Source organism: Lissotriton helveticus, chromosome 12, assembly GCF_964261635.1.
Source record: "Lissotriton helveticus chromosome 12, aLisHel1.1, whole genome shotgun sequence".
NCBI classification, from domain to species: Eukaryota; Metazoa; Chordata; class Amphibia; order Caudata; family Salamandridae; genus Lissotriton; species Lissotriton helveticus.
In genome coordinates, this window is record NC_136073.1 from 11285924 (window position 1) to 11544037 (window position 258114).

Here is a 258114-nt window from a genome sequence, read left to right on the forward strand (position 1 = left end):
TGCAAGGAGAACTACAAACAAGGCTCCCTTCCCACCCTAATTTCATTTCACATAGAAGCAGATCTATGGTGAAGGCAAGGGAGCCTTCAGTATAGTCCAGTTTTCATTTGCAATGTTGGCGATTAGAGGGTGCATTGAAAGGATGGTCGGCCATGCCAGGGGTGTGCCTGGAAGCTTCACTGCTGCTCTTTCTTTCAGAAAGCTGAGCGCCTCTGGTTTGCATTACAGTTGCCACCTGCCCTGCTTCCACAATCCCATGGTCTCAGGGCAAGTAAAGGGAAGCATGCAGCTGTGGAATCAAACTATGTTGGGTATTTCTTTTCCATTTGTTTTGTTTCCATAGGTTGACCTCTTTTGGGAGTCACCTCAATATTGATAGAGAAGATGCTGCAATGGTCAGACCAATCGCAGGGGATAATGGAATCTAATGTGACATTGTTCATTTTGGCTATGATGAGGTCCAATGTCTCACCCTGTCTGTGGGTTGGACTGTCGCAGAATTGGGTCAGATCCTGATCTGACAGGAAGGATTTAAGACAGTTTACAGCATGATCGTTTGTATTGTTCCAATGGAGGTTGAAATTTCCTAGGAAAATCTGCGACACTTGTGGGTTGTCGTTGGATGTAATGACTTCCATTATCTGTTCCATGAACGGTAGATTACCAACAGGGGGGTGATATTTTATGTGGAGTTTGCTAGTGATGCAGTTGTTTGTGATGTTGATGCAAAGATATTCACAGGTGGATAGAGAGACGATGTCTGTTTGATTAACTGAGATTGTGTTTCGATAAATGCAGGCTACCCCACATCCAGGTTTCTCGGCTCTGTCTAAACTGATTATGTCATGACCAGGAGGGACCACTAGGTCTAGGATGGGTGAGGAGGAGCTATTTAGCCATGTTTCAGTAAGGATGACAATGTTAGGCTCGTTTGAGAGGATGAAATAGTAGAAGTCGGACACATGTTTGCTAGTTGATCTGCAATCGAGAAATACACACTTCAGTTTGCTAGTGTAGTGGGTGAGGGCTGTCTGTATTATGTTGATATTTTTTAGATTGTTGCTATATATAGATCTGTGGTTGTGAGTGGCTTCCCTGTAAGGATTAGTTTTAATGGTTTGTATAGTACTCTGTAGAGGCTTGCTATTGTTTAAAGGACTGGAATAAGAGGAGGTTGCATATGTAATTGTCAGATAACTCCTCAATGAGTCTCTTGGGATGGGAAGGGTCATTTGGGGGAAGGTATGGTATTATGAATAGTGTACTCTGAGTGAGGTGTTTTGGGTGATATATCTGCTTGTGTGGTAATTGATTCGGTTCACGGTGGCACTACTGGCTCTGTGCAAATATGGGAGCTCTTTGATGATGGTTGATAGATTCTGTATTTCGACCTTGAGGTGGGATAGGCCGAGGAATATCTCGAAGTGTTCAATGTAGTCAGAGTTAGGATACCTAATTATGTGTTGAGGTGAGCGTTCTCGTAGGCGGGGGAGTCCACATGGTCTGGTTGGATGGAAATGGCAATATTTGGTTCCAGTGGAGTTGGAGGGGGCGGGGGGGGGTATGACGTGCGGAAGAGAGATGGTTGAGGAGAGCCTGATTAAGTTGGGGGGTATATGTTCCGAGAGGGAGAGCGACCGTTCATAGATCAGGGTTGTTGGCAAGTCGTGGGTGGCCTTGGGGACCAGTTCAATTGTAGGTGAGTCGAGTAGATAAGCGGGAGAGGATTCAGATTTGGAGGATTCTCCATTGTTCGTCAAGGATGTGTGAACGAAGGATTGGCCGGAAGCTAATTGGATCCTTGACCCTACTGGGCCTGGGGGTCCTGGAGTGGTTGGGTCCGGTGTGAAGGACGGGTAGTAGTCCTTGGGGTAGTGGCGAGCTTTAATTACAGTTGATGTAGTCACACACCTTTGTTTTGGAGTGTGAACACAATCAGGAAAGTCAGGGTGATTTGTGATGGTAGATGAGGTCTTCTTTTTTTATTTATGTGTTGGTTTTGAAAATAGCGAAATGAATAGCTTTGTCATTTACAATGCCAATAGTTATAACTTTCACAAATGTGACACCTATAGCATGTGTAATGCAATATGTGAACACCAAGATAAAAAGTTTTAAGATTGCTCTCTTCCTAACGGGCAGCCAGTGCAGGGACTGCAGCAGGGGACGGGACGGGGTACGTCTGGGCTTATTCAGAGCCATTCTTGCGGCGGTATTTTGCAATATCTGGAGCCTAGAGAAAAGTTCTTCATGGAACGTTTTGTTTTGCACCATATACCTATGTATCTACAATAGGGTGTTTACACTATCATTGACTAGCATTGAACTTTGTTATTTACCTTGTACCTATGTATCTAAGACACTTACCTTGTAAAGTACCCGCAAGGGTCTTGTTCGCGCTATATAAAAATTTAAAAATAAATCAATAAAATAAATATTTAATGGTGAAGGCATGTAATCCTGAGGGTACTAGGTTTTCATCCATTTTTTTATTACACCTCTTTATTACGCTGTGTAACTGCCTGGTATTACACCTCTTTATTTTGGTGTGTGTAACTGCAAACTCAACAATCTAAAGCAGCCTTCATTGCCTTCCACTCTAACACTTACGTCGCAGCATGAATCACATTAGGCCTCTAGTTTCAGTTGCAAATTGGGGCTCTGATACTTTTACGCCATGATGTAATCCGAAGGCAGTGGTTAGCACAGCGCTTCTAATTTATACCTCAAATGTATATGCTGCACTAAAAGATTATGATAGGTGTTTCCAAAAATGATGTTCACACTGAGTTTCCTGCTTCCTTTTCTGCGAAAGCATTGCTTGATTATCTATCAAATTGTCCCTACCGCGATGGCACGTGCGACCGTTTATTGTCTCAACCCCTTGTATATTTGTTTTCTTTCTTTTTGTAATCCGTTCCATATATTGTAGAACCATTAGGCTCTTATAATAGAACAATATAAAGAGTGACCAGGGGCAAATAAAGGTCCGGCACACGCCTCCACATGGGGTCTACGCTTCCTGCGCAAGAGCCCCTCTCTCTTCGAACGGGACCTCAAGCAGACCCCTCCGTTGCACCGAGTGTGAGGACCTGACCATGGGGGTCTACGCTTCCTGCGCAAGAGCCCCTCTCGCTACGAACGGCACCTCAAGCAGACTCCTCCGTTGCACCGAATGGGAGGACCTGACCCTCCATGGGGGTCTACGCTTCCTGCGCAAGAGCCCCTCTTGCTACAAACGGAACCTCAAGCAGACTCCTCCGTTGCACCGAGTGTGAGGACCTTACCCTCCATGGGGGTCTACGCTTCCTGCGCAAGAGCCTCTCTTGCTACAAACGGAACCTCAAGCAGACTCCTCCGTTGCACCGAGTGTGAGGACCTTACCCTCCATGGGGGTCTACGCTTCCTGCGCAAGAGCCTCTCTTGCTACAAACGGAACCTCAAGCAGACTCCTCCGTTGCACCAATTGTGAGGACCTGACCCTCCATGGGGGTCTATGCTTCCTGAGCAAGAGTCCCTGTCGCTACGAACGGGACCTCAAGCAGACTCCTCCGTTGCACCGAGTGTGAGGACCTTACCCTCCATGGGGGTCTACGCTTTCTGCGCAAGAGCCCCTCTCGCTACGACCGGGACCTCAAGCAGACTCCTCCGTTGCACAGAGTGGGAGGACCTGACCCTCCATGGGGGTCTACGCTTCCTGCGCAAGAGCCCCTCTTGCTACAAACGGAACCTCAAGCAGACTCCTCCGTTGCACCGAGTGTGAGGACCTTACCCTCCATGGGGGTCTACGCTTCCTGCGCAAGAGCCTCTCTTGCTACAAACGGAACCTCAAGCAGACTCCTCCGTTGCACCGAGTGTGAGGACCTTACCCTCCATGGGGGTCTACGCTTCCTGCGCAAGAGCCTCTCTTGCTACAAACGGAACCTCAAGCAGACTCCTCCGTTGCACCAATTGTGAGGACCTGACCCTCCATGGGGGTCTATGCTTCCTGAGCAAGAGTCCCTGTCGCTACGAACGGGACCTCAAGCAGACTCCTCCGTTGCACCGAGTGTGAGGACCTTACCCTCCATGGGGGTCTACGCTTTCTGCGCAAGAGCCCCTCTCGCTACGACCGGGACCTCAAGCAGACTCCTCCGTTGCACAGAGTGGGAGGACCTGACCCTCCATGGGGGTCTACGCTTTCTGCGCAAGAGCCCCTCTCGCTACGAACGGCACCTCAAGCAGACTCCTCCGTTGCACCGAATGGGAGGACCTGACCCTCCATGGGGGTCTACGCTTCCTGCGCAAGAGCCCCTCTTGCTACAAACGGAACCTCAAGCAGACTCCTCCGTTGCACCGAGTGTGAGGACCTTACCCTCCATGGGGGTCTACGCTTCCTGCGCAAGAGCCTCTCTTGCTACAAACGGAACCTCAAGCAGACTCCTCCGTTGCACCGAGTGTGAGGACCTTACCCTCCATGGGGGTCTACGCTTCCTGCGCAAGAGCCTCTCTTGCTACAAACGGAACCTCAAGCAGACTCCTCCGTTGCACCAATTGTGAGGACCTGACCCTCCATGGGGGTCTATGCTTCCTGAGCAAGAGTCCCTGTCGCTACGAACGGGACCTCAAGCAGACTCCTCCGTTGCACCGAGTGTGAGGACCTTACCCTCCATGGGGGTCTACGCTTTCTGCGCAAGAGCCCCTCTCGCTACGACCGGGACCTCAAGCAGACTCCTCCGTTGCACAGAGTGGGAGGACCTGACCCTCCATGGGGGTCTACGCTTTCTGCGCAAGAGCCCCTCTCGCTACGAACGGGCCCACAAACAGACTCCTCCGTTGCACCGAGTGTGAGGACCTGACCCTTTACGGGGGTCTACACTTCCTGCGCAAGAGCCCCTCTCACTACAAACGGAACCTCAAGCAGACTCCTCCGTTGCACCGAGTGTGAGGACCTTACCCTCCATGGGGGTCTACGCTTCCTGCGCAAGAGCCTCTCTTGCTACAAACGGAACCTCAAGCAGACTCCTCCGTTGCACCAATTGTGAGGACCTGACCCTCCAAGGGGGGTCTATGCTTCCTGCACAAGAGCCCCTCTCGCTACGAACGGGACCTCAAGCAGACTCCTCCGTTGCACCGAGTGTGAGGACCTGACCCTCCGTGGGGGTCTACGCTTCCTGCGTAAGAGCCCCTCTCTCTTCGAACGGGACCTCAAGCAGACTCCTCCGTTGCACCGAGTGGGAGGACCTGACTCTCCATGGGGGTCTACGCTTCCTGGGGGCTATGTTTTAAAAAGGTGTGCCCTTCCAATCAGGAAGGGATGGTCGAAGGCTGCAAGGAGGCAGATCAGGGGGATCTGCTCCCTTGGGATGGATCAGTGGCCTTCACACACCCCAGGGGGCGTCTTGCTTCATCATCAGGCAGCTCCTCATTGGGCTGGCGCTGCAATGCCCAGCGCGCCTAACAGGGGGGGCTCTTTGCCAGAGTCCTTTTGTTTTAGCCGACGTGACGAGTGAGGTGTGTGACAGAAGTGAGTAGACTGCTCAAAAAGTGAAGTCAAAATAACTATGAGAACCCAAAGCACTATTTAATAACTGGGTTCTTATGTTGTGGTTAAAGACATATAGTCTGGCTGAAAGTGGATGTCATTGTCCAATCAACCTCTTGTTATGCTGAGCACCTCTGCTTTGTCAAGTCTAGTGGTTGAGTAACATTTGCAGAGCAAACACTTTGGAAATGACTACAGGTGACATAAAGCACAATTTGTTTGACTAATGTGAATTACTGGATGATTGCATTCAGCTCTAAGATCTCTCTGTAGGGTGTCCCTACTAAAACACAACTTTAGAAGCACTGTTAAGTAGACTACGAAGCGTTTGACTGGAGTCCTTTGTTTCTAGTTATAGAAATAGAAAGAGGACTACAAAGAAGGCTCCCTTGCCACCCTAATTTCATTTCACATAGAAACGGATCTATGGTGAAGGCAAGGGAGCCTTCAGTATAGTCCGGTTTTCATTTGCATTTTTGGGCATTAGTGTTGCACCGATGGTGTTTGTTTTAGAGGCGGCATTGAAGGGATGGTCGGCCATGCCAGGGGTGTGCCTGGAAGCTTCACTGCTGCTCTTTCTCCCAGAAAGCCGAGCGCCTCCGGTTTGCATTACAGTTGCCACCTGCCCTGCTCCCACAATCCCATGGTCTCTGGGCAAGTTAAGGGAAGCATGCAGCTGTGGAATCAAACTATGTTGGAAGTCATTGTAAAGTGCACATCTCCACAGGTGGATAAGAGGCAGCTCTTGGCTGGCTGGGAGTGTGATTGTCATCAGCATGTAGCTTAGCAACCCCAACTCAAGATGGCGGATAATGTTAATGTAGGGTTGTCTGGTATTCCCAAGCTGTAACAGCAAATTAGAAAGTTTCAGTAGAATTGTCAGCCTTTAAAGTGCTAATGCTGTGTTTCCAGGCATCGGTGTATTAAACCCATAGCACTTTAGCACTGTGGTGGTTTCTTTTCTGTTATTACGGGAAAAAACGCTTTCTTCCTATTGAACTGCCAGTGTTTTTTTTATGAAGTGCCTTTCCTCTGCGAGGAAAAAAGCGCAGACGGACCGTCATTCTGTCTGCATGGCATGCCTGCCCGAATGTCATTTCCCAGAGCAGTGTGGACACCAAAGAAGATCTGGAAGGGCTTTAATATCCAGACAGAATGGTTTTATTCCTGGCCTAACAGAGGAGAAACAAAGACGCCTTGGATCAGCTTCTGGAAGGCAGGAGGAGGTCGGAGACTTGACTCCTTTTACCATTGTCCCTTCATCTCCATCGACTCCCAGACGGTGACCTGAAAAGTGGTCATGGATGGAAGATGGTTTCACTCTCGGCTGACGTTGAACTTCATGAACCCAATCGCAGGTACAGTGAGCACAAGCTCTCCTTCCAGACTGCGCACAGTCCAGAAGCCTCTTGATGTTGAGTGGATTCGAGATTCCTGAACTTAAGACATTATTTGATGTGGGCGGATGTCTACCTTTTGGCTCCTCAGATAGAAGTAAAGGAGGGTTGAGATTATGCAGGCGCTTACTGTCTGACCGGTGAAGTTACGCCAGTAGGTACACTGTTTTCTGCTCCGCTGCAACGAGTCCCCTTCCACCCACCTACTGCGAATCTCTTGACCCTGTTGCCTCAACGCCTGCATCATCTCTTGTAGTGCCTGACGTAGTAAGATGTGTACCACCTCCATTGTCTACATCTGCGCATGGATATCACCCAAGGGAAGAGATCGCTGGAGACGTTTAACCCTTTCGAAACCGTTCAATTGTTCTCATAAGACTTGGTGATCTTGCCAGGGCTACCACAAGCTGGTTGACCTTTATTCCCAGATATTACAATATTCTGGTGGTAGTCCATCCTTATGGAATTCCTGCGACGGATTGCATCATGGCTTTCAATGAAGTTTTTAGTCAGTGAAACTGCTAAACACAAAACATATATTTTAACACCTCTGTTGCCTACTTTGGTCCTCTCTGAGACTTCACGCTATGTCACAGCTTCGAGGAAATTACCACCTCTTGAGCCGGGTTTATTGGAACAGGACCTGGAACTGTTCTACGCACAGGCGAAGAGCAAATCTATGCTTCCTGCACAAGAGCCCCTCTCGCTACGAACGAGACCTCAAGCAGACTCCTCCGTTGCACCGAGTGGGAGGACCTGACCATGGGGGTCTACGCTTCCTGCGCAAGAGCCCCTCTCGCTACGAACGGGACCTCAAGCAGACTCTTCCGTTGGACCGACTGTGAGGACCTGACCCTCCGTGGGGGTCTACGCTTCCTGCACAAGAGCCCCTCTTGCTACGAATGGGACCTCAAGCAGACTCCTCCGTTGCACCGACTGTGAGGACCTGACCCTTTACGGGGGTCTACACTTCCTGCGCAAGAGTCCCTCTCGCTACAAACGGGACCTCAAGCAGACTCCTCCGTTGCACCGAGTGTGAGGACCTGACCCTCCGTGGGGGTCTACGCTTTCTGCGCAAGAGCCCCTCTCGCTACGAACGGGACCTCAAGCAGACTCCTCCGTTGCACCGAGAGTGAAGACCTCACCTTCCATGGGGGTCTACGCTTCCTGCACAAGAGCCCCTCTCGCTACGAACGGGACCTCAAGCAGACTCCTCCGTTGCACCGAGAGTGAAGACCTCACCTTCCATGGGGGTCTACGCTTCCTGCACAAGAGCCCCTCTCGCTACGAACGGGACCTCAAGCAGACTCCTCCGTTGCACCGAGAGTGAAGACCTCACCTTCCATGGGGGTCTACGCTTCCTGCACAAGAGCCCCTCTTGCTACGAATGGGACCTCAAGCAGACTCCTCCGTTGCACCGAGTGTGAGGACCTGACCCTCCATGGGGGCTACGCATCCTGCTCAAGAGCCCCTCTCGCTACGACCGGGACCTCAAGCAGACTCCTCCGTTGCACAGAGTGGGAGGACCTGACCCTCCATTGGGGTCAACGCTTTCTGCGCAAGAGCCCCTCTCGCTACAAACGGGACCTCAAGCAGACTCTTCCGTTGGACCGACTGTGAGGACCTGACCCTTTACGGGGGTCTACACTTCCTGCGCAAGAGTCCCTCTCGCTACGAATGGAATCTCAAGCAGACTCCTCCGTTGCACCGAGTGGGAAGTCCTGACTCTCCATGGGGGTCTACACTTCCTAGAATAGAACAACAATGGAGAGAGAAAGGGTATTTGCCAGTGAAGGCAGGAGAGGGACTCCCTGTCCCCTTTAAAGTATCAGTAAACAACAATAAGGGAGTTACACCTAGAGGATATACCCAATACTCAGTAGAGGCGGGTCTGTGTGTTAACCACAATCCAAATGAAGGACTTCCTTTGTCCTTTAGAAGACCCCTCACTCACCAACCTAGTTGGTGACATGCTTCATCATCGGGGTCACACCCGGATAGCCGAATGCCATCCAGGTGTGCTGCGACACCTGATTACAGTGGAGCGGGATTTAATTTTTATGTGTGAAAAAGGAGAGAACTAAGTGATATTAAAAATATCCGGTACTGCCCACTTACGTGATTTATTCTGGGGTGTAACGAATAATATTAAAAACAATAAGGCACCTGTTGCCCAATTAGGAAGGCTGTGGGTGAAAAAACTATAATACAGGGTGTGTGATTAAAGGTCTACACGTCCTGCCAAGACTCCCTCTCGCTTCGAACGGCACCTCAAGCAGACTCCTCCGTTGCACCGAGTGGGAGGACCTGACCCTCCATGGGGGTCTACGCTTCCTGCGCAAGACTCCCTCTCGCTTCGAACGGGACCTCAAGCAGACTCCTCCGTTGCACCGAGTGTGAGAACCTGACCCTCCATGGGGGTCTACGCTTCCTGCGCAGGAGTCCCTCTCGCTACAAGTGGGACCTCAAGCAGACTCCTTCGTTGCACCGAGTGGGCAAACCTGACCCTGCATGGCGGTCTGCGCTTCCTGTGCAAGAGCCCCTCTCGCTACGAACGGGCCCACAAACAGACACCTCCGTTGCACCGAGTGTGAGGACCTTACCCTCCATGGGGGTCTACGCTTCCTGCGCAAGAGCCTCTCTTGCTACAAACGGAACCTCAAGCAGACTCCTCCGTTGCACCGAGTGTGAGGACCTGACCCTCCATGGGGGTCTACGCTTCCTGCGCAAGAGCCCCTCTTGCTACAAACGGAACCTCAAGCAGACTCCTCCGTTGCACCGAGTGTGAGGACCTTACCCTCCATGGGGGTCTACGCTTCCTGCGCAAGAGCCTCTCTTGCTACAAACGGAACCTCAAGCAGACTCCTCCGTTGCACCAATTGTGAGGACCTGACCCTCCATGGGGGTCTATGCTTCCTGCGCAAGAGTCCCTGTCGCTACGAACGGGACCTCAAGCAGACTCCTCCGTTGCACCGAGTGTGAGGACCTTACCCTCCATGGGGGTCTACGCTTCCTGCGCAAGAGCCTCTCTTGCTACAAACGGAACCTCAAGCAGACTCCTCCGTTGCACCGAGTGTGAGGACCTTACCCTCCATGGGGGTCTACGCTTCCTGCGCAAGAGCCTCTCTTGCTACAAACGGAACCTCAAGCAGACTCCTCCGTTGCACCAATTGTGAGGACCTGACCCTCCAAGGGGGTCTATGCTTCCTGAGCAAGAGTCCCTGTCGCTACGAACGGGACCTCAAGCAGACTCCTCCGTTGCACCGAGTGTGAGGACCTTACCCTCCATGGGGGTCTACGCTTTCTGCGCAAGAGCCCCTCTCGCTACGACCGGGACCTCAAGCAGACTCCTCCGTTGCACCGAGTGTGAGGACCTTACCCTCCATGGGGGTCTACGCTTCCTGCGCAAGAGCCTCTCTTGCTACAAACGGAACCTCAAGCAGACTCCTCCGTTGCACCGAGTGTGAGGACCTTACCCTCCATGGGGGTCTACGCTTCCTGCGCAAGAGCCTCTCTTGCTACAAACGGAACCTCAAGCAGACTCCTCCGTTGCACCGAGTGTGAGGACCTTACCCTCCATGGGGGTCTACGCTTCCTGCGCAAGAGCCTCTCTTGCTACAAACGGAACCTCAAGCAGACTCCTCCGTTGCACCAATTGTGAGGACCTGACCCTCCATGGGGGTCTATGCTTCCTGAGCAAGAGTCCCTGTCGCTACGAACGGGACCTCAAGCAGACTCCTCCGTTGCACCGAGTGTGAGGACCTTACCCTCCATGGGGGTCTACGCTTTCTGCGCAAGAGCCCCTCTCGCTACGACCGGGACCTCAAGCAGACTCCTCCGTTGCACAGAGTGGGAGGACCTGACCCTCCATGGGGGTCTACGCTTCCTGCGCAAGAGCCTCTCTCGCTACGAACGGGCCCACAAACAGACTCCTCCGTTGCACCGAGTGTGAGGACCTTACCCTCCATGGGGGTCTACGCTTCCTGCGCAAGAGCCTCTCTTGCTACAAACGGAACCTCAAGCAGACTCCTCCGTTGCACCGAGTGTGAGGACCTTACCCTCCATGGGGGTCTACGCTTCCTGCGCAAGAGCCCCTCTCACTACAAACGGAACCTCAAGCAGACTCCTCCGTTGCACCGAGTGTGAGGACCTTACCCTCCATGGGGGTCTACGCTTCCTGCGCAAGAGCCTCTCTTGCTACAAACGGAACCTCAAGCAGACTCCTCCGTTGCACCAATTGTGAGGACCTGACCCTCCAAGGGGGGTCTATGCTTCCTGCACAAGAGCCCCTCTCGCTACGAACGGGACCTCAAGCAGACTCCTCCGTTGCACCGAGTGTGAGGACCTGACCCTCCGTGGGGGTCTACGCTTCCTGCGTAAGAGCCCCTCTCTCTTCGAACGGGACCTCAAGCAGACTCCTCCGTTGCACCGAGTGGGAGGACCTGACTCTCCATGGGGGTCTACGCTTCCTGGGGGCTATGTTTTAAAAAGGTGTGCCCTTCCAATCAGGAAGGGATGGTCGAAGGCTGCAAGGAGGCAGATCAGGGGGATCTGCTCCCTTGGGATGGATCAGTGGCCTTCACACACCCCAGGGGGCGTCTTGCTTCATCATCAGGCAGCTCCTCATTGGGCTGGCGCTGCAATGCCCAGCGCGCCTAACAGGGGGGGCTCTTTGCCAGAGTCCTTTTGTTTTAGCCGACGTGACGAGTGAGGTGTGTGACAGAAGTGAGTAGACTGCTCAAAAAGTGAAGTCAAAATAACTATGAGAACCCAAAGCACTATTTAATAACTGGGTTCTTATGTTGTGGTTAAAGACATATAGTCTGGCTGAAAGTGGATGTCATTGTCCAATCAACCTCTTGTTATGCTGAGCACCTCTGCTTTGTCAAGTCTAGTGGTTGAGTAACATTTGCAGAGCAAACACTTTGGAAATGACTACAGGTGACATAAAGCACAATTTGTTTGACTAATGTGAATTACTGGATGATTGCATTCAGCTCTAAGATCTCTCTGTAGGGTGTCCCTACTAAAACACAACTTTAGAAGCACTGTTAAGTAGACTACGAAGCGTTTGACTGGAGTCCTTTGTTTCTAGTTGTAGAAATAGAAAGAGGACTACAAAGAAGGCTCCCTTGCCACCCTAATTTCATTTCACATAGAAACGGATCTATGGTGAAGGCAAGGGAGCCTTCAGTATAGTCCGGTTTTCATTTGCATTTTTGGGCATTAGTGTTGCACCGATGGTGTTTGTTTTAGAGGCGGCATTGAAGGGATGGTCGGCCATGCCAGGGGTGTGCCTGGAAGCTTCACTGCTGCTCTTTCTCCCAGAAAGCCGAGCGCCTCCGGTTTGCATTACAGTTGCCACCTGCCCTGCTCCCACAATCCCATGGTCTCTGGGCAAGTTAAGGGAAGCATGCAGCTGTGGAATCAAACTATGTTGGAAGTCATTGTAAAGTGCACATCTCCACAGGTGGATAAGAGGCAGCTCTTGGCTGGCTGGGAGTGTGATTGTCATCAGCATGTAGCTTAGCAACCCCAACTCAAGATGGCGGATAATGTTAATGTAGGGTTGTCTGGTATTCCCAAGCTGTAACAGCAAATTAGAAAGTTTCAGTAGAATTGTCAGCCTTTAAAGTGCTAATGCTGTGTTTCCAGGCATCGGTGTATTAAACCCATAGCACTTTAGCACTGTGGTGGTTTCTTTTCTGTTATTACGGGAAAAAACGCTTTCTTCCTATTGAACTGCCAGTGTTTTTTTTATGAAGTGCCTTTCCTCTGCGAGGAAAAAAGCGCAGACGGACCGTCATTCTGTCTGCATGGCATGCCTGCCCGAATGTCATTTCCCAGAGCAGTGTGGACACCAAAGAAGATCTGGAAGGGCTTTAATATCCAGACAGAATGGTTTTATTCCTGGCCTAACAGAGGAGAAACAAAGACGCCTTGGATCAGCTTCTGGAAGGCAGGAGGAGGTCGGAGACTTGACTCCTTTTACCATTGTCCCTTCATCTCCATCGACTCCCAGACGGTGACCTGAAAAGTGGTCATGGATGGAAGATGGTTTCACTCTCGGCTGACGTTGAACTTCATGAACCCAATCGCAGGTACAGTGAGCACAAGCTCTCCTTCCAGACTGCGCACAGTCCAGAAGCCTCTTGATGTTGAGTGGATTCGAGATTCCTGAACTTAAGACATTATTTGATGTGGGCGGATGTCTACCTTTTGGCTCCTCAGATAGAAGTAAAGGAGGGTTGAGATTATGCAGGCGCTTACTGTCTGACCGGTGAAGTTACGCCAGTAGGTACACTGTTTTCTGCTCCGCTGCAACGAGTCCCCTTCCACCCACCTACTGCGAATCTCTTGACCCTGTTGCCTCAACGCCTGCATCATCTCTTGTAGTGCCTGACGTAGTAAGATGTGTACCACCTCCATTGTCTACATCTGCGCATGGATATCACCCAAGGGAAGAGATCGCTGGAGACGTTTAACCCTTTCGAAACCGTTCAATTGTTCTCATAAGACTTGGTGATCTTGCCAGGGCTACCACAAGCTGGTTGACCTTTATTCCCAGATATTACAATATTCTGGTGGTAGTCCATCCTTATGGAATTCCTGCGACGGATTGCATCATGGCTTTCAATGAAGTTTTTAGTCAGTGAAACTGCTAAACACAAAACATATATTTTAACACCTCTGTTGCCTACTTTGGTCCTCTCTGAGACTTCATGCTATGTCACCACTTCGAGGAAATTACCACCTCTTGAGCCGGGTTTATTGGAACAGGACCTGGAACTGTTCTACGCACAGGCGAAGAGCAAATCTATGCTTCCTGCACAAGAGCCCCTCTCGCTACGAACGAGACCTCAAGCAGACTCCTCCGTTGCACCGAGTGTGAAGACCTCACCTTCCATGGGGGTCTACGCTTCCTGCGCAAGAGCCCCTCTCGCTACGAACGGGACCTCAAGCAGACTCCTCCGTTGCACCGAGTGGGAGGACCTGACCCTCCATGGGGGTCTACGCTTTCTGCGCAAGAGTCCCTCTCGCTACAAACGGGACCTCAAGCAGACTCTTCCGTTGGACCGACTGTGAGGACCTGACCCTCCGTGGGGGTCTACACTTCCTGCGCAAGAGTCCCTCTCGCTACGAATGGGACCTCAAGCAGACTCCTCCGTTGCACCGACTGTGAGGACCTGACCCTTTACGGGGGTCTACACTTCCTGCGCAAGAGCCCCTCTCGCTACAAACGGGACCTCAAGCAGACTCCTCCGTTGCACCGAGTGGGAGGACCTGACCCTCCATGGGGGTCTACGCTTTCTGCGCAAGAGCCCCTCTCGCTACGAACGGGACCTCAAGCAGACTCCTCCGTTGCACCGAGAGTGAAGACCTCACCTTCCATGGGGGTCTACGCTTCCTGCACAAGAGCCCCTCTTGCTACGAATGGGACCTCAAGCAGACTCCTCCGTTGCACCGAGTGTGAGGACCTGACCCTCCATGGGGGCTACGCATCCTGCTCAAGAGCCCCTCTCGCTACGACCGGGACCTCAAGCAGACTCCTCCGTTGCACAGAGTGGGAGGACCTGACCCTCCATTGGGGTCAACGCTTTCTGCGCAAGAGTCCCTCTCGCTACAAACGGGACCTCAAGCAGACTCTTCCGTTGGACCGACTGTGAGGACCTGACCCTTTACGGGGGTCTACACTTCCTGCGCAAGAGTCCCTCTCGCTACAAACGGGACCTCAAGCAGACTCCTCCGTTGCACCGAGTGGGAGGACCTGACCCTCCGTGGGGGTCTACACTTCCTGCCCCAGAGTCCCTCTCGCTACGAATGGAATCTCAAGCAGACTCCTCCGTTGCACCGAGTGGGAAGTCCTGACTCTCCATGGGGGTCTACACTTCCTAGAATAGAACAACAATGGAGAGAGAAAGGGTATTTGCCAGTGAAGGCAGGAGAGGGACTCCCTGTCCCCTTTAAAGTATCAGTAAACAACAATAAGGGAGTTACACCTAGAGGATATACCCAATACTCAGTAGAGGCGGGTCTGTGTGTTAACCACAATCCAAATGAAGGACTTCCTTTGTCCTTTAGAAGACCCCTCACTCACCAACCTAGTTGGTGACATGCTTCATCATCGGGGTCACACCCGGATAGCCGAATGCCATCCAGGTGTGCTGCGACACCTGATTACAGTGGAGCGGGATTTAATTTTTATGTGTGAAAAAGGAGAGAACTAAGTGATATTAAAAATATCCGGTACTGCCCACTTACGTGATTTATTCTGGGGTGTAACGAATAATATTAAAAACAATAAGGCACCTGTTGCCCAATTAGGAAGGCTGTGGGTGAAAAAACTATAATACAGGGTGTGTGATTAAAGGTCTACACGTCCTGCCAAGACTCCCTCTCGCTTCGAACGGCACCTCAAGCAGACTCCTCCGTTGCACCGAGTGGGAAGTCCTGACTCTCCATGGTGCCAGCTTCAGGTGCCGCGTGACACTGAGATGAAAAGGCTGGATACAGCGAGGAGGACAGCTGGTGGTCATTCTAGGAGTGCAGTGGAAGCAGCCAGTTCTCCCTCTGCCTGCAGATGGATTGGGTCCTCTTAGTATTCTCTCCTGCGGGTCATGGGAAGGCTCCCTCTGGGAGCAGAGGGTTTGCAGGAGGCCTGCCATGAAGGTGTGATGGGGTCTCGGCAGGCGCCGCTGCGGTGAAGTCTTCAGATCTCTTGTTAGCTCTCTGCTGTTCTCATGCACTTTCCATGTGATTTGATTCGTGTCCTGGTGGACCGCAGAGGATTTTGAATCTTGACGTTGAAGCCTTGGAGTGCTTGGCCCTTGGGTAGGTGGGTGCACCCTGAGAGCTCCTGCAGACCGTGCATCCGTCCGCCCAGATGCTGGAGAGACTCCCACGCGATGGGGGAGGGGCTGAGATGAATGCTTAGATGAGGAGAGGCTCTTGCATGGGTGTCCTTGAAGGGATGTGAGATGCATCTCACAGGGATGGAGGCCTGTGAACTCTCTCCTCTTATTCTAAACACGTGTAGTTTCCCCCGAGGCCACAGGGGGGCGGTGCAGGTCCACGCTGGTGTTCCATCCATCCGTAAATCCCTGGCTCGGCTCCACAGAGAGGGCATAAGCTCTTCCTCCTTTTCTCCTGGAATGTCGCCCCAGTAGCAAGAGTTTCCAAAACCGCAGCCTCTGACAACCCGGAAGCAGAAGCAATGCAGATGAGAATGTGCCCACGAACATCTGCCAAGCCACCGAGCACCCTGTGTATGTAATAATAATATGTAAATATGGTACATATAGATACACGCACGGATTCGGGGGGCTTCTGGTCGGCGTCGCCTCTCATTGGTCTGTTCCAAGTGTCATTCACCTCACCTCAGCCCACAGCCCGGGCAGCGGGTCGGCCCATGTCAGCCATTGGCTCTTTTCTGACCGTGAAGCGTTTTGCTTGTGTGCATGCGCTTGAAAAGTAGTGCCCTTCAGTCCAGGTGCTGGCGGACAAACTTTGCTTTCACTGCTTTTTATTTTAATTTTATTTTTTTACTATTTATGGTTCATTTTTTGCTTTTTTTGTTTTTGTAAATCTATGCAAACGGCCTTTAAACGGGGGCGTTTATTTTTATTATGATCTGAAGGGAAGCTAAAGCCATTCAACATTGGATAATTTCTCGAGACCCATAAATAATACGTACTCTGGATTTATAAATAATCAGACACCAAAGGAAAATTGATATTGGGAATGCTCGAACATGCTCTGCAGTGAACCCCGGCGGATGGAAGGATTGAAGGGACAGAGGCGTTTGAGATCCTTTTCCTCTCATTCACTGGACCCCACCGGTACTGAGGGCTCACTCTACAGCCGTCCTGCAGCAGGAAGCAGGATTGTCCCAGGATTGCTTCCAGCAGGAGCGGTGCTGCTCACAGAAGCCTATCCGAGGAACCACGAGGGAAGCTGAGCCGACCGGACCTTCTACCTAGAGCTCGAGGCGAGGTACGTCACCGCACTGGATCAACTAAGCGCCGGAGCCTCGTTCCAGAGTTATTCCGATGAGACCTTCTCATTGACTGCAATCCACAACTATAGGGAGATTGTAAAGTGATGAAACCGCCTCCAACAGAACATCAAATGCGTCAATAGAAGGAGCTCGGCATCCGCTTCTAGAAGCCAGGAAGAGTCTTCGTTTCTTCATCTCCTGCATTTTATAAAATCTGGAATTCAGTATTATGCCACGAAGGCCTGGTCAGTGACTATCATGACTTGAAGGAATCCTTCCCACGCCTCCTTCGCTCTTCCATTGATAAAGGATTGGAAGCTCGTCAGTTTTTCTCTCCTTGCCGTCGACCCCTACAGATTTGCACATCTCTTCTGGGCCTGTACTCTGAACCCACCTCAGTGTGCAACACTTGTCGGAAAAGCAATCCTTTCCAGCTGCCTTCACCGCAGCACAAAGAGTGAGGTTGCAAGAGACAACGCACCACTGCGGTCAGATCACACATGGCGACTTCTATCTAGACCATTAGGTACACCTTGCTCTACCGCAGTGGGTTCACAGTTGTGTCCATCCATTTCACGCTAGGCAAGTTCTAAATTGTACTCCTAATGCACAACAGTGATCAGATCACACATGGCGACTTATAGATTGTAAGGTAACCTATTCCTGTACTGCCGTGAGTTCAGTTGTCTCCCTCCCCTTCACTGAAGGCTAGTTCTATATTCAGAGATACACAATGCGTAACTGCGGTCAGATAAGAGTTCCTCTCTCAACATCACACATGGCTATTTCTAGATTGCAGGCCGGGACTGCTATCGGGCAACTGTTGTGCCCTCCACTCCACACATGTTTCTAGATTGTGTACTGCACAGAGCACAGCTGCACTATAGCAACTTTGCACCAGGTCTGGATTGCATACGCAGTGTTTATGGTAGCATGCTAGACTGAAACAGGAAGGGGAGTGGGGTAAAGGGTTAGGGTGACATATAAACAATAGACAAGATTTGCATTAGTATCACTTGTGCCGTAACTCTGATAAGCCACAAGAATCTTAACATAAACCGCCTAAGTCCGGTACAATACTACATGAGATCCAAAGCGTGAATTTATTATACCTGAGTGTGACAACCCATCACTCAACATATAGGAAACTTTCTCATGGAAAGCGATGCGGTGTAATTCAGTCAGCCGCTCTGGGTAAGCGGGCCCTGTCGATTAACGTTGGTGTCTCATGAGGCATATTTTTGCAGCTGCCAGTGCTATGCCCAAACCTCTGTGGTCATGAGATGTTCCATTGGAAATGGAGGAACATGGTGGAGAACAGCCTGTTGAGTGCAAATGGGAGAGTCGAAAGGTGCTCGGTTGTTTGATCTGCGCCTGCTCCTCAGGGCAGCATTTCTTGATACTGGGACATGCCCAGATGATCCTGAGGTCTTGTTTGATGCTCCGCGTCACCAACAGTGGTCACGCGGAAGGAATCACCCTTTTGAGCTCCCAGGGAGACGAGCGGCCGTCATTACCACAGCGGCTCCCCGCCTTCTGTGGACCCCACTGAATCATGACTGGAATCCCACGGAGTCATTATTGGGGGCCGGGTCCCTCAGCTTAAGTAATTTCTATTATTTGAACCTCAAAACAATACACAAACATGTATACACCAAACAAATGCTCCATTTTTTTGTATCTAATATAGAAGTTTTACAATTTTCAATTTTGCTTATTTAGTTTTATATACTTAATTTTAATATTTATTGTAATATTATTTATTTTTGTGAAACAGTTGCAGACCCCTGAGTGCGCCTCGTGGACCTTGAGGGGTCCTCGGACCACAGGTTAAAAACCACTGTCTTTCAGCTTCGGGGGAGAAAGTTACCAGCTCAGAGTATTCTCTTGTGTTTGTGGCAGGTTTAGCTGTTGGTTGTGTTTTTTCGTGTTGATGCCTGTTGTTTCATTACAAAGCCTCTCTGTTGAGTGTCTCACATATCCGCACAAGAAACATTGGGTGTCTGCAAAACATCCTACTTCCCACAAACTGCACAATACAAAATGGTCTTTGTGTGACCAGTCTCAAGAACAATCTGCTGCAGCCCTCTCCCACCCCACCCCCCCCTCCCTCTGCCACCACAAAGCTGACATTGAAACCCTTCGGGCCCTTTCTTCTTCCCAGCTTGTTGAATCATTTGGCCTTTGATGCCTGCTAGTCCCTTTCACTCCTTTGGATGTGCATCTCCTGCCCTCCCTGTCCTTGGGATGTGCATCTCCTGCTCTGCCTGTCCTTGGGTTGTGCATCTCCTGCACTGCCCGTCCTTGGGATGTGCATCTCCTGCACTGCCTGTCCTTTGGATGTGCATCTCCTCCTCTGCCTGTACTTTGGATGTGTATCTCTTGCCCTGCCTGTTCTTTGGATGTGTATCTCTTGCCCTGCCTGTCCTTGGGATGTGCATCTCTTGCTCTGCCTGTCCTTGGGATGTGCATCTCCTGTTCTCCCTATCCTTGGGATGTGCAGCTCCGGCTCTGCCTGTCCTTGGGATGTGCATCTCCTGCTCGGCCTGTCCTTGGGATGTGCATCTCCTGCTCTGCCTGTCCTTGGGATGTGCATCTCCTGCTCTGCCTGCCCTTGGGATGTGCATCTCCTTCTCTGCCTGGCTTTGGGTTGTGCATCTCCTGCTCTTGGGATGTGCATCTCCTGCTCTGCTTGTCCTTGGTAGGTGCATCTCCTGCTCTGCCTGTCCCCACTCAAGTGTTTTCCAAATGGTGCAGTGTCTCACTGTCAAGAACAGTCCTCCTCTTCAGAAACACATTATCAAAACAAGCATTGATAAAGCCAGTAGGTCTCGCCTTTGAAATCTTCTGGCTCTGTGAATGCCTTTGGTCCCTCTGTGCGGCTTTAGCTTTGGCGGATGGTTCCACATCCGCGGGCTCTGTGACGTTGTATGGAGCTACTTGCATTATGTTGCTCTTTCATCGAATGCAAAACAGGTTACGGTACTTTACGGAATAGCAGCTCATCCATAGGGCTAGGACCGTGTTCCACGAGCACGTTAAAGAAGAAGATATTGGGAGGAATCAAATCGTTCTAGTCATCATGTTAATAAGTTCTGAACAATCAACACACAGAGATTTATCTGTCTCCTACTTGGGTCTATTGATACCTTGAAAAATCGGACACTGGTAGTATTACTGAACATACTATTTGGAGGTGGAACTCCTGAGGAAGGCCGTAGTCGGCCGAAACGCGTGTTGAGAGACAACTTGGAAACCACCCGAAAATTATATGTTGAAATGAAATCTTTTCTATATCCTGTATATCTGACTAAAAATTTGTACTGTTGTAAAGAGAAGTGAATTTGGAAATATCAATCTAACTAGTATGAATGCTTGAAGGTTGATTGAAGTTAGTATGTTGTATAAATGAAAGCCCTGTGCAGATCTATAAAAAAACATATTTATGAATACTTTTAAATTATCGTACATATTAAATTAAACGTTTTTGTATTTTTCTGAATATTAGTGTCACTACTCTTATTTGACCTGTTCTGATTTTTCTATAAAGTTGAAGTTGCCCTAGATTATTTACAGTTTGTAATTCCCTTTCTAGGTGAACTTCACATTAGTACCAGGGGGCTTCTTATCCTTGCAATCAGCATCGGCACAAATACAGATGCTATGTGGCATGCACGAAGGAGGGGGAAAAACTTATGATGGCGTATGTGTTTGCAAGCGTCCTCATTCACTTGTGCGCCACCAAAATGACACGAGTCCATTAAAAAAAATATTTACTGATCGGAAATGCATCGGTAAATATTTTAAAAGTAGCTTTTTTTTAGCATACAATTTTTTTATTGTAATTAAAAATAGAACTGTGGGGTTGGCAAAAGGGGAGTGTGCGGGGAGGGGAAATGCAGCCCATGATGGAAACAACTTGGAGACGAGAAGAACACAAGTGAAAGTCACGTGCCACGGTGTGGTTCAGTGAAACACATGGGCAAGAGAGCAGGAGGGAGGGAGACCGGTGGAGAATGCATTCTCATATTTAACGATGGCTCTCGAGGAAGTGCTACATATTCTATGCTCTGGTCCCGCTGCCTTAAAAGGATTGAGCCCCAATTTGTTGATTTTTAAAGATTCGGGTTCTAGTAGCAGTGCTTCGGGGTTCCGCGACGGTCTAGTGTCCCGTATAGCTTATGTGTGTTAGTCCAGGTAACGAGGAGTGGATGCGTGTAGAGCCTTGAGTGCTCCACGCCATCTTGTATTCTGTCCTGGCTTCCATGGGCAGCGAAACCAGAAACTGTTCAATATGGTCATTCCTTTTACCCCCATAGATTCAATGTTCTGCTGAATGTAGGGTTGATTTAAGAGGAGTGGGAACAATCTTGGGAAGACTGGTCGGGGGAGATTTACAGTAGTCGATTCTAGAAACCACCAATGATTGAACCAGAGTTTTGAGATCTTGCTCTGGGAGGAAGCGGCAAGTTCCCCAGAGGAAACTCAGTTGAGAGCGTGGATTTTTGGCTATGGTTTTGACTTGCGATTCTGAATTGAATCTTTTGTCCAGGATGACTGCCAGGGATTTGGCCCGGACCACGGTGGTCGGCTTTCTGTTGAGGGTGTTTAAGGAACCCATCCAGGGTCATCCTGGGGACTGGTGGATTCTATGAGGAGAAATACAGTTTTGGATGAGTTCAATTTTCCATGATGGGTGGTCATTCAGTCTTGAACCATGTTTAGCATGTTGGTGAGATGCTAGGTGCCATCTGGAGAGACGACGGTTAAGGGCGGTTGGGTATCATCCGCAGTGAGACGTAAAGGATTCCTCATTCTCTCAGTTAGACTCCGAGCATATGATACAAGCTTTGAATATTGTTGGGGCCTGGATAGAACCCGGTGGGACCCCTTGAGCAAGGGCCCTTGGGAAGAAACGAGCCTCTTGTTTTATTGCCTGAGACCAGCCGATGAGGCATGATTCACACCATGTGAGGACCATGCCATCAGTGCCCGTCTGTTTTTTTGGTTTTGTGTGTGTCTAGAAGAATACAGCGATTGACTATCGAAGAGTGTCAGTAGGGCGAGAGGAGTCCAGCGGCCTGAATCCAGGACGTGACGTACATAGTCAGCTGCCTGGACAGGTGTTTTTTCCAGGGCTGCACCCTTGACTGAATGTGATTGTATATGTCTACGAGGTTTTTGTCTTGAATGCGTAGAGTAAGTTGACTCGCTATACATCTTTTGAACATTTTTGCAATGAAAGTGAGGTTGGATTCAATATAAAAATTGTTGAGGTTGGTTTTTATGGAAGGCTTTTCATAGTCAGTTAATTGTATAATTCATCTTATGGTAGTTAGGAAAGATTTCCTGGCTTGAGTAAGAGATTCACAAATGTAGTCCAGAAGGGGAGCTTGTGTGTGTGTGAAGCGCTCTGGCAGTCTTACCAGGAGTTGGGCACGGAGTGGTTTGAGGGTTTGGCCTTCATGATGGTTTTCAGCTGAACTACACCCAGGACCTTTTTTCCTGTTGAAACAGCTGCTGCCCCTTCGCCTGCCACCGCACACCAGCCCCACCCACCGCACAACCAATACATACTGGGCCCGACTCCCCCAGCTGCGTCCTGCTCAACACACGCTCCCTCCACAAAGACTCCGTGGAGATCTGGGACCTACTTATCTCTGTCCACCCCTACATCGCCTTCCTCATGGAAACCTGGATGAACTCCACCTCTACCCCGGACATCGCCACTGCCATCCCGGACATCGCCACTGCCATCCCGGACGGCCACAAGATCTTTCACAAGGATAGCATCAACAAACCGTGTGGAGACATCGGACACAAAAGCACCCTCCGCCTCACCAGCCACTCAAACGACCATGCGACCAGCATGGAGCACCTCCACTTCCATGTTCAGGCCAACCCGACCACCACCCTCCGCGGCACCCTCATCTACAGACCCCAATCACACTTTGTGACTCCATCATCAACTTCATCGCACCCCGCGCTCTCGCCTCCTCAGACTACTTCCTCCTTGGTGACCTTAACTTTCACCTGGACAACCTGAACGACAAGAACACATCATCCCTGCTGGAAAACCTCACCAACGTCTGACTCGGACAACGCTCGACCCAGTCTTCTCTTTGATAATGTCTCCTTCAGCCACACCTCCGAGCTGACTTGGACCGACCACCCCTGCGTCCACTTCTCCTTCACTAAACATACCGTACACTACCACGCTCACCTCTTCCTTTGCAGAAGCTGGAATAAGGTCACCGTAGAACAGCTGACCCCCTCCCTTAGCAAAACCCCACCTCAGACTTCTGCGGACGCTAATACCTCAGCTCGCAACCCCCACCAGTGGATCTCCAACTGCACCGACACACGGGCTTCCCTCAAGAAAGCGCCAGGCAAGCCACACTCCAAAAAAGCTAGGTGGCTCTCGCCCACCCTTCATGAGTCCAGACGTAACTGTAGACGGCTCGAAAAGAGATGGAGGAACATCAAGACCCGGGAAGACCGCTTAGCCTTCAAACCCGCTGTCACAGCACATCACCACCTCATCAGAACAACAAAGAAAGTGACCTTACAAGAAAAGATCAACGCCAACACACACAATAGCGAAGGACTCTTCGCTGTTGTCAAAGAATTCACCAAACCCAGCACAGAGAAACCAGACATCCCACCCTACCAAGACCTCTGCAACAACCTCAACGCCTCCTTCCACCACAAGATTAAGGAGATCTACGACCGCTTCAACTGCCTCGATCCCCAAGACCCTCTGAACCCACTTGCAACCACTGCACCCAATGACACCAGACCCCAGCAGACCCTGCTCAGCTGGTCTCCCCTCACCACTGACGACACCCTCAAGATCATTAAGAGTATCCATTCAGGATCACCCTTGGGCCCTTGCCCGCACTACATCTTCAACAGAACCGGCACCACCATCGCCCCCAAACTTTGTAGCACCATCAACTGCTCCATCAACTCCGCCACATTCGCGGAAGACTGGAATCACGCAGAGATTAACCCCTTACTGAAGAAACCCTCTGCCGACCCAAAGGACATCAAGACCTTCAGACCCATACCTCGGCTCACCTTTCCAGCCAAGGTCATCGAGAAGGCCATCAACGCCCAACTTTCCAAGTCCATCGAAGCGAACGACATCATGGGCCTCTCCTAATCCTGCTTCCGAAGCAATCACAGTACAGAGATTGCCCTCCTCACTGCCACAGACGACGTCCGCACTCTACTCGACTGAGGTAAAACTGCAGCCCTCATCCTCCTGGACCTCTCAGCCACCTTCGATTTCGTCTCCCACCGCACCCTATGCACGAGACTCCACAATGCCGGCATCAGCCAAAAAAAAACTAGAATGGATCTGCTCCTTTCTCACTGACCGAACACAGATGCAGGCTACCACAGGTCCGTTCTGAACCCACAGAGATCAGCTGCGGAGTGCCTCAGGGCTCCTCCTTGAGCCCCACGCTCTTCACCATCTACATGGCCTCGCTCGCAGCCAACGTCGGGAACCAAGGACTCAACGTAGTCTTCTATGCTGATGAAACTCTGCTGATCCTCGTCCTCACCAACGAGCCCACAGTCATCAAGAACAACTTCCACGACGGGATGAAGGCTGTCGCCACCTGGAAGAAGGAGAGCTGCCCAAGCTAAACTCAGAGAAGACCAAAGTCCTCTTTCTGGGCTCCATCCCCTCCTGGGATGACTCCTGGTGGGCTGCAGATCTTGGATCCCCACCAACACCCACAGACCACGCACGAAGTCTCTGCATCATCTTGGACTATTCGCTCACCATGAACCGCCAGATCAACGTCATCTCATCATCCTGCTCCCACATGCTACGCCTGCTTCAAGTGGATCCCCACTGAGTCCAGACAAACGGTCACTTACGCACTCATCAGCAGCAGAATCAACTACGGCAACACACTCTACGCCGGCACCACCCAGAAACTCCTCATGAAACTGCAGAACATTCAGAACGCCTCCACTAGACTCATCCTCAACATCCCACACCACAGACACATCACCGGCCACCTGAGAGACCTCCACTGTTTCCAAGTCAACAGAAGAGTCACCTTCAAGCTCCTCACACACGACTACAAAGTCCTACATGACGCAGCATGTGCGAACCTCAACCACCACCTCTCGTTCAACGCACCCACCAGAGACCTCCACTCCGCCCAACTGGCCCTGGCCAACGTCCCACGTATCCCCAAGATCTCGCTGCGAAGACCTGGAACACCCTGCCTCAGGCAATCACCGTCCCTGCCTCAATTCAGGAAGGTCGTCAAGACCTGGCTCTTCGACTGACCCACAGCGCCTGTGACAGACCAGCAGTACCCACCCCCCAAGCGCCTTGAGACCCTTACGGGTGAGTAGTCGTGCTTTACGAGTCACTGGATTGATTGATTTTTCCTCCCAAGTGATGTCAGAGTTGCCGAGTGGTCCTGGCTTTGCATGCAGTGGTAGGTGTGGATGGTCATTCAGACACACATTCAGTGATTGTTCCCTCTATTTTTACTTCCGAGTACCAGAGCTGTGCGCATGCTTCATGCCCGGGTCAACTCTGAGGAGGTTGGGGGTTTGTAGCAGTGTTTTTTTAGTTGGAACCGTTGTTTAGTTGAGTTCTTGGCTGAATGGTGAGGGGCCTTGAATGACTGGTCCATCGACGTCCTGTTCTAGGTGTGGTTGGCCCAGGATCACCCGGGGCTCGAGCCACAGGTGGACGGACCAGTCTACCTGGACGGGCTCGTGCTGGCCCAGGTGACCCGGCGAGGGAGGGTGGGACCCCTGGCCCCGAAAGCGGCCACCAGGGGGGGGCGCTTTGTGTGAGGCGAGCTGGGCACGGTGCAGGGGGCCTTTCACTGGGGGTGACAGGCAAGGACTGGGAGTCGTGCCGGCGGGGTGGGGGGTCACGTGGTAGCTGCCCTAAGGGCCAAGTCCACCCCTGCCCCCGGGGCCACAGTTTACTCCTCAATTAAAGAAAAAAACAAGTGACATTCGGAGTTGTCCAAGTTTGCGCACCCCTGGGGGTGTCGGCCGCCCTGTCGATGGCCCACTTTTTATGTAATGATTTCTTGGGTCCGAGGCCTGTCCTGCGGCCAGACCGAGTGGCCATAAGGCGGCCGCCTTGAGTGCACAGCGGGGTTGCTAACAGGTCATTGGGTGAACGGAGACTGTGCCCCTTGGGTATTCCAAGGTGGGCACTGGTGTTTCTGAGGACCGGTGTGGCCCCGGAGGGCCCAGCTGTGCCATACATCTGAGACGCCTGCCGTGGGGAGCCCTGGTGGGGGGGTCTCGTTGGCTGCAGGGGGCAGGCACAGGTGTCCCACAGGCCCGAGGCCTGTGAGTGTTTACCAGTCAGAGGAAGGTCTGCCCTGTGCACTGGGGCACGGGGACACAGTGCCATCAGAGCCTTATCTGTGTGTCCGAAGACAGGAGAGACGTTCCCATGGGAGGGGGGCGGGGGGCTAGGACATAGAAAGAGCTGTGTCTGCCCAGAATGGGAGGTGCACAGTGGCGTGAACTCGTTCGGCGGAGCTGTAGATGAGTGAGTGAGTGAATGAAGAAGTGAGCCGGATATTCAGCTTCTCCCTGGGCTGTGAACCCTCGCGATACAAAAGGGGATGATGGACGGAGCGTTTGAACCAATCAAACACTCACCCCCAGTCAACTGATCTGGATTTAATCCATCACTGTTCTTTAGCCCACTCCGCCACCCCAGATCAGACATGGCCATATGCAAATCAGTCTGACCCTGTGCCTCGTGGGAACAGTCCAGCCCGAACTGCCAAGCCATGCCTTCCCTGGACCGGAAACAAGCATCCAAGGACCATTTTCTGGCATTACGGCTGTCTTCAGCCGGGCTTGCTTGAATCCAGTGGCAAAGTGAGCAAGGGGCTCACGTCTGAGCATACCCTGCCACACTTATGGCGACCAAAGTGGTACAAAAGGGGGTGGTGATGGACAGAGCATATGAACCAATAAAACACTCGCACCCAGTCAACTGATCTGGGTTTAATCCATCGTTCTTTAGCCCACTCTGCCACCCCAGTTCAGACATGGCCATATGCAAATCAGTCTGACCCTGTGCCTCATGGGAACAGTCCAGCCCGAACTGCCAAGCCATGCCTTCCCTGGACCGGAAACGAGCATCCTGGAACCCTCGCAGCATCTTTGGTTCTGGGGTGAGGGTTCGCACGCTGCTGCCCCAGAGTCTAGAAATCTGCAGCCCTTGCACTGGTTCATATTGTAACATGTGTGTAGCGCCTTCCGGCTTACTAAGCATGACCCACAGCGCTTTCCTGTGGGTGGAGTAAGTGCCCAGTTGGCAGTGCCTGGCTAAGTGTTACCTGAGGGTGGCGTGCTCTGGGGGCACACGTGAGGCCAGGAGGGCCTGCTCCAGACGCCGCACCGTAGCCAGGCGCCATGTATGGGTTGACATGTGCGAGCTGGACCCGGTAGCCTGTAGTCACGTGTTACACATGGACTGACACGTGAATGGAGAGGTCTTTGTTCCTTTCTGGGTTCTCGGAGTCTGTTGCCGGCCCTTCCTCTCCTTGTGAGTCTCTTCCACGCCTTGGCCGCTGCACCCCACCCCTGCGGGTGTTTATCAGGGGTGCCGTTGTGTTGCTCTGAGCTTCCTTCTTGGACAGTCCGATGGTTGGTCCTGTCTGTGTCCGCCCGCTGTGCTGTGTATGTGGTCCACCCGGCGTCATGGCTGTAAAGATGGGGCTGGTGGTTCTTGCACTGATTGGCAGATGTTTTGTGGGTGCGGCGAGGTCTGGTTTCTTAGCCCATTAATGCTGTGGCAGCCACGACATGGGGATGACTGGTCTGCGGAGAAGCAGCTGGTGAGAGGCCGGGCCAGAAGCGTCCATTGCATTTCCGGCCCCTGGTTGGGGGTGGTCGCAGTGAATGGTCCGGTGGTTCCTCTCACTCGGGTGGTGTAGGAGAGAGCCCCTTTTGGCATGGTTACCCCAGCCTTTTGCCTGATATCCGATGCATTTTGACTGAGTGTGCACTGGGTCCCTGCTAATCCGTTTCCCAGAGTCTGTGTTCTTTCCTAAAACTCTACCTGTGTTTCCACAATGGGAACACCTCTTGGCCACATATAAGTCCCCTTTAAAAGGTACTCCTGGTACAGAGGAGGTTGTGACCAGAGACGGGCTCTAAGGGCTGCTGCATGTATTGTGCCACCCTCAGAGGCCCATCACCAAACTCATGCACACTGCATCGCAGACTGTTTTGGTGCAGGCATAACGAAAAAGTTGTCATGGCACACATCCTTGTGCGCCATGCCCACATACTACTGCCTGTGGCAGAGATACGTCGCCCTCTAGCAGGTCTCATAGCCAAAGGCAGGGTGCTCTATGTTGGCAAAATACTGTACACCCTCCCAGGAGCAAATGAATGAAACGCACCAGCATAGCAGGTTTGCTCAGAAACAGAGTGAAATGTATTTATTGCATCATTGCTAATTAGCAAGTTAAAAGTCTGGTCTCCTGCCCCAGGGGCTCTCAGACCTCTTCTTCCCAGAGTGGCTGGTTTCTGGGTGCTATATACGTTTAGTAATGCCATGTCAGTGGAACTAGAATAAGGCACCAAGCCAAATATGGCTGACATGGATGTGCAATGTCTGCACCATGCACATTATAAACAGCCAGGTATGGGCAGACCAGAAAGGCTGGCTCGGCTCTGTGTAAGCAACTTGCACAACCAGATTAAGAAATATCATGTAGTCAGGACAAGCAAAATGACCTCTAAGGGGGGTACAGAATAGCTGTTGAAGCTTGTCCAGTCAAGGTCAGATAGGAAGCCCCTTGGAGAGCCGGGCCTCATGTTAGTGTGATATATGTAAGCATGATATCTATGAAGTGCATACACATGAATTTATATGGACATATATATATATATATATATATTTCAACACACTATATGACAGGTGAGCGCATAGCTGCATGAGCAATATGCCCCTCCAGTGTCTAAGTCCATTCTTAGACATTGTACGTGCACTGAAGCCATATTAAGTCCATGGGCTGGTAGTTTGTCATTATGAGCTCCACGGCTCCAAGGCGGCTTTACTGAATACTAATAAGTTTGGCACCAAACTTCTCAGCACAATCAACCCACACTGATGCTAGTGCTCGATTTATTAAAAAATGCACCCAGAAGGCATCTTCGAGGTGCCCCCTGAAAAACAACCAACTCCCTTGTGTCCAGCTGACTGTTTTTTACCAGTCTGCCGCTTCCAGACATGTTTCTGACCCCCTGAGGTGGGAGACCTTGTGCACTCGTGGGTCAGAAACAAAGGCTGCTCTGGTGAAGGTGCTTCTCACCCACCCCCAAGCAAGAACAGCATTCAGGGCAGCGAGCCTCAAAGGCTTCCTGCCCTTTGTTATGCGAGCCAGGGCCCCTCCAGCTGGTGGAGATGCCAGACTCCTTGACCAAACTCCACTGTTGGCGGCAATGTTGGCGGGAAAGTTAGTGGTACCCTGGAGAGACACGTCTCTTCTCTGCCAGGACCACCCCTAATGTGCACTGGAGGAAAGTGACCCCTCCTTGGGAAATCCTCCATCTTGAACGGAAGAACTTTATCAAATGGGATTGGGGAATGCCGCCTCCCCAAATGGAGGAGACATACTAAGGGAGTCGTTTTTTTTAATATACATTTGTTAAGCGCACGAATACCCAGGAGTGTCTTGGCGCTAGCTACTGTGAATGTACATGAGACTACTGGTGCTTCAGGTGACCATATGAGATCAAATGGCCAGCTTTTTACCGCCTTTCTAAAAGACAGAAGATTAGAGGATGATTTATAATGGGAGCTTGTTCCAGTTAGTGCAGGTGCCGAGCATAAAGCTGCGTCCTCCCTAAGACGCCCATTTATATTTGGGTACGTTTACTGATTTTGAGGCGGAAGACTGTAAAGGCTTGTTTGGGGTGGACCAGTTCATGCTGTTCCTCAAGCAAAAAGGTCCTTCATTATGCAAGACCTTGTAGGTGATACATAGTGCCTTAAAGATAATTCTGGCCTTGATTTGCAACCAGTGACGTTTTCTTAGATGTTTTGAGACCGACTGAAATTTAGGTATGTTGAGAAGAAGTGGGGCCGCCATGTTCTGTAAGGTTTGGAGCTTGTTAATCGCAGAGTGATGGGCGTTACGATACCGTGCATTGCAATGGTTTAGCCTGAAAATTGCCAAGGAGGGGTCCACAGATTTATGTGAGTACGCTGGAATATTAGGAAGAAGTTTCTTTATCATTTTTAGTGTGTAGCAGACTAATGAGGAAACCGCATTAACTGTATCCATAAGGGAAAGTCTGTCGTTTAATGCGACCCCCCCCCAAGTTCCTGACTTTGTTAACTGGGGCGGGTAAAATGCCCAGCTGTGAAGGCCACCAGTCCGGAGTCCAGAATGAGGACTTTGCTAGCATGCCGTTTGGTTTTCTTGAGTTTCGCTGAAAACCATTATCTGCCATCCAGTCCCTAACGGCCCTCAAGCATCCTGAAAAACTGGCACCTTAATCGGTGCGTCCCTTCCCAGTGGAAACGAAGATTTCTGTGTCTTCCTCATAGGAAGTATTGGCGAAGCCGTGAGATTTTACTGACTGGGCCAGAGGGGTAACGTAAAGGTAAAACCATGATTGACTGAGTGCTGAACCTTGTGGAACACCTCATGGAATAGAGAAAGTTGGAGAAGCGCAATTGTCCATACGCACCGATTGTTCTCTTGATGATAAGAACGATCGGAGTAGGTCCCTCGCAGATCCCGTTATGCCAATTTCTCTCAAGCGGGAAAGTAATTTATTGTGGTGGACAGTGTCGAAAGCCACAGACAGAACCAAAAGGCTATGGGTCGCTTTTCCTTTGGCATCTACTGTCATTCTGATGTGGTTTGTGGCTTTGATGCGGGCGGATTCAGTACTGCGGTAAGGACGAAAGCCGAATTGGGTGTCGCCCAGTAGATTATGGGTTAGAATTAAGTCTGAACGCTGGGCATTCGTTAGTTTTTCAATTTTCTTGGTTGGCAAAGGAAGACAGGATATTGGTTGATAGTTAACCAGATTAGCCGGATGCAAAGAAGATTTTGTAAAAAGCGGGTGGACTGAGGCCTTCTTCCGTCCGATTGGAAATGATCCAGACCGAAATATGAGCTGAGAAATGTTGGTAAGGACTGGAGCTAAAGTATCTGCCACCAGGGCAGCAAACTTAGGTGGGCAGGGATCATCGGAGGAGCCGGACCTAGCAGCTTTGAGCCTCCTCAGTACTATGTCTGTGGACGGAGAGATGAAAGATGTGGAATTGGAGACAGGTACTGTAGGCTCTGAAGCAATCTGATCCTTTGAAAGTGTGGTCTTCTGATTAACAAAATTGTTAAATAGTGATCCTAAAAGGTAAGTAACCCATTGGCTACTACCTGCCTGTACCAGTAATGCCCCATAATTCTGTATTTATTAGTACCCTTGAACCTTGATCCTCAGATTCCTGCAACCTACGAAGAAGACTCCGTGCAGTAAAGGCTACAGATGACTGACTTGGCTCCAACCCACCGACCTGCCTCGCACTTAAAGAACCTGCGAAGAAGAGAACGTCTGTCCTGTTGCCAGTGACTTCCTCACACCCAAGAAAGACTGCCACTCTGAAGAGTTGAAACAAAGACCACGTCTCCCGAGAACAGCGGCTGTGTCGAGAAGAATCCAACTACAAGGGGTCTGAATGCGGCTGGAACTGCGATTCCAGCCCTCTCTGCACCCGACGCCCACAACTCGTCGCCAGCTGCGGCTGACCTCTCCTGGAGTCCACAAAGACGCCTGCAGCCTCTTCATGAAGAGTTGCCCTGACCGAAAACAGCTCTGGTAAAGAAAATCCAACACCAAAAGGCACCCCTGCATCCTCAGCCCCCTGACTTTTGGGGAGCCCAGGCGTCCCTCGACTCCTCAACTTACCTGTCCAGCCTTCTGGTCCAAGCCTGTAGCCTCGTTGTGCAACCAAGATTTCCCTTTAGTTGCTTTGGGCGCCCAACATTGATTTGCACCCGGCTGCTGCTGTGCCACTGGTTGTGTAAGGCTGGTGCTGCCTTGGGGCTCCTCGTGCTTGAACCCGTGGGTACTTACCTGCCAACTGCCCCTCTTGTGTTTGCCCCCAGTAGCCATCGAGTAACATTGGGCCCAGTGACCTCTGCCCCCGGCCGCTGGTGGTGCAGGACCTATCTTGATCGGACTCTTGCCCAGTGTATGTTCAAACCCCTGAAGACTAGATATGTAAGTAGAGTACTTACCTGTACATGCATATAACTGTTTTCCTCCCATAGGATTGCATTGCATTTCTGCCTGTTGCTCTAAATGTCTATCCCTTACAATTGCTAAGCTTGTTATTGCTTGATTTACTTTACTAAAGTATTCTTAATACTACTGCCAAGTATTTTATTTTTGCAAACTCATCTTCACTGTAGTTGAACAGTATTGCTATTCTTACAACTGTTACTTACGTGCAACTGAGTTCCTCTTGGTTCTAAAATAAAGTAATAACTTTTTTATACAAAAAAACTGGTCCTGGATTCAGTCTTTGAGTGTGTCTCATCATTTCTTGCCTGAGTGTGTACAACAGATGCTTTACACAGCCCTCTGACAAACCTAACCCCTGATCACACTAGAACAAACAGAGCTTTTTGTATTATCTACTTTAACCCTGTAAAGTCTCTGGGGATCCACTGGACTCTGCACACACTGTTCCTTACTGTGGTATAATATGTATACAGAGCCAGCCTATTACAGCAGGGAGTGTCAGCAAGGTGTAGTGACAGGTTCATTGGGCGGCTCTACAAGGCACTGTAGGGACTTCACCAGGTTTGGTTTGAAGGAGGAGGCATGAACACAAGGAGGATTTAGAGGGAGGCACATAAAGGTGTGATGAAGAGGCAAGAGGTGTACACCAGTGGAGGACATGGAGACGGTGGCTCTTGAGGTGTACACCAGTGGAGGACATGGAGACGGTGGCTCTTCAAGTGTACACCAATAGAGGACATGGAGCCAGGGGCTCTTCAGGGGTACACCAATGGAGGACATGGAGACGGGGGCTCTTCAAGTGTACACCAATAGAGGACACGGAGCCGGGGGCTCTTCAGGTGTATACCAGTGGAGGACATGGAGCCGAGGGCTCTTCAGGTGTACATCAATGGAGGACACAGAGCCGAGGGCTCTTCAGGTGTACACCAGTGGAGAACATGGAGACGGGGGCTCTTCAGGTGAACACCAGTGGAGGACATGGACCCGGGGGCTCTTCAAGTGTACACCAATAGAGGACACGGAGCCGGGGGCTCTACAGGTGTACATCAATGGAGGACATGGAGCCGACGGCTCTTGAGGTGTACATCAATGGAGGACACGGAGCCGAGGGCTCTTCAGGTGTACACCAATAGAGGACACGGAGCCAGGGGCTCTTCAGGTGTACACCAATGGAGGACATGGACCCGGGGGCTCTTCAAGTGTACACCAATAGAGGACACGGAGCCGGGGGCTCTACAGGTGTACATCAATGGAGGACATGGAGCCGACGGCTCTTGAGGTGTACATCAATGGAGGACATGGAACCGAGGGCTCTTCAGGTGTACACCAATAGAGGACACGGAGCCGGGGGCTCTACAGGTGTACATCAATGGAGGACATGGAGCCGACGGCTCTTGAGGTGTACATCAATGGAGGACACGGAGCCGAGGGCTCTTCAGGTGTACACCAATAGAGGACACGGAGCCAGGGGCTCTTCAGGGGTACACCAATGGAGGACATGGAGCCTAGGGCTCTTCAGGTGTACACCAATAGAGGACACGGAGCCGGGGGCTCTACAGGTGTACACCAATGGAGGACATGGAGCTGAGGGCTCTTCAGGTGTACACCAATGGAGGACATGAATCCGAGGGCTCTTCAGGTGTACACCAATAGAGGACATGGAGCCAGGGGCTCTTCAGGTGTATACCAATGGAGGACATGGAGCCGAGGGCTCTTCAGGTGTACACCAGTGGAGGACACGGAGCCGAGGGCTCTTCAGGTGTACACCAGTGGAGGACATGAGGCAGAGGGCTCTTCAGGTGTACACCAATGGAGGACATGGAGGCGGGGGCTCTTCATGTGTAACCATTGTAGGACATGGAGCCGAGGGCTCTTCAGGTGTACACCAATGGAGGACATGGAGCCGACGGCTCTTGAGGTGTACATCAATGGAGGACACGGAGCCGAGGGCTCTTCAGGTGTACACCAGTGGAGGACACGGAGCGGAGGGCTCTTCAGGTGTACACCAATGGAGGACACGGAGGCGGGGGCTCTTCAGGTGTACACCAATGGAGGACATGGAGCCGAGGGCTCTTCAGGTGTACACCAATGGAGGACACGGAGGCGGGGGCTCTTCAGGTGTACATCAATGGAGGACACGGAGCAGAGGGCTCTTGAGGTGTACACCAATGGAGGACGTGGAGCCAAGGGCTCTTGAGGTGTACACCAATGGAGGACACGGAGCCGAGGGCTCTTCAGGTGTACATCAATGGAGGACATGGAGCCGACGGCTCTTGAGGTGTACACCAATAGAGGACAGAAGGACACGGAGCCGAGGGCTCTTCAGGGGTACACCAATGGAGGACATGGAGCCGACGGCTCTTCAGGTGTACATCAATGGAGGACATGGAGCCGACGGCTCTTGAGGTGTACACCAATAGAGGACAGAAGGACACGGAGCCGAGGGCTCTTCAGGGGTACACCAATGGAGGACACGGAGCCGAGGGCTCTTCAGGTGTACACCAATGGAGGACACGGAGCCGAGGGCTCTTCAGGTGTACACCAATGGAGGACACGGAGCCGAGGGCTCTTCAGGTGTACACCAATGGAGGACACGGAGCCGAGGGCTCTTCAGGTGTACACCAATGGAGGACATGGAGCCGAGGGCTCTTCAGGTGTACACCAATGGAGGACATGGAGCCGAGGGCCCTTCAGGTGTACACCAATGGAGGACACAGAGGCGGGGGCTCTTCAGGTGTACATCAATGGAGAACACAGAGGCGGGGGCTCTTCAGGTGTACACCAATGGAGAACACGGAGCCGCAGGCTCTTCAGGTGTACATCAATGGAGGACATGGAGCCGACGGCTCTTCAGGTGTACATCAATGGAGGACACGGAGGCGAGGGCTCCTCAGGTGTACACCAATGGAGGACATGGAGCCGACGGCTCTTGAGGTGTACACCAATGGAGGACAGAAGGACACGGAGCCTAGGGCTCCTCAGGTGTACACCATTGGAGGACACGGAGCTGAGGGCTCTTGAGGTGTACACCAATGGAGGACACGGAGCCGAGGGCTCTTCAGGTGTACACCAGTGGAGGACACGGAGCCGAGGGCTCTATAGGGGTACACCAATGGAGGACACGGAGCCGAGGGCTCTTCAGGTGTACACCAATGGAGGACACGGAGCCGAGGGCTCTTCAGGTGTACACCAATGGAGGACATGGAGCCGAGGGCTCTTCAGGTGTACACCAATGGAGGACACAGAGGCGGGGGCTCTTCAGGTGTACATCAATGGAGGACACGGAGCCGAGGGCTCCTCAGGTGTACACCAATGGAGGACATGGAGCCGACGGCTCTTGAGGTGTACACCAATGGAGGACAGAAGGACACGGAGCCGAGGGCTCCTCAGGTGTACACCAATGGAGGACACGGAGCTGAGGGCTCTTCAGGGGTACACCAATGGATGACATGGAGCCTAGGGCTCTTCAGGTGTACACCAATGGAGGACACGGAGCCGAGAGCTCTTCAGGTGTACACCAATGGAGGACACGGAGCCGAGAGCTCTTAAGGTGTACACCAATGGAGGACATGGAGCCGAGGGCTCTTCACATGTACACCAATGGAGGACACGGAGCCGGGGGCTCCTCAGGTGTACACGGAGCCGAGTGCTCTTCAGGTGTACACCAATGGAGGACACGGAGCCGAGGGCTCCTCAGGTGTACACCAATGAAGGACATGGAGCCGAGGGCTCTTCAGGTGTACATCGATGGAGGGTTGGAGGACACGGAACCGAGGACTCTTCAGGTGTATATTAATGGAGGACATAGAGCCGAGGGCTCTTCACATGTACACCAATGGAGGACATGGAGCAGAGGGCTCCTCACGTGTACACCAATGGAGGACATGGAGCAGAGGGCTCCTCACGTGTACACCAATGGAGGGCTGTAGGACATGGAGCCGAGGGCTTTTGAGGTGTACACCAATGGAAGACACGGAGCCGAGGGCTCTTCAGGTGTACATCAATGGAGGACATGGAGCCGAGGGCTCTTCAGGTGTACATCGATGGAGGACATGGAGCCGAGGGCTCTTCAGGTGTACATCAATGGAGGACATGGAGCCGAGGGCTCTTCAGGTGTACATCAATGGAGGACATGGAGCCGAGGGTTCTTGAGGTGTACACCAATGGAGGACATGGAGCCGAGGGCTTTTGAGGTGTACATCAATGGAGGACATGGAGCCGAGGGCTCTTCAGGTGTACATCGATGGAGGGCTGTAGGACATGGAGCCGAGGGTTCTTGAGGTGTACATCAATGCAGGGCTTGAGAACATGAAACCGAAGGTTCTTCACATGTACATCAATTAAGCACCAGTCAGATAATCAAAGGTCTATTTTAACCCGTTCGCTGCAGCCGTTGGACGTCGCGCGAGCTACCTCCCTTGTGCTGCGCACGTCCAACGCGGCCGCACCCGTTTCTTCGAACGTTCAGCACTGGCGCTGAACGTTCGAAGCAAGAAACTGGTTAAAGGAATTTACAATAACATTTGCAGGAGATGGAAGTCATAAAGCTGGAAGGTGCTCACATCTGTAGAAAGCGTCCTGCTATCACATCAGGCCAAAGCAAACGCAACACTGAAGTAAAAACAAAAACCCTGGCGTGGAAGAGAGCTGCCTTGTGTGTGGATGCGCTCCTTGTGAAAGGCAGTGTCGGGTTGGCAACGGGGCACTCAGGCAATGCCAGAGGGGGCGTTATCTGGCTTCCAGCTGTGGGCTGCTTTTTTGAGCAGCCTGGGGCTGATGTGGACGGTTTCTGCGTTGTTCGATGCCGCCAGCGGTCCAGTGTGGCCCTGAGTGGCCGTTCTGGCGGTAGATGGGTGTCCATTACCTTCCTTTTATCAACAGGCTGGGCCGGCCCATTAATATAATCATATTGAGCGGGGGCAGGGGGGCCTGAGCAAATGTGGCCTCACTTGTTTTCAGGTGTGTTTCACTAGTGTAAACTAATCCGCGCATTTTTTTTTTAAAGACCCCCACCCCCCCGCCGAAGCAGTGGAAAGGCAGTATGTAAATGTGGGCCACTTTTTTTTTTAGTGTGCCCGGGCCGATTTTTAATCCCAATCCAACCCTGGTGAAAGGGGTAAACGCAGTCACTCACAGTGAGGTTAGCTAGTGGCTGAAGTGGGCGGACTACGTGCCCCACGATTTATGCTGCAGTGGGAGGAAGCAAAATATGAGTGACACACCAACAGACCAATGGATGAAGAGAGCTGTCTGGAAGCCCTTATAATATACATTTAATTTTAGTAAAATCAAAACGTCTTGGATAATGGCAGACCTAAAAAGGCTAGGATTACTTGGCATCTTATTGCACTACCCTCCCCAACAAACCTTGGCTAATAACTCCTAAAATAACCCCTTCTCACCCCCTTGGTAGCTTGGCACGAGCAGACAGGCTTATCTCAGAGGCATTTGTGACCACATACAGTAACTCAGTGACAACACCACAGATGGACACCACACAGAGTTTATACACTACACAGGTTTTATATAAAAAAATAAGTATACTTTATATAATTTTACCACAAGACCATAAACAACAAAAATACACAATACTGTTACTTTAAGATGGTAGTTTTAGCTTAGTTCAGTTCTTAAGATGCGACACTTTGCATCAATGTGCCTTAGGTTGCGTTGCGCTTCCATGACACGCAATGTCGCAGCGAAGGAAATGCGGCAAAGTTCAGGTGCAAAGAAATAAAGATGTGAAGATCTTTCTGATGCGGCACGCTTCTCCCGGGATGCGAGAAGTTCTCGGTTCAATGCGTGGACTGCAGCTGCGACACCCTTGTTCAGAAGTGTGAGGGCAACAGCTCCAACTGCGACACTCTTCTCCCACGATGCGTCAAGCTTACGCACAATGCGACAACTACAGCGGCAACATCCTTGTTCAGAAATGCGACAGCAGCAGCTCCGACGGCGGCGGGTTTCTCAGGGATGCGAGGTGCTTTCCTAGATGCGGTGCAATGCAACAGTTCCAGCGGTGACACCCTTGTTGAGAAGTGCGACGGCAGGCACAGCAACGGCGACACGCTTTGTCCTTGTTGCGGCATGCTTCTCTCGATGCGGTGCAGTGCGACAGTTCCAGCGGTGACACCCTTGTTCAGAAGTGCGATGCAGGCACAGCGACGGCGACACACTTCGTTCTCGTTGAGTCGCGCTTTCAGCTCCTTGCGACACGCAGTTCCTCAGAAGGCCCAAAACAGCAGCAGGTACTTCCAAAGAACTCTGGGGAGTTGGGGGTTGAAGTCTGTTGTCGCTGAGACTTCAGCAGGAGGCAAGCTCTTTTCCAAGCCCTTGGAGATGCTTCACAAGTTGAAAGCAAAGTACACAAAGTTCCTTTATCCTTCCTTTGGCAGTAAGGCAACCACTGCAGGCCAATCCCCCAAGCAGCACTTCAGCTTGGGAATAGTCTCTCCTCAGTTTCTTCAGGTTCCTCTCTTCAGTAAAGGTTTCTTATTGTAGTCCAAAAGTGGTCTAATTTCATGGGATCAGGGTCTCAATATTTATACCTCCAAATCCTTTGTTTTCTGAGGGGAGAGGGGCCTTTGCCCAGTCCAAAACAGTTCTGGAGCACTCTGTTTACCAGACTTCTCCTTTCCTTTCACAGTGCAGGGCAGAAACATCAGACGCCCCACAGGAGGTAGAGCCAGCATTGTGGAAGGCAAGTACAGTCCTGGAGCACTTTGTTGACAGGACTCCTTCTCTTATTTCAGTGTGCAGGGCAGAGACATCAGCCGCTCCCAAGGGGGTGGAGCCAGCATTGTGGAAGGCAGGCACAGCCGTATTCAAGGTTCAGGTGCAACTCCTCCCTCCCATCTAGATGCAGATCTCTCTATTCACCACTGGGTGACTCATTCTGTCTCCTGGTATCTCCAGCCCTGTCACTCACAAATCCAGTCATAGGAATACACAACCTAGCAGAGGCAGGTTTGAATAGTTAGACAAGCAAATACCTACTTTCTAGAAGTGGTATTTGCAAACACAGAATATTAAAATAAACTTGACTAAAAGATGTATTTTATTATTCTGAGTTCAGGCATACTAAACTCGAATTTCTACCATGTTCTCTGAGCCTGTTAGGACTATAAAATGTAACACTTCTAACAGCGCATACTGGCCTATCAAGAACAGTTAGCCTTGCAATAGTGAAAAACGAAAATGGCTGTAATTCACTATTAGGACATGCCACACACACCAGGGCATGTCCTACCTTATACTTACAATGCACCCTGCCCTTGGGCCTACTATAGGGGTGACTGATAGGAAGAAAAGGGAAGGTTTAGGGACTGGCAAGTGTGTGCACTTGCGCAGTCAGCATGACAGTACCAGACTGCACGCAGGTTCTGCAATGGCAGACCCTAGACACATTTTACAAGGCTGCTTCTGTGGGTGGCACAACCAGTGCTGCAAGCCCACCAGCAGCATTTTGATTACATGCCCTGGGCACACTCAGTGCACTACACTCGGGTCAGACAAGTAAACCAAATAGCCAATCATGGAATCACTAATCCATACATTAATTTACAGTAGGGAGCACTCGCACTGTGGCACTGGACAGCAGTGGCACAGTGCCCAAAGCATCTAACACCAGCAAAAACACATGAGGCAACAGCAAAAATAGGAAGGGAGACCCACGCCAATGGTGCCAGGTCTAACGTAGTTACTGCACGTGGGTGCATTTTTTTTGGGGAGGAGTGGGGGTACAGTTGGTCTTTTTTCCTCTCCACGAGTAACATTGCCCCCCCCCGCCCCCCCCCCCCCAAAAGCCACTAGATACGATGGCACAGGCGGTGCTTGTTTCTGTATAAAAGGGGCGGGGTTTGGAGTACACAGTATAATATTCAGCATCTTAAATATTGCTGTCTTTCTGTTTTTTTTTATTGATTTTTTTAGGGGGCTTGTAATGTGCCCCATACATTTATTCCACTTGTTAATATAAAAGTGGCTGTTTTTGTGGGCCTGCCCCTGCAAGGACACCCCAGCCCATATCATCTGAGCGAGTGTTTCCTGTTCTCATAAATTGATTTTTACCGCTTGCCTCCATCCATCCTCTGTGCGGGGTCATTTCCGGCTTCGATCGGCGCTCGCAGATGACTTGCCAGTTCATCTCCCCCCTCCTGAAATGAGACCCCCCAGGGGACGCCCCCCCCCTGTCTGCGGGGCTCTTCCTGGTACTCGGATCGATGCACCCCCGGCCGAGCCCGGCTCTGACCTCTGCGAGAAACCAGTGTCCTTCAGGGGGTCGAGGGGGCGTCTTAAGGTTTCCCTGAAAGCATCCGGCTCTTGTCTCGGGTGCCCCCCCCCCCCGGGCGGCAGGTCTGGAGCCGGTGCAGGGCCGGGGACGGGCCCTATACATTACTTACAGCATGTTTATAGGACATCTGAGCCCAGGGCTGTGCACGCCTGGAGGCTTCAACATGTGAAGCTCAACCAGTGTATGTTTTACATACATTATGGATGCACTTCCGGGTCAGGAGGCGCTGACAGTGCACAGGTGCTCTTCAGGGGTAGTTTTGTAAAGCGCTGCCTGGTGCCTTTTGGCCCCTTCAGAGCGCTGCAGAGTTGGATGATGACGGTCATGATGAGGACACGGCAGAGGCCTGTGGGTGGAGGGGCGAGAGACCCTTCCTGAAGCCCTCCAGACTCACCCCTGGTACCCATGGGGTCAGTTCAGGCCAGCCTCGCCAGCTCGGTCTCTGCCCTCCCAGAGGGGCATGGAAGCCCTCCAGACTCACCCCTGGTACCCATGGGGTCAGTTCAGGCCAGCCTCGCCAGCTCGGTCTCTGCCCTCCCAGAGGGGCATGGAAGCCCTCCAGACTCACCCCTGGTACCCATGGGGTCAGTTCAGGCCAGCCTCGCCAGCTCGGTCTCTGCCCTCCCAGAGGGGCATGTGAAGCCCTCCAGCCTCACCCCTGGTACCCATGGGGTTAGTTCATGCCAGCCTCACCAGCTCGCCTCTCAGCCCTCCCAGAGGGGCGTGTGGTTGGGGTTCTTGCCCACAGGGCTGGGTTCAAGACGTTGCTCAGTCTGGGGCAGGTGATTCAAATAACTTCTGTTTCCAATGTTTCTGAAATTTGAAGGATCATTGATCAATCAGCTGCAAGTGCTGCTTCGTGGTCCGCGCTGACCAGGCTACCTTCTAGGCACTATGTGTGGGTAGATCTTTACTGAGCCTTCCTCCTCTATGCCCCAGGTGCAAACACAACAGAGAACCAACCCCTGATCTTCTCTGGCTTTCTTGTCTAGAAACCCTTCGATACCAATGGGCATTGAAAGATCCCAGAGGCAAACTCGGTTTGGAAATCTTCACCTTCCGCTGCTTGTGACTCCGTCGACCCCAGGGGGTGAATGATGTCAACGCCGTTGAGTTTTAAGGGGATGCTCGATGCTGGCCACGACGCTGGTGGACGGGTCCTCGGCGCTGCGTGCGGGTTCGACGCCGCGCTCTTGACCCTCAGATTTCATTATTTAAAGTTACTCAGAGGATGAGCCTGGGAGCGGTCCATGGACCGGACAGGGGCTAAGTTGAGGAAGTATGAGCTAGTTACGAGGAACATTCGTCCTGGGGAGGGTTCTCCAGGTGCAATCCTGGCTTACTCCGCCCCACGGAGCCAGGAAGGACATCGCGTATGGACGTGCAGACTTCCAAGAAAGGACTGGTTGGTGGGAACCTGCTCATGGCCACCAAAGAGGACCCTGGTCTCGAGCTGTAGCAGCCGGTGACCCACAAGTGTGGGAAATGTGTGACGCAGCCCTCACGAGGGTAAGGAGACCGCTGGCTGAACTCGGGTGCTTGTGCGACTGTTGTATGTTAAGAAGAGTGTACAGTTTAGGGCTTGGGGAAGTGAGGAGACCAATTCTTAAGAGTTGTGTCCATTTCTGGGACCTCATCTGCAGTTCTGTGTCCAGTTCTGGTGGTAAATCTGGAGCCGTGTGCCTCAATCTAGACGTCGCGTTGCTTCGGTACTCCAGGCTCTGGTGTCCTGTGTAGAGGTCCTATCTCCAGAGGTTAGTGACCAGTTGGGATCGGTTAGGGAGCTGTTGGGATCAGTTAAAGACTTGTAACTAGGAGTGTGGCACGGTTTACTCCAGAGACTCAGAAGTGTGCATACACACACTGTTGGCAGCAGAGGCGTTGAACCCAGGGTCATGGCTATCAATAGTGCCGCAGGTGCAGTGGCACCATGGCCCAGCTCAGGTCAGCGGAGTTGAGTTACAGTTGTAACTTGCTACCCACCGTCAGACAGGGAACGCCTTTCCTTTCTTCCAACCTCACTACACCTCTGATTCAGACCCTGGAAAACATTGACCAGACCCTGTTAATGTTTCAGTGAAGGAGCACTTCTAGAACTAGAGGTCACAGTATGAGGCGGGGTTGGGGAGGCCCAGGAATAACATTGGAAAACATTCCGTAAACGGGGTAAGGGCTGCAAGAGACCACCTTTAGCATATAATGTACTGAAGACAGGTGCAATAACTTAATATAAGTGGACATCTAAGAGTGGCCTGGAAGTGGAGCGGTAATCCGGAAGCATAACAGTGACCTGGAAGCATAACAGTGACCTGGAAGCATAACAGTGACCTTGAGGCATAACCGTGACCTTGAGGCATAACCGTGACCTTGAGGCATAACCGTGACCTTGAGGCATAACCGTGACCTGGAAGCATAACCGTGACCTGGAAGCATAGCAGTGACCTTGAGGCATAACCGTAACCTGGAAGCATAACCGTGACCTGGAAGCATAACCGTGACCTGGAAGCATAACCGTGACCTGGAAGCATAGCAGTGACCTGAAAGCGTAACGGTGACCTGGAAGCATAACCGTGACCTGGAAGCTTAGCTGTGACCTGGAAGCTGAACAGTGACCTGGAAGCGAAACAGTGTCCTGGTATGGGAACTGCGACCTGGCTATTGGCCAGTCACATGGCAGAAGAAGTGACATTAAAGTGGAACAGTGACCTGGAAGTAGATTTTTAGAAGGGGTAACTGAACATAACCGCAATGTTTGAATTTTTAAATATGTTTAGTGTTGACAATTTTATAGAGAAATAGTGGAAAATATTAGTTTGCTTCTGGCTGCCCCAAATCTTTATTTATTTATTTTTTTTATTTTTTTTTACACGGGGCGGCACAGTATTAAAAAGTTTGAAGACCACTGTGATTTAATCTCTGGAAATGTAAATCCATGAAGGTACAAGCCTTTCTCTTTGTTACTTTCTTTTGCCCTAACGACTACTTCACCTCCGAACCTGTTGCTGGCATTGTATTTCAATTCTTGTTAATACTGCGATGCCCTCTGACGCTATCCGGGACCTTCTGCGCGCTGATATAAAACTTAAAAATAAATAAATAAACAAAAAGAGAGTGATAGAGGGGAGGTCAGAGTGAGGGGTGGACGAACCTGCCCCTCCACTGGTCAGCACTGACTGCACAGAGCACAACAAAGGAGACGTTTCAGCAGTTTATAAGTATAAGGATTTATTTGTTCTCTCTCTTTGTATGCACTTTTAATAAATATTTCTGATATGCAAATATCAAAACAGTATTTAGGGTCAGTGTATTCCAGACTTCCAGCGAGAGAACCCAAATCTGTGAATGGAGAGAACAAGTGCACATCAGCACATAGTGTGTGACTACAGGGGTCACCCCTGTCCCTCTCTGGCCCACCAGGGGTGGCAGCGCCAGCTCAGTGCACCGGTACCACAGGGTCAGAGTACTGGGACTCGTTAGCCGAGATGCACTATCTTTAATGAGGCAGGTGCTATTAGCCCTTCTCGGCCCAGGCGCTGTCCTTTAACTAGAACAGGGGTGGTGACATCCAGCACAGCTGACCAGGTTATATAAATAAAATATTTAAATAATATTAATAAATATAAAAATATATAGTTTCCGTAAAAAAGGAATTTAAAGTCAGTAAGCGAAAGGTGTGGCAGACACCAGCATGGGCAGGAAGTGCGCCGAGACGTGCTTGCGTCGAGTCCGGTGGCCACGTCTCGGGACGCCTCGACCGTTGAGGGACACGAACATGTGGCGGCCATGGTGCTTCCAGCGCCACGATGCGTAGGTGTTGTAGCCATTCTCTTCAATGCGCTCCTTGAACCGGCAGTTACGGTTGTACTCCTTCTGAGGTGGAGGGAAGAGAAGAAAGGGAGTGTAATTAACCTGTTCATCCGTCAAAACGACCCCTCAATCCACCCATCGCAACTCCTGCCAAAGTGCTTATCAACTGACAAATCAATGCACCTATTAACTGGTCCACGCAAGCCTTCATAGACTGAGCTCTCAACTAGCCATCGACTGATTTGTCAATCCATCAACCAGAGTATTACTTCATCCATCAACAGACCTTTCACTCTATCAATCTCTGTTATCCATCCTTCCACTGACCTGTCAATCCATTAATCAAATGACCTATGATTCCATCCATCACCTGGCCTGCCAATCCATCCACTGACCTGTCAATCCATACATCCACTGATCTCTCAGTCCATCCACTGACCTGTCCACCAATCCTTTCACTGACCTGTCAGTACACCCATCCACTGATCTTTCAAACCATCAATCTACTGATCTCCCAGTCCATCCATCCACTGACCTGTCAATTCATCCATCCACTAATCTCCCAGTCAATCCATCCATCCACTGACCTCCCAGTCCATCCATCCATCCACTGATCTCCCAGTCCATCCATCCATCCACTGATCTCCCAGTCCATCCATCCATTCACTGATCTCCCAGTCCATCCATCCACTGATCTCCCAATCCATCCATCCACTGATGTCCCAGTCCATCCATCCACTGATCTCCCAGTCCATCCATCCACTGATCTCCCAGTCCATCCATCCATCCACTGATCTCCCAGTCCATCCATCCACTGATCTCTCAATCCATCCATCCATCCACTAATCTCCCTGTCCAGCCATCCACTGATCTCCCAATCCATCCATCCACTGATCTCCCAGTCCATCCATCCACTGATCTCCCAGTCCATCCATCCACTGATCTCCCAGTCCATCCATCCACTGATCTCCCAGTCCATCCATCCACTGATCTCTCAGTCCATCCATCCATCCACTGATCTCCCAGTCCATCCATCCATCCATCCATCCATCCACTGATCTCCCAGTCCATCCATCCACTGATCTCCCAGTCCATCCATCCACTGATCTCTGTCCATCCATCCACTGATCTCCCAGTACATCCATCCATTGACTTGTCAATCCATCCATCCACTGATCTCCCAGTCCATCCATCCACTGATCTCCCAGTCCATCCATCCACTGATATCCCAGTCAATCCATCCATCCACTGATCTCCCAGTCCATCCAACCATCTACTGATCTCCCAGTCAATCCATCCATCCACTGATCTCCCAGTCATCCATCCATCCACTGATCTCCCAGTCCATACAGCCATTGACTTGTCAATCCATCCATCCACTGATCTCCCAGCTCATCCATCCACTGATCTCCCAGTTCATCCATCCACTGATCTCCCAGTCCATCCATCCATCCACTGATCTCCCAGTCCATCCATCCACTGATCTCCCAATCCATCCATCCATCCACTAATCTCCGTGTCCAGCCATCCACTGATCTCCCAATCCATCCATCCACTGATCTCCCAGTCCATCCATCCACTGATCTCCCAGTCCATCCATCCACTGATCTCCCAGTCCATCCATCCACTGATCTCTCAGTCCATCCATCCATCCACTGATCTCCCAGTCTATCCATCCACTGATCTCCCAGTCCATCCATCCATCCATCCACTGATCTCCCAGTCCATCCATCCATCCACTGATCTCCCAGTCCATCCATCCACTGATCTCTGTCCATCCATCCACTGATCTCCCAGTACATCCATCCATTGACTTGTCAATCCATCCATCCACTGATCTCCCAGTCCATCCATCCACTGATCTCCCAGTCCATCCATCCACTGATCTCCCAGTCCATCCATCCACTGATATCCCAGTCCATCCATCCATCCACTGATCTCCCAGTCCATCCAACCATCTACTGATCTCCCAGTCAATCCATCCATCCACTGATCTCCCAGTCATCCATCCATCCCCTGATCTCCCAGTCCATACAGCCATTGACTTGTCAATCCATCCATCCACTGATCTCCCAGCTCATCCATCCACTGATCTCCCAGTCCATCCATCCATTGACTTGTCAATCCATCTATCGACTGATCTCCCAGTCCATCCACCCATCCACTGATCTCCCAGTCCATCCATCCATTGGCTTGTCAATCCATCCATCCACTGATCTCCCAGTCCATCCATCCATCCACTGATCTCCCAGTCCATCTATCCATTGACTTGTCAATCCATCCATCCACTGATCTCCCAGTCCATCCATCCATCCACACTGATATCCCAGTCCATCCATCCATTGACTTGTCAATTCATCCATCCACTGATCTCCCAGTCCATCCATCCACACTGATCTCCCAGTCCATTCATCCATTGACTTGGCAAGCCATCCATCCACTGATCTCCCAGTCCATCCATCCATTGACTTGTCAATCTATCCATCCACTGATCTCCCAGTCCATCCATCCACTGATCTCCCAGTCCATCCATCCACTGACCTCCAAATCCATCCATCCACTGACCTCCAAATCCATCCATCCACTGAGCTCCAAATCCATCCATCCACTGACCTCCAAATCCATCCATCCACTGACCTCCAAATCCATCCATCCACTGATTTGCCAGTACATCCATTCACTGATCTGCCAGTCCATCCATCCATCCATCCATCCACTGATCTCCCAGTCCATCCATCCATTGACTGATCTCCCAGTCCATCCATCCATCCACCCACTGATCTCCCAGTCCATCCATCCACTGATCTCCCAGTCCATCCATCCACTGATCTCCCAGTCCATCCATCCATTGACTGATCTCCCAGTCCATCCATCCATCCGCTGATCTCCCAGTCCATCCATCAATTGACTTGTCAATCCATCCATCCACTGATCTCCCAGTCCATCCATCCATTGACCTGTCCACGCAAGCCTTCATAGACTGAGCTCTCAACTAGCCATCGACTGATTTGTCAATCCATCAACCAGAGTATTACTTCATCCATCAACAGACCTTTCACTCTATCAATCTCTGTTATCCATCCTTCCACTGACCTGTCAATCCATTAATCAAATGACCTATGATTCCATCCATCACCTGGCCTGCCAATCCATCCACTGACCTGTCAATCCATACATCCACTGATCTCTCAGTCCATCCACTGACCTGTCCACCAATCCTTTCACTGACCTGTCAGTACACCCATCCACTGATCTTTCAAACCATCAATCTACTGATCTCCCAGTCCATCCATCCACTGACCTGTCAATTCATCCATCCACTAATCTCCCAGTCAATCCATCCATCCACTGACCTCCCAGTCCATCCATCCATCCACTGATCTCCCAGTCCATCCATCCATCCACTGATCTCCCAGTCCATCCATCCATTCACTGATCTCCCAGTCCATCCATCCACTGATCTCCCAATCCATCCATCCACTGATGTCCCAGTCCATCCATCCACTGATCTCCCAGTCCATCCATCCACTGATCTCCCAGTCCATCCATCCATCCACTGATCTCCCAGTCCATCCATCCACTGATCTCTCAATCCATCCATCCATCCACTAATCTCCCTGTCCAGCCATCCACTGATCTCCCAATCCATCCATCCACTGATCTCCCAGTCCATCCATCCACTGATCTCCCAGTCCATCCATCCACTGATCTCCCAGTCCATCCATCCACTGATCTCCCAGTCCATCCATCCACTGATCTCTCAGTCCATCCATCCATCCACTGATCTCCCAGTCTATCCATCCACTGATCTCCCAGTCCATCCATCCATCCATCCATCCATCCACTGATCTCCCAGTCCATCCATCCACTGATCTCCCAGTCCATCCATCCACTGATCTCTGTCCATCCATCCACTGATCTCCCAGTACATCCATCCATTGACTTGTCAATCCATCCATCCACTGATCTCCCAGTCCATCCATCCACTGATCTCCCAGTCCATCCATCCACTGATATCCCAGTCAATCCATCCATCCACTGATCTCCCAGTCCATCCAACCATCTACTGATCTCCCAGTCAATCCATCCATCCACTGATCTCCCAGTCATCCATCCATCCACTGATCTCCCAGTCCATACAGCCATTGACTTGTCAATCCATCCATCCACTGATCTCCCAGCTCATCCATCCACTGATCTCCCAGTTCATCCATCCACTGATCTCCCAGTCCATCCATCCATCCACTGATCTCCCAGTCCATCCATCCACTGATCTCCCAATCCATCCATCCATCCACTAATCTCCGTGTCCAGCCATCCACTGATCTCCCAATCCATCCATCCACTGATCTCCCAGTCCATCCATCCACTGATCTCCCAGTCCATCCATCCACTGATCTCCCAGTCCATCCATCCACTGATCTCTCAGTCCATCCATCCATCCACTGATCTCCCAGTCTATCCATCCACTGATCTCCCAGTCCATCCATCCATCCATCCACTGATCTCCCAGTCCATCCATCCATCCACTGATCTCCCAGTCCATCCATCCACTGATCTCTGTCCATCCATCCACTGATCTCCCAGTACATCCATCCATTGACTTGTCAATCCATCCATCCACTGATCTCCCAGTCCATCCATCCACTGATCTCCCAGTCCATCCATCCACTGATCTCCCAGTCCATCCATCCACTGATATCCCAGTCCATCCATCCATCCACTGATCTCCCAGTCCATCCAACCATCTACTGATCTCCCAGTCAATCCATCCATCCACTGATCTCCCAGTCATCCATCCATCCCCTGATCTCCCAGTCCATACAGCCATTGACTTGTCAATCCATCCATCCACTGATCTCCCAGCTCATCCATCCACTGATCTCCCAGTCCATCCATCCATTGACTTGTCAATCCATCTATCGACTGATCTCCCAGTCCATCCACCCATCCACTGATCTCCCAGTCCATCCATCCATTGGCTTGTCAATCCATCCATCCACTGATCTCCCAGTCCATCCATCCATCCACTGATCTCCCAGTCCATCTATCCATTGACTTGTCAATCCATCCATCCACTGATCTCCCAGTCCATCCATCCATCCACACTGATATCCCAGTCCATCCATCCATTGACTTGTCAATTCATCCATCCACTGATCTCCCAGTCCATCCATCCACACTGATCTCCCAGTCCATTCATCCATTGACTTGGCAAGCCATCCATCCACTGATCTCCCAGTCCATCCATCCATTGACTTGTCAATCTATCCATCCACTGATCTCCCAGTCCATCCATCCACTGATCTCCCAGTCCATCCATCCACTGACCTCCAAATCCATCCATCCACTGACCTCCAAATCCATCCATCCACTGAGCTCCAAATCCATCCATCCACTGACCTCCAAATCCATCCATCCACTGACCTCCAAATCCATCCATCCACTGATTTGCCAGTACATCCATTCACTGATCTGCCAGTCCATCCATCCATCCATCCATCCACTGATCTCCCAGTCCATCCATCCATTGACTGATCTCCCAGTCCATCCATCCATCCACCCACTGATCTCCCAGTCCATCCATCCACTGATCTCCCAGTCCATCCATCCACTGATCTCCCAGTCCATCCATCCATTGACTGATCTCCCAGTCCATCCATCCATCCGCTGATCTCCCAGTCCATCCATCAATTGACTTGTCAATCCATCCATCCACTGATCTCCCAGTCCATCCATCCATTGACCTGTCCATCCATCCATCCACTGACTTGACAATCCATCCACCCACTGATCTCCCAGCCTATCCATTCACTGAGCTGCCAAGTCATCCTTCCACCAACCTTATTTTTATATTATTATTTACCAACCTGTAAACCCATCCTCCAAGCTGTCAATCAATCCACCTACCTGTCATCTATCCACTAACCTGTCAATCAATCCACCCACTGACCTGCCAATACATCCATTAACTGAACTTTCAATCCATCCATCACCTGGCCTGTCAAACCATCAATTAGTCTTTCAATCCCTCCATTTACCAACCGGTCAGTCCATCCACCCCAAGTCCTGTCAAAGCACTTATCAACGCAACGTAACAATAGAATACAGACCTAAGCATCCTGCCATTCTGTGTAGGACCTGCTCAATTAAAAGAGCCACCAGCTTACCGGCCAATCCCTGCCAACAAACTTGACGGTTAAATAACCTGCCCATCCATTAACCATCCTGTCATCCGACACTTTCCGAAACTGATATGTCAGTCCATGCATCAAGTGAGCTGTGAATCCATCCATGAACTGATGTCTCACTCCACGTGTCAACTTACTCATTTATACACCTATTGACTACACTGTTGATTCATAAACATTAGACCTTTCAATCACCCAGTATGTCAGTCCTTGAATATGCCTAACGAGAGACCTGGCAATCCACCTGACTAATCACTTGTCAATCCACTCACCAGGAGACCTGTCCTTACATCCTTTGATTGACTTAGCAGTCCAGCCAATCTCTGAGTAGGGAATCACTTGTCAAAAAGCTGTCATTCCACCCACAAGGGATGTGTGAATCCACTAGTCAAAGGAGTTGCCATTCACCATCATAGGCCTTCCAATCCCTCCAAAAAACAACGTCATAAACGATCAACTGTCAGTCCTTTATCTGAAGCCTCAATACATCAACTAATAGACCAGTTAACTCATCTGAGAGACTAGTCAACTGAACTGAGTGACCAGTCAACTGAACTGAGAGACCAGTCAACTGAACTGAGAGACCAGTCAATTCAACCGTGAGACACGTCAACTCAACTGAGACACATGTCAACTCAACTGAGATACACGTCAACTCAACGACACGTCAACTCAACTGAGAGACCAGTCAACTCAACTAAGAAACCAGTCAACTCAACTAAGAGACACGTCAACTCAACGACATGTCAACTCAACTGAGAGACCAGTCAACTCAACGACATGTCAACTTAACTGAGAGACCAGTCAACTCAACAAAGAAACCAGTCAACTCAACTGAGAGACACGTCAACTCAACTGAGAGACACGTCAACTCAACTGAGAGACCAGTCAACTCAACTGAGAGACCAGTCAACTCAACTGAGAGACCAGTCAACTCAACTGAGACTAGTCAACTCAACTGAGAGACCAGTCAACTCAACTGAGACTAGTCAACTCAACTGAGAGACCAGTCAACTCAACTGAGACTAGTCAACTCAACTGAGAGACCAGTCAACTCAACTGAGAGACCAGTCAACTCAACTGAGAGACCAGTCAACTCAACTAAGAGACCAGTCAACTTAACTGAGAGACCAGTCAACTTAACTGAGAGACCAGTCAACTCAACTGAGAGACACGTCAACTCAACTGAGAGACCAGTCAACTGAACTGAGAGACCAGTCAACTCAACTGAGAGACCAGTCAACTCAACTGAGAGACCAGCCAACTCAACTGAGAGACACGTCAACTCAACTGAGAAACCAGTCAACTCAACTGAGAGACCAGTCAACTCAACTGAGAGACACGTCAACTCAACTGAGAAACCAGTCAACTCAACTGAGAAACCAGTCAACTCAACTGAGAAACCAGTTAACTCAACTAAAACACCAGTCAACTCAACTGAGAGACCAGTCAACTCAACTAAGAAACCAGTCAACTCAACTGAGAGACCAGTCAACTCAACTGAGAGACCAGTCAACTCAACTGAGAGATAAGTCAACTCAACTGAGAAACCAGTTAACTCAACTAAAACACCAGTCAACTCAACTGAGAGACCAGTCAACTCAACTGAGACCAGTCAACTCAACTGAGAAACCAGTCAACTCAACTGAGAGATAAGTCAACTCAACTGAGAAACCAGTTAACTCAACTAAAACACCAGTCAACTCAACTGAGAGACCAGTCAAATCAACTGAGACCAGTCAACTCAACTAAAACACCAGTCAACTCAACTGAGAGACCAGTCAACTCAACTAAGAAACCAGTCAACTCAACTGAGAGACCAGTCAACTCAACTGAGAGACCAGTCAACTCAACTGAGAGATAAGTCAACTCAACTGAGAAACCAGTTAACTCAACTAAAACACCAGTCAACTCAACTGAGAGACCAGTAAACTCAACTGAGACCAGTCAACTCAACTAAAACACCAGTCAACTCAACTGAGAGACCAGTCAACTCAACTGAGAGACCAGTCAACTCAACTGAGAGACCAGTCAACTCAACTGAGAGACCAGTCAACTCAACTGAGAGATAAGTCAACTCAACTGAGAGACCAGTCAACTCAACTGAGAGATAAGTCAACTCAACTGAGAAACCAGTTAACTCAACTAAAACACCAGTCAACTCAACTGAGAGACCAGTCAACTCAACTGAGACCAGTCAACCCAACTGAGAGACCAGTCAACCCAACTGAGAGACCAGTCAACCCAACTGAGAGACCAGTCAACTCAACTAAGAAACCAGTCAACTCAACTGAGAGACCAGTCAACTCAACTGAGAGACCAGTCAACTCAACTGAGAGACCAGTCAACTCAACTGAGAGATAAGTCAACTCAACTGAGAAACCAGTTAACTCAACTAAAACACCAGTCAACTCAACTGAGAGACCAGTCAACTCAACTGAGACCAGTCAATTCAACTGAGAGAAACGTCAACTCAACTGAGAGACCAGTCAACTCAACTGAGAGACCAGTCAACTCAACTGAGAGACCAGTCAACTCAACTGAGAGATAAGTCAACTCAACTGAGAAACCAGTTAACTCAACTAAAACACCAGTCAACTCAACTGAGAGAACAGTCAACTCAACTGAGACCAGTCAACTCAACTGAGAAACCAGTCAACTCAACTGAGAGATAAGTCAACTCAACTGAGAAACCAGTTAACTCAACTAAAACACCAGTCAACTCAACTGAGAGACCAGTCAACTCAACTGAGACCAGTCAACTCAATTAAAACACCAGTCAACTCAACTGAGAGACCAGTCAACTCAACTAAGAAACCAGTCAACTCAACTGAGAGACCAGTCAACTCAACTGAGAGACCAGTCAACTCAACTGAGAGACCAGTCAACTCAACTAAGAAACCAGTCAACTCAACTGAGAGACCAGTCAACTCAACTGAGAGACCAGTCAACTCAACTGAGAGATAAGTCAACTCAACTGAGAAACCAGTTAACTCAACTAAAACACCAGTCAACTCAACTGAGAGACCAGTCAACTCAACTGAGACCAGTCAACTCAACTAAAACACCAGTCAACTCAACTGAGAGACCAGTCAACTCAACTGAGAGACCAGTCAACTCAACTGAGAGACCAGTCAACTCAACTGAGAGACCAGTCAACTCAACTGAGAGATAAGTCAACTCAACTGAGAGACCAGTCAACTCAACTGAGAGATAAGTCAACTCAACTGAGAAACCAGTTAACTCAACTAAAACACCAGTCAACTCAACTGAGAGACCAGTCAACTCAACTGAGACCAGTCAACCCAACTGAGAGACCAGTCAACCCAACTGAGAGACCAGTCAACCCAACTGAGAGACCAGTCAACTCAACTAAGAAACCAGTCAACTCAACTGAGAGACCAGTCAACTCAACTGAGAGACCAGTCAACTCAACTGAGAGATAAGTCAACTCAACTGAGAAACCAGTTAACTCAACTAAAACACCAGTCAACTCAACTGAGAGACCAGTCAACTCAACTGAGACCAGTCAATTCAACTGAGAGACACGTCAACTCAACTGAGAGACCAGTCAACTCAACTGAGAGACCAGTCAACTCAACTGAGAGACCAGTCAACTCAACTGAGAGACCAGTCAACTCAACTGAGAGATAAGTCAACTCAACTGAGAAACCAGTTAACTCAACTAAAACACCAGTCAACTCAACTGAGAGACCAGTCAATTCAACTGAGAGACCAGTCAATTCAACTGAGAGACCAGTCAACCCAACTGAGAGACCAGTCAACTCAACTGAGAGACCAGTCAACTCAACTGAGAGACCAGTCAACTCAACTGAGAGACCAGTCAACTCAACTGAGAGACCAGTCAACTCAACTGAGAGACCAGTCAACTCAACTGAGAGATAAGTCAACTCAACTGAGAAACCAGTTAACTCAACTAAAACACCAGTCAACTCAACTGAGAGACCAGTCAACTCAACTGAGACCAGTCAATTCAACTGAGAGACCAGTCAACCCAACTGAGAGACCAGTCAACCCAACTGAGAGACCAGTCAATTCAACTGAGAGACCAGTCAATTCAACTGAGAGACCAGTCAACTCAACTGAGAGACCAGTCAACTCAACTGAGAGACCAGTCAACTCAACTGAGAGACCAGTCAACTCAACTGAGAGACCAGTCAACTCAACTGAGAGACCAGTCAACTCAGCTGGGAGACCAGTCAACTCAACTGAGAGACCAGTCAACTCAACTGAGACTAGTCAACTCAACTGAGAGACCAGTCAATTCAACTGAGACCAGTCAACTCAACTGAGAGACCAGTCAACTCAACTGAGAGACCAGTCAATTCAACTGAGACCAGTCAATTCAACTGAGAGACCAGTCAACTCAACTGAGAGAACAGTCAGCTCAACTGAGAGACCAGTCAATTCAACTGAGAGACAAATCAACTCAACTGAGTGACACGTCAACTCAACTGAGAGACCAGTCAACTCAACTGAGAGACCAGTCAACTCAACTGAGAGACCAGTCAACTCGACTGAGAGACCAGTCAACTCGACTGAGAGACCAGTCAACTCAACTAAGACACCAGTCAATTCAACTGAGAGACAAATCAACTCAACTGAGAGACCAGTCAACCCAACTCAACTGGGAGACCAGTCAACTCAACTGAGAGACCAGTCAACTCAACTGAGAGACCAGTCAACTCAACTCAACTGAGAGACCAGTAAACTCAACTCAACTGAGAGACCAGTCAACTCAACTGAGAGACCAGTCAACTCAACTGAGAGACCAGTCAACTCAACTGAGAGACCAGTCAACTCAACTGAGAGACCAGTCAACTCAACTGAGAGACCCGTCAACTCAACTGAGAGACCAGTCAACTCAACTGAGAGACCAGTCAACTCAACTGAGAGATAAGTCAACTCAACTGAGAAACCAGTTAACTCAACTAAAACACCAGTCAACTCAACTGAGAGACCAGTCAACTCAACTGAGACCAGTCAATTCAACTGAGAGACCAGTCAACCCAACTGAGAGACCAGTCAACCCAACTGAGAGACCAGTCAACTCAACCGAGAGACCAGTCAATTCAACTGAGAGACCAGTCAACTCAACTGAGAGACCAGTCAACTCAACTGAGAGACCAGTCAACTCAACTGAGAGACCAGTCAACTCAACTGAGAGACCAGTCAACTCAGCTGGGAGACCAGTCAACTCAACTGAGACTAGTCAACTCAACTGAGAGACCAGTCAATTCAACTGAGACCAGTCAACTCAACTGAGAGACCAGTCAACTCAACTGAGAGACCAGTCAATTCAACTGAGACCAGTCAATTCAACTGAGAGACCAGTCAACTCAACTGAGAGAACAGTCAGCTCAACTGAGAGACCAGTCAATTCAACTGAGAGACAAATCAACTCAACTGAGTGACACGTCAACTCAACTGAGAGACCAGTCAACTCAACTGAGAGACCAGTCAACTCAACTGAGAGACCAGTCAACTCGACTGAGAGACCAGTCAACTCGACTGAGAGACCAGTCAACTCGACTGAGAGACCAGTCAACTCAACTAAGACACCAGTCAATTCAACTGAGAGACAAATCAACTCAACTGAGAGACCAGTCAACCCAACTCAACTGGGAGACCAGTCAACTCAACTGAGAGACCAGTCAACTCAACTCAACTGAGAGACCAGTCAACTCAACTCAACTGAGAGACCAGTCAACTCAACTAAGACACCAGTCAATTCAACTGAGAGACAAATCAACTCAACTGAGAGACCAGTCAACCCAACTCAACTGAGAGACCAGTCAACTCAACTGAGAGACCAGTCAACTCAACTGAGAGACCAGTCAACTCAACTGAGAGACCAGTCAACTCAACTGAGAGACCAGTCAACTCAACTGAGAGACCAGTCAACTCAACTGAGAGACAAATCAACTCAACTGAGAAACCAGTCAATTCAACTGAGACCAGTCAACTCAACTGAGAGACACGTCAACTCAACTGAGAGACAAATCAACTCAACTGAGAAACCAGTCAATTCAACTGAGAGACCAGTCAACTCAACTGAGAGACCAGTCATCTCAACTGAGAGACCAGTCAACTCAACTGAGAGACCAGTCAACTCAACTGAGAGACCAGTCAACTCAACTGAGAGACCAGTCAATTCAACTGAGAGACCAGTCAACTCAACTGAGAAACCAGTCAATTCAACTGAAAGACCAGTCAACTCAACTGAGAGACACGTCAACTCAAACCAACAACACATCAACTCGACTCAATGACACGTCAGCTCAACTGAGAGACCAGTCAACTCAACTGAGACAAGTCAACTCAACTGAGACAAGTCAACTCAACTGAGAGACACCTCAACTCAACTCAATGACACGTTAGCTCAATGACACCTCAACTCAACTAAGAGACTAGTCAACTCACCTAAGAGACCAGTCAACTCAACTGAGAGACAAGTCAACTCAACTGAGAAACCAGTCAATTCAACTGAGAGACCAGTCAATTCAACTAAGACACCAGTCATCTCAACTGAGAGACCAGTCAACTCAACTGAGAGACAAATCAACTCAACTGAGAAACCAGTCAATTCAACTAAGAGACCAGTCAACTCAACTGAGAGACACGTCAACTCAACTGAGACCAGTCAACTCAACTGAGAAACCAGTCAATTCAACTGAGAGACCAGTCAACTCAACTGAGAGACACGTCAACTCAAACCAACAACACATCAACTCGACTCAATGACACGTCAGCTCAACTGAGAGACCAGTCAACTCAACTGAGATAAGTCAACTCAACTGAGAGACACCTCAACACAACTCAATGACACGTTAGCTCAATGACACCTCAACTCAACTAAGAGACTAGTCAACTCAACTAAGAGACCAGTCAACTCAACTGAGAGACAAGTCAACTCAACTCAACGACTCGTCAACTCAACTCAACGACACGTCAACTCAACTCAAAGACACATCATCTCAACGACACGTCAACTGAACTTAGAGACCAGTCAACTCAACTGAGAGACACATCAACTCAACTGAGATACCAGTCAACTCAACTGAGAGATAAGTCAACTCAACTGAGAAACCAGTTAACTCAACTAAAACACCAGTCAACTCAACTGAGAGACCAGTCAACTCAACTGAGACCAGTCAACCCAACTGAGAGACCAGTCAACCCAACTGAGAGACCAGTCAACCCAACTGAGAGACCAGTCAACTCAACTAAGAAACCAGTCAACTCAACTGAGAGACCAGTCAACTCAACTGAGAGACCAGTCAACTCAACTGAGAGATAAGTCAACTCAACTGAGAAACCAGTTAACTCAACTAAAACACCAGTCAACTCAACTGAGAGACCAGTCAACTCAACTGAGACCAGTCAATTCAACTGAGAGACACGTCAACTCAACTGAGAGACCAGTCAACTCAACTGAGAGACCAGTCAACTCAACTGAGAGACCAGTCAACTCAACTGAGAGATAAGTCAACTCAACTGAGAAACCAGTTAACTCAACTAAAACACCAGTCAACTCAACTGAGAGACCAGTCAATTCAACTGAGAGACCAGTCAATTCAACTGAGAGACCAGTCAACCCAACTGAGAGACCAGTCAACTCAACTGAGAGACCAGTCAACTCAACTGAGAGACCAGTCAACTCAACTGAGAGACCAGTCAACTCAACTGAGAGACCAGTCAACTCAACTGAGAGACCAGTCAACTCAACTGAGAGATAAGTCAACTCAACTGAGAAACCAGTTAACTCAACTAAAACACCAGTCAACTCAACTGAGAGACCAGTCAACTCAACTGAGACCAGTCAATTCAACTGAGAGACCAGTCAACCCAACTGAGAGACCAGTCAACCCAACTGAGAGACTAGTCAACTCAACCGAGAGACCAGTCAATTCAACTGAGAGACCAGTCAACTCAACTGAGAGACCAGTCAACTCAACTGAGAGACCAGTCAACTCAACTGAGAGACCAGTCAACTCAACTGAGAGACCAGTCAACTCAGCTGGGAGACCAGTCAACTCAACTGAGAGACCAGTCAACTCAACTGAGACTAGTCAACTCAACTGAGACCAGTCAATTCAACTGAGACCAGTCAACTCAACTGAGAGACCAGTCAACTCAACTGAGAGACCAGTCAATTCAACTGAGACCAGTCAATTCAACTGAGAGACCAGTCAACTCAACTGAGAGAACAGTCAGCTCAACTGAGAGACCAGTCAATTCAACTGAGAGACAAATCAACTCAACTGAGTGACACGTCAACTCAACTGAGAGACCAGTCAACTCAACTGAGAGACCAGTCAACTCAACTGAGAGACCAGTCAACTCAACTGAGAGACCAGTCAACTCGACTGAGAGACCAGTCAACTCGACTGAGAGACCAGTCAACTCAACTAAGACACCAGTCAATTCAACTGAGAGACAAATCAACTCAACTGAGAGACCAGTCAACCCAACTCAACTGGGAGACCAGTCAACTCAACTGAGAGACCAGTCAACTCAACTGAGAGACCAGTCAACTCAACTCAACTGAGAGACCAGTCAACTCAACTCAACTGAGAGACCAGTCAACTCAACTGAGAGACCAGTCAACTCAACTGAGAGACCAGTCAACTCAACTGAGAGACCAGTCAACTCAACTGAGAGACCAGTCAACTCAACTGAGAGACCAGTCAACTCAACTGAGAGATAAGTCAACTCAACTGAGAAACCAGTTAACTCAACTAAAACACCAGTCAACTCAACTGAGAGACCAGTCAACTCAACTGAGACCAGTCAATTCAACTGAGAGACCAGTCAACCCAACTGAGAGACCAGTCAACCCAACTGAGAGACCAGTCAACTCAACCGAGAGACCAGTCAATTCAACTGAGAGACCAGTCAACTCAACTGAGAGACCAGTCAACTCAACTGAGAGACCAGTCAACTCAACTGAGAGACCAGTCAACTCAACTGAGAGACCAGTCAACTCAACTGAGAGACCAGTCAACTCAGCTGGGAGACCAGTCAACTCAACTGAGACTAGTCAACTCAACTGAGAGACCAGTCAATTCAACTGAGACCAGTCAACTCAACTGAGAGACCAGTCAACTCAACTGAGAGACCAGTCAACTCAACTGAGACCAGTCAATTCAACTGAGAGACCAGTCAACTCAACTGAGAGAACAGTCAGCTCAACTGAGAGACCAGTCAATTCAACTGAGAGACAAATCAACTCAACTGAGTGACACGTCAACTCAACTGAGTGACACGTCAACTCAACTGAGAGACCAGTCAACTCGACTGAGAGACCAGTCAACTCGACTGAGAGACCAGTCAACTCGACTGAGAGACCAGTCAACTCAACTAAGACACCAGTCAATTCAACTGAGAGACAAATCAACTCAACTGAGAGACCAGTCAACCCAACTCAACTGGGAGACCAGTCAACTCAACTGAGAGACCAGTCAACTCAACTCAACTGAGAGACCAGTCAACTCAACTCAACTGAGAGACCAGTCAACTCAACTAAGACACCAGTCAATTCAACTGAGAGACAAATCAACTCAACTGAGAGACCAGTCAACCCAACTCAACTGAGAGACCAGTCAACTCAACTGAGAGACCAGTCAACTCAACTGAGAGACCAGTCAACTCAACTGAGAGACCAGTCAACTCAACTGAGAGACCAGTCAACTCAACTGAGAGACAAATCAACTCAACTGAGAAACCAGTCAATTCAACTGAGACCAGTCAACTCAACTGAGAGACACGTCAACTCAACTGAGAGACAAATCAACTCAACTGAGAAACCAGTCAATTCAACTGAGAGACCAGTCAACTCAACTGAGAGACCAGTCATCTCAACTGAGAGACCAGTCAACTCAACTGAGAGACCAGTCAACTCAACTGAGAGACCAGTCAATTCAACTGAGAGACCAGTCAACTCAACTGAGAAACCAGTCAATTCAACTGGAAGACCAGTCAACTCAACTGAGAGACACGTCAACTCAAACCAACAACACATCAACTCGACTCAATGACACGTCAGCTCAACTGAGAGACCAGTCAACTCAACTGAGACAAGTCAACTCAACTGAGACAAGTCAACTCAACTGAGAGACACCTCAACTCAACTCAATGACACGTTAGCTCAATGACACCTCAACTCAACTAAGAGACTAGTCAACTCACCTAAGAGACCAGTCAACTCAACTGAGAGACAAGTCAACTCAACTGAGAAACCAGTCAATTCAACTGAGAGACCAGTCAATTCAACTAAGACACCAGTCATCTCAACTGAGAGACCAGTCAACTCAACTGAGAGACAAATCAACTCAACTGAGAAACCAGTCAATTCAACTAAGAGACCAGTCAACTCAACTGAGAGACACGTCAACTCAACTGAGACCAGTCAACTCAACTGAGAAACCAGTCAATTCAACTGAGAGACCAGTCAACTCAACTGAGAGACACGTCAACTCAAACCAACAACACATCAACTCGACTCAATGACACGTCAGCTCAACTGAGAGACCAGTCAACTCAACTGAGATAAGTCAACTCAACTGAGAGACACCTCAACTCAACTCAATGACACGTTAGCTCAATGACACCTCAACTCAACTAAGAGACTAGTCAACTCAACTAAGAGACCAGTCAACTCAACTGAGAGACAAGTCAACTCAACTCAACGACTCGTCAACTCAACTCAACGACACGTCAACTCAACTCAAAGACACATCATCTCAACGACACGTCAACTGAACTTAGAGACCAGTCAACTCAACTGAGAGACACATCAACTCAACTGAGATACCAGTCAACCCAACTCAACTGTGAGACCAGTCAACTGGTCCATCAACAAAATGTAAATTGATCCATTAACTCCTCTGACAGTCTATCCACTGCTACTTTACACATGAAATGACTCTTCGTCAGTTTGGGACTTTCATTACCACTGAGTACAAACAAACTCAACATATTGATGGGGGGGGGTCTCGTAACAACAGAGCTGGGAACTGACACCTCGCTATACATGCAGTGGCAAAATTGGGACCAAAACACACCTGGTGGAAATATAGTTACGGCATAGCAAGAGTATGATTCTGGACAGAGCTGTGGGGAGGGGAGGAAGGCGACTTACCGTTCCATATAATCTCCCTTTCTTGTTCATTGCCAAGTAATGGCCATTGTGCACGGATTTGATGACGACAACTCCCACCTTCACCGAGCGGATCTCCAGCATACCTGTGGAGAGAGTGGCACACATGGAGTTAAAATCCCTTTTCAGGTGGGGAGACGCTTTTGAAAGGACCCATGTCATAGGTAGCCCTTTCAGCCAATCTTGGAGTTTAAACTGTTGTGTAGCTCCTATAAAACTTATACAGGATCTGCGTGTTTAGACAACATACACTTTAGGACTGATGGCAGACTTATTCTGTGCACCCCCAGCGGGTATGTTTTCCTGTATACCAGCTAGCTCCCAGTGCCACTAGAAAGTCCTCTTACCAAGGAGAGAATAGTTTCTGGCAACTATCTAACAATGCAACCCTGATCCCTTTGGACCGTAGAAACAGTGTACCACTTTTCATTCAGTCACTCGTGCTCACTTAGGGCCATATGAATCAAGCAAATTTGCATTCGCAAAGGCCGAAATTCGGCCTTTGCGAATGCGAATTTGCTAAAGTGTATGTATTAAGCAAAATCTGGTGCAAAATAAGGAATCGCAAATTTTGCGATTCCTTAAAATGCAATGTATGAAACAAAATAAATTTGGAAAATGCCCTTAAGGAATCGCAAATTACCACCAGTTGAGAATTCCTTGAAAAATGCACTTTTTTGCAATTTTCAAAGTGCCATGTGATGCACATACATACCCTTAGGGCATGTATGTGCGCCACATGTGCACCCATTCAGGGGTGCAACAGGGTGTCCTTTGGACACCCCTGCACCCTTGAAATTATTCTCAATTTGCGATTCGCAAATTGCGAATCGCAAATTGAGATTAACTTCCCATTCATTCCTATGGGCCTCCTGAAATGAATGGGAAAGTATTCCTTAATTATGATTCACAATTTGCAAATCGCAATTAAGAAATTCTAAGAAATCGCAAAAAATGCGATTTTGTACATACATACCCATTTGCGATTCTCAAATAGCGATTTCTTAAAAATCGCTATTTGGGAATCGCAAATGGGTATCTTGATACATATGGCCCCTAGTCTCAGAGAGTTACACAGAATAAACAATGGGGATGTTTTCAATAAGTATTTATTGAACAGTTGTAATTCTAGTGTAAAATAGGTGCGCGGAAACAATCATTAGACAGTAACAGATATAAATGATGAGAAGCACTCGGAAAGTAAAGGGATAGTAGATTCCTACCATCTTGCTATAACCATCAATACAGGCAAGTATATAAAATACATTACTATAAAATGCATACTCCTACGATGCTACCCTTACTAAATTTACCTAAATGTACCTAGCATTTATGTAGTTGTTAATACAAAAATCCCTCTAGGATAAAGTCAATCCCATTACCTGAAGTGAGAGACTGTGGGACCCCGTCTTGGTCTCGAGCTGAACACCCCGCGAGGGATGTCAGACCACTGTGAGCTGGAGTATCTGTATGCAGGAACCTCAGTGTCTCGCATCAGTGTGTCGGCATGGAAGTCGTGATCTCGGCAAGATGTGATGTGTATATACCCGAAGGTATCCCCAGGAGTTCTACCTTGCTGTGCCACTGTCGGACTTAGGATGACATCTGGAATGAACCTTGTACATAGTTATTATGCAGGAGGTGGTCGTCCTGCTGAGGTTCCAAGGATCCTCATGCATAATGTATGAGGCTATTGTTCAGGGGAAACCCCACGTTCTGTAAGCAGTACCGTAACTAGGTAACGGGTCAGTTCTAGCAGCCCGTTATGTATGTCGTGTAGGGACGAATATAGGTGAAAGGTTGGGATGTTACCCGAGCCTTTATTGGGGTACCTATATGGAATATAACAAAACCACCTGTATGCCCATAGTAACAATTGGAAGCATGGAACTATAACCCCAGAATGCAAGAGACACCAGGTCACTTGTCAGTTATGCACTTGCTGGAATATTTGTGCATTTTACTGCCCATCTGAAGCAAACATTCCTAACAGAAGAGAACCAGGAGAACCGGAGCTCCTGGAGTCTGCCCAAGCCTCCACCAGCCTTCCCTAGTGAGGTGTCCAGCTCAGTGATGTCATCAGTGTGCGACACACATCAGCTATGTTGTCCTGAGAAAGAGTTTGTATCCTTTAGTTTACATGAGTCGATACGTGAAAAGGCAGAAAGGGTTACACCAAAAGAACCCAGAGGTTTTAAAATTATATTATCCACAGTTGAAAATTATCCTGTCAGGAATGAGAATTACTTTTTAATTCCAAATAAACCCATTGTGTACTAAAAGTGCAACATATCACAAGTGTTGGAAGTGCAATGACTCTATAGTCTTGCTCATAGGGTGAGTCTCACACCTTGGAGCGACATCATTCTCACTCTTTAGCGTCACATCTTGGGTGAAAGTAAACCAGGGTTTGAGTCTCACACCCTGAAGCACAGATTCACTCATTGGAGTGATGGACTGAAAAATGCGTCTAGCTGACTCCTAGCATTGTGCGAGTTAAGTTGGCATTTGCTGCACCATTTTGTATTCAGCCGCCATTTTGTGCCATGATCGAAATGAAGCTTCTGTCCCTTTAACTGCATGCCATGCCTTTCCTTGTAGGTAGGTCTGCTCCCACTCTCAGAGAGACGGGCGCAGGCAGAGTAACCTTGAAACTAAGATAGCATGTGCCCGGTCTCAGGATCGTAGGTCATCTTTCTGTGCCTCCTTTGTTCATCAGCTCCATGACTGTAAACTCCCAGCTTGGGCGGGTCTTTAGGGTTGCTGGAATTGTATATATGGTATTGTCATGTTGGCGGGGGTCAGTCCCTCGACAGCTATCTAAGGAGTCTGGTCAGACTGGACTCCGCTCGAGTCTATGACTAATATATAACTTTGGTTTGTATTGTCTACTGTCTGACCAACTCTTCATTTGTATGGAAGGCCGAGAGGTGGTCGCGAGTGACCCGGGTGACCCTAATCGGGTCACTTCCTTCAGGAGTGAGTGTTGCACCTTGGAGCACAGTGTCAATCGTGGGGTGTAGCTCTCTCTGCTGGGTGCATAGTCTCAGTCATTGGGTGCGAGTGTCACCCTTTGAAGCACAGTATTACCTACTAAGGGTTGAATCTCACATCCACAAGCACAGCCTCACTCATTGGGAGTGAGTTTTACACCTCAAAGCACAGTCTCACTCACGAGGTGTAGCTCTCTCTCCTGGATGCACAGTCTCACTCACTGGGTGTGCAAGCTTCCCTCAGCCATGTGGACAGATCCCCCTCAAACCACAGGAACAGTAGTGCACACTTGGATCACACAAAGAACAGGCAAACACACTTTAGGCAAACACAGAGGATGTGTCAAGCATTGGTAGTGCACACTTTCCTCACACAAAATACAGGTAGTCACAGTATAAGATTCCCCATACATCACTCGCCATGTCTATGATCTCCAAAATTACCCTCTCTTAACTCTTCCCTCCTTTCACTCATCCCAAACCTCATTTTACTGCTATAATCTTCCTATTAACGCTTTCTAGACTCTTCCCTCCTGTATCCCTCCGTTACTCATCCCAAACCTCATTTTCATCAGAACAGGGAGGAAGCAGGGTGGTGCAGCAGCACGGGAGAGCTAGGCCTCGGTAAAAACAAAGAAAAAAGCAGTAAAAAACGAGGGAAGAATAGGGGAAAGTGCTCAGAAAAAAACGAGGAAAGGACGGAAAAAGCAGTAAAAACGAGGCAAAAAGCAGGAAAAAGCACTCAGAAAAACAGGGTGAAGGAAGGGGGTAGCAGTAAAAATAAGGCAACAAGCATTTACAATGCAACAGTTTCGCCTTTGCAAAAGTTAGAGCTATTGGCATTGTAAATGACAAATCACCTACCCCCAAACTCTATAAAAGCGCAGCCCAACTGTTGTAACCTCTCCCTCCCTGCCCCTTACCCACCCACCCCTCTCTCTCCTTCCCTCTTGGTACCGCCCACTCTGCTTCCTGGAGAGTCTGTTAGAATGTTCAAGAGTCGTGACTGCCGCCAAGCTGGGAGCACCTGTTACTTATGACAGAATAAAGTCGTACTTGGAAACCCATAAATGTAGTGGCTCTTTACTACATTTTCTGGCGACGAGGGCGAGGAGCTGAGCCAGGGTCAGCTTGGTGCCTACCCCCCCTGGATAAATTTGAAGCTTGAGCGGAGTGGTTAATTGAAATGAAGGACTCATCGATTGAATTTGAAGTTCACTGGAAAGCAGACCGGTAAACCAGACTGTACTCACCAATGTGTTCCCTTTCGGGGGACGTAAGATTCTCGATTCCGTAAAGAAGCTGGAAGTCGGGTGTGAAGTTTGGTGAACTAACTGGTGCCGTGTGGTGAAGAAAAAAACGTTCCTTCCTGATTTGATGTCTGCTGGTGTTTCTGGTTCGTACAACCAGTTTCTGGAGAAAATGAGATGAAGAAATGAGTTAATAAGCTGCGTCGGGCGTTCAAAGGAGATTTTGAAGCTGAAGAGGAGTAAGACCCGAGTGGATGAACTTTGAACGGAAAGAAAGTTCGTCAGGTGAGCAGCTGAAGCTTTTGTGGAAAGCTGAGCGGAGCGGGAGACGAAATTGCTGTTATCGTTCTCACCGCGTATTGAAGTGAAAATATGAGCCTTGGTTATGAAGTAGTAGGTGAAAGTACGTTAAGTTGAGCAACTGAGGCGTATGAAGTGACGATCCATGTCGGGCGTTCCAATGAGATTGAGGCGGTGAAGAGGAGTAAGACCCGAAATGAAGAGCATTGAAATTGGCGAAATATCGTGAGGAGAGCAGTTGAAACTAAGGATAAGAGCTGAGCGGAGCACAGGATAAGGTGAAAATCCGTGTGTAATGGGAAGGAGTGAGACCCAAGTACGCGGCGAAAGCCTGTGAGGTGAGCTGTCTAAGCGCATGTGAAGAACTGGGATTAGCGGGGGACGATATTGGTGATAGGAAAAAAAAAAAAAAAAGAAAAGTATATTGAGCTCTGGAAAACGCCAAAGTCCTTACCTGAGGATATAAACCCCTGCTCGACAACATCGCCGCCATTCTTCCTGGCATCGCGTCACTCCCTGCAGCACGAAGCAGGACAGAGACAAAGAAAGAGGACAACTGTAAACGTCCCTGAGTGTGTAGCAGCGGAGTCTAGGCTGCGGAAGGGGGCGGAATATCCGGGGTGTGAACCGAACCTCTGACAAAGGAGGCACGCCGCCGTGGGAGAAGGCTCTATTATGAGGTGAGAGGTGACATGCGGATAGGCATGTAGGTCGAGCCGTGGCAGTTCCTAGCCAAGTGGGCACCGAGGGCCAGCTGAGATTCTGCGAGAAGAAAAGGCGGGGGAATTCAACAGAGGAATGGAAAGGGTTGAAACACAGCCCCTGCTGTGAGCTGTGCTGAGGAGACGGTGTGTTCGGCACTTCTCCGAGAAGCGTTATCAGACAGATTCTGTTCCAAGTAGTGAGTCTGTCGGTTGGACCACACACCCTTGAAAGAGTTGAGGTAAGACTTTGTGAGGAAAATTTGAGATTAGAAAACAAAGGTGTTGTGAAGATGAAACCTGGGTGAGTTAGTCCCCTCTTCCTGGAAATTTAAGATTACGAGGGTACTCTAGTAATTATCTGAGTAATGAGGAGAGTATACGTGTGTGGAACCTTGGAGGAAAGGGATCGTCACTGGTCTTTAGCTTTACTTCACAGTCGCGTTTAGCCTTGGATACATTGTGAGGAGCAGGGAACGTATCACAGAGTGTGGTAATCATATGAAGCTGGACAGCAGCAGTGCATTGAGCTGTGTGAGCTTTGTGCAAGGAACCAATGTGGCGGAATCAATACTGACTAGAGGCAGCACGTCCTGTTAGGGACACTCAAACTCCTTGTATCTGTGACAGTGGATTCTCAAGGGCCATAGACCCACTGACGGTGCGTTCAACACTTATTCAGTGATTTCAGGGAGGGGGAACAAGAAGGGCAATAGAAGGTGGAGTAGGTAACGTGACCTTCACATTTTAGAACCCCCAGCGCCCACAGCCAGTGCATTACTATTAATCAGATCAGGGCGACAGAGAATTCTACAAAAGTGCACTCCTACCGCCACCTGTCTGCTCGAGGTGGACAGCATATCTCCACGTGAATTCCCAGATATTGTTTGGAAAATAACATGGAGAGAGTCCTAAGGTATAATTTTCCGCCATCAGTGCCGTGTATGGAGGGAAATAAAAGAAACAGGGCAGGATGGGGTGAGTGGAAAGAGTATGTTGAGATGCACATATCAGTTGTTGAGGAAGAGGATGTAGCTCTCATACCAGAGGAAAAGGCTGAAACAGCATTTCACAGTCTAGGAACTGAAGGACGGAAGAAGTACCGCGAAACGAGAAAAATGCTCACGAAGGGGCCACACAGAAATGTGTATAAAGACATCTTGTGGGCATGGGATGAATATGGAAAACAAGTCTCGTGGGTAAAGGCACAAAGGGTTGAAGTGATCAAGGATAAAATGGATAGCCAAGAGGAAGTTAACACTAGGAAAATAAACCCGGAGTGTACCATCTTCCTAGGTGGAGTGAAGACAGAAATGGTCTCAGTTTCAGGAAAGCATTATAAGTTGGTAAACAAGAGGGAATGGAATAGAGAATTAGCAAAAAAAGATGGGAATGAATTTAAAGAGACCAACATATCCCTAAAAACATACAATAGGGAGAACTTCAACGTAATAGGTTACAAAGTAATGGATTTAATGCACAAGAGAAAGAATACTTGGAGTACCCTACATATAACGGAAAGAGGGTCCGCCATGCCAGGGGGGAAGGATCAAAAGAAATTGAAAATAAAAGATAATGGAAGAAGAAAAGAACATGAGATTGAACGGGCACTTATCCAAAGAGTGCAGGGAACTAAAAGTGAAGCACTGAAGACTCATGCGCCGACATCTAAGGGTTCGTGCGATATGGAAGAAGCTGCATGTAATAAAGAGTATGGAAAAGAAGTTGAGAGACATGAGAGAAATGACAGTGAAGGAATAGGTGGGGAAAAAGGAGAATTCGAAAGAAAAGGAGAATGTGTTATCACTACAACTAATGAACGGCAAAGGATGGAATGTAAGGGTAACCAATTCAAGCACAAAGGGACGGGGCTAAGAACCACATCGTCAGAGTCCAGGAACAAAATGATGGAGGAATATGAAGACAAATATGAACAAGAAAGAGATATTGTTCTCCACAGACTGGGGCGAGAGAAAACAGTTAAAGGGAGAGTGGCCGACATGGTTACAACCAAGGGTGAAACATGGATCGCTCACACGGCAAGCAATAAAGGTTGTAGAAAAGTAGTAGCAAAGGATGAACTAAAAAGAAAAATAGAAACGTGCCAAAGCTGGGTGGACGAAAGAGAAATACGAAAGAAACGCGAGAGGAAAGGCGGAGGAAGTGAATTTGCGAAAGACGGAGAATTCGAGAGAAAGGGAGAGTGCACAGAAAATGCAACCATTGAGCGAGGGAAAGTAAAATGTAGGAGTAACCACTTTAATTGCAGGGAGATGAGGCAAAGTTCCACATTGGATGAGTTCAGTATTGAAACAAGGGAAGAGATTGTGGACTATGGTGGACAGAAAAGAGTAATGGATTTAAGTTGGCTGGAGGAAAAGGATGAGAATAAAGCTAAATATTTTCTATGGCATCACAGCGGTGAGATGGAGAGTGAGAGTGGGGAAATGCAGAAAATGCTAAAAGGTATCTCACTAAGAGGCATGTCAGGGAAGAAGGGTCCACCTGATAATTATCTCAGCAAGCGGGAATGCTGTGGCCCAGGAAATACAACAGAGTTCTTCCAGGGGAGTCAAGGAAGTGAGCAGGATGACAGGCTGAGGTCAGCTGAGGCTGATGACAATGATCCGGAATTGTTTGAAACGGAGTAAGTAAAGGTCTGGACTCTGCCTACGGCAAAGGTAAGGAGGGTAGGAGAGGGACCAGACCAGTCAACGAGGATGACATTGAGAGAGAGAGTACTATCATGTCAGAGAGATCAGGCGGGGTGTGTCGGGGCCCCAGTTACTGCCAAGGACTAATACAGCGGTACCGCCTAGACACCCTCTCTGAAGGGTACATGAAGACTTATGGAGGAGCACTAAATTACAAGTCGTAATAAACCGCACAGTTTGTTCACACTCAGAGGAGCCTAAGGGAAATATTGAGGTTGCACTCTTCCCTGCCTCCCACCCCAGCCTTCAGACTCATCCCGCTGTCAATAGAGGCGCTGAGGCGGGGTGGCAGAAGTGGACTTCAAGGGACCGGCCCTACCGGCTACACCTACCGTAGTATATAAGGTGTTCATCCTTAGGGGGGGGTAAGGTCAGGACCCGTTTCGGATCCAAGTGGACCAAAGGGACTATATGCTCTAGACTATTCCCTGTCAGTTCCACACTTAAGTTTAAGTGTTAGCTTCACAGTTCGTTGTCTTTTGGTCGCTGTGATTAAGCTCCTGTTTTCTTTGTCCTCCTCCCTCCTCTTCCCTGCCACCCGCCTCCTCCCCACTCCTCTTCCACTTCTCCTCCTTTAACCCCTTCTCCATGCATACCCTCGTTGTCATTCCTTCTCCCCTGTCCGGAGCTTCTCATCTCCCTCTCCCCTGTCTCCTTTAGGGGGGAAGGTGTGTTGTAACCTCTCCCTCCCTGCCCCTTACCCACCCCTCTCTCTCCTTCCCTCTTGGTACCGCCCACTCTGCTTCCTGGAGAGTCTGTTAGAATGTTGAAGAGTCGTGACTGCCGCCAAGCTGGGAGCACCTGTTACTTATGACAGAATAAAGTCGTACTTGGAAACCCATAAATGTAGTGGCTCTTTACTACACCAACACTTCAAACACAATCTTATAAAACAACATCCAGCCAGAAACACCCATAGCAGATCCATATTTCTCAATACACAACGGACACACAACTAATGATGTCATCTTCCATACAAAGCGTAGAGCGCAATGGAGAAATGCATTTCTTACTCTATTTACTCTCTCAGCCACCAGGAACATCCCACATGGTCTAGTTATCTATATCCCCCCCCTCCCAACTTTTCCATGCGACGGCAACCGTTACTATTTATAATGATGGAACCATACTCGTGCAATCTACAGATCATTATCTAAGCTTACTAGACAACATCTTCCCAATCATCAAGGAGCAAGTGTCTAAACCCCATAAGACCACTCAAGCCACCCCTTCTGCTAAAACTCAACATACCAACACGTCCTATCCGTACCAACAACAACGACATCACCCTACGCATCCCCCAACAAACACTGTTCACCCACTGTCACCCATAACTCTACCCATACCTTCAGACCGGCCATCCTCCCCCACAGTCCACTTAACACACACACTCGCGCCTACAACACCTCTATTTTACCCGCAAACACCATTTCCTTCCCCGCACACTTTAGCCCCATACCACACACCAAGCCAGTCCCCAGCGACTACATCTACACCATCAACACAGACGCTCACTCCCGCACACTTTAGCCCCACACCACACACCAAGCCAGTCCCCAGTGCCTACAGTTATACCACTAACACACACGCACTCACCAAGCATAGCCACCCCACAGCCCTCCCATCACACACTCTCTTACCAGCAGCATCCCTCCCATCGACACACACACACACACAACTACTCACACACCAGACCAGACCCCACCTGTAGCCACCCATACAGTCACCCTTACAACCCACCCTACACACACAATCCCATCCTCAGCACTCCTCTCACCTGCACTCGTACACTCAACAATCTCTACACCAGGCCAGACCGCAATGCAGGCATCCAAATTCGTATCCAAACCCACACACATAACACAACCGCATACCACATGCCCACCTGCACATAACCCCAGACTCGACGAGATCATATCTTCATTGAACCAAATCAAAGAAGAACTCCAAGCTCTCAATGATCATTTCGGGAAACAATCATGGGGTGACAGAACAACTAGACATCCCAAAAACTGCCAACCTGGAAGCCAAACTACCACTAACACGAATCACCATTGTCCCACCTGTTCATCAGTCCCCTCCTACAGCAATTCATCCCGACCAATTAGAAGCACCAACTTGCTCTCCGAGAGTGATTTACTATCCCTGGTGAGTTCATACGATCCCGCTTCTATGAAGCCTATCACACTTCCACCATCACCAACTCCCGGTCCACTAAAGCATAACACACCCGCAGCATCATTAATTCCTACTATCCCCTTAAATCCCAGTAGGACCACTAAACCAAACACCAGAGGCATCACAAACAACAACCTTAGAAGAATCCTTATCACTCAGGAACCCTCTTCATCCACCAGCACGCCCACACTCAAATGTATTCTCCTAAACTGCAGATCGGCCATTCGACATGCAGCGGACTTAGCTGATCTCATCGTCACACATGAGCCAGACGACTTGATAATGCTAACTGAAACTTGGTTAAAAGAGTCCTCCACACCAATCATTGACATGCTAGTTCCACCCTACTACAACATCATCAGACTAGACAGAGCTAGAGCCGACAAGTCCGGGGGTGGCATAGCCTGCATACATCGCAGCAATATCTCGGTAAGCAGAGCCAGCTCCCCTTCTTTCCAGTCTTGTGAATACCTGTGCCTTAATATCTCTAGCAAGGGTACACCAGTCTGCTCTTTGCATATCATCTATCACCCACCAGGCGAGAACCTCACCTTCACCGAACACTTCATGGACATGGTGTCATCATACTTGGGTCGACAAAATACCCAAATATTCCTCGGAGACTTCAATCTCCATTGGAATGATCCTAATGACTCAGCAGTGAACAGTCTTAAGAATTTCCTGGCTGACCTAGACCTAACGCAATTCTGCAACATCCCAACACACGACAAAGGATCGATTCTGGACTTACTAATCTCTAAAACAGGCCACATTCAGCTAGAGTCGATCCTACCCTGCAACTGGTCAGACCATCACATCATCACCTTCACCATTAAGGAAAAGGTGAAAATGAGCTCAGCCCAACCCACGAGAGCAAAAGTGTGGAAAAGAGACCTAAAAAAACTGAAGTCCAACACCTTACCGTCCTCCTGTACCAACCTATTGTTGCCTCCTGCAGGACTTACTACAGTACACGAGCTCACCAACCACTACCTCTCGACCATGACATCAATAGTAGACGAGGTAGCACCTCTGCAACTAAAAAGAGTCTCGCTGAAAGATTCTAAAGCTTGGTATAACGGTATACTCAACGAGGATAGGCACTCCCTCAGAACTGCAGAACGGGTCTGGAGATCAACACCATCTACCAACCACCTTATGATCCTCAGGTCAAAGAGGAAGGCATATTTTCGCAAGATGAAGCGCACCAAAGCCGATTATTTCAGCCTCCAACTTGACCAAGCAAGAAACCGTCCCAAAAAACTCTTTGAGCTGATCAAAACTCAATCTAAGGAGGCACCTCATCGCCCACAAGATACTGAATGCTCGCAGACAAATTGTGAAGAATTCTCCACTTTCTTCTCCCTGAAGACCGACACCATGAAGAAAGACCTCCTAAAGACCTAACCTTATACGCGAGACCGGTTACACTAACCTCTCCTTTCCCCGATTCCACGCCATGCCAATCCCCATCAAAGTCTATTCCTAAAAATAATGCAAGCTGGTCATCATTTTCCTCCTATTCCGAAGTTGCCCTAGGCAAAATTCTCAGTGCATTGAACCCAGCCAACCACTCCGCTGACCCACTTCCGGCAAACGCAGTCAAAGACCTTTCTCCACTGCTTCTACCTCCTTGGTCCAAGATCATAAACAGTTCCCTCCAACAAGGATGCCTCCCAGACGCCCTCAAAGTAGGCCAGGTTTCACCCATTCTAAAGAAGCCCACGGCAGACCCCACGGACCTAAACAACTATCGCCCAATCTCCAATATCCCCACCCTTGCCAAGCTGCTGGAAAAATGTGTACATCTACAGCTAACGAAACATATTGATCATTTTGACCTACTCAACCAACACCAATCAGGTTTCCGTGCTGGCCACGGCACAGAATCAGCCATGGCCCACATCATTGACGATGCGCTGCAAATACTTGACCATAATGGATCCTGCTTACTCATCCTACTTGACCTATCCTCAGCCTTTGATACGGTCAAGCATGAGAACCTGTTAGACCTCCTGAAACACAGAATGGGCTTATCTGGGGCAGTCCTAAGTTGGTTCACCTAATTTCTCCAAAATCGGACACAACAATTCAAAACCAAGAACACCCTGTCCAAGCCCGTCCCAGTGACCCTGGGGGTACCGCAAGGATCAGCACTATCTCCAACACTGTTTAATCTCTTCCTGGAACCTCTAACGGAAATTCTACAAACCTCTAACCTACAATACCACATGTATGCAGATGATACACAGTATACCTCAAGATACACTCCTTAGAGGATACCAAATTACTCAACACAGCTCTTAGGAACACTCAAACTTGGCTTGCTGAAAATCATCTTAAATTGAACGCCCTAAAGACTGAATTTCTTCTAATAGCCCCACCGGCCCAAATCCCGAAATTGCAAGATTGGATCAAACATATTACGGCGTTCAATGTACAACCGACCATTGTGGACTCAGCGAAGTCACTTGGAATAACTTTAGACCATAACCTCAACATGCAAAAACATATCAGCAATGCTACAAAGGGAGCCAACCTTCAGATAAACACATTGAGGAAATTAAAACCCTTCCTACCACACAATGACTTTAAGCAGGCGGTACAAGCTCTGGTTATACCCAGAGTGGAATACGGTTGCGTCACCCTTTGTGGCCTACCGAAAACATCAACCGCACCCCTTAGAGCTTCAATCAACGCTGCAGCAAGACTCATAACCGGATCTAAACGTAGCTCCCACATCTCCCCGGACCTTCAATCCCTGAACTGGCTACCCCTAGATGCAAGAATTCAACTGAAAATTGCGTGCATGACGCACAGAGCCCTACATCAAAAGACCCCCAGTTACTTGGCACAGAAACTGACGATCTCCGGTGGTACTAGATCCTCAAGAAATGCAAAAAAATTACTACTGAAACCACAAAAAATCCATAAGAAAAAAACCTATAACAGATCCTTCTCTGGGATGGCACCTAGAATTTGGAATGCCTTACCCCCTGAAATCAGACTTAACCCTTTCTCTACTGCTTTTAAAAAGGAAGTTAAATCCATCCTCATGGCTAAACACACATGAGTATGGTCTGCTGAATCAATGTGGTGAAAGGCAGCTATGCTCTCAACCACAAGACACTTAATGATGCCAAATATAACTATATTGTTTTCCTTTATTATTTTCTCTGTACTTCTGTATGAATCTACTCCTATTGCCTGTATATGTAACTTTTTACTGTTTGTATAGCGCTCTGATATCCGCTAGGATCTTGTTCGCGCTCTATAAAACTTCAAATAAATAAAATAAATAAATAAATACATTTATGTGTTGGTTTTGAAAAGAGATAAATAAATGGCATTGTCATTTACAATGCCAATAGCTTAATCGCTCGCAAATGTGAGACCTATTGCATTTGCACACACACACACACAGAGTCCCCCCCACACACACACACAGCCACACACACAGAGAGACACACACACAGAGCCACAGACACACACACACACAGAGCCACAGACACACACACACACACACAGAGCCACAGACACACACACACACACACAGAGCCACACACACACACAGAGCCACACACACAGAGCCACACACACACACACACACAGAGCCCCCACACACAGAGCCACACACACACACACATGGTGGTGGTGGATGTGGTGGTAGATGTGGTGGTGGTGGATGAGGTGGTGGTGGATGTGGTGGTGGTGGATGTGGTGGTGGTGGATGAGGTGGTGGTGGAGGTGGTGATGGTGGATGTGGATGTGGTGGAGTGGTGGATGAGGTGGTGGTGGATGTGGTTGTGGTGGATGAGGTGGTGGTGGATGTGGTGGTGGAAGTGGATGTGGTGGTGGTGGATGTGGATGAGGTGGTGGTGGATGTGGGTGAGGTGGTGGTGGATGTGGTGGTGTTGGATGTGGTGGTGGATGTGGTGGATGAGGTGGTGGTGGATGTGGTAGTGGTGCACGAAAGCCCGCACGAAAAGAAGCACGTGCTGTGGGACAGCAACACAGTATGCCTAATGTGAAAACAAGAACTGTACCAAGCTCACGTAAAGGATCGACTGTGTCCACTGTTTTTTTTTTTTTAATACAGAAAGTGTACAAGCACTAACCACCATTGCACAGAGATGCCCACAACTGCCTGCTAAGAGAGTCGGATCCCGACAGGAGCCTGCAAATACAAGACACACCCAGGATCACGGAAGGGGCAGAGAGCACTTGCTGGGTGTTGCCTCAAGAAGGAAAAACAAGCATCTTCTGACCGATAACATTGAAGACGCATCTCAAATCAGCAATAAAAGAACATAGTCAGTACTAACTTGCGGGTAACACCCATGTATTCTTTAAGTTCGAACAGTTTTCAAACACGTTAATTTTGAAAAAGATTAGAACTTAAAATTACTGATAGCAGAATCGGCAGCCCTGCCTACTTGAAAACCTCATTACTATAATGTGGCCGCAAGCGTACAGTCACTGAGCAAAAGCTCTTCACTCTACCTATAAGTAGTCACAAGCACCCGCCATCAATGCTCTATTTGTATCCCACCGCCCCTTCGGGTATTACAACTTAATTGCTAACACTAACAGTTGCCTGACTCTGATATGGCTTTCACGTTGAGGGATGCACCGACCAGCATTGTATCTCAACAGCAGGTGGCGCACACCTAACGGCACGTACATCAAAAACGTCTCTCGCATTACATAAAGACCCGCCAGACCGGTGTTGCCAGGCAGGACCAAGCGTGTACAGCTTTGTCTCAAATTTTCAGCCGCGCGATACCCCCATGACATAGGTCTTGCGAAAGGTCTCCAGTATGATTCTGCTCACTACTCGTTCCACCATCAGCGCTTGTGGCAGATGAACACGCTAAGGGGGAGGAGGAATCGCATGCCGCTCAAGCTCGCGGGATCTCACTTGACGAGAACGTCAGGGAACATTGCGATGTCTAATCTGTTAAAGGTAAGGAAAGCAAAGAACTGGAGCTCCTGCCCCGTGTATGCGCTGGCAATAGAGCTGTCTAGCGGAACAACTCACTATGCTATCGCCATTCTGACCCCCTCTTGACAACTGTCATCTGATGTCAAAACACCCTCTGGTTCCTGTCGAACTCCCACTGCTGCCTGACACTCAGCTGCTTATTCTAGCTAGTCCTGTCAGTCTTGCTGCACGCTACCATCCTTGTCAGTTCTTTATTCTTCTCTGCAAGCTAGCATTACTTTAATAACCACATTGTCCACCTCACAAACTGCTGGCAACAAGCGCTCGCCATTTGTCGCTAAGCCCCGTCTTTTTCGGATTGGGGGGCGTGTTTTTTAGTTTCTTTCTCCCCTTTTCTCCATTGGCTGGAATGTAAACAACGGGCGTGTTTTTGACTGTTGTTTACATTCCAGCCAATGGAGAAGAGGGGAAAAAGAAACAAAAAAACACACACCCCCAATCCGAAAAGGACGGGGCTTAGATCGAGAGAATGTCGACACTGGGACCTCTTCTCCAATGGCTGGCCGCCGTTTAGGAGGCCAGTCAATGGAGAAGAGGGGCGGGGCTTAACCTCGCTACTCAGAGACAATAAATCTCCCCAGCGAGACTGAGCATGTGCGCAGCCTACGCTAGCCGAGACCTAAAAAGCAGGAGAAAGCACTCAGAAGAATGGGGGAAAAGGAAAGAAAAAGTGAGGCAAAACCAGGAGAGACCAATGCAGCTGCACGGGAGAGCAAGGCCTAGACCCTTTCTAGACTTTTCCCTCCTCTGACTCCCCCCTCCCCCCCAAAAAAAACCTCATGTTTCTGCTATGATCTCCCTAATAATCCTCACTAGACTCTTTCCTCCTTTATCCTATACAGACCGACGGACTCCCACGTCCACTGCTCGAATTAACAACTTGTATTTCCCTCTACTAATCCACCACTAATCCTTTTTGGTTTCCGGAGTAGCGTGCTACTCGCCGAAAAGCGAATCAGCGCCTCGTTTGAGGTAATAAGCACTATATAAATACAATTACCATTGCAATGTTGTGTGCCTCAGCCCAGGCTGCTGCAGCTCGAGCCGCTGGGAGATTGGCTGAGCAGTGTCTGGAGTCTTCGCTCTGGCACGCCCAAGTTTCCCACAGGTCTATTTGCATATGTACATACCTATATGAACTGTTTAACCAGGATTTGTTTTTTTTCTGGTTCCAGTACCCCCTGGGCCCCCACTCTGCCTATTCCTTACATTTAAATTTTACTTGTACTGTCATAGTGTGAGAATGCATTTCATGGAAAGGAATATAAAGTAGGGTTGCCAAAAGAAAAATACCAGCTATTTGTTGTGTCAAGGGCCTGCACAGGCCTCGTCTTGACGCTAAATAGTGTTAAAAAGTAAAATAATTTGTATTTATTTGTAATGTGACTTTTCTGTCTTTGTTCCCTTAAGTTATCAGTTGTGGGTCGTGCAGGCAGCCCTAGAACACAATTAAAAGTGCTTTCTATTTACGTTTGCTGTTCCAAGTATGCACAGATCGGTGCTGAAAATAGGGTTTAAGTGACTGCTTAATTTTGTACAGTTTGGGACATCAATATAAGGAGCTGGCAACCCTAATCATAAGACTGGAGTGTGTTACTGGGTGCGCACAATATTTATTTCCTCCACCCTCGATCGCTGAACAGGGCCGGACTGGGAACGCAAACCGGCCTTGGCAGTTGAGTCGGACCGGGGGAGGGGGTGTTGGATGTTGGGGTGCGCGTGGAAAACACTGCCGCTGCTTTTGGTACAAGGGGCGGATATTGCACCCACTGGTCCAAAACCGGACCCCACCCTTCCTGCCCACTGGGAAAATGCCCAGTGGCCGCTAAGGCCTGTCTGGCTGTGACCCTGAATAATGCCATGATAGCAATAGTTTAACTTGTATCTGAAACCCTACGCCACCGTCAATAGCATGCTGAGATACTCCAAGTGTCTGGGAGTGCACCCTGCATTCCGACAACTCACTCCTTATACTCGCCCTTCACTTTCACGCTCACCCTGCACTCACAGTGATCACTCTGCACTCACAATGCACTTGCGCTGTTCACCCTGTACCTCACCCTGCAGTCACGCAAGCACACTGCTCACCCTGCACTCATGTGACACTTCACTCACCTGTCCCCCTCACTGCTCACCCTGCACTCATGTGACACTTCACTCACCTGCCCCCCTCACTGCTCACCCTGCACTCATGTGACACTTCACTCACCTGTCCCCCTCACTGCTCACCCTGCACTCATGTGACACTTCACTCACCTGTCCCCCTCACTGCTCACCCTGCACTCATGTGACACTTCACTCACCTGTCCCCCTCACTGCTCACCCTGCACTCATGTGACACTTCACTCACCTGTCCCCCTCACTGCTCACCCTGCACTCATGTGACACTTCACTCACCTGCCCCCCTCACTGCTCACCCTGCACTCATGTGACACTTCACTCACCTGCCCCCCTCACTGCTCACCCTGCACTCATGTGACACTTCACTCACCTGTCCCCCTCACTGCTCACCCTGCACTCATGTGACACTTCACTAACCTGTCCCCCTCACTGCTCACCCTGCACTCATGTGACACTTCACTCACCTGCCCCCCTCACTGCTCACCCTGCACTCATGTGACACTTCACTCACCTGCCCCCCTCACTGCTCACCCTGCACTCATGTGACACTTCACTCACCTGTCCCCCTCACTGCTCACCCTGCACTCATGTGACACTTCACTCACCTGTCCCCCTCACTGCTCAATCTGCAATCTCACTCAAACAAGCCCCTCATTAACCATGCATTCATCCGTCCCACTCTGCCCCCACATTCATATGGTCAGCTCGCTCACCCTGCAGTCACTCCTCTTACCCTACTCTCACACTGTCGCATCGCTCGCCGTGCACTCACATGGGCACGCCTGCCACCCACACAGCGCAGAGGGCTAATGTGCCTGCTACAAAGAACGTGTACCGTCCAGATTACAGAACTGAGTGTGAGTAAACTACGAGTAGCGCTGTAAAAAAATGAAATGTTTGTCTGAAAGGAGCTATAGAGAGATGAGGAGCATTGTTGGGGAGTGGCAGTGAGTCTTTGCGCCCCACCACCGAAGTTCAGGTCCAGTTGCACCCCTGTCTCTGCCCACATTATGGGGCTTAATTACAACCCCTTGCGCCACTTTTGTGTCATTTTCCCATGTTAAAAATGACGCAAAGTGGCGCAAGAGGCTTGTAAATAAGCCTCGATGAGTGCAGCGCCGCACACCTGCAATGTCATCGGTGCATCCACTTCCGGTGACGCCAGGCTGTGAGTGCTGCCAGGGGAATGCCAGTCGAGCCCAGCCGGTTCAACTGCAGTCATCATTGTGTTTTACGTCGCCCGCGCTACCCACGTATTTGTGCTTTTGAAACACTAACATAAGTACTAATTATTTTAATATTAATTACCAAATTATACTGATTGTATCAATCTCAGAGGAGAAACCGCTGAACCCCAGCAGGAGGTTCAAAGCCGCCGCTCAACATAGATGCATGTAATTACGCATGAGTGCATTTTTATATAGCGCCGACACTGCCCAAGGGCGTTGGAGCGCTTTAGGTTTCATTGCAAGAGATGCAAAGGTGCACACAGTTGGTGCGGGTGGTGTCAGGAGGGTTGGCCCAGTGAGGCAGCGGTAGTGAGGTCAGCCCGAGTCTGGGGGAGGGTACATTACCGTGGGATTGCTACAGAAAGCGTGAAGTGCATTAACCCCCAGCGCTAGCTCACCCGCTCTATTGACCTTTGGTGCAAGGCGCGCGCAGACAGTTCCCTTCTAGGCACGTGGGTGAGCGTAGACCCGACTCCCCGTGCATACATGGCCACAGCATCCTGCCTTGGTGCTCAGTTGTGAATGAGCGCAAGCAGGCGGCAGCTTTGCTTGCGCAACGCGCGCGCAGCTGGATGCGCAAGTACTGGATGGCGCTACTCGCCCTGTCACTCACTACTCACCCTATGTGTACTACTCTATGTGTCCGCCCACGCACTAAACTGAGGCCTACTTGGTTGCGCAGGTACTGGATGGCGCTCCTCTACCCCTGTACTACTCCTTGTGTTGCATAAATCTAGGTGCTACTCACTTGCGCAGCGCGCGCATCTGGCTGCTCTGGTGCTCAATGGTGCTGCTCCCCTTGTATTGCATTAATCTAGGCGCTATCCCTCCCTTGCGCAGCGCGCGCATCTGGCTGCTCTGGTGCTTAATGGTGCTGCTCCCCTTGTATTGCATTAATCTAGGCGCTATCCCTCCCTTGCGCAGCGCGTGCATCTGGCTGCTCTGGTGCTTAATGGTGCTGCTCCCCTTGTATTGCATTAATCTAGGCGCTATCACTCCCTTGCGCCGCGCGCGCATTTGGCCGCGCTGGTACTCAGTGGCCCTACTCGTCCTGTGCTCCCCTGGTGTTGCATTAATCTAGGCGCTATCCCTCCCTTGCGCAGCGCGCGCAGTGGCCGCGCCCGTACTCACTCTGCCCGATGTGGCCCCCTCGGCGCCCCCGCACCTCCCCGGTGCGCTCGATGTGCAGGAAGTAGTTGTTGGCGGAGTAGAGCCCCCGCCGGCGCACGTCCCCCTCCAGGTGGCTGTAGCTGCGCACGTGGCGGCGCAACGCCCAGGGCGGGGCGAGGTGGCACCGGGGGGGCATGGCCGCAGCGCCCACTGCCAGGACGAGGAGCAGGTATGAGGGTACCCATGGCGGGGGCGGGGCGCGTCCTGGGCCCCCCGAGCCGCTGCAGGTGCCCATGGCCGGTGTAGCGCCTAGAGGCTAGAGAGAGGAACCAGGGGGCTAGCGTCGCGGGCACTTAGACACCACCAGGGCCGGCACCCTATGGCCACCCGAGGCCCCCTCCGCGCCGGCTCCATGCCTCCCTCCTGGTGCCAGGGGTGCCCTACAGCTCCTGGAGGCCGTGCCCGCGTGCCATGCTCCTGGATACCACTGATGACGCGCACCAGGGCAAGCAGGGGTCGGTGAATGAATGAAGGTATCAGTGCCGCTGCTGGGCCTCTTCTCCCCGGGAGTCCAGCCGGTCAGCCTTGGTGCTGGGGTATGGATGAATGAATGAGTGTAGGTATCAGTGCCACTGCTGGGCCTCTTCTGCCCGGGAGTTCAGCCTCTCGGAGCTGGGGTAAGGATTGATGAATGAATGAAGGTATCAGTGCCACTGCTGGGCCTCCTCTCCCCGGGAGTCCAGCCTGTCCCCTCGGAGCTGGGGTATGGATGGATGGATGAATGAAGGAATTCAGTGCCACTGCTGTGCCTCCTCTCCCCGGGAGTCCAGCCTCTCGGAGCTGGGGTATGGATGGATGAATAAATGAAGGTATCAGTGCCTCTGCTGGGCCTCCTCTCCCCGGGAGTACGGCCGGTCAGCCTCGGAGCTGGGGTATGGATGACTCACTCCTCTAGGCGCTTCCTGGCTGTGAAGGCAGTGGGCGCTGCCCCCGGTGCCTTCCTCCGGTGCGCCGGGCACCCTCAGAGCACGGCTCACTGGACGAAGGGAGAACAGCAGGCGCTAGAGCAGCGCGTGCCCTCAAGCACCTCTAGGCGCTTTGTGAGTCAGGAGGTAACGTCGCTGCTGAATAGATGCGCTCCCTGCACCTTCCTCGAGTGCAGCGATGCTGAAGCAGCGCTGCGCCCCAGCCGCCTCTAGGCGCTTCCTGGCTCTGAAGGCAGGGGGCTTCTGAAGGGACGCGTCCTCGCCTCCGTCCTCACGAGCTGTCGCCGTCCTCGGAGCAGCTGTCCGTGCCTCTGCTGCCGCCGATTTTCGATGGCAATGGTCGCCTAGTGGCTAAGAGGTGGCATCGGTGGCTTGCACCTGTCTGGAACTCTCCGGCTGTCGATGTCTCTTGTTAGTCCGGCTGTCGGTGGCTCTTGTTGGTCCGGCTGGCGGTGGCTCTTGTTAGTCCGTCTGTCGGTTGCACTTGTTAGCCCGGCTGTCGGTGGCCGTTGTTAGTCCGGCTGTCGGTGGCTCTGGTTGGCCCGGCCTTTGGTGGCTCTTGTTAGTCTGGCTGTCGGTGGCCGGTGTTAGTCCGGCTGTCGGTGGCTCGCTCTTGTTGGCCCGGCTGTCGGTGGCTCTTGTGAGTCCGGCTGTCTGTGGCTCTTGTTAACCCGGCTGTCGGTGGCTCTTGTTAGTCCGGTAGTCAGTGGCTCTTGTTAGTCCGGCTGTCAGTGGCTCTTGTTAGTCCGGCTGTCGGTGGCTCTTGTTAGTCCGGCTGTCGGTGGCTCTTGTGAGTCCGGCTGTCTGTGGCTCTTGTTAGCCCTGCTGTCGGTGGCTCTTGTTAGTCCGGCAGTCAGTGGCTCTTGTTAGTCCGGCTGTCAGTGGCTCTTGTTAGTCCGGCTGTCAGTGGCTCTTGTTAGTCCGGCTGTCGGTGGCTCTTGTTAGTCCGGCTGTCGGTGGCTCTTGTTAGCCCGGCTGTCGGGGCTAGTGTTAGCCCGGCTGTCGGTGGCTCTTGTTAGCCCTGCTGTCGGTGGCTCTTGTTAGTCCGGCTGTCGGTGGCTCTTGTTGGCCCGGCTGTCAGTGGCTCTTGTTAGCCCGGCTGTCGGTGGTTCTTGTTAGTCCGGCAGTCGGTGGCTGGTGTTAGCCCGGCTGTCGGTGGTTCTTGTTAGACCGGCTGTCGGTGGCTGGTGTTAGTCCGGCTATCGGTGGCTGGTGTTAGTCCGGCTGTCGGTGGCTCTTGTTAGCCCGGCTGTCGGTGGTTCTTGTTAGACCGGCTGTCGGTGGCTGGTGTTAGTCCGGCTGTCGGTGGCTGGTGTTAGTCCGGCTATCGGTGGCTGGTGTTAGTCCGGCTGTCGGTGGCTCTTGTTAGCCCGGCGGTCGGTGGCTCTTGTTAGCCCGGCTGTCGGTGGCTCTTGTTAGCCCGGCTGTCTGTGGCTCTTGTTAGTCCGGCTGTCGGTGGCCGGTGTTAGTCCTGCTGTCGGTGGCCGGTGTTACCCCGGCTGTCGGAGGCTCTTGTTAGCCCGGCTGTCGGTGTTGGCCCGGCTGTCGGTGGCCGGTGTTAGCCTGGCTGTCGGTGGCCGGTGTTAGCCTCCTCCCTGGAGCCGCCGCCGCTCCCACTGCAGCCTGGCCTCGTGTCCGCCCCTCCATCCCCCGATCGGAATCGAAGCTGCGGATCGATCAGCCCCTGGGGCCGGGGGAGGGGCCTGGCACGAGGCTCTGCAGGGGGCACCGCGGCCGGAGCAGGACGTCTGTCCCGGGGGCCCTGGCTGGTCTGAGCTGGGGGGACTCAGTGCAACACCTGGGGGTGGGGGGGGGGCACCTCAGACTGGTGCAGAATTAGAAAGACTCACTACCCTCATACCCGACGAAATACGACCAATCGACGGCTTTCATCCTTCCACCAGATCCCTGCAGCTTTCAGAATCTCTTTCATCCTTCCACCAGATCCCTGCAGCTTTCAGAATCTCTTTCATCCTTCCACCAGATCCCTGCAGCTTTCAGAATCTCTTTCATCCTTCCACCAGATCCCTGCAGCTTTCAGAATCTCTTTCATCCTTCCACCAGATCCCTGCAGCTTCAGAATCTCTTTCATCCTTCCACCAGACCACTGCAGTTTACAGAATCTCTTTCATCCTTCCACCAGACCACTGCAGTTTACAGAATCTCTTTCATCCTTCCACCAGATCCCTGCAGTTTTCAGAATCTCTTTCATCCTTCCACCAGACCCCTGCAGCTTCAGAATCTCTTTCATCCTTCCACCAGACCCCTGCAGCTTTCAGAATCTCTCTCATCCTTCCACCAGACCACTGCAGTTTACAGAATCTCTTTCATCCTTCCACCAGATCCCTGCAGTTTACAGAATCTCTCTCATCCTTCCACCAGACCACTGCAGTTTACAGAATCTCTTTCATCCTTCCACCAGATCCCTGCAGTTTTCAGAATCTCTCTCATCCTTCCACCAGACCACTGCAGTTTACAGAATCTCTCTCATCCTTCCACCAGATCCCTGCAGTTTACAGAATCTCTTTCATCCTTCCACCAGGTCCCTGCAGCATTCAGAATCTCTTTCATCCTTCCACCAGATCCCTGCAGTTTACAGAATCTCTTTCATCCTTCCACCAGGTCCCTGCAGCTTTCAGAATCTCTTTCATCCTTCCACCAGATCCCTGCAGCTTTCAGAATCTCTTTCATCCTTCCACCAGATCCCTGCAGCTTTCAGAATCTCTCTCATCCTTCCACCAGATCCCTGCAGTTTTCAGAATCTCTTTCATCCTTCCACCAGATCCCTGCAGCTTTCAGAATCTCTCTCATCCTTCCACCAGATCCCTGCAGCTTTCAGAATCTCTTTCATCCTTCCACCAGATCCCTGCAGTTTTCAGAATCTCTTTCATCCTTCCACCAGATCCCTGCAGTTTACAGAATCTCTTTCATCCTTCCACCAGGTCCCTGCAGCTTTCAGAATCTCTTTCATCCTTCCACCAGATCCCTGCAGCTTTCAGAATCTCTTTCATCCTTCCACCAGATCCCTGCAGCTTTCAGAATCTCTCTCATCCTTCCACCAGATCCCTGCAGTTTTCAGAATCTCTTTCATCCTTCCACCAGATCCCTGCAGCTTTCAGAATCTCTCTCATCCTTCCACCAGATCCCTGCAGCTTTCAGAATCTCTCTCATCCTTCCACCAGATCCCTGCAGTTTACAGAATCTCTTTCATCCTTCCACCAGACCACTGCAGTTTACAGAATCTCTTTCATCCTTCCACCAGGTCCCTGCAGTTTACAGAATCTCTTTCATCCTTCCACCAGATCCCTGCAGCTTCAGAATCTCTTTCATCCTTCCACCAGATCCCTGCAGTTTACAGAATCTCTTTCATCCTTCCACCAGACCACTGCAGTTTACAGAATCTCTCTCATCCTTCCACCAGATCCCTGCAGTTTACAGAATCTCTTTCATCCTTCCACCAGACCACTGCAGTTTACAGAATCTCTTTCATCCTTCCACCAGGTCCCTGCAGTTTACAGAATCTCTTTCATCCTTCCACCAGATCCCTGCAGCTTCAGAATCTCTTTCATCCTTCCACCAGATCCCTGCAGTTTACAGAATCTCTTTCATCCTTCCACCAGACCACTGCAGTTTACAGAATCTCTCTCATCCTTCCACCAGACCACTGCAGTTTACAGAATCTCTCTCATCCTTCCACCAGATCCCTGCAGTTTACAGAATCTCTTTCATCCTTCCACCAGGTCCCTGCAGCATTCAGAATCTCTTTCATCCTTCCACCAGATCCCTGCAGTTTTCAGAATCTCTCTCATCCTTCCACCAGATCCCTGCAGTTTACAGAATCTCTTTCATCCTTCCACCAGGTCCCTGCAGCTTTCAGAATCTCTTTCATCCTTCCACCAGATCCCTGCAGTTTTCAGAATCTCTCTCATCCTTCCACCAGATCCCTGCAGTTTTCAGAATCTCTCTCATCCTTCCACCAGATCCCTGCAGTTTACAGAATCTCTTTCATCCTTCCACCAGGTCCCTGCAGCTTTCAGAATCTCTTTCATCCTTCCACCAGATCCCTGCAGTTTTCAGAATCTCTTTCATCCTTCCACCAGATCCCTGCAGTTTACAGAATCTCTCTCATCCTTCCACCAGATCCCTGCAGTTTTCAGAATCCCTTTCATCCTTCCACCAGATCCCTGCAGCTTTCAGAATCTCTTTCATCCTTCCACCAGATCCCTGCAGTTTTCAGAATCCCTTTCATCCTTCCACCAGATCCCTGCAGCTTTCAGAATCTCTTTCATCCTTCCACCAGGTCCCTGCAGCTTTCAGAATCCCTTTCATCCTTCCACCAGATCCCTGCAGCTTCAGAATCTCTCTCATCCTTCCACTAGACCACTGCAGTTTACAGAATCTCTTTCATCCTTCCACCAGATCCCTGCAGTTTACAGAATCTCTTTCATCCTTCCACCAGGTCCCTGCAGCTTTCAGAATCCCTTTCATCCTTCCACCAGATCCCTGCAGCTTTCAGAATCTCTTTCATCCTTCCACCAGATCCCTGCAGTTTTCAGAATCCCTTTCATCCTTCCACCAGATCCCTGCAGCTTTCAGAATCTCTTTCATCCTTCCACCAGATCCCTGCAGTTTTCAGAATCCCTTTCATCCTTCCACCAGATCCCTGCAGCTTTCAGAATCTCTTTCATCCTTCCACCAGGTCCCTGCAGCTTTCAGAATCCCTTTCATCCTTCCACCAGATCCCTGCAGCTTCAGAATCTCTCTCATCCTTCCACTAGACCACTGCAGTTTACAGAATCTCTTTCATCCTTCCACCAGATCCCTGCAGTTTACAGAATCTCTTTAATCCTTCCACCAGGTCCCTGCAGCTTTCAGAATCCCTTTCATCCTTCCACCAGATCCCTGCAGCTTTCAGAATCTCTTTCATCCTTCCACCAGATCCCTGCAGTTTACAGAATCTCTTCATCCTTCCACCAGGTCCCTGCAGCTTCAGAATCTCTCTCATCCTTCCACCAGAACCCTGCAGCTTTCAGAATCTCTTTCATCCTTCCACCAGATCCCTGCAGCTTCAGAATCTCTCTCATCCTTCCACTAGACCACTGCAGTTTACAGAATCTCTTTCATCCTTCCACCAGATCCCTGCAGCTTCAGAATCTCTCTCATCCTTCCACCAGAACCCTGCAGCTTCAGAATCTCTTTCATCCTTCCACCAGAACCCTGCAGCATTCAGAATCTCTTTCATCCTTCCACCAGATCCCTGCAGTTTACAGAATCTCTTTCATCCTTCCACCAGATCCCTGCAGTTTACAGAATCTCTTCATCCTTCCACCAGGTCCCTGCAGTTTACAGAATCTCTTCATCCTTCCACCAGGTCCCTGCAGCTTTCAGAATCTTTTTCATCCTTCCACCAGATCCCTGCAGTTTACAGAATCTCTTCATCCTTCCACCAGGTCCCTGCAGTTTACAGAATCTCTTCATCCTTCCACCAGGTCCCTGCAGTTTACAGAATCTCTTCATCCTTCCACCAGGTCCCTGCAGCTTCAGAATCTCTCTCATCCTTCCACTAGACCACTGCAGTTTACAGAATCTCTTTCATCCTTCCACTAGACCACTGCAGTTTACAGAATCTCTTCAGCCTTCCACCAGGTCCCTGCAGCTTTCAGAATCTCTTTTAACCTTCCACCAGGTCCCTGCAGCTTTCAGAATCTCTTTCATCCTTCCACCAGATCCCTGCAGTTTACAGAATCTCTTTCATCATAAAACCAGATCCCTGCAGCTTTCAGAATCGATTTCATCCTAAAACCAGATGCCTGTGGCTATCAGAATCTCTTTCATCCTTCCACCAGGTCCCTGCAGCTTTCAGAATCTCTTTCATCCTTCCACCAGATCCCTGCAGTTTACAGAATCTCTTCAGCCTTCCACCAGGTCCCTGCAGCTTTCAGAATCTCTTTCATCCTTCCACCAGATCCCTGCAGTTTACAGAATCTCTTCAGCCTTCCACCAGGTCCCTGCAGCTTTCAGAATCTCTTTCATCCTTCCACCAGAACCCTGCAGCTTTCAGAATCTCTTTCATCCTTCCACCAGATCCCTGCAGTTTACAGAATCTCTTCATCCTTCCACCAGGTCCCTGCAGCTTTCAGAATCTCTTTCATCCTTCCACCAGATCCCTGCAGTTTACAGAATCTCTTCATCCTTCCACCAGATCCCTGCAGTTTACAGAATCTCTTCATCCTTCCACCAGGTCCCTGCAGCTTTCAGAATCTCTTTCATCCTTCCACCAGATCCCTGCAGTTTACAGAATCTCTTCATCCTTCCACCAGGTCCCTGCAGCTTCAGAATCTCTTTCATCCTTCCACCAGGTCCCTGTAGCTTCAGAATCCCTTTCATCCTTCCACCAGATCCCTGCAGCTTTCAGAATCTCTTTCATCCTTCCACCAGACCACTGCAGTTTACAGAATCTCTTTCATCCTTCCACCAGGTCCCTGCAGCTTCAGAATCTCTTTCATCCTTCCACCAGGTCCCTGCAGCTTTCAGAATCCCTTTCATCCTTCCACCAGATCCCTGCAGCTTTCAGAATCTCTTTCATCCTTCCACCAGATCCCTGCAGCTTTCAGAATCTCTTTTATCCTTCCACCAGGTCCCTGCAGCTTTCAGAATCTCTTTCATCCTTCCACCAGATACGTCCGAATGAGGTCGCACACCGCTAGTCCCATCAGCGTGTGACCCCGGAGCATTATGGTCGATGTAGTCGGTATCAGCGGGTGCGCTTCTACCCGGGTCTTGAGTCTTCAAGGTATTCACTTGGTGTGCTTGCCATCCCTGGGCACATGTTTCGTGTTCCTTAACGCTCATCAGCAGGGATTAGGAGTGTGCACGGGGTTGCTGCGTGGGCTGCCAAAAATATTCGTAGGTCCAGATACCTCTTAAGGTGCGCGGATGCGTTATCTCGAGGTCGTCACCTCCACCGGCTCAAGGGAGCCTGTATAAATAGTAGGTCCGAATGAGGTCGCACACCGCTCGTCCCATCAGCGTGTGACCCCCGGAGCATTATGGTTGATGTAGTCGGTATCAGCGGGTGCGCTTCTACCCGGGTCTTGAGTCTTCAAGGTATTCACTTGGTGTGCTTGCCATCCCTGGACACGTGTTTCGCGTTCATTAACGCTCATCAGCAGGGATTAGGCGTGTGCACGGGGTTGCTGCGTGGGCTGCCGAAAATATTCGTAGGTCCAGATACCTCTTAAAGCGTGCGGATGCGTTATCTGGAGGTCGTCACCTCCACCGGCTCAAGGGAGCCTGTATAAAGAGTAGGTTCGAATGAGGTCGCACACCGCTCGTCCCATCAGCGTGTGACCCCGGAGCATTATGGTCGATGTAGTCAGATGCCTGTGGCTATCAGAATCTCTTTCATCCTTCCACCAGATCCCTGCAGCTTTCAGAATCGATTTCATCCTAAAACCAGATGCCTGTGGCTATCAGAATCTCTTTCATCCTTCCACCAGATCCCTGCAGTTTACAGAATCTCTTCAGCCTTCCACCAGGTCCCTGCAGCTTTCAGAATCTCTTTCATCCTTCCACCAGATCCCTGCAGCTTTCAGAATCTCTTTCATCCTTCCACCAGATCCCTGCAGCTTTCAGAATCGATTTCATCCTAAAACCAGATGCCTGTGGCTATCAGAATCTCTTTCATCCTTCCACCAGACCCCTGCAGTTTACAGAATCTCTTTCATCCTTCCACCAGACCCCTGCAGTTTACAGAATCTCTTCAGCCTTCCACCAGACTCCTGCAGTTTACAGAATCTCTTTCATCCTTCCACCAGGTCCCTGCAGCTTTCAGAATCCCTTTCATCCTTCCACCAGATCCCTGCAGCTTTCAGAATCTCTTTCATCCTTCCACCAGGTCCCTGCAGCTTCAGAATTTATTTATTTATTTATTTATTTTAAGGTTTTGTAGAGCGCGTAGTAACCCTCGAGCATCCCAGCGCTAGAACCAGAACTCCGGGGTGGACAGAGTCGGGAGGGGTAGGGGGATTAAGGGAAGAGAGAGGTCTTCAGTGCCTTCCTGAATTGGAGAAGATTAGGTTCAGTTCTCAGTCTCCGGGGGAGGTTGTTCCAGTGTTTGGCCGTGTGGACCGAGAAGCGACGTCCTCCGGTCCGGGCTTTTTTGACTCTGGGGACAGTAATGAAGTTCTCTCCGCTTGAACGGAGGGTCCTACTCGCATTGTAAGGGATGAGGAGGTCCTTGAGGAGGGGTGGGCCTTTGTCATGAAGCGTTTTATGGGCCAGACAAAGGGCCTTGAAGACAACCCTTTCTCGAACTGGGAGCCAGTGCAGGAGCTTCAAGGCTGGCTTTGCCGAAGATCTGGCGGGGGTATCGGTAAGTAGGCGGGCTGCTGCGTTTTGAATTTTCTGCAGGGTATTGAGTGTGGCTTCGGGGGTACCCAAGTAGAGTGCGTTGCAGTAGTCGAGCCTCGCCAGAATTAGGCCCTGAATCAGCAGTTTCTTGGATGTGGCGGGGAGCAGGGGGAAGACCTTTCTGCAGGCCCTGAGGAGTCCGAAACAGATTCCTGCCGTTTTTTTGGCCTGTGACCTGAAGCTCAGGTCCTTTTCGAGCCATATGCCCAGGCTCTTGACCTCCTCCTTCGGTGTGGGGGGGTTACCTAGACAGACGGGCCAGATGTCAGGCGGCAGGGAGGGCCCTTTATGTCCGAGCAGCAGAATCTCGGTCTTGGACCCGTTCAGTTTCAGTGCTGAGGAGTTCATCCAGCTGTGGATTTCCGAGAGACAGCTGTGAAGGTCGGAAGGGGATTGGTCCGGGTGTGAGAGGGTTACTACCAGCTGGGTATCGTCGGCGTAGTTGACGATTGAGACGCCAAACGGGTTGACCAGTTTCTCCAGCGGGGACATATACACGTTAAACAACGTTGGGCTAAGCGAAGAGCCCTGCGGTACTCCACAACGGAGGGGGATTGCGGGGGAGTGACTGTCATTCTCCCAGACTTGGAAGGAGCGTCCCTCTAGGAAGGATTTTAGCCACTTCAAGGCCGTGCCCCTTACTCCGATGTCTCCCAGTCGTTGGATAAGGACGTGGTGGCTTACAGTGTCGAAGGCCGCACTGAGGTCCAGGAGGATCACTGCCACTGATCCTCCCGTGTCCAGAATGATTCTGGCCTTCTCCACTGCTGCCAGGAGGGCGGTGTCAGTGCCCTGACCTGGACGAAACCCTGTCTGGGAGGTCCCGAGTAAGTTGTTGCTCTCAAGGAATAGTGATAGTTTTTTATTCACTAGCTTCTCCGTGATCTTGCTGTTTCCTGGGAGGAGGGAGATAGGTCTGTAGTTGGCTAGGTCCAGGGGGTCCAGGGAGGGTTTCTTTAAAAGGCCTTTGACCACTGCTGTTTTCCAGCTGGGAGGGACTAGACCCTGCGAAAGGGAGGAGTTGATGAGGGACGTGAGGGGGGGGATGATGGTGCTGGACACCTTTTTCAGAAAACGGAGGGGGGCGGGATCGCGAGGAGAGCCACTTTTAATTGTGGCCATCGTCGCGGTTACCTCCTCCGTGGACACAGGGCCGAAGGTGTCAAGACGGGGTGGAGTGCCATCCGGGGATAGAGAGCCGTGAAGGGGAGATTTAGAAGGCCCCCCGCCCAGGATGTCAGCAGCGAGTGGGGGGAGGGCCGCGAGAATTTTTTGAATTTTCTCGTCGAAGAAGGTGGCGAGTTTAATACATTTGCTTTCCGCTGCTTTAGGATCCAAAGGTTTTACTGGGGGGTCTGGGGTCTGGAGGAGTTCTTTAAGAACAGCAAAAGTTTCATGTGACGAGCAGGACGCATTTTTAATTCTATCTTCGTAGAAAGCGCTTTTGGTGTTCAGGAGTTCCGTTTTATAGGTTTTTAGAGAGGCCCGGAATATGTTTTTCTTGTCTGCCGTTTTGTCTTTCCTCCATAGTCGTTCGTTCCTCCGGCAACTCCTTTCGTAATGTATTTAATTCGGGGGTGTACCAAGGGGAAGGGTTAACTCTCTTGGTACGTTTGAGGGTGCTGGATTTCGGGAGGATGTCATCCAGAGATTGGGAGATCCATGTATTAAATCTGGTGTCGGCCGTGATAGTGTCTTGAGAGGGGGAGGGGGTGCTATCACTTAGTTTAGCAGCCCATTCCTCTGGGACCAGTTTATGCCAGCGTCTGATAAGGGTTCTGAATTTGGGAGGTTGAGGTGGAGGAATGTTGATGTGCCATTCGAAGGGGACCAGAAAATGGTCGGTCCAAGGGAGGGGAACGTGGGGACGAGTGTTCAGATCTTGGATGTTTGTGAATATGGGATCGAGTAGCTGTCCTCTATTGTGGGTAGCCTGTGGGTTTTTTAGGTCGAGGCCCGTGGAGGCGATATCTTGTAGGAGTTCTGCAGCCTGCTTGTCGGCCGGGTCCAGGAAGTGAATATTGAGGTCCCCCAGTAGGAGGTAATTGGGGGAAGTTGTGCATTTAATGGTGATGTGGTCAGTGAGTTTGCTGGGAAAATCGGCGAGTTGGCCAGGAGGGCGATATACAAGCAGTCCCGACAAAGATGTTACTGGGGAGATTTGAATGGAGAAGTGGCAGCTTTCACTACCTTTGATGTTGCCATCAGAGATTCTGCAGGTGAAATCGTCCTTGGATATTACGGCTAGTCCGCCTCCTCTACCAACTGGTCTATTCAAAGAGCAAATTTGATAGCCAGGGGGGAGTGCTAAGACAATGTCAGGGCCGTTGTTGTTAGTGAGCCATGTTTCAGTAAGAAACAGAATGTCCGTAGCGTGGTTTAGGATCAGGAGGTTAATTTCATGCGCATGTTTAGCGAGCGATCTGCAGTTAAGGAGGCCTAGATGGAGTCCACCAGGAGCCGAGTCAGAGCCAGGAGGATTGCAGAGACTGCAGCCGGTGAAAGGACTATCACCCATATGGGTGTAATTGCAGAGGGGGTGTTTTTGTGGGTTTAGGGCCAGAAGCTTGTCCCGGGTGTAGGTCGGGCCTTTCGTGACAGAAATGGGCAGAGTAACTGGGCCTGGGTCCGGCCGGGCCCGGACGGGCCCAGACGGGCTTGCCTTTGGCGCGCCTTCGGCGCGCTGACGGGCGCCCGCTGCGCCCGTCCGCTGCGCGTACGGTGTAGATACATACTTTTATGGGGAAGAAAGCGAGGGAGGGGGCGTGTCCTCCAAGGGGGCGTGGCCAATCGTCACGCCAGCAATGGCGCTTTGTTTGTTTTTGGCGAGCGAGGGCCAGGTGAGTCCAACAACTTTAAAATCAGAAGCTTACTCAAGTTACACAGTAAAATCTTAGCACAGTTTTAAAACAATTATGAGCCTGTCTCCCGGCTTTCCGCCTCAGGAGTTGCGAGGGTTCTCTCTTTCATCCTTCCACCAGGTCCCTGCAGCTTACAGAATCTCTTTCATCCTTCCACCAGGTCCCTGCAGCTTTCAGAATCTCTTTCATCCTTCCACCAGGTCCCTGCAGCTTTCAGAATCTCTTTCATCCTTCCACCAGGTCCCTGCAGCTTTCAGAATCTCTTTCATCCTTCCACCAGGTCCCTGCAGCTTTCAGAATCTCTTTCATCCTTCCACCAGGTCCCTGCAGCTTTCAGAATCTCTTTCATCCTTCCACCAGATCCCTGCAGATTTCAGAATCTCTTTCATCCTAAAACCAGATCCCTGCAGCTTTCAGAATCGATTTCATCCTAAAACCAGATGCCTGTGGCTATCAGAATCTCTTTCATCCTTCCACCAGACCCCTGCAGTTTACAGAATCTCTTCAGCCTTCCACCAGGTCCCTGCAGCATTCAGAATCTCTTTCATCCTTCCACCAGATCCCTGCAGCTTTCAGAATCTCTTTCATCCTTCCACCAGGTCCCTGCAGCTTTCAGAATCTCTTTCATCCTTCCACCAGATCCCTGCAGCTTTCAGAATCTCTTTCATCCTTCCACCAGAACCCTGCAGCTTTCAGAATCTCTTTCATCCTTCCACCAGATCCCTGCAGCTTCAGAATCTCTTTCATCCTTCCACCAGATCCCTGCAGCTTTCAGAATCTCTTTCATCCTTCCACCAGATCCCTGCAGCTTTCAGAATCTCTTTCATCCTTCCACCAGGTCCCTGCAGCATTCAGAATCTCTTTCATCCTTCCACCAGATCCCTGCAGCTTTCAGAATCTCTTTCATCCTTCCACCAGATCCCTGCAGCTTTCAGAATCTCTTTCATCCTTCCACCAGGTCCCTGCAGCTTTCAGAATCTCTTTCATCCTTCCACCAGATCCCTGCAGCTTTCAGAATCTCTTTCATCCTTCCACCAGAACCCTGCAGCTTTCAGAATCTCTTTCATCCTTCCACCAGATCCCTGCAGCTTCAGAATCTCTTTCAGCCTTCCACCAGATCCCTGCAGCTTCAGAATCTCTTTCAGCCTTCCACCAGATCCCTGCAGTTTACAGAATCTCTTTCATCCTTCCACCAGACCCCTGTAAAGAATGCAAAGAACTGGTTTTTAAGTGCTTTAAATCCATTTGTGTTTGCATTATTTAGTCGCGCCCGGCAACCCTAGTCTTCCTTCAGATTCCCCAAGAAGATAGCATTGCCGCTAGGTTTATTTTTAGGTTTCTATAGCACCCTCTACCAAGAGATGGTGGGCACTTTACATTCCATCCCAACTGTGGGGCTGGAATGTTTCAGCGCTCACATCAACATAGATGGGGAGAGGAGTTGGCCTAACGGCTAGAGCGGTCGACCTCAAATCTGGAGAACCGGTTCGAGTCTCGCCAATGACGCTGAACATCCTGTGATTCTGGGCAAATCACTTAATCTCACCGTGCCTAACAAAAATGAATGTGACCTCATGTATTGCAACTGGTGCTATGTAAAGCGCTCTGATACCCAATACCTTCGGGTCAAGTTGGCGCTATATAAAACTCCGTAAAATAAAAATAGAGAGCTCCAGGGTTCAATGGGGTCAACCTGAAGGCACAGACACTGCTCTCTGGATGGAGATCTGAACTTACAGTAGGAATGTAGCGCATGAAGGACTATGGAGACCAATCCTACCCGTTCGGGGCATTTCAGGAGTGGTGCAAAGAAGGAAGAACAGCAGAGAGAGGAGGTGAACAGATAGAAGAGGCAAGAAGGCAATGAAAGAGGAGAGAACAGACACAGTGGTGAACTGTAGGAGCATTCTTTAAAAGAGCAGAATGAAGGGAAAATGAGGAAGTGACGAAGAACACGCAGAGGAAGAGGATGAGGCAGTAAGGGGAGTGGAGGAGAGAGAGGTGTAGTGGATCAAGAGGAAGGGAGGATGGAAACAGCGGAGAGAAGAGGTTTAGTTGGGTAGGAGAGCAAAAGGACACTTTAGAGAGAGTAGGCCTGAGAGTAGGCCTGGGCGGTAAATTCCGTTCTGCTTGCGGAATTTGGGTAATTTTGCATTCCGCGGAGAACGCAGAATTGCCAAAAGTTTCACGATCTGCGGCTTCGCGGAATTTTTTGCTTGTTTGCACTTTCAAAATGGGTGTTTGCAAGATATTTGTCCCGAGCATGCAAACAGCGTTCGCGAACAGGAAAAAAGCATTAAGAACGGACGGAACAAGCAATTCTGCGTGTTCGCTGAACTTTTGCATGCTCACAGAGATTTTTTACCATTTCGCGGAGCTTTACGTAGCACGACTACGCAAATTCCGCCCACCCCTAGGAGAGAGTTGAGGCACAGTGCGAAGGTAAAAAACTGGGATAAAGACATACGGTCTGGGTCCTGCTTGGTTCCTGATGCAAGTGTTGTCTGAAAAACCAGGTTATCCTTGTTGTGAAAGGTTAGCGGGTCATCGTTGTGTGCTAGTTCTATAAATAAACCAGAAAAGGAGCCACACCAAAGCCTCTAATTCATGGGATGAAACTGTGCGAAACCCAATCGGAGAAAGAACATTCTCAGCAGAGGATCAACATTACAGGTTACCATTCCCGGCCCAGCCCTACTGGCCTCCATGTAGGCTTTGGACTGCAATTTCACAGCAAAGAATCTTGCTGGTGCCTGTTGCCAGCTAGTAGCTGTTTCTTTTACAACAACCTATTTTCAAGGTGCTGGGTGTTCTATCTCTATCCTTTAGAAAGTTTCATCCAAAAAGACTCTTTTCATCCTGGTTATTGTAGTAAATGTAAATGCCAGCATTTGTAAAGTGCACAGCTACCTCCAGAGAGGTCTCCCGGTGTTGGGGGCAGTCGGGTAGATTAAGCAAGCTATTGCCCAGAGTCACATGGTGCTGGACTAACCTGCTGCCGGAGCCGGGGATCGAACCGTGAACCCTGTGGGAGCCGTCGGGACGATTAAGCGAGCAGAGTCACATGGTGCTGAGCTAACCTGCCGCCGGAGCCGGGGATCGAACCGTGAACCCTGTGGTCCGGAGTCAGGCACCCTGGCCGCTGCGCCACACCTCTGTATGTGGGAAGACTTGGGTGAGATGCAGGAGTTCCTGGCACATGATCTGTTAATGGAGCAGTGAACCTGTTGCTGCTGGGCATCTTGCCAAAGCATGCTCACAGATGTTTGACTGCCGCACTTGGTCTGTATTTAGGACTTCAGACCCAGCACACACCAAGAATGTGACCTCTCTCTCCCCATGCCTGACAGACCAACTCCCAGTGCCGCTCAAATAATATTTAAGTTATTTATATAGAGCGTCTATTAAAAGCAATTACATGGTAGGTTGTTACTTGCCATTAGTGTTGCCCGGTCCAATGGGTAGTCATCTTCTTAATTGCAGTTTAGTGAAGCACATCACTGGCTGTATTTATCAGAGGCTTATGGAATGAAAGAATGATTCCTTACACCAGCTCCCCTCCCCTCCTCCCCACTCAAACTCAACACCAATCTCCCTCCAACTTCCCACCACCCAGTCCTCAGCTCTACCCCCGCCTCTCTCATACACTCCCTCACCACCTGCTCTACCAAACCTCCCTGTGGCTTCCATCTTGATCTCCCCATTCAAGCTCTTTATTTTATTTATTTATTTTTATTTTTATCGTTTTTTATAGCCCAAACATGACCTTTGCAGATATCAAAGCACTTTACAGAATTACGGCATGGGGAGTAGTAGAAACCGTAATATCACATTCACTGCAAGTTCACGAACAATCGAATAACACAGAGCCTTCGTCAGTAACAACATATTGTCATGGTTAATGCCAGTGAAGGTACAGAAAGCATTGAGAAGCAGGGGAGTAACGTCGGTACTGCGTGGCAGAGCGCCTTGGGTAGCCAGAGATAATTGATCATGTGAGTGACTGGGGAGATACGTGTCATGTGATCTAGGGAAGACATTTGTTCACAAATAATGATTTGACTTCTTTCCTGAATAAGATGACTGAGGGATTTGGTCTGATTTTAGGAGTCAGTGAGTACCAGATTCTTGGGGCAATCCCAGAGAAGGCACGGTTGTAGGTTTTCTTCTTGTGGAATCTCTGAGGTTTCAGAAGAAAGGTGTTGGAGCTTCTGGATTGTCTAGAGCCGCTCGAGAGTTTGAGTTTCTGGGCGAGATAGTTGGGGTATTGTGGTGGAGGGCTTTATGCCTCATGCATGCAATTTTTAGCTGGATTCTTGCTTCATAAGGGAGCCAGTTGAGGGATTTGAGATCCGGGGTGACGTGGTTGTATCTTTTTGAGCCAGTGCTGAGTCTAGCAGCTGAGTTGAGCGAGGCCCTTAATAGAGCTCGTTTAGATCTGGGCAATCCAGATAGGATTGTACTACCATAGCCCAATCTGGGTATCACTAAGGCTTGTACAGCATGTTTGAAATCGTTGGGAGAAGGTTTTAATTTTCTTAAAATACTCATTTGATGATTAGCTGCTTTGATGGAGGCACTGATGTGTTTCGGCATGTTGAGATTCTTGTCAAGGGTAACGCCCAATGACTTTGCAGAGTCAATGACTTGTGGAGTGCAGTTAAGGGCTGTAAGGTGTTTCAGCCATTCTTCGATGATCAGTGCCTGGTTGGGTGGGGCGATTAGAAGGAGTTAAAGAGGGTGGGCTAAAGAGATGATCCCTGTGGTACCCCAAGAGTGGACTGAGATAGAGAGAGATTGTTTGACTCTTTGACATCTGTTAAGGAAGTAGAAGGAGAACCATCTAAGGACGTGACCTGTAAGGCCCATACGGTGTTCCAGAAGGTCTAGGAGATTTGCGTGCTTAGCTGTATCGAATGCCGATGGTAGGTCAAGGAGGACTAAAAGACAGGCCTGGTTCTGGTCCACCATTTTTAATGCATCATTAACAATGTGTGTCATAGCAGATTCAGTGCTGTGCCCCGCACGGAAGCTAGATTGAGATTGGTCAAATAGATGGAACTGATCGACGTGGTTGCAGAATTGAATGTGGACACATTTTTCTAGGAGTTTCGCCAGGGTAGAGATATTGGAAATAGGTTGGTAGTTGTTAAGGTCAGTTTGGTCTGCTTTTGTGTTTTTTTCAGAATGGGAGTAACTTGGCCGGAATTTAGGCAGTCAGGGATGGAGCCTTGAAGGAAGGAAGCATTAACAATCGTGGTTAAGATTGGGAGCATTACGGGTATGTCTTTCTTCAGGCTCAAGGTATCTCTCCCCCATACACAACCCTCATGGTCCCCACAGATATCATAAGCATATATAACTGTAGACACAACCCGTGACACAAAATGGCGCACAAAATCTACTCTCCCTGAGATCCCCTCCTCCCTCGCTCCAGATCTACTTAGTTTCATCGCTAAACGAACTGAGAAAATTGAGAAACTAACTCCTGCAGTTGGCTAGCTGTCCCTCTCACTAGCCTGTTGGAAAGCATACTCACATCCAATCCACCAAAAGAAACATGCATCCTACAAGAACATCCCTTTGAGGGATCAACTTCCGAGAAGTAATTGTGATACGCATCCCAATTTAACAAAGTCCTCTCCGAAAGTCAAAGAAGTCAGCAAACTCACTACAAAATCACATCTGTGAACCAGTGAAAGACCGAGCCTGAGGCAGCCCAGTCTTCTTAAACTAAAGACTACACTGTTCTTATGCAACATTCACGAAAAGGAAGTGAACAACCTTGTTCAAATTATGATCAAAGTGCCTGAGAATATGGTTTCGAACTCCACCCACCCCTTGCTTAGGTGTGTAGGACACATGTGCTGATCCACAGCCAGGCACTGCGCGGAGGTCTCACACCACTGCAAAGGATTACTTAGCTATCATAGTGCTGGCAGAAACCTGGCTATGGAACTCCACAAACAGCATCATAGACATGTTTTTCTCTCAGCAGTGCTACATCCTACGGTGTGACCACAAAGACAGACACTGTGATGGAGTGCCTGTTATCCTCCGGCACACGTCAGACCTCAGAAAACCTCTTATTGGTCACTAACACTCCTTCCAATGCCTCTCTCTGGAAATCTCTGCTCACACGATCTCATATCTCATGCCTAAGGTGATCTACCACTCCCCTGGTGATCCCAGCACATTCACTGAAGAATGCCTGGCATTTATCACGCCTCAATCGATGATATCTGAGGCCAGCATCTCCCTCTGTGATTGCAACCTACACTGGGGCAATGCTAACAACAGCGCTGTTAACATGGTCTCATCATTTCTCGTTGTAGGCGTGGGAGAGGGGCTGGGGACGCTCTCTATGCTGGGAACAGGTGCTGTGACAGGAACAGACTGACCAGTATACTGCTTTAGACTTGGTTTTATTTTTATGGTACGTCTGGTTCTGAATGTCAGTCTCTCTCTGGCAAACTCCAGCTTATCCGTGATGGCGGTGTCCTGTGGCTGGGTTGTCTTCAGGGGCTGTCTTCCCGGGTGCAGCGTCTCCGGAACCCAAAGAGAAAGAAGACCGACAGAGGGAGGCCGTTAGTTACTTGTCTGATACTGTCTTACCCCAACGGGACCCAGTGTTTGTGAGGGAGCACCGGTGATATTTATACTGTCACGCGTGTTCGTGCTCAGGCAAGGGAGGAGTGATGTGAGGAAAGCAGGTAAAGGGAAGGGAGGGGTAGCGGGTATCGGGAAGGACACAGGGAAGGCACGCACAGGGGTTTCTACACTATGTACACGGGGCACTCTTCCTCCCCACCCAGGTCGCCCAACGCCGCCGTACCTGAGCAAGCCACACTCCTCCCTCGGGAGTGTGGCACGGCGGATCACGGGGTCGTTGGCCTCCTGGCTCTCCTCCGCTCTCGGTCCTCCCGACTTCTCCGCCTTCTCCTTGCTTCGCCTTCGGACTCTCTTCGCCTTCTCCGTCTCTCTGTCCCGCGGTGACGTCACACGCCGCATACAGGGCTTCCCCCTCTTTCATCCATCCAGGTCCTCCTACGTCAGCCGGAGGCGTGGTCTCGCCGAAGTCATCGTACGCCCAATTAAAGGAGCCGGTATTATTTTCTTTGTCGGGTTCCGGCTGTATTCCCCAGTCTTCCCTCGATGTGCCAGTCTGTGGGGAAGGAGGGGAGTTAGGGTCAGGGGTCCACCAGTCATCCCGGCCTCCCGTCCCGACCTCGTTACACTCCTCCCCCCTTGGATTCTCCCGATCGGGGAGAACGGGCACCCTCGACAGGTAATCCGCATTACCATTGTCCACCCCCTTTTTGTGCACTATATGGAACGAAAAGGGCTGAAGGAACAGAAACCATCTAAGTATTCTGGAGTTCTGGGTCATGTTTCTCTGCATCCATTGCAGAGGAGCGTGATCCGAGTGCAGAGTGAAAGTCTTTCCCTCGAGGTAGTATCTCAATTTGTCCACAGCCCAGCGTATCGCCAGGCATTCTTTCTCAACAGTGGGGTATGCACATTCTCTCGGGTGGAGTTTCCGGCTTATAAAGAGGATGGGGTGTTCCAGCCCATCCACACCCAGCTGCGACAATACGGCCCCGATCCCGGTATCCGAGGCGTCTGTTGCCAGGTAGAAGGGTTTCTCAAAGTCTGGGGGTATCAGCACTGGGCTGGAGGTGATGGCCCTTTTTAGGTCCTCAAAAGCCCTGTTGGCTTCTGTGGAGGGGCTTTTCCTTAGGCTGTTTTTGGTGTTATTCTTGAGGAGGTCCGTCAAGGGAGCGGCTATCTCAGCAAAATTCATTATGAACCGCCTATAATAACCGATCAGGCCTAAGAAAGCCCTGAATTCTTTTTTTGAAGTGGGAAAAGGGGTGTTAGTGATGGCTCTTATCTTTTCCACCTGAGGGGCAATGACCCCCTTCCCCAGCATGAACCCCAGATATTTTACTCTGGGATAGGCGGCCCTTGATTTCTTCGAGTTTATGTGTAGGCCAGCATTTTGTAAGGCCGTTAGGATTCGGTCTATGTGCTCTAGGTGGCCCTCCCATGTCCTACTGAAGATGACAATGTCATCAAGGTACACCGAACTGTACTCGGTGTGAGGGGCCAATACCGTGTTCATTAGTCTCTGAAATGTAGCTGGGGCTCCGTGGAGACCGAATGGTAGCACGGTAAACTCGAATAACCCATCATCAGTGGCAAAAGCTGTTTTGTGTCTGTATTTTTCTCGCAACGGTACCTGCCAGTAGCCCTTGGTCAGGTCGAGAGTTGTGATGTACCTGGCTTCTCCTATTCTTTCTATTAACTCATCCACTCTGGGTATCAGAAATGCATCGAATGAGGAGATGGCGTTCAAGGCGCGAAAGTCCATACAGAACCGGGTGGACCCATCCGGTTTTGGCACCATCACTATGGGCGAAGCCCAGTTGCTTCGTGATGGTCGAATGACTCCGAGTTGAAGCATGTCCCTGACCTCTCTTTTAACGTCTGCTCTTCTGGCAGCCGGTATACGGTATGCTTTCTGTTTGACCACCTTGCCTGGTTCTGTCTCTATACAGTGCTCGGCTAAGTGGGTGTGACCCGGAACATCCGAGAACATGGGTGAGAACTGTTGCAGTCTTTGCAGGAGTTCTCTTTTTTTGGATTCCGTCAACTCTATGTTAATGGGAAGTAGGTCGAGAGTGGTGCCCTCGTCTCGTGATGGCAATGCTAAGTTAGCTGATGTGGGCGGGGGCCCTATCCATTTCTTTAAAAGGTTGATGTGGAAGGTCTGTTGCCGTCCCGGGGTGATCTGTACACGATATGTTGTTTTACCTATGGTCTCCACCACTTCGTAAGGCCCCTTCCATTCACTTCTGAATTTTTGTGTAGAAGACGGGAGAAGCACTAAGGCCCAATCTCCCTTGTTCATGGTCCGCCATTTCTTGCCCTTGTCATATTGGTGTCTCTGTTTCTCTTGGGTTCTCTCCAAGTTGGAGTACGCTAGATCCCTCAGTTTGCCCAACCTGGATTTTAGTTGTTTGGTGTACTCTAACAGCGATCTTTGTTCTGCCGCCTCCTCTTTTTCCCAAGCGTCCTTGGTGATTTCCAGGAGTGATCGGGGCTGACGCCCATATAACAGTTCGAAAGGGGAGAATCCTAGGCTGCTCTGTACTTGTGCCCGCAACACATAAAGAGCCAGGGGCAACAACTTGTCCCAGTCTCTGTTCTCAGGGGTTAGCATTTTTTTCAGTGTGGTCTTAAGCGTGCGATTGTACCGTTCCACCAGACCATCCGTCTGGGGGTGGTAGGCCGAGGTACGTATGTGTCGCAGTTCTAATGGTTTGCATACTTCCGCCATCATTTTGGATACAAAGGGAGTCCCCTGATCTGCGAGTATCTCCCTGGGGAACTCCACCCTTGAGAATAACTCAATCAGTTTGTCTGCTACATTTCTGGTTGTAGGAGCACTAAGGGCAAAGGCTTCTGGGAATCTGGTATTATAGTCGACAATGACTAAAGCGTAGGTGTGTCCCCTGGTTGTGCGGGGAAGAGGCCCGATAAGGTCCATTCCTACCCTCTCAAAGGGGTTGCCTATGATGGGTAGCGGTTGGAGGGGTACCGCGGGTGGTCTACTCATGTTCTTTTTCTGGCAAACCTCGCATTGACGGCAGTAAACCTCAGCCGTTTTGTAAATACCAGGCCAGAAGAAGAGTCTTGTGATGTTCTGAAGAGTATTCTCGGCCCCGCTATGTCCTGCCGTCAAATGAGCGTGGGCATAGAATAATATCTGGTCCCTGAAGTCTTTTGGGACGACTAACTGTGGAGGATCACCTGCCTTCCCTTCCCTATACAACAGATCGTTTATGATCCTGAATTTGGGATACCCTTGGGTCGGTGTCGTCTCGGCTATATGGGCTGCCTCCCAAGCGTTCAGAAGGGTTGGGTCATTGATCTGTGCAAACTTGAAACCCCGATCTAACTCCCAGGGATCAGTGGTTAAGTAGGTACCCCGTGGTTGTCCTTCTATCTTTCCCCGGAAGAGTCTAAGAAAATCAGGGTTGTCTACTCCTATGATCAGGTCCTCAGGTAGGGCTTCCACTACTCCCACTTTTACTACACAAGGATCACCTCCCAAGGGCCTAAGGGTGAGGAGAGCTACGGGGTATGGTTTCACGTCTCCGTGTACACATCTGATGTTTACCACTAGGTTGGGACCTAACTGGGAGGGTCGGACCAGTTGCTTCTTTATCACTGATTGTTTACAGCCAGAGTCTAAAAGGGCTTTCACACATTTACTGTTCACTTGAACCCTTACATAAAAGGACGGTCCCATCTCCGCTGTATACATCACGGCTTTCAGGATATAGCCAACCTCCATGGGTTCTTCTGATGTTCTTTTCCGGGGACACATGCGAGCGATGTGCCCCCACTCCCCACATTCGAAACACTGTGGTCCCCTTGTGGAGGGTATCTCATATCGCATCGGTCGGGTCTTCAGGGGTTCTGATGCCTGTTTAGTTTTTTTTTCCGGTTTCGCCATCCCTGAGGTCGCTTTAGGACCTTTGTCTGTTTCCCACGGAAATGTACGGGGCATCGCTCGGTTGTAGTTAGAGGCCATCTCAATTGCTTGTTCAGCGGTAATGCCCGAATGCTGCCGGAGCCACCGCTGGGTGCCGTAGGGTAAGGCCTCCATGAACTGCTCCAGATAGATGCTGGACATCACTTCCTCTTTACTCCTGCTTTCTGGTTTTAACCATTTATCGGCAGCCATCTTCAGTCTCAGGTACAATGTCTTAGGGTGTTCCCCAGCGATCCCTTTTTCCTTTCTGAATCTAAGCCTGTAGGCTTCTGCATCAAGTCCTAGGTGGTCTAAGATCACAGCCTTGATCGTTGCATATGGAGTTAGCCCGGCATGGTTGGCCACTTGGTAGGCCGCTTGAGCTTCGCCTGTTAATAGGGGCGCCTGGAATAAGGGCCATTTGTCCTCCGGCCACCCACAGGCTCTGGCCGCCCGCTCGAAATTGAGGAGAAATGCGTCGGGATCTTCTCCTGGTACGTATTTCTGCAACTGCATTCCGGAGGGATGGGGTCCATATGTCCGTCTCTCCGTTGGCATAGGAATGCCTGGACCCTGTACTACTTTTTGTAGCCCCTCAATCTGGGCTGCAATGGTGTTTTTAAACATGTCGCGGTCAGCATCCGCAGTCGAGATCTGTTGACTGATAGCCCATTCCAGCTTCTGCTGCCCCTCTATCAATTGCTGTACCACTTGTTCCATTGCTGACCCCTGCAAGGAATGACCGGATCCCACTTCTGACACCAGTGTAGGCGTGGGAGAGGGGCTGGGGACGCTCTCTATGCTGGGAACAGGTGCTGCAACAGGAACAGACTGACCAGTATACTGCTTTAGACTTGGTTTTATTTTTATGGTACGTCTATTTCTGAATGTCAGTCTCTCTCTGGCAAACTCCAGCTTATCCGTGATGGCGGTGTCCTGTGGCTGGGTTGTCTTCAGGGGCTGTCTTCCCGGGTGCAGCGTCTCCGGAACCCAAGGAGAAAGAAGACCGACAGAGGGAGGCTGTTAGTTACTTGTCTGATACTGTCTTACCCCAACGGGACCCAGTGTTTGTGAGGGAGCACCGGTGATATTTATACTGTCACGCCTGTTCGTGCTCAGGCAAGGGAGGAGTGATGTGAGGAAAGCAGGTAAAGGGAAGGGAGGGGTAGCGGGTATCGGGAAGGACACAGGGAAGGCACGCACAGGGGTTTCTACACTATGTACACGGGGCACTCTTCCTCCCCACCCAGGTCGCCCAACGCCGCCGTACCTGAGCAAGCCACACTCCTCCCTCGGGAGTGTGGCACGGCGGATCACGGGGTCGTTGGCCTCCTGGCTCTCCTCCGCTCTCGGTCCTCCCGACTTCTCCGCCTTCTCCTTGCTTCGCCTTCGGACTCTCTTCGCCTTCTCCGTCTCTCTGTCCCGCGGTGACGTCACACGCCGCATACAGGGCTTCCCCCTCTTTCATCCATCCAGGTCCTCCTACGTCAGCCGGAGGCGTGGTCTCGCCGAAGTCATCGTACGCCCAATTAAAGGAGCCGGTATTATTTTCTTCGTCGGGTTCCGGCTGTATTCCCCAGTCTTCCCTCGATGTGCCAGTCTGTGGGGAAGGAGGGGAGTTAGGGTCAGGGGTCCACCAGTCATCCCGGCCTCCCGTCCCGACCTCGTTACACTCGTTCACACTGATCTCCTACATAGTTGTTGAAACCCAACACACTGTAAAGGTGCTACTCTCTCTAGACCTTATCGTCACACAGAATACTCATCTATGCGCCAAGATGCCCAATGCATATCACATGCAGATTCCATTAATGCTAGCCTTTGTCCATTTGAGGTCCTAATGCCAACAGAATAGAAGAGATGGTGTGGTTTTGTGACATGAAAAGCAAAAACTCCTTTTCCTGAACTTTACAACCAGTTTCTATTGCTTTGTCCCATAAAGAGACCTTTCACAGGTGGGAGAAGGGGTCTCGTCTATGCGTAGGTTACCAAATTTACAAGCTTTTTAAGTGTCAGACCAGGTTCAACATGAATGTATTTCCAAACACAAATTTCTTTAAAAAAGTTTTCTTTCATTTATTAAAAAAATATTTTTAAAAAACAACAATACATTGTCTCATTTACATTATACATCTTGTACTACACAAATCAATTACAAATATTATTTGACTTAGTTTAAAAACTTGGATTTCTAAACTTTGCTTATCGGCATAGTTAAAAAAAAAAATTCACTGCAACATATTTTATAAAAACAGAGAACAAACAAACTGTCGACGCGGCGTTTCGGTGCCAAAGACAATCTTGCACCTTCTTCAGGACTTGTTCATTACAATGATATCCAGGTTTCTATTTTCTTCCTGGCACACCCTTTTTAGTTTTCACAGAAAACGCATGAAGAGGGAGGACGCCGTGCAGATCAGCTACCACAAACAATTGGCAGTAGATTGACAATACTCCAAAATAGTGGTCCCTCATTTTATATTTAACAAAAGAAAAGGAGGAAATCAATCCATGAGGAGAACACTACTTATTAAATGAAGAGAAGAACGATAAAAGAGCAGCAAGTGGTAGCTCCCAGAGGCGTCCCCCAAACTTCCCATGACATCATAAGTAAGGACCGGCTTGAAAATGGTCCCTATTAATCAACTTTAAATGAAACCTAGTGAATCAAACATCAAAGTATACAGAAGAGAAAACAACAAACATCTTCTGCCTATACAACTGGAGACTACTTGCTCCTAAAACTGAAAAGGGTGTGCCAGGAAGAAAATAGAAACCTGGATATCATTGTAATGAACAAGTCCTGAAGAAGGTGCAAGATTGTCTTTGGCACCGAAACGCCGCGTCGACAGTTTGTTTGTTCTCTGTTTTTATAAAATATGTTGCAGTGAATTTTTTTTTTTAACTATGCCGATAAGCAAAGTTTAGAAATCCAAGTTTTTAAACTAAGTCAAATAATATTTGTAATTGATTTGTGTAGTACAAGATGTATAATGTAAATGAGACAATGTATTGTTGTTTTTTAAAAATATTTTTTTAATAAATGAAAGAAAACTTTTTTAAAGAAATTTGTGTTTGGAAATACATTCATGTTGAACCTGGTCTGACACTTAAAAAGCTTGTACATTTGGTAACCTACGCATAGACGAGACTCCTTCTCCCACCTGTGAAACGTCTCTTTATGGGACAAAGCAATAGAACTGGTTGTAAAGTTCAGGAAAATGAGTTTTTGCTTTTCATGATTGTTGACCCAATCCTTTTTCCTGATAAAAAGGGTAACTCCCTCTCTATCACAAGGTGGTTTTGTGACATAAAGGACATTGACATTAGTACTCCTGCCAACAGAGCATAACAGAGCCTTCCCAACTTCAATTCCCATAACACTTTAATTCCACAAATAAGGAATACAACAGTTGCATAAAGGACTTGATTGAGAGATTTATGCTTCTGAAAAGCAAGAAGAAAAGTCTTAAACCCTCACTAGCCCGCTTCTCGAAAGATCTTTAGGAATAAAGAAAATACCATAGAAAACTAGAAGAGTCAGAGACAAGCGCCTCGCCTTCCAGTATACTCATCCTAGGATTTAGGAAGCTAGAACTCCAATATTAGAGATCCCAACAGATACCCGGGAAACTCCTCGCACAGACAGGCAGTGCACCTCTACAGCGTACCCACTGGAAGAGACACGGACGACTCTCCGTGCCATCCGAAGCTCACAGCGCGCTTCCGATAGTGCCTGTGGCTCTACGTTAACATCGGGAGCAACCTCAGCGTATCCGCTGAAGTAACACGGATTACACTTTATGTACCTGACATTCGTAGCAAGCCCTATTTTGTGCTTTAACATCTGTCGATATTGTCGTAGGACACCACAGCATACTCGCTTTAGGATCGTTCCTGCATATCTATACGACCTCCCACAAGTTTGCAGCCAGTTTTCATAGTTTACTTTCTGATTGGTGTACCATTCATTTTGGATATAACTGCACCGGTTATATTCCTTGGACTCTTTTATTTAATAGCAGTACGACAGCAGCCGGGTTGGAATTATCACCAGCAGCTTGTTTACACGTATATTACACTGCGTCCTGCAGATCATGTATATGTTTTCAGATATCAGCCAGTCTCACCTCAGAAATTCCATTACCAGCCGGTTTGGAATTATCACCGGCAGAGCATTGATACCAAGACTAACATCGCTACTCAACAGCCCTGAGGAAGTCGCGGGATTACTCCCATTGGCGACGAAACACGTGTCGGCTGGTTTTCATTTGTTCGTTTGAAAAATATAAACAAGAATCAATACACTGGAGATGAACATTGACATTTCTTTGGGATCTCTAATGTTGTCACTTGATTGACACCTTGTTTACGTGTGCCCAGGACTTTCATTTTCATTGAATTGTGTAGGACCTCCCTTACACACATATAGGGGTATTAGGGAATGTCCCCTTACCTGGTAGCACGTACATTTACTACTTGTGCGAACATTACAAGCAGTACGTTTACATAGCAGTGCGCCTATATTCCTGAGTCACTAAAAACCCTTTAGACATAGCAAAATACTTTAACTAATGGCTGTCACAATCTCCACCCCCTCATTTCCATTGCCTCTGTTAGAAAGCATAGTACTGGTTCTTATTCTTCCTCCCCATTTGAGTACATTTTTGGCACTTAACCCTGGAGCAAATGTGCCTTAAGCTTCTATTCGCTATAATGTCCTTGAGAGGTTATAATGTAGAGAAATACATGAATACATTAAAAACTAAATAAACAATAAATGTTTATGCTACATATAGTCACTGATGTATACAATACACTGAAAACTATGCATTTCTAATTGCCTAAACTCCATTGGGACCTGTGTCACAGTCGTCGTTGTCAACTGACCCATGTTATGAGCGAACATTTAAGCCAATTCTAGGTACGACGCTAGACATGCGTGGATTTTTTGGCCCTATTTATGATGTAAAAACAACACTTGATGGATGGAATGTTGCACAATGGCAAAACATTCACCCCCAGTCCCTATTCATGATGTATACAAAAAAACTACAAGTCCCAGCATTCTTGGCGTTGATGGCTGAGAACCCGTATAGACCAAAAGCCACCATGACAAGCATCCAGTTGACAGATATTTGCAAAATGCTTATCATACATTTAAATCTCTGGAAAAATAAACCTAAATTGAGAAAAACACGCTCGATCCCCCAAAAAGGGACAGAGCTAGAGCAGCAGGAGGACCCAAAGGTCACCGCTTGGGTCGCTATGCCCAAGTCCGTCTTCAGTTTCTTTAGCGATGTCGCTCTTCCTGAGCCATCATGGCGTCCAAAGTTTCCTGCGAAATAGAGGAAGGACTGATGGGGTTGTAATGGTTGGTTAATATGGCTCTCCATTTCTGATCCGTACACTGACGGCGGCCGGCACTGTTCCAAGATGGCTGCCCCCCCTGCATCACCTGTGCTTCTGGACTCAGCCACCTTGCCTGGATTCCAGGTTCTTTTGGGGATTGTAGTGATTGTTGTGGTTGTGCTACTGTCTTTGACTTTTGCACGAACTACATCCCCCGTCATGCCGCGCGCGGTGTCAGCTGCGTGCGCCTGCGCAGTGCAGCGGGCCGCTGGCCGGGCAATGGCGGCGTTGAGGCTGCGGGCGGTGTGTGGTCTCCTCCGTGCGCTCCAGCACGAGAAAGGTGAAGGGCCGAGCCTGGCAGCGGGGACGGGGCGGCGTTTGAAGAGAGACAGCGGGGTGCAATGTGGGGCGCTGTCAGTGCAGTGTGGGGCACTTCTAGGGGTGATTCATAAACTTGTAGTGAGTGTGTGTGTACAAACAACACCCCCGCCCGGGACCCCCGGCACCAGCAACCGAGGCCCCTCACTCACAGGGACAGCGTGGGAGGGCCAGCTTCCCTCTCACAGAGCAGGTGCAGCATAAGTAGCAGTAGTGCAAGCTTCACTCACATATAACTCCCAAGTACAGCAGTGCAAGCCTCCCACTTACAGGGCAGGTACAACTTCACTCACATACATTGTCCTAAAGCTTAAGCTTCTTTCAAAAGCACAGCAGTGCAAGCTTCCCACTAACTGGACAGGTAGTCCACAAGTAGCAGTAGCGCAAGCTTCACTCACATACAGTGTCGTACGGCTTATACTTGATCAGTAAAAATTGCGTTTGGTGGACATAATAAACGTCAAAACTGTGCAAGACTTATTCGACACGCCATCAGGATCTGCTGGCCTTAGTCCTGCTAGCTCACAGTGCACCGTCTGTAACCCCTAACCTTGCAAGCTAACAGGTGGAGTAAGCAACCTCAGATCATGACAGCCCTGACTCCCCAGGGAAATCCTGGAAATAGATTAGATCCCTATTGTTTGGTAACCCATGCATACCCAAAGAGACACACAAGAAAGACACATGTCGTTTTAATTATTTGAGCATCGTGATTCTTGAGTAAAATACACGCATTGTAATAATCAATAGAAAGGAACAGAATAGTGTGATCAGCATTACGAGAATGGTGAAGAAGATAAACAAATAAACCATTGTGCTGGTACAGAGAATATATGCTTGCATGTAAGTACTGTTATCTATTGTACTCCTACCTAGTTTACCTATTCTAGTGTGAGTGAATCTGCTGGAATCCCTGTAGGGTAATCTAACGTCCCTGCAATCTGTGACTAAATGTCATCAGGGAGTCTTGTCTTGCTGAAGAGATGGGCGTCATCCTTTGCAGGAGGTAAACAGGAATCCGCTGAGCTTGAATTCCAGAATGGGGCGACCTCACAGTGCCAGCAAAATGCTCCTCTAACTAAACAAAGGAGTGATGTTTATCTGTTAAACAACACCCATGTTGCCATGCAGAAGTCAGTCAGGCTGCAATTATTGATTCCACCCTGACAAAGCTGTGGCCAAGCGAACAATAATAACATTTTGGGCAGTGAGCTTTAGCTTTCGTACAGGATGTTCAAGGAATTTGATTATGGGCCTACGAAGATGTGCAAATGTAAGCAAAGCTATTTCTTGGAACAATATCTGTTCCGAGCAAATATGAACCTATAATATCTAAGGCCATTCTTGGATATTGTAAATGTAAAGGGAATTCATAAAGAGTACATTGTCTGTATACTTGTCATCACAAGTTACCTAGCTCCATGATGACTACCCACACGGTTCGCACTAATTATGTGGTGTGTGTGGCAAACATTTGGAATACAACGATACTGTTCATAACGTGAAAAAGACAACGCAAGGTTGCACAGAAATGCCCCAACAGGCAAGTGATATTTCTAGGAAAGCAGAAACATGTTAGTTAAAAAAAATATTTACCAATATATTTTTAAAAAATCGAAATTTGAAGTGCAGTGTATTAATTAACATGGGCCACTGGTATAACATTCACAGAACCAACCCAAACATAAGCTATTGGCATTGTAAATGACAATGCCTTTTATTTATGTTTTAAAACTAACAAGTAAATAAAAGACATTGCCATTTTCAATGCCAATAGCTCAAACTCTTACAACTGTGAGACCTATTGCATTGCAAATGCTTGTTTGTGTCTGTGATTGCTGCCATATGGTGAAAGTACCTGTGCCTTGGTCACTTTTTGGTTTTGAAAATCTGGTCATGGCATTATGTGATGGGAAGGGTTGTAGGTTTCCTGTATGTTACTTGGCGGCTGGTGAAGAGTTGAATACTGGGATGTACAGTCATTGGTGTTGCTTGAAGATTGCATGGATGATGTGCTAGGGTGCTGCTTTGTATCTGGCGTAGATAGACTCCCAGGGTGCAGCTTTGTATCTGGCGTAGATAAAGACCCCTAGGGTGCAGCTTTGTATCTGGTGTAGATAAAGACTCCTAGGGTGCAGCTGTGTATCTGGCGTGGTTAAAGACTCCTAGAGTGCTGCTTTGTATCTGGCGTGGTTAAAGACTCCTAGGGTGCTGCTTTGTATCTGGCGTAGATAGACTCCTAGGGTGCAGCTTTGTATCTGGCGTAGATAAAGACCCCTAGGGTGCAGCTTTGTATCTGGCGTGGTTAAAGACTCCTAGGGTGCTGGTTTGTATCTGGCGTAGATAGACTCCCAGGGTGCAGCTTTGTATCTGGCGTAGATAAAGACCCCTAGGGTGCAGCTTTGTATCTGGTGTAGATAAGGACTCCTAGGATGCAACTTTGTATCTGGTGTAGATAAGGACTCCTAGGGTGCAGCTTTGTAACTGGTGTAGATAAGGACTCCTAGGGTGCAGCTTTGTATCTGGCGTGGTTAAAGACTCCTAGGGTGCTGCTTTGTATCTGGCGTAGATAGACTCCCAGGGTGCAGCTTTGTATCTGGCGTAGATAAAGACCCCTAGGGTGCAGCTTTGTATCTGGTGTAGATAAAGACTCCTAGGGTGCAGCTGTGTATCTGGCGTGGTTAAAGACTCCTAGGGTGCTGCTTTGTATCTGGCGTGGTTAAAGACTCCTAGGGTGCTGCTTTGTATCTGGCGTAGATAGACTCCTAGGGTGCAGCTTTGTATCTGGCGTAGATAAAGACCCCTAGGGTGCAGCTTTGTATCTGGCGTAGATAAGGACTCCTAGGGCGCAGCTTTGTATCTGGTGTAGATAAAGACCCCTAGGGTGCAGCTTTGTATCTGGTGTAGATAAGGACTCCTAGGGTGCAGCTTTGTATCTGGTGTAGATAAGGACTCCTAGGGTGCAGCTTTGTATCTGGTGTAGATAAGGACTCCTAGGGTGCAGCTTTGTATCTGGCGTAGATAAGGACTCCTAGGGTGCAGCTTTGTATCTGGCGTAGATAAGGACTCCTAGGGTGCAGCTTTGTATCTGGCGTAGATAAAGACCCCTAGGGTGCAGCTTTGTATCTGGCGTATATAAAGACCCCTAGGGTGCAGCTTTGTATCTGGCGTAGATAAAGACCCCTGGGGTGCAGCTTTGTATCTGGCGTAGATAAAGACCCCTAGGGTGCAGCTTTATATCTGGTGTAGATAAGGACTCCTAGGGTGCAGCTTTGTATCTGGGGTAGATAAGGACTCCTAGGGTGCAGCTTTGTATCTGGTGTAGATAAGGACTCCTAGGGTGCAGCTTTGTATCTGGTGTAGATAAGGACTCCTAGGGTGCAGCTTTGTATCTGGTGTAGATAAGGACTCCTAGGGTGCTGCTTTGTATCTGGTGTAGATAAGGACTCCTAGGGTGTAGCTTTGTATCTGGTGTAGATAAGGACTCCTAGGTGCTGCTTTGTATCTGGTGTAGATAAGGACTCCTAGGGTGCAGCTTTGTATCTGGCGTAGATAAGGACTCCTAGGGTTCCTGTTCCTCCAAAACCAGGGATGTGGTGACTGAGATACAGTGCTGTGTACTGGTCCTGAAGAGCAGATGCCTATGTAATTTCTGCAGGGCCTTCTTGCAGAGTCTCGTGGTGCTCCATGGAGGTGCCTACGTGCAGAGACCTGGTTTGGTTTCTTCTATTATGGGTACATAGTTCTAGAGTGTTGCTGGAAGAGGAGCATCTTAATAGGGCCCTCAGCCCTGTTGACATCAAATGCTGTGCCCTCACTGCGGTGACGGAACACTGGCTGTTGACATCAAATGCTGTGCCCTCACTACAGTGACGGAACACTGGCTGTTGACATCAAATGCTGTGCCCTCACTGCGGTGACGCAACGCTGGCTGTTGACATCAAATGCTGTGCCCTCACTGCGGTGACGGAACGCTGGCTGTTGACATCAAATGCTGTGCCCTCCCTGCGGTGACGGAACGTTGGCTGTTGACATCAAATGCTGTGTCCTCGCTGTGGTGACGGAATGCTGGCTGTTGACATCAAATGCTGTGCCCTCACTGCGGTGACGGAACATTGGCTGTTGACATCAAATGCTGTGCCTTCACTGCCGTGACGGAACACTTGCTGTTGATATCAAATGCTGTGCCCTCACTGCGGTGACGGAACACTGGCTGTTGACATCAAATGCAGTGTCCTCACTGCGGTGACGGAACACTGGCTGTTGACATCACATGCTGTGCCCTCACTGCGGTGACGGAACACTGGCTGTTTACATCACATGCTGTGCCCTCACTGCGGTGACGGAACAATGGCTGTTGACATTAAATGCTGTGCCCTCGCTGCGGTGACGGAACACTGGCTGTTTACATCACATGCTGTGCCCTCACTGTGGTGACGGAACGCTGGCTGTTGACATCAAATGCTGTGCCCTCACTGCGGTGACGGAACGCTGGCTGTTGACATCAAATGCTGTGCCCTCACTGCGGTGACGGAAAGCTGGCTGTTGACATCAAATGCTGTGCCCTCACTGCGGTGACGGAATGCTGGCTGTTGACATCAAATGCTGTGCCCTCATTGCAGTGACGGAACGCTGGCTGTTGACATCAAATGCTGTGCCCTCACTGCAGTGACGGAACGCTGACTTGACATCAAATGCTGTGCCCTCACTGCGGTGACGGAACGCTGGCTGTTGACGTCAAATGCTGTGCCCTCACTGCGGTGACGGAACGCTGGCTGTTGACATCAAATGCTTTTCCCTCACTGCGGTAACGGAACGCTGACTGTTGACACAAATGCTGTGCCCTCACTGCGGTGACGGAACACTGGCTGTTGACATCAAATGCTGTGCCTTCACTGCGGTAACGGAACACTGGCTGTTGACATCAAATGCTGTGCCCTCACTGCGGTGACGGAACACTGGCTGTTGACATCAAATGCTGTGCCCTCACTGCGGTGACGGAACACTGGCTGTTGACATCACATGCTGTGCCCTCACTGCGGTGACGGAACACTGGCTGTTTACATCACATGCTGTGGCCTCACTGCGGTGACGGAACGCTGGCTGTTGACATCAAATGCTGTGCCCTCACTGCGGTGACGGAACGCTGGCTGTTGACATCAAATGCTGTGCCCTCACTGCGGTGACGGAACGCTGGCTGTTGACATCAAATGCTGTGCCCTCACTGCGGTGACGGAACACTGGCTGTTGACATCAAATGCTGTGCCCTCACTGCGGTGACGGAACACTGGCTGTTGACATCAAATGCTGTGCCCTCACTGCGGTGACGGAACACTGGCTGTTGACATCATATGCTGTGCCCTCACTGCGGTGACGGAACACTGGCTGTTTACATCACATGTTGTGCCCTCACTGCGGTGACGGAACACTGGCTGTTTACATCACATGCTGTGCCCTTACTGCGTGACGGAACAATGGCTGTTGACATCAAATGCTGTGCCTTCACTGCGGTGACGGAACACTGGCTGTTGACATCAAATGCTGTGCCCTCGCTGCGGTGACCGAACACTGGCTGTTTACATCACATGCTGTGCCCTCACTCTGGTGACGGAAAGCTGGCTGTTGACATAAAATTCTGTGCCCTCACTGCGGTGACGGAACGCTGGCTGTTGACATCAAATGCTGTGCCCTCACTGCGGTGACGGAACACTGGCTGTTGACATCAAATGCTGTGCCCTCACTGCGGTGACGGAACACTGGCTGTTGACATCAAATGCTGTGCCCTCACTGCAGTGACGGAACGCTGGCTGTTGACATCAAATGCTGTGCCCTCACTGTGGTGACGGAACACTGGCTGTTGACGTCAAATGCTGTGCCCTCACTGCGGTGACGGAACGCTGGCTGTTGGCATCAAATGCTGTGCCCTCACTGCGGTGACGGAACGCTGGCTGTTGACATCAAATGCTGTGCCCTCACTGCGGTGACGGAACACTGGCTGTTGACGTCAAATGCTGTGCCCTCACTGCGGTGACGGAACGCTGGCTGTTGGCATCAAATGCTGTGCCCGGAACGCTGGCTGTTGGCATCAAATGCTGTGCCCTCACTGCGGTGACGGAACGCTGGCTGTTGGCATCAAATGCTGTGCCCTCACTGCGGTGACGGAACACTGGCTGTTGACATCAAATGCTGTGCCCTCACTGCGGTGACGGAACGCTGGCTGTTGACATCAAATGCTGTGCCCTCACTGCGGTGACGGAACGCTGGCTGTTGGCATCAAATGCTGTGCCCTCACTGCGGTGACGGAACGCTGGCTGTTGACGTCAAATGCTGTGCCCTCACTGCGGTGACGGAACGCTGGCTGTTGACATCAAATGCTTTTCCCTCACTGCGGTAACGGAACGCTGACTGTTGACACAAATGCTGTGCCCTCACTGCGGTGACGGAACACTGGCTGTTGACATCAAATGCTGTGCCTTCACTGCGGTAACGGAACACTGGCTGTTGACATCAAATGCTGTGCCCTCACTGCGGTGACGGAACACTGGCTGTTGACATCAAATGCTGTGCCCTCACTGCGGTGACGGAACACTGGCTGTTGACATCACATGCTGTGCCCTCACTGCGGTGACGGAACACTGGCTGTTTACATCACATGCTGTGGCCTCACTGCGGTGACGGAACGCTGGCTGTTGACATCAAATGCTGTGCCCTCACTGCGGTGACGGAACGCTGGCTGTTGACATCAAATGCTGTGCCCTCACTGCGGTGACGGAACACTGGCTGTTGACATCAAATGCTGTGCCCTCACTGCGGTGACGGAACACTGGCTGTTGACATCAAATGCTGTGCCCTCACTGCGGTGACGGAACACTGGCTGTTGACATCATATGCTGTGCCCTCACTGCGGTGACGGAACACTGGCTGTTTACATCACATGTTGTGCCCTCACTGCGGTGACGGAACACTGGCTGTTTACATCACATGCTGTGCCCTTACTGCGTGACGGAACAATGGCTGTTGACATCAAATGCTGTGCCTTCACTGCGGTGACGGAACACTGGCTGTTGACATCAAATGCTGTGCCCTCGCTGCGGTGACCGAACACTGGCTGTTTACATCACATGCTGTGCCCTCACTCTGGTGACGGAAAGCTGGCTGTTGACATAAAATTCTGTGCCCTCACTGCGGTGACGGAACGCTGGCTGTTGACATCAAATGCTGTGCCCTCACTGCGGTGACGGAACACTGGCTGTTGACATCAAATGCTGTGCCCTCACTGCGGTGACGGAACACTGGCTGTTGACATCAAATGCTGTGCCCTCACTGCAGTGACGGAACGCTGGCTGTTGACATCAAATGCTGTGCCCTCACTGTGGTGACGGAACACTGGCTGTTGACGTCAAATGCTGTGCCCTCACTGCGGTGACGGAACGCTGGCTGTTGGCATCAAATGCTGTGCCCTCACTGCGGTGACGGAACGCTGGCTGTTGACATCAAATGCTGTGCCCTCACTGCGGTGACGGAACACTGGCTGTTGACGTCAAATGCTGTGCCCTCACTGCGGTGACGGAACGCTGGCTGTTGGCATCAAATGCTGTGCCCGGAACGCTGGCTGTTGGCATCAAATGCTGTGCCCTCACTGCGGTGACGGAACACTGGCTGTTGGCATCAAATGCTGTGCCCTCACTGCGGTGACGGAACACTGGCTGTTGACATCAAATGCTGTGCCCTCACTGCGGTGACGGAACGCTGGCTGTTGACATCAAATGCTGTGCCCTCACTGCGGTGACGGAACGCTGGCTGTTGGCATCAAATGCTGTGCCCTCACTGCGGTGACGGAACGCTGGCTGTTGGCATCAAATGCTGTGCCCTCACTGCGGTGACGGAACACTGGCTGTTGGCATCAAATGCTGTGCCCTCACTGCGGTGACGGAACACTGGCTGTTGGCATCAAATGCTGTGCCCTCACTGCGGTGATGGAACACTGGGAGCTGTTCTTATTCCAGTTACCTTACACTGGTACCTAACCTTCATGCAGTATGATCATGACCAGAACTCCCTTTAGTACCATCCCATAACTCGTAGAGCTGTCTTTGCTTCAGTAACATTAAACTTGGATCTACCATTAACACAGTGATTGTACATTGGTAACACTCCTCTATCAAAGGGTAGTAAATGTGGTGCTGTTTTTCAAAACAGAGGGCCTTCTTTTGAGTTTGACTGGCAGGGTACTCTGCTACAAAGCTGGTTGAGGACCCTGTTCCCCAACTCGCGATTCCCCCACTCTATTTGGAGTCGGGTGGACGGCAGTGTTTCTGCCGGGGGACCTTCGGCTGGTGAATACCTTTGACTGATGGCCTGATGGGCATTAGGACCTTGGCAGTGGGTGTCAGACTTTCAACCTTTTTGAAGTTGGCTGTTCTGAGATTTGTGCTGTTTGGGTCCCGACAGAAAATAGAATTAATAACCCGCCCCACTCACTGAAAAACGATTCCCAGTGCATGAATGCCATCAATGTTTTGAGCAATAAACTCTAGCTATGGTAGTTTGTTTATAAAGTACAGAAAAACTTTAATGTGTTGGTGCATTGAACATAGAACATACCCAGCAAAGTTTCAGTGCCTTAGGAGCTGGTTTAGCAACAGCCTTCTTGGTGGATATGTCTAATTGTCAGACTGTAGCTCTCCTGCATAATGTATTTCACCCCTTTATAGGCCTGGCGCAAAGAAGTACAGCCAGCCGAACTTTAAATAAGACCCAGAGCGGTCATGTGATCACATTCGGCTGGCCCAAGAACACCACCATTTTACATGTTCACTTTTAAACTTGAAATATTTTCTTGAGCATTGACATTTGACACACATTTCATATCATGCCTGTATAGGATAATATTCTCAGAACTGGCTTTTATATTCACAATTCTTCATAGGCATTTTTTCAGGAGCCTTGAGCATTTCTGTACAAGTGCTACCTTCACGGCACAAAATTGTATTTGTTCTTGTACGCTCTCGACATCTCTGTGGACATAGAATCAATGATGGCGGTCTGACTGGGGCTTTGGTATGGAACAAGGATAGCGTGTGTGTATATATATATATATATATATATATATATATATGTATATTCTCACACAAAGTTCACCACACTGGAAGAAGCCACAAGGTGACTGTAAAATGTTCCGTTTATTTTCAGGGTACCTGCATTCCATGTAAATCACGAATGAACATCTTCAAAGTTCAAACTGCCAGACCGGTTTCGGGAGTGCTTCTCCCTTTCTCAATGGCATGCTGTGAGTGGAAAAACGAAATTCACGTGCACCAATGCATTTAAAAGATCCTGCCTCAGTGGGCGTGGCTGTATGCACAGCCTGCTGGTTTCTGTAGTGTTCCGTGATTTTCCTCAAGTGAGTTCGTTTTTCAGTCACAGTCAATAATATTGTTATAAAACAAACCCATGTGGGTTAGATGTTCATCCCTTCATAACACGAATGTCTCATTCAGATGCCACTCGGAAATCACCTCCCTTTCACGGAGACACCTACTCGGTGCCCCCAGGGTCCGCTGCTGCGGTGAGCTTCTTCCGCGGCCTGGTGTAGCCGCTCCAAATTCTCACACAAAGTTCACCACACTGGAAGAAGCCACAAGGTGACTGTAAAATGTTCCGTTTATTTTCAGGGTACCTGCATTCCATGTAAATCACGAATGAACATCTTCAAAGTTCAAACTGCCAGACCGGTTTCGGGAGTGCTTCTCCCTTTCTCAATGGCATGCTGTGAGTGGAAAAACGAAATTCACGTGCACCAATGCATTTAAAAGATCCTGCCTCAGTGGGCGTGGCTGTATGCACAGCCTGCTGGTTTCTGTAGTGTTCCGTGAAAGGGAGGTGATTTCCGAGTGGCATCTGAATGAGACATTCGTGTTATGAAGGGATGAACATCTAACCCACATGGGTTTGTTTTATAACAATATTATTGACTGTGACTGAAAAACGAACTCACTTGAGGAAAATCACGGAACACTACAGAAACCAGCAGGCTGTGCATACAGCCACGCCCACTGAGGCAGGATCTTTTAAATGCATTGGTGCACGTGAATTTCGTTTTTCCACTCACAGCATGCCATTGAGAAAGGGAGAAGCACTCCCGAAACCGGTCTGGCAGTTTGAACTTTGAAGATGTTCATTCGTGATTTACATGGAATGCAGGTACCCTGAAAATAAACGGAACATTTTACAGTCACCTTGTGGCTTCTTCCAGTGTGGTGAACTTTGTGTGAGAATATATATGTATATATATATATATATATGTGTGTATGGCATCCCTCCTTTGTTTGTTGGAGGAGCATTTAGCTGACACTGTCAGGGTCGCCCACGCCAGAATTCCAGCCCAGCTGATTCCTGTTTACCTGCTGCGAGGGACGGTGCCAGGCTCTCCTGCAAGACGGGTTCCCTGATGACACCCACATGTAATTGGTGAGTTAGGTCACCCTACAGGGGTTCTGGCAGATTCGCCCACCCTATATCCACAAGGTTAGGGAGCGCTAGGTAGGAGCACTAAATATAATTGTATTTACATGCAAACCTATATATACTCGATGTGATGCGATGGTTGAACTCTTTATCTTCTTCGTTCACTCTCGAAATAGTTTATTCTGTTTCCTTCTATTGATAATTGCAGTTCACGTATTTTATACGAGAATCTCGTTGCTCAAGTAAATATTGAAATGCCGATCTGAGTAATTCTTGTGCTTCTCTTTGGGCATGCACAAGTTGCCTAATGAAAGGGTTCTAGATCTGTTTTCGCGATTCTTTGGGTTGTCGGGATGTCATGTTCTGAGGTTGCACATCCCACCTCTTACCTGATTGGGATGGGGTACAGCTGGTGCACTGTCAGCTAGCCTGGATTCAGGACAACATATCCCGATCGTGTGCATGAACTAAGTCTCGCGCAGTTTTGATGTCTATGTTCCCCAACAAACGCACAGTTTTACTGAATAAGTAGAAACCGTACGACAGTCTGAATCGTTGATACAAAATTAGAAGCTTCTTACCTTTGGCGAACAGTGGTTCATCCGTTCTGTGTTTGGCTCGAAGTAGCATATTTAAGGACGGCTGAATGATTCCCCTATACAGATATTATGTGGTGTTGCCTGTGTATTCTTTGATTGTGTTCTTTTACTGCGTGCTAGACCTTTTATCTCCATTAGTTATTTTAATGCTTTTGAAATTGGCAGCCTGAGGAAGACCGCAAAGTAACTATTGGTCAGACATGTTGTGATTTATGCATGGTGCTCCATCCAATATATTGCTTGTTTTTACCTATGCTACTCTTTCAGTGGACTCTGATATGGTTGTTGTTTGGAACGGCTAGCTATTTCTTATTTTAATGCCTTAGAACCTTTCATGTCTCTTGTCAGGCTGCTCATTTGGGACATTCAGAAGAAGATATTCATCGGTAAACCCTAAAAATGATGCTGGAGCCGTGGAGAATGTGCCCGCGGTGGAGCTGGTGGAAGGTAAGCTGTGTCCTGACCCCATACCTCTACCAGGAATGTTTCATTGAGTGGTTCCTATATACTGTGCCCAATGCCAGCTGAAGACAGATTCTGTTCTGAGTTATTTTATTGTTCTCAGTGAGTTGGTGACATGGTTGATTGTAGAGGTCAGATTTGGCTTATGAATAGTGGGGGTGGCTTGTGATCTTTAGGCATTGTCAGGCAGGTGCTGGCGAGGCAACAGGATATGATGTGGGTTGAGGGGTGGGCAGCGGTGAGGCCATGACCAGAGCATTGAAGGGTGGGGGCTGGGGTGCTGCAAAGCAGAGGACAGGGGTAAAGCTCCATGAGGGGCGTCCGTTAAAGATCTTCTATAGCATCTGGAAGGGGTACCTTACCTCTTGCCATGGAATCCATAGGGTTCAGCCCAGGGTGACTGCAGGTGCTCTTCTGAGGCGTCTGAAGGAGTCTGTGAAGTTACAAGGCGAGTAGGAGCTGTGTGTGGGGTATATGGTGGTGCCTGCAATGGCTTCTGGGCGTCTGAAGAGGGCTGGGCACAGTGTATCCAGAGGGTCTGGGTGCCTCTGTGGGGGTTGGTCTAACACGTGTAGTGATAACAGATTCCACTTGCGGTGTCTGTGGATTGCCATCTCTTTGATGGGGTTCTGCGTGTGCTTTTAGTTGTGGGTGTGAGTTGGTTGTCTTCTGTAGTGAGTATCTTGATCTGTATGACAAGGCCACCTGCTAACACTTCCATCATTGGTTGTCCTTAACGCTTGCAGTGTTGGAACTTCGAATGCATCAGCTCCTTGCAGAGAATCCGCAGGGTTGCTCCTTGGGTGAGACATCGCTTCCACAGATGAAGGGTGATAACAGTCCGAGCCAACCACAGAATTCAGAGACTTCAAGCCCAGAGAGCTGTCACAGCAGCTGCCCCAAACCTAGCCGATGGATGGAAAAGCTGGACAAGGAGAGGTGGACCAATCAAAAGAGGCAGCAGCGCTTAGAAGAACAAATATGGAATTCTCCTTTCCGGCAAGGGATTGGCATAGACTCTGAAGAAGCAGCCAACACCTCTCCTCTCAGTGATGCCTCCATAGACACCAAGCCAAAGCTGCCAAAGTTATTCACGCCCAAAAAGAAACCACCAAAGGGAAGTAAGGTCAAGGAGGCAAAGGCCCACCAGCCCTCCACCAAAAGCATCTCTTCCCGCAAGGGCAGCTCCACAAAGGCCAGTGCGGGCAGCCAGAGGCTAGAGATGCTGGCCGATGCGGCTCATCTGGCTGCCATTGAAGTTTTAGAGGAACGGATGCAAGGCTGGGAGGTGCTGAACACAGGCCCTCCGCTGACCGACAGGGAGGGCAAAATGCATGAAAGCCACCAGCTTGGCATTCTGGCCTTTTTGGAGGCGTGTGTCTTCACCGGTGCCCTAGAACCTGCCCAACAGTTCCTGCTCTACCACCACCGCTTCCCGGCCAAGCGGAAGCTCCTGGGCGTAAAGATGTACAACATCCTACTGCACGGCTGGGCACAGAAGGTAGGAAGAGGAGCGAATTCATGGCCAAGCGAATGAGGCAGGGGAAGGGTGGCGCGTTCAGCCGTACTCCAGGGCTAGCAAAGGGCTAGGAAAGGGAGGACACAAAGACATGGGAAGGAGGGAGCATGTGGCCTGGCACCATACTAATTAATGCTAATATGTGAAGTGGCAGGAAGTAACTTAACATGCAAGCTACCTGCCAGCAAAGTTTAGGGAGTTTGTAAAGGTATCAGATGAAGTGAGCATGCAGAAATGCACCAGGTATAACGGAGTGAAGATATGAAGGTATGGGAAAGACATGGCTTGGTAGTTCACACTGGACTGTTCCCATGAGGCACAGGGTCAGAGCTGATTTGCATATAGCCAGTGTCTAACCCAGGGTGGTGTGGAGTGCAAAAAACGATGGATTTAGGCACAGATCCTTGTACTGGGGTGAATGTATGACATTGTTCTACATTCTGTCCATCAACTGTGTTTTTTGCAATTTTCACCCCGAGTGGGCTGGGTATGCTCAGACGTGAGTCCCAGGCTCTCCACACCACTGGAGTCAAGCTATCCAGGCTGATGAAGGCTAATAGCCAGAAACCGGTCCTTGGATGCTTGATTCCGGTCTGGGAAAGACATGGCTTGGTAGTTCGGACTGGACTGTTCCCATGAGGCACAGGGTCAGAGCTGATTTGCATATAGCCAGTGTCTAACCCAGGGTGGTGTGGAGTGCAAAAAACGATGGATTTAGGCCCAGATCCTTGTACTGGGATGAATGTATGACATTGTTCTACATTCTGTCCATCAACTGTGTTTTTTGGTATGTAAAAGGGGAGCATCCGGCTCGGCACCCCTTCAAGTGAAGGATCTTTGTGAGGGTTTGGGAAGGAGCCAGTTTGTGACCTTGCTTCTGTCCAACTAATGGCAATATATCTGTATGCACAGTTGCTTATGTTAACTTGGATGCATGTGTTTGCTTGTTGGTGACCTGTATTTCTAGTTTGAAGGGTGTATTTGCCTGTCCTCTTCTGCCTCTGTTTGCGTTTTATACATGTGAACAGAGCAATGTTCCTTTGGGATCATTTGAAAGGCAAATTGTTTTTTTATTTAAAGGTCAAGTGAATTGTACCTAATAATGCAGTCCAAGCCATGCGTTTGTTTAGTATTACTGCGAAGAACAAAAGAAAGGACCCAAAGTGAACACATCCTACAGTAAATATATTTAGGAGAAAAAAATCATCACAGTTAAGTGTTACAAGTAAATTCCAAGTGAAGATGCAGCTCTTAGGGGTACCAAATTTGCAAAGAGTGCAGGGAGTTAAATAAAGCTGATAAAATATGAAACAAGTGGATGCCTCCAATTTTAAAACCAGAATTTTAGAAATGTTTGTTATTGAATTGTAAAGATAAGCACTTACAGGTGGTAAAAAGATAGTTGTAATTAGGTTTAATGTCGACTCTCAGAACCATATCAAGGGCACATATAAATATATCGACCCTAAATATTAAACTAGCCTAGATAATAATTAAGAAGCAATCATAATATATATTCTTACATCTACAAAATGAGTCCAAAAGCAATTACCATAGAAGATATTGTCAGGAAAGTGAAATAACTAGAAAAAATAAAATAGTGTATTAATGAGGGGCATAGATGAGTTCAGCGAACCATGACAAACCCAGCAATATATTTCTGTCACTATTTTTTGTTTACATTTTTTAGGGTTCTTATGTGTGTTAGTATCCTCTATACTGTTTGACCTTTTAGAACACACTCACTGGGTCGAAACATTGACCACAAGCCCTCTATACCGTCCTGATGATGACCTTTTACAACGCACTGCCTGGGTCGAAACGTTGGCAAAAAGCCTAATTGGGTTGTTTATGCCTCTGTTAAGGGGGTATGTTGCGATTTAGTGGCAGACTTTTCTATAATTCCAATTATGATTATAGACACTTGAAGAATTGTTTTATGATTTCCATGCTTTATTTATCTTTTGCTCTCTGCGCATTTGATAGACCTGAGCACTGCCCGGTCACTTGGTATTTGCCTATAGTTCCTTCATTTCTCCCCGGTACCACATATATTGATGCTATGCTCTAAAAACCCTCCATTGGCTTCCGGTGAGGGAGAGGATAACTTTTAAAGCACTATGCGTATGCCACCGTATCATCAACGGCAAAGCACCTATCCCTCTTTCTACCCTCATCACTCCCTATAGTCCTGGACGCAGGCTTAGATCCTCTGACACCTGGCTACTCGCTGTCCCTAAAATTAAGAAAACCCGAATGGGTGGCAGATCCTTCAGGTTACTGGCGGCGAAGAGTTGGAACATGCTTCCGAGGGAGTTACGCCTCGAACCCTCCGAAGTAAAATTCCGAAGAGCGCTGAAAACTTATCTCTTCTGCTCAGCATTGGTATAGCCTCCCTGTCATGTCTTCTCACCTTCTCTCCTAGCGCGGGGACACGCCGGTGTGCGTAATGCCATGCGCTTTATAAAATTCCAAAATAAATAAATAAATGCTCTAGGGTCCTTCCTTTCATTCTTAACAGTGATGCTCATCATCTTTGCAACTTGGATTAAACTAATTCTCTGGGCACAGTTCACTTGACCTTCAAAAAAGACAAATTATTTTTCAAATGACCCCGAAGGATCTGTTCCTATCTTCCCATATGAAATATTACCCAGGATACCAGGCATAGAGGGTGCCACTTTGCTTTCCCATGAGTGTTTCACAGCTCAGTGTCTTGTTTGTGTGTGCCAGAATCTCTGTCCATTGAAGTATGTGTGCCGGCTAATGGTGGTGATCCTTCCATGTTCATGTCTTTGTGTTTGAAGCGCTGACCAGACCGAAGGCTCAAACCTGGCTTCCGTCGGATGCCTGGCTATGGTAACCCTGAAGTTCTTTAGGACCCTACAACCAGAAACGAGCAAGGCGAGCTGTGAATATGCCTTGAGTCAGAGAGAGGGGAAAGAGATTGGAGAGGAGCAAGGGCAGAGGGTAAGAAGAAATTCAGGGCAGAAGAAGATGGGCAGCGGTCAGGAGCCGGCAGGGCAGCGAGGGAGGCAGGTTACAGTCCGTTGAGGCACAGGTCAGCGAGAAACATAGGGAACTTAAAACAGGGAACTAAATTTGGCCTGGGGAGTGGCGAGAAACGTCAAAGTAGAGAGAGATCGGAGGGGAAAGACAGGCCATGGGAGAAGAGTGACACTACGGCAGGCTAGTATGAAAGGAGTTAGTGCTGGAGCAGCCAGTAGAATGAGTTGTGACTGGGGCACCAGCTTCTGACAGTCTGCCCACATTCACCAGTGGATGAGTCTACCACTGTACACACCTCCTACTCATCCGCTCCGTTGTCGCACCATGACAATGTTCGCCTCATGCTGTGGCTCTTGGAGCCATGCCAGCCCCCGGGCTCAGCCTCTGCTTTTCTCATAGAATCTGTCTTTTCCTCCTCTGGTGCTGTACTGTCAAGATAAAAATGGTGCAAAACTCAGGTACTTAATTATCTCCACTAAAAGTTCCCAATAGGTTGTAATTTGAGAAAGAAGAGAGAAGATAGACTAAGTGAGACAAGAAGGGAGAGAGTGGTAGTGCAGTTCTTTGTATAGGGGCTTTTAGTGAAATACCTTTGCAGGATCTAACTGGAGAAGTGTGGCTCAATGGTTAGAGCGGCAGACCCTGATGTAGAGGTCTGGCCCGGGACCAGGGTTCAATTCCCGCCTCGGTGGGTCTTGGGGTCAATCTCCCCGGACCTGATAATTCTCGCCTCGGTGCCTAGTCTAATCATGGGTCCCACTCTGTGACCCTGGGCAATAGCTTGCTTAATCTCCACAACGGCCCCAGCAACGCTTGGATGCCTGGCTTCACCTTGGGGGTGCCCAGGAGTGGACATTTCACAGGAAAGCCAGGATGGGTTCCACAGCCGTATGAATACAGCGCTACGAGACCTCTGGGTAGAAGTGCGCTATATAAATACAAACACATTTAAAAATCATGCAAAATCATGTAGACATGAAAAATGCAGATGAATCTAATTTAGAGACTGCACTGAAAAGACATCCAATAAAGGGATATAACAGAAGGAAATAAATGCAGAAAAGGAATGTTTACGTCCAGATGAAGAAGCAGTGGAGAGGAAGTTAAAAGTGTGAGAGAGTAACTATGAAAACCAAACAATGACTAACTGGCCCAGATAATATAAGGTGTTGAAAACTTATTTTTGACTTTTACGGTATTGTTGACAACAGTAAGTGCCGAGAAGAGGTGTGAATTGGATGGTGATGGCGCGGACGCATCGAAAACTCAGAGTGCAGACTAATGAGTCTATGTATTGTTTGTTTCGTATGTTTTAATTGTTCAGGCCTGCCTTTGTGGCACTGTTATAACGGACAAAAACTGTTTTTTATTGTTAGCAGGGAGTACATGATGAATCTAAGCTAAGCCAGTGACCACACACCGTACCACTGTTCCCAAAGTGGCCCATGTTACGTTTGCAAGCTGTGAGGCTTGTCATTGTGTGTCTTGGAGTGGGACTCTTTCTGTTACATTTGGATTTTGACGCTGGCTAATGTGCTGTCATCATGTTTGCCGTGTAGAGCTTAAGTGCACCAATGCTCTCTGTGATAACACATATTTCTTCCTGTGTCTCCAGGGCTCCTTGCAGCCAATTGGCCGGCTCTTCAACATGATAGAGGAGGCCGGCTTGAAGCCCGACGCGAGCTCCTACGCAGCAGCCCTGGAGTGCATGGGGCGGGGGAACATCTCGCCCAAAGTCATCCGCAGGTAAAGGTAGGGAAAGAGGTGGCGCTCGTACGCCTCTCTTCCCCTTTTGCGCTCTGTGACGGTTTCATGTACTGGTTTCGTTTTGTTGAAAGTGAACTGGTTAACTGGCTGACCAGCGAGAGGACCAGCTGAGCCCAAGAGGCAAGCAATGCGCAGTCGCACTGGTGCTCTGGACTGACCCTCAGAGGCTAGGGAGTGAGTTGCAGAGGTGCACTGGTGCGCTGTACTGCCCCGCAGAGGCTAGGGAGTGAGTTGCAGAGTTGCACTGGTGAGCTGTACTGCCCCGCAGAGGCTAGGGAGTGGGTTGCAGAGTTGCACTGGTGCTCTGGACTACCCTGCAGAGCTAGGGAGTGAGTTGCAGAGGTGCACTGGTGCGCTGTACTGCCCCGCAGAGGCTAGGGAGTGAGTTGCAGAGTTGCACTGGTGAGCTGTACTGCCCCGCAGAGGCTAGGGAGTGGGTTGCAGAGTTGCACTGGTGCGCTGGACTACCCTGCAGAGCTAGGGAGTGAGTTGCAGAGGTGCACTGGTGCGCTGTACTGCCCCGCAGAGGCTAGGGAGTGGGTTGCAGAGTTGCACTGGTGAGCTGGACTGCCCCGCAGAGGCTAGGGAGTGGGTTGCAGAGTCGCACTGGTGAGCTGTACTGACCCGCAGAGCTAGGGAGTGGGTTGCAGAGTCGCACTGGTGAGCTGTACTGCCCCGCAGAGGCTAGGGAGTGAGTTGCAGAGGTGCACTGGTGCGCTGTACTGCGCCGCAGAGGCTAGGGAGTGGGTTGCAGAGTTGCACTGTTGCTCTGGACTGCCCCTCAGAGGCTAGGGAGTGGGTTGCAGAGTTGCACTGGTGCGCTGGACTACCCTCAGAGGCTAGAGAGTGGGTTGCAGAGTTGCACTGGTGCTCTGGACTGCCCCTCAGAGGCTAGGGAGTGGGTTGCAGAGTCGCACTGGTGCGCTGGACTACCCTGCAGAGCTAGGGAGTGGGTTGCAGAGTCGCACTGGTGAGCTGTACTGCCCCGCAGAGGCTAGGGAGTGGGTTGCAGAGTTGCACTGGTGCTCTGGACTGCCCCGCAGAGGCTAGGGAGTGGGTTGCAGAGGTGCACTGGTGCGCTGTACTGCCCCGCAGAGGCTAGGGAGTGAGTTGCAGAGGTGCACTGGTGCTCTGGACTGCCCCGCAGAGGCTAGGGAGTGAGTTGCAGAGGTGCACTAGTGCGCTGTACTGCCCCGCAGAGGCTAGGGAGTGGGTTGCAGAGTTGCACTGGTGAGCTGGACTGCCCCGCAGAGGCTAGGGAGTGGGTTGCAGAGTTGCACTGGTGCGCTGGACTACCCTGCAGAGCTAGGGAGTGGGTTGCAGAGTTGCACTGGTGCGCTGGACTGCCCCGCAGAGGCTAGGGAGTGAGTTGCAGAGGTGCACTGGTGCGCTGTACTGCCCCGCAGAGGCTAGGGAGTGGGTTGCAGAGTTGCACTGGTGAGCTGGACTGCCCCGCAGAGGCTAGGGAGTGGGTTGCAGAGTTGCACTGGTGCGCTGGACTACCCTGCAGAGCTAGGGAATGGGTTGCAGAGTTGCACTGGTGCGCTGGACTGCCCCGCAGAGGCTAGGGAGTGGGTTGCAGAGTTGCACTGGTGCGCTGGACTACCCTGCAGAGCTAGGGAGTGGGTTGCAGAGTTGCACTGGTGCGCTGGACTGCCCCGCAGAGGCTAGGGAGTGAGTTGCAGAGGTGCACTGGTGCACTGTACTGCCCCGCAGAGGCTAGGGAGTGGGTTGCAGAGTTGCACTGGTGAGCTGGACTACCCTGCAGAGCTAGGGAGTGGGTTGCAGAGTTGCACTGGTGCGCTGGACTGCCCCGCAGAGGCTAGGGAGTGAGTTGCAGAGGTGCACTGGTGCGCTGTACTGCCCCGCAGAGGCTAGGGAGTGGGTTGCAGAGTCGCACTGGTGCTCTGGACTGACCCTCAGAGGCTAGGGAGTGGGTTGCAGAGTTGCACTGGTGCGCTGGACTACCCTGCAGAGCTAGGGAGTGAGTTGCAGAGGTGCGCTGTACTGCCCCGCAGAGGCTAGGGAGTGGGTTGCAGAGTTGCACTGGTGAGCTGGACTGCCCCGCAGAGGCTAGGGAGTGGGTTGCAGAGTCACACTGGTGAGCTGTACTGACCCGCAGAGCTAGGGAGTGGGTTGCAGAGTCGCACTGGTGAGCTGTACTGCCCCGCAGAGGCTAGGGAGTGAGTTGCAGAGGTGCACTGGTGCGCTGTACTGCCCCGCAGAGGCTAGGGAGTGGGTTGCAGAGTTGCACTGGTGAGCTGGACTGCCCCGCAGAGGCTAGGGAGTGGGTTGCAGAGTTGCACTGGTGCGCTGGACTACCCTGCAGAGCTAGGGAGTGGGTTGCAGAGTTGCACTGGTGCGCTGGACTGCCCCGCAGAGGCTAGGGAGTGAGTTGCAGAGGTGCACTGGTGCGCTGTACTGCCCCGCAGAGGCTAGGGAGTGGGTTGCAGAATCGCACTGGTGCGCTGGACTACCCTGCAGAGCTAGGGAGTGGGTTGCAGAGTTGCACTGGTGCGCTGGACTACCCTGCAGAGCTAGGGAGTGGGTTGCAGAGTTGCACTGGTGCGCTGGACTGCCCCGCAGAGGCTAGGGAGTGAGTTGCAGAGGTGCACTGGTGCGCTGTACTGCCCCGCAGAGGCTAGGGAGTGGGTTGCAGAGTTGCACTGGTGAGCTGGACTGCCCCGCAGAGGCTAGGGAGTGGGTTGCAGAGTTGCACTGGTGAGCTGTACTACCCCGCAGAGGCTAGGGAGTGGGTTGCAGAGTTGCACTGGTGAGCTGGACTGCCCCGCAGAGGCTAGGGAGTGGGTTGCAGAGTTGCACTGGTGAGCTGTACTACCCCGCAGAGGCTAGGGAGTGGGTTGCAGAGTTGCACTGGTGCGCTGGACTACCCTGCAGAGCTAGGGAGTGAGTTGCAGAGTTGCACTGGTGCGCTGGACTGACCCTCAGAGGCTAGGGAGTGGGTTGCAGAGTCACACTGGTGCGCTGGACTGACCCTCAGAGGCTAGGGAGTGAGTTGCAGAGTTGCACTGGTGAGCTGTACTGCCCCGCAGAGGCTAGGGAGTGGGTTGCAGAGTTGCACTGGTGCGCTGGACTACCCTGCAGAGCTAGGGAGTGAGTTGCAGAGTTGCACTGGTGCGCTGGACTGACCCTCAGAGGCTAGGGAGTGGGTTGCAGAGTCACACTGGTGCGCTGGACTGACCCTCAGAGGCTAGGGAGTGAGTTGCAGAGTTGCACTGGTGAGCTGTACTGCCCCGCAGAGGCTAGGGAGTGGGTTGCAGAGTTGCACTGGTGAGCTGGACTGCCCCGCAGAGGCTAGGGAGTGGGTTGCAGAGTTGCACTGGTGCGCTCGACTGACCCGCAGAGCTAGGGAGTGGGTTGCAGAGTCGCACTGGTGAGCTGGACTGCCCCGCAGAGGCTAGGGAGTGGGTTGCAGAGTTGCACTGGTGCTCTGGACTGCCCCTCAGAGGCTAGGGAGTGGGTTGCAGAGTTGCACTGGTGAGCTGGACTGCCCCGCAGAGGCTAGGGAGTGGGTTGCAGAGTTGCACTGGTGCGCTGGACTTCCCCTCAGAGGCTAGGGAGTGGGTTGCAGAGTTGCACTGGTGAGCTGTACTGCCCCGCAGAGGCTAGGGAGTGGGTTGCAGAGTTGCACTGGTGAGCTGGACTAACCCTCAGAGGCTAGAGAGTGGGTTGCAGAGTCGCACTGGTGAGCTGGACTGACCCTCAGAGGCTAGGGAGTGGGTTGCAGTGTTGCACTGGTGCGCTGGACTGACCCTCAGAGGCTAGGGAGTGGGTTGCAGAGTTGCACTGGTGCGCTGGACTACCCTGCAGAGCTAGGGAGTGGGTTGCAGAGTTGCACTGGTGCGCTGGACTGCCCCGCAGAGGCTAGGGAGTGAGTTGCAGAGGTGCACTGGTGCGCTGTACTGCCCCGCAGAGGCTAGGGAGTGGGTTGCAGAGTTGCACTGGTGAGCTGGACTGCCCCGCAGAGGCTAGGGAGTGGGTTGCAGAGTTGCACTGGTGCGCTGGACTACCCTGCAGAGCTAGGGAGTGGGTTGCAGTGTTGCACTGGTGCGCTGGACTGCCCCGCAGAGGCTAGGGAGTGAGTTGCAGAGGTGCACTGGTGCGCTGTACTGCCCCGCAGAGGCTAGGGAGTGGGTTGCAGAGTTGCACTGGTGAGCTGGACTGCCCCGCAGAGGCTAGGGAGTGGGTTGCAGAGTCGCACTGGTGAGCTGTACTGACCCGCAGAGCTAGGGAGTGGGTTGCAGAGTCGCACTGGTGAGCTGTACTGCCCCGCAGAGGCTAGGGAGTGAGTTGCAGAGGTGCACTGGTGCGCTGTACTGCGCCGCAGAGGCTAGGGAGTGGGTTGCAGAGTTGCACTGTTGCTCTGGACTGCCCCTCAGAGGCTAGGGAGTGGGTTGCAGAGTTGCACTGGTGCGCTGGACTACCCTCAGAGGCTAGAGAGTGGGTTGCAGAGTTGCACTGGTGCTCTGGACTGCCCCTCAGAGGCTAGGGAGTGGGTTGCAGAGTCGCACTGGTGCGCTGGACTACCCTGCAGAGCTAGGGAGTGGGTTGCAGAGTCGCACTGGTGAGCTGTACTGCCCCGCAGAGGCTAGGGAGTGGGTTGCAGAGTTGCACTGGTGCTCTGGACTGCCCCGCAGAGGCTAGGGAGTGGGTTGCAGAGGTGCACTGGTGCGCTGTACTGCCCCGCAGAGGCTAGGGAGTGAGTTGCAGAGGTGCACTGGTGCTCTGGACTGCCCCGCAGAGGCTAGGGAGTGAGTTGCAGAGGTGCACTAGTGCGCTGTACTGCCCCGCAGAGGCTAGGGAGTGGGTTGCAGAGTTGCACTGGTGAGCTGGACTGCCCCGCAGAGGCTAGGGAGTGGGTTGCAGAGTTGCACTGGTGCGCTGGACTACCCTGCAGAGCTAGGGAGTGGGTTGCAGAGTTGCACTGGTGCGCTGGACTGCCCCGCAGAGGCTAGGGAGTGAGTTGCAGAGGTGCACTGGTGCGCTGTACTGCCCCGCAGAGGCTAGGGAGTGGGTTGCAGAGTTGCACTGGTGAGCTGGACTGCCCCGCAGAGGCTAGGGAGTGGGTTGCAGAGTTGCACTGGTGCGCTGGACTACCCTGCAGAGCTAGGGAATGGGTTGCAGAGTTGCACTGGTGCGCTGGACTGCCCCGCAGAGGCTAGGGAGTGGGTTGCAGAGTTGCACTGGTGCGCTGGACTACCCTGCAGAGCTAGGGAGTGGGTTGCAGAGTTGCACTGGTGCGCTGGACTGCCCCGCAGAGGCTAGGGAGTGAGTTGCAGAGGTGCACTGGTGCACTGTACTGCCCCGCAGAGGCTAGGGAGTGGGTTGCAGAGTTGCACTGGTGAGCTGGACTACCCTGCAGAGCTAGGGAGTGGGTTGCAGAGTTGCACTGGTGCGCTGGACTGCCCCGCAGAGGCTAGGGAGTGAGTTGCAGAGGTGCACTGGTGCGCTGTACTGCCCCGCAGAGGCTAGGGAGTGGGTTGCAGAGTCGCACTGGTGCTCTGGACTGACCCTCAGAGGCTAGGGAGTGGGTTGCAGAGTTGCACTGGTGCGCTGGACTACCCTGCAGAGCTAGGGAGTGAGTTGCAGAGGTGCACTGGTGCGCTGTACTGCCCCGCAGAGGCTAGGGAGTGGGTTGCAGAGTTGCACTGGTGAGCTGGACTGCCCCGCAGAGGCTAGGGAGTGGGTTGCAGAGTCACACTGGTGAGCTGTACTGACCCGCAGAGCTAGGGAGTGGGTTGCAGAGTCGCACTGGTGAGCTGTACTGCCCCGCAGAGGCTAGGGAGTGAGTTGCAGAGGTGCACTGGTGCGCTGTACTGCCCCGCAGAGGCTAGGGAGTGGGTTGCAGAGTTGCACTGGTGAGCTGGACTGCCCCGCAGAGGCTAGGGAGTGGGTTGCAGAGTTGCACTGGTGCGCTGGACTACCCTGCAGAGCTAGGGAGTGGGTTGCAGAGTTGCACTGGTGCGCTGGACTGCCCCGCAGAGGCTAGGGAGTGAGTTGCAGAGGTGCACTGGTGCGCTGTACTGCCCCGCAGAGGCTAGGGAGTGGGTTGCAGAATCGCACTGGTGCGCTGGACTACCCTGCAGAGCTAGGGAGTGGGTTGCAGAGTTGCACTGGTGCGCTGGACTACCCTGCAGAGCTAGGGAGTGGGTTGCAGAGTTGCACTGGTGCGCTGGACTGCCCCGCAGAGGCTAGGGAGTGAGTTGCAGAGGTGCACTGGTGCGCTGTACTGCCCCGCAGAGGCTAGGGAGTGGGTTGCAGAGTTGCACTGGTGAGCTGGACTGCCCCGCAGAGGCTAGGGAGTGGGTTGCAGAGTTGCACTGGTGAGCTGTACTACCCCGCAGAGGCTAGGGAGTGGGTTGCAGAGTTGCACTGGTGAGCTGGACTGCCCCGCAGAGGCTAGGGAGTGGGTTGCAGAGTTGCACTGGTGAGCTGTACTACCCCGCAGAGGCTAGGGAGTGGGTTGCAGAGTTGCACTGGTGCGCTGGACTACCCTGCAGAGCTAGGGAGTGAGTTGCAGAGTTGCACTGGTGCGCTGGACTGACCCTCAGAGGCTAGGGAGTGGGTTGCAGAGTCACACTGGTGCGCTGGACTGACCCTCAGAGGCTAGGGAGTGAGTTGCAGAGTTGCACTGGTGAGCTGTACTGCCCCGCAGAGGCTAGGGAGTGGGTTGCAGAGTTGCACTGGTGCGCTGGACTACCCTGCAGAGCTAGGGAGTGAGTTGCAGAGTTGCACTGGTGCGCTGGACTGACCCTCAGAGGCTAGGGAGTGGGTTGCAGAGTCACACTGGTGCGCTGGACTGACCCTCAGAGGCTAGGGAGTGAGTTGCAGAGTTGCACTGGTGAGCTGTACTGCCCCGCAGAGGCTAGGGAGTGGGTTGCAGAGTTGCACTGGTGAGCTGGACTGCCCCGCAGAGGCTAGGGAGTGGGTTGCAGAGTTGCACTGGTGCGCTCGACTGACCCGCAGAGCTAGGGAGTGGGTTGCAGAGTCGCACTGGTGAGCTGGACTGCCCCGCAGAGGCTAGGGAGTGGGTTGCAGAGTTGCACTGGTGCTCTGGACTGCCCCTCAGAGGCTAGGGAGTGGGTTGCAGAGTTGCACTGGTGAGCTGGACTGCCCCGCAGAGGCTAGGGAGTGGGTTGCAGAGTTGCACTGGTGCGCTGGACTTCCCCTCAGAGGCTAGGGAGTGGGTTGCAGAGTTGCACTGGTGAGCTGTACTGCCCCGCAGAGGCTAGGGAGTGGGTTGCAGAGTTGCACTGGTGAGCTGGACTAACCCTCAGAGGCTAGAGAGTGGGTTGCAGAGTCGCACTGGTGAGCTGGACTGACCCTCAGAGGCTAGGGAGTGGGTTGCAGTGTTGCACTGGTGCGCTGGACTGACCCTCAGAGGCTAGGGAGTGGGTTGCAGAGTTGCACTGGTGCGCTGGACTACCCTGCAGAGCTAGGGAGTGGGTTGCAGAGTTGCACTGGTGCGCTGGACTGCCCCGCAGAGGCTAGGGAGTGAGTTGCAGAGGTGCACTGGTGCGCTGTACTGCCCCGCAGAGGCTAGGGAGTGGGTTGCAGAGTTGCACTGGTGAGCTGGACTGCCCCGCAGAGGCTAGGGAGTGGGTTGCAGAGTTGCACTGGTGCGCTGGACTACCCTGCAGAGCTAGGGAGTGGGTTGCAGTGTTGCACTGGTGCGCTGGACTGCCCCGCAGAGGCTAGGGAGTGAGTTGCAGAGGTGCACTGGTGCGCTGTACTGCCCCGCAGAGGCTAGGGAGTGGGTTGCAGAGTTGCACTGGTGAGCTGGACTGCCCCGCAGAGGCTAGGGAGTGGGTTGCAGAGTCGCACTGGTGAGCTGTACTGACCCGCAGAGCTAGGGAGTGGGTTGCAGAGTCGCACTGGTGAGCTGTACTGCCCCGCAGAGGCTAGGGAGTGAGTTGCAGAGGTGCACTGGTGCGCTGTACTGCCCCGCAGAGGCTAGGGAGTGGGTTGCAGAGTTGCACTGTTGCTCTGGACTGCCCCTCAGAGGCTAGGGAGTGGGTTGCAGAGTTGCACTGGTGCGCTGGACTACCCTCAGAGGCTAGAGAGTGGGTTGCAGAGTTGCACTGGTGCTCTGGACTGCCCCTCAGAGGCTAGGGAGTGGGTTGCAGAGTTGCACTGGTGCGCTGGACTACCCTGCAGAGCTAGGGAGTGGGTTGCAGAGTCGCACTGGTGAGCTGTACTGCCCCGCAGAGGCTAGGGAGTGGGTTGCAGAGTTGCACTGGTGCTCTGGACTGCCCCGCAGAGACTAGGGAGTGAGTTGCAGAGGTGCACTGGTGCGCTGTACTGCCCCGCAGAGGCTAGGGAGTGGGTTGCAGAGTTGCACTGGTGAGCTGGACTGCCCCGCAGAGGCTAGGGAGTGGGTTGCAGAGTTGCACTGGTGAGCTGGACTGCCCCGCAGAGGCTAGGGAGTGGGTTGCAGAGTTGCACTGGTGCGCTGGACTACCCTGCAGAGCTAGGGAGTGGGTTGCAGAGTTGCACTGGTGCGCTGGACTGCCCCGCAGAGGCTAGGGAGTGAGTTGCAGAGGTGCACTGGTGCGCTGTACTGCCCCGCAGAGGCTAGGGAGTGGGTTGCAGAGTTGCACTGGTGAGCTGGACTGCCCCGCAGAGGCTAGGGAGTGGGTTGCAGAGTTGCACTGGTGCGCTGGACTACCCTGCAGAGCTAGGGAGTGGGTTGCAGAGTTGCACTGGTGCGCTGGACTGCCCCGCAGAGGCTAGGGAGTGAGTTGCAGAGGTGCACTGTACTGCCCCGCAGAGGCTAGGGAGTGGGTTGCAGAATCGCACTGGTGCGCTGGACTACCCTGCAGAGCTAGGGAGTGGGTTGCAGAGTTGCACTGGTGCGCTGGACTACCCTGCAGAGCTAGGGAGTGGGTTGCAGAGTTGCACTGGTGCGCTGGACTGCCCCGCAGAGGCTAGGGAGTGAGTTGCAGAGGTGCACTGGTGCGCTGTACTGCCCCGCCGAGGCTAGGGAGTGGGTTGCAGAGTTGCACTGGTGAGCTGGACTGCCCCGCAGAGGCTAGGGAGTGGGTTGCAGAGTTGCACTGGTGAGCTGTACTACCCCGCAGAGGCTAGGGAGTGGGTTGCAGAGTTGCACTGGTGAGCTGGACTGCCCCGCAGAGGCTAGGGAGTGGATTGCAGAGTTGCACTGGTGAGCTGTACTACCCCGCAGAGGCTAGGGAGTGGGTTGCAGAGTTGCACTGGTGCGCTGGACTACCCTGCAGAGCTAGGGAGTGAGTTGCAGAGTTGCACTGGTGCGCTGGACTGACCCTCAGAGGCTAGGGAGTGGGTTGCAGAGTCACACTGGTGCGCTGGACTGACCCTCAGAGGCTAGGGAGTGAGTTGCAGAGTTGCACTGGTGAGCTGTACTGCCCCGCAGAGGCTAGGGAGTGGGTTGCAGAGTTGCACTGGTGAGCTGGACTGCCCCGCAGAGGCTAGGGAGTGGGTTGCAGAGTTGCACTGGTGCGCTGGACTACCCTGCAGAGCTAGGGAGTGGGTTGCAGAGTTGCACTGGTGCGCTGGACTGCCCCGCAGAGGCTAGGGAGTGAGTTGCAGAGGTGCACTGGTGCGCTGTACTGCCCCGCAGAGGCTAGGGAGTGGGTTGCAGAGTTGCACTGGTGAGCTGGACTGCCCCGCAGAGGCTAGGGAGTGGGTTGCAGAGTTGCACTGGTGCGCTGGACTACCCTGCAGAGCTAGGGAGTGGGTTGCAGAGTTGCACTGGTGCGCTGGACTGCCCCGCAGAGGCTAGGGAGTGAGTTGCAGAGGTGCACTGTACTGCCCCGCAGAGGCTAGGGAGTGGGTTGCAGAATCGCACTGGTGCGCTGGACTACCCTGCAGAGCTAGGGAGTGGGTTGCAGAGTTGCACTGGTGCGCTGGACTACCCTGCAGAGCTAGGGAGTGGGTTGCAGAGTTGCACTGGTGCGCTGGACTGCCCCGCAGAGGCTAGGGAGTGAGTTGCAGAGGTGCACTGGTGCGCTGTACTGCCCCGCCGAGGCTAGGGAGTGGGTTGCAGAGTTGCACTGGTGAGCTGGACTGCCCCGCAGAGGCTAGGGAGTGGGTTGCAGAGTTGCACTGGTGAGCTGTACTACCCCGCAGAGGCTAGGGAGTGGGTTGCAGAGTTGCACTGGTGAGCTGGACTGCCCCGCAGAGGCTAGGGAGTGGGTTGCAGAGTTGCACTGGTGAGCTGTACTACCCCGCAGAGGCTAGGGAGTGGGTTGCAGAGTTGCACTGGTGCGCTGGACTACCCTGCAGAGCTAGGGAGTGAGTTGCAGAGTTGCACTGGTGCGCTGGACTGACCCTCAGAGGCTAGGGAGTGGGTTGCAGAGTCACACTGGTGCGCTGGACTGACCCTCAGAGGCTAGGGAGTGAGTTGCAGAGTTGCACTGGTGAGCTGTACTGCCCCGCAGAGGCTAGGGAGTGGGTTGCAGAGTTGCACTGGTGAGCTGGACTGCCCCGCAGAGGCTAGGGAGTGGGTTGCAGAGTTGCACTGGTGCGCTCGACTGACCCGCAGAGCTAGGGAGTGGGTTGCAGAGTCGCACTGGTGAGCTGGACTGCCCCGCAGAGGCTAGGGAGTGGGTTGCAGAGTTGCACTGGTGCTCTGGACTGCCCCTCAGAGGCTAGGGAGTGGGTTGCAGAGTTGCACTGGTGAGCTGGACTGCCCCGCAGAGGCTAGGGAGTGGGTTGCAGAGTTGCACTGGTGCGCTGGACTTCCCCTCAGAGGCTAGGGAGTGGGTTGCAGAGTTGCACTGGTGAGCTGTACTGCCCCGCAGAGGCTAGGGAGTGGGTTGCAGAGTTGCACTGGTGAGCTGGACTGCCCCGCAGAGGCTAGGGAGTGGGTTGCAGAGTTGCACTGGTGCTCTGGACTGCCCCTCAGAGGCTAGGGAGTGGGTTGCAGAGTTGCACTGGTGCGCTCGACTGACCCGCAGAGCTAGGGAGTGGGTTGCAGAGTCGCACTGGTGAGCTGGACTGCCCAGCAGAGGCTAGGGAGTGGGTTGCAGAGTTGCACTGGTGCTCTGGACTGCCCCTCAGAGGCTAGGGAGTGGGTTGCAGAGTTTCACTGGTGCGCTCGACTGACCCGCAGAGCTAGGGAGTGGGTTGCAGAGTCGCACTGGTGAGCTGGACTGCCCCGCAGAGGCTAGAGAGTGGGTTGCAGTGTTGCACTGGTGCGCTGGACTGCCCCGCAGAGGCTAGGGAGTGGGTTGCAGAGTTGCACTGGTGCGCTCGACTGACCCGCAGAGCTAGGGAGTGGGTTGCAGAGTCGCACTGGTGAGCTGGACTGCCCCGCAGAGGCTAGGGAGTGGGTTGCAGAGTTGCACTGGTGCTCTGGACTGCCCCTCAGAGGCTAGGGAGTGGGCTGCAGAGTTGCACTGGTGCGCTCGACTGACCCGCAGAGCTAGGGAGTGGGTTGCAGAGTCGCACTGGTGAGCTGGACTGCCCCGCAGAGGCTAGGGAGTGGGTTGCAGAGTTGCACTGGTGCGCTGGACTGACCCTCAGAGGCTAGGGAGTGGGTTGCAGAGTCACACTGGTGCGCTGGACTGACCCTCAGAGGCTAGGGAGTGGGTTGCAGAGGTGCACTGGTGCGCTGGACTGACCCTCAGAGGCTAGGGAGTGGGTTGCAGAGTTGCACTGGTGAGCTAGACTGCCCCGCAGAGGCTAGGGAGTGGGTTGCAGAGTTGCACTGGTGAGCTGGACTAACCCTCAGAGGCTAGGGAGTGGGTTGCAGAGTTGCACTGGTGCGCTCGACTGACCCGCAGAGCCAGGGAGTGGGTTGCAGAGTCGCACTGGTGAGCTGGACTGCCCCGCAGAGGCTAGGGAGTGGGTTACAGAGTTGCACTGGTGCGCTGGACTAACCCTCAGAGGCTAGGAAGTGGGTTGCAGAGTCGCACTGGTGCGCTGGACTGACCCTCAGAGGCTAGGGAGTGGGTTGCAGAGTTGCACTGGTGCGCTGGACTGACCCTCAGAGGCTAGGGAGTGGGTTGCAGAGTTGCACTGGTGAGCTAGACTGCCCCGCAGAGGCTAGGGAGTGGGTTGCAGAGTCGCACTGGTGAGCTGGACTGCCCCGCAGAGGCTAGAGAGTGGGTTGCAGTGTTGCACTGGTGCGCTGGACTGCCCCGCAGAGGCTAGGGAGTGGGTTGCAGAGTTGCACTGGTGCGCTCGACTGACCCGCAGAGCTAGGGAGTGGGTTGCAGAGTCGCACTGGTGAGCTGGACTGCCCCGCAGAGGCTAGGGAGTGGGTTGCAGAGTTGCACTGGTGCTCTGGACTGCCCCTCAGAGGCTAGGGAGTGGGTTGCAGAGTTGCACTGGTGCGCTCGACTGACCCGCAGAGCTAGGGAGTGGGTTGCAGAGTCGCACTGGTGAGCTGGACTGCCCCGCAGAGGCTAGGGAGTGGGTTGCAGAGTTGCACTGGTGCGCTGGACTGACCCTCAGAGGCTAGGGAGTGGGTTGCAGAGTCACACTGGTGCGCCTGACTGACCCGCAGAGTCTAGGGAGTGGGTTGCAGAATCGCACTGGTGCGCTGGACTGCCCCGCAGAGGCTAGGGAGTGGGTTGCAGAGTTGCACTGGTGCGCTAGACTTCCCCGCAGAGGCTAGGGAGTGGGTTGCAGAGCTGCGCTGGTGTGCTGGACTGACCCTCAGAGGCTAGGGAGTGGGTTGACCATCCGGGGCTGGCAGCACTGTAATCCAGAGGCGTACGGCAGATACACTCTGCGGCCCCGAGAGATGCTTCTCTGCTGAAGCCGGAGGCCTGTCTGCAAAGCCAGGTACTGTGCCAGGTACTGTTCTGAGGCTCGGTAGTTGGCTGGAAGGCGGTTCACCTCACTGGGGTTACATCGCAAGTTGCCCCTTTAGGTTGGTGGGTAGTTCTCTTGAGCCCTCCTCCTTTTCCCGTTGTCACAGTGTGTGGTGTGACCCGAGCAATGACATGATTTCTGTTTCAGATTATTCATCCTAACAGAACTCATTCTGTAATGCAGCTTATCCCTGCCCTTTCTCGGGTCACTATGGAATAAATGGATGTTTTAAAGCCCCCGTCCTAGCCACGGAACGCAGCTTAAAGTCCCAGTGGTGTTGTCTATAAAGGTCACAGAGCAGGGGTTGCTTCAGGTGGGATTCTGTAGATGAATACTGCAGCTCCCTGCCTGTGGGTCAAGAGAGCGTATACAGCATATAAATCCACATTAGATGCGAGACCAAACTCCCAACATACAGAGGCATTTTAGATCAAACTAGTGTGCAGTGTATTAGAGCAAACTACAAGTATAATAAACACATCTACATTTATCCAGAATCCGCAGTATTGCCTGAACGACGAGCGGTGTGTTTAGAGTTTGCCTGAGTTGGTTGAGGATTTCTGGCTGAAGTTTGTTTGAGGCTTGGTGCCAACACTGCCACTTCCCTGGAGAGCTCAGCCAGGGGCTGAGTGAAACAGGAGAGCTTCTATCCTCTACATGTAATGAGAAGGAGAGGCTCACACTGCTGCTCCCTGTGCTGTACCTATTCTGCATGTGACGGAAGGCTGCACAGCTTCCCGATGAGCTGTAAGTATTCACTGTGTGTACGCGCAGTGTGTAAGAGAATCTTGCGCTGCTGCCCCTGCGCTGTACCTATTCTATATGTGACGGAAGGCTGCCTTTTCTTTTCTGAATGGTGCTTTTGGGGCTGCCTGTAGTGTGGTTGCAAACCTCCTGGCTGTCTCACTGCAGCAGTACCTAATATCTGATGGATCCGTCAGGCCGCAGTAGTGCAGGGTTGGCTTCCAGACGATGCTCTAGCTCATACTGGGCTATCACGAACAAGCTACAAACTTTTTTGAGATTCCCTCTATTCACTGTCTAAGAGCATGAGAAAGGAAGGAAGTTGAACCCAGTGTCTAGATGAAGAGTTGTACAAGCCGTCTCCAGGCAGCTCTCTGTCAGGCCAACAGCAGTTCTTGTTTTTCTGAGATGCTGGAAGCTAAAGATGATGCCATTTCCCATATGCAGAAGTGCACCCATAGGTATGAGCAGGAGTCGGCCGATACTCACCGTCATTATATTTTTAGGTCATGCCTAGGCAGCACTTGTGCTGTCTCTTCAAGACATGCTGTGTTCAGGATATGGGCTTTAAGCTCCGTCCATGTTTTCTATTGGCTCTTGTGACTGTCCTTTGTAAATGTTTTATTTCTTTAGTTCTTTGCTTAGCTGTCCCTCCTTAGTCCCTCCTTTTTAGGTCTCGCTGCGATTGCAGGGGCAAAGCCCCTGGTCGCAAAGTGAGCCTATTGCGAACGTGTCAGCTTTCATGGAGTAAAAGGACTTAGACAAGAGACTGGCACGCGCACGCAGCCTGCCGGAATCGGATCAGGTCGCGCGCGTATAGACGCGCTCCGATTCTGGCAGGCTTTTCACAACACACATACAGACCCCCCCCCCTCCGCGCATACACACACTCACACACATACAGAACCCCCCACCGAGCATACACGCACGCACACACTCTAGCGCACAGTCCTCGCAGAGGCGTAGCAGCCTCTCCGCCCCCTCCTATCCTCGCCCCTGCCCCGGTATACCGCCCCAGCAGTAGTGACCAGAGAGCGCGGGTACCTTGCAGACACCATGGGAGGTCCTCGCGCCCCCAGCCCGCTCCGTTCCCCCGCCGCCGCCGACCGTGCAGCAGCTCCCTCTCTCCACCAGGCTGCTGCTCCTCCTCTCCGTGTTGTTCTCCTGGTCTCTGTCCAGGCGCTGAGGAGGGCGTCACTCACAGCTGAGGCGAGCGGCGACGTAGTCCACCTCTTAGCCCTGTAGGAACGAGGGAGAGGAGCTGATGGGGATTGTAGTTTTTTACCGACGCCATACCACGTGCAGCTTTTGGAGGCGTGGACCGAAAACACTACAATTCCCAGCAGACCTTTTCTGCGCGAGGAGTTCGGATGGGTGATTTTTTACCATTATTGCTGAGAGTCATTAAGACCAAAGTGAGGAAATGTACAAGCAATACAATAGGTTTAATTGGACTTATTGGGGAGTGATTTAATGTGCTTGTATGACAACAGAGTCCATTGTTGGAACATTGAGGTGCATGTTATTGCTGGGACACACACGTGGACGAGTGGTCCCGTTCACCCCATAAAGTTGCATCAGTTTATGTGATGCGACTTTAAAATACACAGTGATAACCTAGAACCTTCGCTTATATTGAATGAGAATGAAAGAAAAGCCGGGCATGTACCTAAAAAAAAAAGAGAAGTATTTTGTATCCGAGGATGCCTTGCCTGATCTCTGTAAGGGGTAACCCAATTCTTTCTTCGCCCCTTATATGTTACTCCAAGGAAGTGGTAGCAAAGTACAGGTCTTATTCCACACATCAGAAGCTTAGTCCAGGATTGTAATTTAACTGACATGCACTGAAGCAGCTGGTTTTTGGCAATGGCTATGTATTAGAGATTCACTGGCAACAAGAAGACATCTGCAATGAAAAAGTTGCCTGTCAAAGATGTGTAAAACTATGGTGGTCCATGAGGGTGGCAGTCATGCCAGTTGTCAGTGTAACTACTGGATATATATCAGTCATCGATGTGTCTGGAACTTGGGACATAAATAATGTTGCAGACTAGAGCGCTGCCGCAAAAGAGCGTCTCTTGCTTGGGTGACTAACACTACCAACATGTTCCAGGAATACCAAATATACATGGCCCTAGTGGGAGGGGTTGGCAGGCAGGGATGGCTAAGGCCAGACTGGAATGACCTCACCCTGTCATTATGGAAGGAATGACCCGTCTGCACCAAGGGCTGCAGATTTCTCTCTCGGAGGGCATTTCTGAACACCCAGCTCATTCTGGGAGCACTGTCCGTTTCAGGCTGAACATCTGTGAGTAGGGGCCATGGCCACTTGATTTCTGTGGCAATGGAGGGACAAGTTATGTGACGAGGTTGTTTATATTTTTCAACCAGGAAAGGCAAACTACACAACAGGTTCCTTGGCATTATCGTTCTATCATGCCATTTTACCATGCATTGCTACAAATTGTGTCTCAACACTACAAAAAAGATGGGCTTATTATTAAACTATAAACCATCAGCCGTGCCTGTTCACAATATTATTTATTAGCCAAGAGTTCATTATTTTGTCTTGCATCAAAGCACTGGAACACCCTTTCAGTAGCACAGAATTTTCCATCACATTAAAATGTTTTGTGTAAAATATATACATTGTTACACTGAGCTAAAAGCGAAGCCAGACCTACACAGGTTTTGGAATGATTAGTGCACTTGTCCACCCTATACTTCGCACCCGTGTAAGGCTCGTTTTCCGCTTTGGTTTTTATGTATGCGTACAGTATCCGCTTCTGGAATCTTGTTCACTAAATCAGAACGTCCCCATTGAATAGCAGTGTACTTTACGCACTTAAATACGCATCTGTCAACCAGAGCTACTAAAGTTGACTCTAAGCCACTGGTAAAGCCCTTACATTTTATGCAATGTTGTCCAGCTTTTTAGGTCTCGCCTATTCCATTCCGCAGGAATGAATAGGCGAGTCTAATGCCGCTAAACCACCGCTAAACCAAGACTTAAACCCAAGGCTCTCAAAAGGCTCTCAAAAAGCGGATTTCCACAAGTGCACGTCCTCGTGCACGAGCTTGCCCGAGCCTTCCGCCTGCCAGCAGCATTTCTCCTCCCCTTACCATTTGCTCCTGTGCTTCCCCGCCCACTGCTTCACACTGAGCTTGCCTGAGCCTTCCGCCTGCCAGCAGCATTTCTCCTCCCCTTACCATTTGCTCCTGTGCTTCCCCGCCCACTGCTTCACACTGAGCTTGCCTGAGCCTTCCGCCTGCCAGCAGCATTTCTTCTCCCCTTACCATTTGCTCCTGTGCTTCCCCGCCCACTGCTTCACACTGAGCTTGCCTGAGCCTTCCGCCTGCCAGCAGCATTTCTCCTCCCCTTACCATTTGCTCCTGTGCTTCCCCGCCCACTGCTTCACACTGAGCTTGCCTGAGCCTTCCGCCTGCCAGCAGCATTTCTTCTCCCCTTACCATTTGCTCCTGTGCTTCCCCGCCCACTGCTTCACACTGAGCTTGCCTGAGCCTTCCGCCTGCCAGCAGCATTTCTCCTCCCCTTACCATTTGCTCCTGTGCTTCCCCGCCCACTGCTTCACACTTCGCGGCCGCCAGGCCGTGACACGCATTCTCCGAGAGCTTCAAAGCTCCCCTGGGCTTTTTCCTAGATTAGGATTATGCATGCCGCTCCCCCTTGTTTTCTTTGTGTCCCATAGTCAAGCTTTATATATGTGCTGCGATTAGATCCTTGCTTTTAACACGGTCGGCACACAGACTATCTGTGTTTATCCTTTCCCGCCCTTGACATATCCCTTCGATATTATTTACCCTTTACTCTGAGATTGCTTTCGCAATTTTAATTTCTTCTTAGACCCAAGCCGCGATCACGCCCGAACTCCCGTCTCCACTCCACCCCTCCATCACTCTTGCTTTCTTGCCCAGTTCTCGCATGTGGGCTTCTCCCCTTTCCCTGTGTCCTTGCTTATCAGGCTATCCTAAGTCACTACGTATATAACCCAGCTTTCTCCCCTAGCACCCACCGTGCCCCCAGCAGTGCTGGATCACAAATGCGAGTATTCTCCTCTCCTTTGCGCGCAGCCAGCACACTCCCGCGCCATGCTCACAATTGACAACTATTCTTTTTTAAATATATTTCTTCCTTATCTTGCTTTTTCCCCCCCCCAAACTAGCCCCCCCCCACCGTTTTTGTCTCTCACTTTTTCTTCCTCTCCCTTGTCCGTTCACCATGTCTCTTTCTTCCTACCTACAGGTTATTACTTTTTGTGTCTCACTCTCTCTGAGATGAATGTCAAATGTCATCTTGCATATGCGTCTCTGGTCTCTCCTTCGGCAGCATCAGACACGTCACCAGCCTCCAAATCACCTGCCTTAAAATCCCAAATGTGTCTTATCTTTCAATCTGGAGATCTGCTTTCTCTGGTCGTGGCATGCTACCCTGGGGAGTTCCTTTGCTCGCTGTTTTGTGTCAAGGTGTGTGTGTTTGGCTGCTCTGTGTGCCTTTGATTTCCTCGGGCATTGTTCGAGCATGCAGCGGCTGTCGGCGCTTCCCCCATGCAGAGCGTAGTTTTGAGATGCGAGGCAAGCATGCGTTTGGCTGTTGTGTTATTTATGAGTTGGGTGTCACGGGTCAGCTGGCAGACGGCATCCTCACAGATCTTACGTTTTAATAACCCCTCTCTGTACATTTTGCTCTTAACATCGAATGGTGAGGTGGATAACTCGGGCAGGAGATGAGAGAGAGAGAGAAAGTAGCAATTATACCATGAGTATTACTGACCGATTTAGGAGCGTCCCTCCCCTTTCACCCTCTGAGAAATATTGCTGCTGAGATTAAGTGGCTTGTCTAAAAGCACACTTCGAGTAGCGGCGTAGAAACATAACTTTAGCTCGCGCCTCCTGACCCCAGTTTATGGCCACATTTAGGTGTTGGAAATGTGTATTTTATTTAGCTTGTTGTCAAAAGTTACACTACACTACAATTGAAATAAGAACCCCTTTACTCTTTTGAGTTTTGCTTTGCCATTTTGTTCATTAGAGTATGCTACTTTCTAAAACATCTTAGTATTTAGAGTGAAAATTACCACCTGAACTGTGATGTTTTCACAAATCTATCCTCACAAAAATATTGCCAGTCTTAGAACACACAACAGTGTAACATATGGGAAACCTGCAATGCTCATGTGAAAACAAGCATTAGCCAAGCAAGTAGGTCTGGTTCTTCTATATTTAAAGTGTATCTTTTCCATAGGAGAGTTTGGGTGCTGTTGTGGTGTGTGGCAGGTTAGGTGGACGCTTTAGTCAACAATCAGATGTGCGAGTGAGTGCATGTATGCAAGAATGAGTGAGTGCATGCCTGGATGGAGGGCTGGATAAGTGGTTCAAAGAATGAGTGAATGGATCAGCATCACTCAGGGGCACCACAACATCACTGTGCGCTACCACAGCATCACTGAACGCCACAGCATCACTCGTCGCCACCACAACATCACTGGGCGCCACCACAGCATCAATCTCTGCAACCATTCAACAACTGGTTCAAATATGTTCTCTCAATGTTTCAAGCTTTATTACATATGTCACAAAAAGATGTTAATATTTCACTTCTGTTCTTGGCTTTTCGTCACAATAAAATACACTGAACATAATCTTCACAAAAGTTATTTACAAAAGCTATTGCCATTATACATCACAATAACTTTTATTTAAGTATTAATTATTCAAAAAAATAAAAGCCATTTTTATTTGTAATATCAATACATCTAAGTCACGTAAATACAACACATATTGCATTACAAATGCTATAGGTGTCCCATTTGCGAAAGTTAAAACTATTGGCATTGTAAATGTCAAAGCTATTAATTTCGCTATTTTCAAAACCAACACATAAATAAAAAATTTGTCATTTACAATACCAATAGCTCAAACTTTCCTAATGCGAGACCTATTGCATTGCAAATGCTTGTCTACTCTTGTAACCTCCCATAGACTGTCCCTATTACATGTGTTGTTACTCAGTATGTTTTATTTACAGTTATGAGCACTCTTTTGTTAATGACTTCTTCACTGTGTCTGCCGTTTCAGGCACAACAGCTACGCACTGCCCAAACCACACTTCCCCAACATATTGTTCTTGTAATTGTTTCATGTAGTTTTAGGTGTGTTTTTCTATGGTTTCAGTTGCATTAGTGTGCAAGGTAACATTTTGTTTATTCCAGCGCGGCATTCTGTGCCTCATCTGTACCAATGGCGGCCGCCTGTCTTTTCTTTTGTTGTGCGTGGCTCACCTAACATTTCTTTTTTTGGGGGGGGGGGGAGCGGGGCATGCCATGCTTCATCCTTACCAATGACAGCCAGCGAGAGGACACCCGCGCCCTGGGCAGGATGCACACGCTGCATGGTGTTGCAAAACACTATAGCCCGCTGTCTCGCCCTTTGTTACTCATTTTAAAACTTAAGAAGCGCCCTTTGTTGGCAGCCGGTTGTGCTCAGGACAGAAAAGTACCAGCAAAGTAAACGCATCAACGCCACCGCCCGTCTCCAGGCCTGTAGTTAGGCTTATGCATTAGACACAATGGCCATTGTGTCGCGGATGACTGCCCAGATCTGGATGGTTGAGTCCTTGCTGTTTGCCACCACCAAGTATTTACTGCTTACCTCCAGGCTCTCAGAAAACCCAATAGTCTTTTACATGTCTCAGACCTCTCAAATGTACCATATAACAGGGACTGCTCTCTAAGTTTGTTAGTAAACGGCCTCTGCTTACTATTGGGACAATGACTTTGCTGCAACAGATGTGAAATGGCTCTTTTAGCCTGGAAAATTGTTTTTAGCCCTGTTTTTATATGATAAATGTGCTAAAAGCTAAACTTTATAACTGAGCTAAAGTAGATTTTGTATAGCAATGTTTTTAAGTAACTGTGCTAAATTAATAAACTTGAAACTTGGAAACTTGGCTCTTTATGACTCTAGCAGTAGTAGATTGCATCTTTTTTGGCATCTCTCGTGCAAACTCTGCTTGATCTTGAGGAAAAATGTCCTATTTGTATCTTTCCTTCTTAAAAGGTAGAGCCTGGTTATGACAATGTTTCCATACACAAAGGAAAAGGCAGCAGCGTCACCAGTGCAGGCCTAAAAGTTGCATATATGTGTGTGTGTGTATCTTTCCACCTTTTTGTGCCTGTGTGTGTGTGTGTGTGTGTCTTTCTGCGTATGCCTTTACATATGTGTCTATATTTGCATACATTGTATTGGTACGTAAAGGATACGGTACACTTTCCATAAAGAACTTAAAAGTCCTATTTTACTGATAAGTTTAGCAAGCCCTCCAAGTTTGGAATATCCTCTTGGAAATCAACGGTCCTTCCATTTCTAAAGTTTGGTGGACATTGTAAAACACGTTTTTGAAGTCCGGGTTTAAGCACTTTAATATTGGTTCTTCCAGAGATCTTCTAATTAGCAAAAAGGCTCAAAAACATGTGGATAAACTTTGGCATATTTGTTTACACTTAAAGCCCATGTGTTTTCCTTTGCATAAAAACATATGAAAGTGAAGGCCTTGGACCATGGACTTTTACATTCTTTCTGAGGCACTGAGAATGTATTTTGTGTGTGAGAACTGAAGTGGAATGGATGCAGACACTGTTGAAATCTTACTGGCAGCTGTAGGGAAGACGAGGAAGGCCGCGCCATGGATATGCGGCTACAGGGTATCAGTAGCATTAAAAAAAAATCATGTAAGTCGTCCCATTTTGCTAGGTTAGTTGGGCCTCATTGGGGATATAGTCTAGCTACTGTTCCTCTGTGGGCTGCGTTACAGGTGCTTCCTCCTGCCCTCCACCTCTTCCCCTGCCTTCGCCTGTGGCTGACCCGGTTCTTGTTTGTACTGCAGGTGTTTGCTTCAGCTGGCTGAGGATGGACTACACCTGGAGCAGCTGTTCAAGGACTACCCCTTCCAGTTGGATGAGAAGGAGATGGTGCTACGGGCCATCCATGCCGTCAATCCCACATTCCAGCCTCCCACCTTTTTGTTTGAGGAAAAGTGCTCCTCGCCTTTACTCCAGGACTTCTACTGCCAGGTACGGGCAGAGGGGGGCCTGTGGCTGAGCCCGGCTCCAGAAGCAGCGCAGCTGCTGCCCTTTGTGTGGGACCTGGATGTGATGACCACCCATGAGGTATAGCGGTGAGCCAGGATTAGTAATGGGGGCTTTGGATGTGGGTGTGTGCTTCGTCTACCTCAGTATTGGGTGAGTAGTAATAGTTGGGCAGTGCATACAGAGTAGTATCCTTTGTTAATGCCATATGCTCAACATCCTGGAGTTAGGTGTTCGGGTTTGTAAAGCCATGGCTGTCGCTGTTCTTGCATGCAGTAGGCATCCTCTCACGCTCCAGCTGTACTATCTACGGGGCACACTACGATTTAAGGTGGAGTAGCCTGATCTCTGCTGTGGTCTCTGATGCAGGAGCTGTTCTTACATTCCGTCGGGTCCTCTCCTACTTCAGCTGTTCTGACTGCAGGATATGATGTGATTGAAGGTTCAGTAGCAAACGATCTCCACTCTGGCCTCTACTTCAGGACCTGGTGTGTGTAACTGGTTGTGCTTACATTCTGACCCCTGCAGCACAAACCTGCGTCGGAGCTGCAGTAGTCCTTCTCTCTCTCGCTCTCTCGCTCTCTCTCTCGTTCTCTCCTGTTCTCTCTCTCGTTCTCTCTCGTTCTCTCTCTCTCGTTCTCTCTCTCTCGTTCTCTCTCTCTCGTTCTCTCTCTCTCGTTCTCTCTCTCTCTCTCTCGTTCTCTCCTGTTCTCTCTCTCGTTCTCTCTCTCTCGTTCTCTCTCTCTCGTTCTCTCTCTCTCGTTCTCTCTCTCTCGTTCTCTCTCTCTCTCTCTCGTTCTCTCCTGTTCTCTCTCTCGTTCTCTCCTGTTCTCTCTCTCGTTCTCTCCTGTTCTCTCTCTCGTTCTCTCTCGTTCTCTCTCTCTCGTTCTCTCTCTCTCGTTCTCTCTCTCTCGTTCTCTCTCTCTCTCTCTCGTTCTCTCCTGTTCTCTCTCTCGTTCTCTCTCTCTCTCTCTCGTTCTCTCTCTCTCGTTCTCTCTCTCTCGTTCTCTCTCTCTCGCTCTCTCGCTCTCTCTCTCGTTCTCTCCTGTTCTCTCTCTCGTTCTCTCTCGTTCTCTCTCTCTCGTTCTCTCTCTCTCGTTCTCTCTCTCTCGCTCTCTCTCTCGTTCTCTCCTGTTCTCTCTCTCCCTCTCTCTCTCTCTCGTTCTCTCCTGTTCTCTCTCTCGTTCTCTCTCTCTCTCTCTCGTTCTCTCTCTCTCGTTCTCTCTCTCTCGTTCTCTCTCTCGCTCTCTCTCTCGTTCTCTCCTGTTCTCTCTCTCTCGTTCTCTCTCTCTCGTTCTCTCTCTCTCGTTCTCTCTCTCTCGTTCTCTCTCTCTCGTTCTCTCTCTCGTTCTCTCTCTCTCGTTCTCTCTCTCTCGTTCTCTCTCTCTCGTTCTCTCTCTCTCGTTCTCTCTCTCTCGTTCTCTCTCTCTCGTTCTCTCTCTCTCGTTCTCTCTCTCTCTCTCTCGTTCTCTCTCTCTCGTTCTCTCTCTCTCGTTCTCTCTCTCTCGCTCTCTCTCTCGTTCTCTCCTGTTCTCTCTCTCGTTCTCTCTCGTTCTCTCTCTCTCGTTCTCTCTCTCTCGTTCTCTCTCTCTCGCTCTCTCTCTCGTTCTCTCCTGTTCTCTCTCTCGTTCTCTCTCTCTCTCTCTCGTTCTCTCTCTCTCGTTCTCTCTCTCTCGTTCTCTCTCTCTCGTTCTCTCCTGTTCTCTCTCGTTCTCTCTCTCTCGTTCTCTCTCTCTCGCTCTCTCTCTCGTTCTCTCCTGTTCTCTCTCTCGTTCTCTCTCTCTCTCTCTCGTTCTCTCTCTCTCGTTCTCTCTCTCTCGTTCTCTCTCTCTCGCTCTCTCTCTCGTTCTCTCCTGTTCTCTCTCTCGTTCTCTCTCTCTCTCTCTCGTTCTCTCTCTCTCGTTCTCTCTCTCTCGTTCTCTCTCTCTCTCTCTCGTTCTCTCTCTCTCTCTCGTTCTCTCTCTCTCGTTCTTTCTCTCTCTCTCGTTCTCTCTCTCTCGTTCTCTCTCTCTCTCGTTCTCTCTCTCTCGTTCTCTCTCTCTCTCTCTCGTTCTCTCTCTCTCTCTCGTTCTCTCTCTCTCGTTCTTTCTCTCTCGTTCTTTCTCTCTCTCTCGTTCTCTCTCTCTCTCGTTCTCTCTCTCTCTCGTTCTCTCTCCCTCTCTCTCGTCTCTCTCTCTCCCTCTCTCTCTCTCTCTCGTTCTCTCTCTCTCTCGTTCTCTCTCGTTCTCTCTCTCTCGTTCTCTCTCTCTCGTTCTCTCTCTCTCGTTCTCTCTCTCTCGCTCTCTCTCTCGTTCTCTCCTGTTCTCTCTCTCGTTCTCTCTCTCTCTCTCTCGTTCTCTCTCTCTCGTTCTCTCTCTCTCGTTCTCTCTCTCTCGTTCTCTCCTGTTCTCTCTCGTTCTCTCTCTCTCGTTCTCTCTCTCTCGCTCTCTCTCTCGTTCTCTCCTGTTCTCTCTCTCGTTCTCTCTCTCTCTCTCGTTCTCTCTCTCTCGTTCTCTCTCTCTCGTTCTCTCTCTCTCGCTCTCTCTCTCGTTCTCTCCTGTTCTCTCTCTCGTTCTCTCTCTCTCGTTCTCTCTCTCTCGTTCTCTCTCTCTCTCTCTCGTTCTCTCTCTCTCTCTCGTTCTCTCTCTCTCGTTCTTTCTCTCTCTCTCGTTCTCTCTCTCTCGTTCTCTCTCTCTCTCGTTCTCTCTCTCTCGTTCTCTCTCTCTCTCTCTCGTTCTCTCTCTCTCTCTCGTTCTCTCTCTCTCGTTCTTTCTCTCTCTCTCGTTCTCTCTCTCTCGTTCTCTCTCTCTCTCGTTCTCTCTCTCTCTCGTTCTCTCTCCCTCTCTCTCGTCTCTCTCTCTCCCTCTCTCTCTCTCTCTCGTTCTCTCTCTCTCTCGTTCTCTCTCTCTCTCTCTCTCTCGTTCTCTCTCTCTCTCGTTCTCTCTCTCTCTCGTTCTCTCTCCCTCTCTCTCGTCTCTCTCTCTCTCTCTCTCTCTCTCTCTCTCTCTCTCTCTCGTTCTCTCTCTCTCTCGTTCTCTCTCTCTCTCTCTCTCTCGTTCTCTCTCCCTCTCTCTCGTCTCTCTCTCTCTCTCTCTCTCTCTCTCTCGTTCTCTCTCTCTCTCGTTCTCTCTCTCTCTCTCTCTCTCTCTCTCGTTCTCTCTCTCGTCTGTGGTCCTCGCCGCAGGTTAGCTTGTCTTGCTATAGCTACAGAGTCTGCCGGACAGGCCATTATCCCGTCTGCCGTTCCTTCCTCAGCTGCTGGCTCCTGCTTCTTGATGCTCCACTTATTAGCCTCATTCTCGAAGCCATGTCCAGCTTCCCCTCTCAGATACTTTGCTGCTCTTATGAAACACGCGCTCGCTGGTTCTGGTGGCCGGATTTTCTGGTGTGCTTTAGGTTGAAGTGCCAGTGCCATTTAATCCAGGCTACCGCTGCTCCGTACATTATGTACAGTATAGGGAACCGGCTGATTCCCACTTGTGCCTACAGTACAACCGCAATACTGTCTGGTGCCCTCATGGGCCTTTATCTTAGCTTCATCAGTCCTGTGGTCGAGCTGCCTTACAGGTTTATGACAATCCGTCCGTCTCTTGTGTACTATCTGTTGTTCGGGCTAGCTGGTACCTTGTAAGACTGCACAACCACATCAGCCACAATATGCAGAGTATCATATACATATCATCCACAATACACAATATCCTTAGCCGGAGTATGCAATGGGGTGTGATCACACTCTTCTCCTGGGTGAAGTATAATGACCAGGTATGGCGTCTGCCAGGCGGCCCTGCTGTGCTGTTGCGTGTACCCTCATAAGATGCAGTGACTGCGTTGTTGTGTTCTTTCCTAGGTGGATCCCGTGTCCTATCCAAAGCTGGAGTTCTCAACGTCAGACCTGCAGAAACGCTTCCAGAAGCAGCTTGCTCTGGAGAGAGCGGGAGTGGTTACCATCGACTCTGTGGAAGCGGTGAAACCTCTGACCGATCAGAACCATAAAGCGGTATGTTCTCTGACTGGTATTTTCCCGTAGGCTCCTGTTGAGAAGGAAGATTACCCTGTCACACGCAGCAAAAGGCTTCAATGGTCCTTCAGCTCGTAGGGGAGAAATCTGATTTCTTGGCACATTTGCAGATATACCTGAAGGACGTTTGTAGCAAGGGTAGGCGTCATCTGATTCCCTGGCGAGGGTAGGAGTGGTCTGATCTCTTGGCACATACACGGATATACCTGAAGGACGTCTGTAGTGATGGTAGGAGTAGTCGGATTCCTTGGCTCGTACAATGATAGGCTTGAAGGACGCCCGCCGCGAGAATGCAAGAATTCTCACATAGCATTGTGTTGAACTTGCACGATGGATAGAGAGACGTCCTTCATCTAGCTAATACCCACAACTTTTGCTTCTGTTTGTGAAAGCTTCTTTTTTGATGACGTGAAAATCAGAGAGTCAGACTGTTAGAGAAGGTCTTTTAAGCAAATTCATAGCCAGAGATTGCTTTTAGAAGTTGAGGTAAAGCCCCGTTGGTTCTGCAAGTATATTCGATCCAAGCGTGCTAGGAAAGCAGGAGGGTTTGATTGCCCGACAGTGGTGTCATTGTTGGTAATTTTGTGACAGTGTTTTTTCAGGTTTAGATCAGCACACGTTAAGCAGTGTATTCTGGACAGAGCTCTGTTTGGAAGTCACTCTCTGTCGTTGCTCTATAGAGAGCTCTAGGCTGATTGGTTACCTCCTGCTCCGGGAGTTGGGTCTCGGAAGGGGTTTTGGTGAAGCAGTAGTGTGGTTGGGTGTGACTGATTCTTTTCAGGGGCTCCAGTGACCCCTCTAGTGCTTCTGGGTGACTGATGCTGCGCAGAGGGGTTGTTCGGTGATAGTACAGGTATGCACAGGTGTTTTAGGGATTGGTGGTAAACTTGGGTTTGGAAGGGTATGTGACTGGTAATAAGATTATGCTCAGAGTGGTTGGTAATGGGGCGCAATAGTTTGTTTGGAAGTGTTGGGGATTAGTGGCACGGTTAGGATTGACTGCTGTCTTAGATCGTTATCGAAGCCTACATGGTGCCTTTAGTAACTTCCACAATATCATTGTGAAAGTCTGGGGCACCTTTAACCAGAAGCTCATAATATTTCCTGTTAGAAGTAATTCAAACAGGATATTTAATTCTGTAACAGAATGAAGACAGCCGTGTACCACGATAAACTGCTTCCAAGGCAGATATAGTTCTGTACTGGTCAAAAGTATTCTGAAAGCTTTATTTATCAATGCAACTTGAAGAACAGATCCTGCTATTTAAAAGCCGTGGTGTTAGGGAGGCATTCGTCCAGGGTCGGTGGGGTTTGTTCTTGAGTCTTGATGTGGGACGTTCCTCCTATCCCTGCAGAGTGTTGCAGGATGAGTGATACCAGGGCTCAGGCAAAGTGTGAGAATAAGTTTCAGGTCTAAGTTGAAACGGTTGCTGTGATCTCCTGGGTTTGTTTTTGATGGAATGGAGAGCTCGTCATGTGCTACGGCGCTCCGGTGCTCATGACGAGCTGAGCTCGTCACAGGTGCATTGGGTCCCGTGGAACGCTCAGCACAGCGGGGGAATTCTCCCGCACCTGAGCGTTCCACGGGCCATGACGAGCTGAGCTCGTCATGAGCGTCGAAAAGGTTAATTGGTGGAAATGCATACGTCTCATGGGATCTTGAGGGTAGACGCCCCTGTCTTGGTGTTCCCCTGCAGCGAGAGCTTTTGAAGGTTCTGCGTGCCCGCTGGCGGAAGTCTCTTCGCCGCGCCTTCTATGACTCAAAGGTCCGCATGGCTGCCCTGAACATCCCGTCACAGCGCATAAACCTGCACCCCTTCCTGTGCCTGCTGGACGACGAGGAGTACTTGGACATCATGCTGCAGGTATGCTCTCGCATTGACGGCCGTGCTCCCTGTGATAGTGGTGCGCATGCGAAGTGAGACCGCTGTAGTAGAGCGCTTGTGCATCTCCCACTGGTGAAGATGAGCGCCTTCTGTTCAGGAGTCACACCTGCAGCTCGGGCACACATTTTGAAAAGTGCATCTTTCTTGGTGGTGTGTGTTGGAGTCCTCTGTCCTCTGGAATGGAAATCTTGCTTGGACAGTCGGATGCCTGATGTTCGCTCTGATACAATACACATGTTGTTCTGGTAAGGGCAAATGCTTCCGGATTGCTTACGTTTCTCGATTTCCCTCAAATCCCTTTACCTGCAGAGCTTGTCTAACCTCCCTCCCAGCGGTGACTCTCTGCTGGTTGTCGCCAGAGACCTGGGCACGCAAATCTACACCAAATATTCCATCCGGAGGAAGACTCGCAGCCAGGTGGAGAGCAAGGTGCAGGCCTTGTATGCAGAGTATGTGCAGCTGCTTGCGAAGGAGACCCAGGTGAGTCGCATGCGACGGGAGGGCCCCACTCCCTCTGCGGAGTGAGGGCACCCAAGCTCCAGGTGATTGGCAGTCTGACAGTACATAGGAAGGATTTTGTTAAATAAAAATACATCAGAAAAGTGTGGATCCTTCAACCATAGCTTACAACGCACTCTTTTCTGTATCTAACATAGCAGAGCTTAACATATGTATTTGTAAAGTGCACATTTCCCCAGAAGTGTATCTTGGCGCATAATTAACAGATGTTTTTTGTCACTCAACGGCACTCATTTTATTGGCCCCAGAAATATAAGTTGACATGACAGGTTTCGAACCTGTAATCATGACATTAAACCCAGACCTCTGCAGTGCATGCATTATCCGACTGAGCTGGCTAGAGCTGTAGCACATCATAAACCTCCAGGTCTTGTACTTTTGCCCCCTCTCTGTATTTTGCACTCTAATAATGAGATTTAGAATACCATATTTCACAGCTAGATTTGTCTCTTGGCACTTTAATAGCAACTGCTATGTTTACTGTTTCAGTGCTTTTTATAGAAAAGTGCTCTGCCTGACCCTTGTGCACAGCCATCACAATATCATGTCCACTGTGGTGTACAGCATTGGCTGTAAGATGGCCACAAACGTCCTGTCCAACCTGCATTACAGTACAGAGTGTCCAGGAATGCTCCTATTCTCACGGTGGGTGCCTCTTGTATGGACGCCACACAGTGAACCACTGCAGCCCCACTGTATTGTAGCTTCCTTGATAGGACTGTGAGTAGGCTGGGATGGTTGAGCTGCTGTAAAATGAAGGCCTCAGTGCGCCTACTCAAGCCTTAATGTGGTATGGGCCGCCTATCTCTCGTAGGCCACTGTTTCCCCATCTCTTGCTTCATGATCGGGCAGGCAGCTTTCCTCGTTGGGTTCCTTATTTTTTGTTGCATCAGTTATCTCATGCCTTGCTGCAGTACAGGCCTGAGTGCGGCCTCTCATGCCTTGCTGCAGCACAGACCTGAGTGCGTCATCTCCCAGCCTTGCTGCAGTACAGGCCTGAGTGCGTAATCTCATGCCTTGCTGCATCACAGGCCTGAGTGCGTCATCTCATGCTTTGCTGCAGCACAGGCCTGAGTGCGTCATCTCATGCCTTGCAGCAGCACAGGCCTGAGTGCGTCATCTCATGCCTTGCTGCAGCACAGACCCGAGTGCATCATCTCATGATGTGCTGCAGCACAGGCCTGAGTGCGTCATCTCATGATGTGCTGCAGCACAGGCCTGAGTGCGTCATCTCATGCTTTGCTGCATCACAGGCCTGAGTGCGTCATCTCATGCCTTGCAGCAGCACAGGCCTGAGTGCGTCATCTCATGCCTTGCTGCAGCACAGACCCGAGTGCATCATCTCATGCTTTGCTGCAGCACAGGCCTGTGTGCGTCATCTCATGCTTTGCTGCAGCACAGGCCTGAGTGCGGCCTCTCATGCTTTGCTGCAGCACAGGCCTGAGTGCGTCATCTCATGCCTTGCAGCAGCACAGGCCTGAGTGCGTCATCTCATGATGTGCTGCAGCACAGGCCTGAGTGCGTCATCTCATGATGTGCTGCAGCACAGGCCTGTGTGCGTCATCTCATGCTTTGCTGCATCACAGGCCTGAGTGCGTCATCTCATGCCTTGCAGCAGCACAGGCCTGAGTGCATCATCTCATGCCTTGCTGCAGCACAGGCCTGAGTACGGCCTCTCATGATGTGCTGCAGCACAGGCCTGAGTGCGTCATCTCATGCCTTGCAGCAGCACAGGCCTGAGTGCATCATCTCATGATGTGCTGCAGCACAGGCCTGTGTGCGTCATCTCATGCTTTGCTGCAGCACAGGCCTGTGTGCGTCATCTCATGCTTTGCTGCAGCACAGGCCTGAGTGCGGCCTCTCATGCTTTGCTGCAGCACAGGCCTGAGTGCGGCCTCTCATGCCTTGCTGCATCACAGGCCTGAGTGCGTCATCTCATGCCTTGCTGCAGTACAGGCCTGAGTACGGCCTCTCATGATGTGCTGCAGCACAGGCCTGAGTGCGTCATCTCATGCCTTGCAGCAGCACAGGCCTGAGTGCGTCATCTCATGCTTTGCTGCATCACAGGCCTGAGTGCGTCATCTCATGCCTTGCAGCAGCACAGGCCTGAGTGCATCATCTCATGATGTGCTGCAGCACAGGCCTGTGTGCGTCATCTCATGCTTTGCTGCAGCACAGGCCTGTGTGCGTCATCTCATGCTTTGCTGCAGCACAGGCCTGAGTGCGGCCTCTCATGCTTTGCTGCAGCACAGGCCTGAGTGCGGCCTCTCATGCCTTGCTGCATCACAGGCCTGAGTGCGTCATCTCATGCTTTGCTGCAGCACAGGCCTGAGTACGGCCTCTCATGATGTGCTGCAGCACAGGCCTGAGTGCGTCATCTCATGCCTTGCAGCAGCACAGGCCTGAGTGCGTCATCTCATGCCTTGCTGCAGCACAGACCCGAGTGCATCATCTCATGATGTGCTGCAGCACAGGCCTGAGTGCGTCATCTCATGATGTGCTGCAGCACAGGCCTGTGTGCGTCATCTCATGCTTTGCTGCAGCACAGGCCTGAGTGCGGCCTCTCATGCTTTGCTGCAGCACAGGCCTGTGTGCGTCATCTCATGCTTTGCTGCAGCACAGGCCTGAGTGCGTCATCTCATGCCTTGCTGCAGTACAGGCCTGAGTACGGCCTCTCATGATGTGCTGCAGCACAGGCCTGAGTGCGTCATCTCATGCCTTGCAGCAGCACAGGCCTGAGTGCGTCATCTCATGCTTTGCTGCATCACAGGCCTGAGTGCGTCATCTCATGCCTTGCAGCAGCACAGGCCTGAGTGCATCATCTCATGATGTGCTGCAGCACAGGCCTGTGTGCGTCATCTCATGCTTTGCTGCAGCACAGGCCTGTGTGCGTCATCTCATGCTTTGCTGCAGCACAGGCCTGAGTGCGGCCTCTCATGCTTTGCTGCAGCACAGGCCTGAGTGCGGCCTCTCATGCCTTGCTGCATCACAGGCCTGAGTGCGTCATCTCATGCTTTGCTGCAGCACAGGCCTGAGTACGGCCTCTCATGATGTGCTGCAGCACAGGCCTGAGTGCGTCATCTCATGCCTTGCAGCAGCACAGGCCTGAGTGCGTCATCTCATGCCTTGCTGCAGCACAGACCCGAGTGCATCATCTCATGATGTGCTGCAGCACAGGCCTGAGTGCGTCATCTCATGATGTGCTGCAGCACAGGCCTGTGTGCGTCATCTCATGCTTTGCTGCATCACAGGCCTGAGTGCGTCATCTCATGCCTTGCAGCAGCACAGGCCTGAGTGCATCATCTCATGCCTTGCTGCAGCACAGGCCTGAGTACGGCCTCTCATGATGTGCTGCAGCACAGGCCTGAGTGCGTCATCTCATGCCTTGCAGCAGCACAGGCCTGAGTGCGTCATCTCATGATGTGCTGCAGCACAGGCCTGAGTACGGCCTCTCATGCCTTGCTTCAGCACAGACCTGAGTGCCTCATCTCATGATGTGCTGCAGCACAGGCCTGAGTGCGTCATCTCATGCCTTGCAGCAGCACAGGCCTGAGTGCGTCATCTCATGCCTTGCTGCAGCACAGACCCGAGTGCATCATCTCATGATGTGCTGCAGCACAGGCCTGAGTACGGCCTCTCATGATGTGCTGCAGCACAGGCCTGAGTGTGTCATCTCATGCCTTGCTGCAGCACAGACCCGAGTGCCTCATCTCATGATGTGCTGCAGCACAGGCCTGAGTACGGCCTCTCATGATGTGCTGCAGCACAGGCCTGAGTGCGGCCTCTCATGCTTTGCTGCATCACAGGCCTGAGTGCGTCATCTCATGCCTTGCTGCAGCACAGGCCTGAGTGCGGCCTCTCATGCTTTGCTGCATCACAGGCCTGAGTGCGTCATCTCATGCCTTGCAGCAGCACAGGCCTGAGTGCATCATCTCATGATGTGCTGCAGCACAGGCCTGTGTGCGTCATCTCATGCTTTGCTGCATCACAGGCCTGAGTGCGTCATCTCATGCCTTGCAGCAGCACAGGCCTGAGTACGGCCTCTCATGATGTGCTGCAGCACAGGCCTGAGTGCGGCCTCTCATGCTTTGCTGCATCACAGGCCTGAGTGCGTCATCTCATGCCTTGCAGCAGCACAGGCCTGAGTGCATCATCTCATGATGTGCTGCAGCACAGGCCTGTGTGCGTCATCTCATGCTTTGCTGCAGCACAGGCCTGAGTGCGTCATCTCATGCCTTGCAGCAGCACAGGCCTGAGTGCGGCCTCTCATGCCTTGCTGCATCACAGGCCTGAGTGCGTCATCTCATGCCTTGCTGCAGCACAGGCCTGAGTACGGCCTCTCATGATGTGCTGCAGCACAGGCCTGAGTGCGTCATCTCATGCCTTGCTGCAGTACAGGCCTGAGTGCGGCCTCTCATGCCTTGCTGCAGCACAGACCTGAGTGCCTCATCTCATGATGTGCTGCTGCAGCACAGACCTGAGTGCGTCATCTCCCAGCCTTGCTGCAGTACAGGCCTGAGTGCGTCATCTCATGCCTTACTGCAGCACAGGCCTGAGTGCGTCATCTCATGCCTTACTGCAGCACAGGCCTGAGTGCGTCATCTCATGATGTGCTGCAGCACAGGCCTGAGTGCGTCATCTCATGATGTGCTGCAGCACAGGCCTGAGGGCGTCATCTCATGATGTGCTGCAGCACAGGCCTGAGTGCGTCATCTCATGCCTTGCTGCAGCACAGGCCTGAGTGCGTCATCTCATGCTTTGCTGCATCACAGGCCTGAGTGCGTCATCTCATGCCTTGCTGCAGCACAGGCCTGAGTGCATCATCTCATGATGTGCTGCAGCACAGGCCTGTGTGCGTCATCTCATGATGTGCTGCAGCACAGGCCTGAGGGCGTCATCTCATGATGTGCTGCAGCACAGGCCTGAGTGCGTCATCTCATGCCTTGCTGCAGCACAGGCCTGAGTGCGTCATCTCATGCTTTGCTGCATCACAGGCCTGAGTGCGTCATCTCATGCCTTACTGCAGCACAGGCCTGAGTGCGTCATCTCATGATGTGCTGCAGCACAGGCCTGAGTGCGTCATCTCATGCCTTGCTGCAGCACAGGCCTGAGTGCGTCATCTCATGCTTTGCTGCATCACAGGCCTGAGTGCGTCATCTCATGCCTTGCTGCAGTACAAAATTATTTACAACAAGGGGTGGTGATGGACAGAGTCTCTGAATTAAGCAGAGTACTCTCACCCAGTCACGAGATCAGGGCTAGATCCAACACCGTTTTTTAGCTCATTGCACCATCCCAGTTTCAGAACCTGGCTGTATGCAAATTAGTCTGTTCCTGTCCCAGTGCATCATGGGAACAGGGCAGACCAGACTACAAAAGCCAATTCTTACACTGGGAAGAAAACAAGCTTCCGGGGATCGGTTTCTGCTATTTCAGGCGTCTTCGGCCCGGCTTGCTTGAATCCTGATGGTGCAATGAGCAAGGGACTCACATCTGAGTATACCCTTCCACGCTTAGGGTGGACAAAAATATTTACAACAAGGGGTGGTGATGGACAGAGTCTCTGAATTAAGCAGAATACTCTCACCCAGTCAAGAGATCAGGGCTAGATCCAACACCGTTTTTTAGCTCATTGCACCATCCCAGTTTCAGAACCTGGCTGTATGCAAATTAGTCTGACCCTGGCCCAGTGCATCATGGGAACAGGGCAGACCAGACTACAAAAGCCAATTCTTACACTGGGAAGGAAACAAGCTTCCGGGGACCGGTTTCTGGCATTTCAGCCTCTTCGGCCCAGCTTGCTTGAATCCTGATGGTGCAATGAGCAAGGGACTCACATCTGAGTATACCCTTCCACGCTTAGGGTGGACAAAATTATTTACAACAAGGGGTGGTGATGGACAGAGTCTCTGAATTAAGCAGAATACTCTCACCCAGTCAAGAGATCAGGGCTAGATCCAACACCGTTTTTTAGCTCATTGCACCATCCCAGTTTCAGAACCTGGCTGTATGCAAATTAGTCTGTCCCTGGCCCAGTGCATCATGGGAACAGGGCAGACCAGACTACAAAAGCCAATTCTTACACTGGGAAGGAAACAAGCTTCCGGGGACCGGTTTCTGGCATTACAGCCGTCTTCGGCCCGGCTTGCTTGAATTCTGATGGTGCAATGAGCAAGGGACTCACATCTGAGTATACCCTTCCACGCTTAGGGTGGACAAAATTATTTACAACAAGGGGTGGTGAGGGACAGAGTCTCTGAATTAAGCAGAATACTCTCACCCAGTCAAGAGATCAGGGCTAGATCCAACACCGTTTTTTAGCTCATTGCACCATCCCAGTTTCAGAACCTGGCTGTATGCAAATTAGTCTGTCCCTGGCCCAGTGCATCATGGGAACAGGGCAGACCAGACTACAAAAGCCAATTCTTACACTGGGAAGGAAACAAGCTTCCGGGGACCGGTTTCTGGCATTACAGCCGTCTTCGGCCCGGCTTGCTTGAATTCTGATGGTGCAATGAGCAAGGGACTCACATCTGAGTATACCCTTCCACGCTTAGGGTGGACAAAATTATTTACAACAAGGGGTGGTGAGGGACAGAGTCTCTGAATTAAGCAGAATACTCTCACCCAGTCAAGAGATCAGGGCTAGATCCAACACCGTTTTTTAGCTCATTGCACCATCCCAGTTTCAGAACCTGGCTGTATGCAAATTAGTCTGTCCCTGGCCCAGTGCATCATGGGAACAGGGCAGACCAGACTACAAAAGCCAATTCTTACACTGGGAAGGAAACAAGCTTCCGGGACCGGTTTCTGGCATTACAGCCGTCTTCGGCCCGGCTTGCTTGAATTCTGATGGTGCAATGAGCAAGGGACTCACATCTGAGTATACCCTTCCATGCTTAGGGTGGACAAAAATATTTACAACAAGGGGTGGTGATGGACAGAGTCTCTGAATTAAGCAGAATACTCTCACCCAGTCAAGAGATCAGGGCTAGATCCAACACCGTTTTTTAGCTCATTGCACCATCCCAGTTTCAGAACCTGGCTGTATGCAAATTAGTCTGACCCTGGCCCAGTGCATCATGGGAACAGGGCAGACCAGACTACAAAAGCCAATTCTTACACTGGGAAGGAAACAAGCTTCCGGGGACCGGTTTCTGGCATTTCAGCCTCTTCGGCCCAGCTTGCTTGAATCCTGATGGTGCAATGAGCAAGGGACTCACATCTGAGTATACCCTTCCACGCTTAGGGTGGACAAAATTATTTACAACAAGGGGTGGTGATGGACAGAGTCTCTGAATTAAGCAGAATACTCTCACCCAGTCAAGAGATCAGGGCTAGATCCAACACCGTTTTTTAGCTCATTGCACCATCCCAGTTTCAGAACCTGGCTGTATGCAAATTAGTCTGTCCCTGGCCCAGTGCATCATGGGAACAGGGCAGACCAGACTACAAAAGCCAATTCTTACACTGGGAAGGAAACAAGCTTCCGGGGACCGGTTTCTGGCATTACAGCCGTCTTCGGCCCGGCTTGCTTGAATTCTGATGGTGCAATGAGCAAGGGACTCACATCTGAGTATACCCTTCCACGCTTAGGGTGGACAAAATTATTTACAACAAGGGGTGGTGATGGACAGAGTCTCTGAATTAAGCAGAATACTCTCACCCAGTCAAGAGATCAGGGCTAGATCCAACACCGTTTTTTAGCTCATTGCACCATCCCAGTTTCAGAACCTGGCTGTATGCAAATTAGTCTGTCCCTGGCCCAGTGCATCATGGGAACAGGGCAGACCAGACTACAAAAGCCAATTCTTACACTGGGAAGGAAACAAGCTTCCGGGGACCGGTTTCTGGCATTACAGCCGTCTTCGGCCCGGCTTGCTTGAATCCTGATGGTGCAATGAGCAAGGGACTCACATCTGAGTATACCCTTCCACGCTTAGGGTGGACAAAAATATTTACAACAAGGGGTGGTGAGGGACAGAGTCTCTGAATTAAGCAGAGTACTCTCACCCAGTCAAGAGATCAGGGCTGCAGTACAGGCCTGAGTACGGCCTCTCATGCCTTGCTTCAGCACAGGCCTGAGTGCGTCATCTCATGCCTTGCAGCAGCACAGGCCTGAGTGCGTCGTCTCATGCCTTGCTGCAGCACAGACCCGAGTGCATCATCTCATGATGTGCTGCAGCACAGGCCTGTGTGCGTCATCTCATGCTTTGCTGCATCACAGGCCTGAGTGCGTCATCTCATGCCTTGCAGCAGCACAGGCCTGAGTGCATCATCTCATGATGTGCTGCAGCACAGGCCTGAGTGCGTCATCTCATGATGTGCTGCAGCACAGGCCTGAGTGCGTCATCTCATGCCTTGCAGCAGCACAGGCCTGAGTGCGTCATCTCATGATGTGCTGCAGCACAGGCCTGAGTGCGTCATCTCATGATGTGCTGCAGCACAGGCCTGAGTGCGTCATCTCCCAGCCTTGCTGCAGTACAGGCCTGAGTACGGCCTCTCATGCCTTGCTTCAGCACAGACCTGAGTGCCTCATCTCATGATGTGCTGCAGCACAGGCCTGAGTGCGTCATCTCATGCTTTGCTGCATCACAGGCCTGAGTGCGTCATCTCATGCTTTGCTGCATCACAGGCCTGAGTGCATCATCTTATGCTTTGTGGAGAGGTGTGGCTCACTGGTTAGAGGCGGCAGACCCGGAAGCAGAGAACGGCCCGGGACCAGGGTTCAATTCCCAATGCGGCAGAGTTGTGGACCAGGGTCAGCGGACTCGACAATTCTCGCCTCGGTGCCTACTCTAACCAGGGATCACACTCAGCAACTCTGGGCATTAAGCTTGCCTCATCTCTACAACGGCCCCCCACAGACGCCGGGGATGCCTGGTTTCACCTTGGAGATACCCAGAAGGGATCATCTCACAGGGACAGCCAGGACGGGTTCCCCAGCGGTCTTCAGCGCCGGGACGCTCACGGGCAGCTGTGCGCTTTACAAGTCCAACACATTTACATTTACACACTTTGCTGCAGCACAGGCCTAAGTGCTTCATCTCATGCTTTGCTGCAGCACAGGCATGCATGTGTCATCTCATGCCTTGCTGCAGCACAGGCCTGAGCGCTTTACCTCATGCCTTGCTGCAGCACAAGTCGAGTGGCTCATCTCATGCCTTGCTCTAATGCAGACCGCAGCGCCTCATCTCATGCCTTGCTCTAATGCAGACCGCAGCGCCTCATCTTATGCCTTGCTCTAATGCAGACCGCAGTGCCTCATCTTATGCCTTGCTCTGATGCAGACCGCAGCGCCTCATCTTATGCCTTGCTCTAATGCAGACCGCAGCGCCTCATCTTATTCCTTGCTCTGATGCAGAGCGCAGCGCCTCATCTTATGCCTTGCTCTAATGCAGACCGCAGTGCCTCATCTTATGCCTTGCTCTAATGCAGACCGCAGTGCCTCATCTCATGCCTTGCTCTAATGCAGACCGCAGTGCCTCATCTTATGCCTTGCTCTAATGCAGACCGCAGCGCCTCATCTTATGCCTTGCTCTGATGCAGACCGCAGCGCCTCATCTCATGCCTTGCTCTGATGCAGACCGCAGCGCCTCATCTTATGCCTTGCTCTAATGCAGACCGCAGTGCCTCATCTCATGCCTTGCTCTAATGCAGACCGCAGCGCCTCATCTTATGCCTTGCTCTAATGCAGACCGCAGCGCCTCATCTTATGCCTTGCTCTAATGCAGACCGCAGCGCCTCATCTTATGCCTTGCTCTAATGCAGACCGCAGCGCCTCATCTCATGCCTTGCTCTGATGCAGACCGCAGTGCCTCATCTCATGCCTTGCTCTAATGCAGACCGCAGTGCCTCATCTCATGCCTTGCTCTGATGCAGACCGCAGTGCCTCATCTCATGCCTTGCTCTAATGCAGACCGCAGTGCCTCATCTCATGCCTTGCTCTGATGCAGACCGCAGTGCCTCATCTCATGCCTTGCTCTAATGCAGACCGCAACGCCTCATCTCATGCCTTGCTCTGATGCAGACCGCAGCGCCTCATCTTATGCCTTGCTCTGATGCAGACCGCAGCGCCTCATCTTATGCCTTGCTCTAATGCAGACCGCAGTGCCTCATCTCATGCCTTGCTCTGATGCAGACCGCAGTGCCTCATCTCATGCCTTGCTCTAATGCAGACCGCAACGCCTCATCTCATGCCTTGCTCTGATGCAGACCGCAGTGCCTCATCTCATGCCTTGCTCTGATGCAGACCGCAGCGCCTCATCTTATGCCTTGCCCTGATGCAGACCGCAGCGCCTCATCTCATATCTTGCTCTAATGCAGACCGCAGCGCCTCATCTCATATCTTGCTTTGATGCAGACCGCAGCACCTCATCTTATGCCTTGCTCTGATGCAGACCGCAGCGCCTCATCTCATATCTTGCTCTAATGCAGACCGCAACGCCTCATCTCATGCCTTGCTTTGATGCAGACCGCAGCGCCTCATCTCATGCCTTGCTCTAATGCAGACCGCAGCGCCTCATCTCATGCCTTGCTCTGATGCAGACCGCAGTGCCTCATCTCATGCCTTGCTCTAATGCAGACCGCAGTGCCTCATCTCATGCCTTGCTCTAATGCAGACCGCAACGCCTCATCTCATGCCTTGCTCTGATGCAGACCGCAGCGCCTCATCTTATGCCTTGCTCTGATGCAGACCGCAGCGCCTCATCTTATGCCTTGCTCTAATGCAGACCGCAGTGCCTCATCTCATGCCTTGCTCTGATGCAGACCGCAGTGCCTCATCTCATGCCTTGCTCTAATGCAGACCGCAATGCCTCATCTCATGCCTTGCTCTGATGCAGACCGCAGTGCCTCATCTCATGCCTTGCTCTGATGCAGACCGCAGCGCCTCATCTTATGCCTTGCCCTGATGCAGACCGCAGCGCCTCATCTCATATCTTGCTCTAATGCAGACCGCAGCGCCTCATCTCATGCCTTGCTCTAATGCAGACCGCAACGCCTCAACTCATGCCTTGCTCTGATGCAGACCGCAGCGCCTCATCTTATGCCTTGCTCTAATGCAGACCGCAGTGCCTCATCTCATGCCTTGCTCTGATGCAGACCGCAGTGCCTCATCTCATGCCTTGCTCTAATGCAGACCGCAGCGCCTCATCTTATGCCTTGCCCTGATGCAGACCGCAGCGCCTCATCTCATATCTTGCTCTAATGCAGACCGCAGCGCCTCATCTCATATCTTGCTTTGATGCAGACCGCAGCACCTCATCTTATGCCTTGCTCTGATGCAGACCGCAGCGCCTCATCTCATATCTTGCTCTAATGCAGACCGCAACGCCTCATCTCATGCCTTGCTCTGATGCAGACCGCAGCGCCTCATCTTATGCCTTGCTCTAATGCAGACCGCAGCGCCTCATCTCATGCCTTGCTCTGATGCAGACCGCAGTGCCTCATCTCATGCCTTGCTCTAATGCAGACCGCAACGCCTCATCTCATGCCTTGCTCTGATGCAGACCGCAGCGCCTCATCTCATGCCTTGCTCTGATGCAGACCGCAGCACCTCATCTTATGACTTGCCCTGATGCAGACCGCAGCGCCTCATCTCATATCTTGCTCTAATGCAGACCGCAGCGCCTCATCTCATGCCTTGCTCTGATGCAGACCGCAGCGCCTCATCTTATGCCTTGCTCTGATGCACACCGCAGCGCCTCATCTCATATCTTGCTCTGATGCAGACCGCAGTGCCTCGTCTTATCCCTTGCTCTAATGCAGACCGCAGCACCTCATCTTATGCCTTGCTCTGATGCAGACCGCAGCGCCTCATCTTATGCCTTGCTCTAATGCAGACCGCAGCGCCTCATCTCATGCCTTGCTCTAATGCAGACCGCAGCGCCTCATCGTATGCCTTGCTCTGATGCAGACCGCAGCGCCTCATCTTATGCCTTGCTCTAATGCAGACCGCAGCGCCTCATCTTATGCCTTGCTCTAATGCAGACCGCAACGCCTCATCTCATGCCTTGCTCTGATGCAGACCGCAGCGCCTCATCTCATGCCCTGCTCTAATGCAGACCGCAGTGCCTCATCTCATGCCTTGCTCTGATGCAGACCGCAGCGCCTCATCTTATGCCTTGCTCTGATGCAGACCGCAGACCCTCATCTCATGCCCTGCTCTAATGCAGACCGCAGTGCCTCATCTTATGCCTTGCTCCGATGCAGACCGCAGCGCCTCATCTCATGCCTTGCTCCGATGCAGACCGCAGCGCCTCATCTTATGCCTTGCTCTGATGCAGACCGCAGCGCCTCATCTCATGCCTTGCTCTAATGCAGACCGCAGTGCCTCATCTCATGCCTTGCTCTGATGCAGACCGCAGCGCCTCATCTCATGCCTTGCTCCGATGCAGACCGCAGCGCCTCATCTTATGCCTTGCTCTGATGCAGACCGCAGCGCCTCATCTCATGCCTTGCTCTGATGCAGACCGCAGTGCCTCATCTCATTCCTTTCTCTAATGCAGACCGCAGTGCCTCATCTCATGCCTTGCTCTAATGCAGACCGCAGCGCCTCATCTCATGCCTTGCTCTAATGCAGACCGCAGTGCCTCAGCTCATGCCTTGCTCTGATGCAGACCGCAGCGCCTCATCTCATGCTTTGCTTTAATGCAGACCGCAGCGCCTCATCTCATGCAGACCGCAGCGCCTCATCTCATGCCTTGCTCTGATGCAGACCGCAGCGCCTCATCTCATGCCTTGCTCTAATGCAGACCGCAGCGCCTCATCTTATGCCTTGCTCTGATGCAGACCGCAGCGCCTCATCTCCTGCCTTGCTCTGATGCAGACCGCAGCGCCTCATCTCATGCCTTGCTCTAATGCAGACCGCAGTGCCTCATCTCATGCCTTGCTCTAATGCAGACCGCAGCGCCTCATCTTATGCCTTGCTCTGATGCAGACCGCAGCGCCTCATCTTATGCCTTGCTCTCATGCAGACCGCAGCGCCTCATCTCATGCCTTGCTCTGATGCAGACCGCAGTGCCTCATCATGTTTCTCTGCACTTGTCCCTCATAGGTCAACAATTATCTGCCACGTGAATACTGGCAGAAGCTTGAGTCGGAGATGGCTTCGGGCCCTTCTTTGGTTCTTGATGACTGTCCGTGGCCACACATCTTGCTGGTGCAGCTCGGCGCACACTTGGTTGATCTCATGGTGGGCGCCATTAAGGTGATGAATACAGCCCCAGATCCGAAACCAATTCCTGTGCTGTATCACATGTACACCTTTCGGAGCCATCGGCAGGTGAGCTGTTTGGGTTCCTCCTCGCTCATACTGAGCCAGATGATACCTCGTTTTGTACCAAGCGATAGCTGGGAGTCTGTCTTTGGCTGTCACAGAAACAAACCTAGCGCTAGAGTTAGGAAGTCACAAAGGACATATGTCTATCTCTTCTTATGTGAAGTGACCAGTGGCCAAGATGTTTTATTCAATTTTTTGCTTTCTTACGCTGACACTGCACAGCAGACATTGAATAGTGAGAAGCTACGGATGACCCCTATGCTCATTGTATTATAAACCTTCGCTGACACTGAGAGGCGAGAAGCTGGAGAGCACGTCTTCTGCATCCTTAGCACATACATGACTTTCAGGCACTGGCCTGCTAGAAACAGAGCACCCCTCCTGCACCCTTTGCACAAACATGACTTCCAGGCACTGGCCAGCCAGAAACAGAGCACCCCTCCTGCACCCTTTGCACATACATGACTTCCAGGCACTGATGAGCCAGAAACAGGAGAGCACCTCTGCTAAATCCATAGCACATACATGACTTCCAGGCACTGACCAGCCAGAAACAGGAGAGCACCTCTGCTAAATCCATAGCACATACATGACTTCCAGGCACTGACCAGCCAGAAACAGGAGAGCACCTCTGCTAAATCCATAGCACATACATGACTTCCGGGCACTGACCAGCCAGAAACAGAGCACCCCTCCTGCACCCTTTGCACAAACATGACTTCCAGGCACTGACCAGCCAGAAACAGGAGAGCACCTCTGCTAAATCCATAGCACATACATGACTTCCAGGCACTGACCAGCCAGAAACAGGAGAGCACCTCTACTAAATCCATAGCACATACATGACTTCCAGGCACTGACCAGCCAGAAACAGAGCACCCCTCCTGCACCCTTTGCACAAACATGACTTCCAGGCACTGACCAGCCAGAAACAGGAGAGCACCTCTGCTAAATCCATAGCACATACATGACTTCCAGGCACTGACCAGCCAGAAACAGAGCACCCCTCCTGCACCCTTTGCACAAACATGACTTCCAGGCACTGACCAGCCAGAAACAGAGCACCCTCCTGCACCCTTTGCACCCCTCCTGCACCCTTTGCACAAACATGACTTCCAGGCACTGACCAGCCAGAAACAGAGCACCCTCCTGCACCCTTTGCACCCCTCCTGCACCCTTTGCACATACAAGACAGGAGAGCAGCTCTGCTGCACATACGTGACTTCCCTCCCAGGACAGCACTGGAGAGTGCTTCTCCCGCTTATCTTGTTGCATACATGACTCTCCGCCCAGCAGTGACTGGTGAGGAGCTGGAGGGTGCCTTTCTGTAGCCCTTATACATATGCGTCTTACTCAGCACAGGCAAAAGTTGTCAGATTTTTCACTCCTGTGACCTCTCAAAAGTTTTTGAGGGTACACAACCCCACCACAGTGCACCATTTTTTAGATGCATGCTTTCTACTGACGTGGTTCGAAATGTAAGATCCTGAAGGGTTTCCACTCAGTGAAGTAGAACATGTGTTGACCTGGGAGGTCAGCTTCACTGCTGCAAGCTTCATCTGCCTTTGGTCTGTAGATCCCTCTAGGTTGGAGACTGCTGCTCGCTCCATTCTTCTGTTGTGCTTAGAACCAGCTTTGTCTTGTGTTGTCCTTGACACTCGCGGCGTGTGTTCTCATGCGCCTGCCACATGCGGTTTCTAAAAATCACAAACCATAAATACAGAACTGCACACACATTATATCATTTCCGCATCCCCTTTCCTTTTCATTTACCTCATGGTTGCCTCCTAACTATCCCTAGCGTGTCCTGTCTGATGCCTGACGTCACTTCTCCCTTTCCCCAGTAGCTCTGTTCCTGTCTATGTCCCGCCCATCACTTTGTCTATTTGATTCTTACCCGGCAGTTCTTCTACAGTTTCTGTTCCTGCCAGACCTTATCTTTTTCCTGCGACCCAGTGGTCTCCGTCTCCCTAGCGCTTTCCCCTCCCTTAGTTTGTTTTCCAACGCACTCACATATGCGCCTCTGCTGATCTCCTAGCAGCTGTCTCTCTTCTCCTCCAGCTCTTGTCCTGTGCCTCTGGCCAGCTCTTCTTTTGTCTCTCCTTACGTTATGTAACTTTTTCTCTTCCTGTTGCTTCACCATTTAGTTGCAATGAAATCTACTGAAGTCTGAGGAATGTCTTTGTACCAGAGTTTTCTGAGCCCCATGTTCATTTCCTCCCATTTTCCAGATTGGCTTCATCAAACCTCACCCGATCCTCACCCAGCTGCGGTCTGACGCGGCAGAGACCACCCTCACCTTTGATTCTTACATCATGCCCATGCTGTGCCCTCCCATTCCCTGGACATCGCCCCGCTTTGGCACCTATATCCTCACCCCCACCAAGCTGATGCGCTGTGTGGAAGGGGCCATCCAGCACCAACTCCGGCTGGAACGGAGCCCGGTGGCAGACCTGCACCCGGTGCTCGACTCCCTCAACCAGCTGGGCAATTGTCCTTGGAAAATCAACCAGCCCGTTTTGGACATCATCATCACAATTTTCAACGAGAAGGGCAACGAGAAGCTGGACATACCGCCGCCCCTCTCAGAGGCCCCTAAATATTGTCCCCTGGAAGACGCCATCCCCGTTGACAAACTGGCCATGAAGCGGGAAATGGCGATGTGCCGTAAGAAGACGGCCGAGATGTACAGCCTGCGCATGGACGCACTCTACAAGCTGTCCATTGCGAAGCACATGAGGGACGAGATTTTTTGGTTTCCTCACAACATGGACTTCAGAGGGCGAACTTACCCTTGCCCGCCTTACTTCAACCACCTGGGCAGTGACGTCACAAGGGCCATCCTCCTTTTTGCCGAGGGCAAGGCTCTGGGCCCGCACGGGTTAGACTGGTTAAAAACCCACCTCATCAACCTGACCGGGCTGAAGAAGAAGAATTCTCTGCGGGAAAGGCTGGCATATGCCAACGAGATCATGGACGACATACTGGACTCCGCCGACTGCCCGCTGACGGTATGTAGTAAGACTGCTTGAGCTGAGAACTCTGGTTCCATTGAAATTGTGCTACAGCTATAGCAACAAAGTTGTTGTGGTCTTTTAAAACATTACAATGAAAATTATGGGCTTGCACTACTAATATTCTTCTTCTATTTTGCCTGTATGTTATTGGATGTTTTGCAAAGACCAGTTTGCCACAAGTTTTAGCAAGATATGTTCAGTGAGAGTATTGTTTCTGATATGTTAGTGTAAACTGGAACCATGTGATATTCAAACACATCCACTCCATGTCAGCTGCTGAACTGAATTACCTGGGATGTAAAAAGAAGTAAACACATTCAATAAATAAAATTATTGGGACATATTCAATCAGAAATTGATGTGCTTAAGTAAAGGTTAACATGCCATTGAGGAATTCTAAAAAGTAGCTACTTTCTTTTAGAAATCTGGCTTTATCTCTTCTGCAGCCCAACAAAATGGTCATTGTTGGAATAAATAGGAATTTTGCAATATTTTGAGATACTGGGGGATTCCTAAAAGAAAATGTTTAATTTGAACTATAAATAGAAAACACATTTGTGTATGTATTTCTAAAGTTAACAAATAATTCTACTTTTTAAATGCCATATGTCAGTTTTTAAAAGTGTTAGGATAACATTGTCATTTAAGAAAAAAAAGAAACATTGGCGTTTGTCTCACAGTGATTCTAAATGAACTACACATAAATGTAATCAGTTGCATGGTTTGGTGAGTTATAAACCGAGATTAAAGAGACTACATATCCAAATCTGATATTTAAATGTATTCGACTTTTGTATTTAGCAAGCCAATGATTGAAAACATGAGGACTGAAAACAACATTAGTGCTGAAATGCATATTTTTGTGTTCAGACCAGCTTTCTATTACAGTGAAAGAAGATTCTAACGATCACTTTTTATGCGATTATAACTTTTAAAGTAAACTTAAGCCCGTATCTCATAGGGACTTCTAGCTTCAGATTCCTTATCTTAGAATTTCCTAAGGTGTCCGTCGGGATCCAGAAGATTTTTTGAGCACATTACCCCTACCCGCCCGTTGATGGCGTTGATCAGCTCCGTGTCTGTCCTGGAAGTGACGTCGCGGTACCTAAATAGGCACCACCCAGGTGCGCTGATGTCAGTTCTTTACTTTCTGCAACAGCCAGCACTAATCCGGAGAAGCGCTACCCCTCTGTTGCTTTTTGACAGGCCTTTTTCCATGTTTTTGTCTGCTTCTTGATGCTTACCTCTTGTGTCGAGGATGTCCTCGCACGAATTGTGTTTTCAGTCCTGGGTGCATGTCACATGTGCTGTCAGCGACTGACCTACACGACGTTTGTCTTTGATCTTTGGAGCGCTAACACAACACCAAGGCGTGTCCAATCGCCGAGCCGTTGCTCTGAAGGCTTTGAGGGAGCAGTCCCTAAAGCTGCTAGCGGCCCTGCATGCGACTCTGCAGCGGTCAAGATCCAGGTTGATGGGAAGTTCCTGGAATCGTTTCCGGAACCCGAAGCTCTATTCCTCCCGTTCAAAGTCATTGTGACATTCTGGTTGGAGGAATAAGAAGAGGAGCAAGAAGCCAAAACTCTCTTCGACTTCTCCCGCCTGTCGGCCAACGAGATGAGGGAGCCTCAGCGTTCCTAGGCCTGGAACCTCTGCCGACTTCGCGCCTCCCTGGATTTCCGAAGGCCATAGCGTCTCCTGCCCAACTGAAACAGTTGTATGAGGCCATGCGCCTAATTTTTGGGCAGTCCGACCCCGTCAACATGCCTTTGGGCCCGGGGGGCCGGATGGTGCCCCATATGGTTCTTCAGCTCTGGCCCATACTCTGGTGGGGCCCCAAGGATCGATTCCTGAATTTGGACCCAGGCCGGTCGAGCCATCTCATACTTCCCTGGGGCAGATGCCGATGCTCTTGTCGCCGCCTGCACCCCCTGGTGCCACCGTCCCCATTGTTATCCCTAAATCTGACACAGAGCCAGAGGGACGTTGCCTGATGCCGACAGGAGCTCTGCCTCCTTGATCAGAGCATGAGGCTTATTTAAATCAGCTAGGACTCGGGGAAGACTGGGAGGGGTCACTGGACCCTTTAGAATGGCAGCCATATGAGAAGCAGTGTGTGGACTGGTGTGAGGACCTGGGTGATGCTAACAGCCTGAATACCTCTCCAGATGCTTGTTTGCTTTCTCCCCCTACCGTGGCTATGGAGGAGGGAGCTTTTTACGCAATTCTGGTGCATAGGACAGCTGAGGTCCTTGACCTGCAGCATCCCGCCAGGGCAGTCAAGACTAATCTCTTGACAGAGATGCTGCAACCAGAAATCTGTGCGTGAGAAACCTTCCTCTCATTCAATGACGCCCTCACTGACGTCCTGTTGGGTAGCTGGTCCGAACCCTACACTGGGGCTCATTTGAATAGGGCGTTTGTCCGCTGCCATCGCCCCCTGCCTGGGGAGCCAAACTTCATCACACAAAACCCTACCCCTGAGAACTTGGTGTTCCAAACCTCCCCAAGGCGCTTTCCCTACCCATCCCCCAGATAGGGAACTCGAGAGGCTGGACTCATTTGGAAGAAGATGTTTTTTTCCGCCAGCCTGGCATTGCAGTCATTGAACCCTGCATGCCTTATTGTCTGTTATTCCCACACTTTGTGGAATATGGTTGTGCAAGTGCTCACACAGATCCCTGAGGAGGCCTCTTCTTTACTCTCCCAAATGACAGTAGAGATGTGGAAAAATTCACTATTCGATGCGAATTTGACATGACCGACTAGCTAGGCAGAGCGGTTTCGGCGACATTTGGATTTTGCAGATTGTCCAAAGGTGCTACTCCCTCCCCTTCGAGACCACCCCTCTCCCCATTCCACCATCTCACAATTGGCTGATGGAGGATCATCTGTCCTGTCTCCGCAAAGAGGTCACGGATTTCTTGGCCAAGGAAGCCGTGGAGAGGGTTCCGGTCCCAGAAGTCCGCTGTGGTGGTTGTTCCTGATTCTTTCTGGTTCCCAAAAAGGACAAGGACCGTTGTCCTATCCTCGATCTTCAAACTCTCAACCTCGATCTCAAAAAGGAGAAATTCAAAATGCTCACGTTGGCTCAGGTCTTGTCTGCCCTGGAACTAAGAGACTGGATGGTTGTGTTGGACTTGCAGGATAGATATTTTCACATTCACGTCTTGACTGCCCATCGGCATTATCCACATTATCTGCAGTTTATGGTACGCCACAAGTATTTTCAGTTTGCTGTGCTTCCTTTCGGCCTTTCCAGTGCAGCTCGGATGTTCACCAAAGTAATGGCAATGGTTTCAGCTCCTCTGCGGAGATCTAGGTTGTCAGTCTTACCTTATCTCGACAACTGGCTGTTGACAACGAGCACATCCCAGGCTGTTGTCTCCCACCTCCAGACTACGGTGAACTTCCTGCACTCGCTGGGTTCACTATCAACGTATTGAAGTCACACCTGACTCCCTCTCAGACGCTCCCTTGCATTGGAGCTGTTCTGGCGACAGTGCAGTTTTGTGCTTATCCTCCTGAGCAGTGAGTCCAGGACATTTATTCGAAGATACTGATATTTCATCTTCTATCCTGGGTTTTGATGAGAATGACTCAGAGACTGCTGGACCTCATGGCCTCCTGCATCCTGCTTGTGACACAGGCCACTTGCAAATGTGGGCTCTGCAGTGGGACCTGAAGTTCCAGTGGGCGCAGCATCAGGGGAATCTCTCCAGCACGGTCCAGATCTCGGAGGGGACTGCGAACGACCTACAGTGATGGCAAACGAACCCAGATTGGTGCAGAGGCAGACTTTTCTCCCTTCCCCACTCACATTTCACCGTAGTGACAGATACGTCACTCCTGGGATGGGGCAGCCATCTGGGAGAGGTGGAAATCAAAGGCCTTTGGTCTCTGGCGGAATCCCAGCTCCACATCAACCTGCAGGAGATACGAGCAATGCGACTGGCATTGAAAGCCTTTCTACCCTCCATCAAGGGAAGGCTGGTTCAGGTGTGCATGGACCACACTACCACCATGTGGTACTACAACAATCAGGGCAGGGTTGGGTCCCGGACCCTTCATCTCTAGGCCCTGCAACCCTGGACGTGGCTGGAATGTCAGAGCGTTTCTCTGGTGGTTCAACATCTGGCCGGTTCTCTGGACGCCTGGGTGGACAAACTCAGCCGATAGTGCCTAGTGGATCACAAATGACATCTCCACACGGAGGTGGCGCAGGTCTCTTTCTGCTGTGGGGAGAACCTTGGTTAGATTTTGCCTCTGCCAGTAGATTTGCATGCTGGAGTTTCCAAGGTCACTCTGGAGAGCCTAGTACACAATCATCACATTACCCGTATAAAAAAATTAAAGAAAAACAATTTTGAAGGACCACTTCTCTTTTTATCATGGCATTACATTTATGCATCTTAGATCTACATATGCATAGGTGCTCCGGGTGGGATAGTGCTCAAAGCATGTGCTCGTTGTGAGGGAAAACGTGGAAAGGGGAGTGTTTATACAATATTTACAGTGTCTTTTAAAAGAAGACCTGTCTGATAGCCTATGCGGCCAACAAGTATTTTGAAATACAATCAAATAATGGATACAATAACACAATTACTGTTATTAAAGTTGTGCAGCATAATCAGTACAGGCATTTAAATTGCAGTTGACGTTTCAACCCCATTAATAAAGGTGCATTAAGTCCTTAAACCAGGATCTTCTTCACTACAGAGGGAGACCCCTTATATCCAACCGTCTTTTAAAAGATACTGTAAATATTGTATAAACACTCCCCTTTCCAAGTTTTCCCAAACCCTCACAACGAGCACTTCCTTTGAGCACTATCCCACCGGAGCACCTATGCATATGTATATCTAAGAAGCATAAATATGATGCTATGATAAAGAGCGGTGAACCTTCAAAATTGTTCTAATTTAATTTTTTTATATAGGTGATGTGATTGTGTACTAGGCTCTCCACAGTGACCGCCTGTTTTTAACTGACATTGACCCAGGTCCTGTGGCCGTTTTGGGGTCTTCCCTATTGAAGCGTAACGGAGTTTCCAAGGTGACACTCGCTCGGAGATGCTTTGCATCTCGAGCGGAGCTCAGGCTTCCTGTACGTCTTTCCGTCCATACCACCCCAGCTCAGAGTTCTCAAGAACGATCGAGCCCAAGTCATCCTCGTGGCTCTAGACTGGGCACGGGGAGTCTGGTATTCCGAGCTTCTGAGCATGGCCATTGATCCTTTGATCAAGCGGCCCCTTCGGGAGGATCTTCTGTCGCAGCAGCAGGGGAGAGCTCTCCACCCAAACCTGTCCACTCAGCCTTCTTGCGTGGAGATTGAGTGGCGACAGTTGACAGCTTTCAACCTTCCTCCCGAAGTCTGAAACGTTTTCTTGGCAGCCCGGTGCCCCTCTACCAAGACGGTGTACGCCTGCCGTTGGAAGAAAGTTGTGGATGGTGTGCAGAGACATCTGTTGATCCCCTTCTGAGGTTCTACTTTTCATTCTTTCGCTTACCCATCAGGGCTCTTTAGGGCTGTCTATCTGCCATTTCTGCCTTCATCTGGTTGCCTGATCAACCCTCTTTGTTAAAGTCCCCTAATGTACATATTCATTATGCCTCAGGGGGACCCTAATTTGTTTTTGACTTTTTTGATGTGCGCTCCTTTCGAGCCTCTACGCAGTTGTCCCCTCAGACTTCACACCTTAAAAACAGCCTTCCTTGTGGTGATTACATCTGCCCACAAAATGAATGAGTTGCAGGCCTTTTCACTTAAGCCGGCTTACCTCTCAATGTATCCTGATAAACTGGTGCTTCGCACACGGGCCTCCTTTCTGCCAAAAGTGGTCATGTTGGCAAATCCACCACTGCTTTAGCACGCAGAGTACCGGTTCAGGACATCTGCCAGACAGCAACGTGGGATTGCTTGCACACGTTTACCAAGCATTACTGCCTGGACAGTCCGGTCCGCAAGGACGGGCATTTTGCCCGTTTGGTTTTGCAGGACTTCGTAGTTTTCATTTGTCCACAGACCCACCACCGTGGATGTTATTGTTGGGGTATCTATTCAAAGGTAAGGAATCTGCGACTAGAAGACCCTCAGATGAACAAGTGACTTACCTTTGGTAAAGTCTTATGTGGTAGAGACAATATATAGCCGTTGATTCCTTACTGACTCGCCCATCCTCTCCACACTGCACGCAAGATTTCAGGGCCCTAGTTTGGACACACCAGTGTCCGTGCACTTCATGTCTCCGTGCTTCTGGCGTGGAGATTCAGGAAAAGTAACGACGGCAAGGTGCCGAAGTGGCACCTATGTAGGTGATGCAGACATCACTTCCGCTGAGCGGACGTCACTTCCACTGCATGAAGCCAATCAACACCACCTACTGGTGGCTAGGAGTACTGCTCATGAAAAATGTTCCGGATCCAGTCTGACACCTGGGGAAATTCAAGGTAAGGAATCGGTGGCTAAATATTGTCTCTACCAGATAAGGCGTTACAGAAGGTAAGTAACTTGTTCTTCTGTTTTATGAGAAATGTTAGTGATAGTCATACTTACAGACATTCCCCAATTAAAGCAGGGGTCGAGGATGCCAAACTCCATCCTGTTTAGTATTGCTACACCCCGTCTGGTATTGCTACCCCCTGTCTAGTATCGCTACGCCATTAGAAATCTTCTTATCAACTTTTTGCAGGTTCTTCTCTAGAAATAAAATAAAAAATAGGCTTTGCATTTCAAATATAAGAGCAATGCTCTCCGGGCTGGAGAAGGCTTTTGTTTTTATACCAACCGCACAGGAGTACGTTTCCATGCAGGCTCAGGAAGCAAGAAGTGGAGGAAGAGAACTGCCACAGAGGACTGTGAATCAACGAGAGACAGTTCAAGAAGACTAACCTTAGAAGTCTGCTCAGGTCTCATGTGTGTAGGTCAGTAGAGCGGTATTCTGGTGGCACTCCATGCATGTTGAGAAAGAAAAGCAGCACAATATACTGAGTGTTTATTAAGATTGGAGACTCAAGAGCAAGAAGCTTTAGAATAAGAGATTACTTCGGAACAAACAGGTAGTGCCTTAGCAATGCAATGTAGAAAGCAGTTGTTTTGCCCCTGCATCTGTTTAGATATCTGTTGACGATATTGGTGAATCAAGAATCACTGAAGACTAGAAAGGGAAATCTTGCACATACAATCCATAAGACCTTTTCTTTTAGAATAGCCTGAGAAGGGTTTAAAAAGTGGAGGACGGACTACACGCAAGTCGAGCTGAATCGCCAACAGGTTAGGGAGTGTCTCCCAATGCTCTCTGGCATTTCGTCTCTTTCTTTGGTACTGCTGTTTTAAAATAGAAGTGTCTTTGGGGAATGATAAATTTTCCTTCTTTCCCCATCTCTTTGAGGCATGCCCCTTTGCAGTTTAGATGCGTTTGCGAGTGGCGGATATCCCCAGGAATCCAAACGTGGGAAAGCTTGCAGAATTCATTCTGTGGAAGTCCTCAAAGTGTGTCTCACATGGCATATCTTTTGTTGAGTATTCCTCGGCCCCTTCTTGTCACGGCCAGTGGCTGCTGTTGCAGATGGTCTTGTTAGTCTAAACCCCTGTATAACGTGCTTAACCTCGGCTAGCCCTTCCTCTCCCACAGGTTTTAGACTGGAGACGGGACTTAAGATGCTGAATCGTGTTGAATGGTCAAGCACATCATTCCCTCCAATGTCACTAGCTGCTATGAGTTGATGCATCCGTGTCGGTGTTTACAGATGAGACCTGGCATCTTTTGGAGTGTTTCCCAGCTTTTTGTGGTCTGGCCTGGTTTTGGTGGTATGCTGGACTTCGTTTTGCTGGTTTAGTGTTTCTACCCACTTTCTCACTGCTGTTCAATGTTCAAGTGCAACTGCTCGTGCTCCTACTGTAAATTGTTTCCTGATTGGTGATTTCATGATTGGCTTATTTGATTTACCACTAAATCCCTAGTACAATGAACTGTGTGTGTGTCCAGGGCCAGTAAATCAAATGCTGCTGGTGGGCCTGCAGCACTGATTGTGTCACCCACACAAGCAGCCATTCAAAGGGTTCTCTGGCCTGCCACTGCAGTGTCTGTGAGCAGGTTTAAATGCTATGTCAACCCCGCATGTGCACCCACCCACCTGCCAGGCCCTAGCATTCCCTTTTCTTACATATAAGTCACCACTCAGGTAGACCCATTGTACTCCTGTGGGCAGGGTGCAGTGTATGTGAAAGGTGGGACATGTACTGGTGTGTTTTACATGTCCTAATAGTGAAATGCTGTGCATTTAGTTTTCTCTGTTGATATGCTATCTCTTCCATAGGTTACCATGGGGGCTGCTTTGTCACACGTTTACAAATGTAGCTGGCCAAGGGGAGCTGATAGAAAAGTAGAGGTTCGAGGCATGTGGGCTGCTAAATTCATATCTTAGCATTAGATCGCCGCCTAGTGTTGGGCTCGGATGATTGCACATTGTTGTCCTGGAAGAGTCTTCGAAGTATCCTGAGATAGGTGGCTCCTCCCCTGGACTACAGTGCGCATGGGCATCGGCTCCATCCCCAGATTGTTTTTTTCCGCCATTGGGTTCGGATGTGGTCTCGACGTCTTACTGTCGGAACCAAGTAAAACTATCTTTTACCGGCCAAAAGGCCTCGATTTTCTTGCGTCGGTATTGTCTGCGCTCGGTCTCGAGTCTTCCGTCTCTTGAAGCCGGAATAAGCGGAGTTTTCTTCGCTTTCTAAACTTTGAGGCCTTCTCATCGCGACACGACAGCAAGCCTTTACGGACATGGAGCGGAGCCCGTTCAAGTACTGCCCGCTCTGTGGGTCCAAGTACCCACACATCGATCTACACCCTGTGTGTAACAAGTGCCTTTCACCGGACCACGACGACGGCAAGTGCAAGGCCTGTGCACAGTTCCGCTCCAAGAAAACTCTCAAGCTTCGGCGCGCGGTGCGCTTGGAAGCTAGGCAAGCGGCCCCAGATCCGGAGAACATCTTCGGCGACCCGGAAGAAGAGGTCCAGGGTCACCTTCTACAAATCTCCCCATCACAGACGGAGGTCGAGGCGGATCCGGGAGACGACGACGGAGTCGCGGGTCAGGCCCTCGAATACGTCGAAGAGGTAGGAGACGACGATGAGATTTATGGGGCCGCGGCGGACAGCTCTGCGGACGAGCTCTGCCCCGAAAGTTTCGAGGATACCGACCGGGACACGGGATCGCCTGTCGGCCTTACCCTGGACCCGTTGCCGCAAGCCACAGCCCCGCCTTCGGGCCCGGCTACGGACTCACTTGCTGGGCGCGATGTTTCGAAACCGAAACTGAAACCGTCGGGGTCGTCAACACCTAACATGGCCGACCCGAAATCGAAACTGAAACCAAAGGACTCGCGTGTCCCTAAGATGGCTGCCGTGCCTGTGAAGAAGTCGGTGCCCGTCACCCCGTCGGCTCCGTCCCGCAGAAGCCGAGGAAGTCTGTCGATTCCGATGCTCCGAAATCGAAGCCGACGCCCGAGGAAGGGGCCCCCAAGAAAGATGGTCGGCACGGATCAGCGGCTCCGGCGCCGTCCAAGCCCGCCAAGGTCGGCTCCAAAGAGGCTACGCCCAAGAAGTCTGCGCCCCGGCCTCAAGATTCGGAGGAGCCGAAGAAGGTTTCCGCGCCCAAACCGCACAAGGCCCGCGAGGACGTCGGATCCGAGGGACCGCTCAAAGCATCCTTGTCGGCGACGAAACCCACTGGCAGTGTACCGTCCCCCATTGCGGAGTCACTGCAGAGAATCAGGGAGAAAGCCTTTGCTCCATCGGCTCCGATGCCATCACCGCAGCCGCAAAAGGACGCTCCGGCTAAGCCTTCTGGGAAACTCCTTTTTCTCTTGCCACCTAAGGAGGCGCCGAAAGCGTTTTCGACGAAATCGGCTCCGAAACAGGGTTCCTCGCTGCCTGACCCTCTTCCACGTCGTGTACTCGAATCGGAAGACGATTCAGAGCATTTCATCGATGCTGCCACCGGCAAGCTGACACTCTATAAACGGAAGATCACTTCGGAGCCGGTGGACCCCTACGTCATCCCGTTGAAGAAGAAGAGGGTGCCCCTTGACGCCTTAGGCCTCACGGAACCGATTCCGCCTCCTCCTAGACGGAGCCCTACTCCCTCCCCAGAACACTCTGTGGGTGAGGAAGATGATGAGGATGAACAGTACAATTTCCCCATCGATGAACCTGATGTCCAACCAGATTCATACGACGACACTGGTGACCAGAACACCCAAGGTGCGGGCCAAGACCCGCAGACCTTTAATCCACGTGCATCCCCGACTGAGGACTCAGCAGGATTTCATGCACTAATTGAACGGGCGGCGGCCAATCATGATGTGGACATGCATGCCGACCCGGTTGAGGAAGACTTCCTTTTTGACACCTTTGCCATATCTGAAAGGACAGTAAAGACACTTCCTATGCTGAAAGGTGTTCTCAAACATGCTGGAGACATTTTTAAGGAGCCTACGAGGGCTAGAGTGGTCAACCCTCGCATTGAAAAGAAGTACAGGCCTGCTCCTGCGGACCCCGTCTACATCCGGGGACAATTGCCACTGGACTCTCTTGTGGTTGCCAATGCCAGGAAACGTGCCAACTCCCAGACAACGGGTGAAGCTCCTCCCCCGGATAAAGAGTCCAAAGTGCTTGAGGCAGGAGGCAAAAGAGTGGCTGCACAGGCGGCAAACTTTTGGCGCATCGCAAATACACAGGCGCTCCTGGCGCGTTATGATAGGGCGCACTACGACACCCTAGAACAGATTATACAACACCTGCCCCCACAGTTCCAAGAAGGCACCAAGATGCTTATTGAGGAAGGAAAGCTAATATCAAACGCAGCCATCAAGTGTGCACTTGACGCTGCGGACACAGCTGCTAGGGCTATCAACACTAGCGTTATGCTGAGAAGACAAGCCTGGCTCCGCATCTCAGGGTTCAAGCAGGATATTCAGACAACAATTCTGAATCAGCCAGTCAATCCTGATAGTCTGTTTGGTCCGGATGTTGACACCACCCTAGAGAAGATAAAGAAGGACACGGAAACTGCTAAGTCTATGGGGGCCCTGCAGTCCCAACAGTTTCGTGGCAGCAATTTTCGTCGCTCAGGTGCACGTGGAGTCACCAGAGGACAGATGGGTCAACAATCCCAGTTCTCCAAAGGTGGGGCGCAATCCTCGTTCACTAAGCAGAACAAGGGAGGTTATAGGAATAACAGCAACAGAGGTCGCGGCAGAGGAAACAACAGCTCCCGCACCTCGACTCCAAGCAAACAGTGACTTTCTGTCACTGCCCCCCGACCACCTAACACCTGTCGGGGGGAGACTGCAGCAGTTCCTGCCCGTCTGGAGAAACATCACCACAGACAGGTGGGTGCGTCAACTGATCCAAAATGGTTATTGCCTAGAGCTGAAATCCACTCCACCCAACATCCCACCGAGGCAAAGGCCTATGTCCGCAGAGCATTTGCACTTATTGCAGCAGGAAGTGGTGGCGATGCTGCAAAAAGGCGCAATCGAGCTCGTGCCGGTGGGGGAGGAAGGCACAGGGGTATACTCCCTGTACTTCCTTATTCCAAAGAAGGACGGTTCTCTCAGGCCCATTCTCGATCTACGTCCCCTCAACCTGTACATACTGTCAGAGCATTTCCATATGCTTACACTGCAGCAGATTCTTCCCTTGCTAAACCAGGGAGACTTCTTAGCGACCTTAGATCTCAAGGATGCTTATTTCCACATTCCACTACACCCGTCACACAGGAAATACCTAAGATTCACTATTCAAGGCAGGCACTACCAGTTCAAGGTCCTACCCTTCGGAGTCACTACGGCCCCGAGGGTGTTCACCAAGTGTCTAGCGACAGTGGCGGCGCACCTCAGGAGGCAGAATATCCATGTCTACCCCTACCTAGACGACTGGCTCGTACAAGCCAAGTCAGAGCAACAGTGCGCCGCAGACATGTCGACTACAATTCACCTTCTTCACGATCTGGGTTTCTCCCTAAATTACCCAAAATCCCATCTTCAGCCGGCACATGTCCGGCAGTTCCTGGGTGCTACGATCAACACCCTGACAGCCATGGCTCAGCCAAACCAAGTCAGAATCGACAGCATTCAGTCACTGATCCAACGATTCCGACCGAGACACTCCCTGCCAGCGAGAGTGTTCATGCAGTTGATCGGCATGATGGCCTCCTGCATCTTCATAGTCCCTCACGCACGGTTACATATGCGCCCGCTCCAGGAGTGCTTAGCGAATCAGTGGACACAGGCTCGTGGGCAATTGACAGACCTAGTGTTGGTTACCAGTCGGGCATACGATTCTCTGCATTGGTGGACTCCACACAACCTTTGCAAGGGCCGACTGTTCCAAGAGCCCGTGCCGCAGATTGTCCTGACGACGGACGCATCCCTCCAGGGATGGGGAGCACATGTGCTCACTTACACGGTGCAGGGACTATGGACGACGCAGCAACAGAAGATGCACATCAACTATCTGGAACTGATGGCAATCTTCATGGCGCTCAAGTCCTTCATTGTACATCTGAGCAACAAGGTCGTGCTAGTCCGGACGGACAACATGACCGCGATGTACTACATTCAGAAACAGGGGGGCACCCACTCGCCACAGCTGTCTCATCTAGCTCAGAGCATGTGGAAGTGGGCCATTCAGAGGAACATTTTCCTCATGGCAGAACACCTCCCGGGCAAGGACAATCAGATGGCGGATCTGCTCAGCAGATACAGCCATCAGATGCACGAGTGGGAGATACACCCTTCTGTTCTCCACCCGTACTTCCAGCAGTGGGGTCATCCGGAGATAGACCTGTTCGCAACAAAGGAGAACGCAAAATGCCGACTCTTTGCCGCCAGGTTCCCTCACCCACAGTCGCAGGGGAATGCGATATGGATGAACTGGTCAGGCAAATTTGCATACGCTTTTCCGCCAGCCCCTCTAATACCGCTGGTCGCAAGAAAGCTAAGGCAGCACTCCATGACTCTCGTCCTGGTTGCTCCAACGTGGGCACGTCAAGCTTGGTACACCACGTTCCTCGAACTCTCAGTGGTGCCGCATCAAAGACTGCGCCTCACACCCAGTCTTTTGACGCAGAACCATGGAGACATTCAGCATCCAGATCCACGACAGCTCAACCTGGCGATCTGGCTCCTGAAGTCCTAGAGTTTGGATACCTTAACCTACCTCCAGAATGCATGAGTATCATCAAGGAGGCGAGGAAACCAACTACTAGAGCATGCTATGCTGCTAAGTGGAAGCGTTTTGTCATCTATTGTACGTCCAATGACATCAACCCGCTAGATGCATCTATTCCCAACATCATCTGCTATCTGTTACATCTCTACAAGTGCAATCTGGCGTACACTTCCATTAGGATACATCTCTCAGCCATAGCGGCTTATCTTCAGAACAGGCAGCACCTCTCTGTCTTCAGAGTGCCCGCCATTAAAGCCTTCCTCGAAGGTCTGAAGAGAGTCATTCCCCCAAGAACTCCACCAGCTCCGGTGTGGAACCTCAACGTCGTTCTCACCAGACTGATGGGGCCACCATTTGAGCCACTGCACTCGTGTGAGCTCCAATTCCTTACGTGGAAAGTGGCCTTTCTGATAGCTATTACGTCTCTGAGGCGTGTCAGTGAGTTGCAAGCGCTCACCATACAAGAGCCGTTCATTCAAATTCACCCAAATAGGGTAGTGCTACGCACTAACCCTAAATTCCTCCCTAAGGTGGTGTCACAGTTTCATCTTAACCAAACTATCGACTTACCAGCATTCTTTCAAAACCCGCAAACGGTGGCGGAAAGAAGGCTCCATACCTTAGATGTACGGAGGGCGTTGATGTACTACATAGACAGAACACAACCCTTTAGAAAAACAAAACAACTCTTTGTTGCCTTCGCACCACAACACAAAGGCAACCCGATTTCCAAAGCAGGCATAGCCAGATGGATTGTTAAGTGCATCCAGATATGTTATCAAAAAGCCAAGCGCACTTTAACAGTACCCCCCAGAGCACACTCCACACGCAAACTGGGGGCATCCATGGCTTTCCTAGGGAACATTCCTTTAGAGGATATTTGCAGAGCAGCCACGTGGGTCACACCACATACCTTCACAAAACACTACTGTGTTGATGTGCATTCCAAGCAGCAAGCAGCTGTAGGACAGGCTGTTCTCAAGACACTTTTTCAGGTTTCTGCAGCTGGCACGGGCAACCGCCGCTGATGGAGGGACTGCTATGTATTCTATGCTAAGATATGAATTTAGCAGCCCACATGCCTCGAACTGAATATGCTACTTACCAGTATGCATCTGTTCTTGGCATGTAGGGCTGCTAACATTCATATCGCCCGCCCTCCTCCCCGGTGCCTGTCGCAGCTGCAGATATACTATTGTATTTATTTCATTAGCATGGACATCCTTTACACTTTCACTCCATCTCCTGCCACAATGGCGAAAAACAATCTGGGGATGGAGCCGATGCCCATGCGCACTGTAGTCCAGGGGAGGAGCCACCTATCTCAGGATACTTCGAAGACTCTTCCAGGACAACAATGTGCAATCATCCGAGCCCAACACTAGGCGGCGATCTAATGCTAAGATATGAATGTTAGCAGCCCTACATGCCAAGAACAGATGCATACTGGTAAGTAGCATATTCATTTAGTATGCCTAAACTCAGGATTTAAAAATACATCTTTTAGTACAGATGATTTTTACAAAGCTCTCTCCACCTCCTGGAGTGAACCTGGCCTGGCCCAGGCTGAACTGTTTTATGTATGCCATTGGTACTGTATACCAGCTTCAAAGGAAAATGTGGTATAAATATTGGGGTCCTGACCCCAGAACTTTAGAACTCTTTTGGATCAAGAAACCTGCCAAGAAGAAAAGCTGGAGAAGCTGTGAGGCGAGACTACCACTTTGCTTTGTTGGGCCTGCAGTAGCTGCTTCTGTCTGGGGCAGAGAAAGAACTGGCCTGAACTTTCTGCAATCTTCTTCCTGAGTTTCTCCAAGGGCTTGAGGTAGAGCTTGCCCCCTGTTCAAGAAGTCACAGGAACAACAAAGACTCCTAGTTCATCTGCTACCAGCTCTAAGAATTGTGTGTTGTGCTGCAACAAAAGAAAAAACAACCCAACACCGTCAACAACGCCGCTGCTGGCTCTCTGACCCAAAGGCACCGCAGAGGGCACTGCCACACTTCACACCACAACCCTAGTATCACCGCCGTTGTTCGAGAATGCCACGGAGTCACTGCTTGCACCGTGACCTGTGGGCACTGCACTCCACACCGTCTCGCTTCACACAGCTGCCGTGGTATCTCCGATGATGCCGTCACCGACGCCACTGCCTGCACCGAGATCTGTGGACACCGCTCGTGGAGAACACAGAGCACCGCCCGCTTCACACTGCAGGCTTGGTCTCACTGATGACGAAGCTTCAAGTTGACATCGATGCAGCTGCCTGCACTGTGGTTTGGGGTACCTCTTGTAAGTTACACCACCCCCATCCCACTCCGCAGCATTGGTCCACCGACATCGGCGCCATTGACTCCAGTTCATCAGCCGACTACAGCGCTTCAGCAATGACGACAATGCGACCTGCACTGTGACCTGCTAGCACCGCAACGAGCACCGCCTCACTTCGCACTGCAGCCCTAGTCTTACTGACGCCGCTGGACGCTGTCACCGAGCTGCTGCCTGCACCGCGACCGGAGGCACCGCACCACTGCACTTCACACTTCAGCCCCGACACCTGCCAGCTCTCCCGACATCAACTGCATGGAGTTTGACCTGCAACGTGTGTGACTTCAAGGGCCGACGACTCCTGCACTCACCTCCAGAATGGAGTCTGACTCTTCGAAGCTCACCACGAGTGCCCCGACGCCCTGCATTTCTGAAGGTACTGTTTTGCGGGTCTTTGTGACACTGTAGCTGGCTTACAACGCTGCGGTCAGCCAGAACTGTTGGATTTGTTTGTTCACAACGCGGTCATGGCCCCGGACGGAGCTAGCGAGTTCAAGGAACTGTTTTTAACAGCTATTTTTTGCTTAATGAGTATTTTGAATAACTGCATTTTGGGTTTTTATCGTTTTTTGATCTTGTTTTATACAGATAAATATTAGCTATTTTTCTAAAACTTGTGTGGTGTCCTTCAGTTAGTGTTTTCACTGGATTACTTCTGGTTATGTGCAAATGCTTTACACACTGCCTCTGAGATGAGCTTGACTGCTCGTGCCAAACTACCAAGGGGGTGAGCAGGGGTTATTTTAGAAGGTAACTCCCTTGTTCGAGGCATATGGGCTGCAGATGGTACATTTGAAGGGTCCCTACTTGGACAAGGTAATAACCTGCCAACTCGAGACCCCCATTCAACAGGTTACTACCGAGGCAAGATCACTTTGTGGGGCTAATATTCCCTCAAAGAAATGTAGGTGTATTGGAGTGTGGAAATGTTACTGCTTTTAGGTCTTGCTTAGGCAACGCTTACGCTGTGTCTCTTGAAGACATTCTGTTTTCAGGGTTTGGGCATTAAGCTCCGCCCATGTTTTTAATTGGCTCCTTTTACTGTCTTTTCCAAATGCATTTATTTCTTTGGTTAATCTCTTTTCTAGCCCGTCCTTAGTAACGCCTTTTGTACCCTCCCATAAGGACTGCTCCTGTTGCATGTGTTGTTACTCAGGATCTGTTATTTACCGTTTGTACGCACTATTTTCTTTGTGAAGCGCACTGGCATGCCGCTTTGGAGCTTCAATAATGGTGGTTGCGCGACTTTCTTAAAGAGCCGCTTGCCCAAATTCTTTTTGTTTAAAAAAAATTATATTTCTTTACTCAGCGCCTTTGGCGCTGCAAAACTTTCTTATAGCGCGGCTTGCCCAAATCCTTGAATTTTTGTAATAGTTTTTGGTGCAGCGCGGCACGCTAAGCTTGATATTCAAGGTGACCTCGCGCCTTTTTTTTTTTGGTACTCTTATCTCCAGGGTGACATGCCGCGTTTGAGCTTCAATAATGGCAGCAGCGCAACTTCCTTATAGCACGGCCCGCCCAGATCCTTTTTTTTGTTTGTTTTGAATTTGATTTTTTTTTACAAACGCATATGGTGGCCGTGCACCTTTCTTATAGCACGGTTTGCCAAAATCTAATTTAAAAAAATTTTTTTTTTAGAAAGTGCAGCACGCCAAGCTGCTTGATCATTTTTGTCGGCACAGTGCTGATTTCTGAGGGCACCTTTTTCATCCTCTGTCTCCCAATACCCTTGCACTTTGCAGCTTAATCCCTCTCCCACCACCTTCCTTATCACTGCTTGACCTTTCTCTGTTTCAGGCAGTTGCTCATATTGTACCCCGTGACCGATGTCGGCCGTGTAACACATAAATGCTTGTTTTACTGAAAGTTTGAGCTAATGGAGGTTCAAATAATATTGCAACGCCAACTGTTCAAACTTACATCAATGCGAGACCTAATGCGTTGCAAACGCTTGTTCTGGTTTGCCAACAAATTTTCAGGTCTTTTTTGCCTGAAGCTGTGTATACTGGAATGTGTGGATTACCTCTTTCTTTCAAATTCTACTCTTCAAAGGCTTATACTGAAGCAAAAAGTTCACATTTTTGACCAATATGTTCAAGCATTAGGAAATTAGTCTGAACGGTATTCTGATTCTTTCTCCTTCAGGGCCGGAGGTGGTGGATGAGTGTTGACGAACCGTGGCAGGCCCTGGCTTGCTGTATGGAAATAGCCAACGCATCCAGGTCACCGAACTCAGCCGAGTACATCTCCTACTTCCCAGTGCATCAGGTGCGTTGTGATGGGGGGGCACAAAGTACTCCATTTGGCACAGGTATTCCTCTGGTGAAATTAATGGGGTTTTTGTTCTGCTTTGGTGGACTTCTGTTTAACCCTGGCACCTGCCTGTGGATGGGAGACGTTGGGACTTTGAGCGATGATCTTGTGTACTTTGTCCTCCGGGCCTCTCTTTTGATGTGTGAGTGTTACCAGAGGGCTCCGGGGACCCAACTCTGTCTGTCTGGTGCTGAGAGGTGTTGGTGGTAGTGGCGGGGGTGGTGTTCGGTGCCATATTTGGATGGATATGGTATTGAGAAGGGGGGCTCACAATGCACCTTGTGCAGAGCTTGTTTGTGACTTGGATTTTTGAGATGTGTGAATTTGATGGTGGAGGCCTCACATTGTTTCTTCCTTCATTTGACTGCGTATGTGTGAGGATTTCTTTCATGGGTTCGATGGTCCCTGATGCTTGTGTAGTCCTTTGTTCGCTCTAAAGCTGAGGGACATTGGCGAGTTGTGGCTTCTTGTGATCGGATTCTGAGTCGCCTTTTTGAAGCAGGGTCTTAAGGGGGCAGAAAGGGTATTCTTAGAGGTAGCTGGGATACTCTTTTTTTTTTTGTGAGGGGGGGGAGCTGTGCTTGGCGTTTGCCTTCTCCATTCCCCGATTTATGTGTCTGCCGAACAGTATCTTAACTAAATCTGAAAAATGCCCTTTCTGAACACACTTTGATTATTAAAAAATTAGAGATTTTTGTGAAACTAAGCTTGTTTTATCGACTGTGCCTTCCATACTTTGATGTTAAGCAGCTGCACCTGCTTTTTAAGTGTAATTGACTTTCACTGCCAAGCATTCTTGATATTTTTCTGCCAGACACAGGCCCTTCTAATTGCCAATTTTGTCCTTTCTGTGCACTGTTCCTAACTCTATAACTAAATGCTCTACTTATCCATCCCTTTATAGCTAATTCTCTGTAGCCAAATGTGTACTCTGCCACTTAAAACATGTATTGGCCTGAACCGGGACGTAACCTTATTCCCTGAAGACTGCAGTATTCCTTCTCCTGTCCACCCCTTCGGTCGCAGGCCTTGACCGATCCTTTTCAACATGATGGACGCTCCATGCGTTCAACACCCTTTTCATGGCAAAACAATTTACCAACTTTTGATCCTGACTAGGACTCCGGTTCCTTAACTCAGAACCTGCAGAGTCCGTCCACTTTGTTTTTACTCAATGCAGGTTGGCCATTATTAAAGATTTTTGTAAAGGCACAACCTTGCATTTTTTAACACACTTACACATTCACGTTTAGTCACCTCCTAATTTGGGCACTGTTGCACTCACCACATCCGGCTCTGCTGTAATCAGGCGTCGTAGCACGCTGTGGGGACATTCGGTCACCCCAGCGGGGACCCAATGATGAAGCATGTCACCAACTAGTGGTGAGTGAGGGTCCTTCTAATAAGTAAGGTTCTTTCCCTCCCTTTTTTAACACTGGGTGATTATTAAGCCCACCAGGTTTCATCCTCAGAGGAGGACCCATTGGGCGTACATAGGGAGACAGACAGTTTTTTGCTGGGTGCATGCACATGTGTGAGTATTGATCACATTTGCAGCACAAAGCGGGATAATATCACACCCCACTATCTTATTTTGATATTATTTCAACCACAGTCACTCCTTTGTTGTTAATGTACATTTGATTGGGGTACAGGAGCGCCTACTCATGCCCTCCCTCTCTTGTTGTTATTAACTAAAACAATTGTGGCTCTTGAGCCAACTGGACAGCACTCCTGACCCCTTATTTATTACCTCACATGTACAACCCCCATGGCTGTGGTAACACCCAATAGGAAATCGCATGCCTTATTAAAGATTACACCTCCCTCTGACTGTACCTAAGCACTATGCGTCTTTGCCGCCTTCCTTGTAAGCCCAATGATGCAGGTGGAGTAAGGTATTGGTAGTGGTCAAGCAGGTACTCTGTGCCTTTCCCACCCTCCTGGCAGAACTACAGAGGCAGTGCTTTAAAAGATTGGTAGTTGCCTAGTAGGTTCTCTGGTCTCTGATTCATTGGCTGCCCTCAGATTGTTACTTTGACCCTCTCCCGTTTTCTTTTCCTCCAAATCCTAGAGAAACCCACCCCTAACGAAGCTCAAAAACCTGGAGCATCCTAGCCATAGACAGATTCTGCATGCTAAGGTGGTCTCCCCAAAGGCAGGTTCAGAATTCTGAAGCAGCCTACCCTAGAGAGAGTCTGCACCCTTGGCAACCTATTGCACCTGCCAGATAAGATCCGACACCTTTGGCAGCGCAAGCGGAACACAAAAATGGAATTAGCTTTCATGGGCTCTTGAAAACAAAGTGTCAAGAGGGCAAGTGATTGTCAATTACCAACCTATAAACATATCCAAAGAACCTTAAGAAACCGATGACCTCTTCAGAATGGTGACATGGGATAACAAGATAGCGACATGGGGATATGGACGCATGAGAACAGGGGACACGTGGTGAGGTACATTAACATTCCTGAACATGTGTGCTTTCAGTGTTGCATTGGTGTGTGCTCTGTGGATGCGTGTGCTTATCTGATGCTGCTAGGCACTCAGTCTGCCTCACTTATGCCTGTCTCCCCTGTGTGACTCTAAACACTTTCACACCTTTACTAAATGTATCTCCCATCTAACCCATGTCTCTCCTAGTGACTCTGAACACAGTTGCTCAGGCGTTCAGTCAGTCTCCCAGTTACTTCATGTCTATCCGCGTTGCCCGACCCTGTCATCACCCAGAGTATATTTCTCATTGGACTTTTCTGAAGCACAACAAACACACACTTCACATCACTGCCCGCTCTCTGAAACTTCATCCCAGCACTTGACACCAAACGCTGGCCATGTCCCACAATGCCCCCTGAGTGATAGAACGGTGTCTTCAACCACTACTGTGGCTGGGTATTGTGCACGTTGCCACTCTAGACTCAGACTGGATTGTTTAGGAGAAGCTGACTCTGACTTCCACAGTTTTGGGGTACGAGGAAAAGTTTTTTCCCTGCAGGAGCATTACAGGGCATCTTGAATCTCTTCTCACGTTTTTTTTTTACTTCATAGGACGGCTCATGCAATGGGCTGCAGCATTATGCTGCCCTCGGGCGAGACGTCGCTGGTGCCACCTCTGTCAACTTGATGCCCTGTGACACCCCTCAGGATGTGTACAGTGGGGTGTCCCAGCAGGTGAGCTCATACCTAGACCTGTATTCCAGACTGCATTTCAATCCCTACTCTGCTGTTGCATTTGATTAGAAAATATTGTAACATTAAAATGTTGTAAAAACAACTACTGATGGGCAGAACGTAGAACAAAAAATGTTGTGACATAGTAACAAGGTTGTGATTTGTGTAGCTTTTCATTAAGCTATTGCGACAGATCTGCCCCTGCGTGGCATTATACTGTTTCAGCAGATGTGTGTTGTCATTAAACTACTGTGACGTATCTACCTTCACATGCCATTATGATGGATATGGAAACCCCTTGAGTAGTTGCTTCAGTGATGGCCACGAATCCTGTACACCGTTATCCGCTTCTGTCCTGCTCCGCAGCAAGGTGGCAGTGCATGGCTTGGGCTAAGAGATGTCCAAGAAATTCACTATTCATCAAGGTTTTGTCATTACAAGATTCATATTTTTCGCTCTTTATGTTTTAGGTTTTATTGTATTGCGCTGATTGCAACCTCAAGGTTACTTCAGCGTCCTGATGATCGTGGTGGCTAATCCTCTTTCTCCCCTAATCCTTAACTGGAGTCACTATCCAAGCATTGAGACAGGAATGATGTTGCTCTACCCAGTATCCCCTGCCTTACCAATGCCCTGCATTTATAGTGTTACCTACACTAATCATGTTTGCGCTCGATCTGGTGTCTGCTCTTCGATACCAAAGTTGTTTGACCTCTGTCTAGATTCAGCTGCAACACACTTCTACCTTGACCGCTGCCAGGTCTGTCCTGCCCTTATCTAGATCTGCTCTTGTGCTTTTGTACAGTTCCAGGACGTCTACCTGACACTGGTCAGGTATCTCCATCTTTGGACCCTCCCAGGCTTGTCCTAGTTGCCTGTTCTGACCTGTGCCTTTGTCCCCTGACCTGACTTTGACCTAGCAACACAGCCCTGTCATCCTGTTCACCTCCTCGTAGTGTTACCCACTTGATTTCAACTTGATATTTCCAGTGGTCACCTCCTACTGTTCCCAATATGATAACTGCTGGATCTCTTGTAGATGTTCACAGCCCTAACCTGTGGCTGTCCTTGCTTGACCTGACACTGCATGCTGGGGTCTGTGCTCGGCATCCCCTGCAGTAACTTCAGTCGTATGTGCCCTATCCTCTTTCCTAGTGTCGATGCGCCTCTTGCTAGCCCTAGTCTAACTGCTTCTTTCTGTTGCCAGTTTGACCTCTGCTTGTAACCTTTGCCCTAACCGTACCTATGCTTTTCGTACTTCAGGTGGAGGAGTTCCGTAAACGAGATGCTGAACGGGGCCTGAAGATTGCACAGGTGTTGGAAGGGTACATAAGCCGGAAGGTGGTGAAGCAGACGGTGATGACGATAGTGTACGGTGTCACGCGGTATGGAGGCCGACTGCAGATCGAGAAGCGGCTCCGTGAGATCGACAGCTTTCCTCAGGTATAATTGGAGCTCCTCTCACATTACAAGGTTGATAATGTATTTCTGAAATTTAAGAATGCCAGCGCGCAGGGGTATTGCTCGTAGAAAAATCTTCCGGATCCAGTCTGATGCCTGGAAAATTCAAATGTAAGGAATCTGCGGCTAGATGTCTCCATCGGATCCATTTGACAGGTGTGGTTCTCTCTGACAGAATCTGGAATATTTAAAAAAATATATAAGTTCATATATTTTTAGGAGTGTCTAGAGTGCCTTTATATCTATTTTCGGCTTCTATAAACCAGGTGCCTTTTTCTTGACCATTAGTGCCATCTGAAGAAGGCTCCTGTGAGTTGTGAAGGATTTGTCCGAAACATGCTAGTGCTCAGTTTATAAACATCCAAGAGGCAGTGTTTCCTGCTAATGAGGAATCCATTTAATTAAAAAAAGGTATATCATACATATAAAAAGCTAAAAGGTTCTTCATATTCAACCCACACGTTTGGACTTCTATCACCAGGTAGCACAACCACTGCCCACAATGTTTCTGTGAGTGGAGTTTTTGTACACACTTTACTACTCCTTGCTTTTTCCATATTCTTTAATTCACCTGTATGTAATTGTCTGCTCTTGAGGTTGTGTACGATCAAATGTGAGCAGATGCTTTAGAAGTGAAATATGACATTTTTGTACTGCTTTCAAGTAGACCTTGATTATTTTCATTACACAAGACAAAGAATATTTTTTTGAAGATACATTTATAAAAAATCAAAACTAGTGTTTGGGATGAAGACTAGGTAAAGATCTTAATAAATATTTAAACTTCATACAAACATGACCGCATTAAATGTACATAATTAGGGTCAATGTTTAAATTACAGCCATGGTTGCACTGGATAAAAATATGTATTTGTACCTTTCAACTCACTGCATATGAGAAGCAGGCCCCAGATCTCTACTCCCACCAGGTTAGATGCACCGCAACGGACCCACTGACAAGGCCGAAGATCTGCGCCACTTTCAGAACTAACAGACGGGCCCACTGACCAGGCCTCAGATGGGCATCACTCCTAGGAGTGACAGACCCACTGACCAGGCCTCAGATGGGCAACACTCCTAGGAGTGACAGGCCCACTGACCAGGCCTCAGATGGGCATCACTCCTAGGAGTGAGACCCACTGACCAGGCCACAGATGGGCAACACTCCTAGGAGTTACAGGCCCACTGACTAGGCCTGAGATTTGAACCTTTCCCACAAATGACAATCATTGACAAAGCAGCAGGGCTGCATCCTTGCTTTTCTTATCAGCACAAGAAGCTCAAGAGTAAGGCTGTGCAGTGACACCACTGCTTCTACCCTAACATGAAACTGCAACAGAGTACCACAGGCGAGTACTGACGTTTCTCATGGAGACTGAACACTAACAGCGATGCTTAGCTCAGGTGTCGATGTTCCTCTATGGATCCGGGAATGGATTTGGTTCAGCTCCGGTCATGCCTTTGCGACCTTCCCTGGCACCAGCCTCGACGCTCCGGATATAGCTGGTGCACCCAACCTCAACGCCCCCTTCCCCCCAGCGGCACCAGCTCTATTCTGATTACCCGAAGCCGGCACTGCGCAGACCCATGCCAAATTCAGCACCAACAGAAGTTCCATGCCCTGTGTTGTATCCTGAGCCCTATTCTGAAGGGCTAGGAGAAGATCGGACATGGTCACTGGACCCTTTAGAAGACCAGCCATAATAGGAAATGGACTGGTATGAGGAACTGGGAGAGTCCAGTGGACTGAATACTTCTCCAGACACTGGCACGCTTTCTCCTCCTGCCGGGCTACGGAGGAGGGAAGCGTCTTATGCAGCGTTGGTGCGAAAGGCGACTGAGGTCCTTGGCCTTAAGCTTCATTCGTGGCAGTCAAGACCAACATCTTGATGGATGTGAAACAGCTGGGAGTTTCCTCCTTGGAACCCCTACTCCTATTTAATGAGGCCCTCATGGACTTCCTAGTGGGATCCTTCTCCAAGCACAACACACAGATCCTGTGAATAGGACAGGTGCCCAACGCCATCGCCCTGCTCCCTGCAACCCCACCGTCCTCACCACCCACCCTACCCCAGAGAGTTTTGTAGTCCAGACATCTACGTCCCAGGGCACTTTCCTTTCCACTCCCCCAGGAAGGGATTCCAAGAGGCTGACCCTTTTTTTCTCCGCCAGCCTTGCATTGTGGTTGGTGAACACTGCATGTTTATTGGGCTGTTATTATCAGGGCTCGACAAATCCACTCGCCCGCTCGCATTTGCGAGGGAGAATGGATGAGGATGAGCTATTTTTAGGTCCTACTCGCCCTTTCTGGCGAGTAGGAAGTCAAACTAACTTTTGTCCTCTGTCTTTAAAAACAGAGCAAAAGTGACAAGATAACACGATTTAAAGGCATTTTTATTGCTCACAAAGAAAATGAGCAATAAAGATGCCTTTAAATCTTGTTATCTTGTCACTTTTGCTCCGTTTTCAGAGACGGAGGTCAAGTGGGTTGCAGTCAGGTCGAGGGGATTTTCCATGGTACTAGACCTGCAGGACTAGTACCATTTTTCTGATTTGTCGAGCCCTGACACTCTGTGGGAAATGGTTGCCCAAGTGCTGCCACAGGTCCCAGAGGAGGCCCGGGCCTTCCTTTCTCAAGCAGTGGCAGATGGGAGAGATGCAGCAATATGCGCCATTCAATGTGGTCTAGACAGGATTGACTCACTGGGCAGAGCAATATCATCGGCAGTGGCTCTCAGACGCCATGACTGTGAGAAGTTAGCCAGGCATATGATGTCCACTATTCTAGTGGGCACCTTGCACCAGTCTAATCGACCCTCATTGATGGTGATTGTAGTCAACCTTATAGTAAGCTATCCTAGTGGGAGCATGGACCAGCAGTCAACAGGGTAAGACTTCAGAGAGCGTATTAAGCAAGTTGTTTTACCAATTATAATCCCTTGAGTACCAAATGAAAGGACACCACACAAGGTATATATCAAATATATATATATTTATTTACTAACACACTCCTCTGAACTCTTTGAGGTCAGAGGTAAAAATACAATACAAGTTACTCAATTAATACACAATAAGTTGCACAGTATACGTTATGCCCTAGGGGCCTCACTAACCATATACTAAGAAATTGGTATAAGAACCACGTGAGAGTTAGAAAGCAGTCCTAAGGCCTGTGGAATTGCTGGGGCTACACTAAACAACCAGTGGTTAGGAAGATTGAGACCCACGGGAGCCGTGTGCAGTGTCTAAACACAGCCGCGAGTTACCATTGACTTCCTATGGTGTTCATAAAAGTTACAAAGTTAAAGATAAAGGACACTTTCGGATGGACTAGGATGGAACCCTTTTAAACTAGGACACTTGAAGAGTCAATACCCACGGGAGCACCGGAGTACTCGAGTTACCTCTCCCAGGGAAGCCGGGTGCATAGGTGTCTTTTCGTGTCGGGTTTCGTCGTCGTTTTCTATGGAGAGCTGCAAAGAAGTGCTGCAGGCGACCAGAGGAAAAGTGTCTGGGTGGATCCAAGGGTGGATCAAAGATCTGAAGAACCTGAAAGCAGAGGGGACAGAGTCTGGGTCACTAACCAGTGACCAGGAAGGAACCAGGCAATGTCGGGTGCTTTAAGATGAAGGTGAGTTTGTCTCTTCAGCCATGAGGTCCAGGAGGCATCGACGATGACCAGGAGCTGGATTCCAGCTGTCCCACGATGGAACCAGATGACCGCGGTGTCTGTATCCGGATTGGACCCAACAAGCCTTGGCAACCGCAACCCAAGCAGGATGTCAAGATTAGCTCTGTTGCAGACCAGCAAGGTCTGTGGCGCTTCTCCTTTTGGGGAAAGCTGGAGCAAGCCTGGAGAAACCAGGAAAGCAAAGTAGTTTCAAAATGGCGTCTTCAGGGGGCTCACTAGCCAACGGGCAAGCCGCCTGGGAGAGGCGTCGAGCACAAATGTGAAGGCGGGGCCCACGGGACACTCGCGGAGTGTGGGGGCCTGGGCTTCGATGCACATGATGCTCGGGGCTGGGGCTTCTCGAACCCCAATGCTCAACTTACTGAGGCGTCTCATGTCCGCCACGGGTCTCAGCTTTGATGTGGGTCGGGTCAGAAAAGTCTGGAAGTCCAGTTCTTTAGTCGCAGAGTCGTCGGGTTCCAGCGGTAGCCTAGATACTGCAGACCGGCAAAGTTGCTGATGGTGCCTGTTTGAACAGGGTGGTCACTCCTTGACCACAAGGGAGATGTCTTCTGTCTTCTAGTCAGAATAGAATGTCGAAGGTCCAAGAGTTCTGTATCAAAGTTTCTTTCCAGGATAATCTAAAGTCCTGGGGACACAGCTCCTATACTAAGGATGGGGGCTGGATTACCTGCTAGGTCCCTCCTATGGGTGGACCTGAGAAGGGGGTGGTTACACCCCTTTCCCTTTGTCCAGTTTCGCGCCAGAGCAGGGCTGGAGTGCCCCAGCAACTGGTTTGAACCAGGCTATGCATGGAGCACCGTGTGTGCCCCAGGCAATGTCTAGATGCATTCACTGAATGCAGCCCTTCCTGCCCCAATACACATTACCCCTGTCTGGGGAGGTGCTGGCACCTCCCTGAACAGGAAACCTATTGTCCAGGCCCCCCCTGACAAAGTTTCGTCCAGCAGCAGGAGGTCAGACTCGTGTCTGTGGCAGCAGCATCCATTTTTTGATGCTGGGGCTCTGTTTAACTTTAACCGGGTAAAGCAGTAACATACATATCTTTTCCCTCTAGAAGGGTGGAATGCTACCCCTGCCGCCAGAATTGGCGGGGGGGGGGGGGTAGTATTCCAAAGTGTTTGACACCTTACACAACATGTTTTGATAAAGCCAAACCAAAGTTAGCATTAACCCCGAGGATTATAATGTACCTAAGACTATATGGTATGGCTATTTCATACAACAGCTATAAGGAGATGGTTCTGAAAGCTGCAGAGAGGCTCAGCTATTGCCAGGGCACCCTCTCACATAAAACCAAGCACTCTGCCTCCAGGATTGTCGAGGCCTACCTTAGGAGTGGCTAATAGGTGTATATGTGTCTATATGTAAAGGTAGATATAGGTATACTATATCTAAGTAAGGGATGATTACACCACCTTACCCAGGCTGTGTGAACAGTCCTGTGATGTCAGTTTGGAAGGCAAACCAGGGGTGGCATAATACATGCTGCAGCCCCTGGTAGGCCTTGAATGCACCTATGCCCTGGGTACTTATGGTACACTATACAGGGGCTCACAAGGGTGACCCAGTTAGCAATCTGGTATGTACCTAAAGTACATTGAGTCCATTTTATAGAGAAAGCAGATAGTCTGGGGCCCTGATTAGCAGGGTTGCAGGCCAACTAAGTTGAAAACCAGCAAAACACCAGGAAAAAAGTTGGGGTAATCATATAGTCAGATTCCACCTTCCTACAATGACTGGCTGAGAAGATCTGGATTCCAGGCTTTGCTTATGGACTTGTCCTTTGATGGCACCTGTCTCTGTGGAGACAAGGCAGACATGGCGCTGAACCTTTTTTAAGGACGCGCGGGCTACAGCCAAGGTTTTGGGCCTCTCAGTGGACGCAAGTCCCAAGACTGCCTTATGCCACTTTTCGTGTCTACTGAAGGGACTTTCGGCCATGCCAGCAATACCCCAGCCACTGAGCCTTGCAAGTTCAGCAACCTGTGCGCAGACGCAGGCACGTTTCATTCCAACCATGTGGGTCGGGTGAACAGAGGTCGGACAGATCCTTTTCCTCCCTCCCCCAGCAGCTTTAGCCTCCAAACCCTGATGGTCTCACCTGCCAGACCATGGACATCCAGTTGGTGGCAGGATCAGTCATCTCCTCCACCACAGGTAGAACATTACCTCGTACAGGTGGATCCTCCAGATAGTCTGAAGGGGCTACTCCCTCCCATTAGAGACCACCCCTTCCTCCATGCCTCTATCCTACGACTGTCTGATGGAAGTTCATTTAAATTCTCTCCAGGAGAACATCGTGACTCTCTTGGCCAAGGTAGCCATAGAGAGGGTTCTGGCGCCAGAAGTAGGCTGTGATTGCTATTCTCGTTACTTTCTGGTCCTGAAAAAGGTCAAGGGCTTAGTCCTATCCTAGACCTACGAGCCCCCAACTACTTCCATAAAAATGAAAAATCCAAGATGCTCACACTAGCTCAGGTCCTCTCTGCCCTGGACCTGGGAGACTTGATCGTAGCATTGGACTTACAGGACACCTATTACCACATTCCCGTCCTGCCTGCCCATCGGTGCTACTAGCGGTTTACGGTATGCCAAAAGCATTTTCAGTTCACTGTGCTCCCCTTTGGTTTTACCAGTGCCCCCTGGATGTTCACCAAGGTGATGTTTGTGGTCGCAGCTCATGTGCGCAGATCAGGAGCGTTATCTTCCCCTAGCTCTATGACTGGCTGCTGAGGCAGGCTCACCCTAGGCTGTCGCCTCCCACCTCCAAACTACGGCGAACCTCCTGCATTCGTTGGGGTTCAATATCAACGTGAAGAAGTCACACCTGACCATCTCTCAGATGCTCCCATTCATTGGAGCTGTTCTGGACACAGTGCAGTTTCAGGTTTATCCTTCTGAGCAGTGAGTCCGGGATATTCAGGCTATTATACTGATATTTCAGCCTCTATCGGCGGTTTCGGTGAGATTGCCTCGGAGGCTGCTGGGCCTCATACATCCTGCTTGTGACACAGGCCAGATGGCATATGCAGGCTCCACAGTGAAACCGGAAGTACCAGTGGGTGCAGCATCAGGGGAATTACTCCGATATGGTCCAGAACTTGGAGGGAACTGCATGAGACCTGCAGTGGTGGTTGACAAACCGCAATTGGGTCGGAGGCAGGCCCCTCTCCCTTGCCCAACCAGATCTCACAGTAGTGACAGATGTGCCGCTCCTGTGAGGGGGCAGCTACCTCAGAGAGGTGAGAACAGAGGACTCTGGTCTCCAGGGGACTCCGTACTCCACATCAACTTGCTGGAGCTCCAAGCGACCGTCTGGCATTAAAAGCCTTTCTACCCTCCATCAAAGGAAGGCTAGTGCAGGTGTTCACTGCCACCACCGCCACCATGTGGTACTGTAACAAACAGGGCGGGGTGGGGTCGTGGACCCTATGTCAAGAGGCCCTGCATCTCTGGACATGGATGGAACAGCAGGGCGTATCCCTGGTGGTTCAACATCTTGCAAGTTCTCTGAACGCCAGGGCTGACTAACTCAGCCGTCGATGCCTAGCGGATCACAATGGCATCTCCATCCGGGGGTGGCGCATGGTCTCTTTCAGCAGTGGGGAGAACCTTGGTTAGATCTGTATGGCTCTGCCGAGAACACGTAATGTCAGCATTTTTGCACGCTGGAGTTTCCAAGGCGGCTCTCGCTCAGACACACTTTTCATTTCGAGTGGCGCTTAGGCTTCCTGTACACCTTTCCATCCATACCACTCCTGCCCAGAATTCTCAAGAAGATCAGGATTGACTGGACCCAAGTCATCCTTGTGGCTCTGGATTGGGGACAGAGAGTTTGGTATCCTGAGCTCTTGCAAATGAGCATCAACCCTCCTATCAGGCTGCCCCTTCGGTAGGATCTTCTGTTGCAGCCGCAGGGGAGGATTCTCCACCCAAACTTGTCAACTGTACGCCTTCTTGCGTGGCTATTGAACAGCAGCAGTTTACAGCTTTTTCGCCTTCCTCCCTAAGGTTGCAATGCTATTCTAGCAGATAGGCATCCCTCCACTAAAACAGTATATGCCTGCTGGTGGGAGAAATTTGTATTATATTGTACAGAGAAGTATAGCGCTCTTCGTTCTGCTTCCATTTCCGATGTCTTACTTTCTATTTTAATCCTCACCCACCCGGAAGGGCTCTCCTCTGGGCTACCTGAGAGGGTATTTATCTGCTGTGTCTGCATCCCTGAGGCTGCCAGACCAACCCTCCTTATGTAAGTCACCTATTGTAAATAGATTCAAGGTTTTGTACATATGTGTTCGAGGCATGTGGGCTGCTGAATTCATATCTATAGCATAGATCGCTGCCTAGTGTTGGGACCGGATGATTGCACATTGTTGTCCTGGAAGAGTCTTCGAAGTATCACGAGATAGGTGGCTCCTCCCCTGGACTACAGTGCGCATGGGCATCGACTCCATCCTCAGATTGTTTTTTTCCGCCATCGGTTCGGATGCTTATTTGTTAACTCCAGTTCGGAATCGATAGAAAACTTTCTTTTTGGCCAAAAGGCCTTTAGTTATTGTCGGTATTGTCTTGCGATCGGTGCCCAGTTCTTGTTCCAGCTCGGTTTCCGAGCCGAACCTCCAGAGGAGCCGCGTGGCTTTTCGGCACTGAAGGCCCGGTCGACGCCAGAGGCCTTATCGACGAACCATCATGGAACGGAGCCCGTTCAAGAGATGTCCCGTTTGCAACTCAAAATATCCTCATATCGACGTCCACCCGGTGTGCAACAAGTGCCTGTCTCCGGATCACGATGCAGCCAGCTGTATGGCTTGTTCTCGTTTCTGCTCCAAGAAGACGATTCGACTTCGACGCGCAGCGCGCAAGGAGGCCCGGCAGATGGCACCTGACCCGGTGAACATTTTCGATACCGAAGAGGATGTAGGAGTCGAGCAGGAAGTTCAAGAGTCTGATCCTGCATCGGAGATCGACTCCAACTACGACGCAGATGTCGAGATGGTCGATATTGAAGACGTCGTCGACGAGGTAGGAGACGACGATGTGGCCTTTGGGGCCGTAGAAGATAGCTCGGGCGAAGAGCAAGACCCGATCGTTGGTACGGGGCCCGAAACCAAAACACTCAATACGGCTCAGGTCGAGGGATCGCCACATGGCCTTACCCGAGATCGTACACTTAGTTCTACAGCCTCGCCTCAGGGCCCGGCTACGGACATTTCTAGCGAGCCACTGGTTGACCGATCGAAACCGAAAGAGAAAGCATCGGTGTCTACGAAACCAAAAGCACTAGAGGCAATAATCGAAACCAAAAGTGCGTATAGCTTTGGTCGGCTCGAAGTCGATTAGTTTCAGAGGCATAGTCTGAAGTGTAACTCAGACAAGTCGGAGTTGCTCTTTGGTTGCCCGCCGGATCCCGGCTGGAAGTCATGGTGGCCTTGTGACATGTCTCCACCGGACACTGCATCGTTAAAGGCAAAACATCTGGGCTTTCTGTGTGATGTTGACCTCTCCTTCAGACCCCAGATCATCGGGCTCACAGGGAAGTGCTTCGGCATCCTAAAAATGCTGCGGAAGTTTCTCCTTTTACTGTCCCTTCAGCACAAAAAAATTACTGTGCAGGCCCTGATAGGTTCGCGACTTAACTACGCGAACGCTCTCTATTTGGGCCTTCCTAAATAATTGATGGCCCGCCTGCAGGTCGTGCAGAACTCGGCGGCCAGAGCCATCTTTGGACTACCAAGAAGGGCGCGAGCTTCAGAGCTCCTAGAGAAACTTCACTGGCTCCCGGTCGCCAAGAAAGTCACTTTTAAGATCTTGACTGTGGCTTTCAAGGCGCTCCACCGGATGGGCCCAAGCTATCTTGGGAAGCGGATCGCCTTCTATGTCCCTAGAAGAACTCTTAGGTCCACTTACGAGGCCAAAGCCGTGGTTCCCCTTATTAGGCGCGCCCGTGCCGGAGGTCGCTCCTTCCGGTACCTTGCACCGCGCTGCTGGAACGATCTCCCTTTCTCTCTGAGAACAGCTACTAATTTGCTAGCTTTCAGAAAGGAGTTGAAGACTTGGCTCTTCTCTCAGTAATTCTGTGCCGGCCTAAAAGTGTTGCTATGTTGTGTACTTCTCCTTTGCCTCTCTTCGCCAAAGCGCCGGGACACTCCTTTGAGTAGCCGTGCGCTATAGAAGAGCCTTGTATAACATAACATAACATAACAAGTCCTCCGAACTATCGGCACCGACGAAGCATAAAAGTGTTATCGACCCGGTGAGGTCGCTGAAGGGTGTCGAGCCGAAGACTGCGACACAGAAAAAACTGGTCAAAGCCATCGACCCGAAACAGTCGGCGCCGAAGGCCGTCGACACAGAAAAAGGACTCGGAGCTCAGAAGGTTCTAGATCCTACGAGTCGACCGGATAAGGCTAAAAGCGGTACGAACCTCAAGCCCACACCTGGCGGGGTATACAACCTTTACCACGCAACTTTTACCACGACCTACCTTTACCACGCAACTTTTACAACGCAGGACCCTTTACCACGCATACCATTACAACGCTGGTATTTACAACGCAGGTACCTTTACAACGCATACCATTACAACGTAAGTATTGGTAAGTATATAATTTTATTTAAAATATTTTAGGTTTGGGTTTTGGGTAAATGGGTATTTTTAGGGTTCAGGGTCAGTTTTCAGTTTTTGGGTAAATGGGTATTTTTAGGGTTTAGGGTCAGTTTTCAGTTTTTGGGTAAAGGGGTATTTTTAGGGTTCAGGGTCAGTTTTCAGTTTTTGGGTGCAGGGGTATTTTTAGGGTTCAGGGTCAGTTTTCAGTTTTTGGGGTACAGGGGTATTTTTAGGGTTCAGGGGTATTTTTAGGGTTCAGGGTCAGTTTTCAGTTTTTGGGGTACAGGGGTATTTTTAGGGTTCAGGGTCAGTTTTCAGTTTTTGGGGTACAGGGGTATTTTTAGGGTTCAGGGTCAGTTTTCAGTTTTTGGGGTGCAGGGGTATTTTTAGGGTTCAGGGTCAGTTTTCAGTTTTTGGCGTACAGGGGTATTTTTAGGGTTCAGGGCTGGGTTTGGGTTTTGGGGTTCAGGGGTATTTTTAGGTTTTAGGGCTGGGTTTGGGTTTTGGGGTACAGGGGTATTTTAACATATATATTTAAAAATTAATAAATAAATATTAATATAAATAATTAAAATATTAAATATTAAAATAATAATTTATTAATTTAAAAAAATATTATTACTAATTAAATTATTTTACCATATTATTTACTTACCTATAATTACGTTGTAATGGTATGCGTTGTAATAGTACCTGCGTTGTAAATACCAGCGTTGTAATGGTCTGCGTGATAAAGGATCCTGCGTTGTAAAAAATGCGTGGGAATGGTCTGCGTGGTAAAAGACCGCGTGGTAACGTCATATATCCCCTGGCGGTGCCTCGAAGGAACACGTCGAGTCGACACAGCCGTCCGCCTCCTTCTCTAAGCAGGTGTCGGAATCGCTGAAACGCATTAAAGAGAAGGCTTCTACTGTCGAGGGACACTCCGACTCCAAACCCTATCATTAAACCACAAAAAACGTCGGCGCCCATCCAGTTCACACTGCCGCCAAAAGTGGTACCTAAGGCTTTCGCCCCTAAAACGGCCGTCGAGGCGTCCACGAAGGTGTCCACAGGGCCGAAGCCTACAACTGCGGTACTTGTCACAAAGCATCGACAGCCCCCGCTTGAAGAGCAGTCGAGGCAATTCATCGACGCAGACACGGGTAGACTTTCTATTTATAAACGAAAGATCGCCCCTGAACAGCCTATGGAGTCACATAAAATTCCATTGAAAAAGAAGGATTCTACTACATCACCTCTTCTTGTTGAGCCTATTTCACCACATGGCCAAGACACTGCTCCTATCTCGCCAACTTACTCGGATGTGGAGACAGGGGAAGGTGACAATGAGGAGTACAGTTATCCTATAGACACTGATCCTGAAGATCACAATGAACCCTGGGCTGACGCTGCTGACCCAGGAGATCCACACACTGCCCCAGACAGTCAGGTGTATGCTGTAAAAACCTCGCCTACTGAAGACTCAGCGGCGTTTAATGCGCTTATTGAAAGGGCAGCCAAAAATCATGATGTCCAGCTCCATGCTGACCCTATTGAAGTGGATTTTTTGTTTGACACCTTCTCCACCTCGGAGAGAACTGTCAAGACTCTACCAATGCTAAAGGGTGTCTTAAAACATGCTGCAGACATTTTTAAAGAAAACACGAGAGCAAGGGACAGTTGGCATTGGACTCTCTGGTTGTTTCAAATGCCCGGAAGAGGGCAAACTCGCAAACAACGGGTGATGCTCCTCCCCCCGACAAAGAATCTAAAGTGCTAGAAACATCAGGGATAAGGGTGGCGGCTCAAGCGGCCAATATCTGGTGCATCTCCAACACTCACGCACTCTTAGCCAGATATGACAAGGCTCATTACGATACACTTGAAACCCTGTTACAACACTTGCCAGATGAATATAAGGAGGCGGCAGAGATGCTCATACAGGAAGGGAAGCTTATATCAAATGCATCTATCAAGTGTGCGCTGGACGCAGCAGACACCGCGGCCAGGGCCATTAACACCAGTGTAATGTTGCGGCGACATGCCTGGCTGAGAATCTCCGGTTTCAAGCCCGAGATACAAACCACTATACTAAATCAGACAGTAAACCCTGATCACTTATTTGGACCAGAGGTGGACACCACCTTGGAAAAGATCAAAAAGGACACAGAGACTGCAAAGTCTATGGGGGCTCTCCAGTCCCAGCAGTTCAGGGGTGGTTCTTTTCGTCGCTCAAACAATAGAGTTTCCAGAGGCCAGCTGTCACAGCAGACACAATACGGTAAAGGAGGCGCGCAAACCACCTACACCAAACAAAGTAGAGGTGGCTATCGTGGGAACAGCACCAAGGGCAGAGGTCGTGGAAATAACAGCTCCCGATCCTCCGCCACTAACAAACAGTGACGCCTTGTCACTGCCCCCCGAACATGCCACACCAGTCGGGGGGAGACTGCAACAGTTCCTACCAGTCTGGACATCCATCACTACAGACAGGTGGGTGAGAAAGCTTATCCAGTATGGTTATTGTCTGGAGTTAACATCCACTCCACCCAACATACCCCCAAGACACCGTCCTATGTCCACAGAGCATTTGCACTTATTGCAGCAGGAGGTAGTCGTCATGCTGCAAAAAGGAGCAATAGAGCTCGTGCCTGTGGAGGAAAGAGGTGTAAGGGTGTACTCGCTGTACTTCTTAATCCCAAAAATGGACGGGTCCCTCAGAGCCATACTGGACCTCAGGCCCCTAAACCAGTACATCCTATCAGAACACTTTCACATGCTCACATTGCAGCGGGTTCTACCGTTACTCAGTCAGGGAGGTTTCCTAGCAACATTAGATCTAAAGGATGCATATTTCCATATTCTGCTACACCCGTCACACAGAAAATAGCTCAGATTCACCATTCAAAATCAACATTATCAATTCAAGGTCCTCCCTTTCGGAGTGACGACAGCACCCAGGGTGTTTACAAAGTGCCTAGCGACAGTGGCTGCACACCTACGGAGACAGAACGTTCACGTCTACCCTTATCTGGACAACTGGCTTATCCAGGCAAAGTCGGCCAAGCAGTGTGCCGTCCACATGTCCCACACCATTCACCTTCTTCACGATCTGGGGTTTTCACTGAATTATCCAAATTCCCACCTTCAGCCCGCCCACGTACGGCAGTACCTGGGCGCAAAAATAGATACTCTGACAGCCAAAGCACAGCCAAATTCAGTGAGAATCAACAGCATTCAATTGCTGATACAAAAATTCAGACCACAACACTCGCTTCCAGCACGAGTGTTCATGCAGTTGATAGGCATGATGGCCTCCTGCATCTTCATAGTTCCGCACGCAAGACTACATATGCGTCCGCTTCAGGAGTGTTTAGCACGTTAGTGGAACCAGGCTCACGGACAGTTGAAAGACCTAGTGTTGGTGACCGGTCGTGCATACAACTCTCTGCATTGGTGGAATCCACAAAACCTTTGCAAGGGCCGACTGTTCCAAGAGCCTGTGCCACAGATTATTCTGACAACGGACGCATCTCTCCAGGGCTGGGGAGCTCATGTACTCCACTGCACAGTGCAGGGACTATGGTCAGCGCAGCAAAAGAAGATGCACATCAACCTTCTAGAACTGATGGCAATCTTCATGGCGCTGAAAGCATTCAAAGTACATCTGTGCAACAAGGTTGTGTTGATCCGGATGGACAACATGACGGCCATGTACTACATACAGAAGCAGGGAGGTACACACTCTCTACAGTTGTCTCATCTGGCTCAGAGCATGTGGAAGTGGGCCATTCAGAGGAACATCTTCCTCATGGCAGAACACCTCCCAGGCAAGGACAATCAGATGGCGGACCTGCTCAGCAGGCACAGCCACCAAATGCACGAGTGGGAGATACATCCATCAGTACTCCGCCCGTACTTCCAGCAGTGGGGTCATCCAGAGATAGACCTGTTCGCCACAAAGGAAAACGCCAAATGCCAAAGCTTTGCCGCCAGGTTCCCGCACCCACAGTCGCAGGGCAATGCGATATGGATGAACTGGTCAGGCTTATTTGCGTACGTTTTTCCCCCAGCACCTCTCATATCGCTGGTGGCACGCAAACTGAAGCAACACTCGATGACACTCATCCTGGTTGCTCCAACGTGGGCACGCCAACCATGGTACACCACTTTTCTAGAACTATCCGTGGTACCGCATCAAAGGCTGCACCTCACATCCAGGCTTCTGACGCAGAACCATGGCGACATTCAGCATCCAGATCCGCAACAGCTCAACCTGGCGATCTGGCTCCTGAGGTCTTAAGAGTTTGGCTACCTTATCTTGCCTCCCGACTGTATGGATATCATAAGAGAGGCAAGAAAGCCCACCACCAGAGCACGTTATGCAGCAAAATGGAAGCGGTTTGTCATTTATTGTGCAGACCACAACATCAACCCGCTGGATGCATCTACTCACAACATCATTTGTTATCTGTTATATCTATACAAATGCAATCTGGCCTATGCTTCCATTCGTATACATTTGTCCGCAATAGCAGCTTATCTCCAAAACAGGCAGCGTCTCTCGCTTTTCAGAGTACCTGCCATTAAAGCTTTTCTGGAGGGACTCAAACGAGTTATTCCTCCCCGGAACCCACCAGCTCCTGAATGGAACCTAAATGTGGTCCTCACCAGACTGATGGGTCCACCTTTTGAGCCTCTACACTCATGCGAGATTCAGTTCTTGACGTGGAAAGTGGCTTTCCTGATAGCAATCACATCGCTGCGACGCGTTAGTGAACTCCAGGCACTAACTATCCAGGAGCCATTCATACAGATTCACTCAAACAGGGTGGTACTCCGTACTAACCCTAAGTTTCTTCCTAAGGTGGTTTCACAGTTCCATATCAATCAGACTATAGAACTGCCAGTGTTCTTCCAAAATCCGGAGTCCGTGGCGGAGAGAAAGCTCCACACACTAGACGTCAAGAGAGCTCTAATGTACTACATAGATAGGACCAAAGATTTTCGGAAAACAAAACAACTGTTTGTTGCCTTTTCGCCACAACATAAAGGCAACCCCATTTCCAAAGCCGGTATAGCCAGGTGGATCGTTAAGTGCATTCAAATTTGCTATCAAAAAGCCAAGCGCACATTAACGGTTCCCCCGCGGGCCCACTCCACGCGAAAGTTGGGGGCCTCTATGGCTTTCCTTGGAAATATTCCTTTGGAAGACATATGTAGAGCAGCCACATGGTCTACCACACACACATTTACTAAACACTACTGTGTAGATGTGCACTCAAAACAGCAGGCAGCTGTAGGGCAGGCTGTTCTAAAAACACTTTTTCAAACTGCTGCAGCAGGCACAGGTGGCCGCCGCTAATGGAGGGACTGCTATGTATTCTATGCACAAGATATGAATTCAGCAGCCCACATGCCTCGAACCGAATATGCTACTTACCAGTATGCATCTGTTCTTGGCATGTAGGGCTGCTGACATTCATATCGCCCGCCCTCCTCCCCGGCGCCTGTAGCGGCTGCAGCAATTGCAGTTACTCTTAGCATGGTCATCACTCACGGTGTTACACTCCATCTTTGCCACAATGGCGAAAAACAATCTGAGGATGGAGTCGATGCCCATGCGCACTGTAGTCCAGGGGAGGAGCCACCTATCTTGTGATACTTCGAAGACTCTTCCAGGACAAAAATGTGCAATCATCCGGACCCAACACTAGGCGGCGATCTATGCTATAGATATGAATGTCAGCAGCCCGACATGCCAAGAACAGATGCATACTGGTAAGTAGCATATTCGTTACACTTTCCCCCCCCTTCATTATGCCTCAGTGGGACCTTAATTTGATTCTCACCTTCCTCGTGCGCTCCATTTGGAACCTCTGCACAATTGCCCTGTCCGACTGCTCACCATCAAAACAGCCTGTTTAATGGCAATCACATCTGCTGGGAGGGTGAGTGAACTGCAGGCTCTATCGTCCAAGGCCCCCTTCTTGACCGTATTCCCTGACACATTGGTGCTTCGCACTAGAGCGTCTTTCCTTCCGAAAGGGGTAACACCCTTTCATGTGGGACAGTCAGTCAGTCACCTTGCCCACTTTATTTGCTTCTCCACATCCCTTCAAGGAAGAGGCGCAACTCCACCGTCTGGATCCAAAAAGCTGTTCTACCTTGACTGCTCGAACGATTTCCAGGTGAACATCCAACTCTTCGTGAGTTATGTTGGTGCGTTGAAAGGTCAGACGGTGCAGAAACAGACCATCTCTCGATGGGCCGTTCTCTGCAACAAGATCAGCTATGCTTTGGTGAAGAAGCAGCCTCCTGAAGCCATAAGAGCTCATTGCACCAGAGCTGAAGCTGCAACCACTGCACTAACACGTCAAGTTCTCAGTCCTGGATATCTCTAAGGCAGCGACATGGGCGTCTCTACACACGTTCACCAAACACTACTGCCTGGACAGTCTGGCCGCAGGTTAAGGAATTAAGGAATCTGCGGCCAGACGACACTGTCAGATGAACAAGTTGCTTACCTTCGGGAACGCCTTATCTGGTAGAGACCTGATCTAGCTGCAGATGAGTTACTGACCCACTCATCCGCCCAGCACTGCAAAAAGTTTCTAAGCTCAAGGTTGTTCCCATTCAGGGTCCTAGCTTTTTCAAATACACCAATGTCAGAACTCTCCATTGCTCCCCGTTTCTGGTGTGGAAAATTAATTGACGTTAGCGCGCTGAGGTGGTGCCTACATAGGTGACACAGAGCCGACGGACTCCATCTACTGGCACGCAGGAGTGTATTGCTCGAAGAAAAATCTTCTGGATCCAGTCTGATTCCTAGGAAATTTAAAGGTAAGGAATCTGCAGCTAGAAATAGTCTCTACCAGATAAGGCGTTACCAAAGGTAAGTATCTTGTCCTTCAATGCCCATTTTAATCTCTGTGGTGATGTTGGGGGTTTTCAGAAAGAGACCAGGTGTTCATTTATATGGAAATTAGTACTTACGCCATTAAAATATATAATAATATGTATTAAGGAATTGGTTGCAGGTCCCCTCTTATTCCGCGAGTCTAAGGTTATCAAAACTTTTAAAACGGTGGAAAGGCAAACAAGACTTTTCTACTCCGCTATATTGTGATGAAATGGGACACCCTTCATCGCCTCGCAGGCATTGTATTCACTACATCTAGCTCACTGGTGTCTGGTATTTTCACAGGTGCACTAGAGTCCTAGAGCTGTGCAAGAATCTGTTCTACAAGAGCTTAGATTCTCCTTAAAAAGAGAATCCAGTTGAAAAGTGACGACTGGATTCATAGATATGTCATAAGCTGACACTAATGCACATTTGATGCTCCAGTCACTTGTTCACATGGGAGTTTTCCATTGATTAGCATGTTATGTTGTAGTTGGTGCATAAGACTGTTTAATGGGGAAATTGGTACCCTGCTTATTAGTTCTAGTCTCAAAGTGATAATAGCAACATCCCCTGGATATTTAATACTTTAATTGCTTCTCTGCATCAATATGTTTGTGATTATGACAGACAGTATTTTCTTTATTTCATTTAATTCACCTCTGTGCTGTCACCCCGAAAAGCCTCTTTGCAGAGTTTCCGTGCGTGACCTGTCTATTATAGATCAAGAATTGTGTACTTTGCAGTATAGAATGCCATTCAGGAGCCTGGTTGAGCCCTGGCTCCATGCTTTTCCAGTTTACGACCCATCTATCTTCGTTAAAATACAGGATTCCCTGGATTGTTTTCAATAGAATACATATTTTCACAACCAGCCATACCTAGTGTCCTTAGAGGTTTTTCATAAGGTAAGTGTCCTTCCAAAATCTGTCTGTGTCCTGTTCCCCTAGTGCACTTGTGCTGTTCTCTCTTAGTCACACCCATGTGTATTCTTTGACACCAGCACTTGGTTGTACATACTACACGTTTTGTGTGTCAGTTAGTGAAGCATCTCAATAGCATTTGCACTCCTTTGAGCTCTGTTGAGGTCACATGACAGACACTGACTACAGTGATGGGGCCCTGTCCATGGTGGACACCTCACAGCTCTGAAATATAGATTTTGTGACTGGTTGTCTAAAGGCACTGACCAGATAGTTGTTGTTGTTCTCATTTTTTTAAAAACCCACGGGTTACAAGTATTTGACAAATGTGGGCTACTTGATTTGTGCCAGTTCTCCATAATCAGTTTCTTGATTTGGGTGTTTTTGGGGTGAAGGTTGGCACATAGTCTAATGCTCATCGTCTGTTTGTTTAACTCGAGGTTCCATTAAGATCTTGTGGAATTATAGCCCTGTCTTTTGCATGTCGCCCTCAATAAACATACTGGCTCCCCCACTCTTTCTATTTGCTGCATTGATTTTTAGCTATCTCCGGAGTAGATTGTCTCTCTTTGCCATTGCTCCTAATGTACACAATTCTGTAGGGTTTTCTGGTGTTGTCAGGTGCATAAAATTGAGCAGTCTTATTTCTCTTCTTCTGGCATAAACTACTTTACAACCTCTTGTTCTCTTCGATAATGTTTACAGGAGTATGTTAAGATCTCCGCTGAGGGGTGGCTGGAGGTTGTCATTCTGCATGTTAACCGACCTCTTAATAGACCTCTTCCTCTGCCTTCCTAGATCACGGCTGTATCGTGTGTTTCTGTCCCAAATTTCATTCTTGCTCGAATCTGGATAACCATTTCTCAAATCGTGCCATGTGATTGATGGCTTTTGGGACCAGTTTAGCTCCTGTCGTTGGCTTTTTTGACCAGGCACAATATTTTGGGTTTTATTAAAATCTCTTCCTTATTTTTCAATATGAAATGCGTTTGATTTCTCAGAGGTTGTGGATTCTGCTCTAGGTATTTTAGTTCCTTTGGAGACATCCAATAGTGGAATGCTTTGACTTTATTGGATTTCTTGATCATCAACCCTATTCTCCACTATGTTAATGCCGTGTTGCCCTTTAAATATGTGTTTGTAAGAAGTGGCTGAAAGGGGGTGCACCGAGGTACACACGACTTTCCCAGGAGTTGTATAGATTGTCTGCTTTTTTAGGTCTCGCCTAGACGAAAGCAAAGCTGTCTAGGGCGAGACAACTAATGCTGTTACTTTCAGGGGAATGAGGACTGCAAAGTGCCACGCGCTTTTGCAGGCCGAGATTTGACCTCGTGAGCGCGCACGCCCAGCCGGCGCCGTGCACATCCCCTGCCACAGACACACACATGCACACGCAGGCAGGAAGGGCCACACACACACAGACACGCGCGCACCCCCCCCCCCCGCCGCACCCACGCAGGAGCGCATCTACACACACGCACGCACACACACATACAGAGACACCACCACCACCCCCGCCGCCGCATACATAGAAGCGCCCCCGGCCGCCGCATACATGAGGCCTCACGCCCCTCCTCTCTATTCGGAACTCACCGGGTCGGCTGGCTCTCGGCGGCGTGCCGGTCTCTCCTTCTCCAGCGGGGGCTTCCCTCTTCTGCAGGGGACCCCCCGCCATGGCTGGCACGGCATCTCCGGTCACAACAGGCAAAGCTTCCGCAAGGCAGTGGGAGTGGACACACCTCTTCCCGGCCCCGCCCACAACCAGGCGGCGGGCCGGACATCTGCTTCCGGTGTTTTCCTCCGGGCTGCGGCGGTGATTGTTTTCTCGTCTCCTCTTGTATTTTGTTTGCTCACTAATGCTAAATTCGACAAGGGCTGTGGGAAGAAGAGATGTTGTGAAATGAAAACTCTTGAAATGGAAGGGCTTTCAGTGTGGGTTCAAACAACGCAGCTCTTGCCCTGGCCCGAGCTACAGATCTACGCTTCCTGTCCGTGTGTTTTTATACCCGCGTATAAAGTAACTAATGCACATTTTTGTTTGTGTTAGCTGAATAGGGCGCAATTTAGGTTGCGAAACAACACACGCGGGGTGTTTGACAGCCTTGCCCTACTGCCAGCCGCCCAGGAAGGAGGCTGCAGTCCGCTGCTGGTAACGCTCTGCCTCTGGGCTGCGAGCGCCTGCACCCAGTGGCTGGTTATCGCCCACCCCACCCACCTACCACGCAGAGCAATGAGGCGTGGAAAGGTGCGTGTGTCTCCGCCAGTGTCATTAAACACGGGCCTCTTTCAAGGGCCATCCGATGTGACTGGGGCAGCGTATCCGCCGTGTGACACTGATAGCAGGGTGCGTGTTTACACTGCTGCCCCGACTCAAAGACATTCCTTCGCGCGATGCCCTGACTGTCAGGTATTTCGAATTACATCGACACTTCCCGATTAGGAACAGCTGTGCGGCTTGCACATCCTTAGGGATAAAATGTGGAACTCGTTGACAACCTCCCCCGCATCCACAGCTGCACTTGCTGCAAGAATGCAGTGCGCACTCCGTCGGACAGCTTGGCTTCAGTTGTTGACCTACTCAACCAACACACGACATTCCTTTGGGCCGTGCACTTTAAGTACAGATCGATACACATCACTGTCAAATCATCAACCACAGTGGCGAACATAGATATATTGTTTATCTATTTATTGTCACATCTTTCTTGCTGTCAGTCTTGGGGATTCCTGGCACTGTGGGTAACGAGTGCTGCTGTTATTCAACTGTATGCTACTCAATGTATCGTCTTCTGAAGAATGAAAGGCAGGCCCTTCCGTCTTCGAATTAAATCACGAGCCTTATATATAATTACTCAATTCTTCACAGAGTCCTGAGAAGTCTTTAGAACTACATATCCCACACCATGCCATGTTATATTGACATTATGAGTCCGGGCCAGGAAGTGGAATCTGCTCTAATTCTGATGTGACAAGAATTCGGCGGAGGCCAGAGGCTGAGCGCAAAAAGTCCACTCACACAGACCTTGGAAAAGAAACCTTTTACTCTTTACTTAACGTAACCTCTACTTATTAAATTACAACAATACAATAACTACTGCTACCGGTACAATTATTACTTTTTTGATATTAATTATCATTCATCATTATTCCAACATTAACATTTTATTCTCAAATATATGTGTTTTATGTATTATCATGTAATTTCTTTGCTATTCTGGCCACATTCCGCCTCCAAGTACAGCCTGGTATTCACTCAAAATGAAAGAAATATATGTTTTTTTTATTTCTTTCATTTTAGTATAATCGCGTCAACCATGCTTTACTTATAACATTTTAAAAGTAATGCGCAGGTGCCGCGATTATACCAAAATGAAAGACATAGATGTTTTTTCTATTTCTTTAATTTGGGTATAATCGCTGTACTCGGGATTATACCAAATTTACGAGAGATATACCAGCATTTGCGAAAGAATGAGCTATTGGCATTGTAAATAACAATGCCATTTATTTATCTGTTTTCAAAACCAACACATAAATAAAAATGTTGTCATTTACAATGCCAATAGCTCTAACCTTTGCAAGGGCGAGACCGTTGCATTGTAAATGCTTGTTGGGAGTATGTGAAACACTATACCAGCAATGCTGCATCCCTTAGGGCTCCCAGGTTCCCATTTGGGGCTTCCTGCATTGTGGACTTTACTGTTCACCTTTTATTTTTGGATTCCTCTTGAGTATTTTTAACAATCATTTGCGCCCCGATAGGCGATATACCCGCTTGTCTGATGATTTGCTCTATCGCTCCCCTCGCTTGCTGTATCATATTTGTCTTTTTCATGTACTCGGCCCATCTTTCAGCATTCTCTCAAAGGTAAACATACCTAGATTCTTTTTTTTTGTTGAAAACTTTTTATTGATTTTATAACACAAACACAAACAACTTGCAAGGAATGAAGAAAAAGAGACATCAATATACACAACGTTGCAGTACATGGTGTTGGAGCGGGAAGGACAATCCAATGAGCGTTCGTTCTATCGAGAAAGAGTTGCACAGGGGGGGGGGGGGCAGAAGAAACAAATTGCAAACAGTATACAATAGTGTGTGGAGGAACCCCCAGGTTACGGGGACGTAGGTGCAACATCTGGGTCAGGAAGAGGAGGGGCACATATATCGCCACAGTAAGTGTTCCACTGAGTCCATATCTTCCCCCATTTTCGGGGGGTACCACGAGAAATATATACAGTTTTTTCTCTGAACATGCACCAGTCCATGTTTTGTTTCCATTTCCGAATTCCGGGCGGGCCCTGAGCGCCCCACAATTGCGCAATGTCTCTTTTGGCAATCATGTTGCCCAAGGTCACCCACCGAAGCTGCGACACGGAGTAATCATTCGGCTCCCATACATTCAGCAGGCATCTCTGTTGAAAATAAGGGGGGCACTACCAACCAGAATATAAGATCCTTAAGTATTGCCCGGCGGTGTCGCCTCTTGAACCCACAAAGAAGTTAAACTATTGAAGAGGCAGGCGCTGGAGACTGGAAGGCAGGAAACAAGGTTTTTATTCTCTCCGGAGGAGAACACAACGAAACGGACAGAAGGTATCGTTCTGAGGTGCTCTAACTGCATCCCTGAGGCCTGGCCTCTGATACACAAGTTTATCTCTTTATTGCATGTAACACATTCTCGTCGATACTTTGATGTACGGAAAGACATCCTCAGAATCCCCCTTCCCAGCCCGTTCCCACGCAAGGTTACAGTGGAAGTCCCTGCCCCGTTCACAACAGGTGATGATCATCGCGCAGCTGGATATTCCGCCGATTCACGGAGTGTGTGGGGTTCGATCGGATCTCGTAGGGCGGGGGGCTTTGATCAACCCGGGGATCCCTTGCTGGGGGGAAACTTTCTATTGTACGGGGAGGGGCAAGGATTGGTATCGGCAGAGCTGGGTGTCGGCCTGGGAACGGGGAAGACAAACGGGCACACGGGGAAAAGGGGTTTGCATCAAAGGGCCGGGGATCATAAATGGGAAGAAGGGAGGTGTTGCGCTGGGAACAGGACGAGGGCCTGGGGCAGAGCAGCGCCGAAGAGGGGTTTTATGATTCGCGGCAGGTGCAGGCAGGGGGGTTGTCAGCGAAGCTAGGAGGGAGAGAGAGGCGCGCTGGCTCTCGGCGAGAGCAGGGAAGCCATGGTGCCCAAAATGGCGGCTGTTTTACGCGCACAAAAGGTTTAAGGAGAGCAAGAGGGCGCCGATAATGTTGACGGTTTCAGCCCAACTTTCAACAGTCCCCCCTTTTCAACATATCTAGCCACCTTGCTTTACTCAATGTCAATTTTCATCAAATTCCTAACTTCGGTATCATACAATGCTCTCATATGTTCGCTTCCAATGTCCACAGTTTTGGGAAAAATACAACTCGCACATAAAGAACACATAGGTGGCAGACATTGAATTCCTAAGCATAGGCCACATATTACAACTACGGGAATCAGGATAATGGTGAGCAGTCTCCAGCCCCAGCTTTTGACGGTGTCCCAGAACCAACCACCAAGCGACCATTCTTCTTGCTCTTGGTGAACTTCCGAAGAGAGTCTGTGAAGATGTTCGATGGCTTTGTACACTGAGGGTGAGTTGTCCGGTATGTATGTACAACAGCTGGACCCAATAATGCGGCATGCTCCTCCACGGTCCGCCAGAACCACATCTAGAACGAGGCGGTTCTGAAGAGCCACCAAACGGACCGCTTGGAGCTCGGCAGTGTTGTTGGCGAAGATGCCCGCTGTGATGTTCATGGTTGTCTCGACTGCCTGAGTCAAATGTCGGATGGCACGGCTGTTTGCCATCGGGCCCCAGAGGGGGACGAGTCCTTTCATAGCATCGAGGAACTGCGCCCCTGTTGAGTCGGCTTGCTCAACGTCTTTGGCTCGTTTTTGCCTGTGGTGATTCGCTGGGGCCACATAAGTTGGAGGAAGGACGAAGGAGATGTAGCAAGTGCCCCCCCAGCCTTTGGGGAGCCAGGTGTAGGCCTTCGTGCCGCAGATGAAATACATGTTTGGGGATGACACAAAGGAAGGTGGATCCGTGGAATCCAGAGTGCTGGTAAAGCGGCAAGCGCTGCGACCCACCAGCTGTGTCCCAAGTCCTTCTACACACATGTGGCCTGTGACGTTGATGACCGACAGGGCCACAGTCAGAGTGGCAGCCGTTCGTTTCCGCAGATAGGAGAAGGTGGGTCTGGTTGGATTGTTGAACACCTGCATTTCGATTCGTTCTTTAGCCGGGATGTCCATTTGGATCGAGTCGCTGGGGGTCAGCGGGCAGAAGTGTGTCTTTGTCTTGTTTCGCCCGGCCCCATGAGAAGAGGATCAGCCAGGCAAGGCAGGAGCCGTGGACAGAGAAGGGTGAAGGGATGAATGGTATTGAATGTCCAGTGGCATGGGGTAGCAACCCACAGATCCAGCAGTTGGTGGTGTTGGTGGCAAGATTGTGCTGGTGAAGTAGCTGCACGAAAGAGTTGTTCCAAAACTCCTTTCGCCTCTCTCTTAGTTGAGGAGAGAGCGAAATTAGATAATGTTCCTTCATGGTGGTAGGCTGAGCAGTGGTTAGGAATGTTTCGTGAGCAGGTGCGTGTTCTTCCATAATCCAGAGCGTAGTCATGAGGAGAAAACAGAGGAGGATTACGATGAAGAGTGCAATTGTCTTTGAGCTATGGAGTCTGTCTGTTCTCGGATTTCTGTAGTGGGTATTTCCTGCTGTCTCCGTCGGCTTCTTATTTGGCGCTTCCATCATCTTCTTATCTGGCGCTTCCATCATCTTCGTCTTCAAGGTGCTCGGTAGTGGGCAGGACCACAGACTTAGTTTTAGCTTCTCTCCAGGTAACCCTTGGTAGTTTGGGTCACCGTTCTGAGATCCTTTAACCTAGTCCGTGGCCTACTTAGCCGAAGCTCCCTCCTTTCGACGCAGGAAATACCCTTCTCGAGATGGCACAGTGGGGTCAGGATGTTTTGAAAGTTCAAGTGTCTCAGTATCAGGGTAGCAGTTCAACGATGGTCGGTCCTGGTTCAGGAGCTCTTCTTGGGTGTTGACGGTGTCTGTCGTGGCCAGGGCTGGAGAGACCTTTTTGCAGTGATGAGCGTGCAGCCAGTGTTTCTTCCCCTCCACTCGAAGTGCGGTCCGAGTGGTGATCAGCACTTGCCAGGGGCCCGTCCACCGGGGTTCCAAACTCTTTGATCGCTGAAAATTTCGGATCAGCACGAAGTCCCCCGGCTGGATGGCGTGACCCGGACCCCTGGAAGCATCGGGGATGGCCTGCTGCACCTGCTGATGAAGGACAGACAAAGTTTCAGTCAATTTGTACAGATAATCAGACATTAGGACGTCCGGAACGTCATGAATGGAAGTTGGTTTCGGGGCAGACCAGACGCTCATGGGTCGACCGAAGACAACTTCATAAGGGGTTAAGTGATGTCGGGTGGGGGTAGAGCGCATCGATAGCAATGCCAATGGGAGGGCGTCTGGCCATTTCAGGCCCGTCGTAGCCACTATTTTAGCCAGTTTAAGCTTTAGTGTGGCATTGTGTCGTTCGACAAGCCCAGCAGATTGAGGGTGGAAGACTGCGTGGAATTTCTGTTTAATACCCAGCCCATTTAGGATGAGCTGGATAACTTTGGCTACAAAGTGGGGGCCATTATCACTCCATAAAACACGACAGAGGCCATAACGGGGGAAAAACTCCTTTAACAGAACCTTTGCAGTGGCCATAGCGGTGTTGTCACGGGTTGGATATGCTTCCACCCACTTGCTAAATGCGCACACCACGACGAGTACATATTTCAGGCCTTGGCATCTGTCTAGCTGGATGTAGTCCATCTGCAGGACTTCAAATGGGTGGTTTGGGACCCCAAATCCCCCCCGGGGTACTACAGTTCCTTTCCCGGGGTTGTGTTGCAGGCATATTAAGCATTGTTGGACCAGGCGTTTGGCGGAATCTGGGATCTTGTCATTGTGCCAAACCCTGGAGACAAGTTCGATCATGGGGGCTGATCCTATGTGGGCAGGGGAGTGTGCCATGGTTAATATGGGAATCAAGTACGAATCAGGTAGCAACCATCTGTTCGTGTCTTTTGTCCGCCAGCAGCCTTCATCGTCTTTCAATCCCACCCGTGTCCATTCAGTCAATTCGTGTTGTGTGCTAGCCGTTTGTATGTCTCTAATTGTGTCCTTGGCGTCAGTCCAGTTTTCTGCTTGTGACCTGGTCACGTACATATGTGTTGTCGTTCTATTTTCAGCTGTCGTTCGGGCGGTGATGTCGGCTAGTGCATTTCCCTGTCCAATAATGTCTGTCACTTTCTTGTGTGCCTGGCATTTGATAACGGCAAGTTTGTTGGGGAGGAGGACAGCTTCGATTAAGGCGGAGACTAAATCCCCGTGCAAAATGGGTGTGCCGTGTGAGGTCAAGTATCCTCTCTCCCTCCAGAGGAGCCCAAAATGGTGAACCACCCCGAAGGCATACTGGCTGTCGGTGTAAATGTTCGCTGTGGTTCCTGTTGCCAGGATGCAGGCTCGCGTCAAAGCAATCAGTTCCGCTGCCTGGGCAGATCGCTGGGTGATGCGGGCTGTTTCTACTACAGTTCGAGCCGTGGTGACTGCATAGGCAGCGGAAGTGGTACCATCGGAGAGTTTGATGCAAGAACCGTCCACCCACAACTCCCCGTCGGGGTCAGGGAAAGCTGTGTCTCTGAGATCGACCCTACTCCTGGTCTGTTCGTCCGTAAGAGTCACGCAGTCATGTACGGGGTGCACATTGGGATCGTTCTCTGGCAAGGGTAACAGAGTTGCTGGGTTCAGTGTGGTGCATCTTTTCAGGGTGATATGGGGGGCAAGCAAGGTCAGTTCGTATCCAGTCAGTCGTGCACTCGTCAGATGTTGCGTCTTGGTTTGGTTCAGGAGGGTGTCGACTGCATGGGGTACCAGTACCGTGAGGGAATTCGAGAGTACAATCCCCTCACTCTGTCGGATAGAGACTGCAGCAGCAGCTACAGCTCGAAGGCAGGCAGGCAAGGCTCTGGCGACAGGGTCAAGAGTGGCAGAGAAGTAAGCGCACGGTCGTTGCTTAGGGCCGATGGCCTGGGTCAGGACAGATAAAGCGCACCCCTCCCTTTCGTGAGTGTAAAGGGAGAAGGGCTTTTTGTAATCAGGGGTACCCAGGACAGGGGCTGAGCAAAGGGCATCTCGCAGTTCTGTGAAGGAAGTTTGACACTCAGGAGTCCAAGGGAGTGGGAAAGGGACGTCTTTGTTTAGCAGAGAAAGCAGTGGTTTTACAACGAGGCTGAAGTTTGGTAACCATTGTCGGCAGAAGGAGGTGAGGCCTAATAGGGAGCGAACCTGCTTCTGGGTCTTAGGGACAGGGGTATCTAGAATGGTTTGGATTCGATCAGGGGTGAGTTTTCTTCCATCTTTGGACAAAAGGTGGCCTAGGTAAGTGACCTGGGGTAGGCAGAATTGCAACTTCTTCTTGGAGACCTTGTGGCCATTTTCCGCAAGGAAGTGCAAGAGTTGAATGGTGGCGGTAACCGCTAGAGGGGTGGTGTCGGCTGCCAAAAGGATGTCATCGACATATTGTACCAACACCACTCCGTCGGGTAACTGGACTTGGTCTAGTTGTCTTTTGAGGGCCTGGCTGTAGATGCTAGGGCTTTCCGTGTAGCCTTGAGGCGCTCGGCAAAACCTATATGAGCGGGCTTTTAGGGTAAAGCCGAAGAGATATCGGCTGTCTGGGTGGATGGGGATGGAGAAGAATGCGTTCTTGAGGTCGATGACGGAAAAGGTGGTGGCAGTGGATGGAATCAAGGTCAGGATGGTGGTGATGTCTGAGACCACAGGGTACTGGGGTACCACCACTTTGTTGATCTCTCGGAGGTCGATGATGAAACGGTATGCTTTCTCATCTCCCTCTCCCTGCTTCTTGATAATGGGCAAGATAGGGCTGTTGCAAACGTTGCTAACCACTTCCTCTACCACTCCTGCGTCTATCAGTGACTGGATAATCATTACCAATGCCTTCTCGCCCTCTGGCGATATCCGATATTGTGGGAGTTTTGGGAGTGTTGCGTCTGGTCGGACAGTAATGTGCACTGGGTCAATTAACATACGCCCTACGTCCGAATCCGCTTTGGCCCACAGATACGGAGGTAGAGTGTCAAGCAGGGACGCGTCAACGTCGGTGATGGAAAACATGTGTCGGGGGGAGCAATGTCTAAGCAGAACGGGGTTGTCGTAAAGAAACACTCGAACTCCATCTTGAGAACACCTGATCGTCGCTCGGAAGTGTTTCAGTAAGTCAAGTCCCATAATGGCGTCAGGGCTATTGGAGGAAAGCAAGAACGTGGTGTCGGTGGTGTTGTTTTCTACGTCAAAGAGAATCGGGGCAGACAAAGGGTTGGTGGAGGGCGTTCCATCGAAACCTGTCGATGTTATGAGTGAGCCAGACAAGGGTGCCCTTGGAATCAGTCGTTTAGATAACGCACTACGTGTTGCGCCAGTGTCTACCAGAAATGGAGACTTGGTACCCAGGACCTTAGCAGTGACATAAGGGCTCTGCTGGTCAACATAGAGCTCGACTGGATCCCTCCCTCGCCCTTGGCTGTCCTATGCGAAGGTGTGAGTGTCGTCATAGTCAGATTGTTGATATTGGTTCTGCCTGGGTCGATCGAACGTATTTGGTCTGCTTGATCTGTCATTAGTCGCGTCATTTGGGGGCCCTCGTTGTTGTCCCTTTGGTCTCGGTCCGTTTGCTACATCCCTGGGGTCTTTGTTTCTGATCATTTCCAGAAGAACTGGGCACTGGGATTTCCAATGGCCAGTCCCTTTGCAGAAAGCGCACTGGTCTTCTCTAAGGTCTGTGCGTCCTCTGTAGGAAGTCAGAGTGCGGTCCTGGGGAAATGTAGTCTTAGGGACGTTTGTCTGGTAGTTTCCCCGGTATTGGTCTCGTCCTATAGTCACCCCTTGCAGTTTGGCAATCATCACCCTCTCTTTTAAGTCCTTCTTCTTTTTCTCTGTCGCCCTATCGTTTTCATTTTTCTGATGCTCATAATATTGGGCCATTTGGAGAATCGCTGTAGGTTTGGAGGCTGCCCAACTACTCTCGCTGGCCTGTAGTTTCTGGGAGATTTCCGATGATAGGCCCTTAACATAATTCTGGACAAACAGATGGTGTCCGGTTGCAGTGGTCATGTCCTGGCCGCTGTAATCGGAGAACACCGTTTCAAACCGGGAGAAGTATTCCGATACATCCTCCTGGGGTTTTTGGCGACAGGCTGTTACTATCGACCAGTCCACTTTCTTTTCTGGGATTAGGGTTTTTAATTTCTCTACGATTTTATCTGGGAGGTCTAGAATGGATTTCAACGGCTTTTGTCCTGGTCCCCGTTGTTTGTCCAGGTCATCGAGTTGTGACCAGGTATGTCCAAACAGCTCAAGGTGGTCGACTTTCCGGATTTGCTTCCACACATCAGCTGGTAGACATAACCCGAAGAACAAGTCGATGTCAGCCAGGGTCATAATCGTTGAGCCCAGGGCTGTACCCAATTCAGTATAGAAGGCAGTGGGGTTTTTACGTAGGTCGGGTAGAGATTTCCGGAATGTCAGTATCTCTTGCCGGTCCCATGGCTGGTAGACCCAGTTGTACACTACCCTTCCCTTCGCATCTTGGTTGTTTGCATCATCGTGAGTCCCTGTACCCCGAGGAGGAACCCAGTAAGGGGCAGCCTCACGTATCGGCATCATGGTGTTAGATTGCTCGGTTGGTGGTTCGGTCACTACGGAGGCTGCGGATTTAGCTCCCGGCTTTCGTTCAGTGAGGTGGCGGAAAACCTCAAGCGTACGCGTAAGGAGGTCCGACACATCACACTCGCCCTCATCCCCGATATCGACCTTCCGGTACAGAGTCCTTAGGCTCTCGGGACCTTTGTCTCGATATCGGTCCTCGTATGCATTCAAGACATGATAACACAGTCGTACGGTAAAATGTCGTCTGTGACTCCCTGTATACGAGCTGAACATATCTGTGATGTACTCTTCATCATCCTTTCTTTCTACCAGTGTCCTTGCTATTTTGTCGATCCCCGCTCGCTCATCTTTGTCTAGTCTGTTTGTTCTTGCAGGGCCAGCCCCTCGAGTCTCATGGTCGTCTAACGTTGTTGTTGATGCGGGTTTTAATACAAGGGGTTCGGCTGGCACAGAGGCCATTGGGGCCGACGCTGTGGCTGTACCTTCGTTTGTACCTGGGGGTGGCGCGTGCTGCGCTAAGGGTTGAGAAGGGGCATATGGAGGGGGCATGTAGATGATAGGAGGACCTAACAGCAGGTCCTCATTGGCTCGTTGTTTCGAGGGTAAATCAGGGTAGAGCATGGAGGGGGTTCTAACCGGACACTGGCTTGGCGTTTCCATTTCTAGTTTCTGTTTAGCTTTCTCTCTTTCCTTTATCTCTTTTTCTAGTTTCTGAGCAGCTAGGTGGGCTGCTTTTCGCAGCTCTTTTTCCAACCTACTCTCAGTTTTCTTTTTACGTTGTTCAGTTTCTTTTCGCCACATGCCGAAGCTGTCAAGCATAGTAGGTGTTGTCTTGTTTTTACCCAGGGCAGTTTCTAGCGTTTTTATTTTATCATCATCGAAGGATCCTATCAGGGGCCATTGACTTTCTTGACCCTTTTTTGTATATTTATGCCATAGTTTACTATAGGCTATAGCGGTCAATCCATGCTTCATGAACATGTCCTTATTAGGGGTGCCTTCCAGTGGGGCTGGATGGTCCATCTCTAATAGGCGGTCCGGGCTAAACAGGCTACTAATCAGTGGGGAGAAGACAGACATGACGGCTCGTAACGAGGGACTAAAAAGTCAGCACTGCCTATCTTATCACTAGGTGCAAAGACTGGACAGAATATTTCTATTCTACGTTGTTTGCAGGCAGTGAATACCTCATGGATCAAAATAACAAAAGACCAATAAATAACAATGGGGAGAATGAGTAGGTCCGCAAAGATCTGCGTTACCTACCCTTTTCACTGTCTGCAAAAAGGGTGGTCTCTTCCCTGTTTGCAGACAGGGAATCTCCAGGAAACAATAGTTTTGCGAACAACAGTTCAGTTTCAAGTGATTATTGAGTGGGGGAGAAAAAATAAGCACGGCTGCTGCCCTACCTATCCTCCACTGCTTGCAAAAGAGAGAGCCCGTTGTTTCTCCGTTTGCAGACAGTGAATCTCCAAATAAATAAAAGAGAGCAATACTAGTATTTTTAAACAAACAAGCAATCAAGCAATCATTTCGCAACTTGTCGTGATTACACGACCTTACCCGGACCGCATGGACAGTTTCTTGTCTTCCGAATCCAGCGCCCGATCGTCCTCTCTTCTCCGTTATCCTCGCGGCACTCCTGATGGTTCCCAGTCAGGACCGTAGATCACTCGAGAGAGGTCTGTTCGGAACCAGTGAAGTTCGGATGATCGGCTGTCAGACGAGGGTCTATCGGACAGACGCGTTCCCGATCGTTGCAGTCGTTCACTTTGTCGTCAGGACCTCTCCCACTGGATCCATGGGTCGCTGATGGGCCCCACGTTGGGCGCCAATTGTTGAAAATAAGGGGGGCACTACCAACCAGAATATAAGATCCTTAAGTATTGCCCGGCGGTGTCGCCTCTTGAACCCACAAAGAAGTTAAACTATTGAAGAGGCAGGCGCTGGAGACTGGAAGGCAGGAAACAAGGTTTTTATTCTCTCCGGAGGAGAACACAACGAAACGGACAGAAGGTATCGTTCTGAGGTGCTCTAACTGCATCCCTGAGGCCTGGCCTCTTATACACAAGTTTATCTCTTTATTGCATGTAACACATTCTCGTCGATACTTTGATGTACGGAAAGACATCCTCAGAATCCCCCTTCCCAGCCCGTTCCCACGCAAGGTTACAGTGGAAGTCCCTGCCCCGTTCACAACAGGTGATGATCATCGCGCAGCTGGATATTCCGCCGATTCACGGAGTGTGTGGGGTTCGATCGGATCTCGTAGGGCGGGGGGCTTTGATCAACCCGGGGATCCCTTGCTGGGGGGAAACTTTCTATTGTACGGGGAGGGGCAAGGATTGGTATCGGCAGAGCTGGGTGTCGGCCTGGGAACGGGGAAGACAAACGGGCACATGGGGAAAAGGGGTTTGCATCAAAGGGCCGGGGATCATAAATGGGAAGAAGGGAGGTGTTGCGCTGGGAACAGGACGAGGGCCTGGGGCAGAGCAGCGCCGAAGAGGGGTTTTATGATTCGCGGCAGGTGCAGGCAGGGGGGTTGTCAGCGAAGCTAGGAGGGAGAGAGAGGCGCGCTGGCTCTCGGCGAGAGCAGGGAAGCCATGGTGCCCAAAATGGCGGCTGTTTTACGCGCACAAAAGGTTTAAGGAGAGCAAGAGGGCGCCGATAATGTTGACGGTTTCAGCCCAACTTTCAACATCTCCTAGCTTCCGGCATCGATCGCACCCCGGTAACCTCACTCATCACCCCGTGCACACGGGCCCAGAATCGCACTATCTCAGGGCACTCCCAGATGATATGTAAAAAGGTGCCCAAGAGACCACAGCCACGCCGACACAAACCATCCACAGAAAAGCCCATATGTACCAAACGGGGACCAGTGACATACACTCTATGCAGGATTTTAAGTTGCACAAATCTAAGGCGCGCCTGGATGGCCACCTCTTTAGGGGAGGAGATCGCCGCCCGCCAGTCCTCATCGTCCAGCTCCAGCCCATCACCAGTCCAGACCTCTCTAAGCCGAAACAGGAGATCAGACCTGGAGTTGATGAATTTTTTATAAATAAGCGAAATCGTACTATCAGGAACATGTCCGTCCAGTACCCTGTCCTCAAGCGCGGACGACTCCGGAATCTCCACACCCGAAGGGAAGACCGAGAGTACCGCGTGGCGGACCTGTGCATAGCGAAAAAATTCGCGATCGCTCAAGGCGTACTCAGTTTTCAAGTCCTCAAACGTCTTCATTCTCCCCTTAGTCCAAACATCATCAATCCTGCTGATACCAATCAAATCCCACCTATCAAACCCCCGGGACTGCCAAAGTGAGCCAAGTCTGTCAGATGCGTACAGGGGGGTGGCACGAGTCAATTTATCAGCCCATCCAAGCGCCATGGAAGCATGTCGCCACACCTGGACGGCCGTCCTAGTGGGGCCCGTCACGTTGCGAGGGGTGAGTTTCGAGTAGAGGGCTCTATTGTAGTCGCCCCCCGGTAACAACCATTTGTCCATCTCGAAGGCCGGATTCGGCAAAGGGCCATACATGCAATGATTAATTGCCCCCAGTTGAGACGCCCAATAATAGCGACGGATATCAGGCAAAGCAATTCCACCGTCGTACCACGGGAGCGACAATTTAGCAATGGCGATCCGGGGCCTACCCCCCCACACCAGTCGTCTCTGTAAACTCTCAACCTCACGGAAGTATGTAGCCGGGACAACGTCAAGTGTGTTTTGCAATGCGTAGAGAAAGCGGGGTCCGCCACGCGGTGCTCTCGGTCTTCCCTTCGGGTGTGGAGAGAGAGAGGAAGTTTCCCCCAGGCGACCACATCTGCCCGAAGGCGCTGAAGAGGGGGCAGTAAATTACGGTCGAACCGCAGTGCAGGGCTCAGCGAGATATAAAAATGCCTAGATATTTAAATCCATCTTCTACAATCGCGATAGGACAGCCGCTTGGCAGAAGGGGGGCGGTACCCGACAGGACGTATACACAGGACTTCGACCAGTTGATGACAAGACCTGAGTTTTTGCGGAAGGACGTTAAGACATCAAACAGCACAATGAGGGATTTACGGGGTGATGTAAGATAAAGCAGAATATCATCAGCGTAGAGAGATACACGGTCCTCAAACCCCGAATTCCATCTAATGCCCTTCAGGGACGGTTCCCACCGCAACCAGGCCGCCAGCGGTTCCAAAGCAAGAGCAAACAACAAGGGGGACAGGGGACAGCCCTGTCGCGTCCCTCTGCTCAGTGCAAAGGGCGCAGAGACCCGACCATTGACCACCACCTGGGCCATGGGACCGGCGTAAAGCAATTTGACCCACCGAACGAACTCCGAACCGAAACCAAACTTAGCAAGAACCGCCCACAAATACGGCCATTCGATTGTATCGAACGCCATCGTAGCGTCCAAGGACGCCAAGATGGCGGGCTCACGCAGCGTCTCGGCCCGTGCCAGAACGCCATGCAACCTTCGGAGGTTAAGCGCCGTGTTACGATGCGGTATAAAGCCGGATTGATCAGGGTGAACCAGGTCCCCAATAACGGTCGCCAAACGTGTCGCCAGCAGCTTGGCCAAGATTTTAGGTTCTGCATTAATCAACGAAATGGGTCGAAAAGAGGCGCAGCGATCCCGAGGTTTACCATCTTTGTGGATGACAACAATAGTGGCCAGTCTCTGGTCTGGCGGGAGAAACCCCACCTCCAAAGACTCAAGAAACATAGAGCGCAGATGAAGAGCTAGCGAATCCGGGCGCAGTTTGTATAGCTCAATGGGGGGCCCGAGGCCTTGCCGGATCGGACCGAACGGACAGCAGCGGCAATCTCGTCCACAGTAGGCGGAGCATCCAGCGCATCCCTATCAGTGTCAGACAAACGGGGAAGTGCAATACCCACGCAATAACAGGCGGGAGTCCTGCTCCGATCGATCAGACACCTGGGAGTACACCTCGCGGAAATAATCGGCAAAACATGTAACAATATCAACAGGGTCTGTACAACACTCTCCATTCTCCGCAACAATCACAGGGACGACACGACTCGCACTCTCCCTCTTATCCAACCAAGCAAGCAGTTTCCCAGCCTTATCACCCACATCATACAGGCGTCCCTGCTATTCCCTCCCCATTTCCTTAGCAGCTTCAGTGACCAGAGCTCTGTATTCATGTTGTTTCAACTCCAGTAGATGTAACCCCTCAGCGGTAACCCCAGATTCCAAGCTCTCCTCCAGGGCCGTGACCTCCCCCTCAAGTCGAACCGTCTCAGCACGGTTGGCCAACTTCACGCCACCAATCAATGAGAGGGCCTGGCCACGAATGACCGTCTTGTAAGCTTCCCAAAGTAAACTAGGGGAGGAAACAGAGCCCACATTTTCCTCAAAATAACAATCGTGTGCTGTAACCAGCTCATCCCTGACCCTGGGGTCCTTCAAATACCAGGGGTTGATCGGAGCCACTCGGCCCGCCGAACCCTGCCGTGCATCAACCACCAGCCAAAGCGGGGAATGGTCCGAGATACCCCGTGCCAGATGTTTAACTTCCCGTATGAGGGATGCATGGGCCGAGGGCAGTAAAACGTGATCTAACCTCGAGAGACTACCATGAGCACCAGAATGATAGGTATATTGCAACTGTCCCGGGTGAAGCAATCGCCAGCAATCAGTGAGCCCCAGCGTCTCCAGGAAGTCGCTCAACTAAGTCTGGGCCCTCGGCAGTTCCCTGGGAGGGTGACGATCATGCATCCCCGAGACCACCGCATTAAAGTCACCCCCAACCAAAAGCAGACCCTCGGGGAGGCCCAGGATAAGTCCACTCAGATCAGCAAAGGTGGTGGCCTGGAGGCCCGGGGGCACGTACACAGAAATCAGAATAAGAACCTTCCCCTCCCAGCGCCCCACAATGGCGGCGTATCGTCCCTTATCATCCAATATGACATCATCAATGGCCAAGGGGAGGGAGGTCCGAACCAGAATGCCCGCCCCCCTAGAGCCCGAAGTGAAACCCGAGTGTGCCACAAGGCGATAACCACACCTATTCAAAGCGTAGCACTTGTTGCCGAGCAAATGAGTCTCCTGCAGTAAGACAACATCTGGATTCAAACGTTTCAGCAATTGCAACACCACCCTCCTCTTAATCCCATCCCCCAACCCGTTCATGTTCCAACACAATAACCGAAGTCCCCTACCCCCCATCCCCGTGTTCAGCCCCTCCCCGGCCACACACCCAGAGCAACTGCAAAGAACAGGAGTGCGCCCTTCCTTCGCCTTGCAAGTAACAAGAAAATTCAAACAAACAACCCAGTCCCCCCAACAATGTCAAAACCACTATACCCCCCACCCCGCACCCCTGCTGAAGACCAAAGAGCCCCATAAACTCGCAGTGTGCCTGTCGCCCAACCACCCAACTAATCTACGAAAAGAAAACCCAGGAGGAGAAAGGACCCGTTCAACCCCCACCCACCCCCAAAAAGACTATTACTTGCAAACATTAAGAACACAGCATAGCACAGTTCAAAGCCAACGGGAAGGGTACGGGGTCAAAGTCAACAGTTACTCTTGCTCCGTCGGGCCACCTTCTGCCCGATCCGACTTGCCAGAGTCCTCAAAAGGTTCATGATCCGTAGGCAGCGTGTCAAGCCAGTCACTCACAGCCCCAGGATGGTCGAAGAAAAAAGTACGATCTTTATGTACCACCCGCAAACGGGCCGGAAAGAGCATGGCATACTTCATAGACCTTTCCCGGAGTCTCTTCTTGACCCCTTGAAACCCCAGCCTCTGTTTCTGGACCTGTTGTGTGAAGTCCGGATAGAAGCTGACAGTAGAGTTCTCAAAGGCAATGGGACAAGACTGCCGCGAAGCCTGCAGGATAGCGTCTCTGTCCCGGAAATGAAAGATCCTCGCAATGATAGGTCGAGGATTAGCTCCCGATTTAGGCGTGCCGCCGGGGATCCTATGTGCACGTTCGACAGCGAAAAACTTGCTGAGACCCTTAGGCGCCAAGTGATTCAGCACCAGGTCTTCCACCAATAGGTCCGTCGAGGCAGCAATCGATGATTCCGGGACCCCAATCAGGCGGATGTTATTGCGCCTGGCACGGCTTTCATAGTCCTCTAGGCGCCCAGAGTAATAATAATTGGCTTTCCTCAGATTCCCGACTTCAGCCTGCAAGTCAGAGACGTCGGTGACCAGGCTAGAGGTCTTAAGATCCAGGGATTTGACCTTTTCGTTTGTCTTCGCCAAGTCCGCCCTGATCAGATTGACATCAATCGACACCGTATCCAGCTTGAGAGTCAAGGCCTCATATTGTTGCCCCAATGAGGCCTTCATACCGGTGATGGCACCCATGAGATCTCGCAGCGAGGGCTCGTCCTCAATCAATGAGTCCTCCGGCATTGTCGTCGAGGGTTTAGCTGCTGCTCCCGGCGATCCCTTAGCTTGAGTGTACCGGTCCATAATGTTCGTTTGCAGAGCACTCCCTCGAACGCCCGGTTTAGGCCCGCGCTTCCCACCCTCAGGCTTGGTGGCCATCTTGGATCCTGGACCCGTACGGGTCGCCTGTTGACGGGTAAAAATGGTTACTGCAGTGGCAAATGTAGGACCAAAAGGGCGAAGGTGGTGCCAGTCTCAGGTCTGGAAGCCGCTACAGATCGGCAGTAGGAACGGAGAGACCAAGGGTGTAGGGGTGTCCGGCCGTCCACGGAGCCGACAAAGTCAGGTTGAGCTCCGGACAGAAATCGAAACCGAAAGCGGTCGCCAGCCCACGCAAGTCTGGCAGTCCGTTGTTGTTCACTTACTGGACGGCAAGCGAGACAAGATAGCGCGGGGTGTCACCATGGAGCAGGCCAGAAAACTGCGACAGTCTGTAGCTCTGGACCCCGAAGTCCAAAAAAGTTCACTGAAGCAAATAAATGAGCAGTAGAACTGTGCCAATAATCACCCGTCGTCTGAACGAGGATAAAGTACAGGATAGTCGATGGAGGTGGCGAGGGTCCGGGAGCCCTGTGCTCACGTGACCATCTTGGGTGCGCGCGAAGCTCCTCTCTCCATACCTAGATTCTTGATGGATATAAGCTCCTCACATCAGGCGTAGCGGGTTAAGGCATCTTAAAAAAATCCCCCAGGTGTATTTACCACAATCATTTAGAAAGTTACTTTGAGTGAATCTGGGGCTTGTGTAGACACAGACCTTCACTGGAAAGGCGCGTGATGGTCAGTCAGATGGGGGAAGTCCTCACCCTCACCTTCTGTCTGCTGTGCAATTGTTGTTGTTGTGTCCTCCCGCCCCAGTATATTTGCTGGATGTTGTACCGTCGCCGCTGTTTGGGAATGCTCTTGGCCCGTGGGATTAGGTTATTGCAGGGTCAGTTACACCTGTAAGAGATTTGTGAGCGCAGAGCATCTGGCATGGGCACTGGTGCCTTTTCCGGTGCAGAAGTTGTTTTTAGTTTTCCTGCTGGGTGTGTATCAAGTGATTGTTGTGATTGGGTTGCAAGAAAGGATCAACGACTCATTTATTACACTTGAAAGACTTGGTGACATTAATACAATGATAAATTGCCCCTGTTTGGGATTAGAAGTCAGTGATTGAGATGGGTCTTCACTCATCTCTCTTCCCGTTGGGTCCTGGTGGGGGTGTAGTCACCAGCCTTCAAAACGCAGTCCAACTCCTGCGATGAAAATAAATGGTATTGAGGCTGGAGATAATGTCCTTATGATTTGTCACCTCCTCTGTGGTTTATAGTCTTGCATCTTGCTTTGTGTGTTTTTCACTTGGGCTTAGGGGTGTTCTGAAGGGTTGTCACTACTTCCCTCTTGGCGGTTGCCCTTTGCTGTGATAATGTTTGACTTCCTCTGGGGCAGGTCTTCGTCTTTCCTTCCCTCTTAACCCTTTTTAGGTCTCGCCTGTTGATGCGCATGCGCATCGAGCTTGCGAGACTATTGCGGCTTAACCACTCTTTAACTAACAAGCAAGGAATTGTGGCGATTCCTTGCAGTGCCCGTGACTTTTAAGCTCAATGCGCATGTGCAATGAGCTTAAAAGCGCGTGCACATCAGTTCCCTCAGCCGCAATCGCCGTCTGTTCCCTCAGCCGCATTCCTCCGACACCTTTTGAAGTGAAGCTTAGCTTCACTTCAAAGGCCCCGGCTTCTTCACACCCACATGCCGCTCTCCCCGCTCCGCCCCCTCCCCTGCCCGCCGTGTCGCATTTCTCCCCCGCCGGCCGTACTTTCACTTTGACGGCCGCAGGCCGTCTCTCGTGTTTCTCCAACTTTCAGCGTGCTTGCTTGTCTTTCTCTTTACCCATCTCCCTCTTGTTTACCTCATTTTTAGTACTCTTGTTCTCTTCTGTTGCATGTTTACCTTTTTTTTTTAATTTGTCATTCTCTGCCCATTTCTCCTTCTGTCTGTTTTCACTGCTAACCCGTCGGATGGACACTTTGACGGCCGCAGGCAGTCTCTCGTGTTTCTCCAACTTTCAGCGTGCGTGCTTGTCTTTCTCTTTACCCATCTCCCTCTTGTTTACCTCATTTTTAGTACTCTTGTTCTCTTCTGTTGCATGTTTACCTTTTTTTTTTAATTTGTCATTCTCTGCCCATTTCTCCTTCTGTCTGTTTTCACTGCTAACCCGTCGGATGGACCTGAGACTGACTTTACGGCATGCACCCCCCCCCAGGGAGCCCAGGAGGAGGGGTCTGCCGCTCACGCCAGGAGTCAGCCTTTCTCTGCTGTACTCAGCCACCGCCTCTACAGCATCACAGAGAAGGAGCTACTCCCTTCCACTCCCCAAGCTGACTTACCTGCTCCTCTGATTTCCGCAAAACTGCGTCAGACCGCTGCTTTTCCTGCATCTCTGTGTAAGAGCTTCCGAGGGAGGAATTCCTTCCCCGGGTTGCATCTGTCCTTTCTGCGGCTCTCCTAATGCAGCCGAAAAGAATGTGGCAAAAGTTCTCGGTTTTGACGTAGGCTTGTTTTCATGGTGCCTGAAAAAAACACGAGCTTGCAGCCGTGCAGATGGGCAGGCCCCGGAGGAAATAGAAAATTCTCAGCATTATTTAATATGTGTGTGTGTGTGTGTGTGTGTGTGTGTGTGTGTGTGTGTGTGTGTGTGTGTGTGTGTGTGTGTGTGTGTGTGTGTGTGTGTGTGTGTGTGTGTGTGTGTGTGTGTGTGTGTGTGTGTGTGTGTGTGTGTGTGTGTGTGTGTGTGTGTGTGTGTGTGTGTGTGTGTGTGTGTGTGTGTGTTTTTTTTCTTCATGCAAGTCCATATTAAAATATAGACGAGGGTGCCTCTCTGGGCCACTCTCACTCACCCTCAGACTCACCCTCAGACTCACCCTCACTCACCCTCACTCACCCTCACTCACCCTCACTCCCCCTCACTCCCCCTCACTCCCCCTCACTCCCCCTCACTCACCCTCACCCACCCTCAACCCCTCACCCTCACTCACCCTCAACCCCTCACCCTCACTCACCCTCAACCCCTCACCCTCACCCACCCTCAACCCCTCACTCACCCTCACTCTCACTCACCCTCACTCTCTCACCCTCACTCACCCTCAACCCCTCAGCCTCACCCTCACCCTCACTCACCCTCAACCCCTCACCCTCAACCCCTCACCCTCACTCACCCTCACCCTAACTCACCCTCAACCCCTCACACTCACCCTCAACCCCTCACACTCACTCACTCTCACCCTCACTCACCCTCAACCCCTCACCCTCACTCACCCTCAACACCTCACCCTCACTCACCCTCACCCACACTCACCCTCAACCCCTCACCCTCACTCACCCTCAACACCTCACCCTCACCCACCCTCAACCCTTCACCCTCAACCCCTCACTCACCCTCACTCACCCTCACTCACCCTCAACCCCTCAACCCCTCAACCCCTCAGCCTCACCCTCACCCACCCTCAACCCCTCACTCACCCTCACTCACCCTCACTCACCCTCAACCCCTCACACTCACTCATCCTCACCCTCAACCCCTCACCCTCACTCACCCTCAACACCTCACCCTCACTCACCCTCAACACCTCACCCTCAACCCCTCACCCTCACTCACCCTCACCCACCCTCAACCCCTCACCCTCAACCCCTCACCCTCAACCCCTCCCCCTCAACCCCTCACCCTCACCCTCACTCACCCTCACAACACATATTGTTACAATAGGTGTCACATTTGCGAAAGATAAAACTATCTAGAGATGTAGCATAACGACCAGAGCTGCCATATAAGTCACGTAAATACAAAACATGTTGCATTCCAAATGCTATAGGTGTCACTCATCCATTTGCAAAACGAAAAATGTCAAACTCTTCTATTGCGAGACCTATTGCATTTTCAATGCTTGTTTCTCCATCCAGCCCTTTTGCAGAGCAGTCAGTCATCAGTGGCTGCGCCATTACTTCCGGGTCGTGTCTTCGCTCTAGCAGAGTTCTTGCCCGGTTTTGGGGCAGGAACCATAAAGCACAGCTTTCTCTCAAGTCCTTGTCTCACCTGGAGTGATGGATTAGAAACACAACTGAAATGTATTTTATTTCAGATGAGCGTCTTCATGAGGGGGGTGCTGGGCTGGAGCAACCCATCATGTCGCGGACACGTTTATCTATGTTACTATGTCACTCACATGTCACTCATACCAGTAAGTGCTGTCGTCGTACACAGGATCTCTCGGAAGGACTGACCTGAGTGCTTGTTCTCTCTATCAGGAGTACGTCTGGGAGGCCTCGCATTACCTTGTCCAGCAGGTGTTCAGTGGACTGAAGGAGATGTTTTCTGGGACTCGAGAGATTCAGGTGAGTTTCACACTCTCATTACATCTTTCTTTCTGTTCATCTGCGGGTGGGTGGTGGGCTCTCCTTTGTAGGGCAGCTCTTCTCTCATTGGCTGCAGGTCCCATCTCTTCACTGCTGCCCTAGCACCGGTGTAAGTGCCGCTGCCTTTCTAGACTCTAGTCTCTTTCTTTTGTTCTTCCTCTCATTGGTTTCTGTGAAGCTGCTGCTGAGCTCTTTTGTCTTTCCAGCTTTGGCTTACAGAGAGCGCCCGGATGATTTCCAAGTCTGGGAGCACGGTGGAGTGGGTCACCCCTCTGGGTCTCCCCATAGTGCAGCCTTATCATCGAGCCAAGCACAGCATTGTGAGTATGTGCGCGCTGGAGATGTCTTAAGAAGGGTTGTATGTGTACGCGGGCGCGGTACCACTTCATGTAGACATGCTGCGCAGGGTAAACAGAGAGTAAAGCACAGCATTGTGAGTGTGTGCGCTGAAGATGTCTTAATAAGGGTTGTATGTGTACGCGGGCGCGGTACCACTTCATGTAGACATGCTGCACAGGGTAAACAGAGCACCACCGCAGCATTGGTTTAGATGAGCACTTTAAGAGAAGTTGCTGCTCTATTTATGTGTGGCTCATTGAACACTTGCTTTATAATTACATACCTTGATTATATTACATTTTTACATTAGGAAAACATGTAAACTATAAGAGAGGGAGGTCTGGAAATGTCAGCAGGTCACAGAAAGTCATCTATGCAGTAGCATTTTTTCAAGCTGTGTTGGATGAGTTTACAGTGTGGTTTCGAAGGAGGGAAGCGAAGGCTTGTGGGCCAGCAGGGAGAGTGGACCAGTAGAAAGACAGGTTGAAACTGGACACTGCACAGGGTAGTTTGGTGCAAAGATTTAGGTTCAGACTGGTATATAAGAGCAGTTCTGTGGGTTGATTTTAAGACGAGCTAGCAGCTTCAAGGGAGCTCTGCGATTCATGATCAGGCAGTCTCGCGGGTGTTCGTGTGACGTGTTTATCTGGGGTGTTTTACAAGAGTACCTACGGCAAGGTTTATGACACTGTCTAGATGGAACAGATCATTGGTTGCTCGTGACTAATGATGATTGGCGTTCTACTGGTTTGGAGAGATTTGTATGAGAGGTTTGGGGAGGTTTTCTTATGTTAAGCCTGTGATACCTGCAGCAGTGCTGTGATGTAGTTTAGCGTCAACACGCATCTTCAAGTTTAGCGGAAGGCCCTTGTTTTTGACCGAGAGATGGAGTCGGGTAGTAGATGAAACTGAATTCGACGCTGCAGAAGTAAACATGGAATACACTCATTTTTGAAGAGTGAAGCATCCATCCAACAATAGTGGCTGTGAAGGACTCCAAACTCCATCTGAGGTGGATGAAAAAAGATGGGCCATAAATGAAGGATGGAGTGCTGTCCACAAAGAGGTGATAGGAGCAGCCGAATGACGGTCTTTTTTATCATCCAATAATGTGCTGAGGCAGGAGAACATTAGTGATTCTAGGAGAGTCTTGGGGGCGGGGGTGTAAAGTCTGGTAGTTGGGGGCAGGCCCTGAGCTCAGGTGGGAGACAAGGCAATGGTTTGTGGGCTGAAGGGATGTGTTGGGGCGAGGCATGAGTTGAGGGACTGGAGGACAGGCGTTGGTTCCACGAGGCTATTTTGAAAGAGTTGAGTGGGGCAACGAAAGGAGGGGGCAGATGAAACATAAGGGGGAAGAAGGTGAAATGTTTTGTGGGTGACTTAAGCTTTACATTAGCCTTAAGCAGAAACTGGGTGTTATTCCACATATCAGAACTCGTGAACCCATTGCGTCCCAGAGCCAGCCCTGCTCGTGAACGTACAGAGTAAAAGACAGTGGGACAAAACATTACATCTGTGATCACCCCAGTGTAAACAGGGCTGTTAAATTCTCTGAATGTACCTGCCCAGCTGTAGAAGGATATAGGCTATGCAGACCTGCGGAAACACCTTGGTAACCCGTTGTACGGGTGTGGACATACAACTCGATCACGCCTTTTATAAAGTGGATCAACCGGATCATTTTAGGGTTTGAGGGCCCTGCTTCTGGCTTTAGTCTCAGCAGTTATAAACGCACCAGCTCCTCCTGTATGTTTGGCGCTTTCAGAGACGAGCCACAGCGACTGGTCTCCAGCGAGCAGGAGCGCTCTGAGGCCAAGGCGAGTAAAAGATTAAACAAACTGGCGCAGTCAGAAGTAGATGACTGAGGTATCGGCTTCATTTAGCCCCGATGCTCCTGATGGAATTTACCTTCTTTAAGTTGTAACAGTGGGATGACGCAGGACTTGTGTTGGTTCATCTTAGAACGCATGAGTGCCCCTTCACTGATCCTTTGCTGAAGCTGATGGGGTTGTCGTGAAATGTACACGAGATGACAAAGATGCTCATAGTGCACTGGTGCGATGTGTTTGGCTAGATGTGTCATTGTACGCTGCTCTGTGGCTATAGTTTGGGTGCCAGAGGTGCTCCAGTGGGCATGTTTTTTGTCAGACTGATGTGTCCCATGTTGTAGGCCTTGCTAGAGATTTAGGACACATTTTTATCACGGCCACAGTGCGTACCTCTTGTGCGATACATGTATTTAAATGAGACATCCCCAAAGTGGCTCTGAGCTTTCAGGCTTGGAGGCAGCATGCACAAAAGGATGTGTTCAAGCTCAGGAATTTGTATCATTGTGCGTCAGTGTTCTAACCGTTGTTAGGTGTGGTTCCTTAGTTGTGCAGTGATGGTGGAATTAATCCCTTCTCACTACCTGGCATTGTAGGAGGGTCGTTGAGACTGCTGGCTCTCTCTTGCCATGAGGCTAGGGGCCCTCTAATGATCCAACAGGGGCCCATTTCCACAAAGACATTTTGTAGTCCTGTGTAATGCTTAGGCCCCACCTACCTGAACAGTCACCTCCTTGCACCAACCACCCAGACACCCCTGCTCCTCAGGGCTCCTACTCGCACACATCCCACGCATACACAAACCCAGATCTGGAGGACAGGGGCTCTTACATCGCTCCTAAAGCATCAAACAAGCTCCTGCTCCTCATCTGAGTCTCCAGTCTTGAATTCCCCAAGAAGCTGGAAACCCTGGCTTTTCATGAACCAACCTGCCACAGGCCGCCCTAACCCGACGCACCTGCTCAGCGCCAGGATACCCTGGCGGGTGATAGTACACTTTACAAATACACATAACATTAACATAACATAACAATGCTGCTTCCATTTCAACATATCTGTGACACGTTTCCTCTTCCTCTCCAGTTGCGAAGCAGCATGCAGACCGTAAACCTCCAGACGAACTATGATCCTTGCGAGTAAGTCCATCGTTTGCAACTCTCTATTTCACCACTTTTCTTGCACCTTCCACATGTCTCATCTCCCACCTTTGTTTTCGTCAGGAAACCAGACACAGTGAAGCAGAAGAACGCGTTCCCACCCAACTTCATTCACTCTCTGGACTCCACACACATGATGCTGACGGCGCTTCATTGCCACAGGTAAGCTGTGGGAGGTGTCCTCTCGGCCTGGCCGGGGTCGCCTTTGGCTGCGTGCACTGCAGCTCATGCCACCAGAGGGTGAGCCCCTCCGAACCCAAGATCCCCTACTTCTCTCACTGCAGAGATCAGCTCAGCTGCCCCTCAGGGTCCACTACCAGCCCCCCAGCTAGACCATCAAGGACTAACATGCACCATTTGATCCATCCTGAGGCCTCCTCAATGCAAGGAGACCCAGAACCTGACACCGAGACAGGCAGTGGTCACTGGGGGAACCAACCAAGAACTACTGTTCCCTGCTGGCTTTGTCCATTGAGGCTGTGATGACATCACGCTCTGCTGGCGATCTCGACTCACCCTAGAAAGCAAGAGTTATTCTTGTTCATTCATGGAGGTCTAGAAAAAGCCCCACCCTGAGACCAGTATTTCAAAGTATATGGCCAGCAAACATCGGGTACGCAAAGAGCGCCCCAGGATTCTTTCTGCTCTGTGCGTGGACCGGAGCTGCATTCCTTGGCCGTGTTCTAATCACTTTTGATCCCTTTTAAATCTGTTGATTGTGTAGATGGTGGCCTATATACAAGGGCAGCAAATGTATAATACTGAGAACAATGCAGTGACTACAGAATCGTAGAATTCTGCAGTCTTGTAAGTCTCTCCGATGGGGAAGAGGAAAGGAATGTGTTTATCTTTCGGAGGCCTGAGCGGTGGTGGTAATCTGTGTGGTTTCTTTCTCTCAGGGAAGGCTTGACGTTCGTCTCTGTCCATGACTGTTTCTGGACTCACGCAGTCACTGTGGACATCATGAACAAGGTAAAACCCTCTCCAGTTTCACTCCCTGCTTTTAATGCTTACCATTGTCCTGCTATTAATCGCAGTCCCTGTCCTGTGGGTATAAAACGGTATGCATTCCCCATGCCTGCCCGTAGCCTCTTCAAGCCCATAGTTGTAGCATTCAAGTCTCCGCACTGCCCCAGCATTCGCATGCTCGTTTGCTCCTTAAGCCTCCAGCGTTGCTTGACCCTTTTACACTCATCATTCCTGCTTACTTGTAAACCCACATCAATCTGTGCCTTGTTTGAGCCTTTAGTCCCCACCTTTCCTATGATCTGGTTGGAGCCATAAGTGATTCGAAGGGTCGCAGGACGTTGTCTGGGTTCTCCAGCCTTGAATCTTCTGTAGATTCTCACTGGCTGTGCTTGCCCTTTCCTCTGCTGCTTGTGTAGTAGAAAACAAATGCTGCTTTGAGGGCTTATCACTGCATTTTGAATACCACCTTTCCTTCTGCTCAGGCCTCATTTTAAATTTACCTAAATACAATTCAGGATCTCGCTTTGTCAAAAAGAGGTAAGTGAATGTGCAGAGATATTGGAAAGCGGCCCTGGGTTCTTTACTCCTCTGTGCTGTGGCTGTGCAGGCAGGTGCAGATGCTGAACCCCATAAACCCGCGTTGGACTTGCAGACTCTCTCCTGGATCGGTTCACAGCGAGCTCCTCTCTCCGCAGGTCTGCAGGGAGCAGTTTGTGCAGCTGCACAGCCAGCCCATCCTCCAGGACCTGTCCAGATTCCTCTTGCAGAAGTACTGCGCCAGCATCCCGTAAGTGACCCCGTCTCCATTCTCTCCTCCCTTCCTCCACACCTCAGCCTTGTGCCGAGAAGGCAAGCCTCCGAATTAGAAGTAATTGTGCCTGTTAATGCGCGAGATGCTGTATGCAAGTCCCCCATCCATTGGCTGCTCTCGCAATGTTTTATGTCTTTACCTCTGCAGCTTTTTCTTCTTCCACTTTACTATGTCCTACCTTCATTTTGAGCCTTGTATCTAATCTAAAGTTTACTCACACATGCCCTCCCACACCAACATGCTCTCCCAAACACCCGCTTCTCACACAGGCTTCACGCTCCCTCTGTTATCCTCAAGGTAGAATTACCCTTTCTCTCCTGCTCTTTCCTTTCTTGGACCAGGGAGGATCGGAAGAGTAAGAACCTGGCGGAGTACAGACGCATGCTGGAACTCCTCAGCAAGTTACCGGAGAGAGGTATGTCTAATGTATTTTTCAAGCATTGGGTTCCCTAACATCCTCTCCACTAGCCACTAGGTGGCGCTAGTATCTGCACCCTCTTCAAGTGCCATCAGTCTGTCTGCTTCATCCCCTAAGGGCATCTCCCGAAGCCACTCTCGGACTGATTGCTGGGTGGCCTTTCTGTTCTGTTGTTCACCCAGTCCCCTGCCCCGTGTGACCCTCCCCGTGTGCCTGCTGCCATGTCTTGTAGCTTTCATTCAGACTTCAGCCAATGTCATACTGTCTCTGGGCACTATGTAACACCATGCCAGTAGTGCCTGTGCTCGTTCATTTCTTTGTACACCAGGTGGGACAGATGTTTGGTTTCTCCTTCAAGGATGTGCAGCGGCACTGTTAACAGTGAGGGCCTGCCTGCTGTTCCTCTCTCTCTACACCAGGTGGTACTGTTGCCTGCTTTGTTCTTCAGCAGTGCTGTTCCTCTTCCTGGGCACCTGGTGGCGCTGGTGTTTCGTTTCTCCCTTTAGGATGTGCATCGGTGCTGTTAATGGTGAGGGCCTGTCTGCTCTCCCTCCCTGTAGACACCAGGTAGCACTAGTCAGGCCGTATGTGACTGAGCTTATATTTTTTGTGTCACCTGAGAGGGATAGCTGTCCTTGGAGACCCAAACTTGTATCCTCCCTGTAACCCGAGAGCTATAGCTCTGCTGTTTGGCCTGAGCCTGTGTGATCTGTGCCACGTGGAGCAAAGTTGTGGTGTGTGTCCAAGATTCATGGATTATTCCTTGTTGTACCCCTGTACAGCCATCTTCTCCTCCTGACATACCTTTTTCTCTCCACCTCTCGTCTCTTCCAGGAGACTTTGATCTGCAGAAGGTGAAGGAGTCTACCTACTTCTTCAGCTGAGACGAAGGCAGTGGAAATGTTTCCACTTTGAAAAGGTGATCACCGCTCCTGGTGAGCAGGTCTGAGCTGCTTCCTGGGAGTTACATTCACCGACACCAACGGCTTGGGCACACTGGTGAGGCGGACAGAGGTCCAGGCCCTCTTCTCCCACCTGAGCAAAGGACAGATGAATAGCAAGAGCTGCTGGAGGCCTAGGAATACCTGATGTGCCCGTGTCACCCTGCTCGGCTCATCTGGCAGTGTCTGGTGGATATGTTTGAGTGCTTGAACTGTTGAAGAGACTCTGGACCGGCATTCAATGCCAATTGTACCTTGGTGGCCTTGGGACTTCGGAGCCGGTACTTGTGCAGTTTTTGGGCCACCTCCAGGAGGCCGGTGGATATCCTGGTGGATAGTTTACAAGGAGAGTTTTGTGTCAGGCACAGTGCTGTCTCCTCCGCCTATAAGGAATGACTTTGGAAGAGGCCCCACAGCTGCAGTGGGATCCATGGCTCTGCCCCCATTGGTAGGGGTTCATTCAGTTGGCCGTGACCCCGCAGACCTAGGATCTATTCCAGGAAAAGCCTAAATATTCCATCACAGCCATAATGCAACATGTTGTGGCTTGAGGCCTCCACCTGACTGTTTATGATGTAATATATTAATAATAAAAGTGTTGAAAGACTCGGCCATGGCTCTTAGCGAATGGAGATTAGCTGGGGTTGTGGAATGATAGACGCTTAGTTACCTCCAAACCAGGGGCCTTATGGTCACAGGACAACACCTTGGACATGTCCTCTCTTCCAGGATCAAGAGTCCCAGCATGGCTTAAATTTAGGTTTCTTCTGCTGTGTATTGCATGCATCCATATGTAGTGTCATCTGAGAGATGGATTCCTGTGTTATCTGAAGACTGGCCCTGCTTTGGAGTTCTTGATGCTTAGAGAGATCATTGATAAAGAGGAGCTCTTGTGAGTAGATAATGCGTTTGTGTACGAGGAGCTCATGTGAATAGCTGATGCTTACGCGTGGGAGGAGCGTGTGCATGAACAGGTAATTCGTTAGTGCATGAGATGCTCGTATGAGAATAGGTAGTGTGGCTCGTCCGTCTCGATACAGCTATACAAGCAATTTTCTAGTTGGTCAATCATATACACGTGTTTCTTCCAGTATGGGTCCCCCTTTCTAAAATATTGAGCTCATGAACTCTCTGCTTTTCTTCTAGGGGATCCTCATCAACAGTCATAAGCACTGAATATTCACGCCGATGCGCAGGAATATTTAGTGTTTATGACTTTGATGAGGATTCCCCTGGAAGAGAACTAGGATTACAGATAAGTAACTTATCCTCAGTTTCCACCTTGTTGTCTAACTGGTCTTCTTTGTGCCACTCAACTTTCTGAAAATTCCAGGCTCCTGCGTACCTTACCTTCCGCCTGTTGCCGACTCCACAAGTCCAGCGGGGTGGTGTGCTCGAGTCCAGATGGGATTTCAGCTCATGAAGAATTTGATTATTAGCACTTATTGCTCTAGATCACATGCTTTGCGCAGTCCTGCAATCTAGCGATGAGAGTGGACATTGCTCGTTTTTTAAAAAAGTATTTATTCTGGTCTCAAGGCAACTTGTGATCTCTCCCAGAATCTGAAAGTGCAGCTGGACAAAAACTCCATCTCGTATTGGTTTTTTTCCCACCTCCTAGTTAGGTCTCGCCTGGCGTTAGCAGCACGCATGCGGTGCTCTCGCCATGCGAGGGCCTCTTGTAATCAATACGGTTGCTGAAGCTTTCAGGAGCGTTTTAGAAGCCCCGCCCATCTTTTTAATTCTCTGGCGTCATCCTCCATGCTAAACGTTGGCTCACTATTGTAAAGGAGGCTTCTTAGTCCCTCCTTGTTACCTTTGTCTACTTTTGGCCCCGCCCACAGAGACCGTATTGTGTACTCGCGGAGTTACACACACTCATTTAAAAGTCGGAACCACTCTGCCATTTTGAGCACAGGCTGCCTTGGACGCGCTTGTTGAAGTCGGTAACCACTTTTTTTTATTATTAAAAGAAGATTGCGCTGGTTCTAGAAATATGAAAGTTGTTTTGCATGCAACAAAACGGCAACCCGTTTATAAAGCTTTAGTAAAATGAAGAGCACACAGTGAATCTATGAGCCGTGACCGCGCAGCCCCGTGTCCATACCAACTCATACCACTTGTCTCGGAGAGGCCAGAGGGAAGGCAGCTGCCTACCGCTCTGCATGGAGAAAGTCCTCTTGAAATGTAAACGTAAGCAGGGTTTTACTTGCTGTGCTCAAGTTCACCTGAATCTTCCCCAAAACAGACATGTATTTTGATCTGGGAAGACTGTTAGGACGCAGTGACAGGCAAAACAACATCTGGGACCCTTCGCGGAAACCTAGTCACACGAATCGTTAAGGAATAAAATGTTGCTCGCAGACATTTGCCACCCAGCCCCTCCCACAGAGATTTTGTCCTTGTGTTACAATTTCCTGGTAAAGTAATAAGTACTCCCCTGCTCCGTTGTCTATTTTTCGTCCAGCCCTCTCTCACTCCGGGTTTCACTGGCTGCTTTCCACTTTGTAGTGTTTTGGTCTCGGTTATCGCATGGTTAAACACTTTCGTGTGCTGCTGGACTCTGCTCTGTAGAACGTCTGACAAACTGTGGGAGCTTAGGGTGAACAGGGCTCAGTTCACTCAGCGCAAGACTGCGAATACAGTATATGAACCTGGAAATCTAGCATCCGTGAGTGAGTTGGTTGTGTGGCAGTGTAGACAGACCTGGGCCTCTTCTTGCACAGCACAATAAAGCGGTTTACAGATCGTACGCAGAGCAGCTAGGGCCTGAGTTGTCTCACATCGCTGCTGTGTCACTGGCTCACCCTCCTCATGTTGTACTGGTACATGACTAGTGCTGCTCAAGGCCACGCACAGGGGTGTCGATACTGGCCCACTGTAAACAAGCATTGGCATAGCCAATAGTTCTCGCTTTTGGGACCTTAAAAGTATTTAATTTTGCAGTACAATATCCTCGGTCCAACAACATCAACTGTTGCATGGCTAAACACTTATAAGGTCCGAAAGGCGAGACCTAATGGCTATGCCAATGCTTGTTTTTCTTTTCTTTTGGATCTCCTTTATGGTTCAGTTGCAATCCACAATCATTTGACTACAGAGACTGGAATTGCCTTCTGCAACATCAGAAGAACTGCCACTGTCTGCGTCAACTCTTGATTCGCCTGGAACAGAAGGGTTCCTACTGGAGTAGCAGATATGCAGCTAATTCTTGAGGAGTAGTTTATGGCGAACATGAGTTTCCATTTTTGTTTGAAGTGTAAGTACGTGGTTGGGGCTCTCATCAGGTTTGCCACTTGTACTTACAGAGAGACCACAAGGAATCAAGTTGTTTGGCCTGTTAGGTCTTCAAAAGGAAAAATACTATCAAATACCAAAGAAAGCACCACTGGGCATACTATAGGATGCAGTGCAAAGACGTCGAAGGAGTCGACTCAGGAGGAGAAGCCAGTTCGGTATTCCAGTGGGTCAGTTGCATCGAAGTCCTGAAAACCCCACCTCTGAGGTCTCAGACCATAAGGAGGAACTGTTGCCATTGGCCTCATACAAACTTGCACCAAAGACACCATCCGAGGATCAGCCCGCCAGAGTTCGACCTCGACAAAAGTCTTGCATCCAGGGCAGGCACCGCTCTCGCGGGCATTGGGTTTTGAGTCGAGCGACTATTCCAAAAATGCCTTTACTGCTCCAGCTGCTCTTCCTGAGCAGCACAGAAAGTGAATTTAAACTCTGGAGAAGCCTCAAGCTAAAGGCTCTGAGCCTCAAAGACAAGGCACATCGGCTTGGCCCTGAGCCATCGGGCGGAAACCTTCCTAGCTGAAACTAACACTGAAACTGATTTCAACACTAGGCTCAACGCCTAGTAGCACAATGCCAGCCCTCGAGTTCTTGGAGCAGCCTAATGTCAGGTAGAGATTTATAATAATTCTCAATCCAGCAAGATCTTATTCAGTCTCCATTTCAAAGGAATTGTATATGTTCCCCGTGCCGGAGAGAAATAACCAGAAAGACATCGGCCATATTCCTGAACCTCTACCAAGCCTGCTCCTTCAACACCACCCTAACACTACTCTCACCTTAAGCAAAACAGTCCACGCGCGATGACTGAACCCAGATGGTCAGTTTGGCCTACAGTAGACCTACTGTGATACTGTAATGCCGGAAGAGGGAGGGGGATTCTTGGCAGCAATAGAATGTGGACTCTCGGGATGATACCAACCTAGAGCCCAACCTGACGAAGGCTTCACCTCCACCTTACACAACAGCGAGCCTCACTGCCCTTCAAAGAGCTGCAGACCACTGCAAGATGAAACTGCACACCCTAGAGGACGAGGAAAAGTTCCTACTAGAACCCTAACCAAGACAGACCAATCTGTGCACTTCTTGCCATGCTAAGTGTATTGCAAAGTGCACAGCGTAAGGTTTTAAGCAGTGTGTTCGGGCCAGGGCAGTTACACTTAGAATTGAAAAGAAATATGAGTAAGCGCCTGACAGCCCACTTTACATCAGGGGTTGTGGACAGGCGAGCGTCCTGGTAGTTCAACTTCCAGGAAAATTACATCTGCCCAGGGAAAGGGAGATGCACCACCTCCAGATAAACCCACAAATCTGACACGGCTGGAGAGAGGGAGCAGCAACTAAGCTCTGTGGGCCTCTTCTCATTGTGCGACGACACCATTAGGAGGAGATGGGATTACTTTTCAAGCATTTCTCCGCGGCCTACTCTACACTTGTCAGTGAGCAGGTATATATGAGCAAGATTATTTCAAATGCCAACATTTGTTGCGGCGATCTATGCAATAGATATGAATGTTAGCAGCCCTACATGCCAAGAACAGATGCATACTGGTAAGTAGCATATTCATTTCCAGGGAAATGAACACTGTCATTCTCAGAAGACATGTGTCGGGTTTCCATCCTGAGGTCCAGCAGCACTTCATCAGAGCTTCTTTTGATGGTGGACCCCTGTTTAGGCCCCAAGTGGACACCAAGATGTAAAAATTAAAAAGAACACAGGCTTGGTCATGGGTGCACTCTAGACACAAACTGGTAAGGCCTGTTTACAGTGCCAATGGGGAGGAGGGCAGTGCCAAAGCTGTAGCAACACCTCAACGCCCTGGCTTTGGTCAGCAGTAGCCAGTTCAGGAGGGGCTAGGCCAAAAGGCCTTCACAAGAGGAGGTTTCGGCAGGAATGGCCCAGGAAGAGCCAGAGGCTGCCATGGTAAGGTCATCTCCAAGCAGTGACATGCTCACTATTCCCCTAATCACACAACCAGTGGAAAGGATCTGGTTGTTCCTTTTACAGTGGAAGGAAATAACCTCAGACAAGTGGGCCCTCTCCACCAAACATCCCTCCTTGCCATCATGGCATCAGCCGGGAACATCAAAGTCTGTTGCAGGGCGAGGAGCAAGCACTTCCGGTAAAGGTGCCGTAGAACTGCTCCCCCGCATCAGAGGAGACAAGTGATATGCTGCCTGTACGTCCCCATCCCAAAGAAGAACGGGACCCTGTAGTCTATCCTAGACGTCAGGCCGCTGAACTGTTAAACTCTATCGGAGCACTTAAAGATGCCCACCCTGCAGGGCGTCCTTGCTCTACACAGGAGATTCATATGGCGACCCTCAATCTCGAGGACGCCTAGTTTCCCATCTCGGTCTGTCCAGCCCTACCTCAGATTTGTGGTCAGTGGACAGCGCTACCAGTTCAGAGTTCTGCCTTTCGCGGTGATGATATTCCCCAAGATTTTTACCAGACATGTAGCGGTGATTGCAGCCCACCTGCGCCACCTCTTTCTGCATCTGGATCATTCAGTGTGTGCTAGGCAGTGCTGGTAACTGCTGCTCTTTATCAGTCAGACAGCTGTCACCCAGGTTTGTCGTGTAGCTCCTATATATTCCTATACAGAATCTTCGTGTTCGGATAACATAAACTGTGGGTATGGTGGTAGACTGGTTCCGAGCACCCCCACCGAGAATGTTAACCTGTTTGCATTAGCAAGCTCACAGTGCCACTAAAATCTCCTCTTATCAGGGACAGAATAGTTTCTGGCAACCTTAGAACATGGTTACCCCGATCCCTCAGAATTGTGGAAACAATGAACTACTTTTCGCTCAGTCACTCGTGCTCACTTATTCGGTCTCCGAGAGTTACACAGAAGAAACAGGCGGGCGTGTTACAATAAGAATTTATTGCACAGTTGTTCTTGTAGTGTCAAATAGATGTGCTGCAACAACCGTTAGACAGTAGCACATGAATATGATTAGAGGTACAGTGAATATAAAGGGATAGTATAGTTCTACCATCTTGCAATAATCATGAATACATAAATGAATATAAAATGCATGATAAAAAGAAAGCGCTGACTCCTACGGTGCCTGTCTAGATGTACCTAAGTGTACCTAAGTGTACCTAGCATGTGAGTAGGTGTGAAGCCAAGAATCCCTCTAGGATTTAGTCTAACCCCATTACCTGAAGAGTGAGAGAGTGTAGGACCCCGTCCTGGTCTCGAGTTGGACACACCACAAGGGATGTTTAGACCACTGTCAGCTGGAGCGTCTGCATGCGGGAGCCTCCGCTTCTCTGGTCAGTGGTTCGGCCGGGAAGTCTCGGTTCCCTCTAACCAACACAACCAAGAGGTGCTGTATTTATACAGAAAGTGTCTAGGATTCCTTTGTCCCTTGTTTCTTGTATTAGCCATTTTTGGGTTTGAGGATGACGTATGGGATGAACCCTGTACGTAGATATTATTCAGGTGGTGTAGCCCCTGCCTGGTTTCTAACAACTCTTATGAATATTCATTCATACTGTGTTAGTCTATTGATAAAGTTATAGGGTGCTATTGTTCAGGGAAAACCCTCCTTCTGCACCCAGGACTGTAACTAGGTAAAGGTTCAATCCTAAAAAGGCTTGTTACTGTGTAGTGTAGTGTAGGGGAGGTGATGTAGGTGAAGGTGTATGATATTACCCGGGCATATATTAGGGTAACTATATGAAACATAACCGGTTAAGTTTCTCAGTCAGAGTCAAGAAGTCTCGTCTCTCCCCACAGCAGATGCAAGCCTTTTAGGGGTGATATTAAACACGTCACAGGCAAAGCCCATCCCAACCAATAGAGTCAAACATTGCAGAGGCTGCTTCCTCTGAGTCGGATACCACGTCCCCTCTAACGCTAAGAACAGTCATGAAGGTATTCAGGATGATGGCCTTGTGCGTTGCAAGAGTGCCGAAACTCGACTTAATATAGTGCCGAAGCTCGACTCCATATAGTGCCGAAGGCTCAACTTCACATCTTCCCGCTACAGGAATGTCCTGGCATGCAACGGTCACAAGCAGCAGGCCAGTGAGAAGACCTATTGTTGGTAGACCCCAAAGTTCAACACATTCTTAAATGGTGGAACTAGAACTTATGATTGGGCCGATCGTTTGTCGGCCCTCAGTCACAGGTGGCCATTACCACAGAGTCCTCAGTCGCGGGTATGGGGAGCGCATCTAGGAAATATTACAGTTTATTGTACCAGTGCGAGCGGTCGCAAAAAATATGCCTCCGTTTCTTATAGCTAGCAGCAGTTCATTTGGCACTCAAGGTGTTTTACAGGCTAGATCGCAGCAAAGCAGTCCTGGTGAAAACAGACAAGACCCCAATGTCTTACATTCAGAAAGAGGGAGGCACTCCCTCACCTCGGCTTCACTCATAGTCGATCTATTCAACCCCGGAAGGAACTCCAAATCACAAGTCCGCTTGCGATTTGCTCAGTGATCTGTGAAGGTTTGTAGTTGCCTTGTCCTGTGGTTCTCTGCTTTGTTCTCTGCTTTTTCCAGTGCAAGTAATTGAAAAGAGAAAGAAGACCTAATGGCGGAAGGCCATGAGTGATGATTTCACCCGAGGCTCATGAGGCGACGTTTATTGAATCCAACACAACAACGAGAGTCCGAGTGACTCTCTCTGTTGTGTTGGATTCAATAAACGTATCTCAGCCAGACATGCTCAACAGACAAAAGGTGATGGGAGGAATGCTTGGAAATAGTCTAAATCACTGGCCGTCACTTAGGGTAGAAAAAGGCCCGCCTTATGCAAATCAGCACTGACCCTGCTCCTCATGGGAGAATCAGTCCCAAGCTTCCAGACAAGGGCCCCTCCAGAAGGGAGCACGGGCACTCTATGACCGGTTTTATTTCCTGTCTGAGGTGCATGGGGGCAAACAAACATTGGGCTTGTGGAAAAGTAAATTTTGCCATGTTCTGTGTCCCTACTCATCCATCATATGTTATGTGTGCATGACCAATATGCATATGTTATTCCCCATGTCCGATTAATGACGCAATTCCAGTTGTGTCCACCTCTAGTATGCTAGTTTCCAGTCCTCGTGAATACTACGAATATCAGGCCTATGTAAAGCTATGTTGCCACGTTTCTCGGTATGCACGTTATTCCATTATAAAGCCCCCGTTTCCAGGCCTCAAAAGGGCCCGGACATCAGATTCAGCTCCTGTCTCCTGAAAGCCTCGCTGAGGAGCGATACAGCCCCCACCTGTATCCTCGACCCTTCACTTACTTCCTGCCTCGCAGTGCCCGGTGCAGCTTGGCTCTGCCTCTGAGTCTGCCAAAAGTATGTTATAGTTCCAGTTATCAGTTCAGTCCTCCTTCTCTACATTCCTAAGCTACTGAACTGCATCAATAGTTTCCGTCATTGTCTAGCCTTCTCGTCTCCGCGTTAGAGAAATACTGTATTAATGGTCATTTAATATTCTTCATCACGCACTACATGTAGAATAATGCGTGGTCCAGTCTTAGAATCAAGTTAGCTTTTCCCCTCATGACTCCTAGTTTATATCAACATGTTCCCTAAACATCAGATACCAGATAGGGTTTAGGTACATGTCGCTCCGACCCTCCAGACTCTAGTCTCTGCTCCTAGCACAGAGTTCGTAGCCCCCAGCTTCTCCTAGTAACACGTCATTGCCAGTTTTCGCGCACCATTAGGTTAGAGGTCCCGGCTCCTTAGGTAGCCCCCTCCTATGTTTCCGCCCATTCATGACATATTCTGTTACGTTTTCATCACATGCCTAAGTATACTCCCAGTTACACCTCTTTTTACTGTTATCTTTCGCGACTGCTACGCGTCACGCCTTCTGCTCCACCCACTGTTACGCCTACTGCAATGTAATGCTATGTGTTTGCGCTATGTATATAAGTCAATGTATTGTTATTAAAAGTTAGCGCGCTCATCCCAGATCAAGCCCCGGCAGCTGCTGGGCCCCAGTTGTCCTGCTGGGCCCTGTCACCTCTGTTCCTATGCAGGTTGTCCTGATCCTGTCCTTATGCTGTAATAAACCTGCAGAAACTCCTACTACCTCGAATCTTGACTCTTATTTTATTGAGCTATCTGTTATTCATTCATTCATCCAAAAATAGATCCGGTATTATTTATTTATATACCACATAATGGCGCCCGAACAGGGACTTGCCCTTTCCCCACGCGTCGGTGAAGCCACGCCGACCCCCTGACCCTCTGCAGTCGTGACGGAACCATACCGTGCACTGGCAGATATTTCTGCTCCAAGTATCCCTCAGGCCCACGGAGGAGACGGAGGAGGCGGTCCAGCATCCAAACGAGACGGTGGAGGAACGCGGCGAGTCCCGACCAGAGCCCAAGCCGAGAGTCCAAGGTCCGAGGTATCCGGAGGCCCATCCGTAACTGAAGTCCGAAGTTCGTCGTCCGTCGTCCAGTCCAGTCCGAGGCCTTCCGTTCCGTGCTGCCCGGTGAGTACCATTGCTGGGGTAGTATCTAGACAGGACCAATCTAAATTGACTCCTGGTCCGTGGGTTGGTGGTACCCAGACTCACAAACGAAGTGTTCACCTAGGTGGATACGGGTCTTGATGCGTTCCTTTATGGGACCGGTATGTTCCGTACTGTTACAGCAGTGCATCCAGTAATTCTAGTCTGTTCCGTTCTCGAGAAATTCTGTTCTGTTTCTGTTTTCAGTATTCCAGGTAATATTCTGTCCGAACTGTTATTTACAATGTTCTTCATGTATTTTAATGTTGTGGTATGAGTGCGACGTGATTTCGTGTTTTCATTGTGTATTGTATTGTGTCCAGATTACAGTTCAGTCATGCCGCTCTTTTCCAAGTTACGTCAGTTAAAAACTAGAAAGGGTTTATTAGAAGAAGCAGTTCCTGTCCCGCCTAGGGACAGTCCAGGTCACTTTATGTATCAGAAACATGGCATAAGCGCCATAATGTATCTAGATTTATGGGTAGAGTATACCAAACAGTTAGAAGAAAAGTATAGATGGCCCGTATCGGGTACATGGGATGCCGAATGTATCATGCGAGTAGAAGAAGCATTATGGAAAAAGAAAGCCAGACAGTCACAGAAAGATGCCATCGAGTTATGGCGTAAGGAAGCTCATAGAAGGACCGAGAAAGAAGTCAGAAAGTCAGAGTTAAGTAGAGAATCCCAGGAACGAGCCCAAGAAAGAGAATTAATCGAGATAGGTGAACGAGTCAAAACCGAACAGTCAGACAGACAGAGGCATGCCCTTATTAAGGGTATGTATCCTCTCCTTGCCGAAGGTTTGCCAAAAGCGACCCCAGAGGCATCTAGTAATTTCCCGCCACCATTAATTCCGACCAAGCTACGTCACAAACCGACCGCAGCTGATATTTTTATTTCGTCCTATCTGGACGACACAGTCCCCGAATATGCAAATCCTGTTCGCGCTCCGCCAGTCCCTGTAAACCAGGTAATTCATGCTCCTCCAGACACCGGGGTGCCCTTAACAGCTCCCCCGGCCCAGTCCGCCATACAAGTCCAGCCCACGTTACAATTACCGACCCTGCCAGGACGAAGAATGTCAATCGACGATTCCAGTTTAGGGGCCGCAGGAGGAGGTCTTCCTCAAACCCCGCCGCCACACAAGCGTTTAACATTACTCGAATTACATGCTCAAGCGTTACAGCGCACGCCCAAACATCAGTCTGTTACAGAAATCAGACAAACCCTTAACGAATGTGTCTATGATCCAGTTCCAGGCGAATATAATATGGTTTTATATTCCTTACGTGTAAGGAGAGTGACCGAGTATCTAGTCACCTTACCGAATATGAAAGAAGATCTAGACAGAATATATCGTTTCATCCGTACAGGGGATGATCCAGAAAGTATTGGCGAGATTATGTCTCAAAGGAAAGCCGAGATTCAGCTCATGATATTAAAGTTCCTGATCAATTGCCTAATAAGAGAACAAGATTACCCGTCTAAAGATCCCGCCGAAATGAGAATCCTGACAAGGTGGAGTGATAATATAGCCGAGGGTAAGCACAAGACCGTCGGTGCTATGGAGAGTATGTACAAGAAAATCCGTAAAGAGATAGTAAAGATACACGAACAGCGTAAAGCAGCACAAGTAAGCGAGAAAGAAAGTATCTCTGATCCAGAAGAGGAAGACGAGAATTCCGCCAGAATAGCGTATGTAGGAAAATCTAGATTTCCAGATCGCCATTTACGTCTAGAACCCAAGTCTATTTTTCATCATCCAGCGCCAGAACTAGGTTCTCTAGAACAAGTATTTCAAGCTACCGATCACATTCTGAAATCACGAGTCGGTTACAGTGAGTTAAGTACCATGCATGAACAAGAACTAGCCCGATCAGCAGTCCGATGGATTACTGATTCTACCACTTTTCCAGACGAAATAGTGGCACAAATGTTCCTGAAATTGCCCCCAGCCGAGCAACGACTGGTGGGTATGTATATGATCCAGCACCTCATTACTCTGTATGAGGGTCAACATTCTGATCCAGGCCCGTTACACGATGTCCTGAACGAGTTACTCCAGTATAGATGGAGAGGTCTAGGTACCGATTTAATTAGTGTCATCTTAGAACAGCGCCACAAATATAGAACGTTCCTGAACCCGCATTTTGTTCATGTCTCACCCCCAGAAAGTAAATCATTCTACATAGACAGACAGAATCCGTTACGAGAAGTCCACCCAGTCCAAGGGGCGGGTGGCGTAATGCAACGAGTGTTTGTATACACTCCAATATCAAAGATGGAACTCCTCGAAATGAAGAAATTAATTCCCTGTCATGATAAAGATCCAGCAGGGTTCCATAGAGAATTAAAAGACATGCTCCGTATGGGAGAATACACTTACCCAGATCTCATTAAAATGTTAAAGGTCCTGTTACCCGCAGGGGTGTATGAAAAGTTAAAGGAAAAGGAATGGGAGGTGGGAGAGAAAAAGATCGATTGGGCAGTTCTAGAAGCTGAAGACAAGGCACGAGTACCAGGTACCGGTCTTGGAGATAAATGTAAAGAATTACCAGAATTATTGATTCAAGTTTTACCCCGATTATTGACAACGAGAAAAGAAGACTGGGATGCAATCTCAGCCTGTAAACAGAAACAAGATGAAGATATTAGTGATTTTTATTCTAGATTTGAAAAATGTTTCAGTATCAACAGTGGTCTCAAGACAAGTAGTGAGTCATACCCTCACCTTTTCGTTACCAAATTAGTCGAGAATTCAAGTCCACAAATTAAAAATCGAGTTTTGAAAGTCGAAAGCACCTGGCAAGCGAATACTCCGTCCCAGATGCTCCAGATGCTCCAGTATCACCAGAATAGAATCAGGGAAGAGCAAGAACACGAGAGAAAACGTATGAAAGACACGAAAATGAAAGTGCTAGTTGCACAATCTGTTCCTCAAGACAGTCAGAAGAGGGGTCCGAATCAAGCCAGTCATCCTGCAGCTCCCGTTAAAGGGAACTGCAATTATTGTAAACAGCCAGGTCATTTTATAAACGAGTGTGCAGTCCTGAAACATAACATAGCTACTGGTAAGACTAAAGAAAGACCACGTCCGCCTAGACAAGAACAAGTTTCACAGATTCCTCAGTCACAGAATGCACAACAGACAGTTACAGCACCGCAGCCTATTGCTGCAACACAGCACGTTACATCGCAGATGTACCAGTATGCACAGACAGAGTATCCAGAGTACCAGCCATATTCATGAAACAGCCTAGAGAGGGAGGTAGGCTTGCCTCTCATCGAGATACCTGTAGATCAAGAAGGTCCCTATGTTCACAGTCAAGTATTAGGGAAAGACAGAAAGTTTTTGATCGATACAGGGGCAAGTAGGACCACAATTAGTCATGCCGAAGTTCCAGGGGCTCCGCTCTCAGGCTCAAGAAATGTTTCCCTTGGATTTTCAGGAAAGCCAATAGTTAATGAGATATCAAAGCCAGTCACTCTAGAAGTAGGTCCATTGTCCCGCACTACTGATCTGTTACTCACTAAGTCATGTCCAGAAAATCTGTTAGGCATTAAGACACTGAAAGAATTAGGTGCAGTCATATGCTGTTCCCCAGAGGGAATACGTCTGTTCCTACGTGACTTTAAGGGTCACTATGTATTACGAGATTTTGATTCGAGATTGTCTAAAGTCCCGCAGCACTTATGGGCGCAAGGTCCAACTGATGTAGGTTATATGCAAATCACACCCCATCGTGTGACTCTCAAACCAGGTGTAGTGTTACCACGAATCAGACAGTACAGATTGCCACCTGAGGCTGTAGCAGCCTTATCCAAAATTATTGACGAGCTCATGGCTCAAGGAGTAGTTGTAGAAACTGACTCCAATGTATGCAATTCTCCGATCATTCCAGTCATGAAACGTACTGATCCGAATGCACCCCCAGTATATCGATTAGTGATTGATTTACGAGAGCTTAATAAATGTATTATTCCTCAGTACCCAGTTGTCCCAGACATCTCTTCCCTGTTAACAGCCATTGATTCCGAAGCCATGTTCTTCACTGTCATAGACCTCAAGAATGCATTTTTTAGTGTTCCAATTCATCCAGACAGCCAGTTTCTTTTCGGATTTTGTTTAAACGGAAGGAGCTATATGTTCACACGCGCTCCTCAAGGTTTCACAGAAAGTCCTAGTATTTACAGTCAGGCACTCAAGAGACAACTAGACAATATTCACATGCCAACTGACACTGCCCTGCTCCAGTATGTCGATGATCTACTGATCACAGCCCGTTCTGAACGTGCCTGCGAGCGAGCATCCCTTACAGTCCTGTATTTTCTAGCCGAGATGGGGCACAAGGTGTCACCTTCGAAGCTTCAATTCTGTGTCCAGCAAGTGGTATACTTAGGACACTTGCTGTCCAAGAGGGGTAGGCAGTTGACACCAGACCGTATCCAGTTAATAGCGAGTCTTCCCCAGCCCAGAACCCAGAAGGAGGTACGTGCCTTTATCGGCCTTACTTCTTATTGTAGACAATGGATTCCTCAGTATGCATTTCTAGCCAAGCCACTGATACAGTTAACGACACAGGAGGCAGCCGTATCGACTGTCCTCCCTTGGACATCTGACCATACACTTAGTTTCAACGAGTTAAAGAAAGCCCTATGTCAAGCTCCAGTTCTAGCTACACCGAACTACAGTAAGCCTTTTACACTTTTCGTTACTGAACGCGAAGGTACAGCATTATCTGTTCTCACACAAGATCAAGCAGGACAATACAAGCCCTGTGCTTATTTTTCGAGCACATTAGATCCAGTCGCCCAGGCGTTGCCTGCGTGCCTCAAGTCAGTTGCAGCCACAGCACTAGCTATCAGACAAAGTGATTCCATAGTTTTAGGACATTCCCTGACAGTACAAGTCCCACATTCCGTGGAAGTTCTTTTGAACCGAACACAAACACAGCACTTGACAATTGCACGTTTAACAGGTTATGAATTGACACTGTTCCAGCCACACATAGAAATCAGACGCTGCAACGTCCTGAATCCTGCTACACTGTTACCATCAGTTAGTTTAAATCCAGACACACATGATTGTGTGGAAGTAGTTAACATTACGACAAAGCCAAGACAAGATCTGACAGACATTCCGTTATCAGATCCTGACCTGACACTTTATGTGGATGGTTCATGTATGAGAACTAGTACAGGAGAACTAGTCGCCGCGTATGCAGTGACTACTGACACTGAAGTTATTGAAACACACCGTATTGACACCCTGTCCGCTCAAGCAGCAGAGCTAGTCGCTCTGACACAAGCCTGTATACATGCCAAGAACCTGAAAGTTAATGTTTACACAGATTCACGTTACGCATTCGGAGTTGTACACGACTTCGGAGTGCTCTGGCAGGAGAGAGGTTTCATGACTTCTCATGGAACCAAGATTCAGCATGGTCTCCTTATTCAAGCCCTGTTAGATGCCATACATTTACCGACATCCATTGCTATCATGAAATGCAAAGCACATACGAAAGTTACTGACATTATTTCCCAGGGTAATGATCTAGCCGATCGCGCAGCCAAGCTTACAGCACAGACTCCAGACATTCCAGTTAACAAGACACATACTCCAGATCCGACTACATGCATG

General features: G+C 50.1%; 1 protein-coding gene across 1 annotated transcript; it reads left to right on the plus strand.

Annotated features, from left to right (window-relative positions):
- Positions 1-109674: 109674 nt before the first annotated feature.
- Positions 109675-243303, plus strand: POLRMT (RNA polymerase mitochondrial). Its single transcript, XM_078671130.1, has 21 exons — positions 109675-109777; positions 121230-121328; positions 122090-122844; positions 127487-127617; positions 149108-149294; positions 153136-153285; positions 155004-155171; positions 155502-155672; positions 168769-168996; positions 171225-172004; positions 189719-189841; positions 192935-193057; positions 194321-194500; positions 236126-236212; positions 236440-236553; positions 239482-239534; positions 239619-239717; positions 240455-240527; positions 241220-241311; positions 241677-241750; positions 242588-243303. The coding sequence occupies exons 1-21, from the start codon at positions 109717-109719 to the stop codon at positions 242635-242637; spliced, it is 3798 nt and encodes a 1265-aa protein (XP_078527256.1). The 5' UTR covers positions 109675-109716; the 3' UTR covers positions 242638-243303.
- The last annotated feature ends 14811 nt before the right edge of the window (positions 243304-258114 follow it).

Bases quoted from the DNA above. Each gene is read 5' to 3' on its own strand.
- POLRMT (XM_078671130.1), top strand. From the start codon at position 109,717: ATGGCGGCGTTGAGGCTGCGGGCGGTGTGTGGTCTCCTCCGTGCGCTC. The intron at 189,842-192,934 runs GTGCGTTGTGAT...TTTACTTCATAG, and splicing joins CCTACTTCCCAGTGCATCAG to GACGGCTCATGCAATGGGCT. The intron at 241,312-241,676 runs GTAAGTGACCCC...TTCTTGGACCAG, and splicing joins AAGTACTGCGCCAGCATCCC to GGAGGATCGGAAGAGTAAGA.